This window comes from Manis javanica, chromosome 3, assembly GCF_040802235.1.
Source record: "Manis javanica isolate MJ-LG chromosome 3, MJ_LKY, whole genome shotgun sequence".
Taxonomy (NCBI): Eukaryota; Metazoa; Chordata; class Mammalia; order Pholidota; family Manidae; genus Manis; species Manis javanica.
Window position 1 is genome coordinate 156,359,106 of NC_133158.1, and position 288,358 is coordinate 156,647,463.

The 288,358-nt window shown below is 38.4% G+C and overlaps 2 protein-coding genes, 3 long non-coding RNA genes and 2 pseudogenes across 9 annotated transcripts; 4 read left to right on the top strand and 3 right to left on the bottom strand.

Annotated features, from left to right (window-relative positions):
- Nucleotides 1-39,679: 39,679 nt before the first annotated feature.
- On the top strand, nucleotides 39,680-50,103 carry LOC118966871 (la-related protein 7 pseudogene; annotated as a pseudogene).
- A 3,624-nt stretch (nucleotides 50,104-53,727) lies between these two features.
- On the bottom strand, nucleotides 53,728-187,139 carry LOC140848221 (uncharacterized). 2 transcript variants are annotated; one of them, XR_012128782.1, is made up of 3 exons: nucleotides 186,882-187,139; nucleotides 122,740-122,839; nucleotides 53,728-54,521 (listed from the first exon to the last, which is right to left on the bottom strand). It is a non-coding gene; the product is annotated as an uncharacterized lncRNA (long non-coding RNA). The 2 variants fall into 2 exon arrangements; XR_012128783.1 differs by lacking the exon at nucleotides 186,882-187,139 and adding an exon at nucleotides 186,709-186,809.
- Nucleotides 92,844-126,194, top strand: LOC140848220 (uncharacterized). The gene is made up of 4 exons (XR_012128781.1): nucleotides 92,844-92,977; nucleotides 116,839-116,998; nucleotides 124,034-124,139; nucleotides 125,986-126,194. It is a non-coding gene; the product is annotated as an uncharacterized lncRNA (long non-coding RNA).
- A 7,569-nt stretch (nucleotides 187,140-194,708) lies between the features above and the next one.
- Nucleotides 194,709-198,426, bottom strand: ZIC1 (Zic family member 1). The gene is made up of 3 exons (XM_017671251.3): nucleotides 197,336-198,426; nucleotides 195,746-195,909; nucleotides 194,709-195,045 (listed from the first exon to the last, which is right to left on the bottom strand). Exons 1-3 carry the CDS (start codon nucleotides 198,315-198,317, stop codon nucleotides 194,848-194,850), a joined length of 1,344 nt encoding a protein of 447 aa, XP_017526740.1. The 5' UTR covers nucleotides 198,318-198,426; the 3' UTR covers nucleotides 194,709-194,847.
- A 38-nt stretch (nucleotides 198,427-198,464) lies between these two features.
- On the top strand, nucleotides 198,465-220,442 carry ZIC4 (Zic family member 4). 4 transcript variants are annotated; one of them, XM_017671254.3, is made up of 5 exons: nucleotides 198,465-202,020; nucleotides 205,640-205,724; nucleotides 211,763-212,380; nucleotides 216,858-217,179; nucleotides 219,259-220,442. In XM_017671254.3, coding segments are annotated over exons 2-5 (1,011 nt in total). In that variant the 5' UTR covers nucleotides 198,465-202,020; nucleotides 205,640-205,654; the 3' UTR covers nucleotides 219,260-220,442. The 4 variants fall into 4 exon arrangements, with proteins under 4 accessions (XP_017526743.3, XP_017526741.3, XP_017526745.3 ...); XM_017671252.3 differs by lacking the exon at nucleotides 198,465-202,020 and adding an exon at nucleotides 203,273-203,397; XM_017671253.3 differs by lacking the exon at nucleotides 198,465-202,020 and adding an exon at nucleotides 204,213-204,466.
- Nucleotides 202,082-203,801, bottom strand: LOC140848484 (uncharacterized). The gene is made up of 2 exons (XR_012129460.1): nucleotides 203,721-203,801; nucleotides 202,082-203,275 (listed from the first exon to the last, which is right to left on the bottom strand). It is a non-coding gene; the product is annotated as an uncharacterized lncRNA (long non-coding RNA).
- A 63,005-nt stretch (nucleotides 220,443-283,447) lies between the features above and the next one.
- Nucleotides 283,448-283,960, top strand: LOC108403886 (large ribosomal subunit protein uL11-like; annotated as a pseudogene).
- The last annotated feature ends 4,398 nt before the right edge of the window (nucleotides 283,961-288,358 follow it).

The window sequence follows — 288,358 nt, forward strand, 5'->3', positions numbered from 1 at the left end:
TCCCCTTTGGGTCCTCTGGTTTCTTGTGAAACCTGATTTGGTTGCTTTCTAGGCCTTTTGATGTAATCTTAGAACTTTTCTTTGCCTCTCTCCCACAACAGAGTGCACGTCTTTCTCTGTCTGGTAACTTCTATTATACTGGAATAGCAATACCTTATTGAGAATAAGTATGTGAAAGATAATTTCCTGAAAACTCATATGTCTTAAAATGTCTTCTATTCTTACATGAACAGAGAATTTGGCTGCATAAAGATTTTTAAATAGAAATTATTTTCATCAAATTTTATGTGCTAAGTACTTAGCAGACTTTTCCAGTCTATTGACTCATGTCCTTCAGTTCTGGGAATTTTCTCATATTATATCTTTATTTTCTTTGTGCTTTCTTTCCAAAGCTACTATTCATCTTGGTATTGGTCTTCCTAGAAAACTAAATTTTCTTTCACTTCCAAATGTTCACTTTTTTTGTCCCGTTCACTTTTTTGAGAAACTGTACTACTTTATCAAAGATTTACTACATTTTATCTTCCAATCCTTCTTTTTATATTTTTAAGTTGTTTTTCATTCCCATGGTCTCTTTTTACTTCCTATTTTTTCAACAGTAACATCCTGTTTTTATTTCATCAAAGAAACAGCTATTGTCTTGCTGATACTATCAATAAGCTTTTGTTTTCTTCTGTTGCCTGAATGGTCTCTATTTCTTTATTGTTCACCTCTTTCTTTGTTTTGACCTCTGTATTACATTAATTAAATCTTTCCTCAAATGTCAGGAGATTTTTAGCTCTTCATTCATATTTAAGAGTGAGTCACCAAGAAGTCTGTTATAAGCTCTACTTGAGTGGGAAGACCTTAATGATTAGTAAAACAGCTTTTTTACTGTTCTGTGGAGCCCTAACATCTTTAACACAACCAAAGTTTCACTTTCTTCTTTGTGGTATTTGGAGCCTCCAAATTTTGAGCCTCCCAAGGTGCTCAGGGCAAACAAGTTGCTATATTTCTCATTATCTCCCTCCACAGGCATTTAGGTTTCTACTTTTCATTCTGCTGAGTCAGTGATGACCTGTTCACTTGCTTTCCACCTTCTAAAAAATCTGTTGACATTCTCTCTGTTATATCTTCACCCTCACTCTATAGCTTATGAGTTCAAAACTTTTATATGCCCATCCTTAAAGTTGAGGAAAGAATGATATTTAATATATGTTCTTATTTGCCATGCTTAACTGAATGCACATGTATTATTTTTTATTAATTATTCAGGAGTTCAGAGAAGTTATAGGAGTAGTCATGTCATTTTCATCTCAAGAAAAATATTGGAGTAAAGAAAGCTCAGTATCTGTGAAGATCTTGAAGTGTTTATCTCTGAGAAAATTCAATGCCATAACTAGTAGAGCCTCTATGTCTACTTCCCCAGAAGCATATTTTCAAAACAGGAAAATAATTGCTGTCTTATACATTCTTGTAGGAGCATAAATCAGTTCAACATTCCAAAGGACAATTTAGAAACATACATGAAGAGCCCTTAAAAGGCATACATTCTGGTATTGTAATTACATTTCTAAAAATTTATCTAAGAAAAAATCTTAATATATCTATCCAGTCAAGGAGTATTTGGTTGCAAGTCAAATGAAGTTTGTCACAGGAAATCCCCTAGAACAAAGTCATTGGGAAGACTTCCTAGCTTCACTGAGCCACATCGTGACTTAGCTCTGTCTTTCTCTGTGACTCCACCAGGGCTGCTTTCTCATAGCCACATCAACACCCTTCCAAAATAGCAGTATTAGCCTTGGACATACAGCATCATCTAGTTTGAATGCCCACAACAAAATGGCCCAGTCTCCATGTCTCAATCCCATTTCCTGGGGAGATGAATCTGACTAGCCTAGTCAAGTCAACTTTGAGTCATATCCATGAGGGAGTTAGTTGAAACATTAGAACTGCCACCTCACAGATTATCAGGTTTGGGAAGGTTCTTTTAGAAAGAAGCAAGGAAACCTGGAGAAAATATTACCTTCTCCAACATAGCACCAGAAGTACTCCAGATGGTATCTAGAACACCAGCAACCTGGTGAGTTACAGCAGTCCACAATGGATGGTCTAGGTTCAAAGACTGGCATGAACCATGACCCAAATTCCACTGAAATTGTTTTAAGTTCAGTTTACTGTTTATTCAACAAACAAAAAGAGTGTAAAAGAAAATCATCAGGTCAAGGGTATAACTCAGAAAATGCAGCTCCCATTGTCTTCCTAGATCCTCAAAGTTTTGTCCACATTTCAACAGGTTTGACAGGACCCATCAGTACAGAGCCAGACAGATTAGATAATCCTAGAATCACAAGGGAGGCTCACTTTTTTTTTTCTATTTGGAAGGACTCAGTTGGGGATGAAAGAGAAACACGTTAGCACTTGGGGATTTACTTTATTACCAGGGGAAAAAAAAATCAATGCACTTAACTTACATTTTTACATAATACATTCTATATTATCACCAGGCCTACTAGAGATTTCATTGTACATGGCCTGGCCACAACTACAACAATATAAAATATAAATGAGTGAAGAGAGTACGTAGAACAAAGTGTACAAGAAAGCAACACTGACATCCAGGCTCCATACTGTCAAGAAAAGTGATATATGAGACAAAGAAACTGCTCTTTAGTTCTACGTGGCTACATTCTTGCAGAAAGCTGTATTTCTTTGTTTTATGATTTTTTTTTGAGTCATAAGTCAGATTTTTTTGTGTGACATTTCTGGGTTTGAAATATTGGCAATTATCAAGATTTTAAAAACACTGTATTGGTCCAACCAAACATCTACTGGTAGAAATAGGCCTGCATGCAGCTAATCTGTGAACCTATCTACACATACCTGAATATATATATGCAAATACAGACACCTTGTGCAAATGAGTATGGATTTTAATTGCCCCCCTCAGTCCAAAACCCAGTGTAATCAAGAACGAGAAATTTAACCTTCTATGTCAGTTTTCCACAGAATCACTGAAAGTTAGAATAGGAAAGAGTATTGGAGTTCAATTATCACAACTCCATTTTTTTTTTTTTTATGGAAGAGATAGCTTATGTCTAAAGAAGTTTAACAACTTGTTCAAAATCTTGAAGACAGTAAAATTTGTGCATGTCATTATTTTTAGATTTTGTTGGAAGGGTGGTTAGATTCAGAGCTAGATATTGTTGCTCTACAGGCTTTCTAGCTACTTCTTCTTTTAGTCTAAAACATAGTTTATCAAAAAGCCTTATTTAAATTCCTTTCATAAAACTAACCAAAAAAGAAAGGGCCAAGATGGTGGCATGAGTAGAGCAGCAGAAATCTCCTCCCAAAACCATGTATATTTTTGAAAATACAACAAATACAACTATTCCTAAAAGAGAGGCCAGAAGATACAGGACAATAGCCAGGCTACATCTACACCTGCGAGAACCCGGCGCCTCACGAAGGGGGTAAGATACAAGCTGAAGTCCAGCGGGACCTCAGTGCCCCCCACTCCAGCTCCCAGGCAGGAGGAGAGGAGTCAGACCAGGGAGGGAGTGGGAGCCCCGGACTGCTAAATACCCAGCCCTAGTCATCTGCACCGGGAGCGCAGATACATACTGCATGGTGTGCTGGATACTAGGGAGACGGAACAGTAAAACCGGCAAGGAGGTCCCCACAGCCAGCACCCCTGGGACAAAAGAAAAGCAAATGATCTTTGAAAGTCTTAAAGGGACAGGAGCCTCACAGCTGGATGGAAGGGTCCCGGCAGACTCAGCCCAGCAGCTGGGAATTGCAGGGAACTCCAAGCACCCTAACGGCCTGGGCTGCAGCACAGCACTGAAGCCCCTCATGGTGATAAACAGCTTCCCACCCGTTTCCCTTCTGGCATGGCTCCGCCATAGCAGAGCAGCAACCTAAGGCCAGCTATGCCCACAGCAGCCACCAGGGTCAGACTCACAGGCCCTGGTCAAGAATCTGAGACCCTGTCTCCGTGCAGCTACCCAGCACAAGCCGCTAGGATTTGCCCTTCTCACAGGAGAGGAAGGCCACAAACTAGCAAGAAGGGACATTCTCCCAGCTGACACATGTGTCAACTCACCACAACTACCTCTATCACCATGAAAAGGCAGAAGAATATGATCCAGACCAGACTAACAGAGACAACCTCTGAGAAGGAGCTTGGGAAGATAGACCTAACCAATCTTCCTAAAACAGAATTCAAAATAAAGGTAATAACCATGCTGATGAAACTGCAGAGAAAAATGCAAGAGCTAATGGACAAAGTAGGGAGGGAGAATACAGAAATAAAACAATCTCTGGAAGGACTTAAAAGCAGAATGGACAAGATGCAAGAGGCCATTAATGGAATAGAAACCAGAGAACAAGAACACAGAGAAGCTGACACAGAGACAGATAAAAGGATCTCCAGAAATGAAACAATATTAAGAGAACTGTGTGACCAAACCAAAAGGAACAATATCTGCATTGTAGGGGTACCAAAAGAAGAAGAGAGAGACAAAATAATTGCTGTAAACTTCCCCAAACTGGGGGAGGAAATAATCGCTCAGACCACAGAAGCACACAGAACTCCCAACAGAAGGGAACCAAGAAGGACAACACCAAGACACATAATAATTAAAATTACAAAGATCAAGAAAAAGGACAGAGTTTTAAAGGCAGCTAGAGAGAGGAAAAAGGTCACCTACAAAGGAAAACCCATCAGGCTATCACCAGACTTCTCAACAGAAACCCCACAGGCCAGAAGAGAATGGCATGATATATTTAATGCAATGAAACAGAAGGGCCTTGAACCAAGAATACTGTATACAGAACGATTATCATTTAAATATGAAGGAGGGATTAAACAATTCCCAGACAAGCAAAAGTTGAGGGAATTTGCCTCCCACAAACCACCTCTACAGGGTATTTTAGAGGGACTACTCCAGATGGGAGCACTCCTAAGGCTAAACAGATGTCACCAGAGAAAATAAAATAACAGAAAAGAAAGCAGACCAAGGAAATACTAAGACAAAAATTAAAATCAACTACCCACAAAAGCAGTCAAAGGATACAAAAAAGAGCACAGAATAAAACACCCAACATATAAAGAATGGAGGAGGAGGAATAAGAAGGGAGAGAAATAAAGAATCATCAGACAGTGATTATAATAGCTCAATAAGTGAGTTAAGTTAGACAGTAAGATAGTAAAGAAGCTAACCTTGAACCTTTGCTAACCACGAATCTAAAGCCTGCAAAGGCAGTAAGTAAATGTCTTTCAATAATCACCATAAATGTAAATGGACTGAATGCACCAATCAAAAGACACAGAGTAATAGAATGGATAAAAAGCAAGACCCATCTATATGCTGCTTACAAGAGACTCACCTCAAACCAAAGACATATACAGACTAGAAGTCAAGGGATGGAAAAAGATATTTCATGCAGACAATAGAGAGAAAAAAGCAGGTGTTGCAGTACTAGTATCAGACAAAATAGACTTCAAAACAAAGAAAGTAACACGAGATAAAGAAGGACACTACAGAACAATAAAGGGCTAAGTCCAACAAGAGGATATAACCATTATAAATGTATATGCACTCAATAAAGGATCACCAGCATATGTGAAACAAATACAACCAGAATTAAAGGAGGAAACAGAATGCAATGCATTCATTTTAGGAGACTTCAATACACTACTCACTTGAAAGGACAGATCCACCAGACAGAAAATAAGTAAGAACACAGAGGTACTGAACAACACACTAGAAGAGATGGGCCTAATAAACGTCTATAGAACTCTATATCCAAAAGCAACAGGATACACATTCTTCTCAAGTGCACATGGAACATTCTCCAGAATAGACCACATACTAGGCCACAAAAAGAGCCTCAGTAAATTAAAAAAGATTGAAATTCTACCAGCCAACTTTTCAGACCACAAATGTGTAAAACTAGAAATAAATTGTACAAAGAAAGCAAAAAGGCTCACAAACACATGGAGGCTTAACAACATGCTCCTAAACAATCAATGGATAAATGAACAAATTAAAATAGAGATCAAGCAATATATGGTAAAAAATGACAATAATAACACAAAGCACCAACATCTGTGGGACACAGTGAAAGCAGTCTTAAGAGGAAAGTATATAGCAATCCAGGCATATTTAAAGAAGAAAGAACAATCCCAAATGAATAGTCTAACATCACAATTATCGAAACTGGAAAAAGAAGAACAAATGAGGCCTAAAGTCAGCAGAAGGAAGGACATAATAAAGATCAGAGAAGAAATAAATAAAATCGAGGAGAATAAAACAATAGAAAACATCAATGAAACCAAGAGCTGGTTCTCTGAGAAAATAAACAAAATAGATAAGTCTCTAGCCAGACTTATTAAGAAAAAAGAGAATCAACACACATCAACAGAATGAGAAACGAGAAAGGAAAAATCACAATGGAACCCACAGAAATACAAAGAATTATTGGAAAATACTATGAAAACCTATATGCTAACAAGCTGGAAAACCTAGGAGAAATGGACAACTTCCTAGAAAAATACAACTTTCCAAGAATGACCAAGGAAGAAACACAAAATCTAAACAAACCAATTACCAGCAACGAAATTGAAGCAGTAATCAAAAAACTACCCAAGAACAAAACAACCGGGCCAGATGGATTTACCTCAGAATTTTACCAGACATACAGAGAAGACATAATACCCATTCTCCTTAAAGTTTTCCAAAAAATAGAAGAGGAGGGAATACTCCCAAACTCATTCTATGAAGCCAACATCACCCTAATACCAAAACTAGGCAAAGACCCCACCAAAAAAGAAAATTACAGACAAATATTCCTGATGAATGTAGATGCAAAAATACTCAACAAAATATTAGCAAACTGAATTTAAAAATACATAAAAGGATCATACACCATGACCAAGTGGGATTCATCCCAGGGATGCAAGGATGGACAACATATGAAAATCCTTAACATCATCCACCACATAAACAAAAAGAAGGACAAGAACCACATGATCATCTCCATAGATGCTGAAAAAGCATTCAACAAAATTCAACATCCATTCATGATAAAAACTCTCAACAAAATGGGTGTAGAGGGCAAGTACCTCAACATAATAAAGGCCATATATGATAAACCCACAGCCAACATCATACTGAACAGTGAGAAGCTTAAATCTTTTCCTCTGAGATCGGAAACAAGACAGGGATGCCCACTCTCCCCACTGTTATTCAACATAGTACTGGAGGTCCTAGAGATGGCAATTAGACAAAACAAAGAAATACAAGGAATCCAGGTTGGAGAAGAAGTTAAACTGTCACTATTTGCAGATGACATGATATTGTACATAAAAAACCCTAAAGACTCCACTCCAAAACTACTGGAACTGATATAGGAACTCAGCAAAGTTTCAGGATTCAAAATTAATACACAGAAATCTGTTGATATCCTATACACTAATAATGAACTAATAGAAATAGAAATCAGGAAAACAATTCCATTCGCAATTGCATCAAAAAGAACAAAATACTTAAGAATAAACCTAACCAAAGAAGTGAAAGACCTATACCATGAAAACTACAAGACACTCTTAAGAGAAATTAAAGAGGACACTAACAAATGGAAACTCACCCCATGCTCCTGGCTAGGAAGAATTAATATCATCAAAATGGCCATCCTGCCCAAAGCAATATACAGATTCAATGCAATCCCCATCAAATTACCAACAGCAATCTTCAAAGAACTGGAACAAATAGTTCAAAAATTCATACAGAAACACCAAAGACCCTGAATAGCCAAAACAATCCTGAGAAGGAAGAATAAAGTGGGGGGTATCTCGCTCCCCAACTTCAAGCTCTACTACAAAGCCACAGTAATCAAGATAATTTAGTACTGGCACAAGAACAGAGCCACAGACAAGTGGAACAGTACAGAAACTCCAGACATTAACCAAAACATATACAGTCAATTAATATATGATAAAGGAGCCATGGACATACAATGGGGAAATGACAGTCTCTTCAACAGTTGGTGCTGTCAAAAGTGGACAGCTACATGTAAAAGAATGAAACTGGATCACTGTCTAACCCCATACATAAAAGTAAATTAGAAATGGATCAAAGACCTGAATGTAAGTCATGAAACCATAAAACTCTTAAAAAAAAGATAGGCAGAAATCTCTTGGACATAAACATGAGTGACTACTTCAGGAACATATCTCCCTGGGCAAGGGAAACAAAAGCAAAAATGAACAAGTGCGACTATATCAAGCTGAAAAGCTTCTGTACAGCAAAGGACACCATCAATAGAACAAAAAGGCATCCTACAGTATGGGTAAATATATTCATAAATGAGAGATCCGATAAAGGGTTGACATCCAAAATATATAAAGAGCTCATGCACCTCCACAAACAAGAAGTGAATAATCCAATTAAAAATGGGCAAAGGAGCTGAACACACAGTTCTCCAAAGAAGAAATTCACATGGCCAACAGACACATGAAAAGATGCTCCACATCGCTAGTCATAAGAGAAATGAAAATTAAAACCACAATGAGACATCACCTCACACCTGTAAGGATCGCCACCAACCAAAAGACAAACAACAACAAATGTTGGAGAGGTTGTGGAGAAAGGGGAAGCCTCCTACATTGCTGGTGGGAATGTAAATTAGTTCAACCATTGTGGAAAGCAGTATGGAGGTTCCTCAAAAAGCTCAAAATAGAAATACCGTTTGACCCCGGAATTCCACTTCTAGGAATTTACCCTAAGAATGCAGCAACCCAGTTTGAAAAAGACAGATGCACCCCTATGTTTATTGCAGCACTATTTACAATAGCCAAGAAATGGAAGCAACCTAAGTGTCCATCAGTAGATGAATGGATAAAGAAGAGGTGGTACATATACCCAATGGAATATTATTCAGCCACAAGAAGAAAACAAATCCTACCATTTGCAACAACATGGATGGAGCTAGAGGGTATTATGCTCAGTGAAATAAGCCAGGCAGAGAAAGACAAGTACCAAATGATTTCACTCATATGTGGAGTATAAGAACAAAAAAAACCTGAAGGAACAAAACAGCAGTAGAATCACAGAACCCAAGAATGGACTAACAGTTACCAAAGAGAAAGGGACTGGGGAGGACGGGTGGGAAGTGTGGGTGGGATAAGGGTGGGGAAAAAGAAAGGGGGCATTATGATTAGCATGTATAATATGGGTGGGGGCATGGGGAGGTCTGTGCAACACAGAGAAGACAAGTAGTGATTCTACAGCATCTTACTATGCTGATGGACAGTGACTGTAATGGGGTTTGAGGGGGGGGACTTGCTGAAGGGGGGAGCCTACTAAACATAATGTTCTTCATGTAATTGTAGATTAATGATAACAAAATAAAAAAATAAAAAAGTCAAAAAAACTAGCCAAAATTATTTCAGTGTGCTGTCTACAAGGTGTTACATAACTGAACAAGAGTGCAGTTTTTCTGGATTAATATGAACATTAGTCTTTATGAACTATTGGCAAAGCACCCACTTCTAACCACTCACTTCACTTCATATATGGAACTGGTAAACATGCTACATTTTTCAGGATGTGTTTGCCCAGGTAATTTTCAAACTCCAAGTCCAGTTCCTGTACCCAGATTTTCCTTTTTTTTTTTTTCCACTCCTTTGACTTCACACATTGAAATTTATGGTGCATTTCACAGTGCTCCCTGCTGCGGGCCTCATCAGGTCCTGGCTTTCAGGCCAGGAGGAAAGAAGAAATGAATGCTGGAAAACCCTGTGGCTGTTCTTAACTAAAGAACTGCAAACATGACCAAAGTTCCTGCAAATCCTCCTAGATTGTCAGATGAAAAATGGCAACAAGCTGCAGCCACTCAGTGAAGCAATCTTTTCCTTATTACTTGCAAAGTCTTTTATTTAGCCTCAACAGTATCATATTTGAAATGATTTTATGACTGGGGGCAATAGTTGGGTAGCCATCTGTTCTCTCAGATTAGCTGTCAGATGAGTAGAGTGTTTTTAGTCAATGTTTTCAAATTACTTTAAAATACCAACAAACTCAATATTTGTTCATGACATTAATGAGCAATATTTTCATGTCTTTATCCCAAGCAAAATGTTGGATTTTCCAATAATTTTATATTATTTCCAAAGTCACTTTTGCAAATGGGTGTAGTCTGACATTTTTTTGAGAAAAGGAAAAAAGTACAAAGAAAGGTGGCCAAATGTCAAGATGGATTTGGAATGCCAGAGCTATCTTTGCACTTGCAATTTTAAAAGTAAATCTTTAATTTGGAGATTTCTGCCTACCCACTATCACAAGCCCCTTCTGGGCAATGATCTATCAAGTTCTGACTGTCTCAAACTGTTTGTGCTGAATTCCACATCGATCACATTCACACTTGCTACACTTTCAAACAGAGAGCCAAGAAACAATAATTTTCAATTAAGAAACTAGTTGAAGACTTGGGGATTTGATTTATGGTGCATGACTAATTACCAAATAGCTGGCCTAGTGAAAATTAAGCTGCTGGTTACTACGAAGATTTAACTTCATTTTCTTGAAGAGACACTGGTAAGAACCAGAATGTAATTTATTGAAGTACTATGATGCATTTTAAAAGTCATGTAAATGAGATAATTATCATTTTTAAATGACAGAGCTAATTATTTATGTTATGATGAATTTTATATTCAGAGTGCATATACACCTGAAATAAAAGATTATCTTTGACTACGATAATGATTTTCACTTCCTTCTTATGCTACTGGAAGAACTAAAAATATTACATATAGTGTAAGGGTTGGAGGATCTTTTTCAAAAAAAGAGAGTTAAAATGAAGAGCTGTTTAATTGTTTGAAAATTCCTTAACATAAGTTATTCAGAATGAGTAAAGGATGAAAACCTTAAACAATATAAGATATTATCAAGTTAGTGTGTCATACCATGTGTATATATTCTGTTAGTTTTTTCTCATATTGTTATAGACTCGCAAATACAGATGCCTAAAAGCATAAATATACTCGAATGCAGTTTACTTTTGTTCTGTAAGTGAAACAATTTACAAATTATCGACCTTCCACCCTATTTATGCTCTATTTCACCTCATACATTCTCCTGTGTAACCAATTGAATCATTCCTTGTTCCCTAAACATTACATTCATTTCCTGCCAATCTCCTTTCACTCACGTAAATTTATTTATAAACTCAAAAATCCATGTCTCTAAACCCTGTCATCTTTCAAGCCCAATCTTAGATGTCACATCCTTTATGGGATGAGCAAAACTTTTCTCTTCATACTTCCACTCCATCTTGAAAAGGATGTCTCTTTTCTTTGAAGTTCATACAGACACATATGGTCATCAGTCAGATCAGTGATTATGAACTCTGGCTACTATAACAAAGACTTATGACACCGTATTTTTGATTTGGATGTTAAATGATGAGTGTTTTGAGTTCCTGAAATTTTATCAAACTGTCTACTCACATCCATCTTCTAAAGGCATACATTATACTTCAAAAAGAAACATTTAAAAATTATCAGTGACTCCATCCCAAACCAATTGTATCAGAATCTCAGGATGGTACTTTGGACATTGGTAGTTCTTAAAAGTTCCCCAGATGATTCTAACATTCATTCAGCTGTTCAGAACCACTGGCCCAGATGGTGTCCTGAGAAGTATGTTTCCCTTTCCACAGGGATAATTACCACTGAGATAATCCAATGTGAATGGACAACCAAAATCACAGAACTCCTAACCCATATGTATATTCTTCCAAGGAGTCTGTTTGACCCTTTTCTAAGTAATGTGCTAGTGACTGATAATGACTACATGTTTCAGAGTTGATCGGCTGTTCTTGAGAACGTGCATTTCTAAAATGTGATCATTTCAGTGGGGTTGATATTACTGCAGTAGCTGTCATTTTACATTTCTTATTACAGCCTTATAAAAACAACTGTCTCCCCTTCTAATTGGATGCTTCTTGAGATCAGAAGCTTCACTTTTTTCGTAGCACTATTGTGATGTTGCTTGACCAACTATCGAAAAGTAGGAGGAAGAAAGAAATTTAGAGTAGGGTAAAAAAGAGACTACTTCTGTATTTATGTTTCACTATGTCATTTAAGATGGCAAAAATATTAGAAACTCTCCTCTAACTGTTTAAATCATGATGTATCAGTGACTTAAAAACCTTCCTTGAAATAACTTGTCTTTGATGAAACTTATTTTCAGCGGTCTTCCATTTTACTCCGAAATTTGTTCATGCAGACACTAATTAATAAGTTCCATTGTAATAAAGCATCTCAATGAAAATCCTCCAATCCATTTGCATTCCACACGATGTCCAGACCTGTCTTTCTAAAGCACAAATCTAAATGAGCCCCTACCTTATTTCAGAATCTTGCCATGTACCCATCTCTTTGCTACTCAAATTGAGGTTTGAGGGCTAACAGGATGGCTAGAAGTCTGGCTGAATTTCAGGCTTCAACCCAGAACCAATGAATCAGAAGCTGTATTTTAGTAAGACCTCTCAAGTGAATCGTGTGCCCACTAAAGTTTGAGAAGCTCTGCTCTAAAGACCAGTAAAGACCAAACCCCTCACTATCTCGCCCATTCTCCTTTTCCATCCTTATTTCAAGCTAATCCTTCACACCCAACCTGTATCCCTAGCTATGCTGGCTGAGATCTCTTGGAACAAAGCAGCATTTTCTGGTATTTGCACATGCCATTTGCTTTGTCCTGGCCATACTCCCACACATTCACCTGGCAGTTCACCTGGTGAATTCCTCAATTCAGCTCATTTCCTCCTTTCTGAAGCAAGACGTTGTCTGATTCCTCAGGTGTGGTTAGGATCTTTTTCATCTTGTTGACAATTTCATTTAAGGGTTATCAAATTTTATCGTAAATAGTGTTTTGCCTTTCTGCTTTTCTTTAGACCATGAATTCCTTGAGAGAAGGAATTGCATTATGTTAAATCCTATGTCCCATCTATTTCAGACATGAAGATGTAAGTCAATGAGTGCTTTATGAGGGCTGCACAAAAGCCTAGATGACATCATTCCTGAAGACAAAGTGTTACAAAGTATTCCTTTTACAAAGATGTACTTAAAAACCAAACATTTAAAAGCAAATTTTTGTGGTTATTTGCTTTCTTTATTCCTAGTGGAATAAGACTTAAATAGAGCTATAGAATTAGAAGTGAGGTGGAACATAATCTAATAGTCCATTCATTCTTTCAAAGATGATCGGGTGATTATGTTTTGTCTATCACCAGAGGAAAGATGTATATTTACAAATCTTTTTACCTCCTCTTTATTTTCTGATATATGTTTTATATATAAACCTGATGTTGTTCAATAAATGATTTCTAAATAAGAAGGTGGACTAATTAGCATATTTAGTATCATATTACTAGACAACTCTCACTGACCTATATATGCAAGATAGAAAATGCATTTATCAGTGTTAGTATAAAGGAAATGATCAATAATGGGTATATCGTCTTTCTTCCAGTCTCTTTTCTCTTTAACTTAAGTTTCTCATGCTGCAATGAAATCTGCATTGTCTTTGTTCAATACTTAAGTAAATGAAAAGTTAAAAATCTAAAATAAATTGCTAAACCTCATTCTAGTTAAGAGGTAATAGAGTGCCCAAGAAATGAAAATTTTACTCACTTCTTTTATTTCCTTTGCCAAACTATGAATGAAAATACCCTGAAGAGCTTTCTGTTATTGTTTCTAAGAATGTAGAAAGAGAACTTTTTTAATACAATATTATATAATAAATATCTGAAGAAAGAAACCCTGAACTAAGTTGTAGACTGTTGGCCTGCACATAATCTACTCACAAAACTTCAAGTTGGCTGTATCTTGTGTTCTATTCTTTCAGGACTCCTTGAGAATGAATGGCAAAAATCAATGCTTCAGTGGGCTAACTGTGTAAGACCATTTGATCAGAGGTTCCCTATTAGGGATGCTAATCAGTCCCTAAGAATCAAGTCCCTACATGGCCAGTGATTAAGTCTTAAATAAGTATCAACTGTACCACAGGTAAAATGAGAAATGCCATATTGTTTTCATTATCTAGGTCTCCTCAATGGCCTTAAAGAAGATTGGTACTGTTTTATGGATTTCCTGGTTCTAATGTTGTTCTACTTAAAGGTTTACTTCCTAAGTCAATTATTCCTCTGTTAGTCACTGTCTAATGAATTAATAATATGGACACTATCTAATAAATCACAAATTGGGGAGGGCAGGAAACAACTCTGTCTCTCTGTAGTATATGTGTGATTAATAGGCTGACATGTAAAATCTAAAACAAACTTTAAAAACCTCCAAATAAAAGTATAGGAGAAAAACACTGAGTCATTAGATCAAAGAAACATTTCTTAGGATACACAAAACATGAAACATGAAAAAAATAACTGAACTTCATTAAATTATTATAATTTAAAACTTCTGTTTATTGGAAAACATTTTCATAAGGAAAAATATAAATAATAGACTAGAAGAAAATATTTGCAAAACACATATTTGATAGACTTCTGTATCTAGAAGATGTAAACAGTTCCTAAGATTAATAAGAAAACAAACAAATTCCTTCCCTTCCCTTCAAAAATAGACAAAAGAAATGTCACCAAACAAGATACAGGAGTGGATAATGGGTTATATAAAGAGTCCCAACATTATTGGTTATTAGGGGAAGTCAAATTAAAACTACAATGAGATGCCACCACATGCCTACTAGAATGACTAACATTTTAAAAACAACCAACCAAACAAAAACACCCAACAAACTGACAATGCCAAGTGCTCATGAGGATGAAGAGCAGCAGCTAGAACCTCTTTGGAAAGCAGTGTGACAGTTTCTTATAAAGTGAAGTATACATTTAACAAACAACCCAGTAATCTTACTTCTAAATGGGATAATTTCTCCAAAAAACTAAATTATATATCCATAGAAAGAGCTACATGTAAATTTTATAGCAGCCTTAGTCATAATATCTAAAACTTGGAACCATGTCAAATTATCACTAATTGGTAAATATTCAAACTTTCTAATATCCATACAATGGAATATACTAGTCAGCAATAAAAAGGAGCAAATCATTTATGAATACAACAGCATGGAAGAATTTCAGAATCATGATGCTATGTAAAATAAGCCAGAAACAAAGAGAGGATATACCGTATGAGTCCATTTGTATGGCATTCTGACAAAGGAATTAAATTGGAGCAGAAATCAGATGAGTAGTTGCCAGGGGAGGGGTTGGAGGTCAAGCAAGGGGACTGAGTACAGAGGAAATGTTCTGTGACTTGATTGTGATGGTGGTTACACAAATACAGATTATATTCCATCATCTGATTTCTGTCCCTAATTTTTTCCTTTGTCAGAGAGCCATATAAAATACAGATACAGATATATCTGTATGCATATGTGTGTTAAAATTCATTGAAACACCTAAAAGGAGAGAATTTTACTGTACATAAATTATCTTAATAAGCCTCACTTAAATGCCTAACAATTAGTTATATATATTTGGAGCATTTACATGTTACATACATAATGCTCTCATAGCAACAAATCACCCCTACAGATGAAGTTCTACATGAACTACAAAACAGTTATTTCTGTATTTCAGTAGCCAATTTGGTTATTTTAATGAAACAAATCATATAAACTTCTTTATACACATTCTGTAATCCCAGAAGAAATCTAATCTATATTTTAACACACTATTGGATGGGAATCTTTCTTGTTTTCACATAATTGCCACTCAAGTTCCAATGCAAAGAACAGTGGAAGCTCAGTGGCCTCACACACTCAAGTACCACCACGTACATCTCACTGAACATTCCAAGGGAAGGCAAAATTGCTTGGCTGCCCCTACCATCACCACCCCATGGCAAACATTCAAATAACACTAATTACTATTCTAATGAAATGATAAGATTTAAGGAGTATCACGTTGGTGGCATCTTTCCCCATCTCACGTAGAGCCAGACGAGAAGGATTCTCTTAAAGATTCTCAGCGAATCTGACATATTCCCATTTGAATTTTTGTTTATAAGGTGAACTAGCGTGGCTGCTCCCAGTACCTATTTGAGTAAAGGGAAAAGAGAGTTGAGAGGCGCGGCGGAGCAGCAGGGCTCCCACTGTTGGGCATTTAGCAGGTCACGTGGACCTTTGAGGACATCTGGGTTTGGACTGTTTGCCATTCTTTCTGGAGACAGCACATTCTAGATGAGGAAAGCTCAAGAGCTAAAGTCTCTGAGTACATTGCCTTGGGAAGAAGCTGAATGGGGTGGTGAAGGAAGACATCGCACCAGAACCATCGTTCAGGTTTAGAAACTGCCCCGGAGGGGTCCTCCTGATGGCATCCGATGAACTCATCCAGAAGGCATCCAAACCAAGGCAGGACAGTCAAATAAGCAGTCTTTGCTTCTTTTTCTCTCTTCCACCTCCTCACCACTGCACAGAAGGGGAAGAGAGGGAGCCCAGAAAGTGACGCGGAGAATAGGTTGTCTCCTCACCGGTGTGCCTCCCTCAATCCAAGGGCTTTTCTGAGAGTGGAGAACAGCAAAGCTTGAAATTAATTTGAAAACTAAACTTTTACTCTAGACGGAACTGGGTCAAACTTGAAAACATGTAAAAAGTAACTACAAAACTATGAGTCCAATCTGAGATGTTAAAAAACAGAAAAGTCAAATTCTTAAGAGCATTTTACAAGCCTAGCTAAAAAAAAAACCCATCCTATTCAATTGAAGCATTCCATTGCAGAAAAATTAATCTATGAATTTCATCAAGTAAGAAACTGTCCACATTGGAGAAGAGGTGTTAGTAGTTGGCAGTATAGCCTTGGAGACAATGGGGGAGCACCATTAAGAAAGGTCATTTCACATTGCACAAAGGACAATATTGTGTAAATTAATATGGGCATCAATAATTCTGAACCAAGAGTGATTCAGTAATTTACATTCAAATGTAAAGAAGTTTTAAGAATACCTTAAGCAATCTTTTGTATTTTAATTTTTCTATTTTAAAAGTTATGAGTAAATAGATCTGAAAGGGCTCTTTACAGAAGTTCAAAATATAACATATTAGGAATATTTTTAAATACCAAAAATACTATTGTATTTTGAAAAATTACAATAGTTGAATGAGTTAGCCCTCTAGAATTATGCATTAAGATTTAACATTTCCAGAGAAATGTAACAGAATCCCCTCCTTCTGCAACTAACAACAAAACCAAAGTATTTTAGACAAAAAAAGAGTTCTTTTTTCCTCACATGTCAGCCATTAGTGTTGCTATTTATCTAAAACCTACTGTAGTGACTTTCACTCTCTTGAATTGCCATCTTAACTACCTTTGTCTTTAGCAACTATTCGAAGTCACTTTCATTAGAAAAATTACAGGAATTATATTTTTCTAACAGCCTTTCTATTGGTAGAGCATAGTAATATAGACATGAAAGTACATTTTTGATGTGTATGAACACAGCAACTGATTAATTAAATGTTCCAGACTCCACAAATTAACTTAGACAGTATTATCAGATATTGGCTATCATCAAGTGCATCAAGCTCTTCACTTGTTTCATATATTAAAATACAGTGATCAATGCATTAAAAAATCTCTAAAGGAAATTAGTGTTTCAGTGGGGGGATGGGGCTGTCTCTTCCTGGAAGGCTATTTTCCATTCGGGTACCTATCCGGCCTCAAATAAATACTTCAGCAAGTCACACCTAGCCTTTAGAACTGTTCTGAAAGCATTCTTCACAGAAACGTATTTAGATATATGAGACCAAAATGGCTACAATATAATTTCTTTGCATCTGCATATATTCCTTGTTCCTCATAGTCAAGGAACAAATATCATCTTAAGCATCACCTTCCTTATGAAATAAATTTAAAAATGTGTTACTAAGAGAATGTTAGGGAAGGTTATTTTTAATATATGCAAGCATAATCACATAAGGCTGATCTCTTTTATTGCAAAAGTTTTCTCAATGTACATAATACTAAGTTTCATATTAAAAAGACATGGAGATCTACTTTCACAACATAATTTGAAATGTGGAGAAAAAAATGTCACATGCTGAGCAATGAAATTGAATTTTTTTTTGAAGGAGACCTCTCCATTTCATGCAGGTCTTCCATATTTTTAAGTTAAAAAAAACAGAAATCTGCAAAATATTTTGGCAAAAATCTGTGGAACTCTGCAGGGGTCCAGGGAGTAGAGCAACATTTCTTCCCTGCATTGCATAAATAAATCATTTACTGGCCCCATCCTCACTTAGCACCACTGAAATAATAACAGAGAAACTTGTATGAAAGTAATTCTCTGTCCACTACAATCGCTCATGCTTGTTTTAGAATTATTAATCAAAATGAGACATGTTGAATATATAACTAGAAAGAGTTATCCGGTGGCTGTAGGCTTGTGGCTAAGTATTTAGAGATGACTTCGTGTCTCTTCAAAACAGGTGACTGTGACAAGACAACTTCATCACTGAAAAATTGGCCTGAGCAGAGATTTTGGCCTAAAAAAACACCACCCTCAGCACTGACAAATATTATCAGTAACACTGTTGTTTGGGACATAAGTCAAAGGAATTACACTACTGTCTCCAATCAACAGAAACCTTTAGGATAATTTGTCTTATCTCCAATCAACAGAAACCCTTAGGAATTCAAACATATAGCATGAAACTTAAAAATGTACCAAGATACCCATTTTCACTGAGACGTTCAATACTCTTTTCTCCAAGAGCTAGCTTTCTCCACTATGTCACTCTGATCACTTTGTGTCTGTTTGGCTCTGTGAATCTGAGTGTCACCAGTAGGGTGGCAGAGCCCTTTGTTTCACCGTAAGGCTTCATTATTCTTTTGTAAATATATGTATATATATAAGGACTGGCTTTAATGTCCAGGAAACAGTTTAAGCTAAATTATAAGCCAGGGAAAAGTTCTGGAAGAAGAACAACCACTCACCACCACTTTTTAATGTTTTCTCCACAAGTTTGATGAACTTTTCCAGGGCTTCCAGTGTCTTTCTACTTCCCAGGACCTCCTCTGCGATATAGTCTACATCTTTTCTTCCTGAGAAGTTGCCCTGTTCTATACCCTTAATACATCCATTTCATGTTCTGTTCTAATCAGCATCCTGCAAAGTTTTCCATTTGTATGTGGACCATATCCATTTATACATTTTGAATTCATACACAAATCATTGATTTGTACTTCACAACAAAGTAGTTAGCCTTTGTGTCTTATCCCTCCCAATGGCCTTTTAAGTACACTCAAGTTCATAACCCAAACTAAGTCTCTGTGAAATGTCAGTCATTGATATGTAAATTAGCAATGTATACTGGCACATGAAAGCCTTCTTGACATCTTGCAAATAATCAATTAGGGCTGTATAATCTAGCTATGTTTAGAATTAGCCTTTAAAAATGGCTTTACTATGGTATGAACTACTTATCATTATATGTACCCATTCTAAGTGTACAGTACAATTATTTGTAGTAAACTTACAGAATTACATAACCATCACCACATCCAGTATTCACAGCAACTTTATCCATAACAGCCAAGTGAGAACAAGTCAATGCCCATCAACAAGCGAACAAATAAGCCAGCAAACAGAACCTGGCCTTTTTAATGAAATCACTACAAGTTTCATGAAATCTTAAATCTGATGGATATTATTTTATTAATTTATTAATTTCCTTGGATTTGAAAAAAAACAGAGTAAGCAGTTTGAAATTATCCTGTCAAAGTGAAAAGTGTTTGTACTTTAAGAAAAAGACAAGGTTTACAATGTTGAATGTCACTGAAAACTAGCAGACAATTTTACTATCTGTATTTCTACTCTTCCACTTACATAATGAATGTCTTGTTATGTTACATAAACAAGACAGTTTGTTCTTTCAGTGACCATCAGTCCAGTTACCCAGACTAAGACTCTAGAAATTGATTTCTTCCAGAGCCATGTCCTAATGGTTCCAAAAATACAGGACCTAGCTATGTGGTCATCTGATTATTTCTAGGCAGAATACTATTTATGCTTTGACAACTTAAGTAATTCATAGTTGGCAAAGAAAGAGATAATGGAAATAAGTGTACCACTGGAGAATAGTTTTATGTGTCTTATAGGATCAAACTCTAATAAATTACTGTAATTTGAGTGCTACCAGTCCCATTCTTGGAAAATCCTATTCAAAATCTGATCCAATTTTTGCTAGGAATAAAGCTTTTATTGGATGCAATGTGGGCTTTTCCATTTAAAAAAAGGAAAGATTACAAAGACTGCAATTGTTCTATACTCCTCTTCTCCCATACCCCAAAATGTATGTCAGATAGCTTATATTAAAGAAGAAAAGTCCACTGGAAAACACTTCTATCTCAGCATGGAATAGCTTATGTCTCTGCTATCTCCTGACTGAAAACCACATGATCAAAAATTGAGTTTAATTTTATTTATATTTTTCATTGTTAAAGTTAAAACCACTTTCATGTTTGTACATCAGATGGCATTTTGTTGTTTTTATCAAGATCAATAAAAAACAAGTCTACTCTAGTCAGGACATAATCATTTTATATCATGTTATCTGATTTACTTCTCTAAGAAATCTATATGATTAAATATTTTGGGGTAGAGACTTAATCACTTCTTGCAAAAATGGTTCTGCCCCTACCTAATGTAAATTGGTGCTTGTCATTAGAAATTATATTACTAACGCTGTAGTTTAAAGAGAATTTCATCTCTGTTATGCTAATAAATCCTTTCCATTAGGTCTCTATATACATATACCAAAGCAAAAATAGTAACATATGGATTTGTAAAGAAACAAAAAATACATGGCTCCTCTCAAAATTGAATGCCTGGCAATTAATACATTACCCTTGTCATTTGTATTAAGAACTCCCTGCAAATTTTTCACAATTTACCAATCAATCTTGGAGATTAATCTTGTCAATCTCAAGTACCATTTTCTTCAGGTCCATAATTTTGTAAAAGTCACAGGGCAAAGAGACCAGCAAGACTCCTGGAAATCCTGTCACCCCTGTATCATCCATTTGCAGCGAAGTTTACAGATGTGCCCAGACTGAAGACTGAGAGGCACAGCTCCCTTTAATCTTCTCCCATTAGCTGACAACATACATGCATGTGACAGTCAAAACTCACATCCTCCTCTCCTCCTTGAGGGAGACTGCAGGGCATGAATTTCCACTATTAAGAAAGACGAAAAGGCATTCTTGTTTAATTTACCAAAGAGCATAAAGAATGCTATCAGAAATTGACCTAGACTATAACTAATTTATGTCAACCAAGCAAATTAAAACAAAACTGTGGCTGTCATGGAAAGAATGGATGTCTTTATTAGGTGGAATGCTTGTAAATTGCATTATTATGATTCTCAACACCACAAGACAATTTCTTTTAATAAATCCTTTCCTTGTTGTTAGATAGAAAATACATACATTGGTCTCTGGCCTAGTTCCTGGCACAGAGCTCCTGAGATTGTTGTAATTTCCTGGTAGACAGGAGTATCTTTTGTTCTACTGAGGCACTTCTGGGTGGTACCCTGGATGACTCCTGGATGGGGGCTGGTCCCCAGGAGGACCAACCCATGATAAGAAGCTCAGAATATTCAGTCCCACCTGCCATTCTCTTCAGACGAGAGAAAGGCTGAAAATGGAGTTAATGATCCATCATACCTATATGATGAAGCCTTCATGTAATCACAAAAATATGGGATTTGGACAGCTTCCAGGTTGGCAAAGACATCCACACCAGGAGAGTGACCTGTCCTAACTCTATGAGGACAGGAAGGCCTGTGCTTGGGACCTTCCCAGACCTCGCCCTGTCTATCTCTTCACCTCGCTGTCCATCTGCATCCTTTCTCATGTTGTTTAATAGGTTGGTAAATGTGTTTCCCTGAGTTCTGTGAGCTGCTCTAGTAAATTGATCAAACTTGAGAGGGGGGTGGTTGAGACATGGGAACTACAGCCATTTGGTCATAAACACAGATGATAATGTCTCAAGTGGGTATAGGATGGCAAGGGGTCAAGGTTAGTGTCCAGTGAGAAAGTGTCAGAATTCAGTTGAACTGCAGGACAGTGAGCTGGTGTGGGAGATCTGCCTGTTTGGGGGAGGGGAGAGGATCCCCATACATTTGGGGACCAGCAATGTCAGAAGTGAAGTGGGCTGTGTGAGTGTGATACTAGTGGGATGGTAAGGGAGGCCTACAGGGAAGGAAGATCCAGAGGTGGAAAACTGAGCTTTTCTTTTTCACTTATGTCTATCAAAATAATGTTCACCTCATTTTGGACATAAGCAGTAAAGAACACTTTACCTGTAGACCTTTGAATGGTACTGTTACAAAAATATCATCAAAACCCCTTCAAAATAAAATTCTGCTAAATTAGCCCAGTAATTTATAGGAAGAAAGAAAACCTTGGTACCAAAAAAAGGTGTTGCTGTAAATGGCTAGGAATGCTATTTCGGTCTCTAAGTTCCTAGTATATTCTGTTAATACTAATGTACCATTTTATTTTTGGTAGCAGTGTTATATGATATAAGAGATACACTTTGTTATATAATCCCCTTGTGCTCATGCCTTAAATGGGCTTCAAAGTATACCATGTTCCTTCAGAAGAGAATGACAACTCAAAAGTTGTTTCTAAATAATAACTTTTTAAAATATTTTGGTAAACATCAAAAATTCACATTAAAAAGTGTAGAATCACAAAATTACAGAAGTTTGACTATAACATCCTATAACTTGTGTATATTGTATGTATAGAACAGTATATCTGGAGAAGTTTGTTTTATAATTTTTTTGTAGACAGTGCCCAGATAAATTCCGGACAAAGTGATTTGTGATAGATATCACAGGGGTGGGACAAACCACAGCCACAGGAGTTCTGAGGGGAACTATCATTGTTTCTGGAAGGGAATACTGAATCTTAACATTTGTTTTTGCAAACTCGTATAAAGATACTCTTTATGTTCACAATTAGCACTATTATTTAGCCAATTAAGTGATGGGAAATGGAAAAACAATGAATTCAAGGATGGCTTAAGAAATGAAGACACTTATTCAATTTTCAGACTTCAAAGATCAAAGATTTTATAAATTCCACTTATAGATTCCTTGTATATAAGCAAATGTATGACTATGAAGTCTTCACAATGTCTGGCTGATTTCAATTGCTGAAATGTGAATCTGCAATAGAATTCTGCGGAAGTGGAGAACAACTGGGCAGCCTTCTCTTCTGTAGCTAAATTGCCCTACTCACAACTTACCTCTAGAGAGCTCATTCTGTATTTACTTAACTACTGTTGTCATCTTTCCTAAACCACGTTCTTAAATCCCTTTATACCTCTCTTAAAATTCAGTGACTGAACATAACATATTAAAGTTCTAATAAGAGCTGCTGTGCCCACTGGGCCACTATCAGAATCATTATAAAACTGTATTACTCGCAATTTTTAAAAACTGAATTTGCATTTCAACTCCTGGTAGTGTATCCCATAGATATCCTCACATATGGACAGAAATGTTTATTTATGGTACTTTTATAATATTATATTTTTTCAATAAGTTATGCAAAATAAGAAAATAATTCGATTACTATGCAGTGTGTGGGTTTAAAATAATGAGATAGATCTATATCTGGTAACACAGGCAGATCTTTAAGACAAGAAAAATAATATTTATAGAGCTATATGTTTGTGTATATATACATAGAAAAGGCCTGTGGGGCAATTGCCAACCTGTTAACATTGCTTTTCTGTGAGGAGGAGAGTGGGACAGAAAGAGGATATGAAGAGTGATTTATTTTACTTTAATATCTGTGTATTCTTTGATCATTTTGCTTCAAGCACATGTCTATTGTGTCACCTTTCATAAACACATTTAAAGATTTCACTTGCAAGAAGTCCTTCAATTCACAAATATAAGTTGAAGTCTATTGTTTGCAGGCTAAGACCATGTAGTTCTCAATACCATAAAACAGTTGGTGAGAAAATATTTTAAATAAAAAGCTTGAAAGAATTTCAAAGCAAAATTGCCTTGTCACTCAAGACGTTTCTAATCCTCTGTTTCTAAAGAAAAATTTCCAGTATGAATTCAGTTCAGGAATATAGGGTAATGATTAATGTGGGGCCAGGTTCATTAGAAAAAAATCTGGATTAGTAAAAAATGGGTACATGTTAGAAAGTTGTTTCTTTCAACAGTTAACAAATTTTCTGAGTTTGAACAAAAGTTGCTCAAAAGCTGGTCCCTTTAAGAAGCCAGGGCATGTGGGCTGGGAAAAGGAGGCGTAGAGAGGAGAATGAAAAGCAGTGGGGAAGAAGGTGTAACTGGCATCTGGGGGTCTTAACATTTCTGGCCAGTCAGTTTAGATCCAATCCTTAGTGGACATTAATTGACTTGAGTTGTTGAGTCAGAAGGGGTAGATAGGAATTGGTATCTTTTCTAATCAAGGAAGAAATCTTGCCTGTAGAGACTTTAGGCACATTAGCACAATCCTCTTCCATGGGGATTATAGTTCAGTTGCAGCTGTCTCTAGAAGGATAAACATGCCTGTCACACCACAGCAAAATGGGAGATGGGGCAAAATGAAATTGTTGAGACTTAACAAGTCTCTTGGTCAGCCACAGAGTGAAAATCCTGGAGGTAATAGTAAAGCAACAGCACGAGCTAGCACTAGTTCTGAGTAAGTCTCCTATCCTAGATGGGAAATTAAAGAAGAAAAAATTGATGGTGTCTGTGCTTCTTATTTGTTCATGTCATTTTTTAATGATCAATCATTCCTTATTGAGCTGTTATTTAATGATGTTTATTTCAATAAAAAATATATTACTAAAAAGAGCATGCATGTCCTTTTTATCAACCAGCTGCTGAGTCTCATCCATTTATATGTTAGGAGGACTAAACTACAAGGATATGGGAAATAATATAGCAGCACCGTTACCTAGGGGTCATTGCCTTAATTTCGAGACAAGGCATTTAGAGAAGCAAATCTATCTTCAAGGCCAGCCAACCTTGAAGATCTATGTGCTCAGTCACCCACGTGATAGTCATATGGCTGCTGTATAATCACCACCCATGCATGGCCTGAGTGATTCCCAGCAGTAAAATAGTAAGCCCAGTATCAGGGTCATTCCCATCTTTTCTTTGGTGCTTTTGCAACCAGCATACACCTTCACTCCTTTAATTAGCTTTGCTACTAGCAAACGCTTGCGTGCGTGCGCGCGCACACACACACATACACACACACACACACACACACACACACACACAGAACCCTGGTGACCATGAGGCTTTTCGGAAATCAAGATTAGCCTGAGAATATCTACACCTGCTTGCTTGGCTAATTCAGCCAAATTTTTATCAACATTAAGGCTCATGGTAAGGAAGAAAAGGTTTGTGCAACATTCTTGTTATTTTTATCACTATTTGAAATGAAAATTATACACAAGATCTATCACAGACACCCACTTCAACCCAAACTTGATCAAATTCATGGAACAGCATGGTGGAGAAGAGGGAGCTTATGCAAGTCTCCTGCTATTTTATCACTATTTCAAATGGAAATCATTCTCAAGGTTTATTACAAATAAACTGATTAATAAAAATATGGTGAGAGAATTTAAATGTGAGTTTCTAAAGCTAACTGGGCTTTTCTTTAAGGAAGAGGTGGCAGAAATCTGTTAGCTACAACAATCAAACAGCCTGTAAGTGAAGGGGTGAGGAAGTGATACCATGGAAGGGAACAAATCCTGTTTTAGTATTGGGGAAGAAGCTGTGATAAGCATGGTACTCCTGTTATGTTAATCTCTAGCACACAGCAATTGACTGTGAATCATTATTGGTGTGAAACCTAAAACAAACATGTAAACTGCCATGTGAAAGTACCTTTTCAGACTGTGAATCAACATTTCTGAAATAAATATCATGCAAACAAATCCAACTCAACAAATGTTTTACAGCCATCAAGCTTTTTACTTCTTGAATATTTTTCCAACATTGTGATACACTTCATCAAAAATGACCTCAGTTTATGGCATCGCATTGCCTCAAAAAAAAAAAAGAGCCTTTTGTGGCTCCAACAATGCCAGTTGGAATCTCCATTGAGTAAAATTTGAGTTTATTTTAAAGGTTGGAAGAGAAAAGAGCCACTCCAAGCACCTCTCTCGGTCTCCCTCAGGGACCCTCAGGTTTTAAACCATGGCAGTCGATATGAATCTGGAATCCACAAAGGAAGGTTATGGGAGAAAAAAAAAACTGAGGCTACTTCCACATTAGTTCCTTGAACCTGTTATCTTGCAAAACTTCCAGGGAACACAGCCTATTTCACAAAAGAAACAGTTGTAAAGATGATTTGGGGAGAATACTCTTAGCTTTTCCACTGTAGAAAGGATACTTCAAAACGTAGGACTGGATGTAGCTACAGAAAGGCTCATGTTTCTGCCTCATAAGGAAGGGTCCAGACCTCAGACTGAATAAATTCCTAGGTGTTTGCCATTTTCTTTAAAAAAAAAAAGCAATTTAGGAAAATATAACTGTTAAACTTACCTCTATCAAAAATGAAATTTTAACATCTGTTTTTCATTCTTTTACACGCAATCAAAAAAGATTTTTAAGTTCCCTATCAGCAAAGAGGATGGGAGTCTTTCAAAATAAACATTTTAAGGCTTTATATTTGCAACCATGTGGAAGAAGACCAAGCATTTCGATCAGCAAGGATGGCTTGCCCTAATATAGTTTTTTTTCTTATACTTTGAAATTATGCAATGAATTCATTTTTTTGTATAAACTGTTACCAAGTTAGAATGATCATCAACTCACAGAAAAAAAATTGGAAAAATTGCCCTATTTTAACCTTCAGTATCTAAATTGGCAAGTGACATTTTACATACCCCAATTCATGAACATATATATTTTAAAATGAGAAAAACTTCTGTAGGCAATCTGGAATGTTTAAAGAAATAAAAACCCTTAATGAATGATTAAACACAGGATATCCACACAGCACCAGAGGAAGATACTCTGACTTGTATATAGTGCAAAGTAGAAAAATTAATATGGCACATGGATAACATACTTTCTGTAAAGTATCTTTTTCTATCTCAGATCCCATGTGATGTAGCAGTTGCTATAGTAACTGTACTTCTGTTCAACAGCAAAATACTTATATACAGAATGTTTACATTTGCTCACCAATTCTCATTGAAAATTATACCAAATGGAAGTGATGAATTAAAATTCTTGGTGGATAAGCAGTTCTTATCCCTTAATTTTAAAAGGGATAATTCTTATTCATCAAGTAATTCTATCAAGCATGTTTTTCTTCAAATGATTATTAGTGTTCTTCATAAACTTCAGCATGTTATAAACAAAAATGGCTGAGCTAGAAAGAATTTTTAGCTTCACAATTTAGTAGTTTTTGTGGAGTACAATATGCTAAAAAGATTAATTACTTTAATCAATTGTGAACCAGTAAATAAGAACTGTACAAACATTTTTTAATTTCAGTTTTCAAACACCCAATGGGCTGATTTTTATGCTCCATCATAACGAGTCTTACAATCCTCCTCAATGGAACATACATTGAATAAATACCTCAACACATTTGCCAGCAAAGTTCTAAAATCAATTTTGGGAATGTCATGATGCTTAATGCTATTGTGGTATAAATGAAGCGCACTCCTTGAGTCCATTTGGCTAGGATCGTGAGCGTACTTGGTTTCCCCAAGAGAAGAAAGAAGAGTAGTAAACCATTTTTCCAGGATGTCGTTCTCCCACAACAGTTTATGAAAGAAACATCTGTGACAAGAATCTCTAATGCTTTCCTCAAAGCCACAGCTGACAGTAAGAAAGCATTGCTAAAAGTGGCAAATCAATCCCATTCCACCCTTCCCAGAGCATGACACCTAATTTGCTATGTATCACATGTATTTCATCACATGTGCTGAGACAGTGACACTAATGTGGAGGCTTTCATCCAAGCCTCAGCTGAATAAACACTTGGGCCATACAGTAGGCAAACTGGCATCCTTAAAAAGTCTTATGTCCCAGGCAAGTTAACGTCACCTTAGAGAAGCATTTTTCTAACATTTAGTTTGTAATTTGGGTACATAAATGGAATCTCTGAACACTGTTTGGAAAACTTTAAATCACCTGACACACATAGAGCACATTCTGTATTTCTTAAGCCAGTTTTCATGGTGTAATGCAATTTTTATGTGACTACCTAAAAATATATGCATATCCAACAGACAAAAAGCAAATAACAGTATGTAAGATTTCCAATTAAGTTATTCCATTGCAGAACATGTGTTTTTTTAATGGCATAAGAAATAACCACAGTATGTACATCTGAAACATGTACCATTGCTTTTTTTCTGGTAAATATTTTATTGATATATGAAATACATCCCAAGACACAGATCTTAAATGTATAGCTTGGTGAATTTGCAAAATGAATACAGTTGTGATCAAGTGCAGAACATTATCAGTACCCCAAAAGCTCCCATAATACCTTCCCAACACATATACAGTTGATTTTAAGTTTGACACTAGAATCTTTAACTGAGGAAAAACTCTATGTAAAGGATATCAAGCAAATAAAGTTCTAGTAAACAGTATGGATAACATTAAGGGCCCTGCAGTTCATGAGGACATCTCTTTTGTTTGTCTTCTGTGGGGCTGCAAGTGATTCTTTTTTATCTTCCAACAATCAAGGAAATCACAGATTACTGTTACCTCTAAATTACTCAAAAAATTTATTTAACTCTATTGAAGTTTTGTAAAAATACAGGGGTGGTAAAAGAATATGCCACTTCTAACATGAATTGTTTTGATTATTCTATTTCCCTTCCTCTTAAAGAACTTTCATGCAAATTCCTTTTTTCAATTTAAATTATACTGAACAGGGGAAAATACATCTACTATAATTTTCTCTCTCTCAGATTTCTCTTTAATATGATAATCCCCAAATAAAAAAAAGAATGGCTATTCTTAAAAACCTCAAATTAATGTAGTGTAAATGTGGTCCATCATGGTCTTTGTCCCCCAGGGTCCCTTACATGCTTTGTCTATGACAGCCAGTACATGGGTAGAGCCCATGAGAATATGAAATATTTCAAATCTCTATTTCCAGCCCCATCCTGAATTTTAGGGTAGAATTTTAGTAGCCCAGTGTGGGTAAAATTGTAATATTTCCAGAATATCTCGCCTTGCTTTGGTGCATTTGCATGTCCTCAGGGGTAGAGAGAAGTTCATCTCCACGTCCATGGGTAATTACCTGGGAAACCGAGGGGGTGTCTGAACCTGAGGGGTTAAGAGGAGGGGCTGGCTTGCTTGCTGGTTTCCATCCAGAGCAGGAAAGAGGGATGATGCTGGACTGCAGTTTGTAAGCAATAAACAGATTTTAAACTTTTTATTTCTCCCTTTGACTGATTTTGGTTTTTAGAGATATTTTGCCCTGGGATTTCCTTTCCCTGGACCTACATCCAGGCAATACCTTCAAGAAAGTTTCACATATTCACCTTAAAAACTCATTATTTTCAGAACTAAATATTCTTACCTTGATTAACTAACCCAGAAGACCATACCTCAGGGTCATCCTTAGCAATGTATTTTGTCAACAACTCGTATATTAAACGAACAGCAAGTTTTATCATCTCTATGTCCAAAATATATTTTAAATCTGTCTCCTACTGTCCTTTCCCATACCACTGACATCCTTTCTTTTTTCTGAGTATGCTATTGCAATGCCATTTCATTTCTCTGCAATGACTTTTCCCTTCTTTTGCCTAGCAAATGTGTCCTCAGCCTTTAAAGTCCATCTTGAAATGGTTCCTGCGCCAGACGACACCTGGACCCAACCCATACCTGGACAAAGAAACAGTCCCTCCCTTGCATTTCTCATAGCGTATGTCACCTTGAATAATTACATAGTCTTTTATGTCTTCAACTGGAACAGGAACACTTTGGGCTGAAACAAGTTTTCTTCATCTTTATATTTCCAATGCCTCGCATATCACCTGCCCCGTAGGAAACCCTAAACAAGCAATGAAAGAATGAAATAATAAAATGAAGTAAAATATGCTCTGCATAAAAGGCATAAAACATCTAGTAGATTACTTCGGACAGACCATAACCTGGACGGGATGTCATGTGGATGTAAGACAGAGGTCACTGCAGAAGTGAATCTCAGGGTCACCATCAGCAGCAGCACCCAAAAAATATCATGAGTGCAGAGTCATCATGGGTTGGGAGCAACAAGGGACAAGGAATGGAAGAGGAGAGCATTACTAAAGGATACCGAAAACTTTAGGCCCAATGCCCCACTCAGAAGACCCACTGCAATATTTGCTCTCTCAGAAGCCTCTATTTATTGTACAGTGGGAAGGATCCACTCATTGCAGCTTCTAAAATGAAAGCTTCCCTTTAAAAAGGAAAAAGCAAGTGAGCTGGATTAAGTCATGTCTTTTATTTGTTGTACTGCAGTCACCAGGAAGAACTCAACTTAGAAAACGCTCATGCTTCACATGCCACACTGTTTGCCTTACTGTGGTCCTGAGTAGCTTTCTCTTCATGACTCTATCATGAATGGCCCTAGACATTAATGTGGATAAGCAGGGCTAGTGCAACCCTAACTTACAATTGTATATGTGTGCCTTGGGATGCCCTATTTCAAGGCAATGTATCTAAAGGTACATATTAGTATAATGGTGTTTGAAACTTTTAGTACATTTAGTTTGAAATACCTGGTACAAATAAGTTTGAAAGAGATTTGTTACTCACAAGAACAAAAAAACAAAAAAACTGTTACCCATAAGAACAAAAAATGTCAAAAATAAAAGGTCAGAGAATTTTTGCAATTACAATCTGGAGCTCTTCTCTACCTATGACATTTGAAACTGTGGAAAGATCCTAAGGCTCTTACCCATACCCACTAGCCCCAATCAATAACAAAAAGGTTTCAAGGACTTGACAGACATCTTCCCACTCCAGGCACAGTCTTTATATCAAGGGATCCCACACATCTGCAGTATCTGCTTTGAGTACTTTCTTCCCAGAATAGAGGACAGAGCATAAAGGAAGGTACAGAATGCACAAGAGAACTTTATCTGGATCACTTTTCTACTCATAAATGGGCCTCTGTTTTCTGATCCTCAGGGTCAGGGGTCTTGATACTAAAAAATACTCTGGGGGGTGAAAGCCTGAAGCTTTCATCAGTGATAGGAACCTAGCCGGTATGACTTCTCAAAGTCATGCTCACTCTTGAGAGGCAAAAGAATCTCTAGGCCTGCACCACAGCAAATTCTGTGCTAACCTGTATGTGGATGGATGAAGACCATCCTAGTAACTGGTTGAGTGTAACTGACACAAATGCTGTGGCACATAGTTTGGCGTCATGTAGTCAAGCACAAGAACCACTCTCTATATGTTGTAACTCAGCAAGTCCAGTCTGCACCTACTCTTAAGAAGGGTATGTAACCTAGAAACAGCTCAAGTCTATCAAGAATCATATGAATAAGTAAATTTTGGTATATTCAAGCAATGGGACACTACACAACAATGAAAATGAATTATTTAAATTTACTCACAACTGCACAGATGAACCTTATAAACATAATACCAGATAAAAGATGGAAAGCACCAAAAAATACCTAAACTGTGACTCCGTTCACAAAACTAGGATACACTGTTTAAGATTCATGTCTAAATCTTGAAAGTTCAAAAAAAACAGTTCTAAACAGAGATTACAAGTCAAAATAATAGTTATTTCTAGTAGGAAGTATGATGAAGAAAGGACATGTAAAGGAGTGTCTGGATGATGTACCGGTGTACTAGGGTGTGGATTGCATTAATGGATTTTTTTAACTTATTTATGCTTTATGCACTCTTCATTATATACTATAAACAAGATTCCTGCACTAATAATAAGTTACTTTAAATAAATTACTATATAATGAACTTAAAAATAATGATTTTATAATTTATGCATGATTTATACCTGGTAGATACATCCAGAAAATTAATATTTTATTTTTTAATTGATTAATTATATACAATGCTTAAGTCTATTGAATTAAGTATGTAATATTTAAAATACATAAAGAAGAAGAAAATCCTGCCATTTGTGACAACATACATGAGACTAGAGGGCATTGTGCTCAGTGAAATCAACCACAGACAGATAAATACTGCATGATATTGCTTATACATGGAAAATAAAAAAGGACAAAGTCAAATGCATAGAAACAGAGAGTAGAATGGTAGAATTGTGGTTACCAGAAGTTGAGGAATAAGGGAAATGAAATGTTGTTTTAAGGGTACCAACTTTCAGTCATAAGATGAATAAATTCTGAGGATCTGACATACAGTTTGGTGACTATAGTTCATACTGTATTGTGTAATTAAAATCTGCTGAGAGAGTAGATTTCAAGCATTCTAATAAAAAAGATAACTATGGAGGAGATTGGATTAAAGATGGCAGCATGAGAGGTGAGACAGAGGCCTCCTTCTAAAACCACATATGATAAAAAAATATAATTAATATAACTAATCCTGAAAGAGCAACAGGACAGGGCTGTACCAGACTGCATACACCTGGAGAAAATAACGGATGTCATGGAACAAGGTAATGTACCAAAGCTGTCACCCAGTCGGACGCAAGGCCTTCCCCACCCCACCTCACCATTGGGAGGAAGAGAAATGGAGTGGGGTGGGAGTGGAGGCCTGGGAATGCTGAACACCTAGCTCTAGAGATCTGCTCTGGAAGCACAAACCTATGTTGCATGGTGCTCTGGTGATTAGTGGGGTTGGAAAGCTAAGACAGGAGGAATACCTGGAGAGACTGAGATTCCAGCCACTTGTGGAAAACAGTGATCCACATCTGGCTGCTCTGGGACACAAGAAAGGTGGGCAGTCTGAGAGACTTCCTAACAGCAAGAGGGCTGCTAAAGGGGCAAGGATTGCACAGAGCTTGCTGCACAGGAGAAAGGACAGGTGGACTAAATTGCTAGGCTCACTCTGCCCAGCAGGTTGGGAACTTTCAGGAGCTACAGTCACTTCATCCTCCTGACTGCTTACACAGCTCCAAGGCCCCCCAACATGATACACAACCTGCAGCACCTTCCTCCCAGCCAGGCCACACCTGGCTCACAAACTGGCAATCCCTGCTCTGGTGTCAGGCCAGCCAGAGGGAAGCCCAACCTACAGCAACTACAAATGCAAAGCATAGAGGCTTACACTAATGTGTTCAGCCCACTGGTTCTGGCAGTGGAGACAGGCATGAAGTTGGGAAGCAGGAAATAGATCTTTCCTCCACCCAGGCACCAGCACCACTCCCCTGTAACCCCTAACATTGCTCCAGGGTCTGAGCAGCTCCAGAGAGTAGACTTTCTGGGCACTAGAGGGCGCTACATACAAATATGCAATGTCAAAGGAACCTGGTTCAAGCAAAAATCCCTCAAATGTCTGAAAAAGGGCCAAGTGAAACTCACCTTGTCAATTTTCCTGAGAGAGATTTCAAAATAAGAGTCATAAACATGCTCATAGAGGTATATAAAAATACTCAAGAACTCAGGAATGAATTCTGGTTAGAAATCCAATCATCATGGAATACAATGGAAGGTTTTAAAAGCAGATTAGATACAGCAAAGGACACAATAAATGAAACAGAAATTAGAGAGAAGGAATACAAAGAAGCTGAAGGACAGAGAGAAAAAGGATTTCTAGGAATGAAAGAATATTGAGAGAACTGTGTGACCAATCCAAACAGAACAATATTCCTATAATAAGGGTACCAGAAGAAGAAGAGACAGAAAAAGAGATAGAAAGTGTCTTTGAGGAGGTTATTGTTGAAACTTCCGAATCTGGGAAAGGAGATAGTCTCTCAGGTCATGGAGGTGCACAGATCTCCCAACACAAGAGACCCAAGAAAGACAACACCAAGACATTTAATAATTAAAATGGCAAAGAGCAAGGATAAGGACAGACTTTTAAAAGCAGCCAGAAAGAGGAAAATGATCACATACAAAGGAAAACCCATCAGGCTATCATCAGAATTCTCAACAGAAACCGACAGACTAGAAGGAAGTGGCATGATATATTTAATGCAATGATGCAGAAGGGCATCAAACCAAGAATACTCTATCAGGAAAAATTATCATTTAAATTACAAACAGGGATTAAACAATATCCAGATAAGCAAAAGCTAAGAGAATTTACCTCCCACAAACCATTTCTACAGTGTATTTTGGAGAGATTGCCAGAGATGGAAGTGTTCCTAAGGCTAAATAGCTGTCACCAAAATAATAAAACCACAGTAAAGAAAGAAAGTACAGTTAATTACTAAGCAAATGTAAAATTAAATCAGCGACCACCAAAGTCAGTCAAGGAATAGACAAAGAGTACAGAATATGATACATAATATGTAAAGAATGGAGGAGGAAGAAAAAGGAGGAGAAAAAAGAGAGAGAGAACCTTTAGGTTGTGTTTGTAACAGCATACTAAGTGAGTTAAGTTAGACTCTGAGATAGTGAAGAAGTTACACTTGAACCTTTGGTAACCACAAATCTAAAGCCTGCAATGGCAATAAGTACATACCTATCGATAATCACCCTAAATGTAAATGGACTGAATGTACCAATCAAAAGACATAGAGTCACAGAATGGATAATAAAACAAAACTGATCTAAATGCTACCTACAAGAGAATCACTTCAAATCCAAAGACATAAACAGATTAAAAGTGAAGGGATGGAAAAAGATATTTCATGCAACTAATAGGGAGAAAAAAGCAGGAGTTGCAGTACTTGTATCAGACAAAATAGGAATCAAAACAAAGAAAGTAACAAAATACAAAGAAGAACATTACATAATGATAAAGGGGTCAATCCAACAAGAGAATATAACCATTATAATCTATGCATCCAACACAGGAGCACCTACATACGTGAAACAGACACTAACAGAATTTAAAGGGGAAATAGAATGCAATGCATTCATTCTAGAAGACTCCAGCACTCCACTCACTCCAAAGGACAGATCAACCAGACAGAAAATAAGTAAGGACACAGAGGCACTGAACACATTTTAACAGATAGACCTAACAGACATCTATAGAACTCTACACCCAAAAGCAGCAGGATACCTATCCTTCTCAAGTGCACATGGAATATTTTCAAGAATAGATCATATACTAGGCTACAAAAAGAGCCTCAGTAAGTTCAGAAAGATTCAAATTGTACCAACCAGCTTCTGAGACTACAAAGGTATGAAACTAGAAATAAATTACACAAAGAAAAGGAAAAATCCAAGAAGCACATGAAAGTTTAACAATATGCTCCTAAATAACCAATGGATGAATGAACAAATAAAAACAGAGATCAAACAATACATGGAGACAAATGACAACAATAATTCAACAGCCCAAAATCTGTGGGACACAGCAAAGACTGTGCTAAGAGGGAAATATTTTGCAAAACTCACAATTAATTAAACTAGAAAAAGAAGAACAAATGAGGCCCAAAGTCAGTAGCACAAGGGACATAATAAATATAAGAGCATAAATAAATAAAATAAAGACAAATAAAACAGTAGAAAGAATCAGTGAAAGCAAGAGCTGGTTCTTTGAGAATATAAACCAAACAGATAAACCCCTAGCCAGATTTATCAAGAAGAAAACAGAGTTCATACACATATACAGAATAAGAAATGAGAAAGGAAAAATCACTACAGACACCATACAAATACAAAAAATTATTAGAGAATACTATGAAAAATTACATGCTAACAAGCTGGATAACCTAGAAGAAATGCACAACTTTCTAGAAAAATACAACCTTCCAAGGCTGACCCAGAAAGAAACAGAAAATCTAAACAGACCAATTACCAGCAATGAAATTGAATCAGTAATCAGAAAACTACCTAAAAACAAAATACCTGGACCAGATGGCTTCACCGCTGAATTTTATCAAACATTTAGGGAAAACCTAACACCCATCCTCCTTCAAGTTTTCCACAATTAAAAAAAAGAGGGAATATTTCCAAACTATTTCTATGAGGCCAGCATAACTCTAATACCGAAACCAGGCAAAGACACCACAATAAAGAAAATTACACACCAATATCCCTGATGAACATAGATGCAAAAATACTCAACAAAGTATTAGCAAACCAAATTCAAAAATACATCAAAATGATCATCATGATCAAGTGGGATTTATTCCAGGGATGCAAGGATGGTACAATATAAGAATCCATCAACATTATCCACCACATCAACAAAAAGAAGGACAAAAACCACATGATCATCTCCATAGACGCTGAAAAAGCATTTCACAAAATTCAACATCCATTCATGATAAAAACTCCCAACACAAACGGTATAGATGGCAAGTACCTCAACATCATGAAGACCATATATGATAAACCCACAGCCAACATCCTACTTAACAGTGAGAAGCTGAAAGCCTTTCCTTTAAGATCAGGAACAAGACAATGATGCCACTCTCTCCACTTTTATTCAACATAGTTCTGGATGTCCTTGCCATGGCAATCAGACAAAACAAGGAAATAAAAGGTAACCAGAGTGCTAAAGAAGAAGTTAAACTGTCCCTGTTTGAAGATGACATATTGTACATAAAAAACCCTAAAGAATCCACTCCAAAACTATAAGATCTAATATCTGAATTCAGCAAAGTTGTGGGATACAAAATTCATACACAGAATTCAGTTGCATTCCTATACACTAACAATGAACTAATAGAAAGAGAAATCAGGAAAATAATTCCATTAACAATTGCATCAAAAAGAATAAAATACCTAGGAATAAACTTAACCAAGGAAGTGAAAGACCTATACTCTGAAAACTGCAAGACACTCATGAGAGAAATTAAAGAAGATACCAATAAATGGAAACATATCCCATGCTCATGGATAGGAAGAATTAATATTGTCAAAATGGCCTTCCTGCCTAAAGTAATCTACAGATTCAATGCAATCCCTATCAAAATACCAAAAGCATTCTTCAGTGTACTAGAGCAAATCATTCTAAAATTCATATGGAACCATAAAGGTCCCTAATAGCCACAGCAATCCTGAAAAGCAAGAATAAAGCAGGGGGGATTATACTCCCCAACTTAAAACTCCACTACAAAGTCACAGTAATCAAGACAATTTGGTACTGGTACAAGAACAGAACAGTAGATCAATGGAACAGACTAGCAAGCCCAGATATAAACCCAAGCATATATGGTCAATTAATATATGATAAAAGAGCCATGGACATACAATGGGGAAATGACAGCCTCTTCAACAACTGATATTGGCAAAACTGACAGCTATATGCAGGAGAATGAAACTGGATTACAGTCTAACTCCATAAACAAAAGCAAACTCAAAATGGATCAAAGACCTGAATGTAAGTCATGAAACCATAAAACTCTTAGTAGACAACATAGGCAAAGATCTTCTGAATATAAACATGAGCAACTTCTTTCTGAATGCATCTCCTTAAGCAAGGAAAACAAAAGCAAAAATGAACACATGGGATTACATCAAACTAAAAAGCCTCTGTACAGCAAAGGACACCATCAACAGAAAAAAAAGGCATCCTACAGTTTGGGAGAGTATATTTGTAAATGACATATCTGACAAGGGGTTAACATCCACAATAGATAAAGAACTGAAATGCCTCAACAACCAGAAAGCAAATAACCTGATTAAAAAATGGATGGAGGATTTGAACAGACAATTCTCCAAAGAAGAAATTCGGATGTCCAACAGGCACATGAATAGATGCTCCACATTACTAATTATCAGGGAAATGCAAATTAAAACCGCAATGGGATATCACCTCACACCAGTTAGGATAGACAGTATCAAAAAGACTAAGAACAACAAATGCTGGCATGGATGCAGAGAAAGGGAAACCCTCCTAGACTGCTGATTGGAATGTAAGCTAGTTAAACCATTGTGGAAAGCAATATGGAGATTCCTCAAAAGACTAAAAATAGAAACACCATTTGGCCCAGGAATTCCACTCCTAGGAATTTACCCTAAGAATGCAGGATACCGGTTTCAGAAAGATGTATGCACCTCTATGTTTATTGCAGCACTATTAACAATAGCCAAAAGGTGGAAGCAACCTAAGTGTCCATCAGTAGATGAATGGATAAAGAAGATGTGGTACACATACACAATGGAATATTATTCATCCATAAGAAGAAAACAAATCCTACCATTTGCAACAACATGGATGAGCTGGAAGATATTATGCTCAGTGAAATAAGCCAGGTGGAGAAAGACAACCAAATGATTTCCCTCATTTGTGGAGTCTAACAGCAAAGCAAAACTGAAGGACCAAAATGGCAGCAGACTCACAGACTCCAAGAAGGTACTAGTGGTTACCAAAGGGGAGGAGTATGGGAGGGTGAGTGGGGAGGTAGGGAGGAGGGGATTGAGTGATATTATGATTGGCACACATGGTATAGGGGAGATCATGGGCAAGACAGTGTAGTGCAGAGAAGACATGCAGTGACTCTGTGGCATCTTACTACACTGATGGACAGTGACTGCAATGAGGTATTGGGGGGGACTTGATAATACAGGTAAATGTAGTAACCACATTGTTTTTTCATGTAAAACCTTCATTAGAGTGTATATCAATAACACCTTAATAAAAAAAAAGAGTTTTGTTGGAAAAAAAAAGATAACTAGGTATATAAATGTGTTTTAAGATAAATTACCTAAAATTTGTCTAAGAATGTTTGTCTTTATATTCATTTCAATGATTTGAACAGCAGAAACTGAAGTTTCCCCTTTCTTAGACCATTTAAACATGTAAATAAAATGTATATATCAGTCTAATATCTGAAAAAATTCTATAAAGAATTAGGTGGTAAGATAAGAGGTCAGCTGAAAAAACAGTAAAAGGGAAAGACACATCTTAAGGAATAAAAACAGTAGACATCAGATCACATCATGCATATCACATATATATCACCATGTACACCATCCATATCACGCATCTTATGCAGACCCACATGCCACCTGACATACTTAACATGGGTGATCTCCATAACACCCAGTGGATCAAATGATACATGAGCTGACTGTGAGGTTTACACATTTATCTTTCTTACAGTAAAACTGATTATATAATGTACACAATTGATTATGAGATTCTATAAGTTTAACTAAATATATGTAGCATAATCGATTTCTAAATAAGAATTTTCCAGACTGTAGTTGATGACATCAGTGGTATTTTTCCATATATTTCTTACCTCTCTTTTAGCCTCCCAGGTTTGCTTTGATGATTTAAAATGAAGGTTAACAAAATTAAAGCCAATGAGATCTATTTAAATTGGGGGTCTGAAACAGAGTAATGGCCCTTAAAGATGTCCATTCCATAGTTCCTGAAATCTGAAGTTACTCTATTTGGAAAATGGTACTTTGCAGATGTGGTTAAGGGCACACGTGTTGACATGGAGGTATTATCTTGGAGTATTTATCTCAGCCCAATCTAATTGCGTGAGTCCTTAAAAGCAGGAAATCTTTCCTGGCCAGGTCATAAAGAGATAATGATGAAAGAGGAAGGCTCAGAGTGATGACACATTGTTGGTTTCGAAGATGAAGGAAGGGGCACAAGTTGAGGAATGTAAGTGGCCTCAAGAAGCTAGAAAAGGTGAGGAATTGTGTCTTCATTAAGGAAAGCAGCTATACAGACACTGGGATCTTAGCCCAGTGAGACCCGTATCAGACTTCTGATCGGCAGAACTCCAAAATAACAAATTTGTATCACCTAAGTACCTAATTTATGGCTTTGTAGTGATTTTTTATAGCAGCAGTGGGAAACTAGTAACTAGTTGTGACATCAGTGTGGCTTCATAAAGAAAATTTAAAGAAGAGAAAGAGTCCCTCAGTTCCTTGTCTCTATTACACAGAATGTAAGTTGACATATCTAAGGAAAGCATGTGTCCCTTCAAAATGGTGCTGAACCCAACCATAGTATTAGCAGGGTAACCATTAACACCCCAGAGACCTGGGAATATTCCAAAGATTTATGAAACTCTTTGTCTTCTGCCAGGCATTGTTTTATACCACAATGAGCCTCCTCCAACTGCATAAACTACAGGGAATCATAACTAGATGTGAAAGTAGGTCCAAGCCTAAGGGAAACAAAAGCAAAAATGAGCAAGTGGGACTATATCAAACGAAGAAGCTTCTGTACAGCAAGGATACCATCAACAGAACAAAAAGTCAATCTACAGTATGGGGGAATATATTTGTAAATGACTTATCCAAAAAGGGGTCAGCATCCAAAATATATAAATACCTAACATGCCTCAATACCCAAAAAACAAATAACCTGATTAAAAAATGGGTAAAGAATCTGAACAGACACTTCTCCAAAGAAGAAATTTAGATGGCCAACAGGCATATGAAAAGATGCTCCACATCACTAATCAGGGAAATGCAAATTAAAACCACAATGAGATATCACCTCACACCAGTTAGGATGGCTGCCATCCAAAAGAAAAGAAACAACAAATGCTGGTAAGGATGCAGAGAAAGAGGATTCCTCCTACAATGCTGGTGGGAATGTAAGTTAGTTCAACCATTGTGGAAAGAATATGGAGGTTCCTCAGAAAACTAAAAATAGAAACACTACTGGACCCAGGAATTCCACTCCCAGGAATTTACTCAATGAAAACATGATCCCAGATTCAAAAAGACATATGCACCTCTATGTTTATTGTAGCACTATTTGCAATAGCCAAGATATGTAAGCAACCTTAATGTCCATCAATAGATGAATGGATAAAGATGTGCTACATATACACAATGGAATATTATTCAGCCATAAAAAGAAAATAAATCCTGGAGGGTGGAGCCAAGATGGTGGCATGAGTAGAGCAGAGGAAATCTCCTCCCAAAACCACATGTATTTTTGAAAATACAACAAAGACAACTCTTCCTGAAAGAGAGACCAGAAGACACAGGACAACAGCCAGACTACATCCACACCTGCGAGAACCCAGTGCCTCACGAAGGGGGTAAGATACAAGCTCTGGCCCAGCAGGACCCGAGTGCCCCACACCCCAGCTCCCGGCGGGAGGAGAGGAGTCAGAGCGGGGAGGGAGAGGGAGCCCAAGACTGCTAAATAGCCAGCCCTAGCCATCAGCACCGGACCGCAGACACAGTGTATGCATGGAGTGCTGACGAGGGAAACAGGACAGTAAGACCTGTGAGTGGGTGCCCGCAGCTGGTGCCCCGGGGACAAAGAAAAGCAAGTGCTTTTTGGAAGTCTTAAAGGGATACGGAGCCCATGGCCATACGGAAACATCCCAGAACACTTAGCCCAGCAGCAGGGAACTCCGGATACCCTAAACCCCTCAATAGCAGGGCAGCTCAGAGGCCACTCATGGAGATAAACAGCCTCCCGGCCGTTTCCCCTCCTACACGACTCTGCCATATCGGTGCAGCAGCCGGAGGCAGGCCACACCCATGGCAAAAGCAGAGATAAACTCCATAGCAGACGGGCAAGATTCAGAAGCCCCATCTGTGCACAGCTGCACATCCCAAGCCACTAGAGGTCGCTGTTCTCCCAGGAAAGGAAGGATACAAACCAACAAGAAGGGATGTTCTCCCAGTCATCACTCGTGCCAGCTCCGCAAACTATCTCTATCGCCATGAAAAGGCAGAATTTGAGGCAGACAAAGATCACAGAGACAACACCTGAGAAGGAGACAGACCTAGCCAGTCTTCCTGAAAAAGAATTCAAAATAAAAATCATAAACATGCTCATAGAGATGCAGAGAAATATACAAGAGCTAAGTGATGAAGTCCGGCGGGAGATTACAGACATCCGGAGAGAGATTACAGAAGTGAAAAAAACTCTGGAAGGATTTATAAGCAGAATGGATAAGATGCAAGAGGCCATTGATGGAATAGAAACCAGAGAACAGGAACACATAGAAGCTGACACAGAGAGAGATAAAAAGATCTCCAGGAATGAAACAATATTAAGAGAATTGTGTGACCTATCCAAAAGGAACAATATCCACATTGTAGGGGTACCAGAAGAAGAGGAGAAAAAGGGATAGAAAGTGTCTTTGAAGAAATAATTGCTGAAAACTTCCCCAAACTGGGGGAGGAAATGGCCTCTCACACCACAGAGGCACACAGAACTCCCAACAGAAAGGACCCAAGGAGGACAACAGCAAGACACATAATAATTAAAATGGCAAAGATCAAAGACAAGGACAGAGTTTTAAAGGCAGTTAGAAGAAAAAGGTAAAAAACCCATCAGGCTATCATCAGACTTCTCAGTAGAAACCTTACAGGCCAGAAGAGAATGGCACGATATATTTAATGCAATGAAACAGAAGGGCCTTGAAGCAAGAATACTGTATCCAGCACTATTATCATTTAAATATGAAGGAGGGATTAAACACTTCCCAGACAAGCAAAAGTTGAGGGAATTTGCCTCCCACAAACCACCTCTACAGGGTATTCTAGAGGGACTATTCTAGACGGGAGCACTCCTAAGACTAAACAGCTGTCACCAGAGAAAATAAAATCACAGCAAAGAAAGCAGCCAGCCAAATACCAACTAAAGGCAAAAAATAAAATCAACTACCCACTAAAAGCAGTTAAAGGAAACACAAAAGAGCACAGAATAAAACAACCAACATAGAAAGAATGGAGAAGGAGGAATAAGAAGGGAGAGAAGAAAAGAATCTCCAGGCAGTGTATATAACAGCTCAATAAGTGAACTAAGTCAGGCAGTAAGATATTAAAGAAGCTAATCTTGAACCTTTGGTAACCATGAATCTAAAGCCTGCAATGGCAATAAGTACATATCTCTCAATAGTCACCCTAAATGTAAATGGACTTAATGCACAAATCAAAAGACACAGAGTAATAGAATGGATAAAAAAGCAAGACCCTTCTATATGCTGCTTACAAGAAACTCACCTCAAACACAAAGACATGCACAGACTAAAAGTCAAGGGATGGAAAACCACATTTCATTTCATGCAAGCAACAGAGAGAAGAAAGTAGGGGTTGCAGTACTAGTATCAGACAAAATAGACTTCAAAACAAAGATAGTAACAAGAGATAAAGAAGGACATTACATAATGATAAACGGCTCAATCCAAAGAGGATATAACCATTATAAATATATATGCACCCAACACAGGAGCACCAGCATATGGGAAACAAATACTAACAGAACTAAAGGGGGAAATAGAATACAATGCATTCATTTTAGGAGACTTCAACACGCCACTCACCCCAAAGGACAGATCCACTGGGCAGAAAATAAGTAAAGACATGGAGGCACTGAAAAACACACTAGACCAGATGGACCTAATAGACATCTGCAGAACTCTACATCAAAAAGCAACAGGATACACATTCTTCTCAAGTGCACATGGAACATTCTCCAGAATAGACCACATACTAGGTCACGAAAAGAGCCTCAGAAAATTCCAAAAGATTGAAATTCTTCCAAACAACTTTTCAGACCACAAAGGTATAAAACTAGAAATAAATTCTACAAAGAAAAGAAAAGGCTCACAAACACATGGAGGCTTAAAAACATGCTCCTGAAAAATCAATGGATCAATGAACAAATTAAAATAGAGATAAAGGAATATATGGAAAGAAATGACAACAACAACACAAAGCCCCAACTTCTGTGGGACGCAGCAAAAGCAGTCTTAAGAGGAAAGTAAATATCAATCCAGGCACACTTAAAGAAGGAAGGACAATCCCAAATGAATAGTCTAACATCACAATTATCAAAACTGGGAAAAGAAGAACAAATGAGGCCTAAAGTCAGCAGAAGGAGGGACATAATAAAGATCAGAGAAGAAATAAATAAAATTGAGAAGAATAAAACAATAGAAAAAACAATGAAACCAAGAGCTGGTTCTTTGAGAAAATAAACAAAACAGATAAGCATCCAGCCAAACTTATTAAGAGAAAAAGAGAATCAACACACATTAACAGAATCAGAAATGAGAATGGAAAAATCATGACAGACTCCACAGAAGTACAAAGAACTATTAAAAACTAACAAGCTGGAAAACCTAGAAGAAATGGACAACTTCCTAGAAAAATACAACCTTCCAAGACTGACGAAGAAGAAACACAAAAGTTAAAAAAAACAATTAAGACCAAGAAATTGAAACAGTAATCAAAAAACTACACAAGAACAAAACCCCGGGCCAGATGGATTTAACTCGGAATTTTATCAGACATACAGAGAAGACATAATACCTATTCTCCTTAAAGTTTTCCAAAAAATAGAAGAGGAGGGAATACTCCCAAACTCATTCTATGAAGCCAACATCACCCTAATAACTAAATCAGGCAAAGAGCCCACCAAAAAAGAAAATTACAGACCAATATCTGTGATGAATGTAGATGCGAAAACACTCAATAAAATATTAGCAAACTGAATTCAAAAATATATCAAAAGGATCATACAACATGACCAAGTAGGATTCATCCCAGGGATGCAAGGATGGTACAACATTCAAAAATCCATCATCATCTACCACATCAACAAAAAGGACAAAAACCACATGATCATCTCCATAGATGTTGAAAAAACATTTGACAAAATTCAAGATCCATTCATGGTAAAAACTCCTCTCAGCAAAATGGGTATAGAGGGCAAGTACCTCAACATAATAAAGGCCATATATGATAAACCCACAGCCAACATCATACTGAACAGCGAGAAGCTGAAAGCTTTTCCTCTGAGATCGGGAACAAGACAGGGATGCTCACTCTCCCCACTGTTATTCAACATAGTACTGGAGTTCCTAGCCACGGCAATTAGACAAAACAAAGAAATACAAGGAATCCATTTTGGTAAACAAGAAGTTAAACTGTCACTATTTGCAGATGACATGATATTGTACATAAAAACCCCAAAGACTCCACTCCAAAACTACTAGAACTGATATCGGAATTCAGCATGGTTGCAGGATTCAAAATTAACACACAGAAATCTGTGGCTTTCCTATACACTAACAATGAACCAATAGAAAGAGAAATCAAGAAAAAAACTCCATTCACAATTGCATCAAAAAGAATAAAATACCTAGGAATAAACCTAACCAAAGAAGTGAAAGACCTATACCCTGAAAACTACAAGACACTCTTAAGAGAAATTAAAGGGGACACTAACAAATGGAAACTCGTCCCATGCTCTTGCGTAGGAAGAATTAATATCATCAAAATGGCCATGCTGCCAAAAGCAATATACAGATTTGATGCAATCCCTATCAAAATACCATGAACATTTTTCAATGAACTGGAACAAATAATTCAAAAATTCATATGGAAACACCAAAGACCCCGAATAGCCAAAGCAATCTTGAGAAAGAAGAAAAAGTTGGGGGGATCTCACTCCCCAACTTCAAGCTCTACTACAAAGCCATAGTAATAAAGACAATTTGATACTGGCACAAGAACAGAGCCACAGACCAGTGGAACAGATTAGAGTCTCCAGACATTAACCCAAACATATATGGTAAATTAATATTTGTAAAGGAGCCATGGACATACAATGGGGAAATGACAGTCTCTTCAACAGATGGTGCTGGCAAAACTGGACAGCTACATGTAAGAGAATGAAACTGGACCATTGTCTAACCCCATACACAAAAGGAAATTTGAAATGGATCAAAGACCTGAATGTAAGTCATGAAACCATAAAACCTTTAGAAAAAAACATAGGCAAAAATCTCTTAGACATAAACATGAGTGACCTCTTCTTGAACATATCTCCCCGGGCAAGAAAACAAAAGTAAAAATGAACAAGTGGGAGTATATTAAGCTGAAAAGCTTCTGTACAGCAAAGGACACCATCAATAGAACGAAAAGGTACTCTACAGTATGGGAGAATATATTTGTAAATGACAGATCCGATAAAGGCTTGACATCCAAAATATATAAAGAGCTCACCCACCTCAACAAACAAAAAACAAATAATCCAATTAAAAAATGGGCAGAGGAACAGAACAGTTCTCCAAAAAAGAAATTCAGATGGCCAACAGACACATGAAAAGATGCTCCACATCGCTAGTTATCAGAGAAATGCAAATTAAAAACACAATGAGATATCACCTCACACCAGTAAGGATGGCTACCATCCAAAAGACAAACAACAACAAATGTTAGCAAGGTTGTGGAGAAAGGGGAACCCTCCTACACTGCTGGTGGGAATGTAAATTAGTTCAACCATTGTGGAAAGCAGTATGGAGGTTCCTCAAAATGCTCAAAATAGACTCACCATTTGACCCAGGAATTCCACTCCTAGGAATTTACCCTAAGAATGCAGCCCTCCAGTTTGAAAAAGACAGATGCACCCCTATGTTTATCACAGCACTATTTACAATAGCCAAGAATTGGAAACAACCTAAGTGTTCATCAGTAGATGAACGGATAAAGAAAATGTGGTACATATACACAATGGAATATTATTCAGCCATAAGAAGAACAAAAATCCTACCCTTTGCAACAACATGGATGGAGCTAGAGGGTATTATGCTCAGTGAAATAAGCCAAGCGGAGAAAGACAAATACCAAATGATTTCATTCATCTGTGGAGTATAAGAACAAAGGAAAAACTGAAGGAACAAAACAGCAGCAGAATCACAGAACCCAAGAATGGACTAACAGAGGATCAAAGCCTAATTTGGCTACCCAGAAAATGAATTAAGATAAGATAAGAAGAAGAACTTTCTACATCAACATCCTCTGGAAGAGTCATTCCAGAAGATGATCATCAAATAACTTCAACAAAGATCCTGGCACTGTTGCAGTTGTAGCTGCATTCATCCCACTGTTTCCTGGACTTGCCATCGGAATGAAGAAGGAGATATCTAAGCTGGCCTGTGCATACAGTAAAACAACAAATTTGACTGGATCTATACTGTCGGAACTCAACCAAGAATTAGGAGAAGTGCAAGTTGCAGTGCTCCAAAATCGTGCCACTATAGACTATCTACTGTTAAAAGAACATATGGTATGTGAACATTTCCCAGGAAGGAGTTGTTTTAATTTGTCTGATTTTTCTCAAACTATTCAAATTCAGTTAGACAATATCCAGCATATCATTGATAAGTTTTCACAAATGCCTAGGGTACCTAACTGGTTTTCTTGGTTTCACTTGGATATGGCTGGTAATTGTAGGTCTGCTTTTGTTATGTAGCTATATTCCTATTATGTTAATGTGTGTGCACAATTGAATTAGTAGTTTGTTAAAACCTATACATGCTTATGTTACTCTACAAGAAGATATGTCAAAGAAATAATCAATCTTCCCATGTTTTCTTCCATCTGTTACTTCTATAGCTTTTCTTCTTCCTTCCTAATTACAACCCTTTAGTAGAATTCGTGCCTCATATCGAAAATTACCGAATATCATAATTCTTCCAAGTGGTAAAGATACCTCAAAACAAATGCTGGGCATAGAAGCCACAGGGCATAAATCTGCAAAGAAGTAAAAAGCTAACCTTTTCAAAGAATATTGCTTCTCTCTCACTTACCAACTTTACATCTCCCTGTATGGCCCTGGAAGATGACTGGTTAGCCAGAGATGGGTAAGATTCCTCAAGGGAGGAACAACCTAAGACAGGCACAGTCGCAGGGGGGCCATCAGGTGAGAAATTGGGGATCAACAGAGGTGAGGCTTAGAACCTCACCCCCCCCTGTTTTGAGAGAAATCTTCTGCCTCTGTGGACGTTTTGTTGCCCTTGTCTAGCTTGGATTAATACTTAGTCTATAGTCATAGACCTGATTTTCTACATTTGCCCTCTTACAGCACTAAGTTATGTTTTCTACCTTTACCTTGCATCTACCTACCAGTTCAGCATTTTATTTAAAATAATAATAATAATAATAATAATAAGGGAGAAATGTGGGATTCACATATAAATCAAGTATAAAAATCAAATGAATAATCATATCTGACTTGATTGTTTCTAGTTCATGATGTGTGATCAAAACTGAACGTTTCTGTGATGACTGCCCTTGTACTGTTCACCATGTAAGAATTTATTCACTATGTAAGACCTTGTTCTCCATGTAAGAACTTGTTCGTTATGCTTCAGAAGATTGGAGACTGTTGAGAATTAGGCTTGGGGCTGATTAATGATTGTGCATTGAGTCCCCTATACAAAATTTTATTGTTGTTAACGACCATTTGATCAATAAATATGAGAGATGCCCTCTCAAAAAAAAAAAGATAAATGGAGAGGTATAACATAAAAAAAAAGAAAAGAAATCCTACCATTTGCAACAATATGGATGGAGCTAGAAGGTATTTTGCTCAGTGAAATAAGCCCGGCAGAGAAAGCCAAGTACCAAATGATGTTACTCATTTGTAGAGTATAACAAGAAAAGCAAAAAGTGAAGGAACAAAACAGCAGCAGACTCACAGACTCCAAGAAGGGACTAGAGGTTAACAAAGGGAAAGGGGGTGGGGAAGGTGGGTGGGGAGGGAAGGAGAAGGGGATTAAGGGGCATTATAATTATCACACACAATATAGGCAGGTCAAGGGGAAGGTAGTATTGTTTAGAGAAGACAAGTAATGACTACAGCATCTTACTGGGCTGATGGACAGTGATTGTAATGCGGTGGTGGAGGAACTTGATAGTATGGGTGAATGTTGAAACCACAGTGTTGCTCATGTGAAACCTTCCTAAGATTTTAAATCAATGATAAATTAATTTTAAAAAAATAGAAAGAAAATAGGCCCAAGCTTGCATATCTTCCTCAAACAGACTTCCAGGTCAATTAAAGAGAAGAGTTATTTTTTAAGACACTTTTTGGGTGTGGATATTAACATATATTTTTGATAATAGGGAAAAGCGTTCTTTAAAAAGTATTTTTCTCTTTTTGATTCGAGTAAATGCTGAGGAATGTTATCTCTCAAGTTGGAAGCAGTTTAACAAATAATCTTTAAATTTTAGTCTCTCATTTTTGTTCAGAGAGGACTGTTATAGTAAATGTTACTAGTTAGTTAATTCTAAACTTTTATTTTCATAAATTCGATTATGGAAGCATACTCAAGAACTGAACTGGCAAATTTAAAACATTTAATCTGAATGTTGGGGAAAGGGGAATCCCCCTTTGCTAGATGGACTTAGAATTCAGGAAATAATTTGAGTGTATGTGTTTAAAGAAAGAATAGCTGGGAGGAGGAGTGGTTGCAAGTCACAGAGTGAATGGATAGATTTGAAAAAAGAGTATTTAGCACTGCAAAAAGCCAGCATGGCTTCCTTAAAAAAAACAATATCCCAAATAAAATCAGAGTCGGAAATGGAAAAAGACCATGGAGTACCTAATAAGTCTGGAATGAAAAATGAGAAAGCAGCAAACAGTGAAGAGTGTTGTCCCCAGGAGAAGGCTAATACAGCAGGACCACAGTTTGTGAGTGGTGTGATTGTGAAGATAATCAGCACCGAGCCTCTACCTGGCAGAAAACAAGTCAAGGATACTTTGGCAGCTATCTCAGAAGTTGTTTATGTTGATTTGCTAGAAGGAGATACAGAATGCCATGCTAGATTTAAAACTCCTGAAGATGCTCAAGCAGTAATAAATGCATATATGGAAATTAAAAAGAAACACTGCTGGAAACTCGAGATCCTTTCTGGTGATCATGAACAGAGATACTGGCAAAAGATTCTGGTAGATAGGCAGGCCAAACTTAATCAGCCTCGTGAAAAGAAAAGAGGCACTGAGAGGTTAATCACCAAAGCTGAAAAGATTAGACTTGCAAAGACTCAACAAGCAAGTAAACACATTAGATTTTCTGAATATGACTGAAAAAACTTTTGGTTCACCTCTTAAAATTTCACTGGACTTGAGCTGATCTTACGAAATCCATTTTTATTATGGCAGTAATGCATAATGAATGTTTTTCTAAAACCTATATTCAATTAAAAGAAATATCTTTGTTCCTTAACTCATATATAAGACCTTTTTCTATAGACAAGTACATTGTATACTATCATTTTTCACTGAACATTTTTTTTGTTGAAATTTATCTTACAGAAAGCAACCTCAAAGTGACAGTAAATAAAAGTATTTTGAACATTTTCAAAAAAAAAAAAAAGTATTTTTCTTTCTGAAGGGCCTTCCACACAGTGGCTGTGAGAAGAGGGAGGAGGGAGTGAGCACATTCATGCCCATTATTTCATTTACATATGACATGACTTTTAAGAAGAGGCAATTTTCTAAAGTGAAGAACACAGTAGGTATTTGACAGATTTTATGGATAATATTGGGTAGGGCTCTCTTTCTCCTCAGAATTGCGTAAGCATTACTAGCATTCTGAATCCTCATTTTAAACAGAAGCTTGTAGGTGCCAGTAAAACAAAACATGCTCTATAAACTGACGGAATTGAGTCTTCAAAACAGATAATATTGTGTTTATTTATACAAATTTTGTGTTTACCTTTACAATAAAATGAATCTTATTTGTCTTCCTTTGTTGGTTTTAAACACTTTGAGGCTACAATTCATCTCAACAATTTTCAAAGTGCAGTCAATGGATCTTTGGGGATCCTTAAGATCCTTCCAAGTGATTGAAGAGGTCTTCCTCTTTCCAGTGATATATCTGTGTAAAGTCAAATTTTTTCCATATAGTTCAACCTCAACTAACTATCTCAATAGACTGAATGCAGAAAGAATACTTCCCCTGGGATTTCTTAGTAGCATTTAAGCCAAATCTTGATGAGTCAGGATTTTATCATGTGGTCAGTGCCAGAGAAATCCATGAAGGAGATTTCAGAGTAGTTGTATTCAAATATATCAAATTTAGTAGAAAAGAGCACAGCAGCTCCTTCCTTAGACTTTATGCACTCCCTTTTCCATTAAAAGGCCATAACCCTTCATATATCAATCTCACCTAAGAGTTAGTTCAAAATCAGCTCCCTCATAAATGGCCTTTCCACCCAACATTCAGTTATTACCAATCTTTATAGGCAACCCTGCATCATTTGTTATTCAGAGATTTTGTTTTTTTATGTCTTGTCTCACTATATAGATAACATATAGGTTTCTGATGTAGAGAGTGACCTAAATCCTTAATCATGTTCATAGTCTTTGAATATCTCACAAGCTCAATCATGAAAATGTGTAATTTTCAACCCTCCTCAAAATGTCTTAGAGGAGTGGTCTGGCCTGTCTTGAACATTTGGGTAGAAATAGATAAATATATAAGCAGCAAATTTATCATGTCTGATAGCTTGTAAAAGGTTTCATATCCATTGTTGTACAACTGTGAATAGCTGTCATCCATGCAATTTTTTAATCAATAAAATATATTCTGCTTCCACTGTGATGCCAGACTTAAGTCCTTTTGGGTAAGTAGTATTAAGCATGTAAATAATAACAAATAAATGAGGAAGTATAGTAGAGAAGCCAAGATAAGCTCCCAGCAGACTTAATGGACGGAGAACAAAGCAGCTTTCTTTTGGGGTGAGCCTGAGAGTGCCACAGAGGGAGTGGTAGCTGAATGGAGTTGTAAAGGATGGAAGGTGCCTGAAAGTCAGGAAGAAAAGCATTATGGACAAACAGAACAGCATGCGGAGAGCACATAGGCCTGAGACAACAAGGCCCATTTGAAGCATAGCAAATAATTTCATGTAGCTGAAGGGCAGAAGAAGTATGGATGGAGTTTAAAGTGAGACTGGAGAGTTAGCCAGAGGCTGAAAGTGAGACTTTGTATAGTAGCTGTAGCATTTCTGTTTTATCTTGTAGACAAAGAAAAGTTGCTAAAGGATTTTAAGCAAAGGAACTCTGTGGTCAGATTTAGAATTTGTAAAGTTAATTCTAAATTCAGTATTACAACTTATCCAAATAAACAGCAATAAAAAAATGTCATGAAAAGTTGTGACACATAGCAGAACTAAGTAGTGTTGAGTTTCTAAGCACAGAGGCATGTAATTCTGCAGCTGACTTTGTACATTAAAAATTGTACTGAGGTGCTAACAGTATAATTAAATGGAACAACATAAATAAGATTTTTCAGGGTTTCAAAGCAACTGTATTCTTGCCTCCCAAAAAAGAAAGAAGCAGAGAGAGATTCACAAAACACCAGTATCTGTTAACAAATCATATATCTTTCCTGATTTTTCATGCTTTCATTTTAGGTTGACTTGTTTTTCTCCTTATGCACTTCCATTAAAACTGAGAATCAATGATTTAAAGTCTTTGCCTACAAGCTGACAAAAAAAGCTATGATATTTTTCTTTCTCTTTCAATTTCTCTTTTCTTATTTCTTCTTTAAAAATATATAAACGCCTTGCGTCAATTTCAGATGCCTTCAATAATAATTTAGGCAGCAGCAACATTAATCAGAGAAGAGTATCTTATCTTTTTTCTTAATCCAGAAGAATTCAAAAGTATTTTATGACCTTTCACCCATAAAAATAGCTTAGTGCACCATGAAAATTTACTCAAGACTGCATAAAATGAATTAACTGTCTGAGTAAGCCAGCAAGGAAAGGTAGAGCTTAGGTATTTCCTTTGCCAACAACTGTTTCTATACTAACACACTAATGTACTTTTTGGGAAAATGCCAAAGATGATACTAAGAAACTTCCTTTTCTCTGCCCATATGTTTCTCAAAAAAAAGAAAAAGAAAGTTACACTATAAACATATAGAATAAGTTTATTTGCTTCAAACAAATGGAGATAGGGCCATCCGATAGTATAATACTATAGGTTTTTTGAGGAACTTGAAGATGAATTTCAGATCTACATTAGCCAGCTGCAACCTTGAGCAAATTGTTTGACCTTACAGGCCTATTTCTGTAACAACAAAATAAAGATCCGATGTGTTTTTAATATAATATATATAATATATATTGTGTTTAGCAGTGCCTGTTATAGAGTAAGTGTTAAATATAAAAAACTATCACAACTATTCAAATTTCTATTATATAAATGCTTTACTTTTTCTTCTGCCTACTGAGAAATGAAACTTTTCCTATTGTGGGGAAATTCTGCTTATCACAAAACTCCCATCAATTCATCAATTCACTTATCCAAATTATCAAAATTATTTTTTAAGGGCATACTCTCTCATGGTGGTTATGAAATCTATTACCCTAAAATTTCATCCCTGGTTTTTGTGCAAATTTGTAAGTTTAGGCTCCCAAGATCAGTTTACATTAGTCCATTGGATTATAAGAAAATTATCTCACAAGAAAAAGGTATCTAGACCTTAAGCTTTGGGGAATCTCAAAAATGATTTTACAAGGACAGTCAGACTAAAAAATAATCAAACACACATGAAAAAGGGGTGAGAGGGGGTTGTGAATAAGAGCCAGCAGTTAAAAAGAGTGTACATATTGACATTATCACACATAGAATACATGACTATGCTTATAGTGCATAAAGAAAGAAGCAATTACCTCAAAAGCATCTGCCAAGTATAGGAACCTACAGAAAGTGACAACACAGATTTGAAAAACCACCAAATAATTTGAAGAAGTAAAAAATAGAATACAATGCAAAACAATGAAAACATAACATACAAAATAATTATACAAATTTAATACAAGAGTATTAAAAATAAAATTTTTTAATTTTTCTTTTTTTTTTAAGAGAAGGAAGTCAGGGTGAAAGAAGTCTGGCCACTGAGCCCTGAACCAGCAGATCACTGACTGACTTCTCAAATATGGCGATGGGAGGGATAGACTGATGAGAGGTGACAGGCTGCCCAAGCTGTCAACTGACTGGAGCAGTGAGTTAAACAAGCCTAACACGTGGACCTTCAGGTCGGTGTGAGCAGCAGGGTTTTAGTCTGTGGAGATGTCCACTGTGCAGAGGGTGTAGGAAGGAGCACGGGTAGATGCAGGAGAAACTGGAGAAGCTGGTTTCCTTCAGCTTAATAATATCAGCCACTGGGGATGAAGCTGCCCAACAGCTCGTGAGTGTGTGGAATGTGCGAACAGAAGCCTCCATAGAATGAGGGAGTTCTGTGTTTACCAGGAAGTGCCACCCTTGAGGGGGACAAAGCCAATTTGAGCACGTTTGGAAAGGAGTAAGTAGGAGAGGGAGAAGGCTGGAAATGAAATCATGAGATACATGATACTTGGTAAGCTCAGACGAGTTGTTTTTAAATACTTGAAGGACTGTCAGCAGGAAAAGGATTTAATTTGTCCTGGGTGAGCCCCAGGGAGATAGACTGCCCAGCAATCTGAGGCAGAACTCAACAGGTCAGATCCACAAGGGTGTGCTGCCAGGACGCCAAGGAGGAGACCCTTGGGTGGTTGGGGGTCCCCGCATCGGGGCGGGTGGATGGCCCTGCAGTCGGCCCAGAGTTCCTGGGATTCTCACTGTACTGGCGTATGCTCTGCTGAAGGCTGCAGGATGGCAGCCAGGAGGCCTGGGCTTGTTGCCACGGCTTTGCTGTTGTTCTGAGAAGACCTAGAAGAATGTGGGGGAGAGAGAAAAATACTTCAAGTTTATCATGAATTGCACTTTTGGTGTGTGTGTATGTTTACATTAGTAGCATCACACTGTATATATACTTTGCCAGTTTTTTCTCACTTATGTTTTTGGGATGTGTGCATGTTGATGTATGTAGACATAGTTTCCTTTAATGGCTACATAGTATTAACATTTTATGTTTTATTGGCTAATCGGTTTTTTGGCTAAAAAGATTGTCCTTTGTAAGGTTAGGTATTTCTTTATTAAACTTAAGGACCAGAACTTTTAAAATTCACATTACTTTAAACCTAAAAATTAGAGAAAAAGAATATCAATAATTCTTGTTATAACTGTCTCTTTGAGGTCAGCTCTGCTGGTGTTTTTCATAGATCTGTGTTTTACCTGATTATAAATTTAACACTGCATCATTTGTATTTTTTTAGGATGTTTCACAGACTTTGTACTGTTTATTTTTCATTGCTGCCTAATATTTTAAATAAATCCAACTAATTTTTTTCAACTAAATTCCTATTCTTGATACTCATTATGATTTTTTGTAGTAAAATAAAAACATTTATATTTTCATGTCCTTATTACAGAGAAGGCATTATATCAAAGGACATAAATGTGCATTCCTTAGTGTAGATTTAGTAGCTGGGAGCTTTCAGAAGGAGCCACATGGTGAATTGGAACAATCTACGCACAGAAGCTCTTTATGTTCAATTATTTATAGGAAATTTCAGCATTTTGATGGTTCATATTTTGGCGAGTTTCTCAGGATGGTTCTTCATTTTCAGGGATGTCCAGGCCGTCTGCACTGATGGCGCCTCACGCGGGGCTGCGCCTCTAAAATTTTTAAATTTTTAAATGCTTGGTAGTAACTCAGGAACATCAGTAAAGTAGTAAAAAGTAAAAACAAGATAGGAGAAAATAGCCAGAAAACTGCAAATAGAGATAAAATCATGGAAAAATAGACAAGAATGTTAAAGACAAGAAGGGTTTAGTGAAAATTTCCAAAAGGAAATGATATTTCTAAGTTTGTGTATACCTAATTACATGGCTTCAAAAAAAAAGAGCAAATACTGAGAGTATCAAAAGAAGAGACAAATTCATAGTTACAGTGGGAGATTGTGACATACCTCTCTTTTTGTCCATAGCATAAGCAGAAAAAATAAGGCTACAGAAGATCTTAAAATATAATTAACAAAATTCATTGATGGACATTATATCCCACAATTGTATGATACATGTTTTTTTCAAGCACATATGGAACATTTAGAAAATTGATTATAAATTGTGCCTTAAAGTACATGTCAACAAATATCAAAGGACTGTAATCACAGAGAAAATAGGAAAGGCACTCAAGGTACCTCCTGTAGTTTTGGCTTTGTTTTATAGCTTACTCTGGTATCAACATAAACAGCTACTTTATAATAATTTGTTAAGCTATAGAGCTATTTCTTATGTACATTTTTGTATGTGATTCATATTTCACAATATTTTTAAGTAAATCTGAATTTACAAAGTCTGCTCTCTGGCCACAGTGCATTTATGTCAGAAACCATAGAGAAACTGGTAACTTGAAAATTTCCCATCTCTTCAGAAATTAAAAAATATATTCCAAATATCACAGGGGTCAAAGAACTACCATAAAAGGAATTAGAAAACATTTTGAATTGTATGATAACAAATGCTATATAGCAAAAATTACAGGGTGAATTAGTAATATTAGCAATAAATGGATATAATTGAAAAATATTGAAAATTAATGAACTGAGCATATTAAACATCTAAAGTAGTTAAAAAGGTTATCAGAAACACAAAGAAATGTGGAGTAAGGAAATGAAAATAAATGCAAAAGTTGATGGAATGTTTTAAAATCATAAAATAAAGAAGACCAACAAAGCTAAAGTTGTGTTTGAAAAGACAGATCCTGTGGTAAGATTGATGGAGATGGAGGAGGGAGGGAGAGAGGGAGAGAGAAAAGGAGGAAGGGAAGGTGAGTAAATGGGAGGGAGAGAGAGAGAACATGGGAATGAACAGGAGAATCATTGCAGATGCTGCAGACATGAGACAGATACAGAGGAGACACTATGAACAAATCTATAAATTCCTAGAAAAGTGTATCTTTAACAAAATATGACTCAAGAAGAAATGGTAAACCAAAATAATTCTTTAAAGAAACTGAAGCAAGTGTAGAAAATCTTCCCACAAGGAAAACTATGGGCCCAGATAGCTTTATGAATGAGAGTGCCAAGCAGTCACTGAAGAAACAATTTCAGACTGCTATGGCCTGAGCTGTGTTTTCTGAAATTTCAGATGCTGAAGCCCCAGTCCCCAATGTGATGAGAGAGAACTAGGTTTAGATACGGTCATGAGGGTGAGGCCCTAAAATGGGATTATATGCTCTGGATTATGATAAATTTGTTCACCAGAGCACTCTCTCTCTTTCTCTCTCTCTCACACGCACACATGCTCTCTCCTCTCTCTCTCTCACACACACACAGTAAGAAGACTGCCACCTACAAACCAGGAACAAAGTCCTCACCTTAACCCAACCATGTTTCACCCTTATCTCAGATGTCCAGTCTCAAGAATTGTGAGAAGAAATTTCTGTTGCTTAAGCCACCCAGTCAGTTGTATTTTGTTATGGCAGCTCAAGCTGATGAAGACACAGATTTGCACAGATTATTTCAGAGAATAGAGAAGTATGTCATATCACCTCATTTAATAATCAATTTGATACCAAACCCGAAGGAAAGTATGAGAAAGGAAAACTAAAAGTCAATGTCAAGTCTTACTTTGAATACAAAATTTTTCTTTAAAAAAGGTTACCAAACCAAATCCATTAAAATACAAATAAGATACAATCAATTTAGTTTATATTCCATAATAAAATGTTGCTTAACATTTTAAAAATCAATTAATTCACAACTACATGAACCTATTAAAGGAAATAAACATATTGTTGGCAAATGGCTGCAGAGAAAACAATGACAAAATTCAAAACCCATTGATAATAAGAATTTGTACTACGCGAGGAACAGAAGTAAGCTCTCAGTATGATAAGGGATATTTACAAAAGCCTACAGCAAATACTGTATTAAGTGGTGAGGCTTTGAAAGCTTTCCCTTCAAATTTGAGAAGGTGAAAATGTCTGTTGTCAGAACATCTATTCAGTTTTTTTAGAGGATCTTAGCCCACAGTACAAAAAAGAAAGGAAAGAATAAGATTCAGTCTTGAAAGGAGACAACAAAACAAAACAACAGTCATTGTTAACAGATGATAAAATTAAGTGTATAGAAATCCAAAATATTCTGTAAGTTGATTACTAGAATTAATTAAATAGCTTAGCAAGATGGTTAGATTTAAATCAATATACAGAAATCAACTTTATTTTTATATACTGGCAACAAATAGATATAAAATAAAATAGTTCCATTTAAATCAGAACAAAAAATCAAGTGACTATGCTTAAATCAAAAGTTTTGCAAAGCCTCTGTAGGAAAAATTACAAAAAGTTATTAAACTCTTTGAAAAATAATGAAGCCTAAATTGAGTGATACACCATAAAATGTCTATACAAATAATAATGATAATAATCTAACATGTATATGAGATGCATTATTAAGATTTGCTCAATTAGTAGCGTTTGCTAGACCTAAAATCCCTGCAAGTGGGATAGATTACAAGATGTTCAGGGACTGGAAAACTGGGCATTGTAAAGATGTCTATTCTTTTCTAATTTATTTATACCTTAAATGCAAACCCAATTGGTATTTCAGCAAGGGTTTTGTTTGTTTTTATATTTGGTGGACCAAATTTATTCTAAAACTTTTGTGAAAATGTAAAGGTCAGGGAAAAAATCATTACATAATTGAAAAATAAGTTGAAAGGACTTACTGTAGCATTAACAGTATTTATTATAAACCTGAAATGTTTAGGATTATGTTGTTTGTGCAAAGATAAACAAATAGAAAAATGGAAGAAGGCAAAAAGTCAGAAGAGAATCACACACACAGAGCCATTTGATTTATGGCAGTAGCAGTACAGCAAAGGAGTGGGGGAAAATGGTCTTGTTAATAAACAGTGGTAGGAAAATTGGATATTCATACTGGAAAAAAATCAAATTGAACCCATGAATCACACCATACATGAAAATGAATTCCAAGTGGGTTAAAGATTTAAAGCTGAAAAATAAAATTAAAAGATATTTAAAAGATAATGTAACAATATCTTCATGACTTCAAGGTAGGAAATAAGTTCTTAAAGCCCACAAACAGCTAGCCATAAAAGATTAATAAATTTGTCTTCATTAAAATGATTATCTTCTGCTCATCTAAAAATATCATTAAGATAGAAAACTTCAGAGTGGAAGAAGATTTTTACAACACAAAATTCAAACAGGTGAAAAAGACTGCAGAGTAAGAAGTCGAGACAGAAACCTCCTACTAAAAACACCTAAAAGAAGAAAATTCAGCAAATACAACTAAACTTGAAAACAATCTGAAGACCACAAAACAGACCACTTCCACCTGGGGAAGAAAAGAAGAACACATACAAAAGTGTAAAATAGCTAGGGCATGATCAAGCAGGACCCAAGCCCTCTCCTCATACCAGTCTACAGGTGGAAGAAAGAGGAACAGAGCAAGAAATGTGTAAGAGCACAGGATCACTGCACATTGGCCTTGGAGATGTGCTCTGGGAGAATGAACCCGCATTGGTGATCAGTGGGGCTGGACACCAGGGAAAGGAGGAACATGCTGGGAGGCCAAGCTCCAGATGCTTGTGGAGGACAGGAATGCTCCACAGGTCCTGAGACCCAAAGCAGAGGCAGCAGTTTGCAAGACTTACCAGCAGTGGGAGGGGTACCAGAAGGGTGAGCATTGGATGGAGTTCTCTCCTCAGGAGAAAGGGCATGTGGACAGTACCTCCCTAGCCCTCCCTTAGCCAACAGCTCAGGAACTCTAGAAAGCCATAGATGCTCCATCCCCCTCACTGGCAACTCAGCCCTGAAGTGCCTCCCTGCACTCACTGCTGGTGAGCCAACCCACTTGGCCCAGGAGCAGCATCAGACTTTGTTCCAAAAAAAGCTACAGGACAAGACACCAGAAGAGAGCTAAATGAAATGGAGATCACCAATCTTCTTGATAAAGATTTCAAAATAAAAGTCATAAACATGCTCACTGATTTATAGAAAAATATTCAAGATCTCAAAGAGAACTTCAACAAAGAGTTAGAAGACCTGAAAAAGAGCCTCTCAGAGCTGAAGAATACAGTATCTGCAATGAAACATACAATTGAGGGATTTAAGAGTAGATTACTGCAGGTAGAGAGACAGTGAATGAGATGGAAATTTGAGGAGAGAAACACAATGAAGCTGAGGAAAAGAGAGAAAAAAGGATTTCTAGGAATGAAGGAAAGATAAGAGAGCAGCCAATCCAAATGAAACAATACTTGCATAATAGTGGTTCCAGAGGGAGAAGAGAGAAAATAAGGGATAGAAAGTCTCTTTGAGGAAATAATTGTCATAAATTTCCTCAATCTGGTGAAGGAAATGGACACTCAGGTCATGGAAGCACAGAGAATCCTTAACAAAAGGAACCCTTGGAAGACAACACCAAGACATACAATAATTAAAATGGCAAAGATCGAGGAAAAGAAGAGGGAATTGAAAGCTTCCAGAGAGACAAAAGAGATTATTTATAATGGAAACTCCATCAGGCTATCAACAGACTTTTCAGCAGAAACTTTACAGGCCAGAAGAGAGTAGCGTGATATATTCAATGTGGTGAAATGGAAGACCCTCCAACCAAGAATACTCTACCTGACAAGATTATCGTTTAAATTTGAAGCAAGGACTAAACAATTTCCAGATAAACAAAAGTTGAAGGAATTCATCACCACTAAGCCAGACTTACAGGATATGTTAAAGGGACTGCTGTAGATGGAGATGTCCCTAAGGCTGAAGAGCTTTCATCAGTGAAAATAAACCCACAGTATAGGTAAGGTAGTAGACCAATTAATTACCAGCAAGTAAGATATTAATACAAAAAAACAAAATTAACCATACACAAAATAAGTCAAGGAATACAAAGAAAGTGCAGATTATGACATCTAATACACAATGTGTGAAGGAGGAAGAATAAGAAGGAAAATAAAAACCTTTAGATTGTGTCTGAAATAGAGTAATCAGCACTTTAAGTTACAACTGTTATATAGTAAGGAAGCAATCCTTGAGCCTTTGGTAACCTCGAAACTAAAGCCTACAATAGATACAAAAAATATTTTAAAAAAAGAGAAATCCATTCACAACACCAAAAAAAAAAAATCAAATAACAAGAGAAGAGCATAAGAGAGGAAGAAAGGAACTATAAAAACAGCCAGAAAACAATTAAAATGGCAATGAGTACACATCTATCACTAATCACCTTAAATGTAAATGAACTGAATGCACCAAAGAAAAAACATAGAGTGGTAGAATAGATAAAGAAACAAGACCTATCTATATGCCACCTAAAAGAGACTCATTTCAGATACAAATATACAGACTTAAAGTGAAGTGATGGAAAAAGATATTACATGCAAATAATAGGGAGAAAAAACACAGGAGTAGCCATACTTATATAAGACAAAATAGATTTCAAAACAAAGAAAGTAATGAGACAAAAAAGGACATTACATAATTGTATAAGGGCCAATCCAACAAGAGGATATAACTATTATAAATATTTATGCACTCAATACAGAAGCACCTAAATATGTAAAACAAATATTAACAGAATTAAAGGGGGAATAGATTATAACAGATTCATTGTAGGGGACCTTAACAGAACACTTACATCAATAGATAGATCAACCAGACAGAAAATATATAAGGAAACAGAGGCACTGAACAACACATAAGATCAGACGGAGTTAACAGATATCTACAGAACATTCCACCCAAAAAACAGAAGGATACACATTTTTCTCAAGTGTACATAGAATGTTCCCCAGAATATAACACATAAGGACATAAAGAGCCTCAGTAAGTTCAAAAAGATTGAAATTGTATCAAGCAGCTTCTCAGACCACAGTGGTATGAAACTAGAAATAAATTACACAAAGTCTACAAACAAAGCTAAACAACATGCTTCTAAGTAATCAGTGGATCAATGAACAAATTAAAACAAAAATCAAGCAATACATGGAGACAAATGAAAACAAAAACTCAACAGCACAAAAATCTGTGGGATGAGGTGAAGGCAGTTCTAAGGGGAAAGTATGTAGCAATACAGGCTTACCTCAAAAAACCAAGAACAATCCCAAATAAACAATCTAAAATCACAATTAAAGAAACTAGGAAAAGAGGAACAAATGAAGCCCAAAGTTAGTAGAAGGAGGGACATAATAAAGATCAGAGAAGAAATAAATAAAATAAAGAAGAGTAAAACAATAGAAAAAAAATCAATGGAGTTAGAAGCTGGTTCTTTGAGGAAATAAGCAAACTAGATAAATCCCTAGCCAGACTTATTAAGAAAAAATAGTGTACACACATAAACAAAATCAGAAACAAAGAATAAATAATCACAACAGATACCACAGAAACACAAAAAATAATTACAGAATACTATGAAAAATTATATGCCAGTAAATTGGACAATGTAGAAGAAATGGACAACTTCTTAGAAAAACACCAACCTTCCAAGACTGACCCAGAAAGACTCAGAAAATCTTAACAGAGAAATTACCAGCAAATAAATTGAACTGATAATCAAAAAATTCCCAAAAAACAAAAGGCCAAGTACAGGTGGCTTCACAGCTGAATTCTAGCAAACATTTAAAGAAGACCTAATACCCATCCTTCGTTTTTTTCTTTTTTTTCTTTTCCTTTAAATACTTAATTTTAATTTTATTTTTAATAGGCAAAACAGCTACATAGTTTAAAAATCATAATGACATAAAATAGTGAAAATTTTGTTTCCTTCACTGTCCTAGATAACCACTTGAGTTAGTTTCTTGTTTATAGGAAGCATGATTTCTAGAATGTACTTCTAAAATGTTTATATTCAAAACTGTATGGTGCCCTCTGTGGTTCAGAGAGGCAATGGGAAAAATAAACAGTTGTGTGTGACTTCTGATAAGCTCCTTTTCTCTGATACATGATACCCTATCTGGCCTTGCTTTCCTTCTGAGTCTATTCATGTAAGCATTTGCTTAAATTAACTGTGTTCTGCCCTTCTCTGAGCAGATTTCACTCTCTGCTTCTGCTTTAATTTAAAATCTCTGATTCCTTCAACATTCCAAAGTGCTCCTTTTTCTTGAGAGCTGCTCCATGCTTGCCTTCATTCCTATATTTTCTCCACCCCCTTGGTTCCTGTGGGCCTGTGTTGATGAAAACAATCTTCAACTTCCTTTTGAATAGCCCAGTAGACTCTCCTCTCTCCCTACTTTCTCTATTCACCGGGGTTAGAGAGAACACTCCAAAATGTGTGGATATTACTTTTTTTAAAGGTATGATTGATATTCACTCTTATGAAGGTTTAACATGAAAAAACAATGTGGTTACTACATTTACGCCTATTACCAAGTCCCCACTCATACCCCAATGCAGTCACTGTCCATCAGTGCAGCAAGTTGCCACAGATCCACTATGTCCCTTCTCTGCGATACACTGTTCTCCCCATGATCCCCCACACCATGTGTACTAAACATAATGCCCCTCAATCCCCTTCTCCCTCCCTCCCCACCCAGCTCCCCACACTCCTCCCCTTTGGTAACCAGTAGTTCATTCTTGGAGTCTGTGAGTCTACTGCCATTTTGTTCCTTCAGTTTTGCTTCATTGTTTTACTCCACAAATGAGGGAAATCATTTGGCATTTGTCTTTCTCTGCCTGTCTTATTTCACTGAGCATAATGTCCTCCAGCTCCATCCATGTTGTTGAAAATGGTAGGATTTGTTTCTTTCTTATGGCTGAATAGTATTCCATTGTATATATGTACCTCATCTTCTTTAGTGGATATTACTTTTTGAACATCATTCAAAGAGTAAATTTGAAACATTAGTGGAGGGAAGCCACTACAGATGATACATCTCAGTATATACTACCAGTTTTCTACATCATCTTGCTTTCTCTGTTTCTGTGGAAACACTCTCAAGTGCCTCTGATTTCATTTTCTACATGGGTGCCCTTTAAGACTCAATATTGGAAAAGAAAGTGACCAGAGAGAACCAATCTGCCATTTTAATGTAACAGATGAGCAAAAACCATATTTTCTTGGAGAGTCAATGAATTGCCCAAAGTTACACAGCTAGTAAATGTCAAAGTTAAAACTGAAATTAGGTCTCCAGGTTTCTAGTTCAACACTTTCCCCCATTATTTCAAGCTACTTTAAATCTGCTACTAAATTTAAGGGCAAAAAAATCTAATGAAAATATTTTAAAGGTTTCTTTCCTTACCTGACATGGTCAGAGAAGAAGAGGAAACATCAACTGTAGATACAAGAGATGAGGATAAGATACTAGAAGATGCTTGAATGGCTGAAGCCAAAGAACACATGTGTCCAGTATGAAGATCACTGGTCACTAGTCACTTGCAATGATGCAAGTTTATTTACAAACAACTCCATGGAAACCCCAAGATTCTACAGGGTGGTGGTGGGTTGGTTGGAGAATGATGTCACAAGCAGGCAGTTTAAAGGTACAAGGTAGCCAATAGGGAGGTCAGATTCCCAACAAGAAGACAGGATTGGATGGAGGGAGTAGTAGGTGAGCTAAAACAACACATAAATGGCTGAGCTCTGTGAAGGTGGGATCCTACAAGTGTGATAGCGTCACTTCCCCCCTGGATCTTATATTAGGGAAATCATCTCAACATTTCTTATAGATGTTCATTAATATATAAAACTAATAATTATTTAAAATATATTTTATAATATATGCTGCCCATTTTAAATTATATGTACTATTAATTAATATTCCTAGGAAGGAGCAACATTTAGGTTGAACAGTTACATTTGTTCTGAAATCATATCAGTTTATCTGTTTAATGAATTTGCCCTTTTTTAGGAGCACAGGAAGGGATTAAGGAGCTCTTTTTGTAACTTGGTTCAAGAATTGGATAAATTTGTTGACTGCACCTTGTGAGGAAAGATGTGGTCCAAGAGTATTTCCTTTTAGTTTCCTCTCTTTTAATCCTATCTTCCTTGGACTGAGCTGGGCGAAACCAGGTTATACTTGCTTCTCTCTTCTGCTTTCCTTTTTTTCTTCATTATAGGCATTGTTTCTGGGACAAGCCTTGATCTGGCATTCTTCCACTCACGGATGTTACTTTCTGTCAACTTCCAGCAGCATGAGTGCTCTTTTTCAGTGCCTGATGCTTTGCAAAATGAACTCTGCCCATTAGTTGCAAATGCCTGAGAGGTGGAAGACACCGCTGATTGCAGACCTTTCCTCTTTCAGCCTTTGGTTGAAATTCTTTTGCCCATAGTTTGTTATCTCTGGCTCCTTGTAAATACCCATCCTTCTTAAAGTATTCCAAAAAGTAAAAGAGTAGGGAATACTTCCAAACTCATTCTAGAGGCCAGCATCACTCTAATACCAAAACCAGAAAAAGACACAAGAAAAGAAAATTATAGACCATATGCTGATGAACATAGATGCAAAAATCATCAACAAAATATTATCAAAATTCAAAAATACACCAAAATGATCATCAATCATCACCAAGTGGGATTTATTTCAGGGATGCAAGAATGGTACAATACTCATAAATCAATCAATATCATACACCACATTAATAAAAAGAAGGAGAAAAACCACATGATCATCTCTATAGATGCTGAAAAGGCATTTCACAAAATTCATCATCCATTCATGATAAAAACTCTCAGCAAAATGGGTATAGAGAAAACTTACTTTAACATAATAAAAGTCACATATGACAAACCCACAGCCATCATCATACTTAATAATGAAAAGTTGAAGCTTTTCCTCTAAGACTGGGAACAAGACAAGGATGCCCACTCTCACCACTATTATTCAACACAGTACTAGAGGTCCTAGCCCTGGCAATCAGACAACACAAAGAGATAACAGACATACAAATTGGTACGGAAGAAATTAAACTGTTGCTATTTGCATATGACATGATACTATACATAGAAAACCCTTTAAACTCCACCAAAAAGCTATTAGAATTAGTAACTGAATTCTGCAAAGTTGCACAATACAAAATTAATACAAGAAATGTTGCATTCCTATATACAAACAATAAACTAGCAGAAAGAAAAATCAGGAAAACAACTACATTTACAATTGCATCAAAAAAGAATAAAATACAAAGAATAAACCTAACCAAAGAGATGAAAGACCTACACTCTGAGAACTATAAGACACTCATGAGAGAATTAAAGAAGACGTCAATAAATGGAAATCAATCCTGTGCTCATGGATAGGAGGAATTAATATTGTCAGAATGGTCCTCCTGCCTAAGCAGTTTGCAGATTCAATGCAATCCCTATCAAAATACCAACAGCATTTTTCAGTGAACTAGAACAAATACTTCTAAAATTCACATGATCCACAAAAGACCCCAAGTAGCCAAAGCAATCTCGAGAAAGAACAAAGCTGGGGGGATTACGGTCCTGACTTCAAGCTCTACTACAAAGTAACAGTAATTAAAACAACATGGTGCTGGCACAAGAACAGACTCATAGATCAATGGAACAGAATAGAGAGCCCAGATAAAAACTCATGCATATATGGTCAATTAATATACGATAATGGAGCCATGAATATACAATGGGGAAAAGACAGCCTCTTCAACAACTAGTGTTGGGAAAACTGGAGTTACATGCAACAGAATGAAACTGGATTACCACCTAACTCCATATACAAATGTTAACTCAAAATGGATGAAAGACCTGAATATAAGACATGAAAACATAAAAGTTTTAAAAGGAAACATAGGCAAAAATTTTTTAGCATAAGTATGAACAATTTTTTCCTGGAGATATCTCCCTGGGCAAGAGAAACAAAATAAAAAATGATCAAATGGGACTACATCAAATGAAAAGGCTTCTGTACAGCAAAGGACACCATCAGCAAAACAAAAAGGCAACCTACATTTTGGGAGAATATGTTTGTAAATAGTTTATCTGATAAGGCATTAAAATCCAAAATATATAAAGAGCTCATATGCCTCAACAACAAAAAAACAAATAACCTAATTAAAGAATGGATAAAGGACCTGAACAAACATTTCAGCAAAGAAGAAATACTGATGGTCAACAGGCACATGAAGAGATGCTCCACATCACTAATTATCAGGGAAATGCAAATCAAAACCACAGGAGATATCACATAACACCAGTTAGAATGACCACTATCCAAAAGACAAGAAGTAACAAGTGTTGGTGAGGATGTGGAGAAATGAGAACTCTCCTACACTGTTGGTGGGAATGTCAATTGGTGCAGCCACTGTGGAAAGCAGTATGGAGGTTCCTCAAAAAATGAAAAACAGAAATACCATTAGACCTAGTACTTCTGCTGCTAGGAATTCACCTGAATAAAACAAAATCCCTGATTCATAAAGCTATTTGCATCCCTGTTTATTGCTGCACCATTTACAACAGCCAAAATATGGAAGCAATGTAAGTTTCCATCAGTAGATGAATGGGTAAAAAAGATGTGGTACATATACACAATGGAATACTATTCAGCCTTTAAAAGAAAAGGAACATTTGCAACAAACATGGATGCATCTAGAGGGTATTACGCTCAGTGAAATAAGCCAGGTAGAAAAAGACAAACACCATACAATTTGACTTATTTTTGGAGTATAAAAACAGAAGGAACAAAACAGCAATAGACTCATAGATATCGAGAAGTGACTAACGGTTATGAAGTGGGAGGAGGATAAAGGAGCACGATAATTCTCAATCACAATATAAGTTGGCCATGGGGACACTAGTACAGCATGGAGAATATAGTGAATGATTTCGTAACATCTTTCTACACTAATAGATAGTAACTGCACTAGAAGGAGGAGAGGATTTAATAATACGGGTAACTGTTGAGCCTGTGTTGTACATGTGAAACCAACATAAGATTATATATCAGTGACACTTCAATTTAAAAAAATGAAATAGGAAAGGATAGCACCAGATAGCTATTGCTTTTGCCTTCTCCATGGGCACACAGACACACACACACACACACACACGCACACAAAGATACAAAGGTCTAGAATCCTACACTGCAATACGAAAGGGATAAATAAAACTAAGAGATAAATGACACTCCTCAAAAGAAAAAAATCCAAATGGACAATAAATATATGCAAGGGAGTTCAATCAAATTAAAAAGTTTGGAAATGACAAATACATCTCAATGAGCTACAACTATTCTGCCCTACTGGCAAAATGTTAAAGTCTTTAATACTAAAGAATTTGCAATCTCTGGGACCCTTCATATGTTTGGAGTATAAAATAAAATACCACATTTAAAAGCAGTTTACTATTACCTACTCAAGTTAAAAATACTATATTTTATGATGCAGAAATTCTACTTATATACCCTAGGGAAACTAATGAAACCATGTATCAAAAGACATATACAAGAATGTTCATTGGCAATATCCTCAGTGCCACATGCTAAAATTAAATATCTATCAACAGTATAATGGATTACAAAATGTATTGTGAAATATCATACAGCAGTAAAAATAAATGAACTGGAGCTATTCAATGAATTTGTAAACATAATATTGAGCAAGAGAAGAAAAAAATGAAGGTTCCATTTATTGATGAGGGTTTTAACAACATGTTTGCTTAGTAATCATTCATTAAATATGTGTGTAACTATTGAAGGCCCTTTTCTGAAAGTGTGTTTCATTGTGCAATAAAAAATATTAAAAGAATGAAAGAGAGAGAGGAAGGAAAGAAAAGAAGAGAGGACAGAAGAAAAACAGGAAAAGTGAAGAAATGAAGAAACCAGATTCAATAATTCCTATGATCACAGAATAATATCAAGTTTTTACAGTACATAGGAAAATATATTCCAGAACTTACATAAAGGTAATTATAATTCAAAATGCCATTTTAGGAGCAAGATACTTTTACAAATACCTACGTTTCAATATTTACTGCTGACAAATATTTAGTTTTCTTTTGCTATTAAGCTGAAGCAAAATCTAAAAGGTATTTGATGAATCCTTGAAACACAAATATAAATATTTATTGATTCAAATAAATGTTTGGCACTCAGTGTATACTGTGTGCAGAATTGTACTAGATTCTGGGGGTAAAGAGAGGTAAAACATAGACCCTTTCCTCGAGCACTTTATGGTCTGTTGGAGGAAATGGGCAAGAAAAATGATAACAATAATAGTATATTTTGAAATGGGGTAGTTATTGGACCATTGATAATAACTCAAAAAATTGTTAGAGGGAAAAAGGTGCCTGGTAAGAACTTGTTTCTTGAAGACTTAACTCTTTAATCTTGATAGGTTAAATGTGAGGGATGGATAACAGGAACTTCCCCATATTCTTATCATATGCAAATATTATTTTATTTATGTAACATACAACATCTCAATTATTGTAAGGCAGTCTTAAGAAAACCTAAGGTCAAAGAGAAAAATTAAACTATCAAGACCAAGGTAACATAACTAGTAAATAGTGAACACAACAATTAAATGCATGTCTGTCCAACACCAAAGTCCACACACAGTCATACAAGTCAGAAAATGAAACTATGTAGTTAGCACCTCATTAATTTTTGGTCTATCAAAGCTAGAAAACAAATGACAAAAAAATTTTGTGTATACACACACACACCAATAATTTCACAAGAAGAACACCCAAGAATTTACATAATAGCATATTTACAAATTAAAAGGAATATGAAACTTTTGCTTCTGTTAATGGTAGAGTAACATGGAATCATTTTCCCTCAAAAAAAAACTAAAAAAACAGATTTAATATCTTAAAAATATTTTGAATATTTCATAAGTACTAAACAATTAACAGAACGTAAGTGAAGACCAGCCCAAGATTCAAAGATGTAATTCTGTCCCTTGTATTATCTTCACCCAAAAAGTCCTTGGCAGCCCTGAAGAGGCAGGAAATCAGCTGAACTGCTCTTCTGGTGACACAAATACAGACAATAGTTAGAATCCAGAGCTCAGAAAAGGTGGACATTTTGATACACCAATTCCCACTTAAGACTGGAACTCAAAGAGCTGCACTCTAGGAGTTGCATTTGAATCAAGCCAGTTCTATAGGGGAATGCTTCATATCTTCAAGTCCTTTCCGCATTGCAGAATATATCATAGAGTGGATTGGGATTAAAGTGGTCATGGATTGCTAACATTCCCATTTTCTTTTGCCAGGAAAAAGCTAAGAAAATCCTCTTTGGGGGAAGATATCAATCACAAATACTTTCTATATTTTTTTCAAACCCAATGACAAGTATAAAATTGAAGATAACCAAACATGTGTGAAGACACAAAACTATTTGAAAGGTACTATTTTTATACTCTCTAGACCTAAAAGGAGAATTCAGTGGAAAAACAGCACCAAAGTAGATCATAAGTCTTGCTGGTAGTTTGATTTGTCCTGAGTTCAGTTACCATTGTCAAAGAAAACCATGAAGAATATCATCGAAGGGCTCCAGAAAGAACATCTAGTAGCTTCAAATAGTAAATATAATGGTCTAAGTTTCTCAATTATATATGAACTCTGAATCTTGGAATATGTCATATATCATATGTTTCGGTTTCCAAGTAAAATCAAGCTTCAGTTGAGAATTTACAGGTATCCAAATGTAACAAGTTTTCCTTTACATTTAAAAGAAACTACAGAGAAATAAAAAGTCTACAGCTGTATATGGGTGAAATCAATGACTACTGGACAAAAGTTTAAGAGAATCCTATTTTCCTCCTCACTTTATAAGATAATAAGATAGATATACTTAGCATGGAATTTATTTATAGTGATGATTCTATATCAATATTACTTCTTACTTCATTAAATTGTAATTTATTTCACTTTATGTTATAAATGAGTTTACTTATCTATGATCTATGGAAAAAGCACACAGAAATCAATGTAACATAAGGCAAAACTCCTTATTAATCTCCATGGCAAGGGAAAGAGAGAGAGAGAGAGAGAGAGAGAGAGAGAGAGAGAGAGAGAGAGAGAGAGAGGAGGAAGGGAAACAAGGAGGACGTTTGGATAGTTTGTTCTCTCAAAGTGACTAATTGAGTAAAAAAAAACGCTACCCCTCATACAAGAGACTGACCCAAACAATACCACCTTCTGTTAATTCAGCTCATTCAAATTATGTGGCAATTAACCAATCACATTTTTACAAATCACTGATTTTTTTTCTAGTTAACAAATGCCAATCAGAAATATCACCGATTATACAGAGTCCTTAATTTCTTAAATTTCTCATGTCATTCCACCCTTTTGACAATTAACTTCCTTCCAACTCAAAGCTCTTTGTTTATAATAGTCTGTTGTTTTGTCCCATTACAAAAGCTTCTATGTCACCTTATTTTCATGCACAGCTCAAAGTCAGGCTTTTCACCTAGGATATATCTTAAACAGTCTAAACTCTTTGGAAAGAGTATTATGGTATAATTAGAATAAGGTATATTATCAACACAGAAATAATTAGTAACAATCCCAAGTGGAAAGGATTTGGAGAACAGTTTTATCATCAAAACATGAGAAATTTTCCATATAGACCTAAAATAATAAAATATAATTTCATGACCTCATATTTACCTCAAATTGATCGATTTTCATTCTGGTGTAGAATTTCCCTTCAATGGGGTCAACATTTAAAGAAATGAAACAAGATCTAAAGAGTTTACTAATTATTTCTCTTTTTTCCTAAAAAACGTTAAACAGTAATTATTTGTCTAACATAATGAAGTATACAGAATTCTTTGTCTACTCATGAAGCTTATATAATTCGCAACATAGAAGTCAAGTTCATTCATGTTGAATAATGCCTACTGCTAGGCTATATTGTAGGTTTCATTTATTCATAATATGAAATTGTTTAAGAAAAGTTTTAAAAATAATAATTCCACTTCCTGTTGTTTTTAAGCATTTCCACTTTTTTTTTAACAGCAGGAGTGTTTAATTTTGAACTTTGTAGAGATGTAGCAGCTCAAAGATCCTGAGCTCAAAAACAAGGAAATCTACTACGACTTCATTTTGCTGCAAGCTGTACATATATTCTTTGAATTTATTACTGTTGTCCATTATTAAAACCAGACTTCCTTGGAGCATTTGCTCAGAAACAATCTCTGTAACGTTATTTAACACATAAGCATCTTTCAAAAGCTGAATTCTATACTTCAACAACTTTAAATATTTATCCTTTTTTTAATCAAAAATAAATTCCCAAGAACAAATACTGAGTAAACAAATTTGAAAAAAAGAAAAATACAGTACTTTGCTTTCATTATGGATAGAACTTTCTGGAGAAAACTGCAGTAATGAAAAGAATATTAATTTGTCAGTGTTACTTTAAGAAATGAGACAAAGCAATAGACTAAATTCCATAGAAACTGAAAAAATAGACTAAATTCCATAGAAACTGAAAAAGCTAAAGAAAAGAAATATCTGGTTGTCTGTTTCTCATACAACACTAGGTATATTTAAATCATTACCTGAACAAATGCCATACAAGTAGCAAATCTTTGCAATTTAATTACCTTTTGTATCACATGGAGGATGAAATTAATTTTTTTAAACCCTATAGAAATTTTATGAATAAAATAGTTTGCCTAATTACCATCCCCTTGGAACTGGGGACAGTGGAAGGTGGTAGGAGCAAATGAACAAGTGTCTTACTTCTGTTGAAATTTACTTTTATTTAATGTAGGTAATAAAGTTTATAAAGCTCCAATATATAAGAAGGATTTGTTTTACAAAATTAAAACAGGTGTGGGGTTTCTGGAGTTTTATATATACACTCATTACACATGGAAAAATATAACAGATGATATTAAATATCACGTCTAACCCCACTACCAAGGAAGATTCATTCACATTTTGGAGAACATGACTCCAAACATTTCTCAATACATATAAATGCATTTTGTAATGGGCTTAATCTAAATGCTGCATTTTAATCTACCTAGTTCACTTAAAAACATTTTATAGAGAGCTTTTCTTGTCAATAAACATAAAGTATCATATTATAATATGACTGTGTATAAATATACAATATCATTTTGAGTAATCAGAGTTTTCTAGCATATCAATAGATCATTATTGGACCAATTCAAGAATATTTAGATTGTCACCAATTAAAATGTTGTTATTCCAATATTTAAATCATCTTTGTCCATTTGCCCAGTCATTTCCTGAGAATAAGTTTTGGCAACTAAAGTTGCTGGACCACAATGTGTACAAAAGTTAAATTTTGATATGGGTTGTCAGAAAAGTTGTGCTAATTTATACTTCCTGCAGCTCTGGAAAGTGCACAGGTTGCTTTATCTTTGCTAATAGCAGCTCTCTAAATTATATATCTTAATATTTTTTTTCTAAACTAAGAGTCGAAATGTTTTTATTCATTTGATTGGTTTTCTTTTGTAGAAAGGTCAACCATTTTTCCATAAACACTGCCCGTCTGCATTTCTTCTTCTGAAGTCTTAAAATGAATTTTTTGAGACACATTTTGCCTAGGCAGTTCTGAAATTTAAAAGTCCTACAGAAGTGGTACACAAACATGGCCTTGATAGAATGACACAACCATACACTAGTGAAACATATGGCTAGACCATAGTTGCATCTGATTGCCCTATAAACTCTGTTTTGACTTAGTTACTTACAAATTAGGTTATTTCATTCACACTTCACCGCTAACTTGACAGGCAATTTTTAAAGAGAAGAAATGTGTGACTCTATTTTCAACTTTTTAAAAAAGTGTTTCACAACTGAAGGCATCCCCCTCAGTACCTCTATAGAGGTTTTTGACTGCATTTTCCTTTACAATGCCATAGAGCTAGCTCATGTATGCTCCCCACTTCACAAGTGATATTAATAGCCAAATCGACACAGAATTCCCAAAGCCAAAGTGACATCTTTTCATTCATCTTAACTGGAGTCAGAGACACCAAGAAAGCAGGTATTATTGCCATGCCAGCTAGTGATCTTCAGCACTGCTCACCCTCACCAAGCCACGTGCGCCTCTAGGGACTTCTAATGGCCCTACTTCTTCCACTGCACAAATGTTCTCTTGCTTCAAGACCTGTAATAACACTACACCAGACAAAGTCCTGACAGCTTCTAGATGTCTTCTACTTAACCAATACCTTGAAATTTTCTATCTTTCAAAGAGTCGCAAATATTCAGTTAGTGTTTGTGAACTACTAACATCATCTGTGTTAGTTTCAACTATTTAAAAATAATGCTGCCTCATTTGAGGAAGGACAAAAAGAGACAGCAGCCTTGTGAAAGCAGAGCCCTGCACAGCTTCTGTTATTAACCTCCTTCCTCCTAACCAGACAGAAGAAGCAAGACTTTTAGCCTCTTCTCCAGGTTTCAAAAATTACTGCTTCTGGAAACCCTTTGAAAACCAGAACTCACAGAGGAAAATCCCATTCACCTGCCTTGTTTGTGCTGTTACCTTAAGGCTGTAACCCTGAGTTCAATCACCTCCTGGGGCTTCTTTGTTATAGGAGGGAAAGAATATGTCGATTTGTCTTCTCCCTTTCCAAAATTCCATTGTAACTGTTAGGAAGGAAGAAACTCGGCTCCATGTCACAGGGAAGTCAGATAGAGTGACACAAGAAACCAAGTCAAGAAAGCAAAGTTTTAATGTACTCTGCATGGAGTAACAGAGAGGGCCTGCCTAAGATAGGACAGGTCGGAATGCTCATTCTGAGGCTTCTTTTATGTGGTTTTGGCAGGGCAGAGAGGTCCTTGATTGACAGTTGTCAGCAATCCAGGCTTGTTCTGATTGGTGAAATGAGGACAGGAGCTGTTCTCTGTCTGTGCTTCTGATGTTTCTTATCTAGGTAGACCCTGGACATTTCCTGAGTCACTCTGGGACCCTGTGGCTTCATGTGATTAACTCTCTGAGTCATTTCTGCCTCTCTGACTCTATCTGACCAACTCCCTGAGTCATCTTTGGGGGCCCTCTCTCCTTTTCATCCCGCTCATTTCTGTCTTTCTGCCTAACATAAACTAGAATGTACCTGTTTCAGCAGACATCTCTTTCTTTAAACAAAGTAAATATCTATTCCGTGTTTTGCTTCCCGTTCACTTCCCCTGTGAAAGGAGAAGTACAAAGATTCACTACATTGTATACATTCTAGTAAAATTGGGTATTACAAATACAGCTTCTATTCTCCAAGTCCTTTTATTTTCTTTTCTCTACTTACTTATATTGAGGTAAATATATATCTTGGTTGGACTTGCTGTATTCTTAAACTGGAAAACTTCAGCACAATTAAGGAATGGATATTTTGAAAATTTATTCTACTTTTTTTCATAGACAGGGAATGGAAATTTTACATGGACAACAACACTGGATAATAAAATTGTGAACAATGGCTTCCTCTTAAATCAGAAATACACTTTTAAAAATTAATCACTTAACTAAAATTAACTTAAATATAAAAATCCATTGACCTGGATTCTTCATTGAATTGTCTGGCTGCCTCATGAGAAACGATGCCCAAGAGAAGGGGGAAAGAAGTTTTCTTCACTGTATGAAGAAAAGCCTAATTTTTGTGTTCTTACTCCAAAGAACACAAATGTTCATTTCGACTTCATGGAATGCTGTGCCCGTTTGCTCACATGGCTTAGCTTAATTGCTGATTCAGTGTTGTTTCTGAGGTACTTAAAATTCAGTAATGAAGACTCATAGAGTGAAGTATTATGTACACTAATTAATGACTTTATAATGCCACATAATGCCACACAAAGTTATTATAAATACCAACTGTTATCATCACACATGTCAGACTTAATTCTACTTCTGAGTCCACTGAGCTGGATACCTAATTCTGTCTTCAGTGCGCCATTTAGTTTGTGGTAATGGCCCACAGTTCTTGCCTAGCTTCTCAGTACAGAAAACATGTTTAGCAGAAAACCAGAGAGACCAGCTGGACTTTGAAGAAGAAAAACCATGTATTTAACTACTAACCATTTAGTAGCCCTCTAATCTTGCCCAACCCCTTTGAAACTCAGTGTCATGCAGATAAAATTCTCATAATAAATGAGATGAAGTTCATTTTTAGGCAAGAGATCAGAAGTCCATATTTGAGAGTCAAATCTCTATCAGCCACCCTTTCACTCAGTCTCCTAGTGACATAATATAGAAAGAGTACAGGTCCAAGCTTAACTTGATAATCTTGAGGGGCAGGCACCTGAAGCAGGAAGTAGAGACACTAAAACAATATATATATATAAATATATGTATTGCTATGTTTTTATGTTCCAGGCAGAGACTTTTGCCAGGAAAAGGAGGCCTAGGGCCTTAACTGTACAGGACAAGATAACCCTTTTGCCAGGTAAGTTCCAACAGGTTCTGTCACTGATTTTTCTGACCTAGATTTTTAAGAAATAAATATTCTAGGTACTATTTGTTTTTCTTTATTGAGGCATGAGGATAAAACAGGAAAGTAGTTTCCCAAATTGGGAGACTTTGGTGCCTTTTTGTTGAACAACAGGAACCATGCACTGAACCCCAGCTTATGGTAAATCAACAAGAAAATCATGACGAATCAGCAAAGTGGTGGAGCTCTTCTTACTGGAAGGGCGGTAAAAGAGAACAATCTTACCATCTATTACTAAACACTCAGATGTGCTGATGTGTGCTCAACTGAGTTTAAAGAAAATTGGATTGATAGAATCTTAACTGAATTACTATTGAGAGGCACACAGACCCCATCACCAGTGGCCTCTCCGATTTGGCACCTTTGACATTTGCATGAAAACTGGATGACTGAGGAACCACTCCAGAGTTCCTTCAGAACCACTGGCCCACAGTAGAAAGCATATCCTCAGACTTCCAATATTGTGTTTTTCTTTCCAGAAAGAAAAAAATCTAAATTCTTTAAGACTTATCCTACCGGAAGACTATGGGATCTAGTAACTATGAATATACGATTATATAGAAACTCTTTGGTAGTTATCAATATGGTTTAATTTCAGGTGGTTTTGCTTAATATTTAATGAAAGAAGTGATTGCTATCACTTCTAGTAATTTAATAATTTACATTACGTGAGATATCAACACCATATAAACAAGTTCAGTATAAAACATACTAATTCGTCAAACAAGTTCCTGCTATGTGGTCAGCATTCTACTGGTCCCTTCATTGGTAATTGTCCAGAGTTTGTTTTCTTTAAAAAGTTTATAGTGTGTCAATATATCAAGAGCGATGGCATCTTTCTCAAGAATTAAAAGGCCCAACACTTAAACATTTATTTTCTATTATAAATGTTAGCTAAAATAAATATTTAAAAATGCAACTTAAGAAGAATATATATTTCAGAATTACAATAAGATAAAAATCTTAATACTTAATTCTAGGGGAAAATATGTGCCTTGATATTATTGAATATGGAAATACATACTGGTCCACCACAGTGGTTTACCAAATGAATTGTAATATCTATAAAGAAAAGGCTGCATTTTAAAGTCAAACAATTTAAATTTGAAAGTTTACTTTAGCAGAATGAGGTTGATTTTGACAGATATGCCAGAATATATGTGTACATTTGGATTTGTTCCCTCCAATCTGAGGCCTGAGAGTCATTTAAGCGCAACTCAGTTTCATTGACTTGGAGGTATTTTCTTTACAGATCTTTATCTCACTTACCAGGTCTCCCTGGCCAACAAATGACTTCTGACCTTTTTAAAAATTGAATCCCCTCATCAATGAATCTCAAAGGCATTATACAATGTGAAAGAAGTCAGACTCAAAGGGCTACAAATGCATAATTCCATTTATATGACATTCAAATCCACTGAATACAGTGCAGAACTATATCATTAGCCATTCGGATTTATGAATTCCAAGGCAGAATCTTAAACTGACTGGAGCCAAGTGGGAGAATCTACTGTGTGACAGACATTGTAAGCCAGTATTTAATTTAACACTCCCCATAATACTGTGTGTTGAGCCTTTAATATGCTTCTGTAGTAACTGGTTCTTGTCTTCATCATAAGACTTAACACACATTCTACCTCCCACTCAATTCACTGAGAGAGGGGCTGTGTTGTATTTGTTGCTGTATCCCCACTCCATAGAGCAGGGATTGGAACATGACATAGGCTTGGCAAATACTTGCTGAATGGAAACATACTATCTTCATTTTAAATTCATGATAGCTGAGTTTGAAAGAGGCTAGACATGATCAGAGAGCTAGTAAACGAAGCTATCATTTAAATTAAATACTAAATATACTTACTCAAAGCCCAGCTTGTCCCTGGTTTTCTGGTAAGTATACGATTCCTTTACTAAGAAGGTAAGGAAGAACTGTGGAACATTGCCATAAACAAAATGAAGTAGCAAAGATAGAATTAAGTATTAGGTATTATGGTTAATTCAGTAATGCAACTGAAGCTCTGCTGTCTTGTTCTAGGAATACCAGGTAGCACAACTGCTTTGGAAACCACGTTGACCACTTCTTATAAAGTTAAGTAGACACTTATCTCATACCTAGACTCCATTTCTAAGTATTGACCCAATTGAAATGAAAATCTATGTTTACAAAAGAACTTGTACACAAATGTTTCAAGCAGCTATATTCACAATTAGCCAAAACTGGAAACAACCCAATGTCCTTCAGTTGCTAGATGGATAAACTGTGCTGCACCCCTACAATGGAATACTACTCAGGAATGTAAAGAACAAATTACAAAACATACAACAACATGAATGAATCTCAAAGGCGTTATACAATATGAAAGAAGTCAGACTCAAAGGGCTACAAATGCATAATTCCATTTATATGACATTCTGAAACAGACAATACTACAGGAACAGGAACCAGAAAGAAATCTCCAGGAGAGAATCAGGAAATTTGGGGAAGTGATGGAATAATTTCTTTATTGTGATGATGATTATATGACAGCATACATTTGTCAGTGCTCATAGTAATGTACAATAGCAAAGGTTAATTTTACTGATCTTTTTAATTTAAAAGGAGCAAAAAGTCAAAAGAAGCAAAAAACTGTAATTATTAGAAGTAAATAATAATGATAGTTAATAATACCATCAGACCTAGCAATTCCACTCCTAAGTATTTACCCGAGAAAAACAAATATATATGTACCTAAAACACCATTATAAGGAGTGCTTAAAAGAATTAAAAATAATAAAATTGGTCCAGGGAGAGAAGGAAGATAAAGTTGGTGCAAGCTGATTCTCATCTTTCATAAGGGAGGACAATTGATAGTGTCTTAAGTTCATAAATCAAGGAACTAGAAGTATCTGCATATTATTTAGTACTAATGGAGTTAAATAAGAGAAGAACTTAAACAGAAGCGATTAAAAATATTGTCTCTAGGTACTGAAATTGAAGGGAGGGAAGGTAAGGCAGAAAACAAATGTTGTTTTATGTGCTCTTTACTATGATTTTTTTATCTGGTCAATATATTGCTTTAATTAAAAGTGGTAAAGTCAAGAAGCAATATGTTTCTCAAACATAATATGAAATAGATATTACTTTTTCCAAATTAATCTCATCATTAAACCAACTCTAAGGATATATTTTTTTAATTATAAATAAAATTATTCAGCTGCACCTTACAATTAAATTGGAAATCATAATTATTTATGAGATCTCTGTATTTCAACTTGTGCTAGGCACCATACAGTGGTGTAACTAGAGTCAAAGGAAATTCCTTCAAGGAGCTCACTTTCTGGAAAAGAAAACATTTTAGGCAAATGTAAGAATGCTTGCAGAGCAACATTCTCAACCAAGGTGATTAATGTCAAAGAAGAACAAACTTCCTCTTAACCTGGAAGGATAAGTGAGGCAACTTTCTTTCCCTATTAAAACAAGCCAAGACCAGAAGAAAAGGGAAATGGGTTCCAGGTGAGAATGCTCTCAGGGAGTTTTATATGACACAAAGGAAAGCAGAACACATTCATTTTCTTTTTCTAACAGCTGTTCTAATGGCATAAAGTGCTGCTGTTCTACCCATATACATCTGCTTGCAGACTGGCATCTGCAGATGATTGCCTCCAGGTGTTTGCCTGAAGGAAGAGCCTGAAAGTCAGTGCAAGCTGGAAGCCTGGCCTCCTGGAGCCGACACTAGTCTGCAGGTTTCTGCAGACTCTGCAGATACATTTTGAGAAATAAAGTTGAGAGATCAAGTTCCAGAAAACAAAGATGGCATAAATTAAAACTTGGGAGATCACCTTTAGGACATGTTATATTTATATATTTAGAACATTTTTTGTATGAATATTATGTGTGGCTCATGAATAAAAACTTTGGATTGCATTTCTCCTTGAAGGAGAACAGTCTGCCACTTACATGAGACATTTTCTATTTGCAAAGACAACTGCTCTAGATGCTAAAAACTTAGACATTCCAAAGGAGCAAAACCCTTTGAATGAAACAACTAAGGGAAACTCAAAAACTGAATGATGATAGAGATCGCTGCCATATATTTTCCACTAAGGATTTGCTCCTCCAGTTTAAAAGAAAACCTATTGTCAAATAGGGAAATAGCAAAATGTCATATTTACAAACATCTGAGTCAGTCACTTCTTGAAAATTATTTCCCCAAACAGCATCTCCTGAAATGGGCTTGATTAAGCTGGAGAGAATAAAGCTGAATAGATGTTTAAGTTTTCTATTAAGTAAAGATGAAAGATATTAAGTATCTGTGCATCCTGGTTGTCCCCATGAGGGTGCTCTTGTACTGTCTTTCTATTTCGTCACATGTTCTAGTACAGTTAATTAATCAAAAATCACAGTAGTAGTCAATCCTTACTTTGTTGCAGAATCTTAATTATATATATGTATACTCGTGGCCACACAAACTTTTCTAAAGAATGATAGCAAGCTCTCGCAAAAAAACAAGGATGTGTTTCTGATTTTGTGCCTCTTCCCTAATAAGCCTTAGACATTTTTGATATGTAATTCTAGATATTATTTATTTCTTCATTTATTTATATACCACTTGTTGAGTGTAAATTTTGCTAGTAGTAGCAGAAAAAGAAATTCAAAACAAAACGGATGCTGACCCTAACCTCAAAAATCTTAGGATATTAGTAGGAATAAAACATGCATAAAACCCACAATGTAAAAGTCCAAATAAGAGAGATTCTGTAAAGCATTAATGGATAAGGGACTCGAAATGTTACTTCCAGCTAGAAGAAGCCGGGGGTTTCATAGAGAAGGTAGCAGACTGGGTCTTGAAGACAGATAGGATTCAGGGAAATGAATGTGACTGAAGAATAACATTACAGGCAGAAGGAAAATATTCCGTGTTTTGTTTCATTTGTACTTTTTGAAAAATATATAAAATGAGCAGAAAGAGTAGCTTATAACTTCTACATAATTAACCATTGGCAAAAGAAGAAATAAATATTCTATTAAAGTCTAATTTAAGTAAGATGCAGCAGCGCACTTATAAGCAGAATTATATTAGAGGTTCTAGCTAACACAGTAAGACAAGAAGAAGAAATAAGGAAAATAAAAAAAAGTAAAATAAAAGTCATTATTCATGCCTGATATTATTTTCATCAAGAAAATGCAAGAGTAACTATAGACTAGCATACAAAAATGAATAATGTCCTTTATAACAGCAAAAACTAAGGAGTAATGGAAGTTGGAGCAGTACTCATAACTCAAATCAATTAAGTACTATATTCTAGGCATGCATTATCTCAATTATACTTTGCAGCAACCCTCCTGAATAAGAGCTATTGTTGTTCCCAAATTACATCTAAGTAAATTGAGAAACACCTAGCATGTGGTAGAGTCGGGATTTCAACTCAAGCACTTTGATGGATATAGAAGCCAGACTTATTAATCCCTATTTATTCTATAGTAAGAAAACCCATTAATAAACTAGTATAATCAATAGGGTTGTTAGGAATAAATCCAACAAAAGAAGAGTTAGGCCTACATAGAGAAAATTACCAAATTTTAAGGAAAAACATAAAAAAGGTTTTAAGAACTGGAGAGGTAGACAATATTGACAGTTGGAAAGATTCTGTAGCATAAAGATGCCATTTTCTCCCTAATTTATAGATCCAATGCAAATGCAATCAAAATACCAACAAGTTTTAATTTAATAGGCTTACCCTAAAACCCATGTGAAAGAGCAAAAGGCCAAGAATGGCCCAATAAAAATGGCAAAGCACCTATTCTAGTACTTATTGAGACATAATATAATAACATATTAATTTAAATGATGCAGTATTTGTGCATAAATAGGTCACTGGATCAATGAAACAGGACTGTGGGGATATGGAACAGGATACATAGTTTTTTTGCTGAATTTAGGAATTTGATGTGTGGCTATACAGTGCAATGAAAAAGGCCAGGAAAAAGGCAAGGAAAATTGGTTATCCATATGGGATAAAATAAAATAAGATTTCTAAAACACTCCATCCACCAATATAAATTTCAGATGGAAAAGACTTAAATGCACCTCTTACATGAGGAAAGAAAAAAATATGGCAAAGACATGTGGCCTCAAAATAGGTAAAGTCAGTTTAAATAAAACAAAAATATCTACTATCAGACAGAGATTGATAAATGCTTTTAAAATTAAAATACCTGTTCAATGAAGGCATTATAGGCACTATGAACATTTATAGATAAATAGAAAGAGAATATTGGCAATGCATGTAATTCTGAGTATTTTTAGTAGAAAAATGGACAAAGGATATGAATAGGCAATTAACAGAAAAGAAATCTTATAGGGAAAATAAACCTATATTACTTTGCTCCATCTCACTGAAAATCAGAGAAATGCAAATGTAAATTAAAATAACAATGAGACAGGATTTTATACACTTTAAATTCACCAGATGTAGAAAGACCCACAGAGTACAGTACCATTTATGTAAATTTTAAGCTTGAAAAACAATGCACTATTTTGTTTATAGATTATCTCTTAAAATATACTTAAAAACATGAAAAGAAAGTAAGCACACCAGTATCAGAACTGTGATTGCCTATTGAGATGGAGGTGAAGGAGACTGAAGAAGGTAAAAAAGGACTTTGACTACTTTTTTAAATGATTTGAAGCAATTATGGCAAACTGTCAACATCTGGTACATCTGTGTGTTGACTACATACGTGTTTGTTATATTATTTCCATACTGTTCTGTAGCTTTGAAACTTTTTTAAGTATTTTTTAAACTTCAGTGGTGATTTTGCAAAAATTACTATATTTGCACTCTTTTTTCATGTGCTCTGGTTATTCCAGTGAATGGACTTGCTGCTTCAGGTCATACAGTCCAGGGAACATAAAGAATGAAATTCAATCCCTGCTCTCAGGCATTCATAGTGTGGGTGGAGAGTTATACACATAAAGAAAGAAAAAACATTTAGGCAGCAGGAAGTTTCTGCAGGTAATCAAAACAAAAAAGAAACAATTTAGGAGAAAGCTTAATATATATTACCTATATCTTTTCTGCACTTGTCTTTAAATTTCTTAAAGGAACCATATTTAGCTATTGTCTCTCCCCTCAATCTAACCCCATAATTTTAAATACATTAACTTCTTCTGTATCTACAGCCTAAATATTGATTCTTTTTGAAAGTCTAGTACCATGGGGCGTTCAGGATGCCCACATTATTTTTTCTGCACTCACATTTTTTGTTTGACCAGGCCAAACCAGACTCACTAAGAGTAAGACAGATGATTTTCAAAATAGTGAGTCATTTCCATGTATATGAGCAATAAGGGATCACTTTTTATAATATAACAGTAGTCTCTTCTCCAACTAAAATGATAAATGATAGCCACCATACTTCAAAGCATCACTTCAGCTATTCATTGGTCATTCCTTTTTAGAGTAAGCTCAAAGCTCAAAATGGACACAAATACTTCTAAAGACAAGTTAATGTGCATTTTTAGGATACATAGAATTATAACTGGAGGAGAGAAATAAATTATTTGAAAGATCTTGCTGAAATATTTTATTTTTCAAGTATGAGCAGGTGTTCGTAAAAATAAAGAATTCCAGGAAAAAATTCAAAGAGAGAGAGGGAGAGGCAAAGAAAAGGAAGGAAGGAAGCAAAGAAGGAAGGAAAGAAGGAACGAACGAACGAACGAACGAACGAACGAACGAACGAAGGAACGAAGGAAGGAACGAAGGAAGGAAGGAGGGAAAAAAAGAGAAAATTGATGACAGCTAATCTAAGAATACTGAGAACAGGATTTATAAAAAAAATGTACACATTTGTTATAAAAGTGTGCGGTCTAAGTAAATGCATTTCTTTCATAGTGGCTTTTGAGATTGCTTCTCAGAGGAAATGAAAGTTATTTCTTGAAATCATGGTATTATGGAACAGGATACATAGTTTTTTTGCTGACGGTATTTAACAATCATGACATGCCTCAACATATATTAAGTCTATTACTTGAAAATTAAAGTGTTTATGACAGAGTTTGGTATCCTGAAAGTACGCATTGATGTTTCTATAGTGCAAAATAGACCTAAGAATTTAAAACTACTGTATACTGCAAATTATGTACTTAGTTTACTAAACCATAGCTTTCACAATTTACTTTCTAAGGAAACAATTCTGAGGATGTTTTAAAATATGTTAACACTGGCATAGAATTTTATCTGGTTTTTTGGTAAGAAATCACCAATACTAAAATTTCTCAGTAAGTGTTTTTATGGAGGTATGAGAGATATTCCAAAAATGAAGATAGAAAGGTATTTAAAAGATAAATTTAGAAACTCATCCCTGATATTTCCACTTCTCAAATTAGAAAACACCTTCAAATCCTGAAAAGAAAATATGTAATACACCATCCTTCACATAGAGGTGAATATTGTTACAGCCACTTCCCTCCTTGACCTAATATTGCACTGTGCTGCAAAACGGGGCTTTCTTATGCTTAAGGGACAGAGACCATCATGACAGGTCCTGTTCCAGTACTCTGGCACAAGCCTCAGGGTGTGGGGAAGAAGGGAAATGATGACTGAGCCCGTGGACAAAATCAGTAAAAGCCTTATGCTGCTTTCAAAATTCTACTTTGCAATCTCAACTAACCGCAGTCCCTAGATGGAGGTGACATCTCCTTCCCGCGAGACATTATAATTCCTTCAGAAAAAAAAATTCCACTGGACTTTTCTGAAGCTTACAGCTCTCCCAAATACTGAATTCAGTGAAATCTTTGCTACATATTTATAAAAGATAAGATAGGAATCAAGTAGAGGTAGGTTTAGAGTTTAAGCTGGGAGAGGAAGAAGCAAGTAAAATATTTCAACATAAAATATAGAAATAAGTCATGTTCCTGAAACATGCAAAATTAAGGAACTGCCTCAATTTTTATTTTCTTTATGCCTGGTAAAACACATATGATTTCTGTGTCTTCTATTGGCTTTGTCTTCCAGGGTGTCTGTTTTTAAACTAGAAAATAAATGACTAGGCAAAATGGTAAAATCTGTATAATAAAATGCATGTTCATTAAATATATAAATTCAGGGGAAAAAGTAATAGACTTTTCTATAAGAAAAAAGTAATATTTCACATTCTATGTAAAATTTAGTAAGATTTTGAACAAAGGAAAAACTATACACATTATTTAGATTTTTTTTTTAAGATTTTGTTTCCATACCAAAGATTATGTGTGGATTTTCGCTGTTTGTGTGACCATAGGAAGTGATTGTAGTGCAGGGTTTTTCAACTTTAGCACTATTGAAACTGGGCTGTATAATTTTTTGCTGTCTTAGGGCCTACTTTTTTGCCAAATGACCTAAAATCCCAGAAGGGAAAAAAATAATGGAAAAGAGAATACCCAGCAAGTTTAGGTAAGAGTACAACAGGGAAGCAAGTGGGTCATCCAGTGCACTGTAGGGAGTTTAGTGACACCTCTGACCTCTTTGCCTTGATGCTGGCAGCACCCCCAACTCCTACACATACATGCACACATACATACATACACACACATCCCTTGTAAGAAGCAGTGATGTCTCCATACATTGCCAAATGTCCACTGAGGGGTAAAAACACCCCTCACTAAGAATTACTAATGTAGTACTTTGTCAAGGATAGAGAAACCAACAAATATATACTGTGTACCTATCACATACAAAGCTGTGAATTATGAGCTATCAAATTGTGAAAATACAATGTTTGCTTTTAAGGAAGTTACAATGTGCCTGGAGTTACAAAATGTACTTGTATGACTTAAGAGTAGAATATTAAAAATACAAAGTCAAAGCTACATATATATATATGAAATATCACATATATACATATATAATGTCACATATATACATAGTATCTATATATGTATACATATGTGTATATATGCATGTATATTTGTGTGTATATGTATATGTGGATATATGTATGTATACATACATGTGTGTGTATATGTGTGTGTGTGTGTGTGTGTGTGTGTGTGTGTGTGTGTGTATCTCCAAGGAACTGAGACAGTCCCAGTTCTGCAAGTCCAAACGTGAGAGAGTATATACATAATGGAAACATGAAGAAAGGCTCTATGGAAGAATACAATCTTAGCTCCATCTTCAAGACTGGGTTTGGAGAGAAAACACTGGGTAAAAATCATGGCCCAGGCAATGCAGCTCTGGAAAGGAGGATTGTTGAAAAAAAATACATATGGAAAAAGGATTTTTCATTTCTGTTTTTAAAAAAGAATCCATGCTTAATAATATTGGGAAATAAAAAATATTTCTTTATAATTACTGATATTTATTCACATTTCAGATTTTAATTATACAATTTTTAGAACATGTGAAACAATATTTGAAGGTTACAAATTTAAGCTATTGAATTTTGGGCTTAACAAAAAGCTAAAAAATCAATATTTTGGGTAGTTATCAGAATACAAGGTAAATTTTCCAGTAGTTTTTTTATTTCACATAAATGATTCATAATACACAAATTATTAATCTATTTTGACTTCTCAAAATTTCTTTAACTTTCTGAATATTATTTGCCTTGATGTTAGATTAAATAACAATTAAATGTTAATAACTAACATCCTAAGGAAAAGTGATGACACTACAATAAAAAGATTCTCCATCACTTGATCATAATAGCACCATTTAGAGTCCTTAAGGCTAGGCGCTATGCTAAGGACTTTATAACCATTTTCTCCATCCTCTGTTTTCATAGATAATAAGTATGAAAACATGAAAATTTTCAATCAAGTGAACATAATAATGTGGACCTCTACATAAAGAAAAGTTACTTTGGAAAAACTAGTAACACTAAAATTTACTGATTCTTCTCTATACTGGTAGATGAATGTAGAAATAAGCATTTAAGAAAAATAGGAAGTTCAGAAAAATATTATCTAGTAAATTCTGTCAAGTTTTAATAAATTTTTAATATATTTACATCTTCAGGTTTTTTTCTAATCCTTTATTTCATTTTCACTGAACCTCAAATATTCTACTAAGAAATTTTTAATCTTCAGGTATGCTAAAGCAGACTTTATCTAAAACCAGTAACTGAAAAGCGCCACTTTTTAAAAAGAACAAAGAAAAAGACCAAGGCTCTTGTGACTTAAAATCTTTATCTGATTTAAAGAACCAATGTGCAAAAACCTAGACAATAGAGTCTTTGAGTTTAACTCTTACACAATCCAAAGATGTAACATGTATCAAATGATGCCTTATAGCCTATAAATACTATCAACATTCTTATTTGCTCAATCTCTACTTTAATAGAGCCAAAAGAATTGCAAAATGGGGCAAATTATGTCCTTGCTAAATGCAAAATATGTACTAAAAAAAGTTGGCAGTAAGCAATAATTTTGATTTAATTTACATAATAAATTCAGGGAGAGATTGGAACATGCTGACAAGCATTATCCTAATCTTCTACAATTGGTTTTATGGTTATATGTTTATTTTGTATTTGACAATATTCCTCCTCAAAAGCAAAGGGATAGTAAAATAAACTCAGAAGATCCAGTTCATATATATAATTTCAAAGGCTACTTACTTGGGAAGTTAGATAGAGAATTTATTCAAAGAGAAAATAACATTTATAATATGCTGTATAATGAAAGAGTGGATTGTATACATCACTATATAGTTTTCAATAAGTAAAGAATTTATCATTTTTGCCAATGAGATTGTACCTTTAGAAATAAGTGACTGTGTTTATGACTACAAAACTACTAATTATTTAAGAAAATTTTAAAGTAATTTTGCTGTTGCTTGGGTTGTTTTTAATGAACAAAAAAAAACATCATCCAAGGTTAAGAAAGTTTTGGGTATTTGATACTGAATTCATCAATCCTCAATTATTTTTTTTTCAGTTATAACTAGAAAGTACTAACGATTGTGCTAGACATGTATGGAATGTTTCATGTAAAATGCTGTCTTTCTGTTGCATCTTTATTCAACATCAACTTCCAGATGGGAACTGTTTTTCATGCTTCATAAAGCCAAATCCAGCTGCTACATTTGGACCTACATAAGGAATCCACAGTTTATTGCCTTCTCAGCGCTTATAAAACAATTGCTGTTGTTTCTTTAGCCGTGCTGCAACTCACTCTTCTCAGTGCAAATGAGATATCCAAAAAGAACTTTTAATGTCTTTATAGTTGATTACTTAGCAGTGCTATGCGTAATAGGATCCTAGTTTTACAACACTTTCTAGGTATCTAAGCTAGCTTAAACATAAACAATCTTCAACGGTAACTATAGATTGAGCGAATCACCAAAAGTGTCCATACAATTTCCTATGAAAGCCCACAATGGTTATTAAATACTTCTGTAATCTTAGCTTTATTAAGAGACAGGAAGTGCACAGTTTCCTTTCGCTCCTCCCTCAGCTAATCTGGCTCTTTGATGGTCATGCGTTTGGAATAACCATGGGGTTTCCACCACAGCATAGTCTTCCCACAGCTAAATGGAATTAACCCTGTCAGCCCTCAAAAAAAGGAAAGAAAGAAAGAAAAGAATGCATCTCGTTAGATTGGAAATACACTTGGAATGTTATTTGAGTCAATAGCAGTTACATTAAAATGCAGTTTGAGCTTAGGTCATTTTTGGTAGGGCCACCGATAAAAAAAAAAAACACCAATTTCCCAAAATGGGAATTACTCAGCTTGCAAAATTACCCGTGGTTGTACTTTATCTATAGATGTCAAAATGCTTGGTATCTTCTCAATCATGTTCATTTTATACTTTTTAGGTTCTGAATGAACATTTGCTACTCTTCTGAGCCAACAGACCTAAAATCCCAAGGAGAATAAATAGCTGGAAAAGTCCGTGCCTGGTGAGTTAATGTGAGAGTGTGACAGGGAGGCGAGCTTTCTATGAATTGGAAAGCTCAGACTATACTAAACCACTGGCCTACCCCTGTCCCGCTGAGTGGTTGCCCCAGAGGCCTAATACGGCGCCAGAGCCTCTTACGCAAACCGAGACAAAGCTTATCTCAAGCGAATCCAGCTCCCACGGCCGCCCCGCTGCTGCCTGACAGCCACCAGTCGCACCGCCTCTGCATTTGTGTTTCCTGCCGTTTATATTTACTTGTTCCCAAAGCCACAATAGCTACAAAAACAAATACTTGTTCTGCCATGCTTTGTGTCGATGCAGGTAATGTGCTCTGCTCCCTTTTTTACTTGTACATAGCTTGTGCAGATCGGTTTTTAATATATTCTGAGATTGATTTGGTAATTATAAACCAGTTTAGAAATACTCATTAAACAACAGGTCATATAGTCACCGTTTCTATTCCAGAATAATTCTTTTTTAACCCTTAAGCAGAGATGAGCAAATGCGTATTCAGAAAGAAATTTATCTGAGATGTCCACTCCCTTTGCTTTGTCAGGTCCTAATTGATATTCTGTTTGGATTTTTCCTGCAATCTTTTTGACCTTTGGCAAGGGACTGTGCTGACTTATCTAATGTAAATGTTTGCAACAAGCTTTTAAGTTATGTTTTTTAATTGGACTAAATAGAATGGAGGTGATTTTTAAGACGGTATTTTTATTTTTAAGTCAATTCTATTCATTCTTCTTAAAAATAGGATTATGCCCATTGTAGCTGCATAAATACATAGCCTGTAGAAGTGTTTGTAGTTTCTCTAGTACAAGAATGTCACCCAAATCCTCTAATGTAATCTGACAGAGGTAACAGAGTACCTTTTTATAAAAGGAAAACAAATAAAGAAGATTAACTTAAATGTAATCATATGTAAAATTCAAAGACAGAAAAATGGACTTTAAGCTTTTTATTATTTAAGCCTAATATAAGCACTAAGAATGACTGGCTGGTGAATATATTTCACATTAATTAAAGCTGTACCCAAAAAAGAACTTTGGAAAGCAAAAGGAAATAATATTATTTCTTTAAAGTTAAGATAGAGCTTCCTTTAGGGCTCATATTTATGCCTGTACTACAGCTAGGTTGTTTAAAACAGGGAAATATATAATTGAATATTAATTAAGCAGAAGATGTTATGTCAAAAGTTGTTATTCCATGAGAACATCATGTATATAAACTTTGAGAATCTATTTTTCAAAAAATATATGTGTTTTTTCTTTTTAGTTATTTCTCTTTTTTTTCTCCTTTATTTAGGTAATCACTCAAATCTGGTATAAGTCAATATAAACTTAAGATTCACCACATTCCTTTTCCAAGTGAATGTTCAGTCCTAGGAACTCAAGTCAAAAATTACAATAAGTAATAATTAAAGTAAAAATCTTGTAATGCACATTTTTAGCATAGATTGTGTTTTAAAAAAAAAACACAAGCTAATTTTCAGACACTTTCTTTTCTGACCTATCATGAACAGCTTTACTTCTAGTCTTAAACAGCAGTACAAAAGGTGAAAACTATTGAGAAACAGAAAAATAGTTGTGAGTTTAGAGCTCAAAAGAATGTAAAGATATAAATATGTGAGCCACTGTATACCAGCCTATTTCATTAGTTTATAGCTTTAACCACCACCATATTTGGCAAATACTTATTTCATTTTAATGACTAATGTTTGTTAATTCCGGAAAGATTACACCCGCCAAGAGATATTTTCAGGCAAAGGTTTAGAAATTTCCTTCTTAAATGGTTTGAGATGAAAGTAAACATTTTCCTAATATCCTTCTAAATGGAAATGGCAAGACAGAACAATGAAAATAAATCAGCTATTAGGAGATTAGATAGTGACCCCATACTTCTAGACTGAGACTTAGAAAAATAACAGAAGACCCAATGCAGAATTGTTGTTCCTCTTAAACTTATTTGCAGTTTTATTGCACTCCTAATGTGAACAGATACAGTATGATGCCTTTCAAGTTCCTATAATCATCTTTTAATACTAAAGCAGGGAAAACTGGGAATGGGGTAGACCAATGGTTCTCCACAGGGGGTGATTTGGCTACCAGGAGACATTCAGCAATGTCTGCAGACACTTTGGTTATCATAAAGAGGGGATAAGGTACTACTGGCAATTCGTGGGTTGAGACCAGGTGCCCTGCTGAACACTCTGCAGTGCACAGCATAGCCCTCCACAACCAGGAATTATCTGGTCTAAAACATCAGTAGTGTCAAGGTTGAAGACTAAAACCAAGCAAAAACAAAAGCAAAACAGAAGGATTCTCCCCTGAGATTTTCTTTTTCTATTGTTTCCCTCCTTCCTGGAGGACTGTCAGACAATTGTCATTATTATCCCCATCATGATTTTATGGAGGTCTCTTGTTTTCCCTCTCAAATAATATTTCAAAGTTCCAAGGCTGTTTTGGAGTGCTGTCTCTTCCTCCTGGTACTTTAAATCACAGATGCTACTTTTTTTCTCCATCCTTGGCTTTCTGATAAGCTAGCTTTACAAGCATGTCCCTGATGGAATTGACCAAACAAGGTGGGAAAGTGGTAGAAAACTGTAAACTCATATGCCATCTGGGTTTTGGATGAACTTTGTTTCCCCCTATTTAAAAGTGAAGACAAGAAACACAATAATAATCTTCCAGCCCAGCACTTCACAAAACGTATTTCAAACAACAGCTCCTCAAGAAAAGGATTCAGTGGTCCAATAATCTCAGCAACCAACCATAGTACCTCCATCCTAAGAGATTCTCAGTACTCACTGATAATGATTGTGAGGAATGCTCCAATAAAAGCTTATTTTAGAGTTTAAATTAGTCTAGCATTTCTCAAATTCAACCAGAGGAATATTTTTATTGTGGTTGAGTTTATTATCCTCACTACACTTGTTAACATTTGGGAAGCACTGGCCCAGTTTTTCTAACATAGAATAAAATCATTCTCACCCCATCTGAAAGAGCATATACTCTTCTTATTTTACATGTATCATACAACACAATCTTGCTGAGATATAATAGAGAATATCTCTGAATGCTCAAAAAGCTAATGCTGCCCACAACAATTACTAAAGATGAAGTTCAACTCCATCAGGTCATGAAACACACCCTCCAGTTAAAAACATTATTTCCAGCCAGAGCCAGAAAGACTCTCTAAAGCTACCTCCTTTTGAACTCCCATGAGCCTGTCCAAGGAATATACAAACCTAATTGATCAAAATTACTTCTTTCAGTTGGTATTTCTGTAACTGAAAGGGTTTTATCACTGCATAAGATGTAGAGCTTAAATATTACATATTCATAAACATATGTGACTATTCATTCCATTTTTAAAAATTAATCTTATTTCTCTATCATTCTTGCAACTATGGTAAGTATGTCTATTTGTCTGTTTCTGAGTGAAAGAAAATAAGGGTTAGTGGACTAATAGTAAACAAAAGCATTAAAATGTATCAAGAATTGCCCCACCTGTTTTATAGGTAGTAGCTCCCACCCAACAGCCTTGAGCTTTAAGGACAATTATTATTCTCATTTGAGAGCCCAGGTTCCAACCAATAGCATACTTTTCACTATTGTGGTAAGTTTAAGTGGAATAAGCATTTCAGCTCTCAGCAAACATTTTACAAACATTATCTCCTTTGCTACTCATTTAAAAAAAAGTAATTGTAAGGTAGGTATTAGTCCTCTTGTTTTGCAAGCGAAGAAATAGAGGAAGATACGTAACTTGCCCAAGATCACAAAGCCAGGAAATGAATCCAAAACAAACATTACGCAGGCCTGTTTCTGCTAAGCACTTTGCGTCCTTTGGGTCTTCCGGGAGAGCCTTCAGGCTCGCTCGCTCCCAGAACTGTGGGGCAGCTGAGAAGCGCTCCCTAATCTCTGAGCTACTTGTCCTTTGTGGTTTTGCTCTGCTAAAACATGAGGAGAGACAGTTGAGAATAACAATTATGTGGATGCCTGGAAATCCGCAGCAGGTAAAAATGACCTGTACTAATAATGTATTTATTAAACAGAAAAAGGTCTCTTCCTGCCTTTCTAGCTGGAGTTTTCTTGCATAAATTAACTTTGCTTAACCTTCTTCTAGTGTTCACAGGTATTTAGTAATGTGTCATGTCTGTGCAGCCAATAGTAATATAAGATTAAAAATAATAATCAGGGAAAAAAGGAAGTTGCGGAAATAGTTGTAAAAATGTTAAGATTTTTCCATTGATTTTATATTGAAGCAACGTAATAACACTTGACTGTTTAATTGCTGGAAGGTGTATTGTCAGTAATTTGTTCCTAAATCTAGTACAGAATTTAACCAAAGGAAAGTCTGTGTGGTAAAAAGAAACAGAATTTTTTTTTACGTTTTATCGTTTTATGTAAGAAGCATTACATAATGCTTAAGGAACTCTTATTTTTATTTTTCTTACCTTAATCTAATTTCTCACAGCAATGCTATACCAGAAAAATATAACATTTTAGTTTACTTCTTAAGCTGCTGCCTCCTCTGTAAGTAATATTTTGGTGACCTTAAATATCATATCTAATTATAAAAACCAAGAAAATGAAATGTTTATCTGTAAAACTGAACTAACTCAAAACCAGTATTTTCCTATCTCTATATAAACTGGTTATGAATACTTTAAATTCCACCACTCACTTGCGTTTTGAACTCTATCAATGTACTCGGCTCTCTACATACATATTTATCACAACTACTGTATAAAATAGTCTTACAGTATTGATAAAATGAGAAAATCCCCAGTGGTCTCTCAACGATAGCCAAATTATCTTCTGAGGCTTAGGATAACAGTAATAGCAATAACACCACCACTAAATAGATAATATTTCTTTATTGTGCTAGGCATGGTGTTAATTTAGTTTAATTTTCACAACTCTACTGGAAAAATATTATGATTATTGTCATTATCACTCTTATTATTATTGACAGAGAGGAATATGAGTTGCTGGTTATGCAGCAAGCAGGGGTGGAACTAAGAATTGTAGCCGAGCATTTCAACCTCAGAGCTAGAGCTTTTAACCACTATTATATACTACACCCAGGAAGCACAAAGGAAAGCCTTGACCTTGATATTTTCCTTGTTTATACTTCCCTCTTTGTGTTGTCAGAGCAGATTGGTTTTCCAGGGAAATTTTAGATCTCACCAGACTTTCTGGAAGAACTTCAGACTAAGACGCTTTGACACCATGCCATATCAAACCTAGCTCCCAAGAGCCATTCCAGTTTAAAGTCGCATCCCAGAGCTTCCCAGGAGCTGTCTTAGAGGGGAAGAAAACCATCAGTCAGTCACCTGAAGGTCTCTAACACTGCACAGCTATTCTCAAGAGCCAGAACTTTGCCCAGTGTGTTTCAGCCCCTCTCTTGGGAACAGAAGGTCACCCCACTGGCTTAGAAAGTTAAAAACAAGCTCTTAGTCAAGTGATGGATGTGGCATCATTGCACAAGATGTTTCCTGAGTAATGTCATCCTGTTCTTGGGTTCTTTAAAAGGAAATTAAAAGAAATGGAACAAATTCTGGGACTCACACTAGCAGGCAATCTGTATATTGACTATATTCATGCTGAACAACAGAAGTTTAAGGTGAATTGAAAATATCCTAAAGCCATGAACCAGAAACATCTTGCAACGATGATAATCTTTTCAGTGAGCCTAAGAAGAAAGGGCTAAAAATCAATGAGAAGTGGGGAGAAAGGAAGGAGGTAAAGGAGGGAGGAAAGGAAAAACAGAGAGGGAAGGAGAGATGCAACAAGTCAAATGAAAGACTTGTAAAATTCAAGTCCCATAGTCCCACTACAGAATCAACTTGTAGTTCTGCTATTTTTCACATTAGCTGAAAATTTTGTCTGGTCCTGGAGTGCATAATATGTGAATATGACTGATGTGATGACGTGCACTATCAAAAATAGATGTGACTGTTTTTTTTCTAAATGACATTTTAGTGATTTATGTGAATCTGTTTTAATGCATTTATAGATTGATAAATCAAATTTAGATATGTGAACTGAATTTTTACTTCCATGTGATTCCACCATTAGAAAATTATGTTTTTCTTAGAACTCAATAAAATATGGGTGGGGGGTGTAGATGTATGTGTTTTCTACACAGTTTCTTATCCCTTTATATGTGTACATTCTGGGTGGTTGTGTTTTGGGCCACATTCAACATGCATGAACATATGTAATTAAATGTTTGTATATTAATTTATACTTGTAAATAAAATAGAAGGGGTTGTTATTTAATGAAATTCAAATTTCATATTTTTATAAAGTGAAAAATGGCCCTCTTGAGTATCCTGTTACATAACAGATATTAAAAACTCATCTGTTTAATTAATTAATGTAAATTAATTCATCTTTTCATCTTTTCTTGTGTCATGTTTAACTGACAGAAAATACCTGATTTCTAAGTTGAACATGATCTCAGATATTTAAAATTACTGCCTCTTCTTTTCCCTTTCAATGAACTGAGAGAATCAAGATGCCTATTATAATGAAAACAGTTTTTATAAATGGGGTTTTTAATTTTTATGAGAAAAACATGAGTATTATGCAAAGGAATTATTAATATATAATTTTATACTTGAAATCCTCAGTAATTAAAATTAAATCTTCTTCTTAAAGGTTAATGATTGATTTGTCTTTAAAGCCAAACATCAAACAAGTAAAAGAACACTCTAAATAGTCTAGAACCAAGTGAGGCAGGGAGAGAAATGAGGTGAAGGGCAGGCTGAAGCAAGTTTATATAGGGCCTGACAGGCCAAAGTCAGTGGTATGGACTTTTATTCTAAGTAAAAGTTTAAGGAGGCCATAGAATGCATTTTTTAAGTCATGTTTATTGTGATATACTTTACTTCATATGTATATAATTTTGGATAGAAGCTCACAGACTCTATAGTTAACATGTACAACTTTCAGACTTATAGGGAAGTACTTTGTGGCACTGGGTTTATTCTCTTATTTTTTCCTAGGAAATAACTAGCACATTCTATGGAATTGAGTCTCACTCTTTCTTTCCCTCCCTCCCTCTCTCTCTCTCTCTCTTTCTCTAACATATGTATATTTCTTTATACATAATGTACATAATTATATATAATTAAATATAATCATACAGAATACGTATCTATTACATTCATTATGTGGCAGTTATATACATATAAATATCACATGTATGAATGTAATAAAATTCACCTCTTTCATGTACATAACAGTTTGATGATCATAAACAAATGTATAAAGTTGTGTAACTACCACAATCAAGAAATAGATGATCAAAAAGACCATCACCCCAAAACGTTCCATTGTGTAGCAGCCACTGATTTAACTTTTGCCCCCACAGTTTTTTCCAGGCTTCATATAAATGGAATCATGTAGCCTTTGGTGTCTTGCTTCCGCTCAGCATAAAGCCTTTCAGATGCATCCATGTTGTTGTATGTATCAGTAGTTCATCATTGTTGAAACAATTCCATTACATGAATGTACTATTTGCTTATCCATTCACTGGCTGATGAACATTTGATTTGTTTCCTGTTTAGCCATTATGAATAAAGCTATGGAGGCTTTTAAAGAGAGTGTGACATGATCTGAAACTTTTTTAAAAAACTCTTTCTGGCCCCTGTATGGATTTTAGTGTGTCTAAAGCAGGAGGCCAGAGGCGGGGAAGTTGCACAGTAGCCCAGATGACAGAAGATGGGGCTGATTCACGTGGAGATGTAAAGAAATCAGTAGAACCATTATACTGGCTTTGAAAGCAAGTGTAGAGCATTTGCAGTAATGAAAAAGCGAGTGAAATAAAAAATGCCTCCTTAATTTTTGTCTAGAGCAACTAGATTATTGTGCACCTCTTCATTTCCAATTACCTATCTCCATATCACTTTAGCATACCCGCTCTGTGGGCATCCATTAGTAAAATTAAATTTGGGACATCAAAAATTTGAAAATAGAGAAGTTTCTATGAAATCAACAATCCATCATCCAGTCCCTTAAAACAAATCTTTTGTGACAGACAGGAAACTTCTAAGGTATTGTAATAAGTCTCTACACCACTATCTTTCAACAAAACACAATTTAATTTCTCTTCAGAGTTTACACTTGGAACACTTAGATTACATCAGATAATTTGGGAAATTTTTTAATCCAGTCACACATTTACACTTAAATATTAAGAAAAATACTAGAACTGTGAGAGCCTTGCTCACACCAGGATGCCTGAGGCAGCAGGTCATTCTGTGAAAGACTATTCCTGAGGTGGTTCCAATTCCATAGAATGAATTGTGTCCCCCTAGAAAAATTAGGAGAATAAGCCCATTCTTATGAAGTGCCTCCTTTTAACTCTGAGAACTGTACACTTGTACTGTGCAATCTATAAGAAGCTTCTATCCTATATCTTTTTCTACTTCTATCAATAGTTATTGTGGACTGGATTACTTTTACTCTGTCCTTGATAATCACAGAAGTTGAGCCCATTAAGTAGAGAATTACATTTTGGTTTTTCTAATATCTGATATGCATGATCATGTAAAAGTGATATTGTTCACTCGTCACCTCCCTTTATATCCAGACCATCTCTTCCCTTTGAGCTGCAAAACACAGTCTCTGTGCTTAAACTCTTAGAAAGCATTTTGGGTAAGTTCTACTTTCTCTGTACCTGAAGACATATAAACATAGAATAAATTACCAGCAGTGAGGACTGACCTTCACCTCCAACATCTCATGGGGAGATAAAAATATACTTTTACTTAATTTTGAAGCCACATTACTTCCATATTTCTTGAAAGGCTTAATTCTAAAGATTCATATTTCTCCTGATTTTCAGGTTACAGATTTTTTGTCTGCCTCTCTTCTCTTCCTTTTTCTATTTTAACAAAAGAATCCAGAAGTTGAAAATCACATGATAATATTCGGTGAAACTTCATAGGTAGCTTTATAGTGCGGCGGTCTCATTTTGAGTTATAGTGTGAATGATGTGTTAGAATACACACATACACCACTCAATATTATGACCTACTAAGTGAATACATATAAATGTGTGAATATCAGTGACCATTGGCATCACATTGATAAAAATATCTTATTCAGCTGCTCATTTTGTTGATTACAGTACAATGTCAGGTTTTAAGAGGGAGAACTATTGCTAGATTTTTCTACGTGTATATGATTTTCTCAAGTTTTGCATTTCCATACCATATTGCCTAACTCAAATTATAATACTGAAGTTAATTCTCATAATAAAAAAGAAAAAACTCCATTGTGCTTTTGGAATCAAAAAGTAATAACAGGTAGTATTTGTTGTCTTCCCCTATTGTTGATATTGGCTTTAAAGCTAATGACAATAAAAATCTTAGGCACTCCCATGCTATGGAGCACCTTAGTGATGAAATTGTTTTGTTAAGTTTTCATTGTTTTAACAAGAATTTACTAGGTGCCTGTACCGCACACTGTTGGGCATTGAGAACACAGAGATAAACAAAATACCCTGTCCTCCACAGTTCATTTTGTAGGAAGGAAACATTACTCCATAATGAACATAAGTTGGTTCATAACTAATAGTATCAAAAAACTATGCAAATACCTACACATATGGTGAATATTTATGTAAACACACACACATATACCATCCCAAACTTCACCAAAATCCATATCCTTGCTACTTCACCCTTTTACTTACCAAACATTTGAAAGACTGTCCCACTGTCATATAACACACATGCTTTATATAAATAAAGCAACCACTTCATAAATTTTTAATTTGAAATTACACTACTTTTATTACACATCATACATTTCATAAATGTAGTTCAGCACACATATTATTGTAATACACTTTAATCTGTGAAAACTTCATGACTTCAGGCAGTTTTTCATTTTCTCTCTTAGTTTTAGTTACTTACCTGTAACGTGGGTCAATAACACCCGACTCATTGGTTAATTGTCAGGATTTAGAATAAACTGAGTAAAATGGTAGTTATTTCCATCAGCAGCAACTGTGTTGTCTCTACTAATAAACCTGTGCTACAATTTTTGTTGTCAACAATCAGAATCAGTCAGCTAACTGGGTTGCTGGAATTTGGAATTCAGCTCTGCCACTGAACAGCAATATTTTACTCTGAGAACATGAATATGTTAGGGGAATTTTCCTTTGTAATCCCTGATCATTTTACACTGACATACAGTAGAATCCTTTCATTACACATAGTAAAAAAACATTTGATTTGCTTCTAGAGTTGGTATAAAGCCCTGGAAATACAAAGACATATTAGAGAAAAGCTCTGTCAAGGGGTAAATTCTTGAAAGGAAAAATACATTGGTATACAGCTAATGGCAAGGCAAGGTGAGGTGTGCTATAAGAGAAATATGTACAGGTTATTATGACAGGGAGAAAAGTGACAAAATTTTATGAAAAATGGTTAGAAAAGGCTCTATTGAGCTTTACATCCAAGCCTTTGTAATAAATCATTTCATAATACTGATCCATTTTGTTCAATGTATTTGGGGAAAAACTGTATTTATTTTTGATATATATAAAAATATTGGGGAAAAAACATATTCCAAATGCTGTATGTTTTCCATATTAAGTAGGGCATTTTTCTCCCATTTTATGCTAGACATTGCACAAAGGTGATAGAAATACAGTGCATATTAAGAAATAAATGTGTATTAATGCAGCTGGTATCTGTGCTCACTGATACACACATCAGCATGAAAACTTTCTCATAGAAGTCTTCCTGGCCAATCTAATTGTATCTTTTAACTACCCTCTAATTAGCCCACATTATGTTCCTCATAGAATTCAACACTAACTGAAATTATATTGTTTGTTTTGGTCTGTCTCCCAAACTAGAATGTAAACTTAAGGCAGGCAGGAATTTATGGTTCCCTGCTGTGTCCTCAGTGCTGAGAATCCTGCCTGACACCTAATTGGAGCCCATGAAATTTGCATTAAGTGGATAAGTAACACATACAGAAATACTTACATGTATTAGCCCATAATCCCACAAGAACTAGCCTCATTCTGGCCAGCCATTAAAGTTTTGAATGTATTGGGTTTCCAAAAAAACTTGCAAATTTAGGTGCCAAGTATAAATGACTCAAAAATGCATAACTGAATGTATTCCATGAATTCTACTGACAAATAAATATGAATCTTTTCTCCTCTTTACCATGACTCTCATGTGCATCTTTTCCATCTATTTAAACTATTTAAAAATAGTTCTTTTTAAAGCCACAGCAAATATGTCAATGGTCTGTGAAACTTGCATATGGATATGAGAATATTTCTTTTTTTTATTAAGGTATCATTGATATACACTCTTATGAAGATTCCACAGGAAAAACATGTGGTTATCACATTCACCCATATTATCAAGTCCCCCCCAATGCCCCATTGAAGTCACTGTCCATCAGTGTAGTAAGATGCCAGAGTCACTACTTGTCTTCTCTGTGCTACACTGACTTCCCCATGACCCCACACACACACACACCATGTGCACCAATCATAATACCCCTCAATCCCCTTCTCCCTCCATCCCCACCCTCCCCCACCCCTCCCCTTTGGTAACCGCTAGTCCCTTCTTGAAGTCTTTGAGTCTGCTGCTGTTTTGTTCCTTCAGTTTTGCTTCATTGTTACGCTCTGCAAATAAGGGAAATCATTTGGTACTTGTCTGTGAGAATATTTCTTAAACTCTACTTCACAACTAAATTTATGTTTTATTTAGTGGTTGAAAAATCCAGCTAAATTGAAATTATAATCGCATATTTACCCATATGTTAATTATACTGCAATAATATCAAAGCCTAAAACATGGGTAGATTTTTTTTATCACATCTCTCATTTAGACACATTTTTTTCCCACCCAGCCCCCAGGAAAATATTCATGAGGTAAAACTGGCAATACAAAAATAATTATTTGAAAAACATTATATGAGGTGAGTTGTTGCTTCTCTACTGGATGCCAGTTTAAATTGAGCTAATTTGTTTTACCAGTAGCTTAAGAAAACCCCAGCACAGCGGCACGACAATTATATCCAGGTGCAAGGACTTAATTCAACAAATTCTAGGTGGATCCTTCCAGTCTGCTCAGTGGGCCCCATTCTCAGCTGTGGCTAAGAACAGGTGCCTTGAAAAGCCTCTGTAAACACGATCCAGTTAGTCCTTAAATAGAGATGTTGAAATGTTTCCAAAAAATATAAAATAATGAATGTGATATTCTTATATCTCAATATACACATTGTTGAAGAAAATGGCATGGTAGGAATTATCTTAAATATGTGAACAAGATAAGGAAAGTAATTTATTCCTTTGTATTATTTTCTTTCATATACAAGGTATACATAGATTTAAAGATAATAAATGTTCACATAAATTTTAAGAGAATTTGTAATATACATTTATTACATGTTATATACTTTATATTATATAGTATCAGTTATTAATATATTATGTTTATAAATGTTATTATAAGCATGTATTTAGTGTGTGTTCACACACACACACACACACACACACACACACACACACACACACACACACACACACACACACACACACACACACACACACACACACACACACACACACACACACACACACACACACACACACACACACACACACACACACACACACACACACACACACACCTAAACCATTGCCCCAGGCAATTTCACTATGGATTCAGCGAGACCAAGGAATGACAATGGAACGTTCTTGGGGTGAAAGGGTTTATACCCAACTTCATTCCCACAGTGGCAGGTTAATCATTAGAAGCAAGTCTGCATGCAGCAAACTGGTCTCTGCCTCTGGGCCTCTTTACCCCCACAGCCCTCTCAGTCTCTGTCCTCGGTGCTGCCACCACTCCAGCCTCTGCTCTCCTGCAGCCTTGCAGCCCAGAGCATTGGGCAGAGCTCTTTATATAGAGTCAATAACAACATATTGCCCACACGTGTGTAGTGAGCAAGCCGACCAAGGCCAGGTGAGAATCCTGCCCATAGGAACCTTCACTTTCTGTACACCAATACACATGCAGCAAGTAGTTTCTGAAAGGAATGTCAGGTGACAGGAATGAGCCTCTCAATAATAAATAAACTTGCCCAAGTTCAGAAGCAGCTTAGCAGGAGAGACAAGATTATAACGTAAGTGCCCACAACTTCCCTTTTTTAAAGTCATGAACTTTTTTAATAAAATAAATTTATTTTTTAAGTTACTTTCTTTAAATCATATTAAGCAGAAAAACAAAAGCATTTTTTAATATCAGGGCTAGAAACAAATAACCATATAATGAGTATTTTATTTTTCCAAAAAACTTCTAGATAATAATTTCCTCAGAATCTGTTGTTTGTTTTTTTCACTCATTACTGAGAGCAGTAAACAATTTCTAGCAATATTGTAGCAAACTGCCTTTATTTAATTGCTAAAATACTTACAGATGTGTAAGCATATACTACACATAATTAAAATTTATTGCCAATTATTAGTATAGAGAGACTAGAAACTAAGTGTTCTCTATGTACAGCACTATAATCTTCAGTTCACCAATGTTGCTAAATCTAAATAAATTAATAGATAACTATCAAGATGATTTCACAACACCCAAAAAGAAAACAACCCAATTAAAAAATGGTAGAGGATCTGAACAGACAGTTCTCCAGAGAAGAAATTCAGATGGCCAACAGGAACATGAAAAGATGCTCCACATCACTAATCATCAGGGAAATACAAATTAAAACCACAATGAGATATCACCTCACACCAGTTAGGATGGCCACCATTGAAATAACAAGGAACAAGAAATGCTGGCGAGGATGTAGAGAAAGAGAAAACCTCCTACACTGTTGGCGGGAATATAAATTAGTTTAACCATTGTGGAAAGCAATATGGAGGTTCCTTAAAAAAATTAAAAATAGAAATACCATCTGACCCAGGAATTCCACTCCTAGGAATTTACCCAAAGAAAACAAGATCCCAGATTCAAAAAGACACATGCACCTCTATGTTTATCACAACACTATTTACAAGAGCCAAGACATGGGAGCAACATAAGTGTCCATCAATAGATGAATGGATAATGAAGATGTGGTACATATCCACAATGGAGTATTATTCAGCCATAAGATGAAAACAAATCCTACCATTTGCAATAACACAGATTGAGCTGGAGGGTATTATGCTCAGTGAAATAAGCCAGGCAGAGAAAGACAAGTACCAAATGATTTCCCTCATTTGTGGAGTATAACAACAAAGCAAAAACTGAAGGAAAAAAACAGCCGCAGAGTCACAGACTCCAAGAAGGAACTAGCGGTTACCGAAGGGAAAGGGGTTGGGGAAGGTGGGTGGGAAGGGAGGGAGAAGGAGATCAAGGGGTATTACGATTAGCACACATAATGTAGGGTGAGCACAGGGAAGGCAGTATAGTACAGAGAAGACAAGTAGTGGCTCTATAGCATCTTACTACACTGATGGACAGTGACTGCAAAGGGGTGTGTGAGGGGGACTTGATAATATGGGTGAATGTATTTCTTACCAATGTGTTTCAGCCCCAGACAAGTTCACTATGGATTCAGTGAGACCAAAAAAACAACATTGGAACATTCTTGGGGTGAAAGGGTTTATACCCGACTTTATTTCCATGGTGGCAGGTCAATCACTAGAATCCCATCCATGCAGAGCGAGTCTGCATGCAGCAAGCTGGTCTCTGCCTCTGGGCCTCTCCACCCCCACAGCCATCTCAGACTCTGTCTTTGGCACTGTCATCACTCCAGTCTCTACTCTCCTGAAGCATGCAGCCTTGCAGCCCTGCAGCTGTGCAGTAGCCATGCCACTGTGTTGCCCAGAGCACTGGGAGGAGCTCTTCACATTGTCAGTAACAACGTATTGCTCACAAGTGTGTACTGAGCCAGCGGACCAGGACCAGGTGAGAATCCTGGCCAGAGGAACCTTCATTTTATCCACAATGTAGTAACCACAATGTGTGCTCATATGAAACCTTTATAAGATTGTATATCAATGATATGTTAATGTTATTAATTAATTAATTAATTGCTGGGCAATTCCAACAAATATTTGTGGAACTCTGTAAAAAAAATAATTTTACACAGAAAGGCATGAGATAGTTATTTTAGCAACTCTGTCATTTCTTATTTTACCAAGAGTTTTCTATCAAAGTCAATTTTTTAAAACCTTAATTTTTTCTTTAAAGCTTCTGATAAATTCCATATTTCTTATTTTAATATATTTTGTTTTTATTATATTATTAATTATTAAAATAAGGCCACAAGGCTTTATTTCTTTTTTTTCTTTTCCTTTTTTTATTTTGTTATCATTAATCTACAATTACATTAAGAACATTATGTTTACTAGGCTCTCCCCTACCCCAAGTCCCCCCAACAAACCCCATTACAGTCACTGTCCATAAGCATAGTAAGATGTTGTACAATCACTACTTGTCTTCTTTCTGTAGCAAAGCCCTCCCCTTTCCCCCACCACCCACATTATACATGCTAATCATAATACCCCCTTTCTTCTTCCCCACCCTTATCCCTCCCTACCCACCCATCCTCCCCAGTCTCTTTCCCTGTGGTAACTGTTAGTCCATTCTTGGGTTCTGTGATTCTGCTGCTGTTTTGTTTCTTCAGTTTTTCTTTTGTTCTTATACTCCACAGATGAGTGAAATCATTTGGTATTTGTCTTTCTCTGCTTGGCTTATTTCAATGAGCATAATACCTTCTAGCTCCATCCATGTTGTTGCAAATGGTAGGATTTGTTTTCTTCTTATGGCTGAATAATATTCCATTGTGTATATGTACCACTTCTTCTTTATCCATTCATCTACTGATGGACACTTAGGTGTTTCCATTTCTTGGCTATTGTAAATAGTGCTGCGATAAACATAGGGGTGCATCTGCCTTTTTCAAACTGGAGTGCTGCAATCTCAGGGTAAATTCCTAGAAGTGGAATTCCTGGGTCAAATGGTAAGTCTATTTTGAGCATTTTGAGGAACCTCCATATTGCTTTCCACAATGGTTGAACTAATTTACATTCCCACCAGCAGTATAGGAGGGTTCCCCTTTCTCCACAACCTCACCAACATTTGTTGTTGTTTGTCTTTTGGATGGTAGCCATCCTTACTGGTGTGAGGTGATATCTCATTGTGGTTTTTATTTACATTTCTCTGATAACTAGCGATGTGGAGCATCTTTTCATGTGTCTGTTGGCCATCTAAACTTCTTATTTAGAGAACTGTCTGTTCAGCAACTCTGCCCATTTTTTAATTTGATTATTTGATTTTCGTTTGTTGAGGTGCGTGAGCTCTTTATATATTTTGGGTGTCAAGCCTTTATTAGATCTGTCAGTTATAAATATATTCTCCCATACTGTAGGGTACCTTTTTGTTCTATTGATGGTGTCCTTTGCTGTATGTAAGGTTTTCAGCTTGATATAGTCCCACTTGTTCATTTTTGCTTTTGTTTTCCTTGCCCAAGGAGATATGTTCATGAGGAAGTCACTAATGTTTATGTCCAAGAGATTTTTGTCTATGTATTTTTCTAAGAGTTTTATGGTTTCGTGACTTACATTCAGTTCTTTGATCCATTCTGAATTTATATTTGTGTATGGGGTTAGACAGTGATCCAGTTTCATTCTCTTACATGTAGCTGTCCAGTTTTGCCAGCACCATCTGTTGAAGAGACTGTCATTTCCTCATTGTATGTCCATGGCTCCTTTATCGAATATTAATTTACCATATATGTTTGGGTTAATGTCTGGAGTCTCTAATCTGTTCCACTGGTCTGTGGCTCTGTTCTTGTGCAAGTACCAAATTGTCTTGATTACTATGGCTTTGTAGTAGAGCTTGAAGGTGGGTAGTGAGATCCCCACCACTTTACTCTTCATTCTCAGGATTGCTTTGGCTATTCAGGGTCTTTGGTGTTTCCATATGAATTTTTGAACTATTTGTTCCAGTTCCTAGAAGAATGTTGTTGGTAATTTGATAGGGATTGCATCAAATCTGTATATTCCTTTGGGCAGGATGGCTATTTTGATGATATTAATTCTTCTTAGCCAAGAGCATGGGATGAGTTTCCATTTGTTAGTGTCCTCTTTAATTTTTCTTAATAGTGTCTTACAGTTTTCAGGGTAAAGGTCTTTCACTTCTTTGGTTAGGTTTATTCCTAGGTATTTTATTCTTTTTGACGCAATTGTGAATGGAGTTGTTTTCCTGATTTCTCTTTGTATTGGTTCATTGTTAGTGCATAGGAAAGCCACAGATTTCTGTGTGTTAATTTTGTATCCTGCAACTTTACTGTATTCTGATATCAGTTCTAGTAGTTTTGGAGTGGAGTCTTTAGGGTTTTTTATGTACAATATCTTGTCATCTGCAAATAGTGACAGTTTAACTTCTTCTTTACCAATCTGGATTCCTTGTATTTCTTTGTTTTGTCTAATTGCCGTGGCTAGAACCTCCAGTATTATGTTAAATAACAGTGGGGAGAATGGGCATCCCTGTCTAGTTCCCGATCTCAGAGGAAAAGCTTTCAGCTTCTCGCTGTTCAGTATGATGTTGGCTGTGGGTTTATCATATATGGCGTTTATTATGTTGAGGTACCTGCCCTCTATACCCATTTTGCTGAGAGTTTTTATTATGAATGGATGTTGAATTTTGTCTAATGATTTTTCAGTATCTATGGAGATGATGATGTGATTTTTGTCTTTTTTTTTGTTTATGTGGTGGATGCTTTTGATGGATTTTCTAATGTTGTACCATCTTTGCATCCCTGGGATGAATCCCACTTGTTCGTGGTGTATGATCCTTTTGATATATTTTTTAATTCGGTTTGCTAATATTTTATTGGGTATTTTTGCATCTATGTTCATCAGGGATATTGGTCTGTAAGTTTCTTTTTTGGTGGGGTCTTTGCCTGGTTTTGGTATTAGGGAGATGTTGGCTTCATAGAATGAGTTTGGGAGTATTCCCTCCTCTTCTATTTTTTGGAAAACGTTAAGGAGAATAGGTATTATGTCTTCTCTGTATGTCTGATAAAATTCTGAGGTAAATCCGTCTGGCCCTGGGGTTTTTTTTCTTGGGTAGTTTTTTTATTACTGCTTCAATTTCTTTGCTGGTAATTGGTTTGCTTAGATTTTGTGTTTCTTCTTGGTCAGTCTTGGAAGGTTGTATTTTTCTAGGAAGTTGTCCATTTCTTCTAGGTCTTCCAGCTTCTTAGCATATAGGTTTTCATAGTAGTCTCTAATAATTCTTTGTATTTCTGTTGGGTCCGTCGTGATGTTTCCTTTCTCATTTCTGATTCTGTTGATGTGTGTTGATTCTCTTTTTCTCTTAATAAGTCTGGCTATAGGCTTATCTCTTTTGTTTATTTTCTCAAACAACCAGCTCTTGGTTTCATGTTTTTTTTCTATTGTATTATTCTTCTCAATTTTATTTATTTCTTCTCTGATCTTTATTATGTCCCTCCTTCTGCTGACTTTAGGCCTCATTTGTTCTTCTTTTTCAAATTTTGATAATTGTGACATTAGACTATTCATTTGGGTTTGTTCTTCCTTCCTTAAATATGCCTGGATTGCTATATACTTTCCTCTTAAGACTGCTTTTGCTGCGTCCCACAGAAGTTGGGGCTTTGTGTTGTTGTTGTCATTTATTTCCATATATTGCTGGATCTCCATTTTAATTTGGTTGTTGATCCATTGACTATTTAGAAGCGTGTTGTTAAGCCTCCATGTGTTTGTGAGCCTTTTTTTCTTTCTTTGTACAATTTATTTCTAGTTTTATACCTTTGTGGTTTGAAAAGTTGATTGTTAGGATTTCAATATTTTTGAATTTACTGAGGTTCTTTTTGTGGCCTGGTATGTGTTCTACTCTGGAGAATGTTCTATGTGCACTTGGGAAGAATGTGTATCCTGTTGCTTTTGGATGTAGAGTTCTTTAGATGTCTATTTGGTCCATCTGTTCTAGTGTGTTGTTCAGTGCCTGTGTGTCCTTACTTATTTTCTGCCCGGCGGATCTATCCTTTGGGGTGAGTGGTGTGTTGAAGTCTCCTAAAATGAATGCATTGCAGTCTATTTCCTCCTTTAGTTCTGTTAGTATTTGTTTCACATATGCTGGTGCTCCTCTGTTGGGTGCATATATATTTATAATGGTTATATCCTCTTGTTGGACTGAGCCCTTTATCATTATGTAATGTCCTTCTTTATCTCTTGTTATTTTCTTTGTTTTGAAGTCTATTTTGTCTGATACTAGTACTGCAACACCTGCTTTTTTCTCCCTATTGTTTCCATGAAATATCTTTTTCCATCCCTTGACTTTTAGTCTGTGCATGTCTTTGAGTTTGAGGTGAGTCTCTTGTAAGCAGCACATAGATGTGTCTTGTTTTTTTATCTATTCAGTGACTCTATGTCTTTTGATTGGTGCATTCAGTCCATTTATATTTAGGGTGATTATCGATAGGTATGTACTTTTGCCATTTCAGACTTTAGATTCGTGGTTACCAAAGGTTCCAGGTTACTTTCCTTACTCTCTAAGAGTCTAACTTAACTCACTTAGTATGCTGTTGCAAACACAATCTAAAGGTTCTTTTCTATTTCTCCTCCTTTTTCTTCTTCCTTCATTCTTCATATATTAGGTATCAAATTCTGTACTTTTTATCTATCCCTTGATTGACTTTGGGGATAGTCAATTTAATTTTTCATTTACCTCGCAATCAGCTGCTCCACCCTCCCTACCATGATTTTACTACCTCTGGTGACAGCTATCCAACCCTAGGAACACTTCCATCTATAGCAGTCCCTCCAAAATAGACTGAAGAGATGGTTTGTGGGAGGTAAACTCTCTCAGCTTTTGCTTATCTGGAAATTGTTTAATCCCTCCTTCAAATTTAAATGATAATCTTGCTTGATAAAGTAATCTTGGTTCCAGGCCCTTCTGCTTCATGGCATTTAATACATCATGCCACTCCCTTCTGGCCTGTGAGGTTTCTGCTGAGAAGTCTGATGTTAGTCTGATGGGTTTTCCTTTGTATGTGATCTTATTTCTGTCTCTGGCTGCTTTTAACAATCTGTCCTTATCCTTGATCTTTCCCATTTTAATTACTATGTGTCTTGCTGTTGTCTTCCTTGGGTCCCTTGTGTTGGGGGATCTGTGGATCTCCATGGCCTGAGAGACTATCTCCTTCCCCAGATTGGGACAGTTTTCAGCAACTACCTCCTCAAAGACACTTTCTATCCCTTTCTCTCTCTCTTCTTCTTCTGGTATCCCTAATGCGAATATTGTTCCACTTGGATTGGTCACACAGTTCTCTCAATATTCTTTCATTTTTAGAGATCCTTTTTTCTCTCTGTGCCTCAGCTTCTTCGTATTCCTCTTTTCAATTTCATTTATTGTCTCCTCCACCGTATCCAACCTGCTTTTAATACCCTCCATCATGTTCTTTAACGATTGGATCTCTGACCTGAATTCATTCCTGAGTTCTTGGATGTCTTTCCGTACCTCCATTAGGATGTTGATGATTTTTATTTTGAACTCCCTTTCAGGAAGAGTCATGAGGTCCATATCATTTAAATCTTTCTCAGGAATTGTATTAACAATTTTACTCTGGACAAGGTTCCTTTGGCATTTTATGTTTGTATATGGTGCCCTCTAGTGTCCAGAAGCTCTATTCTGGAGCTGCTGAGCCCCTGAAGCAATGTTGGGGGTTGCAAGGGAGCAGTAATGGTGCCTGGGTGTAGGAAAGAGCTGTTCCCCACCTTCTGGCTGCTGTGCCTGTCTCCACTGCCTGAGCCATGGGCCGGTCACACAGGTATAAGTTTTTGTCCCAGAGCAGCCAGATACAGATCCCTGCTTTCCACAAGCAGCCAGAATCCCTGTTTCCCCAGGAACTCTGCCTGTATTAACTTTCAAACCCAGTAGTCATGTGAGTCTCATGAAAGCACCATGAAATGTAGGTTTGTGCTCCCAGCGCAGATCTCCGGAGCTAGGTATTCAGCAGTCCCAGGCCTCCACTCCCTCCCTGCTCCATTTCTCTTCCTCCCACCAGTGAGCTGGTGTGGGGGAGGGGCTCGGGTCCCACGGAGCCACAGCTCCGGTATGTTACCCTGTTCGGTGAGGTCTGCTCTTTTCTCCAGTTATGTGCAGTCTGATGTCATCCTCTTTCCTCTTGCTCTCTAAGGATTAGTTGCACCAATTAAATTTTCTAATTGTATCCAGTTTTAGGAGGAAGCCTCTGTCTCTCCTCTCACACTGCCATCTTTAATCCCTCTCCAAGGCTTTATTTCTTTATTGAAGTATTGTTGACATACAATCTTTTTAAATTAAAGTATCATTGATATACAATCTTATTATGGTTTCACATAACACAGTTGTTACAACATTCACCCATATTATCAAGTCCTCACCCCCTTCACTGTGGGTACTGTCTAAGTTGATATACAATCTTATATTGGTTTCAAGTGTACAATATTCAACAGTTACCCATATTATTAAATCCTTACCCCCACTATGAGGTTACTATTTGACAACATAGGAAGATGCTACAGAATCATTGGCTATATTTCCCATTCTGTACTACTATCCCTGTAACCAACTTATATTATGATTGAGAATTTTTGTGCCCCTTTATCCCTCTCATCGTCCTTGACCATCCACCCCAACCCTTCCCCCATGGCTGGGGGATCAATGGAGGTTTTATGCTAAGTGAAATAAACCAGGTGGAGAAGGCTTTATTTCATTAAGACTAATCTGTCAATATTAACAGTTCTAGTTAAAGGTATGCCAACCAATTTGAATTGACTATTAGGTAGTGCTTATCAAATGTAATGTTAATAGTCTGGACATTTTGAAAAAATCAAAAGAGGATGCAAATAAAAAACTGTCAAAAATCTAAACCAAGTTCAGTCAGGCATACAAGACCAGCTCCCATGAACTGAAAGGAAAAACTAAAAACAGTCAGATCCTGAAACATCTTGAAGTTGTATAACAATTTTTCTAGTATTTTCCTAGTGCATCTTAAGAAAGACATGAATAAACTTTGATAGACTAAATTCTCCAGGGCAGAGATTTTAGATAATAGTAACCTAGCAATTTAATGGAGAAAATTGAAGTTGCTATTGCCAGGATCCTCACCTAAACCCTAACTACCTGATGATGTAACTGGACTGCTGCTACGCTACTGCTTCCACACCCCACACCCATAGTCAATAAGCTATTATTGTCTGAGTCGCTACATAAAGGGCTCTGTCCAGTGCTCTGCACAGAGGCAGAGAGGAAGAATTACAGACCTGCAGACTGTCGGATGCAGATGTAATTCTAGCACTTGGCTTATCACCAGGAGAACAAAGCTAGGTAATAAATTCTTTTACCCCGAGAATGTTCAACTGTCATTTCTCGGTCTCACTGAATCCACAGTGAACTTGCCAAGGGCTGAAACCCACTGGCAAGACAAATTTACATCCTTACTATGCCCAATTTCCTCATATGTAAAAATAAGTCATTTGAATATGATATTCAAATTATAATAGCAAGATGATAATTCCATAATAATATCCATCTCCAAATAATAAATCTAAACTCAAAGAATCAAGCTTTAGTTGTTTCTTTTTAAAACATTTAAGTTGTCATATAAAAAGCCAACTTCTTCTATAAGGAAGAAAAAATATTTGACAATGGAAACAATTTTTTTTTTGAGAGCATCTCTCATATTTATTGATCAAATGGTTGTTAACAACAATAAAATTCAGTATAGGGGGGTCAATGCTCAATGTACAATCATTAATCCATCTCAAGCTTAATTCTCGTCAGTCTCCAATCTTCTGAAGCATAATGAACAAATTCTTACATGGTGAACGAATTCTTACATAGTGAATAAATTCTTACATGGTGAACAGTACAAGGGCATTCATCACAGAAACTTTCGGTTTTGTTCACGCATTATGACCTATAAACAATCAGGTCAAATATGAATATTTGTTTGATTTTTGTACTTGATTTATATGTTGATCCCACATTTCTCCCTCTATTATTATTATTATTTTTATTTTTAATAAAATGCTGAAGTGGTAGGTAGATGCAAGATAAAGGTAGAAAACATAGTTTAGTGCTGTAAGAGGGCAAATGTAGATGATCAGATGATCAGGTGTGTGCCTATGGACTAAGTATTAATCCAGGCTAGACAAGGGCAGCAAGACATCCACGGATGCAGAAGATTTCTCTCAAAGCAGGGGGGGTTGAGGTTCTGAGCCTCACCTCTGTTGATCCCCAAATTCTCACCTGATGGCCCCCCTGTGACTGTGCCTATCTTAGGTTGTTCCTCCCTTGAGGAATCTTACCCGTCTCTGGCTAACCAGTCATCTTGACAATGGAAACAATTTAAAACAGCCTAGCAACATAGAGAACATATAAAAACAAAAATATGTTGCCAATCTTTTTTAGTAAACAAGTATTTCATGAACACTAATAGATGCTAAAAATCAAGGTACACCCTGATGAACTAAATGCAAAATCCCTTGAAAAAATGTTAACAAACTAAATTCAAAACTAAATCAAAAGGATCATCCATCATAACCAAGTGGGATTAATTGCAGGGATGTAAGGATGGTACAATATTTGTTAAATCAATCAATGTCATACACCATTAATAAAAAGAAGGATAAAAGCCACATAATCATCTCAATACTGAAAAGGCATTTGACAAAATTCAACATCCATTCATGATAAAAACTCTGAACAAAATGGGTATAGAGGGTATGTACCTCAACATAATAAAGGCCATATATTATAAACCCACAGCTAAGATCATACTCAATGGAGAAAAGCTAAAAGCTTTTCCACTAAGACTGGGAACAAAACAAGGATATCCAATCTCACCAGTTTTATTCAACATACTACTGGACATCCTAGTCATGGTAAACAGACAACACAAAGAGATAAAAGGCATCCAAATTGGTAAGGAAGAAGTTAAAGTCTCACTATTTGCAGATGACATGATATTATACATAGTAAATCCTAAAGAATCAACCCCAAAAAACTACTAGAACTAATAACTGAATTCAGCAAAGTTTCAGGATACAAAATTAATATGAAGAAATATGTTGCATTCCTATATACTAACAATAAATTAGCAGAAAGAGAAGTCAGGAAGACAACTCCATTTACAATTGCATCAAGAAGAATAAAATACCTAAGAATAAACCTAACCAAGGAGGTGAAAGACCTGTACTCTAAAAACTATAAGACGTTCATGAAAGAAATTAAAGGCCCAAATAAATTGAAATCTCTCCCACGCTCATGGATAGGAAGAATTAACATTGTCAAAATGACAATCCTGCCCAAAGCAATTTACAGATTCACTGCAACCCCTATCAAAATACCAACAGTATTTTTCAATGAACTAGAGCAAATAATCCTAAAATTCGTATGGAACCACAAAAGACCCTGAATAGCCAAAGCAATCTTGAGAAAGAAGAACAAAGCCAGGGGTATTATATTCCCTGACTTCAAGCTATACTACAAAGCTATGGTAATCAAAACAGTATGGTACTTGTACAAGAGCAGATCCATACATCAATGTAACAGAATACAGAGTCCACCTATAAACCCACATATACATATGATTCATTAATACATGATAAAGGAACCCTGAATATACAGTGGGGAAAAGACAGTCTGTTTAAAAACTGGTGCAGGGAAAACTGGACAGCAACACACAAGAGATTGAAAGTGGATTATTGTTTAACTCCATACACAAAAGTAAACTTGAAAAAGATCAAAAACCTATATGTAAGACATGAAATCATAAACCTCTTAGAAGGAAACAGGAAAACGTCTCTTGAGCATGACCAGTTTTGTTGTGGACACATCTCCTTGGGCAATGGAAACAAAATAAAAAATGAACAAGTGGGACTACATCAAACTGAAAAGCTTCTACACAGCAAAGGAGACAATCAGCAGAACAAAAAGGCAACAATGGGAGAATATATTCTTAAACAATTTGTTTAATAAGGGGTTGACATCCAGAATATATAAAGAACTCATACACCTCAACATCAAAAAACCACCTGCTTAAAAAATGGGGGAGGACCTAAACAGACTTTTTTTCCTAAGAAGAAATACAGGTAGCTAACAGGCACATGAAAAGATGCTCCACATCAGTAATCATCAAGGAAATGCACTTCTAAACCACAATACAATATCACTTCACACCAATTAGAATGGCCACTATCCAACAGACAAGAAATAACCAAGTGTTGATGAGGATGTGGAGAAATGGGAACCCTCCTACACTGTTAGTGGGAATGTAAATTGGTACAACTGCTGTGGAAAGCAGTATGGAGGTTCCTGAAAAACCTAAAAATAGAAGTACCATTTGACCCAGTAATTCCACTTCCAGGAACTTATCCAAAGAAAACAAAATTCTTCATTCAAAACGTATATGTACCCCTATGTTTTTCACTGCATTATTTACAATAGCCAAGATATGGAAGCAACCTAAGTGTCCATCAATAGATGAATGGATAAAGATGTGGTACATATATTATTCCACCATTAAAAAAAAGAATTCCTGATATTTGCAACAACATGGATGGATCTAGAGGGTATTATGCTCAGCGAAATAAGCCAGGCAGAGAAAGACAAATGCCATACAATTTCCCTTTTTCGTGGAATATTAAAACAAAGCAAAACAGAAGGAACAAAATAGCAGTAGACTCATGGAATCTAGTCATATTGTATGAAAATTGCATATACATCTATCACCATCCTCTATCCCAAGTTACAGTGGGTGATGTTATAGGAAAATTACTCTTTATTACTCTTTATTTTGAGAAACCCATGAGATAAATTGTTAAAAGTGCTAAGTGACCCAAAATTTCTTACACATAGATAAGTAGCAAGAAGCAACTGGGTGGGAGGTGGGGGGGCAGGAAACAAGCTCTCCTAGAGAAGGAAATATTGAAAGAAGAACAGAAAATTACTTTAACTTCTTAAAAATCAATAAAAATTATGCTGCCCATGTTAAGCTAAACGTGCTCCAAATACCTAAATGTCATACCTAAACATAAACACAGTATGTGTTCTATTCCTCACACCTTTACTTCTATATCCCACAGGGTGAAACTGTGAAACATTGCAAAAATAACAGTCTCTTGTAACTTATATGAACTAGTAATGGTGATGATAAAGTCATGGAATATGGTTTATCTACTGATTTTTATCACAGTTTAACAGTACAGCTTAATTTTAGCTTCAAAGAACATTGTTTTTAATTTCAGTTTTTTTCTGCTTATACTTCACAATAGATAATTACAAGTATAATCATTATTGGTCATTGGCCATTAATTTGTTTCAGCATATGTACCTCAGTGGGCAGTAATTAACACACAGCCTTCAATAAGATATCATTAACAAAATGAGAAGACCAGAGAAAATATGTTAATTACTATAAGTGCTCCATCAGTTCCTCCCTGGAATAAACAAGTCTAACAATTAAGATCACACTTACTTTTTGCCAGACTATATTATGCAGTGCAAAAAAAGAGGAGAAAGGGAAATGCTACATAATTTGAAGAAAATATATTTGGGGGAATTAATATTATTTGCCCTTTAAATTCAAATCAGCATATCTAGTGACCCAGATAGAAAGCAGCTCTTGCACCAAGCAGCAGTTTCATAAAAACTCATTGTTAATAATGAAGGAAAAAATTAATTTACTGTACTCTGTTACATTTACAATTAAGAAATATCTCAAAATTATGGAAATGTTTTAATATTTTTAAACTGTTACAAAGCCAGTTAAATTGATTTCTTATTAGCCCATGTACAAATAGACTGGGGAATATTTTAAATGCTCCATTTAAGAACTTGGAATATACCAAACTCAGAACATAATTGGTTTGGTGACCAGTGCACAGTTCCATGTGTTTCTCAGCACAGTATTAACAGTATGATGCTAACCTGAAAGCATAGTCAAAATATTTGTCGATTCATTTCTTTCTGGCATTTAATCTTCATTCCTCCGTGTCATCACTCAGGACTTTCTAAGCATGTTAGTTTTTCCTATGCATTTGTTTTCTGTGTCTTTATATATATATATATAACCGGGTTTGCCATGCAGCTCAGATCCAAGCCCCACAGCTGTTCCTGCCTTTCTTTTCTTGTCCAGAGCTGGTCACATCTCATTTCACCCTCATTCTTCTGCAGTTTAAGGCCTTTCCAATATTCCTACCAAACACTCCAGCTGTACCTTTTACAACTCAGCTGTTGGGAGCTTGTACAGAGACCCTTTCTCTTCTGACCTTGGCCAATTCTGACCCTGAGTCACAGATTCTCCAGTCCTATTTTGATGTTCTCTTTGATCAATTCAGGTCCTTCGAACCCCCCTTCAATTAAGCCATTTCAAGCCTATTTGGTCTTTATTGTGATCACCTATAAAATTAAAAGATTGATTACAAACAAATTTCTCACACATATCATAATCATTAATATGTATGTAGTATAAATTTTTCCTCAGTTTAGGATGTATACACTTTAGTAAGATTTGCAAATAGTATTGTCTCGCATAGAAACATCAATAATAATAGAAGTCAAAGATACCAAACTAAATTGACCACTATGGTTCACTATAGACTGTCTTCCAGTACTTTTTATAGTACTTGGACACTTGAATGGATAGATGTGTTCCTCTTTGGCCACAAGAGTCTTTAGCAATGGTGATAACTCACTTAGAAGCTTCCAAAACTACAGTTTCAAAACACAAATTGTATCAATGTAAACAAAGCAATCTCTGATCTCTGTCAGGAAGGCTTGTTTGGCAGTCTATATTCAATCTCTTATGTTCCCAGGGAACCCAGGACTTCTCTACAGTTACCTGCAGAGACCAGCTCCACAAACCAGCTGAATCTGAGAGGAGTGGATGAGGAGTTTAAGGAAAACACAGAGAAGGATACAAGAAAGACATGGAAGCCAAAGCTGAGATCTTCACTGCCCACTGATGGCAGACAGGTGACACAGCTTATTTTCTGAGCACCACTTATGTACAAAAGCTCATAATGATGTAACTTCCAGACTGATCTCATATCCGTTTTAGTCACTTCTGTTTCCGGTGATCTCACTTCTGGTGATCTCACTTCCTGGTTGATATCACTTCCTGGTGATATCACTTTCTGGTGCCAGGATCTGGTAATGTCACTTTCGGGGTAACATTACATCCAGGGTGATACCACATCCGGCCCTCCACACTTACCATTGTGAACTGTGGTTCTGTTTGTCTACCAGCAGAATATGAAGTCTTAAGGAAACTGTAATAGATATCTCATACATAATGTACGCTTGATGAATGAATTGAGTCAGTAGCCTCAGGTTAAATGTAGGTTTAAAAAAAGGTTTCTGAAGTTACCAAGTAGTTGTGAGACAAGTTTAGACATTGAGAATTTTGTTTTAGATACTTTAAAATGAATGTGAATTCATTTTTCATGTGATTTGTCTTTGTTGTTTATAATTATTATCTCAACTTGGGAGCAAATATGCCTTAGTTTTGAAAATTACTCTAACATTCTTTGAACTTTGACAAGGCCACTCTGAATATTTAGAGACTAGTATTTGTATCTATCTGAAAAGTTTAGATTTCTACACAACATGCATCAATTTATCTGTTCATACAAGTGCTTATATATAATGGTGCATACTACATACTTATAACATGTATTTAATAAAAAAGGCTATATTTCCATTTTATAGAAATGACAGTTCTATAAACAACGCATTTCAGAAAGAAATAAAAGTCTTACTTTCACTAAAAATTTATGTATCTTACAATAGAGAAACGAGAATCTAATGAATTTTGTAATAAAGTATTTCCCTTTAATATACACAAACTTGGCAACAAATTTAAATCTGGGAAATCCATAACTTTAAATTAAAGGTTAAAACCAAGTATAATTTTAAATAAGAGTAGGAAAGGTAGTAGTTATCACTGAAATAAAATCAATCTATATGGTTTTAGAGTGCATTCAAACATTATATTTTGAATGAGCATGTCATAATCATTAGCGACTTGGAATATGGTCATCAGAATAATGAGAAAAGGTTAGAAAGCTCACCAGATACCTCACATTTCACACCTCTTTAATGTTCAAAATTAAATTTAAGATTTAAGGCTGTCTTTGGTTATGACTGGCCATGGGAGTTCATAGCTTACCAGGACAACAGGTATTTAATTATATATCCTGCTTTGTTTTGTTTTCAAGAAATGTTTGGAGCCCAAGCCTGGACATGATTCTGAGGTCTTCTCTAGGCATCCCCCCCTTTGTGTTGCCTTTACCTAATTTTGCAACTCATGGTTACCTCTACCTGGAAATCATTTTGAACTCATCATAATAATTTTTAAAAATAAAAAATTAAGGGAAAGGCAGGAAATTGAAATTCCCTTTTCATGTTACATATGTATATGAGAGTAATGTTTCCTAATAAAAAAAAACTTAATTACCTTTCTTGAATTCCCTATAGCAAAGCCAGTCACTTAGTAGATGCTCAACAAGTACTTGGTGATTGATTCTTTAATTTGAATTAAAATAAAAAGGATACTGGAAGTGCAGTTTTCAGCCACCCCCTACAGGTTCCATTACCCAAGAGAAAATATCACCAACTGATATACTCATTGCTGGTGGGAATATAAATTTTCTGGAGGAAACTTGGCAGAATGTCATTTTTTTTTAAAGTATATTCTCTTTGACTCAGAAATTCTGCTTCTGGGAATTTTCTTTTTTTAATAAAGACACATTTTATTTCACATAACAAGAAGTTCAGTCTACTTCTGGAAATTTTAAAAGAAAGCAACCAGGCTAATATACAAAGGTACAAGAATATTATCAGACTGTTGCATACCCTCGTGAGGACTGGTTAATAACCAAAATGTTTAATAAGAAATTGACTTAAAAGTAAAAAAATTTAAAAAGTGTAATGCAATCAATGATTGTATAAATAACAAGAAAAGAAGTTTGAAATATATTGCGGAGTAAATAGACAATATCACACTGCAGACTGTATAGAACATCAGCCTGTTTACATATAGATTGGCTCTAGCAAAGAAGACAATGTGCACATCAAACCTGCCTCTCTGCCAGCATTTCCCAGTGTAAGCAGATGAGGTTCACCATATTATGGTCTGAAACTTATAAACATCTCACTTGCCATCTCTCTCTCTTCCCCCTGGCATCTCCAGCAGCAGGCATTAATGACAGCACTGCCCTGAATGCCTGCACAGAACAGAGCACCACTGCAGGCCCCCTTCTCCCACTGCTGGTAATCCCCTTCCAAGTAAGAAATAAACTGCTGTGTTAAGCCACAATTATTTTAAAGGGTATCTATTTCAGCAGTTATGATGGCCTAATATTATTCATAGTAAATATATATATATATATATGTATACATGCATATGTATATATTAACAGTAATAGCAATCGGTTTTTTTGTAGTTTATATTTTTCTTTCCTAAACACCTATTTTGTAATAAAAATGTTTTAAGAAAAGAAAGTCTTCGGTAGTAATGAACCACACAGATGAGAATTTTGATCCCCAACAGTATGATTTCCAAATACAGAAAAATTAACATATTACATTATTACATTATTACTGTCTTTCATTAACATATTACACTTACGTAATAAAAAGGAAATACAGAATTTCATTGCTTCCTAAATTATGTGATGTTCTGGTGTGATTATATTCTTCAGAAAATAATTTATAATTAATTGTTTTATAGGAGCACTTTTGCCTTGGTTAATGTCCTTCACAAAAGCTATAAATTATCCTTTTAACTATTGCTAATATGGAGCAAGAGCTCTACCATGAGTCCATTTCCACCCCTCAAATCCTGAACAAATTAAATACCATTCTGCACCGTCTCTCTGACATCTCCACACTTGACTGGATCATCTTGACTAAACATGTCAGACCTGACAAACTTAGCTTTTAGAATGACTTTAACTCAGTTTTTAAGTCCTCTGACATACCAGTCAAAACTGTGTTAATGTGATTTACAATTAAATTAAACATAAAAACATCATTAAAATAATGATAAAAGGAGAAGGCCTCCGGCTACAAATGCAGAGAAGAGAAGGCCTTGCTGAGCCCGGGAGCTCAGCAAGCCATGCTCAGCCAGCACTGCTTGGACTGGGTCTTCTGACAGAACATCTCAGCAAGAGCTGAACAACACCCATTTGAGCATTTCAGAGCATTTAGTCTGCATAAAAGCATGCTAAAAACTGTCCTGATTTATTTTTTTAAAAAAACAGCACTTTTGTCTGATTCTTATTTTGCATAAGGATTTTACACTTTACTCATCCTTACTCTATAACCACTTTACAAGTGGGTAAACTGAGGCTTAGTTCAGGTTGATTCACAAGTTTATAGGACACAAAGATGTAACCCTTCTACCTGAACAACCATAATCCATCTCAGGCAGCCTTTTTCACTGTTTTCTTTGACTTTCTTCCACCAAATTTCTTCCCAATGAAATAAATAACACAAATCTGAATTCTTACCCACTTTGATGCCTCTTGAGAACTTCTGGTTTGCACCTTCACCCATCCTGCTTCCCACATCCATGCCAGTTCAGCCTGCAGATTTGACTTAAATTTTCTGTTTCTCTTTGAAGGTTTTTCTACGTTTACTAGGCTGAACTCTCATCACTCAAAATCATTTATCCCTATAGGAGCGTCTGCAAGCTGTTATATTACCTTTGACCAGACTATGAAACCTCAGAGACAAATGTGCTATATCCAGCCTGGCTTCCCCAAATCCTACCATAGTGCTTGGCTCATTATAAGTTCTCAAAAATAAATGTATGAATGAATGACAGAAGATATGCTATTTTTAAAGATACATTAAATGAAATGAAATTCAGAATTTCTAAATGACTCATCAAAGTATATATCCCAACTTTTCTGCTGCTGTTAGAATAGTCATTTCAATGTCTCCCTGTCTATGAAGAACACCTTTCTTACCCTGGTTTCATAGCCAGCAATTAAAGGTTTTTAATTAAAACCTGTGATTATTGCAAAGCTGGGAACAAAACATTTTCCTTTATAAAAATGATACAGGTCAATTTTTCCTAAGGGTATAGGTACAACTTAATGAAGATACTTTAGTTCAGACTGGTTTAGAAGAAAGACAAAATACAATAGAAAAATACAACTACCATGCAATGGAGAAATACGGTGAGCATGAAATGTACACTCAGAGATATGCTGAATCCAAGTGAGAACATCAAGGTAGGCTTCCTAGAGGAGGCAACCTTTGATTGGGGGCTTACTAATGAACTTGTATTAGGTAGGCAAGGAGCTGAAGTTTCAAGAACAGAAGAGATGATATGCAAAGCCCAGAGATGGGAAAAAAATTAGTATTGTGGAGAATAACAGGATCTTCACTGCTAATGGAACATAAAAATATGACAGCTAAAAGACTTAAAAGAGAAGACAGGTAAGGGAGGAAAAGAGGTAACATGTTAATTTACTTTTTGACTTGAAAGAATTATTAAGTACACATAAATCTATTTCTAAGCAAGCATTTACCATTAAAAAAGTGTAGATTAGTTCCTAATCTACCAGGACTTGATTACTTCATGCCTACTATTAAAATGTTTCTTAAATAATCTTTGAAGGGAATAACAATCCCATCATTTAGATCTTTTCTTAAATTTTTGATTTTCTTTCTAGGAATAAATACTTCTTAGATCTTTTCTAAAGGTAACTTTAAATCTAAAGAATTTCTTCCTTAGTACTGTTGGTCCTGTCAGTTTTCTCTCACTGGCTTACTTTCTTTCTCTCTCACTATTGCTGTTCCTCTTTTTTTGTTTTTTCTTTATCAACCATTTTGCCTTTGATGCCATTTTCACAAGGAGGCTTAGTAACCATATTTGTTTCTCCTGAAATGGTTTCCTAAGCCAACAATATGGAACATTGGGTCAGAATACAGCTCTCTACTGACCATCTTTATGCATCAGCCCAGATCTTTCTCAGTTGCCATGTTGACACTCATAAAACACATCTGGGACCTCAGGCTGCTCTGAATCTTGAAAGAGTGGGCATAAACCAAATTTTGGAATCCTCTGTTGATAATAATCCGTTCAATATAGCACCTGGAGTGTTTTTTTTTTTTATTAGAGAGAGTAAGTGCTGTGCTAAGTGGCAGTGATGCAATTTGATGGAACTGCCCCTGGAATGTAATAAAGAGCTGGGGATATGCTCCTTGGAGTGTGTTCCTGAATTAAAAGCCAGTGTTTTAAGAGTTCACTGGAGAACCCAGACAGGAGAGATGCTTACTCCATGGCTGTTGGCGTCATTGAGCATATCATTAGTCTGTTCTAGTTAGCTATTTACTTCCAGGTGCAACTCAAAATGTAGTGCAAAAAAAAAGCTAAACTGTATGTTATATTTGGTCCCAACTAACTTAGAAAACACATTCAAGCCTATGTACCCTTCCAGTAGTGAAAACTAAGTTTACTGCTAATGGGTACAAAATATAAGACCCATGCAACTGGAAGCTTGTGTGCCTTCGTAATTCCCTTTTCTCTTTAGTTTACCTTTTGGAGGTCTACTACCAAAATCCTATCTTTTCTATTTGAAAATACATAGTATTATTGGAAGGAAGATCTGAAGTATTCATTTCAATTACTATTAAAATTAAGTACATGAATATAGATTCTTCTTATATTTTTACGTGAAATTAGTAGCTTTTCTACTTACTTTTCAGAGAGGAAATCCAAAAGTATTTTAGCCTAAATAGGGAAAATTGATGATAATACCAATTCCTTGGTTCAGATGATAAAATTCAATCATGCTTTACCTGTAAACAAGAATATTCCAACAGTCACTTTTTAAATAGTCCCTTTAGTAATTTAAGGCTGAAACTTCAATTTTTAAAAACACATTGATTTTTTTATTTCTTCCACCTTTGTACAAGAGCGTATTTTGCAAAAATAATTATAAATAACTTGGTTACTCTGGGTATCTCTGAATAACTTAAATGACTATTTTCTAAAAAGAAAGTATATTAAGTCACTCATCACATAAAATGGAATTGTATGCTCCAGAAGTATTAATATTTCTATTATCATTTTTGAATCTTTATTATTCAAAAATTGACTAATATTTTCCCTATCATAATCAGGATCTTATTTTGAAAGTTTCTCAGGTATATGCACTACTGCTGACCTTTCTTCATAGAAAAGCATCAAAATAACTGTGAAATAATCTTTTAAATAACAGTGAGAACATCAACTATTGTTATAAACTGTAATATATTTGTGATAAAAAGAACACTAAAGAGCATAAATTTGCAAACATAAAAATGATTAATGTTTTCTTAAGGGTTAAAACATCAATTCATAATTTTTTTAATAATTAAATTGTTTAGATAACTGCATTACCTAGACAACATAGTTCAATTTCTCCTGATATGCTCTGACATGGCACAACTCCTAAAACCTAATCCAAGTCAAATCCCATTTTAATTGATTAAAACAAATGAATATTTTCAGAGATTAAAGAAAGTACAGGAAATCTACATTATAGCTTCTATCCTTATTTCCCCTTAATGATGATAAATGTTTATGATATGGCAAAGTGATATATTTGTGTGTACTATTTGGGAGCTTCCATGATTTGTAGAAAAGTTTTGTTTTTAATTAAAGTGTATTATACCACATCAGAATTTTTCTTCTTTATTATGCCAAGGAAGCATATGGAAATTTGAACTCTGAGATGTTACTGATTTATTCTGATGCCAGAGCATTTTGCTCCTATGTAAACATTTCCTGTGACAAGAATATGAATTGCTTTGTGCCTAGAAAAGCCCATTATTATGGGAAGCATATGGTTTTGACTCCTGAACCATAAGGAATATAAGAAAATACACTTGTCCAAACAAGTGATTGTAAAATTTGGTACACCCCTAAGCTAAAGACAGAGATAATTGCTGTATCTGTCTTTTTGAAGTATCCAGCTCAATTATAACCTCTTCCTTGTTTTGCATTTTCAGCAACTGGGTTGAAGACTCCCTACAAGGTTCATAGATACAGACCAATGACAAAAAATTAAGGAAGGCCTGCCAACAAATTAAAACCCAGGACCAGAAGGCTTCCCAGGTGAATTCTACCAAACATTTAAGTGAGAATTAATGTTAATCCTTCTCAAACTCTTCCAAAATTTTGAAGAGAAGGGAAAGATTTCAAACTCATTTTGCAAGGCCATCATTATTCTCATACCAGAGATAGATAAGGACACACACACACACACACACACACACACACACACACAAAGAAAATTATATGACAATATCCCTGATTAATATAAATGTAAATATTCTCAAAAATATACTGTCAAACCTAATTCAACAGTACATTAAAAGGATTATCTACTATGATCAAGTAGGATTTATCCCTGAGATGCAAAAATGGTTCAACATATGCAAATCAATAAATGTAATACACATTAATAGAATGAAGGATGAAAAAATCATATGATCATCTCAATCAACATAGAAAATTCACTTGACAAAATTCAACATTCTTTCATGATAAAAACTTAACAAATTATGTATAGAAGAACTGTACTTCAACATAATAAAGGCCACATATGATCAGCCCACAGCTAACACCATACTCAATGATGAAAAGCTGCAAACATATTCTTTACATCAGGAACAAAACAAGGACGGCCATTTTTGATCCTTTTATTCAACATTGTACTGGAAGTACTAGCCATAACAATTAGACAAGAAAAAGAAATAAAGGTGTTCAAATAGGAAAGGAAGAACTAAAATTGTCTCTATTTGCCAGTAACATGTCTTACCTATAAGAAACCCTAAATACTCCTCCAGAACTAATAAACAAATTCAGTTAAGTTGTGGGACACAAAATCAGCATACAAAAAAATTAGTTACTTTTCTATATACTAAAAATGAACTATCCAAAAAGGAAATTAAGATAACAATCCCATTTATAATAGCATCAAAAAATAAAATATTTAGAAATAAATTTAACCAAGGAGCTGAACAGTCTATACACTGAAAACTATAAGGAATTGATGAAAAAAATTGAAGACAACAGAAATAAACAGAAATATGTCCAATGTTCATGAACTAGAAGAAATAATATTGTAAAAATATTACAAATGACACACAAGGGGAAGTGATATGTCACTTCTAGTTGGAGCTACTTAAAATCCAATGACCATTCTCCATGATTACAATGGTAAACCTTGAAGCCTCCTACTGAGCTGGAGGCATCATTAAATGATGGAGATTGTCAGTCTAGGTCCCTAAGTGATTATAGTGCAATCCTTATAAAAATTCCAATGGTATTTTCACAAAAATAAAAAAACAATCCTAAAATTCATATGGAACTACGAAAGACCTTGAAAAAAGCAAACCTAAAGAAGAAGAGCAAAGCTGGAAGCATCATACCTTCTGATTTCAAAGTATATTACAAAGCTATAGTAATTGAAACAGTATGGTACTGGCATAAAAACATACACAGAGATCAATGGAACAGAATCAAGAGTCCAGAAATAAACCCACATGTATTGTCAACTAATCTAAAATAAGTATGTCAATAATACACAATGAGGGAAAGACAGTCTCTTCAATAAACAGTTTTGGGAAAACTGAATATCCACATGCAAAAGAATGAAATTGTACCTTTCCTTATACCATATACAAAAATCAACTCAAAATGAATAAACACTTAAGTGAAACCATAAAACCCCTAGAAGAAAACACAAGGGAAAACCTCCTTTACAATGGTCTTGGAAATGAGGTTTTTAGATATGACACTAAAAGCACAGACAACAACAGAAAAAAATACAGGTAAGATTTAATTATTTAAACATAGCTTTTAATTTATCTTGAATATCCGCACACATAGATGCCATAGTCAAACTGAGTAAGTACAATAGATCTTATTAATACTACTACCCTTCCTGGTCTTGCAGGAGGAATAAGCTTCCCTACTTCTTGAAGTTTACCTTAACCATGTGGATTGATTCAGCAAATGAAACATGAGCAGAAATGATAAGTCACTTCTAGATGGAGTTACTTAAAAGCCAGTGACCATACTCCATGATTACAATGGCAAATGTTGAAGCCTTGTATTGAAGTCGAACAATCTCCACCCCCTCCTCCATCCACTAACAGCAACCTGCATTGGTATGTAGAAATACAAATTTTTGTTGTTTTCGTCTGGAGATTTAGAGTTTGTTTATTACTATATCATAACCTAATTTGTCTTAACACAGTAGATCATTCCTATGTTGTATCACTATGGCAAAATTTTCCAAAGACATATCCTAGTCAAATATATATAATTAGAAAATTTTATATGTTAGTCTAAAACTGTATATTAGTTATTAGCTATGACTAAGACATTTCAAAGATATCAGGTATCCTAAAGAGCACAAGGCAGTTAAAGGTCTTCTCAAACTTACAAAGTAATATGTTCAAGGATCACAATCTTGGTTTCCTTCCTACCAATAAAACCAAGTGAAACAAACTCAACAGTTACCAAAGGGAAAGGGACTGGGGAGGATGGGTGGGAAGGGAAGGATAAGGGGAATAAGGAGCATTATGATTAGCACACATAATGTGGGGGGGTCACGGGGAAGGCAGCATAGCACAGAGTAGACAAGTAGTGACTCTATAACATCATACTACACTGATGGACAGTGACTGTAATGGGGTATGTGGTGGGGACCTGATAATGGGAGGAATCTAGTAACCACAATGTTGCTCATGTAACTGTATATTAATGATAACAAAATATAAATAAATAAATAAATAAAACCAAGTGAGACAAGACCTGGCATCTAATGAATTAACTGTGTAGGCAATTAACATGGTCAGTTTAAAATAAAAGCTTACAAGTCCATAGATGCTAGTAGGTCCTTGTCTTCCCTTTGTTACTAACACATAGCTATGAACTGAGTTATTTAGCAATAAAAATAAGAAATAAGCTATGGTTAAAAGAAATTGAAACAATTAGGTTTAGAGAAGCAAAGACTCGTTAAGACAGTGATCAAGCATTTTTCATATCAGTAAAGTACTAAGATTTAGAAACTGGCTTATAATTAAAATTTTTTAATTTTGACCCCTTTTTAGTGTTGCATAGTAGTTCTCTTGGCGCATTGTAATCACAATTAAGTTATGGTTTGCAAAGAATTCACTTTGCCTATCAATGAGGCCCTATTCAAGATTATCCCTAAAATAATGTCACCCTTACTTCCATTCCCATTTGCTTTCTTGAATGCAGAAGAGTAGGGTGGGTTGGTACGCCAAAAATGCTACACAATCCACAGGCTGCAATATCAAGGCAATTGCCTGTGCACAGTATGTTAATGGAACACAAGGTTAATTACACATTAGAATAGATTGCTGAGATATTCTTCTACAGATTCAAGAATAAAAGCTTTAAGTTACTATACTATCTTGGATAGCTTCATGTTTAAAAATGCCACTAGGACAATATAAAACATTCTGGATATTTTTAATTTTCTTTAAGTTTTTTTAATCTTTTTATGAAATTAACTATATACTGTACAATATTTTGTTGTTTTCTAGTTTTTAAGCTGGAAAAGTCAGATGTCATGTTTCCATTTATATTAATGAATATAATATCCTGCAGTGCCTGGCACACAGTCTGTGCTCAAAAAACATTAGATAAGTTTAACTGGCTTCTTCATCTCCAACATGGTCATTGTCCCTGATATCTTTACCTAGATTTTAGATTCTCTTCTATCAAGACACACTGTACAGTAGCATATAATGTCTTTTGAAGAGAGCATAAGAAGATAAAAGTAGAAGAATTACTGTTGCTTATTGACAGGAATTAAGAGGGTTGAAATAAATAACATGCAAAATATACTTAGTAAATTAGAAAACCAGAACCAAGGAGAGGAGAAAAAAATAAATATTTCAGCCAAAAAAATCATATGATTCATATGACAAAAATATCCAATTTAACTCTGAACTTTGTATCAGCCAGTGCAAAAAAGAAACTTATAAAGATATATAATTCTTTATAATGGAAAGGAGAAAGCATATCAGTTCCTCACAGAAGAAAATTCTAATACTTAGGGCTCTAGATTCTAAAAGAAATTCTCCTGTGATATCTAACCTGAGACCTCTGAGAAAGAAATAGACTGAATGTTGCTGCTTTTTGTGATCTCTTTCAATAAAAGCTAGTGGCAGGAAGAATAAATTCTAAGGTCTAAGTTAATGTAAATGGATCCTAACCATTTTGTCTTCAAAGTGGGACCAGTGATAAAACATGAGTGTACATAGAAATTGATCAAGGGCAGGCCCTTGAATTAATGTCTCTCAATGTCTGAGTCATTTCTCACACTCAGACTTTAGATGAAGGGTAACACATGGGAAAGATCTAGGCTTTGAAATCAAGGAGATCCAGATTTGACAATCTATCTCATCTTGGACAACTTATTTCACTTCCCTGAACCTCAGTTTCATTAATGGAAATACAAGGGGAAGGAATATAGGCAGAACATAAAAATCTGACACATGTCTTGGAAAAGTCATTACTTGATGCAGAAAATAAGGAGGGGCCTTGGATTCTAGATAAGCAGGTAAAACTGTTACAATTTTTATGATGCCTGAAAAGCCTATCCAAGACACGCATTCTGCGGAAGGTCTACCTACCAACTCATAGGAGAGAGGCAAAGCAAGGCCCCTCAGGGAACAACTGGGGTTCACCCTCAGTAATTAAACAAGTATTATACTGAGATCCCAGATTTTCACATCATAGAATTGTCTAATACCAACCTGGAAACTGTACAAAGCAGATTCTTCCTGTTGCACATATCAGCCACAGAAAAACCATAGTAAAAACTTCCAAAGTTTGGATGATTCTGAGCCTCTTGGTTTTCCATAAGCATGCCAAAGTTAGTTAGCTGCAAATTTATGTCCAGATCATTGAACACATGGACTAGATACATAAAGACATTTATTTTTCACTATCCTAATTTCAGAAGCACGTCTTTATCAGATAATGAGTTTCTCATTTCCTGGACAACATTGAGTCAATCATCCTGGAAATAAATTCTAGAGCCATTTGCTTCTTGCAGCTATCAAACCAGGTCATCAGGCTATGGAAAGATATTTCTCCACTGTGAATGAGTTGTAAAGTTAGTTCATATAAAAATGCCAAAATAGTAGTGTAAATATTAAATAGAAGTAAAAAAAAATGTTACCCCTGTTTTCCACCAGTTTTATTATCTGATCTTTAAGTCATGGAATTATGTCTCTGCCATACATGGGAAGTGTGAATCACAATAAATCAAGGGATGTCACTGATTTCACACAAAACCATTTTCATAAAATAATGTTTCTTATAATCAACTCTAAGTTCTATCATTTCTCTATTGATACAGAAGTTTCTCCTAGAAGACCTTGCAACTGTTCTTCTTCTATTTAAGTCCAACTAAGTTCAGTAAGTTTGATCACACTTTGTTTCAGAATAAACCCAACATCACACAGAAAGGAAGCAAGGAACAAACGAGGTCACATTTTTTTACATGGTAATATTATTTTTGTATTTATTTCTTTATACTTGTTTTCCTCTTTGGCACTTTATGCTCATTTTGTCTGAAATTAATCTCACTTCTAACCCTCTCCCTGTCTACCATCACCACCACCCCCCAAAAAAATAAAGTGGAGTAAATGGTCCAAATATCCCAAGGAAAATCTTTCCACTTTAATCCATATAGAGGAAAAAATTATATATCATCTACTGGTGGCTCAGCAACCTGTGAACTATGTGTTGGTAAGTTTAGTCCTGTTGCTAGTAGCAGAGAAAATCATGCTTTGTATTTTTGTAATACCTTTCTTCTGGGGAGCTTGCTGGATATTGGTGTCTTATATCACTAATCTTCATAACATCCCCATATTTATGAGAATCAATTGAAGTAAGAACTATATTTTAACCTGAAAGATCATGTAGTTGGCAACATTGATAAAGAAAGATGCTAAACACAGCTGATCTGGTTAAGGGTGTATGGAAATATCTGCGGCCACACTCTCATTCCCCGTCACACTATATGCACCATTTTCCATAAACGAATCTTTCTTTCAATCTGGAGAGAGAGCCATGACTGAAAGCTGAAAAGAAGAAAGATTCAGTGACTAAGCAGCAGAGTGGAACCTCAGGGCCTCTGCATTTTCTATTTAATTCTGTTCCTAATTTGTGACGTGACCCCAAGAAACCTTTTGCCCTCTTTAAGCCTCAATTGTTTTACTGACAAAATAGCATCGTGAAAGCATGTTGCTCTGCATCCTGGCTCTAGCTTCCAACACTGTCTTTTGTTGTATTCTTTAATTAATTTGTTCATCTATTCAACAAATACATATTGAGCATCTTCCATGTTTAAGGCACTGGGGCAGTCACTTTGGGACTGTAAAGGAAATTAAGACTTTATCTGGAGCTTAAAAAATGGACACAGGAGCAGTTATGTGTAAAAATAACCACCTAATAAACCACTATATATTAAGTGTCATTGAATGATGCAAACGATATACTAAACAATCCAGAAGATTTGCTTCTGGCAAGCTGTGTCAGCAGGAAAAGCGATGAACAAGGAGTAAAGCCTGATCAGTAGGTCCAGTTCTGCCACCTAGCTCTCTGTAAAACACACGAAATAACAGTAGGACTCAGAGATATTTGTGATAATAAAATAAAATGTAGGAGAAAGCATCTTGTACATGTGAATTTCAGTTTTTTTATTGCAACTGAAGAGATAAAATAATGCTTCAGATAAGTGACATTAAGAGAGATCTTTAAATGATGACAAATATTTCAATAGGTGGATAATTATCTGAACAGAAAGAAAGATCATCTAAGGCACAGAGCAAGAAAAATATTAAGAGGCAACTAAGAAATCAGAGGATTAAAACTTATAATGAGGGGGATAAACACCTTCAGAAGGTATAGAATGGTGGAAGATGTAAAGGAATGAAAGATATAGTATCATGGAAATTATGATGAGGGGATTTATTAGCTTAAGTTATTCAGATGTTCAAAATGTTGGCATGATCTAAGGGAGGATAATGGTTGATCCATGACTGAGATAAACTGAAGGTTTAATTCAGCAAAATTGGAGTGATTCAGGAAATTTGAATCCATTGTTATATGAGTCAAGCACAGAGATAGAAATGAGAATGCAGAGTAGAGAAAAAACTTCTGAACACTGTACAGAAGTCATCAAAGTAGTGAGAGATGGGGATGAAAACTAATAAAAGATAGAAATAAGGCAGATGACAGACTGAGAAAAGTCAGCTTGCAGTGAATAGAAAAAATAATAAGGTTAAAGATATACAGAATTCCAAAGTTTGCTTATAGTGATGCTTTGTTTAGGAATCCCCTAAAATAACATTCTTCAGCAAACACCTTCAATCTACCCATTAATCTAGAAGCATTAAAGGTCAACATCCACGCCATGACCAAAGCTCAGATTCGGGACAGCACAGCTGGCAGTCTCTCCTTCTCCATGACCAATGACCTCCCTGTCAGGACACCTTCCCGATAGTCCTTTTCTCCTCTCCTCCCACAACACACACTCACATGTCCACTTTGAATCAATTAAAAATAGCTCAAATTCAGGAACAGTGTAGGGTTTCTAGACCTCAAGGTCAAAACTATGTGTTACTTACTTTAAACACTATCTGCCTTGGCACCTGGGACATGCACATAATTTTAAAGTTAGTGTTCAATTATTTCATCCATGTTGCATGAACATATAATAGCAATTGGAAAATATCATAATTTATAATTCTGTGTAGATTCAGAGTTGTAAGATTACATCATTTCCACTATAAAAGATTTAAAAATCATTGACTACCAGAAGAGATGAGCATAAATTCTACTCTTGAGTCAAAATTGATGAAAATGTAATCCATGGCATCTTATAATGAATAAAGCATAAATGTGTGTTTTTCTTAAATACACATGATTAACTAATGAGCTAAGAACAAGAGATTCTTTTACTTTATTCTCTACTTTGTTTTTCACCTTTTGACCTAGTTTGTCTTTCTTCTTTTGATAACTGGGTTGCCTTTGATCAACAAGAGTGAATGTTCAATGATCAGAATACAAGTCGTACTTCAAAGATCAGAACAATTTCTTGATGGCAAGTCTTATGAGTGATTCAGTATTAACTTGTCCATTTAGCTGGAGTAGATGGCTATACATATTTCTCATAAATATTTATCCCCATTTTAAAAAAAAGGAAAATTACCTAAAAATATATCATCAGTCTATGAGTAGACCTCCTATAAACTATCAAAATATAAATACAATGTGATGTTCATGTGTTTAATATATGTCATTTGAGCAGCCTTCATATTTCAGTTCTTTATGATTTAATGATCTAAATAATCTAATTTCTAAACTAAGTCAATGTCTTATTTGCAAAAGTACTCCCACATATAGTGATATCTTTATTAATGTAACTTATTTTCTCAAATTTTCACCTTTTTATTGAACACTAAACTTTTATGATTTTTCTCATTATTTTTATTAATTTCTCATGCTATATTTTCTTATAGTTGGCTCTGTATCAATCACTAAATAAAAAGAGAAGTTATTACACTGATGACTATTTAAGAATATATATTTAGGGATAAAATATCTCCCTTAAAACAATTCCAAAGAAACAAAAGCAACAGCTCCTCCATAATAAACATATAATTTAATCTCTTCATGTCGATTCACAGTTAAAAAATTGCTTTCACGTATTTTATTTCATTTTATCCTCACAACATCCCAGTATATTAGGTTTGCAATATTTTATTATCTCTCTTCTCAGATGAGGAAACTGAGACTCAGTTAAATAAATTAGTTGCCCAAGGTTATACAGATAATAAGTAAAACAGACAAGAATTCATTCTTTAAAGATCACCGTAGTACATGCCTGGTTGATCCATAATAATTTGTCACTTCAAAATAGCATTTACTTTCAATGCAATAAAGTGTGAGAAAGAAATGAGAGGTATAAGATTGGAAAGGATGGAATAAATGCCATTTGCAGACAAAACGACTGCCTACATAGAAAATATTAGGAATTTATAGATAAATCATTGAAAGAAATTAGTTTATCAAAGAGGCTGGATAAGACAGTGTACCTACAAACAATCAACAAGCTTTTAAAAATATATAAAATATTATTTTTAGAATCATACTCATAATAACAAAAACTTTCAAACCTAAAACTGGAGTAACAAAAACATAAAAGAACTGCATAAAACTTCACTAAATTGGTAAAAAGAAGATCTGTAACATTTTCTCAACCCCAGGAGTTGTCATTTTAATTAGAAAACCCTGGAATATAAACTTTCATGACATTATCAAACATTAAAAAATGACAATTTAATGTAATGTGATCAAAGAAGGCTTTATCTTTTTGACACTTTTTGCCTAATATTACCCTTGTTTAGATATTGATGCCACAAAAATAATCTTATTGTTTAGCTCACTAATATCATTTCCAAATGGTAGGTAGATCACAATGGCTCAAATTAAAGACAGGGCTTTACATATGCAGAGGAGAATATGGAAAAACTGGAAATCTCATGCACTATTAGTGGGAATATAAAATGGTGCAACTTAGTTGAACAGTTTGCTAATGTCTTTAAAAGTTAAGCTCACACTATAATATAAACCAGCCATTTCACTCCAAGGTCTTTGCCTGAGAGAAAAGAAAATGTATGTTTATATAACAAATTTATATGAATGTTCATAGCAGCTTTATTTGTAGAATAAATAGATAAATTATATAGATAAACACTAGCAGCAACCTAAATATCTATCAACATAATGGATAAACAAATTGTGATAAATACATACAATGAAATACTACTCAGCAATAAAAAAGGGGTAGACTTCTGATACACACAAAGCAAAGGATGAATTTCACGTAATTACGCTAAAAGGATCCAGACAATTGAAGAGTATATACTATATAATTTCATACTTAAAAACTCAGAAAAATACAAACTAATCTAATCTATAGTGATAGAACAGATCTGTGGTTGCCTAGGGGGCAGAGGAAAGAGGGGAATGAAAACTGGATATGTAGTGATGGTTTCACATATATGTGTATATGTCATACTTACCAAATTGTACACTTTTTAAATGTGCAGTTTATTGTGTTTCAAGTATATCTCAATGCAACTATTTTTAAGTGATAAGTAGACGACCAGAATAGTTTACAAGAGGGTAAATTCCCATCCTGCAATATTCAGAACACTGCACCCTTACTCTACTCTATCGCTAATTCACACACACAAAAAAAATTCCTTCAGAGACTGAAGTTTGTTCTCACCCTCTTGTACTGATGAAAAGTCGAAGAACGTCAGAATTTAATACAAATTGGTTCAAATTCAGCTCCTTACTACCTGTGTGAACTTGTGCAAATCATTTCAACTCTCTAAGCCTCCATTTCCTCATCTGTAAAGCTGAGAAAATTATACAACTTTTTCTTGGTTGTTGTAAAAAGAATTTACGTTTGTATGGTACTGTGTACAACAAACGGACATAACAAATGGTTATTGTTATTAAATAACATTACGAGACAAAGAAATCCCATTAAAAGCCTTGGTATTTTTTTTCTGATCTCTTTCTAGCCAATTGGGCCAATTATGGCATTCACACATACAAAAATAAAATATTGTATCTATATAGAGATATACATAAACATTTATTCAGCAAATATTTATTAAACCCCTATGGAACTGAATGGCAAACTACAAATTTTTGTCATAATTTGTATGTTCAATTTCATAGTAGCTGGTCCTTTAGAATTCTAACGATTAAGTTCTGATCTTCACAATACTTACCATCAAGTCATGTATTCTTCTATAATTACTGTCTAATTTCAAATCACTGTTTAAAGATTGGCAAAATTAGAATATAATAAATATAATAAAAACTGTGTGTATCCAGAAAAGGAAATTCAGCAAAAATGTTAAAAAAATTTTTATTTGAACGATTGGACATTTTTTCTTACTTTACTATAATGACAAAAAATTTTTAAAGTATGGATCCTCTTTAAAAGGAAAAATAAATCTGAACTAATGAATAAAATATTTACTGCCTAAATTTGGCAGTGTCCACAAATGCTACATTTAGAAACGTCACTTGAATTCTTGCTCCTGTTCATTCACACCTCCTGTCACACCACATGCACCAACTTTCATAAGTAAATCTGTCTTTCAATCTAAAGGGAGAACCATGACTGAAGGCTGAATAAAGGAAAGATTTGGTGACTAAGCAACAGACTGGAACCTCAGTGCCTCTGAATTTCATTCCAATTCTGTCCCTAATTTGTGATGTACCCTAAGGAATTTCTCAGCCAGATTCTTCCTTTCTTTACATGGCTTGTAAAATGGTGGCATTCACAATTATTCTTCACCCTGACTATGCCTGGTTTCTGAGCAAGCATTGTGTTTGTAATTAAGCTCTGCATTGGTTGTTAACAACGATGCCGAGTAGAGATCATAATCTCCCACTCAGAGATGAGCATGAAAATATGTAAGGAAGGTACCAAAGAATCACTCTTCTAGACGACAACTTGATCAGTATCCCAGCCATCACTTTGTTTTCATTGGAAATGAGTTCAAGGTTGGTTGACTCACACCACTGGATGCTGCTCTCCGTACCTCACAGAGACCTGGCAGTAGTTATAAGCCCCAAGACCATTTCCATCAAAAATTAGTACTGGCTGACCATATCACCTTATGTCCTAAACATATTAAGACTTGAGAAAAATGAAAAGGAGATCTTCCTCCAAAAAATGAAATATCCTACCTTAGAGGGAAAAGACTTTATTTCGCATATTCAATAAATACCCATTTAACATAATTCTGTTTGAAACCTTAAGAAGTTAAATAAACCTTGCCCATTTAACATAATTCTATTTGAAGAGTAAACAAACTAATGTAGCCCAAACTAAGGAATCTTATATCATAATTTTAGGAGAATTCAACATGTTGTATCACCTCTTCAATCCTCATGCCAGGTTGAAATTCAAATATCGGTTTATCACCATAGTAAAACTTTCTCCCAAACTTTAAACTCTGATATTGAGGAATAAACATGCAAAATTCCAAGAAGGTCATATAGGGCAACAATGGCTGCTGCTTACCTAAAAATGAATAGGATGACAGTGGGTCACAGAAACTAACGCCCATCCTGTGGATATCAGGCACACCAGTCATCAGTGCTGGCTGGGGACAGGGTAGCCTGTGACTTTAACGGGAGCCCGACAGTGTCAGAGCCCTGACAGAGTAGTTCTTTAAGGCCTTGCCTAAACTTGATCTGACATAGAGGGCTATACTCTATGCTGTAGCTATACTGATGGAAAAATAATAAATTTTAAAGATATTTTGTTCAGAAAACCTACTTTTAGCTATACATGTTATTGGCTTTCCCTTAAGGAAGTGAAATATACTGTTATGTAATTACCAGAGACCCTTTAGGAGTTTTGGTCATGTTAATCAGTGCATGTTTATAATTTTTTATTCATCTGGGACCATGGTTCCACATTTTAATTCCTAAGGGCTTCCAGATTTCTTATTGATCATCGTCTAGTGAAATCACCACATTTAGTTCACAAATAGTTTGGAGGACTCTATGAATTTACTGTTCTTTCATATGGTACCCAGCTATCAATCTGAAAAGGGAATTCAGGAATATCCCATTTAGAAAGGTATCTAGAAAGGAGTCACCAATACAAACTTCTCCTACTTCCCAGTAAAATACACAGATTAAAAAAAAAATCCCACATCATAACTAAAAATTGAGACTGAATAAAACACACCTCATATCCAAAATTAGGATTGAAAAACAATGAACTATGAAAGAAATACAGCTGTATTTATTTTTTAACAAATTGGACTTACCCTCAATAAATAAAGGCTATATTCTAGAAAGGGAAAAATATTGACTATTCTCTAACTCAGACACCACAGTTTGTAATAACCTGGAAACCAAGCATTAAATTATTTACTATACATGCTTCAGATGTTAATTTTTAATTAGGAAACTATTTCATATACACACACAGAAACTCCTCTCCATCTCCACTCCTTCAAATGTGCACACTATATACATTCATAACCCATCTGGAAAGGTAGTCAATAGCAAGTTACGTCCTGGGATGTGTGCAAGCCTAAGCCAGATAGTAGTGCATTCTGGGATTTGAAGTTTTTTATACATTCCATTAGTTCAGGTTGTTAACATCAAATGGAAGAGGGATAGAAAGACACCCTAAGGAGAGCAGAATTGCAGAGAGAAAATTACTGCTAGAAATTGGAATAGAATGCCAACTTTCCTTCTGACTTCAGACCTGAAAAACAAAATTTCAACTACTATTCATGTAGATAAGAGAAAGACCAGGACTATCCTTGTTTTCAAATCTTAAGTATGGCTATATCTTACCTCATTAATAGACAAATACATGTAAAAGTGAAACTTGTTGCTCTTAAAAAATAAAATTGAATAAGGGAAAGATAGAGATAATTCTACATACCCATTGCAATGTAATGAGTTATAAGAAATACATTTTTGGTCATTCTGATAACCAAATATATATATATCCCCAGTATATTTGGTCTTTATCCACATTTCCTGAAAGCACAGCAGTCTTAAAGGTGAAATGGGTGTCTTGTCATGTTAACAAGAGTCTTTTGGACCCCACCCAATGGCAGGGTGGGGACTGGAGGTTGAATTAGCCAATGATCAGTAATTTAGTCAATTATGACTGTACAATGAAGCCCTCACAAAATCCCTGAGAAGAACTTACCACTTTCTTGTGTATCCTGCCTCTCTGTGGGAGAGAGAGCTTATGCACTTAGGGAACCAAAATACCTCCAGGTGCCACCAATCCAGGCCCCAAGCTCCATGAGGATAGAAGCTCCTTTTTTTGAAACCTTGCCCTATGTATCTTTTCATCTGGCTGTTAAGTTGCATCATGTATGGTGTTTTTATTAAATTGGTAAATGTTGAGTGTTTTCCTGAGTTCTGAGAGCCACACTAGTATGTTAATAGAGCCTAAGGGGGAGGTCGTGGAAACCTCCAATCTATAACAGGTAGGTCAGAAGCACAGGTAACAGCCTGGGGCTTGCAACCCACATCTGGAGTCAGGGTTGGAGGGCAGTCTTGTAGGATGGAGCCCTTAACCTGGGGAATCTGGTGCTGTCTGCAGGCAGATAGCTTCAGAACAGAGTTGGGTTCTTGAGTACCCTGCTGGTGTTCAAGAAATGATTGGTGTTGCATGTGTGGGAAGACCCCCTACCCCATACACATACATTGGAACCCAAAAGGAGTTAAGAACATCACACATCTATTCATTTACTCATTTGTTCAACAAATATTTTTTGAACCTGTTCTAGATAATTAGGACTGTGTGAAGCACTGAACATAGAAGGAAAAATAAATCAAACATGGGCACTCTACATTAAATTTAAAGTTAAACAGACAAGGCAGATAGTAATAAAAAAATTACCAATATATTTAAAAACTGTTGCAAATATAGAAAGGTACACAAGAATATAGAAAGCTGTATTATAGTATTCAAGACAAAATTTTGTAAATTTGCCTGACATTCTCATGTATGTTAATGTATGTAAATGCATTTTGTATTTGTGTGATTGCATTGTAATGCAAATATAAAAAATGCTGTAAAAAGATGTGGCCTCTCAGTAATTAAGACATCCTTTTTAGAATAAAGAGGATATAGATAGAGAAATGAAACTGATAGAAATGAAGATTATCATTTTGAAAAGCACAGAACAGAGAACTAACATATGAATAGCTTCAATTTCTAAAAAGGAACCACAGAAATGGAAAAAAAAATCCAAACATAGCAAGAGGGTGGAAGAGGGTAGAACAGTCTAAACTGCAAAAAATCCCATGTAGCTGATGTCATACACTACAGTGAGAGACTGAACTTTTCCTGAAGATTTGAAACAAGACAAGGATGCCTGCTTTCATCACTTCTACTCAACATAGTCCTGAATATGTAAGTCAAAGCAATTAAGCAAGAAAAATAAATAAAGCATACAAATTGGAAAGGAAGAAGTAAAGTATATTCACAGGGAGCATGTTCTTATATGCAGAAAAAACTGATGAATGCACATACACACACACACACACACACACACACACACACACTCACAAAACCAGTTCAAGCTAATCAACAAATTGAGCAAAGATGAAGATACAATATCAATGTAAAAAACTCAGTTGTATGTCTATACACTTACAAAAAATAATCTAAACAGAAATTAATAAACCAATGTGTACTAACATAAAAAGACTTGAGAATAAATTTAACCAGTGAGGCACAAGATTCACATACAGTAAACCACAAACATTGCTGAAAGAAATTAAAGAAGACCTAAATGGAAAGACATCCCATGTTCACCAATTAGAAGACTTAACATTTACAAAATGACAATACAGATTCAATGTAATCTCTATCAAAATCCCAATAATGTTTTTTTTTTGTAAAAATAGAAAGGCTCATCTTAAAATTCATGTGGAATTCCAAGGGACCAGAATAGCTAAAACAATCTTGAAAAAGAACAGAATTGGAGGACTTATGCTTCCTGATTTATTTCAAAACTTACTACAAACTTACAGTAATCAAAAGAGTGTGGTACTGACATAAGATAGACATAGAGAGAGCAATGAACTAGAATTGAAAGCCCAGAAATAAACACTCACATCTATGGTAATTGATTTCAACAAGGGTGCCAAGAGCATTCAATGTGGAAAGAACATTCTCTTCAACAAATGATGCTGGGAAAATTGGATATCCTCATATTTGGATAATGTTGGACCTTTAGATAACACAATATTCAAAAACTAACTCAAAATGGGTCAAATACCTAAATTTAATAGTAAAAATCTATAGAGCTATTAGAAGATAACATGGGAAAATCTGCATGATCTTAGATATGGCAATGGTTCCTTAAGTATAACATCAAGTGCATGGGCACTAATAACTAAAAAGTAGATTAAATGGAATTCTATTAAAAGTAAAAACTGTGTGCATTAAAGGACACTGTCAAAAAAGTGGAAAGACAATCCACAGAATGGGAGAAAATATCTGTAAATCATCTATCTCAAAAGCGTTTAATATCTAGAATATATAAAGAACTCCTATAACTCAACAACAAAAAGCCAACAGCCTGATTCTAAAAATGGCCAAAGGATTGGAACGGACTTTGACAAGAGAAAAGAGACAAAGGATAAACAAAAACATAAAAGATGCTTAATGTAATCAGTCATTAGAGAAATGCAAATAAAAACCACAATGAGATCTTGCTTTGCACCCATTAGGATGGGTATTATCAGTAAACTGAAAAATATCCCTTTTCTCCTCAATTTGTCTTCTAAAGGGTTTCTTCACTGCTTGCCTGGCTTTTCCCTGAAGATCTCATCACTGAAGCTTGTTCAAGAACTGTTTTTTTCTCCCCTGCTTCTCACTTGGCTAGGAGCTGGAGTACCTGTGTTTTTTTCTCCCTATTTCTGTTTCCAAACTATTCTCTCTTCCTCATTCCTTCTTAAAATACCACACCTTGTTTTGAGTCATATGTCAAGCCCACACTCATCCATCTATTGTATCCCTCATTTGTCTATTATAATTCCTGAGTCACAGCCATTCTTTATAAAATAACCATCATAAATCTTGGTGGTTTCACTATACAATTAGTTGAACCTTTTCATAGATGAGCATAGCCTCTCTGTTTCTCCATTTCATCTTTTCCAATGTCTTGCCATCTATCTCAGCCACTCTCTCCAAAGGTTGCACCCTAAACCTGCATTGTCCAATACAGTAGACACTAGTCACAAGTGCTATTGAGCTCCTAAAATGTGGTTAGTTTGACTGAGCGACTCAGTTTTTAATTTTATGTAACCTTAATTAAATTAAATGTAAAACTTTTAAGTGATATAAGATTAGTCATTGAAAAGATCTTATGAGTGTTTGGATAAATTGTGCTATGTAAATTTACTTTTTTCCATTGTAAATGTTTTGAAATCTAAATACCTATTGAGCATTTCTGATAAAAATTTACCTTCCTAATTGATATGTACTGTAAACATAAAATATATACCAGATTCTAAAGACTTAGGGTGATAAAAAGAGAATGCAATATAGTTTATTAATATATTTTATATTGACTATATGTTAAAATAATAATATTTTAGATATACCTGGTTAAATAAAATGTTACTAAAATCAACTTTATCATGAGGAGGAGCCAAGATGGCGGCGTGAGTAGAGCAGCGGAAATCTCCTCCCAAAACCGTATATATTTTTGAAAATACAACTGTTCCTAAAGAGAGACCAGAAGATACAGGACAACATCCAGGCTACATCTACACCTGCAAGAACCCAGTGCCTCATGAAGAGGGTAAGATACAAGCCACAGCCTGGTGGGACTCGAGCGCCCCTCACCCCAGCTCCCGGTGGGAGGAGAGGAGTTTGAGTGGGGAGGGAGAGGGAGCTCAGGACAGCTAAACACCCAGCCATAGCCATCCGCACTGGGAGTGCAGACACACAGTGCGTGGTGTGCTGGATACTAGGGAAATGGAACAATAAAACCTGCGAGTGGGTCCCCGCAGCTGACATCCTGGGACAAAGAAAAGCAAGAGCCCATTAAAGGTCTTAAAAGGACAGGGGCCACACAGCTGGATGGAAGTGCCCCGGCACACTAAGCCCAGCAGCTGGGAATACCGAGGAACTCCAGGCGCCCTAACCCCCTGGGCTGCAGCGCAGCTTTGAGGCCCCTCATGGCGATAAACAGCCTTCTGCCCATTCCCCCTCCGACACAGCTCTGCCATAGCGGAAGAGCAGCGGAGGAGCAGTGACGTCCACAGCAACCGCGAGCGGAGCTTACTCCACAGTGACCGGGAAAGAATCAGAGACCCCCGTCTGTACGCAGCTGCCCAACAAAAGCCGCTAGGGGTCGCCATTCTCTCAGGTGAGGAAGGCCACAAACTAGCAAGAAGGGACATCCTCCCAGCCAACACACATGCCAGCTTCCCACAAATACCTCTATCACCATGAAAAGGAAGAAGAATTTGACCCAGACCAAAATCACAGAGACAACTTCTGAGAAGGAGCTTGGAGAAATAGACCTAACCAATGTTCCCAAAAAAGAATTCAAAATAAAGGTCATAACCATGCTGATGAAGCTGCAGAGAAAAACACAAGAGCTAATAGACAAAGTAGGGAGGGAGACTACAGAAATAAAACAATCTCTGGAAGGATTTAAAAGCAGAATCAAGGAGATGCAAGAGGCCATTGATGGAATACAATCCAGAGAACAGGAATACATAGAAGCTGATGCAGAGAGAGACGAAAGGATCTCCAGGAATGAAAAAATATCAAGAGAACTGTGTGACCAATGCAAAAGGAACAATATCCACATTATAGGGATACCAGAAGAAGAAGAGAAAGAAAGAAAAAGGGATAGAAAGTATATTGGAGGAAATAATTGCTGAAAACTTTCCCAAACTGAGGGAGGAAATAGTCTCTCAGACCACGGAAGTACACAGAACTCACAACACAATGGACCCAAGGAGGACAACATCAAGACACATAATAATTAAAATGGCAAAGATCAAGGACAAGGACACAGTTTTAAAGGCAGCTAGAGAAAGGAAAAAGGTCACCTACAAAGGAAAACCCATCGGCTATCATCAGACTTCTCAACAGAAACCTTACAGGCCAGAAAGAATGGCATGATATATTTAATACAATGAAACAGAAGGGCCTTGAACCAAGGATACTGTATCCAGCACGATTATCATTTAAATATGAAGGAGGGATTAAACAATTCCCAGACAAGCAAAAGATGAGGGAATTTGCCTCCCACAAACCACCTCTAAATGGTACTTTAGAGGTACTGCTCTAGATAGGAGCACTCCTAACACTAAACAGATGTTACCAGAAAAAATAAAATCACAACAAAGAAAACAGACCAACCAAACACTAACTAAAGGCAAAAAATAAAACCAACTACCCACAAAAGCAGTTAAAGGAAACACAAAACAGCATAGAATAAAACACCCAACATATAAAGAATGGAGGAGGAGGAATAAGAAGGGAGAAAAATAAAGACTCACCAGACAGTGTTTATAATAGCTCAAAAAGTGAGTTAAGTTAGACAGTAAGATAATAAAGAAGCTAACTTTAAACCTTTGGTAACCACGAATCTAAAGCCTGCAATGGCGATAAGTACATATCTTCCAATAATCACCCTAAATGTAAATGGACTGAATGCACCAATCAAAAGACACAGAGTAATAGAATGGATTAAAAAGCAAGACCCATCTATATGCTGCTTACAAGAGATTCACCTCAAACCCAAAGAGATGCACAAATTAAAAGTCAAGGTATGGAAAAAGATATTTCATGCAAACAACAGAGAGAAAAAAGCAGGTGTTGCAATACCAGTATCAGACAAAATAGACGGCAAAATAAAGAAAGTAAAAAGAGATAAAGAAGGACATTACATAATGATAAAGGGCACAGTGAAACAAGAGGATATAACCATTATAAATATATATTCACCCAACACAGGAGCACCAATATATATGTGAAACAAATACTAACAGAATTAAAGGAGGAAATAGAATGCAATGCATTCATTTTGGGAGACTTTAACACACCACTCACTCCAAAGGACAGATCCACCAGACAGAAAATAGGTAAGGACACAGATGCACTGCGCAACACACTACAACAGATGAACCTAATAGACATCTATAGAACTCTACATCCAAAAGCAACAGGATATACTTTCTTCTCAAGTGCACATGGAATATTCTCCAGAATAGACCACATACTAGGCCACAAAAAGAGCCTCAGTAAATTCCAAAAGATTGAAATTCTACCAACCAACTTTTCAGACCACAAAGGTATAAAACTAGAACTAAATTGTACAAAGAAAACAAAAAGGCCCACAAACACATATAGGCTTAACAACATGCTCCTAAATAATCAATGGATCAATGACCAAATTAAAATAGAGGTAAAGGAATATATGGAAACAAATGACAACAATACAAAGCCCCAACATCTGTGGGCCGCAGTGAAAGCAGTATTAAGAGGAAAGTATATAGCAATCCAGGCATATTTAAAGAAGGAAGAACAATCCCAAATGAATAGTCTAATGTCACAATTATCAAAATTTGAAAAAGAAGAACAAATGAGGCCTAAAGTTAGCAGAAGGAGGGACATAATAAAGATTAGAGAAGAAATAAATAAAATTGAGAAGAATAAAACAATAGAAAAAATCCATGAAACCAATAGCTGGTTCTTTGAGAAAATAAGCAAAATAGATAAACCTCTAGCCAGACTTATTAAGAGAAAAAGAGAATCAACACACATCAACAGAATCAGAAATGAGAAAGGAAAAATCATGATGGACCCCACAGAAATACAAAGAATTATTAGAGAATACTATGAAAACCTATATGCTAACAAGCTGGAAAACCTAGAAGAAATGGACAACTTCCTAGAAAAATAGAACCTTCCAAGACTGACCATGGAAGAAACACAAAATCTAAACAAACCAATTACCAGCAAAGAAATTGAAGTGGTAATCAAAAAACTACACAAGAACAAAACCCCCGGGGCCAGATGGATTTACCTCAGAATTTTATCAGACATACAGAGAAGACATAATACCCTTTCTCCTTAAAGTTTTCCAAAAAATTCAAGAGGAGGGAATACTCCCAAACTCATTCTATGAAGCCAACACCACCCTAATACCAAAACCAGGCAAAGACACCACCAAAAGAGAAAATGACAGACCAATATCCCTGATGAACGTAGATGCAAAAATACTCAACAAAATATAAGCAAACCGAATTTTAAAAAACTCAAAAGGGTCATACACCATGACCAAGTGGGATTCATCCTAGAGATGCAAGGATGGTACAACATTCAAAAATGCATCAACATCATCCACCACATCAACAAAAAGAAAGACAAAAACCACATGATCATCTCCATAGATGCTGAAAAAGCATTCGACAGAATTCAACATCCATTCATGATAAAAACTCTCAGTGAAATGGGTATAAAGGGCAAGTACCTCAACATAATAAAGGTCATATATGATAAACCCACAGCCAACGTCATACTGAACAGTGAGAAGCTGAAAGCTTTTCCTCTGATATCGGGAACAAGACAGGGATGCCCACTCTCCCCACTGTTATTCAACATAGTACTGGGATTAGACAAAACAAAGAAATACAAGAAACCCAGATTGCTAAAGAAGAAGTTAAACTGTCACTATTTGCAGATGATATGATACTGTACACAAAAAACCCTAAAGACTCCACTCCAAAACTACTAGAACTGATATCGGAATACAGCAAAGTTGCAGGATACAAAATTAACACACAGAAATCTGTGGCTTTCCTATATGCTAACAATGAACTAACAGAAAGAGAAATCAGGAAAACAATTTCATTCACAATTGCATCAAAGAGAATAAAGTACCTAGGAATAAAACTAACCAAGAAAGTGAAAGACTTATACCCTGAAAACTATAAGACACTCTTAAGAGAAATTAAAGAGGACACTAACAAATGGAAACTCATCCCATGCTCTTGGCTAGGAAGAATTAATATCGTCAAAATAGCCAACCTGCCCAAAGCAATATACAGATTTGATGCAATCCTTATCAAATTACCAACAACATTCTTCAACCAACTGAAACAAATAGCTCAAAAATTCAGATGGAAACACCAAAGACCCCGAATAGCCAAAGCAATCCTGAGAAGGAAGAATAAAGTGGGGGGATCTCACTCCCCAACTTCAAGCTCTACTACAAAGCCACAGTAATCAAGACAATTTGGTACTGGTACAAGAACAGAGCCACAGACCAGTGGACAGAATAGAGACTCCATACATTAACCAAAACATATATGGTCAATTAATACACAATAAAGGAGCCATGGACATACAATGGGGTAATGACAGTCTCTTCAACAGATGGTGCTGGCAAAACTAGACAGCTACATGTAAGAGAATGAAACTGGATCACTGTCTAACCCCATACACAAAAGTAAATTCAAAGTGGATCAAAGACCTGAATGTAAGTCATGAAACCATAAAACTCTTAGAAAAAAACATAGGCGAAAATCTCTTGGACATAAACATGAGTGACTTCTTCATGAACATATCTTTCCGGGCAAAGGAAACAAAAGCCGAAATGAACAAGTGGGACTATATCAAGCTGAAAACCTTCTGTACAGCAATGGACACCAGCAATAGAACAAAAAGGTACCGTACCTACAGTATCGGAGAATATATTCATAAATGACAGATCCAATAATGGGTTGACATACAAAATATATAAAGAGCTCACACACCTCAACAAACAAAAAGCAAATAATCCAATTAAAAAAATGGGCAGAGGAGCTGAACAGACAGTTCTCTAAAGATGAAATTCAGATGGCCAACAGACACATGAAAAGATGCTCCACATCGCTAGTCATAAGAGAAATGCAAATTAAAACCACAATGAGATATCACCTCACACCAGTAAGGATCACCACCATCCAAAAGACAAACAACAACAAATGTTGGCAAGGTTGTGGAGAAAGGGGAACCCTCCTACACTGCTGGTGGGAATGTAAATTAGTTCAACCATTGTGGAAAGCAGTATGGAGGTCCCTCAAAAAGCTCAAAATAGAAATACTGTTTGACCCCGGAATTCCACTTCTAGGAATTTACCCTAAGAATGCAGCAGCCCAGTTTGAAAAAGACAGATGCACCCCTATGTTTATCACAGCACTATTTATAAGAGCCAAGACATGGAAGCAACCTAAGTGTCCATCAGTAGATGAATGGATAATGAAGATGTGGTACATATACACAATGGAATATTACTCAGCCATAAGAAGAAAACAAGTCCTACCATTTGCAACAACATGGATGGAGCTACAGGGTATTATACTCAGTGAAATAAGCCTGGCGGCGAAAGACAAGTTCCAAATGATTTCACTCATATGTGGAATATAAGAACAAAGAAAAACTGAAGGAACAAAACAGCAGCAGAAGCACAGAACCCAAGAATGGACTAACAGTTACCAAAGGGAAAGAGACTGGGTAGGATGGGTGGGAAGGGAGGGATAAAAGTGGGGAAAAAGAAAGGGGACATTACAATTAGCATGTATAATGTGGGGAGGCAGCATGGGGAGGGCTGTGCAACACAGAGAAGACAAGTAGTGAGCGATTCTACAGCATCTTACTACTCTGATGGACAGTGACTGTAATGGGGTGGGGGGGGACTTGGTAAAGGGGGGAGCCTAGTAAACATAATGTTCTTCATGTAATTGTAGATTAATGATACCAAAAAAAATGGCATGGGCAAATTAATCCTTGAATATTACACATGTAATATTAAATAACAATGGAAATTAATAAACTCCTGATATCAGCAAAAAAAGTATTAAACATGTAAATATTTGCCAAAAACATTAACTTTTTCTTTTTACTTTTTATGTAATTTTTTTACTGAAGTATCTTTGATGTACAATGTTATGTTGGTTTCAAATGTACAACACAGTGGTTCAATAGTTACCCATATTATTAAATCGTCACCCCTTCTAGTGTGGTTATTATCTATCAATGTAGAAATATGTCAGAGAATCATTGATTATACTCTCCATGCTGTAGTACAGTTCCCATAGCCAACTCATATTGTGATTGTGAATTATTGTGCCCCTATATTCTCCTCCCCCTCCTCCCACATGTCCAACCCTTCCCCCTTGGCAACCACTAGTCACTTATCAGTGTCTGAGTCTTCTTCTCTTTTGTTCCTTCTGTTCTGCTTATTGTTACTTTTTATAGTGTGAAATCATTGAAGCTACTAGAATATTTTAAATTCCATATGTGTCTTGCATTACATTTCTGCTAGACAGCATTAGCCTAGACCTTGTCATTATCAATAATTATACCCCAATATCAACTTCAAAAGTCCACTTTTTGATTATGAAACATCTCTCCAACACCAACTCCAATAATTATTTAACCCACCAAGACAATCAATCCATTGATCCTATCACCTCAGACTGTTTCCCCGAACTATGTTGTAAGTTCCTATCTACTCAACTTAGACTCCCTGCTCCATTGTTGTAAGTGAAGGAATAAATGAAAAATATAACAAAAGACAAGTAGCAATAAAACATTTATAGCTTGTTTTGATTGTGTTCATTAAGTATCTTCCATTATTTTATTTGAAGTTCTCAACAATACCACAAGGAAGTTATTTAATTTTATCTTCATTTTCTTCTTGAACAAATAGACTTTGAGAGTTTATATTGCATCCAAAATCCTAGAAGTAGTTGTGGCAGAGCACCAGGATTTATCAGACTGCAGAGACTTTCATATCTACTACTTCCTGGTTCCTTTCATATGCCACTCAACCATGACTGAAAACAGAAGTAAATCATAAGTTTGCTCCTTAAAGTGATTGCTGTCTCAGGGGTTCTCTTGGTCTTTTGTCTTCTGTCTGAACTTGGCCATTCTTTTCATCCCTGTCTCCTGTCTCTGATTCTGACAGTTGATCTTATAGATGATTCAGAGCTATGCTCAGATCTCTTTACAGCCCATTCTCATTAATCTATTCCTTTCTAACAGCCCCAGGAGTAATCCATTTATTCATTCATCCAACAAATTTATTGAAGACCTTCTCTATGCCAGGCAATGCTGTTGGGGCTGGTACTACAGCTATGAACTAAACAAGAGGTCAGCAAACTATCTGTGAAAGGTCAGATAGTAAATAATTTAGGCTTTGTGGGTGAAGGGGTAAAATCAATAATGTAGAACTTACATGACAAAAGAGAAAATAAAGTTTCCCAACTTTGTATTGATGAAATTTAAAATATAACAATTAAGTACAGTTTTTTGTAATACAGGTCTTTTAATAAGAAGAGTGAGATTTTTTTCCAGAGAGCATAACATTTTGCTTGATTTAGATTTGAAGCTAACATTCCTATAATCAAATCCATTATCATTGTTCATCTGTGTGGTCTAAACTCATAGGTCATACCAGAATGGCAGGCCAGAATGGCTGTACTATACCATCCACTGAACTAAACACACAAAAAATATCCTGGTCCCCATGAGGTTTATATTCTGTGAAGGGTGAAGAATGTAGGCAATAAACAAATATAATATATCGTATGGTGATAAATGCTATAAAGAAAGATAAAGCATAGAACAAGGAATATAGGATGACAACTGAAAGATGGTAGAACCAGTGATTTTGTATAAGATTTCAGAGGAGCATTCTCTAGCCAAAACAGAGACTTGAGGAAAGCAAGTTAATAAGCCAAGGAGAAAGTGAGGTAAGAGGGTTTCAAGTTAAGGAAACCTGGCAAAGGCCCTGGAGTAGATGTGTATGTGACCAGCCCATTAGAATGAACAAGGGGGATGGTGGTGGGAAATAGAAAGCAACAGTGGTCCCTGTCGGTCCAAAATGAACTGTGAAATTATTGAAGGTGGCAGGAAAGAAAGAAAAGTAGATGGAAACGGAGGGCTGACAACAGTGGGACAGAACGCAGCTCAATCACTTCATCTCTACTCTCGATAAGAGGGGTTGTGCATAGGAGAGATCCAGCAGCTTTGAATCCACTCCCTCCCCACTTTATTTATTTACTTGTTTGTGTGTTTACTTATTCATCTATTATTAGTGAATGAACCAGTGGATATTTGATGAGCATAAGCTCTGAGAAATTTAAGGATAATATCATATTAAATTAATTCCACAAATGTCTACAGACAACTGTAATATGTCTAGAAAGTTTCGTGTTATTATAGTAGAAATGAGAGAAACACAAGACAAGGACTTATAATCAGGTTAGACAGTGAGGAGATGCATGAACGACAGACAGAACCCTCTTCTGGGGAATCTCCTATTGTGTATGGTCTTTAAGGTCGTGATCCCCTCTCACCCTGGAAATCCAGGAAGGCAGAATGTCCTTCTCCCTGCCCCTGTCCTATGGGCGATTGTGCCCCCTGACTTAGGTTTCCCAATCAGAAAAACAACCCCGCACTTGGAACTTCAAATTCAGATCAAGTGATTTAACAATATAGAAATTATTGGAGATCAAATGTCCCCATAGCATAAAAAAAGCTTGGAAGAGACTACTACTCAAAGTTTAATATTTCATATTTAAGGAAGCTGCCTAACCCTTATTTTTCATTCAGTTTCCAGCCTGGTTTTCAGCCTTTCCATGATTCTATGCATCCTTTATTTTCATCCAGACAGTCAGAGTCAGCTTGTGTTGCTGGTGACTGAGAAGTCTATAATGCCAACACAGGAGACAGGACAACTTGTGGCATACAAAGAACTAATGCTATTTCAAGGACAATTAAGAAAGTATCATTGTCATACAATAATATGAATGTAAGCAATAACATTGTACACATAACTTCAAAGATTATGATAGCAAATTTTATGTTATGTATATTTTATCATGATAAAAAAACTGGGAAAAAAGAGGGCAGGAGAAACTTTCAGTTTCAATGGTGTAAGCTTATTAAGAAACATCAAAATGTACATTTTAAATATGTGCAGGTTATTTTAAATCAATTATGCCTCCATATGCGTACAAAACAAATATTAAAAATGTATCACTCTCTAATCATTTTATGCTGAGAAGAAAAGCAAATATTGTGAAATGGATGCTTTAAAAAGAAATCTTTGAGGAAATAAAATTTGTGTTTACCCTTGACAGCCTGGATAGGAATTAAATGAGTTCAGAAAAGGAAAGAAAGTGATAGTTCCAAACAGAACATAACCAGGTGAGTATAGAAGCATGGCTGTACATAGTTGATACTGGGGAGGGAAATAAAGAAGTGGTGCTAAGAGTCATGAAGGCAAAGATAGTGGATGGGGTATGCAAATGTTAGCTTTTAGAGACTTTGAAGGTCAAAAAGAGGATTGAGCACTTGAATTTCTATGCAAGGACAAAGAGGGTTGTGAACAGGAATCAATATCCTAAATCTGAAATGATAAAACTAATGAATTACATCTGCCATTATATTGACCGTAATAGCTACTTAAATTGTATGCTCCTATGTATTATTATTCCTTCTATAGTATATCCTGTAAGTTGCTTTGCTGAATACCTTCTCCAATCTTTGACTTCATGTGCTATAGAGCGCTAGAAATTTTTAAATAAACTTCTCAGACTCCCTTGCAGTTAGCTTTAGCTTTCCAGATAGTATGTTCTGCCATCAGATGTATTCATGCAAGACTAGAATTTGGATCTGAAATAAATGGTAGAGAAGTGACATGAGACAGCCATTTTGCTAGTGGGAATTGGGGCAGAGGCAGCAGGGAGCCAGGAGCTTTCATGCCACCTTCCCAGGTAAACATGGCCATGGCAATGTCAGCAGCAATCTTGGCAGCCCAGTTCAGAAGTGTGGCTCTGTCCCTGGAAGCTCAACCTAGAGTTTATTTCTTGAGACTTCACAAAGATTTAGCAAGCCATCTAACACCATGTTGTAAATCTTGTTCTGCTGCAACTAGCTTACTGGGCTCTGTTCTCTGAAACTAAACTTGATGAATACTTGTTGTAGTTGTAATAGTTAGAAAAAATTTTATCATGCTAGAAATAATTTGTTAATGAATAGCATGTGTGGGTACAAAAGCAGAGTAACATACTTCTTTCCTTTCAAAAATGTGAAATATTAAAATTCACATTATCATCACACCCAATGTCTCTCTGTGCTCTTAATGAAAAAGATGTCCTAGTTATTATTCAAGAGTGACTATCAGTGTTAAAGAATAAGTATGATGTGTGTATCATTTTTTGTGTTTCTAAAATATTTTTCATGATAATTAGAAAAGTATAGAGTAATTAACTCTGATCAGGAAATATTTATTTGGCAAGAGTGAGTCTCAATTTTATTCAAGATGCTCTTTAATATATTACATTAAAATTAACGTTGTAACAACAATAAAATTCACCAAGAAAATTATACGTGATGCTATTAATATGATGAGGTGTTTTGTTTTTTTTTTTGTCATGTAGTCTATTTGCAGCATTCACTCAGGGACATATGTAAAGTTATTTTCCCATAGAAAAAGTAAAGCAGATCCCTAGTCACTCATAAGTAGCAAAAATATGTCACTTGTTTTAAGAAAAAGTAATTTGCTTTTAATAAACAAAACATTCCAGTAGTTAACAAGTGAAATAATAAAGCTACTTGGTTTTGTCATTGTTTTTAAATGGAAAAAAATTGTGTGTGAGTTTGTCCAGTATCTGACATCTGCTGGCTTATTCTCTAATATATGGTAAGTACTGGGTATGTAAGCATGCTGGTTTGCATCCCATAGTTCGGAAAGCATAGAAAACTGATTTTAGTGTGCCTTTGCTCTTAGCAGCAGGATGCAAGCATTTTTAACAGTTATGAAATTGAACATTAGCATACTGTGTACATTTCAGATTTACAAGATTACATCGTATATCAAGTGTACATATATTGCTTGTGGATGCATTAGAAAATCTTTACTACCACATGTCCCTATTTTTTTACTTATTAAAATCAGTCGCTAAACAAATTCTAATAAGATCATGCTACTATTTCTCTATGCATTGTCATGCCAATCATTAAGTATTTAACACATCTTCCTATTGGTTTAAATTGTTAAGTTTATTTGTCCTGAAATATTATGCTTTTTATCATTGTTTTCAGTAAACACACCAATGGACATTGAAGATTTGAAACCTTAAAAAAAGAAATTTACAAGCAGAGATAAGCCAAACAAAAAGCCAATTGATAAATTATTTATGAAGCACCGGTATGTACATTACATTGGCTTAAATTCTGTGGCTATAGAAAGGTTCACTAACCAACACAACAAAGAATAATAGAGGAAGAGAGATATATTACTTCTAAATCTGAGTCACATTCCAAGCCTATGTGATCATAGTTGAGTTTTTCACATGATGAGCTTATGCATCTGAACCTCAAGGCCATTTCCAAATACTCTCAGGGAAGAGGAACAAAATGTAATCATTCTGACCCTAGATACCTAACTGCATGACCCTCTTCTTAAAAAATCCTTTTTTATTCTGAAAGCAAATCTTCTTGGAATTTATGCTCAAATGCAGTGTGGAGTTCTTAAAAATTTTATCTCCTTAACTTAAACATTGTGTATTTGCATGAGACACCAGGGAATATGAAATGATGCACTAATTGAAACATGACTTAATAAGTAGTCCATGAAACCAGGAGAGCCCCTAAACTGTAATCCCAGCCTGGATACCACTTGCTGTTTTTCTTTGGCTTAATTGAATAATACACCAGAATTTTAGTTCCCCCTTTTGTTGAAATAAATAAACAGTGAAGACACCAGTCACTGAAAATCAAATAGATTAATTTTTTTGCCTGTTTGTAAGCATGAATTTTACATGCAAAGCATGTTTGTTAAAAATAGTTCTTGCTCCATAAAAAGCCTCCACTGTAATGGAAAAGTCTATCAAAATCTAAATATTATGTCTTGATTGTTGGTTATTGATTTCTCAAATTTGGTTGCTATTATATTTATTTAATTGAGTAATATGCTAATTGTTAATTCAACAAATTAAAATGGCATAAGTCATTAAGAAGAACTAGGCAGATTTGTATGTACTGATAGGAAAAAATCTCCAAATGTATTGCTAAATGAAAAGTATCAAGGTATAACACAAAGCATAGAGTATCCCATGAGTTGGGCTTAAAAAGACAATGAAGAGAGAGAGAGAAAAATTAATTCTAGTTCAAACACAAGGTGGTAAGATTTTTTGCATACTTAAGAACATATTTATTTCATCCTCATAAATGTAGCACCTGTCTCAGTGCCTGATTCAAATTAAATGGTAAGTGCATATTTATACTATGACTATCATATCTAGGATGTCATTTCAGAATTCCACAAATAAAGTAAAAATAGTTATATATCCAAAATTGTAATAAAGATGCTATTAACTCTTTTTTAAGGAGTTCTGAAACTACAAGCCAGCAAAATACCGAACCAGAAAAAAAAATTAAGTAAACTGCATTATAACCACTTGTTAAAAGAGTAACTATTAAAAATTACACAAAGACTAATGCAGTAATAAACATATTTTATGACAGGAAGTTAAATGAAATATCTACTATCACTGAACATGTATATGCTCTATGACCCAAAAGCTCCACTCCAGGTATAAAGCCAACAAAAATGTATACATATATATTCACTAAAAGACAGGGACAAGAATTTTATTACCAACATTATTTGTAATCACCAAAAAGTATTTATTTATTCATTCTACCATCAATGGTCAAGAGATGTGTCCTTTAGCAGCATCACATTTATTTCCTTATTGTAATAGTTGTCATATGAAATATTTCATTGTCAACCTTTGAAGCATAAAATAAAACTAGAAATTATTTTGATTGGGACTTATATAGATTAATAATAAAGAGCAGTTTTAAAAGTCTTAAAAAGATCATGATATGTAAAAGATTACTCTACAGCTGGACACCACAGTTCACTGAGTGCCCACTTGATCAGCTACAAGGGGCTGCTTCTCTGCTGTCCGCAAGTGGAGGCAGGCACCTGCCAGCACAGGAGGTGTGTCCTTTCCCAGTACTTGCTGCAAGCACTCTGATACCACTGGGAAACAGCACTTGATGAGAGAGCGGCCATTTAGCTTCAGGCATTAGTTGAGCCCCAGGAGCCAGGAGCCATCAACAATAGCAGGGGAAAGAGGTGGGAAGCCCTGGCTAGAGACAGTGCTGGCAGGAAGGAAAGGAAGAAAGGTGGCTGCAGGAAGAGCAGGCATCCATCTCCCATCCAGAGATGGCAGCAGGAGTCACAGAAAAGATGCTGTGAATTGTTCACTTGGTATAGTGACTGCCCCAAGGTGAATGCATAAAAGTAACAAATCATGACATCTCATTATATGCTGACTTTAGTGCCAGCTCTCAGTCAGCATGACTGACTGACACAAGCTAAAAATAAAACCAATAATAAAATCCCATTTCTCTTGATCTGACACCTCAGAGTGGTAACTGCTCACGGATGGGACAACTGCAGCCTTTGACAGCCTCAAATACTTGAAATAACAAAGTGTCACTGAACAACTAGTTTAAATAGGTTGCAGATTCTGGCAGTAACTACTTCAAAATAAAAATCCTGCCTCATCTTTTTTTTATCTCCTCTCAATAATGCAACTCGTGGAGAACAGACTAGCTAAAAGGCTAACCCCATAAACACCATTTGAGAACATTTGGAAGCTCCCAAATGTTTAGGCAGAGACCCAAGCTGTTTGTCTCTTTCATTAGAAGGCAAGGGCTTCTTTCTGGCTTCTCTCTGGAAGGCAATTTGTGGAAAGCAACGAATATGCCTGTTGTTTACAAAACATCATCTGTTCCTCCTCGACGAATATCATAATTTGACGAATATCATAATTCCTCAATTGCTTTACAGTTGTTTCGGCTTCACAGAAAGCTCTCTATCACCTCTCACTACACAAATAGAAAGCACAGCTCAGGAACCTGGATCAGTCCTAGAGTACAGGTTGCTATATTCAGGGAATGAAATAAGAAGAAATTGCACATTTAAATTCACCTGATGTTAAAAGGGTATGCTTGTCCAAGCATTAAATGTATTATGAGATTCACCATTACCCACAAAATAATCTCTTTGGAAAATTAACCCAAGGCTGAAAATTTAGGATGGAAATCATTTAACAAGGGATAATTCTATAAAACACTACAGTCCTTCAAGGACAGGTTTTTAGAATTATATACTAATAGCCTGAAACTTTAGTGTATTTTTTAGCATCTTTTTTTTCTTCCATCCAACAAATAGAGCTCAGGACCTTCTACTTTCAAGAAAATGCAGTAGTACTAAAGTGGTTATAAAGATAAACTGGAGACAGTCAAAGTTTCCAAGAGATTATAACCTAATAAGGAAATTGACACACATGATAATGACAATTCTAGTAGAGAATATGTGATTTTACTATTATATGACATCTGTGGGTCTGACACACTACCAGGTGCCAAGTGTGCATCAATACTCTGGATTCTGGGAGTTCACAGGATAATGGAAAGAGCAGATATGCATGCAAACAAGTTACAAGACAATATGATAAGGGCTAAAGCATATACACATATATATAATGTGTATATAGTAAAACTATATATACATATAGTTACATGTTATACATGTATAAGTATACAGTTTTATATATATAATGTGTGCTGTAAAAGCATAGCAAGGTGATGGCTAATTGAGCCAGCCAGGGAAATCAAAGGGGACTGATCACCTCTGGCACTTGGCAGTTGAATTGGGTTTTGAAGGATGGGTAGGATTTCAGCAAGGAGAGACTGAGGCTGATGACAGAGAGGATATTCCAAGCAAAATGAACAGTAAACACAAATGAGATATAAATGTGAGAAATCAGGGGGATAATAGATGTTGGAATCCAATGTTTGCCTATTGTCCTGACATAATTATTAAGTAGCAACCTCTTTTACTCTCAAAAATGCTATCTTTTGGATAATATAGTATATGGTCAATCTAATGAAAGAGCATATCATAGCTCAGAATTACTGGAGCCTTAGACATATTGGACAAGACAAATTAGAATAAAGGAGCATGTTAAGGAATCAAGATTTGTTCTTCCTGTGGGCAATGGGAGACAATCAGAAATGGTTAACCAGGGATGTATCAGAATACATACACTTTAAAGATAAGACTAGTTGGCTGTTTAGAGACTGGACTGGGATGTAGGGCGTGAATAGTGAGTTGATATTATAGGACTGAACTGAGGTATTAATGGAGAAGAAAATCTGGATTCTGGTAGAATCAGTAAGACCTTAAAGACTGATCAACAAAGAAAGACACCAAGGACAGCTTCTTTTCTCATTACCCACTGAAGCAGTTTCTAAGCCTTTACATGCCCTTCAAGCCCCCAGCCATGTGTGTCAGACCCCAGGTAAGAGTCTAGGGATACATCCACTAAGCCTCCTAGCCCTAGCTCCACGATGTTGTCCATCTCCATCTTGTATCTCCAATCTCCTCCTTCATCTTACATAAACCTATAAATATACCTATTTCTTGATCTACTGAAAAAAAAAGCTTCCCTCTAAAGTTTCTCCCATTTCTCTTATGACCAGCATCTCTACATGTCTTGTAGGAGTGTTTTACACTCACTATCCCAGCCCTCTACTTAAGCAAATAAAATCAACCACAATAATAACTAACATGGATTATTTACTAGGTTCCAGGTACAATGCTTTATAGGCTCTTTCTTATCAATCTTCTCACCAAAAAATCCATACTGAAGGTATAATTACTATTCCTTTTTTACTGATGAGCAGCAGACTTAGTGACCATGAGAAACTGATCTTCAGAAAATGAGGCTCAGAGAGGTAATAAAAAGAGCTGCTCTCTGGGGAACATCAGCCAAAGGGGCCTCAACTATCACCTGTATTTTATATTCTAATGTAAATCATTCCGGAACTGACTCTTTCTTGAGCTCCAGACTACCTTCTGACCCTTCTACATGACATTCCCACTCAAATAATCCACTAAAACCCAAATTCTACATGCACAAAATTGACTCTACAATCTCTCCCTTCAATAGCACTCTCCCCCAAAAACCTGGTAATCTACACCAGGTATTTGAGAGAAAATCTTAATTCTTCTCTACCTTCCTCCCTCCCTCAACCTTCACCATCAACTGTTCATCATGTCTCATGGAATGTACCTTTAAAATCTGTCTCCTACTCAGGCCTTCCTTCCACTACACTGCCCAAATGCAGCCCACATCATCTCTTTACTATAACATTGCTGTAACCACATGCTTCAGTCTCTCAACTACTCCCTTCCTCTTTAACACACCAATTCCAGCCTTCTTTCCTACACAGATGGCTGTATCTGTAGATTTCTCACATACTCTTATCATGCCCATGCTTAAAACCTTTATGGCCTCAAAGCTTAGCTCAAATATCAGCTCCTTTTTGAAATCTTCCAAATGTGCTCCCTACCCAAAGTAGAATTAGTCATCAGTTTTCCCATCTTAGTTCATATGCTAGGGTATATTTATCACAGATATAATGTAGCCATGTATGCTGGTCTCCGCTCTCAGCCCACGTTGAGCATGCCTGGATGGTAAGGATCTGGATTTATTCATCCTTGCATACCCTGTATTAAGCACAGTACTGAGCATCCATGTTAAATAAATATTTACCTAACCATCAATTTAGAAATGACTAGAGGATATCATACAGTATCACATCCATTTGCTGAAACAAACTCTAATCACCTTTCCTTCCAAATAAAAAAACATTCTACTATGAAAATCTCAGTAGGAGGAAAACGGTGCTGAGAAATTGTGCCTAGTACTTCTGGTCTGAAGCAGAAGATGCCAAATTTCATAGGAACTTGCTACAAAGCTATTTTTCAGACCAGGCTCTCACTCTGCAAAGGTGTAGAGGTCAGATAACTAGCAGATTAATTCCCTATGCACTCCCATTTTGAAGACTTATCTAACGGTTCTACTGTTTCTCTTTCGCATCTCCATTTGCTTTATTCTTCACACCCCCATCATTGAGCATGCTAATAGCCTTTGAAGAAATCAATAGCCTGCCATGGGCTCTCACAAGGAGTGCAGTTCAGGTCTGGCAGGTGAGTCATTATGGCGTTGGTTAAGGAAACAGCTGCGAACCTTTCCCAGAGACATCAGCTGGCATGCAAAAGGGCAGAATGTGGCCTTAAGATGAAACTGAATGCAAAGTCAAAAATAATTTAACTTATATTTTATTTATGATTCAATGAATTAATAATCAAGGATATTTGCATGGGCAAATTTTTTAAGTAGTAGAGTATTCTTTGATTGAATTATATTTCCCTTTGTAAGATATTTAAATGATTAACATGATAGAGCATATCACAGTGAAATCCAAAAATCCTTTTGGGAGAGTTCTTTATATCTTAGACAGGTATTACCAATCCAAATTAGTGACTAGGTGCAAGTGGTAACACCCTACCTTACACAGACTAAAGCTATGACAAATTTTGTTTTGATGAAATTTTCTTTGAGTAAAATTATATTTTTAAAAAGTGAGGCTTACTGGTCTAATAGGTCTAATAGTTTCTGACTTAAATCAGTATCCTTAAGCATTATTTGGCTAACTTACATGCAAGAAGCCTTTTCAAGTAAGAACCTATTTAGGAGGTAGAAAAAATGCTATGTATGTATCAGGAAATTGAGGCATACCCAAGTGGTTCTTTGTTTCCCAAAAAGAAGTAACTATTACTAGTAAGGAATTTGAAGTCTCCTTGGCCACCACAAACATTTGATTCCTGTTTGACATGTATACATCCAGATCTTTCCTCTGAAGTTATTTTCACATACATTCATATGCAGAAATAAATGATTGCATTTGAGGCCTTTATATTTATATAATGCTGATAACATTATTCTGCAACTTATTTTCACATAATCTTGTCTGTTATTAAGAACAAACAGCTTAGGGTCAAATCCCAACTCTACCCCTGTATCACCTGCATGTCCTCAGACAAGTTACTTACCCTCTTTCCTGCCTGTTTTTTCATCTGGAAGGTAGGAATAATAATGCTACCTCCCCTACACGATTTTATAAGGCTTAATGCAAAACCTTTAGAGCAGTGATACATGGCATAAACTTTATGTGTGCTGGCTTATTAGTATTATCAGATGCTAATATCTCCCTTAATCTTCTTAATTTCTGAGTTTTATTCCAATTTCTGGAATCCCTGGAGATGTCCCCCATCTCATGACTTTAAATACCATTTACACACTGAGAGGTCTCAAATGTATGTCTCCAAGGTGGACCTCACCACTAAACTCCAGAGTCACGTATAAAACCGCCTACTCAGCATCCCCAGTAGGATGTCTAATAGACATCTCAGAGCTACTGTGTCAGAACCTACCCAGCCACTTCTGCTCTTTTTCTTGCTGATCAAACTAAAGCCCTTGATCCCCTCGGATGCCTTTCTGTCACGCCAGATCCAATCTGCAGGGAAATTCTGCCCACCCTCTCTTCCATATCCATACATCCAGCATCCAAACTCTTCACACCACATCAGCCACCCCGACTCCGGTCACAGACACAATCATTCTCCTCTGAGTATTATACTGGCTTTCAAACTGAGTTCTCCACTTGCACCCTTGTCTCTTTCAGTCTGTTCTCCACACAGCATCAGCAAGATCTGAGTAAAACGTACAGCAGACCATGTGACTCTTCTACTTGAAACCCCTCAGAGTCAAAGTCCAAGTCCTCACAAGAGCTGCACGCCCCACCTACAAAGGCACCTCCGCCTCTGACCTCTTCTCCTGCAAGCCTGTCTTGCTCACTCTCTTCCAGTTACATGGCTGCCCTTCTATTCTGCAGACCAACAGGCATGCTCCACTGCAGGGCTTTTGCACTTATTAGAATCCTAATTAGATGCTCTTCCCCCCAAATATCCACATGGTTTCCTATCTTGTATCCTTGAGGTATTCGTTCAAATGTGACCTCATTGAGGCCTTTCTGATCAAAATATTTAAAATTACAAACCAGCTTTTCCCACATCCCCACTTTGACACTACACTTCCTATCTCATTCCCTGCTTTCTTTCTTTTTTTCCTTAACATTTACCATGACCTGTCCTAATACTTCACTTCAAAAATTTTTATATTTTGCCTGACTCCCCCTGCTATGTATAAGCTCCATGAAGGTAGATATTTTTGTTTATTTTGTTCAATGCTTTATCTCCAGTGCTTGGGATAGTGCTTGGCACATGGTGACTATTCATAAATACCAATAATAATAATGATCGTCACTAAATATTTAGTAAATAAATAAGTCAAGGCACTATGATTTGTTTACCCATTCCTTTGATGAGTGACCTTTAAATTGTCCCTGAAATATAACATCTGTGAGTGTCTTCCTAGAATAGATATCAAAAAGTGGAAACAGGGTTGAGTATTTATACAAATTCCCTTTAACAGTTACAATCCAAAAGCCTGTAATAACTTACATTTCCAATAATAGAATATAAAAATACTCTTGCTAAATCCACCTCATATTTGTTTCTTTTAAACTATAGTTCCTTTTGCTTGGAAGATCCTCTCTGTCCTTAATTCCCATTCTCTCCCTGATGAAATTCTACCCATCCTTCAAAACCCAAGTCAACTGCTATGTCCCAGAGGTAGGTAATCCCCTCAGATTTTCCTGAGTAGATCAGCCATTTCCTCCTCTATGTTTTGTAGCACACATTTTATGCTTTAACCTTTATCATGTTGTTTTGTAATCTGTGTATCTGGCATTTGCAATGAGCTCCCAGTATCTAGAATATTAGTGCATCCTTGGATACTGGTAAAGTGTAGCAGAGAGAAGTCAATCAAGCAATACAGTATTTCTTTGAATAATGTTGATTCTTGGTCCTCTCCTCCAGAGATTCTGATTCAGTAGCTCCTAAGTAGAGCCTAGGAATCTGAATTTTTACTCAGCACCTCAGGTGATTCTGACTTAATTGATCCATAGAGCCCACATTGAGGAATACAGCTATTAAGAAATACTAGGAATACTTGGATCAAGCATTGTAGAACTATATCCTGATGCATTACCCACCATTATTATAGGTAGGTGTATTAAAAATTATTTTTAACCATTTTGTGAGATATGATTGACATACAGAATGCTGTCCATATTTAATATGTACAACTTGATGAATTTGGAGATAAGTATATACCCATGACACCATCACCACAAATATCCATCACCTTTAAATGTTTCCTCCAGCTAATTTTGTTGTTGATGTTTAAAATCTTGGTAATATTAGGTATCTTCCCAAAAGCTCATGAATATCAGCCAATTAACTCAGGAAACTGTACATGAGAATAAGTAATTTACTGGCTACAATTAACCCCAGTTAAACTAAGTCAAAGAACCCAGAGTAAAGTTTCCTGTTTTTTTAGTGCTATGTTTCAACTTACTGAAATGTGAGCCAGAAGAGTTAATGTGACTTTCAAGTGTGAGGAAATAGGGACATCTGGGAGGAGAGGGTGCTGTCTAACACCTGCACACACCAGGCCCACAGAATAGCTAGGGCAGGAATTCATGTCAATCTCCACTTATAGTGGTAAAAACTGAGATTCAATGTGGTCATGTAATTCACTCAAGCACACACCCTCGTAGTATCTGATAAAATTCAGGTTTTTAATCCAAGTCTTTCTGACTGCAAATTTAATGCTTTTTTCCCAATATACCACATTCCTCCCATATACTCCATAGAAAATATAGATGAGTGTGCAAAAAACTGATATGTGTCTTCTGTGATGAAGAATTATCTAACACTACTACTTCACAGTTGCATGATCTTCTAGTGGTCCTTTCAACTCTTTGGGCTTCAGCTTCAGAGGGTAATATATGAAAATAAACAGCAGTATCTACCAGAGGAAGCCACAGGAGCCAGACCAGCAAGTGGCGGCTGTCAGGAGACACCAAAGTGACCCCATATGCCACATCACGGTACTCACAGATGAAGTGCATCATGGACATTGGCCCTCCAGAGTAAGTGGAAAGAGAGCAGCACTTAGAATGAGAACCATATTCTGCTTTAGACTAGCAAACTGTGAGAAAAAGTGCTTAAGATTGACGTCAACGTGCCAGGTCCCAAATCCCAGCCCCACCACCTTATTAGCTATTTGAAATCTGACAAAGAAATTAATTTCTCTCAGCCTCAGGATCCCTTCCACAAAAGGGGAACAATAGTACCTCCCTCACAGGGGATTAAATAAGCAGATGAACCTACAGTGCTTAGTGTATCACTGCCACTCAACAAACCTTGGTCATTATTAACTATTTTTATTATATCACAGTGTAGTCAACTAGTCAATATAAACATCTAGAATTTCTATTTCCTTACAACTAGAAATTAATTCAACATACTTAGGTACCACAGTCCAAGCCAGTAGGATGTGTGTGCTCCATCTTAATGCCTAAAAGCCTAGAAGTTTGTTTTTATTCAGTGTTGCATAAGTTAATTTCTCTAGCAACTAGTAACTTTGCATCTTGTGTAAAAATAAAGATTGTGATTTTCTTATGCAGGTCTGGAAACCATATCACATGTTTTGTCTACATTGAGCAACAATGTATAAAATATTCTATTTATCTACTTAATAAGATCATGTATTGATACTATAATTACTCTCCTAGCTTTTTATTCTCCATGTAATATCTAAAAGAGTATTTTTTACATTAATGCATTAAGAAATAATGGCTTATAATAAATTGGTATTTATTTTCATATGAAAAGTTCATATGAAATGTTCATGGTGGAACCAAAGCTTTCTTATTTAAAAGGAACACAAAAATATGTGCACATTGATGTATTTTTTAAAAGATATTACAAAAAAATTCATAATGCCATGTTTTGAACAAGTCAAGGAATTTGATAAAATTTGATATTATATTCTACATATTACATGGGAATTGTTGAATGCCCGCATATACATTATGTTTCTAAAGTGTGTTTAATCCTCACATAAAACTAAAATTTAGTTTACATTTTAAAATCAAAGTCATATGTAAATATTTTCTTTTTGGTAAAATCTGTTATTGACCAGAAGACATGACTATGTAACTGAATTAAGACATTGCTTGATCTTGTAAAGGAAATTATTATTTAACTTTGAGAAAGCATAAAATATACTCATTCCCATACAAAAAGTTTAAGGAAAGAGACATTATATTTACACCCCATTAAGAAGTAATGACTATGGTGTTTTTTGACTTTTTTGGAAAGCTGAAGTATTTTGAGATCCGTTTTTCTGAAAGATAATAAATGGTTTTGAATTAAGTCAAAAAATAATTTTCAATGGTATGACCTTACTGATCTTACTGGGATATCAATAATATAAATCAATTGCCTGAAAATCCATAAATATAGAAGAAAGCTTCAAAAGTATCATAGCATCAACTTCAAAAGCAAGCTGGTTTAATACAAAGCACACGTAGGAGTGACAAAATAATTTATCTTCGGCATTTCCAATTATTTAATTTCTAAACTTTTTTATGAAAACTAACTGGAGAAAGTAAACTTTTTATATTAATCACATTTATTACTATTAATTACAGATTTTTATCCACAATATCAAAATATTTTGGGAAATGGATGAAAGGTATTCAAGACTTACTTCATTTTTTATCTATTTTTCATGCTCTCAATGTTCTTCCACTTAACTTCCTACCTGTAAAACGTTTGTAATGAAGTAGGTTCATATTAGAACACTAGGTTGCTTTGTAAACAATAAGTTTCTCGATTGTCACTTTGGAGGACAAATGGAGTATCAAATTTAACTTTTTAATTTATTTTCTTAGAAGACACAAATTACATTTCAGTGACTTTTATTCAAACTCACTACTGCTGAATTGCAAAATGTTGTCTTTGTCCTTAAAATCATGACAGAGAACTTTATCTGTATTCAAATTGCCTACTGGTTTGTGGTATTTCAATAATAAAACAGCAGGATTGAAGGCTCATGATGAGAAATCTGACTAATTACCTGTTAGATGATAGATGGTTGTAACTAGGCAGTGCCAGTCACTGAAAACAAAACACTTCCAGATATCAATCAGCTTCCTGACAAATCCAATTTCCTTCACATTCAGTGGACAATAAATGGGAATTTTACCTCTACATCTATATAGTGCAGAGTTTTAACTTTAAAATATGCATAATGATATTTTAATAAAATACAAAATTTTTAAGTAAATTAGTATTTAGATACCTGACATATTCATATTTCAGTCTCACAGCTTTTAAATAGATAGATGGTGGAAATAATTAACATTGTAAATCTGTATTGTATTCCATTGAGGAGGGCAAGGTGTACTTAATAGTAGTTTTCCTATTTTCTTTCTGCATTTACATTTAAGTCAAATTATTCACCACAACTCTAATGGCTGTGTTCATTCTCTTCATTTTTTTTTAAATTTTGTGGTAAATTAGTTGGATGTACATTCTACATGAGATTCAAAAAGCAGAATGCCCAATTAACACTGCCACATACCAGCATGTGGGCAGAGGTAAAGCAAAGAGGGATTGAAGCATGGAAATTGAATGTAGGCCTAGAGAAATACCTCTTCTCCCTTATATGGAGTGATTACATAGCCAATATTTGGGATTTATGGTTAACCCTAAAAGTTATCACCTTCAGTATCTTATTCTGTGATAAAAACAAGAAAATTAAAGGTGACAGAGGAATAGAGAAAGGAAGAAACACCACTTTCTATTTATGGAAGAAAAAGGTATCTGTAGGCAAAGATTGAAAAGTGTAATAGTATACAGTCTGAAACCAGGCATTTTCAAATGTTGTTTGTGGGAGGGTAAGTTGATGCACTTCATTGAGGGACGGTTTGGTAATAATTCTCAAAATTTAAGTGTTTAGACACAGCAATCCACTTTAAGAATATCTACAATAATTATTCACATGTATCTCTATGAATGCTCACTGTAGTACCAGCTTTAATAACAAAGAAGAGTTTCTTTAATGGAAATTATTTAGGGTCCTCCATAAGGGCATGGTTCAATAAAGTATCTATACCCATACAATAGAACACTAGGCAGTCACACATAGTCTTTAAAAAGAATGAGTTAGATCTCTATGTGATATTTTGGAACAACATTCAAGACAAATTTTAAGTGAAAGTAAGCCAGCTACATCTGAGACTTTTTTAAAGTACATAAATTACAGGGTATAAATACAAATACATGTTTGATTTTGAATAGAAAATTCATGGAAAGATACATTGTGGCTACCTTTGAGAAAGGCTTCTCAAGACCTGAGATAGAGGGACTGCTTACTTCCCATTGCATACTCCCTTAAATTGTTTAAAATTTCATCATGATTTTTTATCTCCTTTTCAATAATAAACAAACAAATGAAAAAGTAAACAAGAAAGAGAGGGAGGGAGGGAGAAAGGGAGAGAGGAAGGAAGGAAGGAAGGAAGGAAGGAAGGAAGGAAGGAAGGAAGGAAGGAAGGAAGGAAGGAGAAAGGGAGAGAGGAAGGAAGGAAGGAAGGAAGGAAGGAAGGAAGGAAGGAAGGAAGGAAGGAAGGAAGGAAGGAAGGAAGGAAGGAAGGAAGGAAGGAGGGAGGGAGGGAAGGAAGGAAGGAAGGAGGGAGGGAAGGAAGGAAGGAAGGAAGGAGGGAGGAAGGAAGGAAGAAAATAGAAAATATTTACACACAGATGGGTTTCTTTCACTCCAAAGTCCATCCCTCTCTGCCAGTCAAACATTTAGGGAGAGGAGATTAAATTTTTTAAAGCAGTCTAAATCCTGTACTTTTCTGACAGCTATGAGAACAGAAACAAAAGACATGACGCAGGTCGGTACTAATGAGCTGAACTTGAACATGACCATCCCCTGAGGCTGACTGCTTGGCTATGACCTCGTCTGTGACTAAGAACTGTGATGGAGTGTTTGAGGACTGCAGTATCTAATCCAAGCCACCTGGGAGAATGAAAGGTCACTCCAGCAGTAAAGCACTTCAAGCTTGCACTTTATCTACACAGCCAGGCAAAGAAGGGGATATACAAGGACTAGAGAATGATGAAAAGTTCAAAAAGTAGGAAATGCCTCCCCAACTCATTCTAGACTGGAATACTCTGTATATTGAAACAGGATACCTCTTCTTTTAAAGGCAATAAGCACATGTTGATAGATACATGCACACACATACACACACACACACACACATGCTTAGTTCTTTCATTCTTTGCAAGATAGGAATTAGACACGTACAAAAGTCAAAGAAAATCTAGAAATGGCAAAAGACATTGTCAAAGCTAACTTTACAGTAGAAGGGGTAAGTCTTCAAACAACACATGACTAAGGAGTATTTAAACCTTTGACTGAAACCTCTACCACTAACGGCATTACCATATTAAATACAAAATCAGGAGCTCAAAGTGTGTAAAACTGTTATCTCAAAGTGATGAAAAACTGAGGTAGAGGTGTGGCTTTTAATGACAGACTACCTTGGAATGATGAGGGGCAAGAAACAGAAATGCACTCCAAAAGGAAAGAGGAAATTAAAGCAAAAAATGAAAGAGGAAATTCAAACCAAAATTTGGAATCTATTACATGTTTCCAAATTTTACCCAGGGCCAATCCTGGCCAGAAAATTAGTAGATAGAGTGAGGCTACAGATTCTTGTATTAATAACTAGAAAAAGAATAATTTCTTTACCTTCTCACACCTTTTTTTCAATTAAATATGTCTTTTCAAAATATAAAGACTAACTATGAAGACCAAAACGCATTATAAAAATTATATTAATATAAGAAAATAAAAATAATTATAAGGATATAGAGCAACTGGTACTCTTTCATTTTTGGTGGGAAATTAAGATGGTATTCTTTTGTAGTTTATACAAAATAGAACCTGTACTTACTATATCAACCAACAATTCATCTGTTAAACATTTAACCAAAGGAAACAAAAATATATGTTCCACAAAGACTTGAACCTAAATGTACATAGCAGCTTTATTCATAATATTCTCAAGCTGGAAATAAGCCAAATATCCGTTAAGTATTTAGAGAAGCAAATTGTTGTATATCCATACAAGGGATAACTGCACAACAATAAAAAAGAATGAATTACTGATACTAGTGATAACATTAAGCTGAGCAAATGAAACTATATACAAAAGAATACACACCAGATGTTTGCAATGACGTAAAACTCTAGAAAAGACAAAGCTAATCTCCAGTGACACAAAGTGTATCAGAGTTTGCCAGGATCCAGAGCTGCAAGAGTTTGACTTCAATGTACTGATGAAATGTCTTTTATATCTTGATTGAAGAGGTTGTTACATAGGTATATAAATTTGTCAAAACTTTTGAAACTTTTCAAACCATACACCAAAAATGAGTTCATTTTAATGTATGTAAATTATACCTCAATAAAGTTGATGTTTAAACCAAAGTATATATGACAATAATCATAATCATGTAGAAATTGTTTGCCCTAATAGTTAAGGAGCAGTTTAGAAAAAAAATGGATTAATGAAATAACTTTGATTTATTGAGTGGTGAAACTGTGACTGAAACTCTTTAATACTTTATTTAGAACTCCATTAATGTTACTAATGTTTTAAATATTTATAATGCATAAAACCATAACATATACGTATTTATTTACATTATAATCAGCAAGCACATGAAATATGTAATAAAATTTACTTTCCTATCTAGTTGTTAACTCAAAAAATATTTGGAGAATTTACCATATTCAAACTCTATGTTGGTACATGACACAGAGATATAAAAGATTGAGATTCTGGTCTCCAAGAGCTTTTAATCTATTATGAAAAGCATAGTCATTAAGAATACACTTAATTACTTAGTTGGGTTTAAAATGGTAAAGTCCAGTCCCCATTGTGAATCCATGCATAGTATTATTTGTGTTGAGAAAATGTTGAAGTTGGATCTGCATAAAAATTGAATAACAGGAAAAGATGCAAATAGGAATTACCAGTATATAAAGAAACAAAAAGACAATATAAGACTCAATTAAAGAGACAATCTTAGAAAAGAAAAACATAAAACACAGAAGGAAATCAAAATGGAGTAAAAATATAACACTTTTTATTCAAGTTTCCTGAACAGATAAAAACCAAACCAATAAAAGAGCTAATGTGAGGAATCAATTATCTGTATTATCAAATTATATATAACATGTATTATATAATGTGTATTCACAGGTATAAATCCAAAAAAAATTAAACTATGAAGAAAATTCTAATGTAATATTTTGAATCCTCAATAAAGTTATCAAAGTTTAACAGTCTTGCCTGCTCTCTCTGATCAATTGCAACTCATTAAGTTTTCTAAAGGACATAGTTACCAGAATACACATTTCCCACCAAAAATGTCAAACCAACCTTGAAATTAGGCCTGGGATTAATTTACAATAGCAAACAGAGATTTTCAGAGAACTGGAATCTGGCAAGAATCTTCCAAATTTGTAACAAGGCAATGAAATAAATTCACCAACAATGATTCAAAGGTGAGCAAATCAACAATTGAAATGATGGGTGACTCTGAAGGACTAGGAAAAATGAAATCCAAAATTATCTTTTATTTTTAATAACAAATATAATAAGTCACTTTTACACAAAAATGTTGGCTATCCCCCTAGCAGCAACAAATACTCAAGGACCTTGGAAAAGTTCCTGAGAAATGCTAATAGTGTCTCAGTACCTATACACAGGAAGGAAAGGACAGGCGGTGGTGGGCCATGGGGAAAGAAAGGCTCCAAAGAAGTCAAGGTATTTGGAAAAAGTAAGGACGATTTGAAACAAAATGGGTTAAAATTTAAGGTCAGTGGTAGACTGGTACTTAGATTACATTGATTTAAAGAGTTTAAGAATGATGGATGAAATAATATGGAATCTGGGATTTTCTTCAAAATAATACAGGAAAAGGGAGTGGGTGAGAGTATGGAAGAAACATGTGTGACCATTAGTTGACAGTTGCCAAATCTGGATGATGGCTACATGCAGGTTGATGATAATATTTGTTCAGTTTCTTATATATTTGAAATGCTCCATGACAGCTTTTTTAAAGAAGCACATTCGAATTTTGAATTTGAATTCAAATAAGTGAAAATTGGGAGGGAGTACAAAAAGCACACTTAATTCAGATATTCATATAATTGACTGTCCAAACTGAGACATGCTGGGAATGAAAGGAAGCAGTATTAATACGTGTAACTGGTACAAGCCTATTCCAGTGCTGACCTGAGCAGTCTAGTCTATAAGGTCAGTCAACTTTTAAGCAGCAGATTTCAAGTATCAGGCTAATGGAATTTAAAATGCATTACAAAGACAGGAAATGGAGAGGACAACTTGTAGTTGAGAACATTTAAATAATGAGTAACCAGTTTTCTTTAAGTGTCCTTGAAGAACCAGTTCAAATCATTGCCAAAATTGCTGATCTGTCTGGACAAGTCACAGACTGGTGGGTGGGGTTGGAAGCCAGCCTCAGATGTGTTTGCTTTGGCCTACTACATACTAGGCCATCAAGTGCTTTCTTAAAACTGAGTTTCTCACCAACATTTCCAGGCTGAAAGACGTCATGTTAAAACCCAGATTTCTAACTTCTCTTGAAACACTTGAGTATTAAGACTGACAGATATTCTCATATGGCAGCAACGGACAGCAGAGCATTCTTTCTCCAGTCCACCCCAGTCCTCACCTCACTCCAGTGATTTCTACTGCTGGGCCGCTTTGGGTGATTCCTTCTTTGGCTCGTATAGATACTTGACTTTTCATCCTTCATGTTAGATCAAGCTTTCTTCATTGGCACAATGAAAGTGAGGTTGGCTGCAGAAGCTGTTATTTTATAAGCAATTGAAAATAGAAATCAATAAGCCCCAACAATCTGTAAATTCCAGAAGATCTGTAGATGTTTTAATAGGCCCAACAGAAGAAGCAAGGACTATTTAGAAAATTCCTCTTTCATTTTTCTACATTTCAGACCATTTCATGTTTCCCTAAGTAATTTCACCTAAATTTATATGAATAGGGCTCCTAGAAATTCTCTTACTAAAAAAGATAATCACTAATCTGCAGCCCATTGGCAAAATGCACAGTCAAAGGCCCCCGCTGCCCACCCTGTTTCTTTCAACATGCCTGGAACATCACTGGGTATGTGACTGTCAGCAAATCTTCATTAATTACAAGGCTCATAAACAGCTGTGCAAGTGGGAAGCTGGGGAGAGACAGCTCCTGTCTTGGTAAGAGAGTGTTTGTAACCAAAAGGGGTTTCTAGCTACAAAGCATTCCGAAATAGAATGAGTTGTTTTAAGAATAAAGTAACATCAGAAAGCAAGGAAGCTCATCATGGAGACTGGTACCTAAACAACTAAAAAAAATAAATGAAAACTCTCCCTCTTGAGCACAAAGGAAATGGAGAGCTGTAGTTGGTTTCATAATCAACTTACAGGGACTTACATATTTTGAAAAAGTATTACTAGCAAAAATATGTGTGGTTTGAACTGGTATCTCTCGTAAGGCAGAGAACTGTGTTTGCTTGCTTAGTGTTGGTCCTAGTCCAAGGAGAATTATCACAGACCAGTTTGGAGGACTTTCCTTCCTACTGGTTCCCATTATGAAACCTCCACTGCAGCCAGGCTGATGTCTACTCTTGTCCCCTCGCAGACTGTTCAAAGTCCTTTGGCCTCCCTCACTATTTAGGGATTTCCACTGAACATTTCATGAGCTAGAATTACAAAGAATATTTTGAGTCGTTAGCACATATCAGTCTGAAAAAAATGTTGCATAATATATAATGTTACCAATTTGTTCATCCTATATACTCATTATCTCCTCCCATTATTTCCTTCAAACCCTCTCCAGAGATTTTTATCTCCACCATCACAGCCTCCTGAGTTTTCATGTCAAATCAGTAATAATTTCTATGTTAGTGGATTAAGTGGTCATTTCTCTGTCCTCATCTGGACTTGCCTGCCATCAATATTTGGCATAGCTGGTAACTCCTTCCATCTTGAAACACTTTCTTCACTTGACTCCCTGGACCATCCTCTCTTGGATTTCCTCCTTTCTCACTTATTACTTCTCAGCCTCCTTTGTTACTTCTTTATCTCTATGAACTCCAAATGTTGGAGCACCCAAGACTTGGGCTTTATAGCCTTCTCTTTGATCTTTACATTCATTTCTTCATGGTCTAATTCAGTCTCAAGGTTTTAAGTAATATTACTATGTTAATGACTCAAATATTACTATGTTAATGACTAAACTGCTCCACACAAATATCTAAAGACAGGTCTAATTTTTATCATGCCCAAAATGGACTTCCCCACACACAAAGACATCCTATAAAACTTTCTTTTCCACAGCCTTTTCTTCCCACTGTTTTAAATTTTATTTATTAGTTTTTCAGTTTTTTTATTGAAGTATTGTTGCTATACAATCTTATATTGGTTTCAGATATGCAACACTGTAGTTCAACAGTTACGCATATTATTAAATCTTCACCCCCACTATGCACTTACAATCTGTCAACATAAGATGTTACAGAATCATTGGCTATATTCTCTATGCTGTACTACTATCCCCATGACTGACTTATACTATGACTGACAAATTTTGTGTTCCTTTATCAACTTCCCCACCCAACCACCCCAAACCCTCCCCAATGGTAACCACCAGTCACTTCTCAATGTCTATGAGTCCACCACTATTTTGTTCATTTGGTTTTGTTTTTTTCAGATTCCACATATAAGTGAAATCATGTGATATTTGTCTTTCTCTGCCTGGCTTATTTCACTGAGCGTAATACCCTCTGGCCCATCCATGTTGCTGCAAATGGCAGGACTTCTTTATTTTTTATGGCTGAATAATATTCCATTCTACATATGCACCACATCTTCTTTATCCATTCATCTATTGATGGACCCTTTGGTTGCTTCCATATCTTGGCTATTGTAAATGATGTGGTGATAAACATAGGGGTGCATATGTCTTTTTGATTCAGGCATTTTGTTTTCTTTGGGTAAGTTCCTACAAGTGAAATTACTGGGGTGTATGGCATTTCTACTTTTAGTTTTTGGAGGAACCTCCATACTGATTTCCACAGTGGCTGCACCAATTGACATTCCCACCAGTAGTGTAGCAAAGTTCCCATTTCTCCATATCCTTCCCAAAACCTGTTGTTTCTTATCTTTTGGATAGTGGCCATTTTAACTGGTGTGAGGTGGTATCTCATTGTGGTTTTGATTTGCATTTTCCTCTCATGATTAGTGATGCGGAGCATCTTTTTGTGTGCCTATTAGTCATCTGTGTTTCTTCTTTGGAAAAAAGTCTGTTCAGGTGCTCCACCCATTTTCTAATCAGTTATCTGTGTTATGGTGTTGAGTTGTATGAGTTCCACAATCTTCTTTATTTCAGTTAATGAAAACTCCATTCTTCCAGTTGTTCAAGGTCAAATACTTATTGTCAACTTTGACTTCTCTCTTTCTCTCACATGGACCTCTAATCCAGAAAAAATCATTATTGACTTTAGTGTCAGCATCAATCCAGAATCTTGACTACTCACCCCTTTCTCTACTACTTCTTTGTTCAAGTCTCCCAAATCTCTTGCCTGAATCATAGCAATAGCCTAACATCTGACTGTTGGCAGCTATCTCTGTCTAGTCTCAACTCAGAAACCATAATGATCTACTCAGAGTATGTTAGATCAAGTTAATCTCCTCAAAACCTTCCAGTGTCTTCTACCTCACAGAGAACAAAAGCCAAAGGCCTTAAACTTGTTAACAAGAATCTGAACGATCAGTTGTCCAACTCCTTCCCCAAGCTCCCAGCATCCCTTTCTCACTCTGACCTCCCCTACTTTCCTCCCCCTTGATCATTCTGCTTCAGACTCACAGAACGCCTTCACGTTCTTTGAGAATACAGGTCACTTGTTATTCCCTCTGCTTGTACTGTTTTTTCTCTAGATGACCTCTTACAATTCTTAGCTCAAATGGCAAAACCTTCAAACTGAGCTGTTCTCTGACTGCTCTATTTATTTCCTATTTATTTTCAGGATTTATTTTTCTGCATAGCACTTATGATCTTCTCATGAACCATATAATACACTTATTTATTTAGTTTTATGTCTGTTCATCTCCTCTAAAATATAAACTCCATGAAGGCAACTATTCCTGTTCATTTTATTCTATGTTAAATTCCCAGTGAATTCAACTAATATTTATTAAATGGAGAAATAAATATATATAATATTAGATACATTTTGAGAAACATGTATATGTCTTTAAATTTCCAAACCAAATTTAGCTCTAGATAGTGAGTAGGGAGAGAGTAAAAGGGATCATGAGTGGTATGAGTGGAAAAGGTTTTGAAAGTGGTACTTTATGCTATATATACTTACATAGCATATATATATATATATATATATACTTTATGATATTTTATGATAAATGGTACTTTATCCTTATAAATAGCTTCAAGTTTTTAAGTGTGATATAGTCATTAATTTTTTAATATGATGGGAGATTATTTAATAATAACATAATGCATCACAAGTACATACTAAATAGTCCCTATCTCCTGCACCTGAACTCCAGCTATAGCTGATTGTACTAGGGGATATATCTCCCAGGAATTGGGAACTGTGTCACTGAGAGACAAAGTCAATCAGAAAACTATGAGAAATAGGACTATAGGCCACATGGATTTGAGACCAATGTCAAGCAATGCCAAATGTAAAAATGAATTTTTGGAGAGAGAAATAAACCACAAGTAAGCAAAGTAAGCTCTTGTGAAAAGGGAAGTAGGAGACTAGCTGGAGCAGATGCTACAGACAGAGATGTATATGGCCTCCTACTTTTCAGTGCCATCCACATGCAGAAACTAGTCCTATTTCCTGTCCATGTTCCTTTCAATAAACACACTTTAGCATGAATTACTTTAAATAGAATTCAATTCCCATAATGTTAGAATTTTGATTTAAATACTTAATATCTTTCCTACTATATAAACTAAGACAATATCCCAACATTTGAGGAAATTATAAAATATAAGAAAATATGCCCCTGCCTTTAATTAAAAAGAATAAGAAGGCTAAGACCAACGTTGATTTTTGCCTTTGCAGGATTGTTCAAATCAATATTAATTTGCATACCCTCATTACTTAATTTTAAGTCTCATTGTTATTAAAGCTATTTTTAATAGTTATTCAGTAAGAGCTCTTTAATTCTGTCATACATTCCCATCAATTAAAACAGCTTTTTTCAGCCTGAATATCCCAGACATTTGGTGAGGAGAGTTGAATGTAATTTGCTACTACTAATAAAGGACATAAATTTATTAACTGTTTTCCTTTCTTCTAAACTTGAACAACTGTAGTTCCTTGCATTCCCAAATACATTCATCAGTGAGAGAGAAAGTGGTGGGGTTGCAGGTAGATCCACAGGAGTCACACATTATCCTCAGAATGTTTTACTATGTCCCAACCCATAATTTGAAATATCCACACTGTGAGCCTCATATTGCCACCTTCCTATTATACAAGTCATTTATTCAGAAAGGGATTCTGTGGCCTTGTGAGCAATGGTATGTACCCAAAAAGTATCTATCACATGTTCCATCTCATTTCCTCTTAACTCATTTATTATTATCCAATGCTTTTCTTGTGTGTGTGTTTTGTTTTGTTTTTTTGGTCTTTAGAATATAGTTCTATTAGAGCTGAAACCTAAGATGCCTGTTTTTGTTGATCAGCATTTCCCTAGCACCTTAGAATATGTTGTACCTGGCACAAAACAGGCACTCAGCAAATACTTACCGTGAAGAATAAATGAATGGTGTCATTAGCATGCCACGCTGGTCACACCCCAGAGCGTTTTCCATTTCCTTAGCCAGAATCCCCTACCCCTTGTTCTTCTCATGGCTGGTTCCTTCACATCATTTAGGTCTCAGCTCAAATGTCAGCTTGTCAAAAGGCCACTGATTACACTAGCCTCTTCACCCTTCAAGGCCCTTTCTATCCCATAATGCTGTTTTACTTTAAGCACAGCACTCATGACTATCTGAAGTTCCCTTTTATATATATTCTTTCCATGTTCATTATTATCTGTCCCCAAACTGGAATGTGAGCTCCATGAAGAACTTTGACTTGTTTATCACTGCATCTCCAGAACCTAGCAAAGGGACTGGCACTTAGAAGGCACTCAATAAATGTGGGGTTGAAAATTGCAATTATACAGCCACACATGATATCACTGTTCTTCAGTACTGGGATGCAGACAGCAGACTAAATTGCTATATGTGCAAGTAATTTTTGGATAATTAAAATTTGCACAGAATATAGATTAAGATACTGACAAGTTATATTTTCAGATATATGTAGAATCCTGATTGGTTGCAAGTGGCTTATCAGTAGCTTGTTCAACTTTGGCTATCCTTGCTTATTAGTTGCCAAAAGAAAATCTTTCTATCTTTCCTCATATACACTGAAAAATGAGATCGTAAAGGAGACTTAGTTGCAATGAAACCACAACTAACACATGTGGTAAATGTGTGCCTTTCTTCAATGTATCTGTGTATGCAAACAGGCAGAATTCCTAAAAGTAGAATGCTTCCAAATCTTAAAACCTCCTTCCCATGCTAACATCACCAAACAGAATTAAGTCCCATTTTATAACAATCTCAGATCTAAAGGGGGAGGATGGTTTTTCTCCTCTGAGCCCCCAAAATCACAGTAACAACCGCACTGAGTCACTGATTGCTGAATTTGGCCATAAGAGGCAGACTGGAACTATCAAATCTGGAGACATTCACCACTAAGACAATTCTTAGAGGCCTGCAGTCCTCTCCCTGCACAACCATTCCCAGCCAGTCTACAGGCACCTGTTAAAGTTGCCTTACTCTTCACCTTTTAGAAATCTTCTCTGATCAATATCAGTCAACCTTTAGGACAGTCAGACAACAAATATTTATTGACCCTCTATTATGTAGCTGGCACAGTTTATGCAGTGGAAATATATCAGTAAGCAAAACAGATAAAAATGCTTTACATTTTAACTGCCTCATATTTAAAGACAGATAAATATAGAAAGAACAAATAGCAGATGTTTGATAGAGATGAATACCCAGAGTCATAAATACATTCACAGATAGAATGGTCTGTGCATAAGCACGTAGTTATCTTGTATCTCCCAGGGAACTCAGAATTATATAACACTGAAGATCATATTTGGGATTTGAATCAGGTATGTTGCTAACCAATTGTTTTCCTGTAGCACTATGTGTGCATGTTATCCTCATGGGCGTCTCTTGAGGTGAAAATGCGTTCTTCATTTCCATTGTACTATGTTCAGGGGGCAAGTTATACAATGCCTCCAAATAGACTATGAGTTCATTAACTGAGTTTTTGTTAAATAATACATTGCATTTACAAGGTGTTTTTTAACTTTTTAAAAGTTACTTTCAGGCACATTGTTATTACTAATACCATGCACATTTTCTTACTCTAATTCTAGATCAAGAAGAGGACAGTGAATTGTAGTAAGGGGAATGGTGCTAACACAAGTAGTACTTTTGAAACAACCAGCCTTGTTTGCTAAGAACCTATCCATTTGTTGGTGGCAGTGGTATTTGTGGTTTGTTTTTGTGAAACTCTATGAAAGTCCAGACTCTAGAAAGCACAATCATCAGGCAGTTTAAAATCACAGCAATGGCTGTGTGAGTCCAAGGGCACAGTGTAAGTCGTTAGCCAATGATTTTTAAACTTCACCTGTTAAAACGCAGATTCCATTGTCAACACCCTACCCCAGATTCTGATTCATTAGACCTGAAGCACAGCCAAGGCATATGAATTTTTATATATCCCAGACAATTCTGATACAAGTCCTCTGAGAAATACTGGTCCAGCGATAGCTTATCCAACTGCAAATATTAGACTGGGGATGGTCAGTCAGTTCAGTGAATGGCTCCCACAGCTTGGCATCTTCAGTATGGTTTGTTGCCAGAGGTCTGTTGCAGCAGGTATAACACAGGGATAAACAAAGCCATAATTTATGCATGTTATCAGAAGAACTCCGCTGCTGAAGATTTATAGACCAGGATCTAGCCCCAGAGAGAAAAGAACTAGAGTGCTTCTGATGTCCTGGTTTCATGGTGCTGTCTAGGGCTGGCTTGTATCCTACGGGAGGTTTGTATCCCAGGCAGAAAATTTGAGCATAGCCAGTATGTGGAAGAAAACTAGGACAGAATTCCAACCTGTGGGTGGGACAGATTGGGAGGAAGATGACTTTGCCACTTTGAAAGTTTTATTTGTTCCCATCCTTAATATTCCAGAGCTGGTTAGAGATGGGAAGGGGCAACATAAACTAAAACCAAAGGCTCACTATGAAAACCTAAGTCTGAAATCTTGATTCAATTACAAGTTGCATAATGAATTACAGCTGAGAATGCTGATGTGTTTTCTACCTCCAGCAGGAATGTCCCAGAAATGAAGTCTGAAGGGCAGATGCATTATAGAAGAAGAAACAGTGAGGCAGGAGTAAACTTCAAGAGTTGATGTCTCCTACCAGAAAAGTGGATGGCCCAACATCAAGCAATAGTTATAACCTCATTTTAAAATCTATTGCTATCAATGTTTTCCCCACATCCTGACAGAGGTTCTATCATAATCAATGCACAAAACAACTACAACTAGGGTGTTCCAACTAGGTCTTTCCAGAGATGTCAGAAAAACTAGATGGCAAACATTCAAGGAACTGCAAGTTTAAATTATTGAGCAACATTTTTGCTTACAAGATGGTAGGAATTGAGATATATATATAGAGAGAGAGGTATCTGGAAAAATATTAGCATTTATTTAAACCAGAGGGAGCATTTTTAAACATGTGAAAACTGTAGTAGAGAGAGAGGTTCATTGGGTTTTCCAAGTATACACATAGGCAGTCCAAGGTGAAATGAACTTCTACCATTTTTGTTTTAAAGTCCAAACATTTTGATTCTGCCTTTTGACTTCTCTGCTGAAAGATTCATGTATAGATAGACACTTTCATGGAATCTTTTTTCTGACTTCTAATCTTTTTCAATTTACCATTCTACTTTAAAATTTTTAAATATATACATAAACAGAAAATATTATCATGAATATTTTCATGTCATCCATAAATAGCTTGGCATAGATCTCTAAAGGATCAGTATTTTTTAAAAATCTTAACCACTACCTATGATTTCATATAATTTAATGAGATAAGGAAACATTACACTTAAATCACAGTGGATGAATTTCTATTTCTCATATTATGGATAAGTTGGGGACTATCTTATGTGGTACAAAGCTGAAATTCGATGAGTTTAAGTGATAGTTTTTCAAGTACTATGCTTTTTCCATATTGGTACAAGTTCATATGATTTTTTTTTCATAAAGGAATTCCCACTCATCACATTTTCCCAAACTCAGAAACTTTTAAGTGAACTATTTTGATTCCATTAAAACTTCTAGACTCTGGGAGTTATGAGATTTCCCACTTGAAGCTTTCGTTCTTCATTGATTATGATCATAATTGACTGAATTATTTTTCCTCTTGAGAACTACAGAGCTCCTTGATTTTGGTCGCTAACAAAGTCTCTGGCACTAGAAGCAAAACTGTTAAAAGAATAGAGAACAGCAACCCAAAAGCTCAAACCAGGCAGTGTTCGAAACATACACACACACTCACAAACATAAACACACACACATTTCCTTGAAAAAGCCACTCAGCATATTAGCAAACATTAACTATATATAGTTAAATAACAAATATTTACATGTTAAATAATATGATATCTAGGATGTGCTTCAAAATAATCGTGGATAGAAATCGTGGATAGAAATATAGATGAAACTAAATGAGCTATGAGTTGAAAATGTTGAAACTGGGTGACTCAGATTTATTATGTTATTCTCTCTACTTTTGTATATATTTGAAATTGTTCAGAATGAAACTTTTTATAAAGAGGATACGAATCACATGAAAATGACAAAACAAAGTCCTCCAATACACTTTGCAACACCTCCCTCCTGAATCTACTCACCCAACTAACTAATCAGAATAGTCTGGGTTGCACCACTTTCCAACTGACCGAGTGAATAGGAACAAAAGAGAAAAGACAAGACTTTGGAAAATATATCATCTGACCAGTTATTTCTACTTCTTTGATTAGTTACAGATAAGACCTACACAGAGTTTTTGAAGAACTCAAATGCAATCTTTTTCAAAAAACATGAATTACTCCTTGGTTTCATGGGGTGACTATAAAATGTTGTAAGGTGGACATAAAATTTCCTGGAAAATACTACCAGGGAATCAAGTCAGCCTCAGAGGTAAAGGAAAAAAGGCTTAATATTTTAGAACAGATTGAAATTCATGAAAAAGTTAATTTGCTGACACTTTTATAGTAAATATTTTAAAAACTGAATACAAATGAACCATAATAAAAATAAACAAACAAAAAAGCTTTATTTGCTACTGACAAGGGAATCTGTGTTTAGATCAAACAAAGAATAGAAGAGAGAAAAATCCTGCACAATTCTGCAAAGTATAAATGTCCCGGTGACCAGTCAGTGTCCTCTTTTCAAATGTTTACCTGGAGTCGTCAGAACTTGCTTAGTCTGCTTAGTCTGACCCACTTCAATCATAAAAATGGATTGCCTGGTTGCTGGAAAGCTCTGGAAAGCATTCACAGAACTTAAGCCCATCCATGGGAGCCCAGGCTAGCTGGCTACAGATAGGCAGTCGGACAAAACTGCCCCGAACAGACAAAGACCTGGCCAGCATTCAGGCAGCAAGCTCCCAGCACCATTACCACCACCCTGAGAAAGGTCTTTTGAGAATTTCATACTGCCTTAAGTTCCAGAGCAAGGGACAAGAGGAAGGAGATGAGGGCAAGAGAAAAGGAGAAAAGGAGAGCATAAAGGAGAGAGAAGGAAAGGTTTGTGACATGATATTTTGTTCTGATCTTCTAAATCATCAAGTGACAGCCAATATCTTCTGAAGAGAATCAGAGTTAAACATCCCCCTAAGTAAAGTTTTGTTTATGACTCTCTTAGGACAAATATCATATTTACCTTATATTTTATTTAACTGCATATGTGTCTCCTGTTATATTCCTCGAGGGAAGAAAGCATTTGGAATTTATTTTTGAAGTGCCATAGTTTCTATAACAATGACCATATTTATCTTTACTGTGTATTGGGTTAATTATTTAATCAAGTAATTGGTCCAGCTAAATGCAGTCAGTTGATAGGTAAGTAATAAGCAACAGCTGCAGAACCTGTATATTGAATAACATACTCAATATATTTAGCTCTTCACACTGATTCAGCAATGAGAGTAGGCAGGAAAATTGTGTTTTCTTCTTATTTTTGTTACTTTTACATAGTGGGATTTGTATAGCCTTCAGTGAATTAATACACATTATAGCAAATACATATATTAAATCTATTTGCCTGTGACCAAAACATTTGAGCAGTTCATACTTCTCAAATGTATGCCCCTAAACAACTGAATGTAACAGTGGTCTGTCTCCTAAGCACTCTCTGCCCCACTTTATGAAAATATTCTTTGTAATTCACACAAACAAGACACTAGAAATGTATTTTACTTCCTTTTCAAACTAAGAAAGTAAGAAAGATAGATTTCCTGTATCCTCCCATTTCACAGAACACATATTTCTGAAACAGGACTCTCAGAAAAGAAAAACCTTAACAATGAGGTTTTACGATAGGAATTGCTAGTCAGTTGAATTTCTAACTAAATCAGTCAAGTAAATTTTTTCCACCAATAAAATTTTGCCTTTAAAAGTTTTTTTTTTTTAATCCATGAACAAGAGTAAGTGAAATCATTGCTTTGAGAACTATAAGAAAATTTGGTAAGCATCTTGTCTAGGGCACTGATTTCACAAGTGGAAAAACTAAGAGCTAAGGGGATCAACTGACTTTATCAGGTCAGCAAGTAAAATCAGGACTGAGGCAGCACCAAAAATCACATAACCCCCATGGAATATTGCCTAAATTGTACAAATCACTTATTTGAAGAAATACACATAATGACCTTGAAAGTTGGCCCTTCAGTTCAGTTATTGCCTTAAATCTGTAAATACTTTTTGATTCAGGAACTGTAATAATATTAGCTGACTTATTTAATCTAATAAATATCCTGGGTTTCTCTCAGCCACAGTGTTATATACATAGTCTGGAATATATCTTAGGTCCATAAATTTCAGCCTGTTGTACCAAAAATAGAGCCCTCTGGAAAGATTTATAGTATATAAAAGTAGTAGTTTGTAAAACAGAAAAACAGCACTGAAGTTGTTGAATGCTGATTAACTCCTCAACTCCAAATATTTTTTATTCCAGCTAACACACATTTCTGGAATTCTAAATAAAAGTCTAAGTACTCTAAGCCATAAAAATAGGTAATAAGGAGAAAACACTTTGGGACCCTAGACCTTTGTTAGTTTTAATTTATCCTAAATGAGGTTCCTTTTCATTTTTCTTTTTGCATGCAGGCTCTAATACTTCAAACAATTCCTGGAAATTTTTATTGGTGTTTGTTTATGGAATTTTGTACATTTATTAATGTGACCTTTCGAGCTTTTTAAAATTCACCTTCATAAAGATTTTAATACTACAAATATATGTATATTTACATAATGAGCTCCATTTTTACTCATATTTCACAAAATAACTATTGTACACTTCTAAAGAATCAGTGAATATTTGTTTCATGTTTACCATATTATTATTGGCAAAAAAATTACTAATTTTGGAATAAAATGGTCACATCACAGTTCTCAATCAAAAGCTGCTTACAGGGTTCTCAAGGTTCCAAAGAAAAATTGATGTTTAGCATGTTGTTTTTCTGTCTGTGAAACACTACACAAATTACCTACAGTCTAATGTATTTTTCAGGATATTTCTACCTATAATAGATACATCTAGAGAGGCTTTTTAATTCTGACCCTGTGGGTACAGACAAATACATTTGAAATTCATATGTATGACATAAGATAATTTATTTTTAAGGGCTGCTATCTACTGATTAATTCCACTGAAACATGTGAATTTAATTTTTATATCTCAAGATCTTCCAAATGGCTAATTCAGCTAGGGAATTTCAGGGAAAACATTTATGATAAATAAGATAATATTCAAGACATTTGAAAATATGGAATATTGATCCCACTTTTATAAAAAATTATCTTAATTTGGGTGGGTTTTTAGTTTAATTCTAATTCCACTTTGTTCTTTTTGCAGAAAATCACTCCACCATCACCTGTGGAATTCCCTCATATATGGAAGGATTTTTTTTTCCTTTTGCAGGGAAAAGCCCAAAAGAGAATTTGTCTCATAATGACCCTGCTGTGCCCTGTGTTTACTCTGCAGTGACCCTCAGAGAAAGGATTATAAAAATGTATTAGAACTAGAACCAAGAACTGGTATGATATTGAATAAGTTATTGCTGCTTAAAAGTCTAATATAAGTTAGATATTATACATTTAGTTGTTTTTTTTTTAAAAAAACTGCTTTTGGTGTTACTAAGGAAAGGTTTCCTTTCAGATACCCAATTGCACTGTTCATTTATCTTGGCCCTATTGGTGTACATGGATTTTTCCCCGCTTCTTTTTACTCAAAACAATAATAATATCAGGCCTCGGGAAAAGGACCTGACCAGAGGGAAAAGTGATATGAACACCCCAGATTCAGCCTTAGGAAGCAATGCCCACCCCCATAAACACACCCTTGGTTGATGGAGATGATGAAGCTCCTCAAGCTTGAATCTACAGGGAAGTTGCAGCATAGCAATTCCCACAGCAACAATAATGGGCGCTTCCTCCAAGAATCCCCCAAACCAGGTACAAAGTGAGGAGCCCAAACCTCCAAAAGTATGGACACAGGGGCAGACCTGGATGCAGGAGGATGCGAAATTAGTAACTATGCTTTAAGAAACCAAATCACTGTTTTTCATTCCATTTCTTCTCTTTTCCCTCTCACCACTCCAAATAGAGACAAATGATGATGATGATTAGATGATGATAGATAGATAGATAGATAGATAGATAGATAGATAGATAGATAGATAGATAGATAGATAGATAGATAGATAGATAGCTTGAGCTTTTTTTGCAACATTTCGTGCCAGATAATTAATGATGCCGAGTCAGGTGTCTTGCGGCCCGGGCTGGGATTAGGGCCCCCGGGAGCCCCTGACGTCAGCTGCCTCGCTGCCTGCGTCAAGTCCCTAACAGTCCCCTGGCGGCCTAGGTCTGAGCTGTGGGGGCTGCGGGGAGGGAGCCTGGGGCAAGACTGGATGAAACCCCAAAAGGGGCGAAAGGGGCTTCCGCTACATCTGTCAGAAAGTCCTGTCTAAGAACGGCAACGTTCACGGTTCCTGGGCACTCGCCGTCACCCCACACTGGCAACCGCACCTCAAGTCCCAAACCTGGGCGTAGGCTTCCGGGGTTCAGCAAGGGTGGGGTTTCAAGAGAAGAGGGCCAAAGAAACTCAGGGCAAGTCTTCAGGCGGCAAGAGCCTCCTTCCTTCCATCCTTATAAGAATCAACGTTACATCTACTGAATGACATTGATACAACGTTTCTACCTTAACTTGGCACAACTTGGAAGGTATTGATCCCGGGGGAGTTTCTCGCCGGCTCAAAAGTCGCTGGTGATCGCAACTCAGGGGAGGAGGGCGCTGAGACCTGCCACTGGGGGAAAATGAACTCGATCTCGCTGCTAAAATGACCACAATCTGTCCTCTCTCCTTCCCCTCCCAACCTTTTCCTTCTTACCCTACTCTCCTCTTCACCTTAGACCAGCTATTGGAAATCTCCGAGCCTGGGGCGTTTTCAAGATTATGGAAAGGTGTTATTTTTCCAAAGGAAATTAGGACTTCTGTCGTCCCGAAAGTGTTCAGCCCGTGCGGGGTGCCTTTGTCCTAAGGGTCGGGGACCCGAGTTTAGCTGGCCATCGGTCTGTGAGTTGGCCGGAGTGTACAGAATTGGTTCTGAAACAAATGCTGTTGCTCTTGTGGGCCCTGTCTGGATTTCTTCAATGTAGGCTCTTGGAGAATGACTTCTTTGCCGTAGAATCATTTTTCACCATAGTAGGTGCCTTTCTCGTTTAATTTTCCATCTTTTCATCTACACTCAGAGGACAGAGGACAAGGAGGAAGAGACTCCCTGAGGAAAGATATGAGACCGAAAATGGCTTCGAATACGTTTTCGCCTGGAATAATTTCGGGTCCCCGGAACCGCCCCAGCAAAATCCCGCGGAGAAAGTCGACCCTCAGATGCAAAAAACTGTCACTGTCTCTAAGATCCTTTCCCCAGAACAGCAGCCTAAGGAAGTCGGCGTTGGAGGGCTGCGGGGCGCAGAGCAAGGACACGATTTCGCTTAGTTCTCCGCCCCCTTCCACCCTAAGAGTGACTGGGAACTCCAACAGGAGAGAGTATCTCCCCCTCTCCGATTGAGAACAGCGCACTCTGTTATTCTGGGAAAAAGAAAAAAAGCATTTTCTGGCGGGGTGGCGGGGAGCGGGGAGCTTTTTTAAAGTTAGAGTTTTACGTCAACTTAAATAAAATGATACGGTTCCAGAGTCAGTAAAAAATATTGCGCGAGCCGCCGCACCTTCCAAGTAGCCTCCACCCCCGGGCCGCAGCGAAGTCCCCAGCTCCAGCCCCATTCGTGAAGCCGGGGAGATGAGGGCTCAGCCACCACGCGCCAGGCCGTGGTCCTTGTGGCCAGCCTGCCTTCCCTTTTCTGCGCTCCAAAGTATGGAGACAAATCGAACCAAATTAAATAGAGATGCATCAACTTAAAAGCGGCTTTAAAATCTGTGACTCTTGCCTCAGTATATGCCCCATTGCCTGGCGGTTATAAATTGTCACACTCGAGTATCATCAGAGAGTAAAACACACACACACACACACACACACACACACACACACACACACATATAAATTATTACCATAACTGTGACATTGCCTTCACACAGTTGTCTAGTATTAGGTTTAAACACAACAGAATTCATTACAACAAAATGATTAGCCCTATTTATAAGCATTGCCTCAAAGTGGCGACTTAAGAGGATTTCAGGAATTACTCAGAGAAGGTTTTTGGTTTTATTTTGTTTGTTTTTTAAGGAGCTAGGAATGTGCATTTTACCCGGTGTCCTTTGCTGCCCATTACAGGCAGCGATCGGCCCTCCTGACACTTGGTTAAGCCTCAGGACTTAAAAAGATCATTTCCTCGTACACTAATTTGAGCGAAATCTGAATTCAGAGTGTGGGTTTACACGGCCAGCTCGAATGTCTAATGTATCAAATCCTCGTTAACGAACAGCCCGCTCCATGGCCGTGTCAGCCAAAGGTCAGCCCCGTGCAACAGGGCAACTCGGTTCAAACGCTCCTCCAGCGCCCTGCCTCCCCCTTCCCCCCCAAAAAAATCCATCTTTCACATTACAATAATAAAGTCAATGAGAAATGCCAAGGTTGTTATTTTTTCTTTCCTTCTTTCTTCACATTAGTGACATGTAAACGAGGTGTCCTTAAGGCAACTACTGGGAAATTAAGGTGGGTTTTTTTTTCCAGTGCGAAGGGAATGGAGTTCGTGGACAAGGACAACGTCGAAATGTCCTCAAGAGACACTTATATTTAAGAAGCTGTGACTCTTAGGACTATCTTCACTTTAAATAGTAATAATAATCATAACAAAAATGACAGGAACTTCACAGCATTCAAATGTAAACCATTTGTAAACTTTGTTGGGCTTAGAAACTGCTTAGGGATTAGAAACTGCTTAGAAGAAGAGACAGTTCGCCTCCCTCACTCTCCCCCCACCCCCCAAAAAAAACCCACACACATAAACACACATACACACACATTAGAGACGATCGGAACGCTTATTCTTAAAAGGTAGCTTGGATGTCCACAGAGACAAAGAGGATCCAGGAAAGCAAGACTGGGCCATTTTAATTCCTGCCTCACTGGAGAACCCCGCGACATTTTTGACTACCTTGGGGTCCTCGGCGGCGTTCACAGACACTAGCCTCAGAGGCGGGATTGGCGCCGGGGCTCCGCATCAGCCGGAGTTCTCAGCGCGCGCCTAGGGGCAAGCACGCGCACGGAGTCGCTGGACAAGTCCGCTGGGAAGGTGGCGGGGCGGGGTGGAGGAAGGACGCGACTTACCAGGTCTGGGGTCTAGATTTCTGGCAAAGTTGGCAGCAGACAGAGGCCGGGAACATAGAGTCAGTCCTACTGGAGACAGGCAATTTGGGCAGGGACTAAGGCGCGAATGGGGGGAAGGGAAGCGTCTGTCTGGTTTGGGGTCCCTCTTCCCTTGGCTCCGGCCTGCGCCATCACTCCCACCACCCCCCCAACGCCGTCGCCTCCACAGACTAAACTCGGCCAGGCGGGGGGAGGCCCCACAGTCCGCCTTGTCGCCATCAGGCCAGAGCCTCCGGGCCTCTGGGGCTCTGGCGCGGACACCGGGGGGCACAGGGAAGTGGGGGTGGGGAAGGGGTGTCCCGGACCACTCTGGCCGCGGATAGGGCAACCGTATAGCTGGAGCGGATGCTGGCGGCCAGGCTGAGCAGCGGGGCAAGTCAGCCCTGCAGGGCCGCTGGCTTGCAGACCCCGGCCCGCTCCCGCCTCCGCCCCTCCCTTCCCCCAAGTCCCTTGCCAAATGAAAAGGGTTCTTTGGGCCTTGGCCTTTAGGGGAAGAAGGCTGGAACCCACGCTGGGTTTGAGCTTTCTGCTCAGAACAAGCCCTACACGAGTCTTCATCGTTAGCACAAGCAGTGGAGTTTATATCTCCACCCCACCCCCCTACCAACATATTTAAACACAAAAGAACCCAAATCGTCAAGGGGTTTCCTGTAGCGTGGGCCTTGTGGCTCGGGTTCGGTGGATCGAGGGGATTTGGAGCCCCTGACTAAACACGGGGCGCTTTGGCCTCCCAGGACCTCAGGCAAGAGAGCCCTGGTACTCAGGCCCCTTTCCGCAGGAGTTGACGGCCTTCTGCCAGGCCTCCGGGGGTCCAGTCCCTGCGGCTCTTCTCAGGCCATCCTCGTTTTATTGCGCCCCAAAATTCAGAGGGTGGGAGGCAGATAAGGCCTTGTCCTGGCACGAATTGTTTCCAAACCCTCTTTGCTGCACCCCCAGGTTCACAGCTGAAGACTTGGTCAGTGGTGGCTGTCAGGTGCATTGATCCCACGGGCCCCAGATCTCAGAACTGGCAGTGGAGAAGCTGGCCCTAGGTTAGACTGCAGTGAAAAACAGCCCGTGACACAAGGTCTCTTCTGTTAGCAATGGGGGAAGTGAGAGGGGTGTATGCCATGGAATGGGCCCACACGTTCAGTTGAAAATAGAGTCCAGAGGAGACTGGAACCTGTAGGCAGCCATTTTCTGATGTCACGGGACCTAGGATTTTGAAAAAACACCCAAAGGCAAAGCTTTATAGACATGGGGTCTGAGGATGGAGCCACCCAGAGACCTTCCAGCACTCTTCTTTGTTTGTAATTGTTGGTCACTCCACCAGAAAGGTTATTGCACTCACTCTGGAAATGTCAGTACGGGGGCCACAACATGTGCAACGTGCAGAAAACTCTAAGAATGTTACAAGCAAAAGCAAGCCAATAGCCCAGCGCCTGAACTCCTGGTTTCTTTCACCAAACCCTACACTTCCCAGGTCGCTTAGCCAGGACACTTTCTCCACCTGCCTGTTCCTACCAGGACTATACCAGTTCGTAGACGTGCCACCTGACAAGTATTATTTGCTAAGAGTCAAGTGAAAACCCTAGAGCAGCTCTTCAAGCAAGCGGCTGTTAGTCCCACCCCCCTCACCCCTTATGGTACCATAGAGGCTGCAGCACAGCCAGAGAGAGGAAGAGAAACAAGGGGAGAGAAAGAATAAGGGGAGAGAGGGAGCATGCAGGAGGGAGGGAGAGAAAAAGGCAGGCCAAGCAGACACTCAGGCCTGGATCTGGGCAATGAAAGAGGGTGGGCTCTAGAAAAACCGCTAGTCTCTGGTTCCTCCACACTCCCCACCAGGCTTGGGCTCTGTCGAGGGACCAGGTGAGTGGAAATGACGTCTTCTCCAAAGGGCTCATTTAAATAGGCGGGTGCCAGCTCGAGGTTTGGGAGGGGAAAAGGGAATGAGGGAGATTCATTAGTGCACAAAGTTCGTGGTCCACTGGGGCTCGCACACCTTGCAACATGCAGCCTTTGCAGGCATGGGAGTCTTTTTGCCCGGCCTGCTAGGTTCGTAGTTCTGATGGCGGCAGCCGCAAGCTGCTCAAGTCTTCGCGGTCCGTCTGGCTTTGTGAACTCACTTAAACCAGCGCGGTTTGAAAACAAACACGTGCAGCTTCCTCGCTGCACTGTTTTGGCAGACAGGCCAGCCGCTTTCACAGGCCAGAGCCTCTAAGCGGATCTCTAGGCGGCCCGCGTGGGCAGAGGCGCCTCATGCATATTCATCAGCACGTGAAACCGAGGGCCGCGGGCCGCGCATGCGCACTGCTCACCAAGCCACAGCCTCAGCCTGCGGCGGCGAATGGGAAAGCGCCCCGCAAGGCTACAGCGCAAGGGGCCCTTGAAAAGCTGACCGCAGGCATTCTGTGCAGCGGATTTGGGGAAGTTTTGCTGTTTCCTCCCCCTGCACATACACCCTCAAAGCCTGTGTTTATATTTTCAAGAAATTCTCCAGGACAGAAATCTTGACGCAGACTCACCCACCCCTATCCTTTCTTGTGGTTTTACCTTCCTGCACAAGTTCCAGTTTTCTTTGCCAGAAACTAGAATTTTCCCTAGACAGACAGAAACATTTTAAAAAGGAATCAGGGTGTGAGCTTCTCTCACCTTTATGTCTTTGTTTTCTGTACCTTAATGGGAATTGTTACAGCAAACACAGATGCAAAATAATTTCTTTTTTAAGTCTGCTAAGGTCTCTCACCTCCAAACATCCGCTTTTTTTTTTTAAGATATGATTCCCATGTTTACTTCCACACTTAATAGTTGATTCTTGTGTATGCTGTAGGTGAATACCACTGGTATATTTCACAATCCGTGAATTCTGCATATACTTACGGGGATGCCCCCACAACCGTGGAGGCAGCCAAAATATTGTGGATAGTTGACAGACGGTAGTAAGTCTCCAGCATCTTCACTGCCAAACAATGTCATTTACACATTAGATAGCTAAATCCGATTTCTTATTCTTTAAAAACCCACTTACTGGATAGCATGAATCCAAAAAACTTCATACTGTTTTAACTCCTCACCCCTAAAGTGGAAGTTAGGAACCAGTGCGAGAGTTCAGAATGCATGGTAAAAAAAAAAATGTAGCCTCTGGTTTGGCCTTACCCTGTTGTCTCTTGCTCAGGGAGAGCGAACCAGCCTTGCATAGATTAATGGAGAAAACTGCCTATGATATGCTATTATATTTACAATCAACTTTGGGGGAAAGGCTCAAAAATGTTCATAGGAAGTTGTAAACATTTTTCTCATGTCTTGTTCCAAACTAGTGATTATCATTTGAAAAAATAGATTATAGTTACCACCAAACAGTCTTACTTCCTGTGTTTAGCCAGTTTAATGATGGTGAATGAGGTGGTAAAAGCTGGAAAAGAGAGCACCGTGGTAATGGGAACATTTAGTGGCCTGACTGGCATAGATGAGATAAATCTTTCCATTGCCACTCCATTTTCAAGAATTTTAAAACCATAGACTGATATCAACTGTGACCACCTTTATTAATACATTTTTTTCCTAATATGAAACACATAGTTATAAGAACTACACTTGATGCTAGGAGGAGATGAGAACTCTGTACCTAGAGAGGAGGAGATAAATTTGTCATTAGTATTTTGACATGGAAAAAAAAAAGAAAGAAATGTAAGCTGGGAATATATAAGTCTGATGGCTTCATATCTAGTTCTGAAGCACAAGCTCGATGCCTTCCTTTTGAGTTTGCCAGACTACATATAGTTATTCCCCAACCCATTTTAAACTGATACTGCTCTTCAAGGACCAGGCCGTATTCCAAGCTGTTTCCTGGAAAGTAGTCTGTTTAAGCACCAACTCCACCAGCACTGATTCAGAAGGGGTCCTGGACACTGATCATATCTTGGCCTCAAAAAGGAACTGTCTGGAAGGTTTCGGTCTGAGCAAGGTATTTGGGGAGTATAGTTCTGTTTCCAGCCCTTTAAAAGTTCTGAGAAAACTTCACAATCAACAAATAAAAACATCTAAATGCCAGGCCCATCAGCAAAGAAGGTTAGTGCTATTTTCATTGTCAGCTAAAGCAAAAAAAAAAAGATAAGCATATGGGGCAATTGAAAGGTTACATCTTTCTTTTGGAGGTGATTTGCTTCTTAAAGGTTAACTTGAATGCTTGACTTTAAAAAAATCAAAATCATCAGCTGCAAATGCTTAAAGCAGTTGGGGGTAGCTTTTGAAGAAGAAAACAAAGGATCTGAAATGTTTGAAAATTACTTAGCCCCCTTATAAATGGTGCTTGTATATTTATATGCTTACTCTATAAATGTACACACACATACCACAACTCATTTCTCTTCATTTCTCAAATATGATTGCTTGTACTCAGGCATTTTTTGTTGACACAATATAACTTTTTAATAACTTGTTGGCTGTTCTAACCATCTGATAGTATCCAGATTACAATGCAGTCAAAATAGGAACCAGGAAGGCTTTCTGCCTAAATCAAAATCTATAGCTACACACAAACCGGCCATTTGCAGCATCTTCAGCTCCTGCTAAACAGGGTCTAACAATATATTTCTCTGTTCACACTCATGTATTTCAAAACCTAATAGCCCATGAAGAAAAGTATGAAGAATACATCTCAAGAAGTAGACATTAAAGGTACCAGAAAAATAATAGACTACATTAAAGTTTGAAGCATTATTTTAGGTGCCGTATATCATTAATGACTTTTTCTTTGTGGTGGTTGTTGAAGAAGAGAATACATTAAAAGGGATTGGCATAAATATTGGCTTCTGCTATAGAAGTTCCTTCTCTCTGTGAGTGAGATTATTCATAAACCACACAGAGTGCTCCTCAAAAAATTTTTTTAAATTATTTTGCCTTCAAAATCTAAAAAAATTTTTTAATATGAAGAAGTTTTGAAGTAAATATTACCCCTAAAATTTATCTTATAAATATCCTAATTTAATCATATATCATAATATTTAATTATTATACAATGATATTAAAGTAAAAAAAGTCAGTAGCTACATACCAAATAGTTGAGACATTTATATTTTCAGATTTGAAGTAATTTGCTTTTAAGAATTGGTCAAGAAAAAAATGCATTTATTTACTATCTTCCTAAATGCACTAACAAAGCTACAAAGTACTGTTTTCATTGTGATTATGATTATTGTCATATTCATGTTAGGCTTCCAGACATACTGATCTCTAACAGAAAGGGGAAAGATTATTAATAGAGATGTGTATCTTTCTTTCCTAGCGAGATAAAGTATCATTCTTCCTCTTTCTATTTTTGTTAATTACTGGGTCTAATGTCCGGGGTCATTTCAAATACTACACTGTTCATCAAATTCAAACCTCCATTGTGGTCAGCCTTTCCTCTTACAAATTTTGGAGGTAGCAGCAATTCCTGCTTAGTTGTTTCGACTTCCTAATCTTGACAAATCTTGCAAGGTGGCGCTCTTTTCATAAAAGGTTGATATTTACTCTTATAATCACAATAACATTTTTTAAAAAGTTAAATACCACCATCTCCAGTTTTTTAATGTGCTACAGAAAGTGCAGCAAATCCCATCCTTAGCCAATAAAACTTTGTTGGCTAAAAGTGACAGATACAAATAGCAAGAGATGAAAGGACAAGCCAACAAAGGATTTCAAGGGAATTTAACATTTTGATTTTGTAATTGGCCAATGGCTATACTCTGAGAAATTCATGTCACTTTAAAATATATGAGTATCTTAAGGGGTTCTCATACTTTTAAGGGTTTTTCTCTTACTGTCTTTCTCAGAATTACTATGTCCATGACTTTCTGAACAGAGCATGTGAAAGAAGCAAGTCTGGATTTCCCCTTGCCCACACAGTAAGGTCAGTTTCTGGCTTCTTCTCTGACACATCCACACCCTTGCAGCTTCAGCCAAGGCCCTGATTTGTGATCTCCGGCTACGTTGTCTGCTTAATGGGGCGATCACGCAAGCTACAACCAGAGACAAAGAAGCTCGCGTTCCTACCAGCGCAGCTAACTTGGAGGGAGCAGCATAGCTTGCAAATCTATCAAACTAAACTGCAAGAAAGACAATCTGATTTAGAGAAAAGGCGTTCTGCTACAGTCATTAAGCACAAGTAATTTAGATTTTTTATATTGTCTCCTCATTTACAAATTTACTGTATCAACGCCAGCCAATGGAACGAATTTCTTAAGTAAATGAGAAATAAATAAGAGATAGAAAGATAATCAAATTACATAAAACAATTCTCTTCTTTAGATGTATTTTTGAGAGAACTAATAACAGTGGCAAAATTATAGGAATAATAACATATCGGAAGTAATTAATTTAAATTAGCATCACAATTGAAGAAATATAAGTAAAACGCTTTATGGACGTTTACTTTTGTGCAAAGAAGGAAGGCCTGGAAAAGCATGCGTCGACATCCTGAAAATTAGTTATGGCCATAAATGGTTTAATTGAAGACAGCAATTTAAAATATGATATTGTAAATCTGCAACTCGGTTTCAGCCCCGGGAATTTAATTTGGGGGACAACGGAACCCTCCACTGCAAGTTCATTTGCAACACTGCAGAGCGAGCCCCTGAGTTTCTAACAATTCGCCTACATTAATATTGATGTCGCCTGTGCAATCTATTTCTGTTATTTTTATGGTTGTTATTCTACGTCTGCAAAGGTCATTTAAATTATACTGCGGCCGAAAATTTGTTTCATAAATTTTGATATAAATACTAATTACACCCTCTCGGAGAGCCAGCAGGGTAGCGTTCATATATCACGTTTATACGACCTACGATGACAGAAAGGGAAGGCGAGGAAGACTGGAGAGCTTTTCCAGAGACCCACTAAAGCCGGCGAAGAGGCAGCAGGTTGCTGGGGGTGAAGAAGAAATTCCTACCACAGTCACTGAGATTTAAGAATCTTTAATAAGGTACGAAAGGTTACCAAACAGTTCTGGAAACTAAAGTGTACATACGAGTTCTTCTAGCCATAAATATTGAATATCTGTAACATGAATAAACCGGCCCTTTACATGCGGATAAATATGGAAACTAGGAATTATATACATTATGTGGTTGTATCTTTTGCCAAAAGCAACGGACAGTTATAGTTTATATCTTTTTTAATATCACTTTACATAAACAAATGGAACAGTTTGACACGCAGATCCAGGCTCGTACTATACGAATTCTTGACAGGACGTGAAACAACATTTTACTGCACTAAAGTACTTAGACTTTGGGACGAAATCTTTGCACTTTATACAAAAAAAGCACATTAATACCAATAATATCCTGTTAGGTCGACGTGGAGACTGTAATCGTACAAAGTAATTCACATTTTGGTACACATTTACTAGAACATTCTTGCCATTCAGTACAAACAGTTGGCTTTTGGCCGCCCACCCTCCTCCCCCACCCCTCCACCCCTGCCCGCCCTCCCCCTCCCCTCCCCCAATGCAAAGACCACAACGCCACGATCCCACCCGCCCGCTCCAACCGAGATATAACTATTTACAGAATCCAGCAGTACAGTTTTAAACTAATAATTTTGTATTTACAAGAATGCAAAGAGAAAAAAAATGCTGAAGCCCAGAGGGCCTGTCCTGATTCCGAGGAGAAACTGGCCCTCGGGTTGGCGGCATTTGGTCAGGCGACCGCCTTCACCTCGACGCCCCCCCTCCCACCCTGTGGCTACCCAGCCTTTGCCAAAAAAAGAAAAAAAAGTGGGAAAAAACTTTAAGGGTTTGGTGCTTTCTCTTACTAGGTCCTGGGTCTATTGGCAGGTTTTAAAAAAACAGGATTTCAACGTAGGGGGGAGGCTGTTTTGATTCTCAGGGTTCTTTCGTTAATATTTTGTATACGTGTGTGTGTTCAGTTTCTTAAATAGGGTTTTGTTCGGTGTTCTGTTTCTGATTTTAAACGTACCATTCGTTAAAATTGGAAGAGAGTGCGCTGTGGCCAGCTGTATGGTGGACAGCGGAGGAGGAAGGCGACAGGGAGCTGGTGGTCGGGTTGTCTGTGGAGGGAGACACGATGGTGGGCGGCGTGGAGGACTCGTAGCCGGAGCTGGCGGCGGGCGATGGCTGCGAGCCCTGCGAAGAGGATTCGTGGACCTGCAGGGATAAAGTCGCGTTTTTTAAGGAGATAAAGAGCCGGCGCGGAGGCCACCTAGAACGGGTAAAGGCCGCGCACCGTCTCTACCGGAGTCCTGGATCCCCTTGAATTCAAGGGAGGCCCGACTCGCCGGACCTGGGCTTGGTTGCCCCGCCTCGGGCCTGCAGAGCCAGTGCTCCAGGGAGGGACAGCGCTTCCCCCCCTCCCCCCCCCGTCGCCCGGTACTCACAAAAGGAGAAAACAGATCTGGGAAAGGGGAGGCAGGATTCGAGGCCCGGGGCCAAGAGGGTCCCTTCCGCAGCCTCTGAACTTCGCTCGCTCAGGTTTAGATGACCAAGCGCTCGGGCCTGCACGCAAGCCCCCAACTCTTCTGCCAACGCTGCCAGCCACAATGGCGACAGCTTAGGCGGCGACAACCCGCTGATACAGCCTTAGCTCCCTATCTGGGCCAAATTCAGTGGTGGCCTCTGTTCGAGTGCTCACTTCTTTTTATTGAACAGTAATTTTATAACTGCCCTAGACGCCTCCAACCCCTTTTCCAGTCCCCGCCCACTCTGCCAGTCCCACTCAGCAGAGTGGAACCGTTGCCTTTTTGCCTCTGCAGGCTCCTGCCACCGCCCAGCTGCCACTCGCAGCTCGACCGCGAAGAGCAGAGCGAGCCCCTCGCTGGAAGGCGGGTGACGAGACTGCGGCGATTACCTTCATGTGTTTGCGCAGGGAGCTGGGGTGCGTGTAGGACTTGTCGCACATCTTGCAAAGATAGGGCTTGTCGCTCGTGTGCACGTGCATGTGCTTCTTGCGGTCGCTGCTATTGGCAAAGCGTCGGTCGCAGCCCTCGAACTCGCACTTGAAGGGCTTCTCCCCTGGTGCGAAAGGCAAAATAGAGGTCTGATTGGAACAACCCCCGCGGCTGTTTAAAAATTTTTTTAACAAATGGAAAAATTAAAACAAAAATTGAAAAGCAGCGGCTTAAGGTTAGCACTTTGCAAGCTCAAAAACCCGGGTCTTCAATAGTCATAGATCTGCAGCGGAATTATAAATATCTGAACTATTTTAACTTCTAACCCAATTAGATTCAAATTATATTATTTATTATTATTATTACTAGTGGTGGTAGTTTTTTAGAACCCAGTGTAGCAGCAAGTCTAGCTGCTAGTTTTACTGCCCGAGGCTATACAGATGAATTCGGCCGGCTTCTACTTAGCTCTTGGTTTCTAATTTTCACATTCCAGGCTGATTCTCCTGCTGTTTTGCTTTTCTCTCCTCCTCCTCCCCCCTCCCGGCCGCTCCGCACCCCTTTGTCACCTCCCCCACCCCATTCCACCCCTTACACACATTCACATTTTATAAGGTAAACTGGGCTGAGAGCTCGGCGCCGCGAGTTCTCCCTGACTCTGGCGCCAAACCCCAGGTTCCAAAGGCGGTTCTCAGAAATCACCCGGGCAAAACAGAAGGAATTAGACCGGATTCCTGGCCTTGTGGACAGGAGCCCAGAAGGGCCTGCAGGACCCAGACTACAGCCCTAAGCTTGCTATGAACTTTTAACTCTTCTCGATTGGTCTACTTATTTTCAAAAGCCAACACTGGGTATTCGGTGTTTTGAAAACCGCCTCATAGAATCTAATTGACAAAATGGACTTCTCCGCCTTCCGCCAACTCTCCCGACTCCTCAAGCCCACTCACAAACAAGTCACAGCTAAACTGAGCTCTTTAAATATGCATAAGCTTCCAAACGCTTCCTCAGACCCGATTTATTCGCTTTCACTACCCCACCCCTTTCTGTCTCTTTCTGGTTTTGTTTTTTTCTATGCCTCTTCATCTGATCTCCAGTTTCCTCAGTTCCTTCCTTTGGCAGAGTCCTTATTAAGGTACATAGACAGCGATGTTGGCAGGATGCAAACGTTTAGATTTGTCTGCCGCTGGAGCAGCTAGCGCCTCCTTCGCTGCCGGGAGTAGGCCACCTATCTCGGCTTCGCTCTCACCATGGGCTCTGCACAGCCGGGTTTGTCTCTCTGCTCCCCCGGCCTTTTTTAGTCCTCATTTAAAAATCTATATTCCTAGATCCTTCTGGGCCGATCTTCTCTATACTTTTTCATAATTTCAAGTCTCAAACTAAAAGCGAGCATACATTTTCCCGTCTGCCTGCCGGAACCTGATGCCCAGAAACTAACCGAGGCCGGTTTGTGAGTCCCAGCCGCTGACTTCTAGATTTTGAGTTCCAGATCTGGGGTGGGAGTGGGACGGTGCAAGGCAGAAGGTGGGGGTTCTCAAGGACAGCGGTTTCCGTACCTGTGTGCGTTCTTTTGTGGATCTTTAAGTTCTCAGAACGCGCGAAGACCTTGCCGCAGCCAGGGAAGGGGCAGGGGAAAGGCTTCTCGCCCGTGTGCACGCGGATGTGGTTGACCAGTTTGTATTTGGCTTTGAAGGGCTTGCCCTCGCGCGGACACTCCTCCCAGAAGCAGATGTGGTTACTCTGCTCTGGGCCGCCGACGTGCTCCACGGTGACGTGCGTGACCAACTCATGCATGGTGCTGAAAGTTTTGTTGCACGACTTTTTGGGGTTGGCCAGCTGTTCGGGCTCGATCCACTTGCAGATGAGCTCCTGCTTGATGGGTTGGCGCATATAACGGAAAAAGGCGCCGGCGCCGTGATGCGCAGCCATGTTCACGTTCATGGGCCCGTAGCCGTGCAGCTGCGGCGCGGCATAGTGCTCTGAACGAGGGCTGGTCACCTGGCCGTACTGCTCGGGCCGCGGGTACATGTCCCCCGAGAAGCCAAGCCTCATCTGCCCGTTGACCACATTGGGCGACGCGTGGCCCGCTGCCTGCTCGTGAAGGCCTGGGAAGAGGAGATGGCCCGCAGCGTCCGTGTGGCCGTGTGGGCCCCCGAAGCCCCCGGCCGAAGCAGCGAACAGGCTATGCTGTGCGCTGGCTGCCGCTGCCGCGTCGCCAAAGCCCCGGTTGCGAAACAGAAAGTCCCGCGTGGAGTTGAAGGCTGCGCTCGAATAGGAGCCGACGTGGCCCGGGTGGTGGTGATGGCCCAGAGCAGCGGCAGCCGCGTAGCCGGGCGCCTGCGACGTGAAGGCCGTTTGACCCGCCGAGGCCAGCTCGTGCGAGCTGGGGTTGAGCTTGAAGGCGCCCATGCCGTCGGCGAAAGGGTTGATGCCCAGGCCCACGTCGCGCTCGGCCACGTCGCCCGCCGAGTGGTGGCGGGACGCTCCAAAGGTGGTCACGCCGATCGCGGGGTACTGGGGGCCGGCGTCCAGGAGCATCGTGGCTGCTCCGGGCGAGCCCCGGCCTCCCCCGCGCCCCCCACCCTCGCCCGCAGAGGAGGGAAAATCAGGAGGAGGAACGGGAGGCGGAGGAAGAGGAAGAAGAAGAAGGAGAGAGAGGAGGAGTCGACCCACCTCGCGAAGTCCTAGCCCTCAGGCAGCGGCGCTCCGCGCTGGGGCGCTCGCCTAGCCGAGCGCTGGGAAGCCGGACGGCTGCGGGCCGAGAGCAAGGCGGGCTTCGGCGCCCGCAGAGCAGACCCAGCCGGGCGGCTCGCACTTCCTCGCCGCTCAGTCTCGCCGCGAGGACCCTGAGTCAAGGCTGCTCAGGGAAAGGCACGGGTATCTCAGCCCCCCAAAAAAACTTCCTCCCGGATTTGTAGCATAGAGGAATACGAGCGCTGCAGCCGCGACTGCTCTCCCGCTCTCCGCCTCGCGCCGTATGCCCCTCCTCACTTCTCCACTAGCCCCTCGCCCTTTCTTTTCTCTCACTCCTTTCTCTCAGGCTTGTCTCCTCGCTCCTTCACTCTCCTTTTTCCCCCTCTGCTTTTTGCAAAAAAAAAAAAAAATGGGTGGGGGGAGGAAAGAAAGAAAGAAAAAGCCAAAGAAAAGGCGCAAATCATGCACAATATTGTCTTTTGCGGTTTATCTTCCTGGGGAGAAACTTTCACCTCCTCAGCCAGGCGGTGAGCGCGAGACTGATAGCAGCAATCATTCCTGCAGATAAATGAATTGAAAGGACGACACCGTCCCCCCCTTGATGAATGGGAGCAGGGGGAGGCGTCACGTGCTGCTGACGCGGGCGCCCATTGGTGTGCCTGCTCTCCCCCCGCCTGCAGCCGCCGCGCCAACGGAGGGCGCGCCGAGGCGCCGCGCGCCGTTCATTGGCCCGCCCGCCTCATCAATCCCAGGTATTGTAAAGCGTTTGACATCCCCTTTTGACAAACAGGGCTGCCAGGAGTAGCAACTTTTTTCCCCCCCAAATTTTTCCCTCTTCTCATGGAAAAATTTTTTTGCCACAATTCCTTTTCCTTCTCACAGTCAAATACGTTATCTCTCTAGCCTTGTACCTCTCTGTCTCCTTTTCCCTATTTCCGACTCTGTCTCTATCCCTCTCTCTCTTTCTCCCATTCCCTATCTTGCCCTTCTTCAAACCTGCTTTTTGCTGAACGATTAGCGACTTCGGGAGTCTTCAAGAGCAGGAGGCGGGGATGGGGCTGGTAAACACAGCTAAGGCACTTCCAGAATGTCCCGATTCAGCAACTTTCTTTTCTTTCTTCCCCGTTATCCCCCCTTCAAGGGTAGCAAAAGAGGCTTTTGTTATTTGCTCCTTTTGAAGTTTGCTTCCCTCTTGCCTCGTCCCCCTCTTGTTCATAATTCAAGATCTCGGGAGCACACGGGCACTGCACTCTCTCTTTATAAGAAACGTGATTTCTCAGTATAACTGGCTGCCTGGATTTTTTTTTCACTTTTACCAAATCAGTCAGACTTCCTGTACGCCCCCCACACACCCCTCTTTGAAAATTAAGCACAGGTGGACGGGAGCTCTTAACTTTACAAGTTACTGATGAAAATTTTTTAATTAGGAAATTGGAAACATTGTTTCTGACTTCTTTTTTCCTCTCCCGTGTTATTCTCCTCTTTTCTCCGTTTTCCCTAATACCCTTCGTCTGCCCCCACTAACTCCCCCTCTTCTACACTCCTGTTCCCAACTGGGGCCCCTTTCATTCAGGTAAAACTGTAAATTTCCCAAAGCGCTATTGTTCTTCAGTACTGCCCAAAGCTCCCTAGAAATCCCCGAATACTTTTTTGGTATTTAAATTCCCGATAGATAGGACCAATGTAAATTTTGTGACATTCAAACCTTTTCTAGTTCACAAATCAGTCACCCTTGTCACAGTTATTGAAATTCCGCAACTCGCCACACCAGGACGGTGGAAAAAGCGGGCGCGGTCTTTGTTGCCGACCAGGCTTTTGATCGCCAGGGAAAATTTACTTACCTTCAGATGAGTGAGCAGAAAAAGAAATAACACTCCCTTTGATTTAGTTAGGAAAATGCAGACATTTGGATTCAGTGCAAACATACAACACTCGCTTGTTTTCGCGATGCGGCCTTCGATTAACCTGTCTTTGCCCAGCGCAAAGTCTATTCAACAACTCCGCGTAGTTGCTTTTTGTCCCGTCCACAAAGAGCCATTGACTATATATTAAAATGATTGTTGAAAGGTAAAAGAGTATGGAACTTAAAAGCAGGGAAAAAAATCCCTGTGACTCAATCAATTAAGGCGAGCAACATTTATGCATTTCAAAAAATGCATTCGGTTGTGGGGGGTTGGGAGGATGAAGGTTGTATTTCTCCGCTCTGTTTAAAACCCAGCAGCCCCGGCCGAGGGTTTAGCTGAGGCGTCTGCATATTCATTAGGTCTAATTATTTTCTAGTAAGGAAAACACAAAAAGCCAAGAGTCGGAATCCTTCAATTTGCCCTTTGTTTCTAACTTCATTTGGCTTCTTTGCAGCTGAATCAGAGCCCTAAACTCTTCTCCCAGACAAAGAAACCTCAACTCATCGTTTCACTGGCGCCCCGTTAGGAAACTCACCATTGCCCCGGAGAGAGGAAAATGAAAATGAATTTTTTTTTTTTTTTTTTTTTTTTTTTTGCCAGGTCGCCCGCTGCACAAGCTGGAGGAAGGCAGGGTCAGCGTCGCTACTCCTTGCCTTTCTGGTTTGCTGGTCTTTCATCGACCAGCTTCTTGCTTGGGGTTGGAGAACTAAGCTCCCCTTCCCTTGGGCTCTCCCAGTTCAAAACTCGACTTGTGTATCTGGGATGGTTTCCCGGTGTCTGAAGGGACCTGGTCAGCATTCATGTTTGTTGTGCTGGGAAACAGAAATTTAAGGGAAAAAAAATCAAGTGTTTTGTCCCCAGCAACAAGTCCGAGTGCAGCAGCCCGGCATTCCCCACCAACTTTGAGTAGAACCAGGATGGGGAATTGAGGGAAAGGTCTGGGGCTTGAGGAGTGGTTTTAAAAAAAACTCAAATGCATTTTGTGCAATAAAAGGTATATCGGAACCACTCAGTGTTTTCTGCTGCCTGCAAGAAGTTGGACCCTGCCTCCACTGCAGTTGTAAAAACCTTATCTGCAAGAAGTTTTCTCTAGAGGCTGTACTGCTCTCACTAGGGCAAACAAATATTGAGCCCACCTCTCCTGCCGTTCAAAACACAAGGGAGGGGATGTGAGGGGGAAGGGTAACCATTGGGAGGGATAGAGAGAAAATAATTCTTCAAAAAAAGAAAAGTCAGTCTTCTCCTTTCCAGTCAGTGGAAAATCCAAGGGGGGTACGTTGACAAGAGGGTATTTTTAGGAAATGCGTCCAGATATACTGGGTAAGAGTGAATGTGAGAAAAAAAAGTTGTGGGTTGTAGAAGTTATCAAGTGGGATTTGCGGCGCTCTCTGCAGGAAACGCAAGCGGCTCCAGTTCAAAGCCACATGCACCAACGTGACATATAAGCCATTAAAATATCATCCTGACGGCTCATTTCTGCTTCATCATACATTCCCTAACTGCTTCCCGAAAGCTGGAAAAGGAGAAATGAAGGATGACCGCCTGGCTGGAACCACAAAAGAGAGGCTTGGATTGTGGTCCCCCCTCAGCCACCCCAAAGTGATGTGCAGAAATGAGGCGATCCCGGCAACAGGTGGAGAAGGGTAAGTGCTTTAGTCCAGGGGGCAGCCAGACGGGACCTGTGCCCCCAGCAGCTGGGTAGCAAGCACCCTTACGGGAGCCGTTAGGCACCCAAACCCCACTAGGGGAAGAGGCCCAGCTAGATTCTCTCCTGCATTCCTTTCCTCTGTTAGCCCCCCAATCACGAATATAGGCCCCACCCCACTAACACTGAGAGAAGGAGGGGGCCTTTCCACCGAGGGGCAGCTCTGGGGATAAGTCCATCCCTTCTTCCCAGGAGGGGGATGGGGGTGGCAAGGGGGATGCATGGGGCTCACACTGGCACGACCAGCATCAGCTTGTTGCCCGCCTGCCTTCCCTCCCCTCCTTGTAAATTGCCTGGGTGCCCCACCATGAGCACAAGAATGGGGTAGTGGCCCAGAGCTGCTCTTGCTTCTAGTGAGCCAGCCCGCGCTGGGAGGAGGTCCACACAAGCAGCTTCTATGCCCTGCCCCTACAAGGAGGACAGGACAGGAGGGACTCCGCTTCCCCATCCCAGGGTCAAAGAAGCCAGGTTAGCTCTACTGACAGCAAGATGATGGAACCTCTTTGCCCCAACCTGACGACGAATGCCGGCTGGGTCAGCTTCGGGGCCCGGATCCTCGCCCTCACGCATCCTGGTTCTGCCTCGAGACGCTGACCGCTGGGATCCGCTCTCTGCGCGCGGCTGGTGGACCGTGGGTTTGGGACATGGCTTGCTTTCTCCCGGATGCAAAGAGGGCTACGACTAGCTCTCTAGCTCTCTGGGGAGCAGGTCGCAGTCGCCTAGGATTCTGGGCACTGCCCTAGACATCTAAAGGCTCTGGAAATTAGGGGCAAGTGAGGCGCGAACAGAGTCCGGTGAGAGAGAAAGCTAAGACTGCCTCAAAGGCTTGACTGGAAAGTTTGGGGTTGATGAATGGTCCGTGGGGACATGTGGGAGCCAGCGAGGTCTTTGAAATGGAGAAAGGGCGTTGGAGTGCTGCACCTTGGCTGGCACCATCTGCAGGAAATTTCCTTTGGATTCCAAGGATATATTTCTCCCCACTTTGCAACATCATTGGCCTCAGAGCAACCCCAGACCAGACACGACCTTCCTTTACTTTATCTAGCTGCCGGCAGTTTTTAGAGCATAAGGTGGTGCGAAGGCACGGTTAAGTGTCCCGGTTGCTCCTTCACGCGATGCACTAATGCAGACCCTCTTCTGGGCACGGCCACCCAGCCTTCAGCCTTGAGTTGGAGGAACCCAAGCTCTTCCCTCTAGGGAACAGAAGAATTAGAAAAGGCCTTCGCACAACCCAGAATCCCAGTCCAACTTGTGGTGCATGAGCGGGGATAGAGGGGAACCAGGAAGGTGCCAGGTACAACGGGCCACAGCAAAGGTCGGCAGCCATTTCAGTTTTGGCTTAGGAGCTCCTGGGCAGCCTGAAGGGCCCTGCTCTGCACCCGCTCCGGCTGAGCTGTGCCTGACTGGCGGGCATGCCTTTGCCTACGCGCCCGTGGGTTGATCAGTGTGGAGTCGCAAACGAGTCTAGGGGCTGAAGTCGTTGGCTTGGGAAGCAGGCTGTAGGTGACCTCTGACCTTGGGCAGGCCTGCGCTGGCTAAGTCGACCCCACAACGTGCGGCCTCCCAAAGAAAAATGGTATCTTTTGCATGTACCCACCAGCCCACCTTCTTGGCTCTCCCCCCAGCATGATCAGTTACCAGGATTTGTTACTCTTTCCTCTTCTCCAGGAGTGGGACGGAAGGCAGGTTCCAGTAAGTCTCTAGGTTGCTATCTTGATGAATGATTCAGTGGCCAGGGCTTGTGTGAGAAGACAAGCCACAAGCAATCATTTGGGGAAAACCAAGCCTAGCATTTCCTGGGCTTTTATAACTCTGGGTTGGTAGGGAATTCAGGTCCAAGGGCCCAGGGACTGCTCCCAAAATTGCTCACTCCACCTTCGGTGGAATAAAAGACTTGCTAAATGAGGTCAGAGTTTGAACCAAAGGAGAAGATATTTGCCCTGATTCCCTGCACCCAGCAGTGAAGGAATTGCTGCAGCTTAAAATCCCAGTTGCCTGCCTGAAGTCCAGCCTCTGCAACATTTGTTTGCATGCCTGTGGGTTAGTAATGCACAAAAGACTGCCAGAATCTGGGGATAGAAGTGACCCAGGCCTCTTACAGGGAGGGCTTAAACAGCAGTTTTGTAGGGAAATTCACACCCATTTCTCTCTGAATCAAAAAAGTAAATTCTATGAGTTCCAACCAGCCAGGACTTTTCCCTGGCCAGACAGCCACCCATGAGGAAATTTCAGAGCAAGGACACACAGCATGCAGCCCTTATGTAGGAATGCAAAGTTGGGCCTCCTTTCTTTCCTGATTTGTGCAAGAAGGCACTTATTATATCTGGGGACAGATGCCTTTTGGTGAGAAAAAACTGAAAATAAATAAAACCCTCTGGAAAAAGGTGAGTCTGCCTCCACCCTGACAACACACACAACCTTCAGACTTGGACTAGAAAAGAAGGGAGAGGGAAGGGTGAAAACACCCAAGTTAGTTCAACCCTGGTTTGGGAGTTGAGGGAGAGAGAAAGAGATCTTTGAGCATAGAGAACTGGAAAGCCTTTGAGATAGCAGAGCCCCACTTGGATTTGGCCTGTGGTTCAACAAGTTAAACAACTGCTTGTTCTGTGGGCTGGAGTGTCAAGACAGGCAGACGTCCTCATTGACAGAGGGCGTGCTGTGTTTGTCCAGCCTGAGACCTTTTCAATGACTGTTTGTCTTTCCAGGCCAAGCTGAAGGTTGGGGCTGGGTGGATCGGCTCTGTTTGGCTGTTCCATTGCCTTAGTCTCGTCGGACAGATGCAGAGGTCCCCACTATGGGTTTCAGGCTTTAAGACAGCCGAAGGTTTGGTAGCTCTGTTCACAAAGTTAATATGATAACAAATGCAAATATGAAGGGAGGGGTTGTTATTTCTGACTACCTTAACTACAAAATAGGGACAGCAAAATCAGATAACAGAAATCATACTGTTCCCCCCCTATGCTGGTGAATTTTATATTAACTTTGAAAAACTAACCAGTGATAAGCTTCCAAATGAGTTTGGGGTAGAATCAAGTGAGGGTAAGGAATTCTACACCCTCATGGGCAGAATACACAAATCTACAAAGAAATTCTTCTTCTCTTAGTTCCAACACATACAATGCAAATTTTAACCCACTTATCCCCAGAGGATACCCTGCCCTCCCCATTACATCCCATTAAACTCAATAAACTTAAATAAATTAATGGGGGCGGCTTGTACAATAAATTCAAACTCTAGAAGTCAGAGATATTTGAACACTGATCAACAGAAAGAATACTTAATGCTGCTTGCAAGGGAAATGAAAAAATGAATTTCAGATAAAAATCTAGTTGGGAAATGATAATTAAAATTTTTTTTTACGACCAAGGGTATATTGTTTTGCGATAAACATGGATAGCAGAGTCTTTCTCTTTCACACCCAAATTTGAAAATTGCCTAAGAGACTGACACTTCAGACCAATACCTTTCACTCATACACTCAGGCCATGTAATCTTGCTATACGAAGATGTATGCATTTTTTAAATAAGTAACTAGTACTTTTTTCTTCCCAAACAGGTTCAAAGTTGGAAAATGAGATACAAGAGTTCCTTGGTGATGAGGAAACGATTAAGGCTTTACCGAAACACCCTGAAAGAGTCAAGTAAGTTAAAATTGTTTTTTGAATATTGGTTTGCTGAAGTTGTTTTCTTAAGTAGGAAGTTTTGTTTTGTCTTTTGGTTATGTTGGGTTTTGAGTTTGGAGTTTGAATTCTAGTGAAACTTATAACAACACTTTAGAGTTTGATGCCTTTGCACACAAATCAGTGAAACAACGTCCCACCAGCCGCCGCCTAATCCCTATCAATGCCTACTCATCTGGATGTTCTAGAATTAATATTTGACGACTCTCTCATCGAAACAACCACCCCTGACCTTCCGCAGTTCCACTGTCACATTATTCTATGACATATTCATCTTGAATTCATTTCCGGACGATTTGATTGGAATGAGGTTTGACATGTATTGGCTTCCATGAAAGAAGCAGACTTTGATCTTGGTGATGGGGTTTACATGATATGCATCATCTTTACCAGGGACACCAGCCCTCTGCAATGTGGCGGCAACTACGTTCCCACAATGTGGTGTCTGAAAGGGGAATGACTGACAGCCGCTCTGTAAGGAATACCTTCATTGTGAAGAATTTAATTTAATATTCCATTTAGAATAAGCATATGATTTAGGGATGGGTATTTCCCCTTCCAGGCATCTAGTTTCCCTAATTTCAACTACAACACCAGCAGCGGTTGTCTCCAAGGTATTTCCTTGTTGGTAGTAAAAAACCACCTTCTTAACAAAAGTTAAATGCACAACTCAGGAAATACCTCTCTTCTATTATCTTGGGATGATTTAATGGCAGTGTTTTCAAGAGAGGTGGAGTTACCATACGTACTAAGTTGTTTTAATTCCTCAGTGCTGTTCTGGAAAATCCTTTGGCCATGTTTCTCAATCTTTTGTCAAAAGATGTTTTGTAGAAGCTTGCTTGGAAATTAAATTCTATCCAAGTATATTTTCTTTCATAGCCAGCTTCATTAATGATTATTAAAATGCAAACTTCCATAGCAGAGGAGAGGAATAGCCTCCTTTTTCTCCGAAATCCTGATAGATCTCATCTCCTTTTTACATTCTGGGCTTGGACGTATGGTTGGGCTCCTGAGCCTTAAGTTATTTTTTTCTTCCACAAGATTGCAGGAATCTGAAGTCAGTCTGTGAACAGCTTGTGAAGAGATATGACTTTTGTTTTGGGTGATGGTGATAACCTGGCCAGAAACAGGGAAGAAAGGATTGAACAAGTGCCTGTAGATCTAGATGCAGAACATTCAGGCAACAAGCTTGGGCTTGGCCAGGAACTGTGCAGTGACTCTCAGCTTCTGGGATCCTGTTCTGGACATAATGTGAAACAGATCATCATCATTTAGCACTGTTTAAAAGATCAAAATGGAAAAAAAATAGCCCAGCTATTGATCTGAAATCTCCCCAATTTCTTTCCTTTCCAAGGGAAAAAGGTCATACATTCCACATTTGAACCAGTGATGTGAGGAGCTCTAGCAGATGTAATGTCACATTTCTATACAGTAGGACTAGAAAATGACTTTATGTTGTTGTTTTGGCCTGGCTGTGGTGAAGACAGGTGCTTTGAGCACAAGGCTGGGCATTGGAGGGATTTTGGGGTCTGGTGGTGGATCTTGCTCCAAACAGGACCCCACATAAGCCTCCAGTGCTTCTTAGGTGCCAAAGATCTGTGGGCCACAGAATATGTCTTGTTTTGCAAATCAAGCAGGAAGATCAAAATGGAAAAAACAACAACAAAAAATAGCTCAGCTATTGATTTGAAATCTTCCCAATTTCTTTCCTTTACAAGGGAAAGAGGTCAGACATTCCACATTTGATCAGTGATGTGAGGGGCTCTGGCAGTGTTGTAACCCCCAGAATAGTCAGGAATAGAATGTTTCAGCCAAGCATGTGGTATTAGGAGTAAATGTGGTGAGATAACATCCTGAAAGACAGATTCTAAGCATCACCGAGGGACACCAGTCCACAGATTGTCCAATCAATAGTTAAGGAAATATGGATTCCTTGCTACCTGGGCATTGGAAGACTGGGAGGAGCTGTGCTGAAAACTAAAATATGCTTCCCTGACATTGGTGCCTCACCTGTCATCTGTGGTTAGCTGGACACTGCTTTGGGACTTATTTCAGATATGTGCCTTGCAGACGTTTATGTAATTGCCCAAAGTTTCCTGTCAATAAACATTAGTGGGTGAAATGGATTCCTCCCCCCCATCTCAGTCCCTGGGTAAGTGTTACACTGGAGAATGCCTAGTCCTATTCATGTGTTTAGCCAACCAAAGTGTGAACCATGTGGCTCCAAGGAACTTGCAAGAGTCAAGCAACCTTAGTGACCTGCAGGTCCACTGACCCATGGCTACTGAAGAAGCCAGGATAGATCCAGATGGTTTCAGTGCTTGAAGAGAAAGCTGCATCTGGGAAGGAGCTCCATGCGGCCAGGTTACTGTCAGTGAATTTGGCTGAATCAGATGTATTCGCCCTTTTGTTGTTGGCATAAATAGCCATGCATATGTTTGAAGCATTTCAAGGGTAAAGTTAGTAAATGAGTGTGTAGCATACTAACAGTCTAAATGTATAAACCTCTGCTTCTTATCTCTGGAGTCAGTGCTTAGAATTCACAGGGTCTAAAAACTTGGTAGGGAAAAAAATATATCTTTACTTTCATCACCTTCTAGTGGAAAGTTATAGTTTCCTTCTCTTATGAGTGTGGGTAAGAAACATGGGACCATTAGACTTTATGTGCTTCACCAGGTTTCTAAAAGTGTTCACAGATTAAAAGAAATACACCTATTCTGTACTATTATTCAAAGCTTTTGATGCAGGTAGAGTCACAGTGTGTATATTAAGAGATCCTCTTTTGTGCATATCAGTTTTAATGCAAGTCAAATTGGACAATGAATTTGGCAAACATCCTGCACAGTAGCTTGCAGATCAGCTAGGTTTAGATGGGAAAGAAAATATTTTAATTGCTGGACCACTAACGTACTCCTGCACTTTGGTCTAAATGCTGCAAGAGGAGATGACAAAACTCTGTGGTAAGAGATGGTTAGCAGAAACAACTAGGAACGGGGTCTCAGGAAGGAACACAGTTGTTTTAACTCAGTTTTGGTTTTGGTTTGGGTTTGGGTTATTTTCAGAGCCCTTACTGAGTTCAGCTCAGACTCAACTAGACAACTGCACCATTCAACAGACACCTGCTTGGTGGGGAGCCTTGAAACCACTCACTGAGCCGTGGGAACACCTCCCTAGAGATCTGGCTGTTGCTTTGAGGATGGGAAAACAGGGTGAGAGGCCATAGAGGAGGTGCCTGTGGGCTGAGGGGTAAATCCCAGAAAGTGAGAGGATGGGAAAGGGTGAAAGCCAGGAAAGGAGACTAATCGTCAAAGTCTAGTCTCAACACTGCTCTGTGGAAGCCCTTGGTTTCCAGAGTGGAAGGGATTCGCTTGTCAAATGCTCTCCTTCAATTTTGTTTTTTTTAATGCTATTGGTAGCTTTGCTTAAGCTCTTCCGGGGAGAGGAGCAGAAAGACCTGGACTTCTCAAAGCCAAGGGACATTGTTTTGGATGTTAATCCGCTGCTAAAATGCTGCCGGAGTGGGCAACAATGTGTTAAATGAAGAAAGTCTCAAAGAAACTGCCAACCATTATAAATAAGTTAATTATTTTGAAAAATTTAAAAGAAACTCATTTTACTGACCAGGAAATGTCTAAGACTAGTCCTTTGGGGGTGGGTGGAGCAACCAGTCAACTCTCAGAGTCCCTTGTAGTCTGTCCAAACTTCTTGCCTCTGCTAGAGGTACAGAGTCTTATACTCAAACCTTAAAACTTCTCTTAAAAATCCAAGCCTTTCTTTGCTTTGCTTTGGGATGCTTTCTATGGCCTCCAGGGAGGCCCAAGTATCTAGGTTGGCATTTTTCGTCTATAGAGAGCCAGGAAGACGTCAGGTCCACAGCAGCCCTTTAAATTGTCAGGCCATGCATCCGGCCCTAGCCAGTCTGTGGCGCAAAGGACACCACTACCACTATTTCTGCCACATTCGCCTGGGCCAGAGCTGCAGGGGTTTTTTCCACCAGCTGATCCCCACCCCAAAACGGTGGAACCCGCATCACTGGAGGGCGTCCTGCAAGAAGAGGCCAAGGCCGTGGAAACCTGGCGTCCTCTTTCTTCACAGCCCTGAAGACGGGCAAGAAAGGCAGAAACTCCTGCCGCGGGCAACAAGTGGCCAGAGCTGAAAGTGGAAGTGATCCCCAAGTCCCAATTCCCGGAGGTTCCGTCAGGCGGCCGGGTACAGAGCTCAAGACCGCAAATTAACAGACGGAGACCTAGCAGTGAAGATCCGTTCCTCTTTGCTGCGCGCCCCTCGCCTTTGTTTCTTTGGCCAGGGGACCGAGTCGGTATGAATTGTGGCGGGGAGGATTCTTAGCGCCTCTCAGGAGGGCGGTGTGGGTTTGAGGCCAGCCTCTCCCAGGTCGCTACCTCGAGTCCACTCCGGGCTCTTGTCAGGGCCAGATTCTTGGCTCGCGCGTCTCGGAGTCAGCCAGGCACCCGGGAGGAGGGGCCGGCAAGGCTAAGAGAGTAGAAGAGAGGGGAGGAGGGGAGAAGAAGGCTCCGAGTAGGAAAGCGAAGTGTGAACAGAGGTTTCGGGAAAATCAAAGAGAGGGAGAGAGGTGAAGGACGCGAGAAACTGCGGAGGAAGCAAGAAAAGAAAATTAGGCCCGGGGGCTGCTAGACTAGGAGTTCTTTCGCTGCGAGACGCAGTCTGCAGCAACCATTCCCGTCTAGATCCCAGCCCTCGCCTCCTCCCGGCTCCTCGAAAAACTGCAGAAGCAGGCCGCCATCCCCATCGCTGCCGGCGCTGCGCTTCAGCCCCAGCAGGGCTGAGTACGCTGGTCCACCCCGGGGACATAACGGGCAGCGCAACACCCCCTCCCCAAAGTAGCAGTGGACAGAGGCATAACCCAGCCCCGCTCCCTCCGAGAGCAGCGAGGCAGAGCAGATGTACCCAGCCTACGGGAGAGGAGAGGGAGGAGGCTCCAGAGGAGAGAAAAGGATCCCTGCCCGGGTCAGAGCGCATGAGCAGTGGAAACTTGAGATGCTGGGCGGGTAGGGAGGAGGGAGGAGACGAGAGGGAGTAGTTTGTGCGTGTGTGTGTGTGTGTGTGTGTGTGTGTGTGTGTGTGTGTGTGTCCTCAAGCGGCAGGACCTGTCATTACTGACGTCGGGCCGGGCCGCCGGCCAATGGGCGACTTAGGCGATTGTTGTTCTCGGCGGGCTCAGGCCTGGCCCGGAATCTCTATTCACTTCCTCCCGCGCCCCGCTGCTGCCTATGTAGTATACGGGATTTCAAGTAGGCATTAAAGTCATACACACACACACGCACACACACACATACAGACATACACACACACGGAAAGAGAGACAGAGAGTCACAACCCAAAACTTGTGGGGGAAAAAAAACTTTGCAGAAGTTTATTGTGGTGGTTCTTTCCCCTCCCCGCTGTCAGGTGACAGTGGCGTGAGCGCCCGGACCCTAAGAGCACCAGGGAACCGGGGCCGGCATGAAGCATGCCGCCCTCTCCCAGCCAAGCTGGGCGCTGAAATTAGTATATATGAAGGGGGCACTTCTGCACCACAACCACCACTTACAACTTCACTTCCCTCACCTCCACTCCCCTGAGGGGAGCCGCGACCCCGAGCGCCCCTGGGAGTTGGCAGTGGCGGCCGAAGCTTACTGGGGCCGCAGGTCTAATCTCTACTGAGCACAGCCCAGGGGCCTCCAGCAAGCCACAGACTCAGCACTGCGCACCCCACTGTCCCTTCCACCCACCCCGCCGCCACCATCCCTCTCCTGCTCAGGGAGCGACAAGGTCTCTGCTGAATAGCTACCCAGCCTGACCGCGGCAGAGGCGCTTGGCCTCGAGCTGTCCGTCTGGTTTGCTGCGCCGCTGGCAGGCTCCCCGCCCGGCACTGACAGCAGAGGCAGTGTTGCGGCTGGGCTGGGTCTGCTCCCCGGGGCCGGGTGGAATGCTCAGTCCACGCCACTCGTTCTCACGCGCGCTATTTGTCTCGACAACAGGTAGCAGCTCCGGACACCATGGGCCCCATCTTGCTGCCGCCTCCTGCCCCTCGGTGTTCCCGAGGCTCCACGAGCAGCCCCCCCAGGCCTCCCCCAGCAGCACTTTGAACGGACTCCTGCGTCTGGGGCTCCCTGGAGACATGTACGCGAGATCCGAATCCTTCACGCCGGGACCAGTGGCCCGCAGCGACGCCCTGGCAACTGCCGCGGCCCTGCAGGGCTATGCGGGCGTGAACCTGACGGTGAATCTCGCCGCGCCCCACGGTCCCGGCGCCTTCTTCCGATACATGCGCCAGTCCATCAAACAGGAGCTCATCTGCAAGTGGCTGGCGGCCGATGGCCCCGCAGCCCCGCACCTCTGCTCCAAAACTTTCAGCACCATGCACGAGCTGGTCACGCACGTCACCGTGGAGCACGTCGGCGGCCCAGAGCAGGCCAACCACATCTGCTTCTGGGAGGAGTGTCCGCGCCAGGGCAAGCCCTTTAAAGCCAAATACAAACTTGTAAATCACATCCGCGTGCACACGGGCGAGAAGCCCTTCCCCTGTCCTTTCCCGGGGTGTGGGAAGGTCTTTGCTAGATCAGAAAATCTCAAAATACACAAAAGAACTCACACAGGTCAGTATTCAGCACTGTCTGTCTCGTGCGGAGCCTCTGGGGAAAGCAGGCGCCTCTTCTGGCCCTGGAGCTGAATTTCCTCAAGTTTCATCTGGGGGAAGGGGGGATACTTTGGTGTCACTATGAGCCAAGTCCATGAAATATTAATTATGCCCCTTTATTAGAGTCACCCAAGTTTCCTGAGGCTGTGTGTGGGGAGGATAGTATGGGGTATCTGCTCTGGGTGGTGAGGGTGAACGTGTTTGGGTCTCTGTTATGTCCATATGTGTACTCCCTGCTCATCAAATTTGATTTTTAAGGTGTTTAAAATGACGGTGTTCCCCGAAGTCGTAAAGACATAGGAAGAACTAAAACTTCCCGTTGGTTTTGGAATCATGTGGGAAGCATTCTTCATCAGTCAGCCTGAGGATATGACCACCATGTGAACTGAAGGGTCATCGGGTTTTCGGTTCTTTCTCTTGGATTTGGGGTATCATGGACTAACTTCGCTCCTTTTTTGGCGCCTCCTTGATCTGACTCTTGGGACGTTTGACAAACCCCCCCTTTGCTTTAGCAGAGATCCAAGGAGACTCATCCGCCTTAAATGTCATTTACCGAGTTGTTAAGTGAAATGGGGACATGTGTCAACCACATCTATTAGTTCTAGTTAACAGAAAGAAAAGGGGCCGGCGCAAGAGCCTGCAAAGTTGAACTCCTCCGGCCAGAAGCATCTCTAATGAATGCAATTGCAAGGAGAAAGTTTTCACACTTCCCAGAACAGCCTGTGAAGTTACATTAATTAGTTTAGCAGCCGATGTTTGTACTCTCCTTAGCTAGGGTTTTCTTGCCCTCACTTCCTCGAAATTTAAGAAGTCAACATCTCCCCGCCTCCACTTTGGGGGCAGGCAAAGGGACTCGATGGGGAGAAGAGAGGGTAAGACAAGTTCCATCTTGGTGCCCTATTTCTCCTACTCTCTGGCACTCTGCCTTACCTCTATTCTTGGTGGAAACTCAGCAATTATTAGAGTAAAATAACTCCACCAGGCTGGCATTGCCCGGGAAAGAAGCTTACTAAATTCTCTCTTATCCCCGAGACCCTGCAATCTTGGGGAGCGTCCCTGGCCAGGACACTGGCACACACACAAAGGCCAGACCAAAGTCCACTTTTAAGCTCTTTTATTTCCCGAGGATGTCTGGAAATGTATGGTTTTCCTGAACTGTTGCCAGGATGCCCCCACCCTCAAGCAAGCGACTGTCATCCCCCTCTCCCACCCTCCAAGCTTTAACCCGGGGAAGAGGGGGTGAAGTGAGGCCGGATCAGCGCCCTCAGGCCGGCTATTCCAGGAGCTGGCAGCCCGCACCGCGAAGGTAGACGCGCAGTCGTAAGTCAGAGAAGGAACTCATTTTTAATGACGGGGATTTTAAACAAACAAACTTTTACTGCTCTTTGCCGGCCTACTGTTTGAAGTCCGTGAAGCAGAAAATGGTTAAATTCTTAGTGCAATCGACCTACAGCAGAGAAGCAAGTTCACTGCGCCCGTGCTGGCTCAGGTTTGCGTCTATTCAGGATAGAATTCTAAGTGCGTCCTTTCCACTGGCAGTCCTGATTCATTATAGCTGGAGTTTAGAAAAAAAATCTACAGAGCCTGCTGGCTCCAGAGTTTCCCTCAACCTCCCCTCCTCAGTAATGAAAAGGGGGGGGGGCAACAAAATGTTTCTCAAATGGCAATAGACCTCACTACAAATTATTCATGAAGACAGTTCTCGATTCAACAGGAAAATAATTGCCTTTTCAAATATTAATGGCGTTTCATTTCCTCGAGTCGCGGAAACGGCGAATAGGAGCTTATTTTTTCAGGAGTTGAGATTCTCCCGGATCTGAATCCCGGGCCTGGCTTCGGGAGCAGCCGTCCCAAACCCGCGCCGAAAGGTTTTACTGTGTGGAGGTCACAGCAATCCCGGAACAATGGTGCCGCCGCGAGGAAGACGCAGGCCAGCCGCCGAGCTCCAGCCCGACCCCGCTTCCTGGAGCCCTTCACGAAGCCCCTAGGCTGGGGGTTCTCCCCACCTTCCCAGGCTGTTGCTAGACAGAGGCAGGGCTCGGGACCCCAGGTAGAGCAGGAGACCGCGCTGGGACAGACAAGTTCGGACCACCTGGTTCAGCCACAAGTGCGAGAAATGGCGCTGGCCAAGCTGCCCCGCCGCCGGCGAACTTTGTCAGAAGGCCCTGGCGCGAGGCCCGGGCGGAGGCTTCTCCACGTTGCTGAGCCTCTGGGAGGAAACTCTGGGCGTTTCAAGTCCAAGCCCCAGGCCCAGGCCGCTCAGGGCGGGCGACGGGGCCCTGGCCAACCCTGCCTTTCCACATCTACCCACCCACCCAGGGCGTAGCGCCCAGACCCGGTGGGAGGGAGGGAGGTAGTGTGTTGGTTGTGAGGGCCAGTGTTAGGCAAGGAGAGCAGAGCGCCTCTTGCAGCTGGGGAGAGCCCAGGAGGGCGCGGGCGGGTGCGGCCACCTGGCTTCCCAGGGGTCTGGGAACTTCCAGTATCACCTTCAGTGCCACGCTTTTTTCGACCCAGCTTCTCGTCTGGGACGAAATCAATGTTTCTCTTTTACATGAATGTCCATGGTGGCGCTCACAGGATGGGATAACTGTGGTGGTGGTGGTGGGGGATATTTACGAGGGGGAAATCAACCTCAAATTCCATTCCTCCTGTTTTCTCAGCAAATCTTTTCTTTTGCAGACCTTTTTCCATGGTTCTTGTAAATGATTTTATAAAAAAAGAAGGAAGAGAGGAAGAAAAGTTTCAGTTTTGCAGATGCTAACGTAACGGGGAGAAAAGAAAGGGCAGATAGGGACTCTGATTTATTCTGCTTCTTTCTCGTTTTAAAAATTAAATAAAATAAAATGGTACCGGTGTGCCAAGAAATGGCAGGTGCTAGAACAGTCCAGTGTTCCACTGTAGTAGCAATACTACTGCAGCATCACGATGCAGCAGCCGGAGGCCGCTGGAGCCTGCTGGAGCCCTGGGCTCACAACCCACTGCCGCTCGGTGGCGAGGGTTGTGCGCAAACCTCTAGCTCAGCCTGAGCCTCAGCAGGGCTCGGGAATAGGGGCTTTGTTCGAACCTGCCCCAAAGCACCCGTCTTTCCTGGAAGCGGCGGGAGAAGACGCCCCCACAAAGGCAACAGCCCTCCAGCAGTACATCTTTTCCTCCTTAGGCAGCCGCTCAGCAGCCGCTCCCTCAACCCAGGGAGCCCGGTGGCATCCATTTGTTTAAAGCGCCTAGACACCTCTTCCCTTCCTTCCTGTAGCATCTGCAGCTCCAGCAGAAACCTGGGCTTCTGGGTCCTTTCCTCCTCTACACACCGGCAAATGCTGCCGGCGGTGAGCTCCCGGACTGGGGCTCGGTCTGAGGCCTATGCTTCTACTCTAACGGGCGCTCGCGCCTTCCCGCGGCTCTACAGGGCATCGCAGTACGGACCGGAGTCCCTTGCGGGTGTGCCCGGCTGCCCGCTTGCCTTCTGGGCCTGACCTGACCTCAGCAGCGGCGCGCGCTCAAGTGTGCGATTGCGGGAGAGGCCTCGGATACCGCTTGGCCGCGGCACACCTTATAGCGCCGGCCTCTTCAATCAGGCCGTCGAGGCCCGACCGTCAGGCGCGGTGGTCTGGGGAGGCCATTCGACTTCTCACAGTCAGTTAGGACTGGGAGAGCGGACTGCCCGTGGCGGCGTCTCCGGGAGGTCTCTGGAGCAGCGTAATAAAATATTATTGCTGGCGCGCGTATCTGGAGGAATCCCGGACGGTTTAGGCAAGATTTGAAGAATGCTGTTAAATGTTTCCCCTCAGGGGGTAAGAGGGAGGGGGGGCTCTATTTCCCGTAAAAATCACGCTTGAAGTGAATCATTGCGTAGAATACCTTTCCCTGCAGCACGAATCCACATTATGCACATGCCGCGTGCATCGGCTGCACATCCTTAAATTATTCCATTGCCTTGGCGTTTGCACAAAACCCACTTTAGGAAACAATTTGGGCCGGGATTGGGTGTATGCGGGGTGGACCGCAGTGGTGGGGGTGGGGGAAACGGTGAGACGTTTGGCTGAAACAGCAACTTTAAATTGAACAGATGCGAGCTCCTCAGTCAACTCTATTCGGACAAAGGTGCTTCTGGCTCCTCATGGAGAAAACTGGAGGAAAATAACCGTAGTGGATCAGGATCTTCCAGAATGGAAACTCGACTAAGATGGAGTCTTTGTCGCTCCTCCTATGTACCCTCCCCCAGGCCAGGCGAGAGGGGGGGAGGGGTGAAGGCGTGCTGGAGAGAGCTCAGGGGGCAAGCTCTGAGCGGGGAAGGGGTCCCGGGCCTGAGGCGCCGAGGAAATTGGTTTCTGAAAATATTTTTCTTTTCCAAAAACCGGAAGAGAAGTTGGGGGAAGGTGGTGAGGCCGAGCCGGGGCCACGGGCCACGCGCACTAATGTTTTTGCGTTGCTTCCACTAGGGGAGAAACCCTTCAGGTGCGAGTTCGAGGGCTGCGAGCGGCGCTTCGCCAACAGCAGCGACCGCAAGAAGCACTCGCACGTGCACACGAGCGACAAGCCATACACGTGCAAAGTGCGCGGTTGCGACAAGTGCTACACGCACCCCAGTTCGCTGCGTAAGCACATGAAGGTGCACGGGCGCTCGCCGCCGCCGCCGCCTAGTTCTGGCTACGACTCGGCCACGCCGTCTGCCCTCGTGTCACCCTCATCGAACTTCGGCCGTGAGCCCCCGGTGGCCTCCTCGGCGGCGGTGGCGGTGCGTGGCACCGACCTGAGCGAATGGTACGTGTGTCAGGGCGCGGACCCTGCAGTGGCTGCGCCCGCCGCGCCCCCAAGCCCCGCACCACCACCTGGCCCTGCCGCTGTCACCGCCGCCTCCAGGATTCGGGCTGCAGCTCAGTTTGCTGCTTCTGAGTACACTGACTGCTAGTCTAGGCCGGGTTATTGAGGCTTGAAGAGAGGGTGAGGAAGGAAGGAAGGGATGGAAGAACGGAAGTCACTGCTAAAATTTGTCAGAGCTCATTGAATATGCTGGTATACAATGTCCATTATTTATTCTACAATCACACCCAGAACCCCACACCCACCCATCACTCAGACGCCCTAATGACTAGGTAACATGAAACCAGTGTTGGGATAAAGAAGTAGGAAAAGAGACAAGCAGAAGTTTTAAAAATATATATTAGGAGAGGGTATGAGCAATTTTGGCAACTGCAGGCAACAAGTAAGACCACAAGGTCCTCCTGTGGTTCACAGGATAAGAATTGTTCACCTCCAGCCCTGGGCCTCAGGCATTGCCTTCCCCACTCCCTTCCCAGCTCCTATTTGAACCTTCTCAGAGGTACCCATCGGGAAAAGAGGCAGAGGGAATTACTGAGCTTTCCTTTTCTCTCCACTGCCTTTCCTCTTTTGCCCCCTTACACTTCCTCCTCCCCTCACTTCCTATCCTTAGAAAAAATATGCAAGTCCCAGATCCCCAAATTTTCAGCCACTTCTATAAAGGAGATAAGAGGGAAGGGTGTTCCAGCACTTTCCTCTAGGATCATGCCCTCCTCCTGCAGACTGGTCCAAACACACATAGATAAGTCTGTCTGCCTGTCTGTCTGCTCTGTATACATTATATACTTGGGGGTAGGAAGTGAGTCTTAATAACAGAAATACAGGCAAAAGAGCACTAGATGGGCACTAAGATTCAGTGCTCTGAAGTTTCCCCAGACCAACCACCTTCACACACACACACACACACACACACACACACACACACACACACACACCCTTGTCCTGGCACTGCCTGTGGAATCTTGTGGGTGCTTGGTGCTGGGGGTGCAGAGTGGACCAATGATGTCACTGAGTCGAGGCCTCCACAACCAGGGAATCCCACCTAGGCAACAATGCCTGATGAATCACCTCAATTCTATGTTGGTCTTTGTCAAAAATCACACAATGTTGGTCTTATTTTAAAATGGGTGGGGGCAAGACAGGTGAAGGGCAATAATAAATGTTTTAAAGGCGAAGTCCCAGTGGTCTAGATTGGATGTGTATTTGTTATGCTGGGTACCAAGTCCCTAGAAAAAGAACCAGGTGCTGGAGGCAGGGGAGAGGAAAGTCTTTGCGACTGTTGCCAAGGGGAGGATATTCGGAGCCTGTTTTCCCAGTCAGCCACCCTGTGCAGGGAGGATGGGGCTGCTGTGAAATTCCTGCTAAGATCTGGACAGAGAAAATAAAGAAAAAGGGAGAAAAAAGTTTGGCAGAACCTTCTCAGTCTCCTAAGAATTCGGAGATAAATAGGTGTGTGTATTCCCACCTAGGAGGAGACCCCTAAAGAGCCCAGCAAACAAGTTCTGGCCTTGCTACTCTCCTGGATTTTCTTTTCTCTCTTTTTTCAGAAGCCTTTAGACAATTCTCATTCCTGCCCCCACAGCCCTACAGTTCCATCAGACAAATAATGTCCTAACTGGAGTGGCACTGTTTTCATTACCCCTAACAGAAAACAGAAGCTTCCAAATACATCCTCAGAGAATCCGTTCTTGTGGAAGGGGGACTCATAAACCGACCCCCCCCACCCCAACACCACACACTACAGCAGGACCCAGAGGCCGCCTGGACAGAGGTTGGCAGTCCCGCAGCAAACACCTCGTTCTCATAGGGAAACACCCACCCACGGCCAAGGTGCAGAGGGCATCTGGAGAACTTGCTTTTTCGACGATGTTTAAAAATTCTTGCCTCTCCTGAAAGAACTCATTTTTTTCCTTCTATTTCTAGGCCCCATTTTACCTTCCATCCCTATCCAAAATAACGAAATAAAATTAAAATGCTTCTTCGGCCACTAATAGCCTTTAATTTTTCATTTGCTTGTTACAGATGTCCACCGCGTTGCTCGCAAGGTAATCTCGCCCAGCGCAGCTGAGCGCCCGCATCTCGCGCCTGCGACATCAAAGGGCCCGCGCACAAAGCAATGTTTCTTCGCCACGGTGCATCTTCATGGTAAGTTAGGATTTCTATGGCAATGGGCAAGTCGCACGGAAATCCTGAAAGGCAGAGCCTGGAGCCCGTCCAGGCTTTTCATTAAGGACATAATATTTACGTCTAACAGGCCTTTTTTCTTGTGTATACAAGTATATATTTTTGTTTGACGTGGACTAAATCATTTTCATTTAATTTCCGGTAAACAAAACCCACGCGAATGGGCACTTGTTCCCGATCATAATAAAAATGGATAATAATGTGAGGGAAGAAAAGGGCCGCTTGAATCGCCGCTCAGCCCCCTTTGTTTCTGCTTTCTGCGGTGATCAGAGGGCGCATTTGGGTTTGATGGCGAGTTTCTAAAGGCGAGGAAATGGTTTGTAAGCGGGGAAAGAAAAGGAGAAAGGTCTAATCAAGCTCGGTTGTTCAAAGAGTCGGGTTTTGGGGTTGAAAGTGTGAGTTTGACGGTGCATCAGCATGCCGCGTTAGGCTCGCCATGGAAATGCGCGCGGGGAGCGGCTGCTTCAAAGGCGGCACACTTCACTGCAGACACTCTATTAAGATACATTTGTGCTGACCTTTGCTTTCACGCCATTTAATACTGTCACTGCGCTCCCTAGTATATACTTCCTCCTTAGGACCTGCCTCGCCTGGTTTAGGGGTTCACACTGCACTCTGATGTGGGGCGGGAGTCGCTTTGGTGCCAGGACGTTTTCAGGAACGGGAGGAGCCGGACTCCGTGCATCTTGACTGCGCCCCCAAAAGGCTCCAGGGTCAGGAGTAATAACCTTAGGGCAATCTCAGAAGCTTCACAAATGAGCATCCCAGCTCAGGTTTGTGCAACTCGCCTCTCTGCATCTTGAACAGGGTGGATGGGTGAATTTCAATGGGACTTGGGTGGTGTGTGAGCCACCCTGAATTAGTCTGGGGAGTTCAGACGGCCTTTGGCACATTTCTACTCTGGCCTCAACCACAGCCCATTCTGCCCCTCTATCCCAGAAGTCTCTTGCAGCCCCGACTCTTGCGCCCCACCCCCCCAGGGTTAGGTGTATGATACCCCTCAGACTTAGCCTGGCCCTGGGCATGAACTCAAGAGCCCAAGGCCAAGGGGATAGAGAAGAAGGCAGGAAAGTTAGAAGTCCATGTTTCCTTAATTGTCTTGTTGTTTATTTTATCCAAGTACCCCAGTGAATAGGGGAAAAATAAACATGGTGGAAAAAAATCAAACAGTGGAATCTTCTTTAGTGCCAGTCCTTGTGGTTGAATAAAAAGGATGGTCCGCTTTCTATTGAGCTGAGAAATCTTTGAAGTGGGAGTTATTATTTGAGACATTCCTGCTTGTCGTCCTAACAACGCTGATGAAACGTAAAAGGTTCTTTGTCAGCGATTTGTTCTCCTCTCTGTCAAACTCCCTCTACCCCGTTAGTTTTAGACCGTTTCTAAAGAGAGAAAATCAAACTTCTTTCTTAAAAAAAAAAAATACATCCACACTACACTAACTGATAACTTTGAAGCTAAGTCCCTGTAAGGGAAACACAAAGGCAACACAGAGACATGAGGTCCAGGGCCTGCAGAGGTGTGCAGATGTTAAGGGGCCCTTTGCACAGCCTCTAGGACATGAGCGAAAGAATGCAGAGATGGTGCAGACAGTGTACATACTCCACGCCCACACTGTGTGTCTGCTTCTCTCTTCACTGGCCTGAACTCAGTCAGTATAAGTCAGGTCACCTGGCCGAACCTCTTTTGGGGACTTCTCAAGCTCCAATATTCTTGCCTGGGATCTTTGGAACCTAAATCAAGAGACTGTTAGTATTTCCTGCTCTTTCATAGACAATCTCTGCTAAAAATAGACCCATTGTGTGTTTCTTCCCACTAGCAGCAATCAGTAAGCCCTTTCTGCCATTAACAGAAAAGAGTGGCTTGAGGGAGAAAGACGTTCTTATAATTTTCTCTTTTCTTCAGAATTTTAGCAATTGGAGTTCGGATGGTTTGATTTAAAGAATAGTGACCCCAAAGTGCATGCAAATGCCACCCTCCCCAATCCACATGTGCAGTTCTTCATTTTACATTGTGCCTAGAAAAGAACTTTCACCCTGTCTAGCCTTCCCCAAACCTCCTGATGTGTATTTAAAGGTGGTTTAAATGAGCAGGAATGCCCCTGCCTCCCCACCCCATGTGTGTGCTGACTAAATGATTTGTAAAAAAGTTTCCCCAAGCTGTAACCCATGCTGTTATTGTAGTTGCTACAAAATGTTGTCTCTTATATTGATTTTTATTTGTTTACTGGAGGTCCTCATATGTTTGTTTATATTGCTAATTTATGGGAAATTTTATGATTGCAATGAATGTGAGTTACACAGACAGGCAAATGGTTTGTAATCACAATTCACACACACACACACAGAAGCCTGACTGAAACCTTAGACTATTTGGAACTCTTTACTACAACACTGTTTGTGATTTATCATCTCTCCCCTTAGCATCCTTAAATTATGAACTAACCTGAAAGAAAAAAAGTTATGTGTTTGACTGAAAGTGATTGTTGAATGAAAACATAGTTGAAAGCTGTGGCTTACTTTTGCTGTAAATATGTAAAAAAAAATTAAAATCTGTGATTCACTTCCCCCCCAAAGACCTTTGTGTACTTGGAGCTCCATTTTGCTATTTTCTTTGGAAATAAATGATGTGATGAATCCCTTCCTCTTCTGGATCTGAATGTCTGTTATTGCTTCGTCTCCTGGGAGAGATTTGGGACCCCCTTCGAACCTCTAGTCCTCTTTCCTGCCTTCACAGACACATCCCTGAAGACTAGTTGTTCAAGGCAGCAAAGCAGAGGGACCCACCGAAGTGACCAGTTGTGAAGGAGACCTCCCTCACCTCCAATTTCACCCCAGTGATGCTAGCATTTACCAAGCGGTTTTCATTACGGAAGGGAAAAAGATAAAATAATGCTGTCAGCAGCTCCTTGGAAAGGCTGCCTTCTAGCTCTGGCACAAGGCATCCTCTCACAAACCACCTCTGACTTCCCAGAGAAAAGTCTATAAAATAAAACAACAAAAAAAGGAGAGAAAGAGAGGGCAGGCTTGCCCTGAGCTTTGCCTAAGCCCTAATGAGGTACCTCGGGCACAATTACCCTCAGGAGTCTTCCTAGATTGATCCCACTCTCTTTGGGAGTAGTGGATGCTCACATCTCTAGACTCCTTTCAGAGAGCTGTCAAGGGCCAAATCGTAAACTGGCTACAGCCAGGCGTGACTCCTTCTTGGGCCCCTGATCGGTATCTTCAGTGGGTTTTAGCATCTGATGAGGAGGCCCCCTTGTCTGGCCCTGCCACTGGAGAAATAATTTCAGATGTACCAGAACCACCTGAATCACCAGAGGGCTCCTTCCACCTCCACTGCGGTCCCTGTACCTCTGGACATCCGGTGGCCTTTCCCCGCTCCTCCTGCGCAGGCGCCGCGTCTGCGCGCGCTCTGCCTGGCCCACCTTTCTGAAGCTAGCCCTGCGAGAAGTTGGTTCCCTCTGGCCTGGCCGGGGTGGGGGCTGCACTGAGTGGGCGGCACGAAGACTCTTGGGGTCGGAATGCTAGGTCTCCATAGAGAATGCCTTGGAGAACTAGCGATGAGGACCAGGGCTGGAGTCCTGAAGAGACGGTTGGGGGAGGGACACCAAAGCGCAAAGGGGCCAGGGCAATGCGCGGGTGTGAAAGAGCGGCCACAAGAAGGCCACTGGAACCGCCGACACATGTCCGAGTCAGCGGGAGCCGCGAGGCAGGAGGTCCGTGGACTTTAGCACTGGTATTAGCGCCCCCTCCCGTCCCTCTCGAGGAAGGGTCCCGCTCCTCGGGCTCGGGACCCCTTAGAGATGCCCTCCGGTTGCTTCGGTCTTCCCAGCCCGGCCTCTTTGAGACTCATTAGAGCCCTTTCACCGACAGAATCATTCTGGTGGAGAGTAGGTGAGGTTACGCAGGACCCCGGCACCCGCGGCTAGAGCTTGTCCAGGACGCTAACACTCTGCTCTGGGCTGCTGTCTGGAGTCCTCAGGGCCGGCGAGGAGGGGTCCCCACCCTGCCACCGGCACCTCCCCAGCTCGCTCAGGACAGCGCCTTGAGGGAGGGCACCCGGGAGCTGCAGCCCGAACCTTTCCCGGGAGTGGGGAGAAAAGAGAACGTGAGGAGGGGAGGCTGCCTTTGGAATCCCATGCTAGTCTTGGAGAAGGAAAGGCCTGCCTTTGAACTTCCAAGTCCGAGAAGGGGCAGAGAAATCAAAGGAGTTGGGGGAAGAGCTCTGGGACGCCTCAATGCCCCTGCCTGCGAGTAGAGCTCAGACTTCCTTCCGACCATTGTTGTTTTCGCTGAAGGTGAATGGTGTAACCTTTGGCAGAGGGTTGAATTAAATTTGCCACCAAATTCCCATGACTAGTCTCACTCTACAAACTGACTGTTCTGGGGAAGTTACCCACCTTCCATGCCGTAGTGCTAGTAGGGTCTTTTGGGGGCATCTTAGCCTGCTAACGATCTCCTTTTTGCTTCTTTCAGTAAGAGCACCAGGTAAAACTGCGAGCGTGCTGGGAAGACTTTGGTCAGGAGCCTGTCTCTCAGGCTTGTCCACCTATGACCCTGTGCCCCTGGATAAGTTCTTCTTCTGGTAAACTGGAATTTAAAAGAAACTCCTTCACAAGCTTGAGTATTAAAGATAATCTCTGAAACATTTAGAATTGACATGTTGTTAAGTGCTTGTCATCATTATTACTATTACTTATAGGCCTCAGTCTTTCAGACATGTATGTGCCTGTGCTTCTCCCTGAATCACATCTCCAGACCTTTCTGGAAAATGTGGTACCTCCAGGGGCCTTAAGCTCCATAGCAGGGTGTGCTTCTTCAGACACTCGGTGAGGAGGCTGGCTGAGGGTCCTGACACCATGTGAGTTTATTTCTCTGAGAGTTACAGAGCCCAATGCAGTAGGGCACTGAAGCAGAGGTGTAATTTATTGTAGAAAGGCTCAAGAAAAATTAGAAGGAATTGAGTTTATTTTGACTCAGAACGAAGCTGTAGAAAACCTATCCTCCTAATGTCACCCGCATGACTTGTTAAGACACTGGCGCTGCAGTAAACTCCATGGCCTGGCCAGCCCAGATGTTGATTTATTTTTATCATAAGCCTCTGCCCTTAGTGTGAGTCCTGTGTTGGGCTTTTTAAAGCCAGGGTCTGGAGGATAGGAGTGCAAGTTGGGGGCAGGGTGGCCAACTGCAGGAGAGATTATTTGGGCAAAAGTCACACAAAAGCACATTCTTCCAGGAAGGTGTCAGGACCCTTTTTATAATCATAGTTTTATCATATTGAACCCTCATTCTGGAAATACTAATAACATCTCGGTGACTGAGTGACTAAGAATTTGACAAAAACAGATTCAACTTGTCACTGACTTCCTGTTTGGGGATCAGGATAGCATTGCCTTTTTTTTTAATAGTAAAGACTTATTTTACAAATGCACATTTATACAATTTTCATATTAAATCTATCATGAGAATGATGAGGAAATTTTAATAGACACAAAACCAGAAGTCATGGGTCATGGATATTTATAGTGTAAGGATGGCATTATTTATGTGGATAATTAGCTATAAATGGTTACAGTTTTTTAAGATAGTTTTGCTTTGTATTCTTAGAATACAGTTTATGTCAACTGATCCAGATTCATAAGCTTGAAAGAACAGGAAGGAAAAGATTTTTATATTCTAGTCTTTCCTATATTCCCCCCAAATTTTTTATTGATATACAGTCTTATTTTAGTTTCAAGTATATACAACAGCATTGCCTTTTTACTCAAGTATCTTCAGTGCATATTGAAAGAATATTGTCTGAGGAAAATGTCTAAGTGTTTTATGTAATAGTTATCAAATTCAGACTTCAGAAAAATTCAAGAAAAAGAAAAATTCAGTAGACAATTTGGAGAAGTCTTGAGGTTTGCCTCTGAATCTTCCAGGGGCTTTGCAAACATCCAAAACAGTTATGCAGAAAGAATTACCTCAGGATCCAAGTTAATCAAATACAAATATGATCAGGGAGATGGACTTGAGACTTGTCCTGTATTTTTGGCTTCTTTAGATCCAGTGAGACTCTATCTGAGCCAACATGCAGTGCAAGAATATTTATCAATTCAAAACAAGTTGAGTAGGACTGTGTATGGTTCTGAACCTCATAATAAATGGGCAGCCTTAGGAAATGTCTGCAAAGGGAAGAAACCAAAATTGGGTAAATTCTGTATGGTTTTGGCTGTCCCATGCAGTTGGAGAATAATGGTAGAAAGGAGAAAAAACTCAGCAATATTACCAGATGATTTATGCAGAATATCAGAAGGATGACCCAGTTTTCTCTTCTTGGTGACTGATGACTGGCCCATGCAATATCAGATTAGCCAGATGAGGATAAAGTACTTTGCCAGAACTGGGGAGAAACTACAGACAGCCCAAGGTCTTAGACTGTACCACTACAAGGTCTTTCTCAGGGTTTAATAGAGGCCTCTAGCTTTTCCACACATCAGTGTAATCACCAGTGTTAAAAACAAATATACCTAGCATCTTAGTGAAAAGTGTTTTCCCTGAGGAATGTTTCTAAGTTATGAATAAAGGTTTGCTTATTTATTTCCTCTGAGAAATGAAGAGAGTCACCTGATGTGCAATGCATATAAATAGTTCTCAATCACAGGGCAGCCACTTTCACCTGAGAAAATTTAAGTGTTTAAAAAATGTCATAAAGATTTCCCCTACATTTCTCTGCCAATGCATTTAGTAAGCAGGGAATCCATAATCAAATGTTTTGTATCATTCAAAAAACCTGCCAACTTTCTAAAAAAAAAACTGTTATAGAAAAACAGAGCTTCCATTAAGTGGGAAATATCATGTCATTGTAAAAAGTTAAAAAAGGAGCCGTAATCCAACTTCCGGATACTGTTCTGAATTATTTCACTAGACCCTTTTAAAAGGGGATTAGCAGGGCTTTGGGAGCAAAATCCTTCTGTTTTATTCAATCTCTGATTTTATGTTATAATTACTGGTTGTAAAGGCTCTGGAATTAGTATGCAGGCACCATCAGGACATGATGCAGGTGCTATTCTAATGGTTCAGCTTTTTAATTAAGAGAAGAGGTAAGAAAATGGAATCTTAAAAACACTTTTGTGAGAGCTGAGAACATTGTACAGCCGGTATGAATAAAGCCTTTCTACATTCCCCTGATAGGTCAGCTACGGAGGCTCTGACTTACGACCTTTTCAGGACCAGACAATAGTTAACAGCTTTCTCACCTTGTCCCCACTGAACCTTTTCTTCTAGAACAGATCTTACAGAAATTGCCTTAAGTAGCTTGACTTTCACAAAACATACTGCAGTAAAATAGATACACATCCATTTGAAATGCCTGTTCTTAGGTACCAATCACAGATCTCTTGTTCTCTGGATCCCTTCTCATGGGTTGGGGGAGGAGAGTGGGGTCTGGGATGCACAGATAGTATATGGACTAAATACCCAGACAGGGGAAACCAGGACCAAGGCCGTGGTGGGCCCCTCCATCTCTGGGAAAACAAACAGGGAAAGCCCAGAGAGAGTGAGACAGGCTGCAAGTATTTCTGGACTTCTCTGAAATGGGGTCTTCTTGGAGGAAGAGATTTGGCCTGAATACTAGCCTTTTTGGAGGCAGCCCAAAGGCAGTGACTATGTGTTGGTCCTGTGTAAGTTCCTTCATCTTTCCAATCACCCTCAACTGATCATCACCTGTGAGTAAAATTGTTCTAGCCTATGACACTTCAAAACAAGTCTCCCAGCTCTCTCACCGTAATTCTGGAGGCTCTCAGCCTTGAGATACTCTACCATTGGGCCATTCTGAGGCTCTAGAGCCCCCATGACTCTGAAATCCCAGGCTTCACTAAAGCTGGGTGCCCAGGTCTGGACTCTCAGGGAAGACCCCACTCTGTCTTCCTCAGGCCCCAGTATAACTTCCACCCCCCCCACCTTTTCTTCCAGAACCCAGACAGGGTGGGTGACTGGGGACCTGATTCACTCCCAGCAACCCAGGGCCTTGCCCTTCCTGTGGAGGCCCGGGTACGCCTGGGCCCAGCTGAGAACAATGCCAGTATTAGGATATCAGCCGCCCTCGCAATGATCATGCGTTCAACGATTTTGTTTTCACGGCTGAGGGGGCTTTTTTCCAATGTAAATCAAGCGCTTTAGTTATTAAGGCCGAACACTAATCTCCAACAACCTTGACATAATGTGGCCGGGCGCGCCGGCCCACTTCGCACCTGCAGTCTGAATAGGGCGCCTTGTCAATGGGGGACACGCTTGTTGCCCCGGTTTGCAAAGGAGGGGAGTGAATAAGTCAAGCTTTGTGAATGCCTATGCGCGTTCTCCCTCCCGCCTTTGATCACAGAAAATGTCTTCTAATTTGTCCCTTTTTTCATTGTAACAACGTTTTCAAGGCCCTTTCTATTTTTTAAAACCACATTTTTATAAAAGAACATAAATCGCCCCCCGAAAACAAAAAGGGCGCGCCCCGGCCCACTGACGCCATCACGCTTCAGTGTTCCGCGGCTCTGGAAAGCTTACTGCTTCTTGAATCTGCCCTCATAGCAAACAGTGGGCTGCAAGGACCCAAGCGTCCACAGTTGCAGATCCAGGCTTCTGGGAAGAGGGTGGTAACACGCTACGGGAAGAGAATGCAGAAGGGAGTCCCTTTTGGGGAGAGGAGAAGCCCTCGGCCTGGGGTAGGGCTCAGAGGGCCATGGGGCTCAGATTCATAGTGTCAGAACCCAGGGGCAGATGTGTCCCTCAGAAATGGTATGCCACTTTCTGGCCTCTCCTGAACTCAGCAGGCAGTTTCTGGACCCCGTGGGAGTGGAAATGGGTGATACGCCTTTTCTGACAGACGGCAGATGCGGGCGCTCATTCCACTCTAACCACACTATTATACAACCGCTTCTCTCTACTCCTCAACTACTCCCGCAGTCTGCAGTGGTCCCGCGTCCTCCACAGAACCTCGGGGATACGGGGATAGCTAGAAATGCTTCCTGCCGCAGACAATCCCCTAGATTGTGGGAAGCCAGAGCATTTTAGGAACACTCCCTCATAAAAATCTAATTAGAAAACAGAGAATTAGTGCTATTGTATTGTGGGCCACAAAGCAAACTCTTTGCCGAATGTAATTATTTGGGATTGCAATGCACTCAAAGTCCGTCTCCGCGAACGCACAGAAATAAACCCGTTCATGTCTCGTTTGGAAGGATATTAATTATCAAGTCGCAAATCAATCAACAACCCCGGCTCCTCCCCACCCCCACTTTCAACATTAATTTTGGATGTCCAAATGTTTGGGGAAACCTTGTGTTAGAAGCAGATTTATTCTAGAACTTTAACTTTCTGCCCTTCTCCTAGAAGACCAAATAGTTTTTCTATGATGGAGGCAGGCCGAGACTCCGCCACCCCCACTCGGTTAGTTACTACTTCAGTACAGGCTCCGGTAAGAAAACTAACATAAGGCACTAATACAGTTTAAAACACTTTGATGTCTTGCCAAGAAACACACTTCCTTGAAGAGAGAAGTCAACATTTGTTTTTCACATTAAATGGCATTTAGTTGCCAGTGGAAAAAAAAATATTCTAAGGACCACTTTTTAATTCTATGGATAACAACCGCAGGGGTCTAAAAGAAAATAACGACGATAGCTATAGACACAAATAACTAAATTACCAAAACGTTAGTATATCTCCCGGCTTCATTAATATGTAACAGACTCCCCAGTTAATCTCCAAAAGCTAGCGTTCTCCCTGTAAAATAGCACTCTGGGACGAATTGTACATGAGATCAATCACTGCTAATGCAGGAAGGTTTACTGCACGAAAGAAAAAAAAGCTATTTACACCTTCAAATAGAAGCTTTTCAGATTTAAGAGTAAGAGCCATACATCACCAAGAATAAATGATTATGAATTGGTAAACGCGCCCTCCAGCGATTAGCTATGTGACGCTATTTATCATTTCTTGGGTAGTGATGGTAGTAGTTTATTTCTTCTCCTTTGCCTTTTTAAAACCATCTGTTTGGAAAGAAGCCTTGACAAGCAGAGAATAAGAGAAAAAAAAAACACCACAGAAAAGTTTGTTTTTGCATATACTCTAAGCCATCAAAACATGGCCGTGCAGATATAAACGAGGTCATATATGGAGAACTTAATAGGAAACAATGCTGCCCTTTCATTGTTTAATTTGTTGTTAGGAGATTGTTTGCCCATTGAAGTTGACACATCAGCAGGTAGTTGTTTTTCTTTCCCCCTTCTTTTTATTGATCCCTATCACTCAGGAGATTTCTGCCTTCATTTAGTCCACGAATTCAGGTATTTCACCATCAGGGTAATTCATTCGTAAATTGTTTATTTATTTAGAAACTTTTCTTTTTATATGCGCAGGGCGCAGCGCGTCTGCGCTGGCTCGGGTGGGTGTGTCAGCGTGCCTGCTCAAGACCACCACCCCAAGGCCAGTCCAACCACAGTCGTCCAGGGAAACCGTCCTCCAGCCCAGGCATGGAGTCAGGGACTCCTGGGGACCCCGCTTGCTGCTTGCAACACAAAAGCATATGCAGCCCCTAAACATTCCAAGAGAGACAAAGGCTGGAGCGGAGGACTGACTTAACCATGGTTAAAACTAACTCACAGCCCACCACCTTGGACCAGTTCAGCTCTGGGATCAGGGCTGGGGGCTGGGGGTTGGGGGCTACAGGAAGGGAGGAGGAAGTTGCGCTGAGGCTTGACTAGGGCTAGGGGCTATCAGAAATAGGACCCAGGCTTGGCTGGGCTAGGGATAGGTTGGGGGAGAGGCGCATTCCTGCCATTAAAGTGAGAATGGGCTCTAAAGCGTTGCTGAAAGGGTAGGGTAGGAGTCAGTGATTAGTCCCAAAGCTAAAGCGTGAGACCTGGCAGCTGTAGCTTCAGCTGAAGGTGATAGGAGTGTCAGTCATGTGGTTAGTTCTGATGTCAATTGTCTAGCAAGAGGCGGAGTAGAGCGGAAGCTGGTGGGCAGAGACTTCAGGAGTCCTGGCCATTAGACCCACGACTCCCCTGCCCATTGCTCTAGAGAAAGTTGGCTACATTTGGCGATGGCCTACCAATAGCAGCTGGATGGGATTCTGTGGGCATCCTACAAAGGCCTCAGAGCCTCTGCATTGGCTTGGAGGTGGATCTTTGAACTGGGGAGGAAGGGGAAGTTTTTGGGGCCAGGTCTTGTGGGTTACTGGACTCCCAACTGAAAGAGAAGTGGCAGGCACAATTATTGCATGTTCCCGGTGCCCCCAAAATTTGGATTTTAGTTGGGTCAAGGTCCTTTTTTCTTAGATTGGAGAGATTTTGGTGGCTGGGAAGGGAGTTTTGTCTGTGGATTGCTCCCTAAAGTCTTGCAGACAGTCTCCAGGCTTTGGAATAAACCCAGGGTATGCTCCGCATAGGTAGCAAAAGGGTCCATTTCAGACTCGCTTCATTATTGACTTTTAAAGCTAAAGGATTTGCAAAGTGTTGAACTTCTTAATAGAGGAGGAAGAGTCCCCCTAAAAGAAAAAGTTGGTAAGAATAAGTTGGAGACTGAATCTAAAGTAACTAATGATGTATTCCTAGTTTTAAAACATATTATGGAGTCATTACAAAATAAATTAATGTTTGGGGAATGGAAGGAGAAATGAAACATCCTTCATTTTTATTTCATGTTCTTTTATGTAAACTTTTCTTCCTTTTCCTGTTATAGAATCTCCTCCTATGTTGATAACTCATGACAGTCTCGTGTAGGAAATCTGCTTGAAGGATGGGTTCAGACATTACTGACCTTCAGGGAATGGATTGCTTTTCAAAGGTGGCATAGATCTGTACTTTAAAAGAGAAATAGAAGAAATGAGCTCAGAAATTTGAAAGAGAAAACATATTCCTCTTGTATCTTCTTCCTAAGAAGTCTTTAATACTTTGCACCTAACATCGACTCCAGGAGGAAAAAAATGGTTGATAATAAACCCTGTTTAATAAGCACATTGTCATCATGAAGATATAATTTTGCAACTCCAACAAAAAGATATTATTCGTTTATTTTCCATTGTCCCTCAAGATTTTATTCTTAATTTTGAATTTTAGTTCCATTATTTTCTTCTGTATAACCCATTTTTTAAATAAAGGATTCCCTTTATGATATGTTTTCAATAGTGGAAGTCTCTAAAGATCTATAATATTATTACTTATCTGAATTTTGTAGCTCTGAGGGCTGTATACATGATGTAATTGCTTTAACATGTTTTCATAAATTACATTCAGAAATGTGTCATAGTAAATTACCTTTGTAATAAAATGTAAAAAATGCAAATGGCTGTTGTCTTTATTACGTTTTAAACCATTGGTTTATCTGCACTATTTCACTTGTCACTTGCACAATATGTTGGCTAAAGGGGCGGCACAGTTTGATAACAGAGAGCTGGGTCCTGTGTGTAATCTTGCAGGCACGTACAGTTTGGGTCATTTCCTCATCTCCCGCAGAAAAGACATTATCCGGCTCATATTTACATACTTTTCAGTATTTGTCAAACAATCATAAATTATAAATTAATGAAATGTTCGACAGTCTTCAGAGATCAGACTAATGAAGACATTTACCTTTTTGCTGATTTTGAGTCTCATCTTTGTAAGTTTAATGACATTTCGAAGCTCACGCTTTATTAGGCTTTATTAGATTTGTCCTTCACTCCCGCTGTCATTCAGATGTCTTTGCAGAAATATCACCTGCTTCAGGTACAAGAACAAATCAACTTTGACCACAAAACCTACGAAACAAGGACTCTGCAACCTTAGTTTTAAGAATTAATGTTAAGTTGTGTCTAAAAGACCAACTGGAAATTTTTACCCTTAAGTTTTAAAATAAGACTGCTGTTACATTTATTTCACTAGCAGGCAATAACATAGATACTCAGATGTGCGGTCAAGATATTCTGTAATTTCCAAGGGATTTGCAGCAGCACTATCAGGAATGAGGGAGAGCAGCTCTGTTCCTGATTTCACCATTTGGAATTTAATGAAATATCCTTTAGATTGAGGATAGGCATACAGTTTGATTCCTGGGGGCTCCTGTAGAACTTGGCCTATGACGGGGGAGGAGCACTACGTCACCCCTCTTTGGACCTGGGTAGCAAAGAACGTCTCTTCCTCACCCCCACCCCCAGCTGAGTTCTGCACTGACTTGTACCCTTAAAGGGAACCTTATGTCTGTGCCTACTCAGCCCAGGACAGCAAAGGGATGGAGTAAGCACAATGTGTCCATGAATTTGACACATTTCCCTGGAAAATGTTGACTCCCCATGCTCTCATTATGATTGATGGCCACAGGGCTTTTTAATAAAATTATAGGTGATGAATTTAGTTCAGTCCAGAGAGGTCAAACGATCAGCCTTGACTTAAGATTTAAATAGTAAATCACATGGAACAAATGCACATCATCTCCACCCATTCCCAGTCTGGTGAAAGTGAGCAGGGGCTTTGCTGCCATCTTACTCTAAACAAAGGAATGTCAACGTTTCTGTCCCCAGGTTGGGTAATTTTATTAGCCCTCTTACAAATTTTATCAAAGCGTGTTAGTACACACTACCCTGTGGGGCCACCACAGGCCTTGCTTTCCTTAGTCTTGTCCATGAAGGATATGGTTGCCTTTGTAGAGGTGGGAATGGGGTGTTGGAAGGACAGGGTGCTCACAAACCCCTGGATTATGTATCTTTAAGTAGAAAGATGAGTGTGTGTGTGTGTGTGTGTGTGTGTGTGTATGCTTCAGAGAGAGACAGACAGAGACAGAGACAGACAGACACAGACACAGAGAGAGTAAAATGGAGCCAGAGAGAGACAATTTTAGAGGTCCCTGCTGCAAACCATTACGATTACGATTTCTTCAGCCAGTTTGGCTTCAAGCATAAGGACGAATGGTTTTCTGGGTGGAGATCAGGAGGGCAACTCCAATTCCCTCTTGGAGGACGGACATAGAATTTAGCCTTTGCCCCTTTATGAAATATATATCAGGAATAAAACGGAGGCCCATTAAAGGCTACAGTCAGAACCTATAAAAACGTTGGGAGAGACTTCAAAATACTTCCAAACACTACTTTTTTAATACACAATGGAGAGTTATTAAGCGGCTTCTTGGTGAAGCGAGCATGGCTTCCGCAATCATCAAAAATTGATATGTGCCGCTAGTAAAGTAATTATGCGCCATCCTGAGGATAAGGGAGCGGGCAATTGTTAATCCACTTGCACACCCGTTGACTTGCAGCATCAAGCTGCAAATAGCTTAATTAAGTCATACACGTGGACTATAACCATATTGCTCTATTGCATTATGCACACTATATCTCAATTTATTGGGACAATTAATACGAGAGCTCCATCGCGGGCGGGAAAGTTATCCACCCTGCGTTCAAGTCCCTTTCCATTGATACTTGCCCAACCCAGAAAGCCAAGAGCAAGTGAGAATTAAGAGAGAAAGAGATGTCGGGTTGAGAGTGGAGGTGGGATTTGTCCTAAGCAAACGTTGGCGCAACGGAGTTGTCGAGAAAAGGTGATATAAAAGCTGAGGCGGTGGGAATGCTTTGGAGAGACCATCATTCTTCACGTCCGAACGGGTCACGTATTTAAGTGGACAGAGTCCCTAAGAGTTTAATTATAAATGTAAAGCGCAAGCAAAGCCTATTCATTAATCCTAAGAAATTTCCAGCCCAGAAGGCCAGGGGTCTGTTAGAACAGTTATTTAAATCAGCTCTAAGCTATCCCTCCCCCGCCTCCCACCCCAAACAGGTATTGGCCACAGGCAGTTTGTTTTTCTGAGATAACACTACAGAAATCTTCGGGTTAAACCCAATCTATTCCCCCGCCCCCGCTGCCATTTTCAAACTTCTGTCCGGGAATTCCTCTGTCCCATCTCCATTCTTAAGGGTGGAAATATCAGAGGTGACGCGCGGCTGGAAACGCTGTGACCCCACAGGAAGGAGCCTTGGCAGCAGTGGGGAGTTGAGGGAGAGGAGCAGGCGACCCAAGCCAGCAACCCATGACTCCAGTTTCCCCCGCAGGTGTGAGTCTGAGAGCAGAAGTGGAGTGTGACTTTCAGTACTTCTCTAGAGGCCGGGGACCTGCTCCACTTACAAACTGGGCAGTGCTCTCATGTGGATCTGAGGCGCGAGATGCCCGAGGCAGGCAACATTGATAGGAAGCCTCGCTCTTCAGACGCAGTGAGACCGGGAATCAAGCTTTCCACACCTGAAACGCCACAAGTAAATGGGGAACTCCACGCATCAGTCAAAGTGCTTCTTATATACGTGCGGCTAAACCCATGCTGATGTTGGCCAACACCCCGTCTTAGGGGTTTTTAGCTCGTTTGTCCCATCAGATGAGGATATCGATTTTTGACAGAGTATTTCAGAGGCGTACGTTGGATTAGGAACTGTCGCTGCGCCTTCTTCCTCCAGGGTCCTGGAGCAGCTGGGGGCTCGCGACTCGATTCCGGAGCCAGCCCCGCCTCCGCGCGCTCCTGAAGGCGGGGAAGGCAGAGGTTTCCTCCCGGCATCCTCTGCGAAATATACTTGAGCGGGAAGCCCCTAGGTGTGAACTTGGAGCGCGCTCGGTGCCCCGGGTGCGCTGGCCTAGCCCTGTCAGGCTCCCTAGCATCTTTCTACTGTTCTCCCTGACCCAGGTTGTTTTTCTTTCGCTTCCAAAAGAGAAAAGTGAACGCCGAGGCTCTTCCAAAAGGTCATCACCAACGCCCCTTTGGAGGCTTTCTCCAGGGTCCTGGCACCTTTGAGGGGCCAGGTTGGAGGATACTCCAGGCCTTCCCGGAGAAACCTGGGGTTCTGCAGCCCCGAACAGGGAAAAGGGTGATCGAATGATTGGTCACCCACGGGGCCGGCTCGACGCTGGTGGGGAGAGCTGGGCGGGTCCTGGGGCCGATGAGGTCTCTGTTGGTCTTCAGGCATATGAGTCTGGACATTTTTGGATCTCTAGAGACAGGCGAGTGAAGACATGGGTCAAGACAGCCTCTTGCTGGGAGCCTACGATTCGAGGTACCCTCATAGCAAAGCCTGCGTTAGCAGCCATAGTGTAAACAGCTGCAGCGGCAACATGGACAACAAACACATCGGTAAATATTGTGCACTTTCAAGAAGTCCTATTTAAAACAAATGAATAAACAAAAAGCTCCATTTGAAGTAGATTCGATTTTTGTGCCCATTTTAGAGATGAGGAAACAGAGGTTTGGGATGGTTCAAAGGATTTTACTCCGGGTCCCTCGGCAGCGACGACGCGGAAAATATACTTGAAGCAACGTTGCCAAAGGAGCCACTGCTCTCCTTCCGCGGGCTGCCTCTTTCCTTTGGGAAGTCTGTGGCATTTCAGATGTTGCTTCCCCTTTCTCCGCCTACTACGGCCTCCCTGGAGTGACTACATCTCCAGTGTTAATCCTTGCTCGGATTTCTCTGTCGTCTTTCCCACCCATGGCCCAAACCCGCTGCCATTGGTGGGGAGAGGGAAAGAGGGCTTCCTTTTGAGCTCAGATTTTAACAACGTGAAGCCCAAATCGCCAAATCCTTTTGAAAACCTGCCCTTTCCCTTTCAGCACAACCACTTCCTGAGCCAGAACTGCTGTAGTCGGTCTAGGGTGGAGTTCATCCTGAGGCCTTCCTGGAAGTAGTGGCCAAATTTGCAGACCTTACTAAATGCTGTCTCTCTAATGCTGAAGGATGGGATCCTGGGTGACTTAAGACCCTCCCCACATCTCGAATGGAAGAGCCCCAGCTGCGAAGTCCTGTCATCCGTTTTAAAAACTCCCCACCCCTGCCCCCCACCCCTTTTCTTTGCTTGCCAACATCTAACTCAAAGAACAGGGCTCAAATAGGATGCATATTTTTTTCACCACTCCTATTCCAAAGTCGAGCAGGAGCCTCTGTGGCCACTCCAGTCTGTGTCTCTTTGACCCCTAAGAATGTGATAAGGGAACCCTAAGAAATTTACCAGGAGTCCAACGCTTGTGGCTTGGGATCTCAAGGGAGCGATCCAGAGGGTATAAGGCTGAGGGGTGAGCCAAGCACTTCCGATTCTGTGCGTTTGCCGCGGAAAGGAGTGAGATGGGGTGGGATGAAAGCATTTGTCTTTATATTCCAAAGTCCTAGTTGCCCCGAGAAGTCGAAGGCCCTGACATTTGAACCAAGAACTTTAAGATGGCCCGCAACTAGCGGGCCTACTGCCTTCAGAGTAAGCTTTGCTACGGGCTGCGTGCGATCGAAAGTTTAACTCTGTTATCGAAGTGTCTTCTGCAAATCATAAGACGGGCATCTCATTAACAATTTCTGGAGTGGGGAGAAGGGTGAGGGACAAAATGGGAGGTGGAAAGAAAGAGCGGAGAAATCAATTGGAAAAAAAAAAAGATACACGCGGGATTAAATAAACTAAGCAGCTCAGCCAGCGGAATTCCAGATCTGGGTTTTGAAACCAAGAGGGTCCCTCTACCTTTGGCCATCTGGCTGTTTTAAGCTCTGCCCCCATGCTGTATGATTTTAGCTGAAAATCTCTTCCGTTGCAGCTTCGCTTTTATTGAATTCATCAAAAGCAAACTTTCCCTGAGTTTTTTTTTTTTTAAGAAGGCTAAAATAATACGCCGACCACTGTGACATTCTCTGCGCCCAGGCCATTTTTCATAACGCCGCGGATCCGCTTTTGTGCCTCTGAGGCGACTAAACAGATGAATAACGAGCAAAGTCTCCCGAAAGTAAGCTAGCAGCTTTTCTCAGCTCGGAAAAAAGTTAACTGAAATGAGAGGTGCATGTAAAAACCCACATCCAAAGATAGGGGCCACACTTTAACTACTCTGAATGACAACGACATCTTTTTAAAAGCAACTAACTCCAACACTCGCACACACACGCGCACACACACACACACACACACACACACACTGACACAAACACTAGCACACTTGCGCACACAAACCACACAAACTTTAAACCCTGTGAAGCTTCCCAGGTGGTGTTTTGGGAATTTTGGTAAAGAAAGAATGAAGGAACAAGTATTTGAGGCAGATTCTAGCTAGCAAGATGTGAGAAGTCCAGTTCTTTTAAGTTCAAGATTTTTTGTTTGTTATTTTTATTTATTTATTTATTTTTAACAGCAGCTAGTTTGAAAGTTGTTTTCTGGCAAGAGGAAAGAAAAGGCCGCAGCACTAAAGGAAGAATCAAAGTGTTAAAAGGACGCTCAAAATGTAGTATTGTTGCAGGTCGGGGTAAGTTTAACTTTTTTTTTTTCCCTGTTTTCTCTTTGGTTTTGGAACGCAGAGAAAATGGACTTCGGGGAGAGTTTTCCTGTTGTTTTTAGGAAAGAGAAAGTAACTGCAGACTCCCTCCCGGGGTGGCTGCCTTCTGCGACGTTGCTCTGGTGTTGCGCGTTTTTTTTTTTTTTTTTTTTTTTTTTTACAGGGAGGCGCCTTCTTTTCTGAATCCTGTCATCACAGTCCCAGAGGTCCACGAGCCATGAGTGCCGGGGTTTGCAGAGCCGCACTGCGGCCACACAGGCAACAAGTCATAGACTCTAGCCTGGAGCGAGCGCTGTGCCACTCGGTAGCTGAGCCGGTGGCTCGCCAGACTCTCAGGAATGAATTTTGCACGTGTCGGATGCGCACAGCTGCTGTCCTTGGGTTTATCAGGGGAAAAACCTCTTCCCTTAAATGGACGGTTTGGAAAAACTCAGCCATTGGTTCTCGCCAGATGATTATTGATGCAAAGTAAACCCTAGGGTTGGAGCGCGCGCGCGTTTGTTTAACCCTAAAGTATTCCACTTCCGAGTTGCCCAAGTTGACATCCACTCGAAATCGTTTGTGTATTTTCCAGGCTCTGGGAAAATACCTAGGGATGATCTGTGGGAGATGATGTAGACATATTAGTGTGAGAGGCATATTTCACCGGAAAGCGATGCCCTACGTTCGCTGAATTGTAGAAAAGTGGCCCCCAAGAAACCTAAAAGGCGGGCTCCCAGCGCGCGCACACATCTCCACAGACGTGTTACAGATGCATAGTTCTATGTACTTTTCTATGGGATTTGGTTCAGTGGGTTGAATAACATTGTTGGTCGGTTGTGTATTTCGGGGCATGGATATTTATGCACTCGTGCCGAGTGGTGGTTCATTTAAGCACTAAACAGCGACCTGCAAGCCTCTGCGGAGAGCCAGATTTTATTTATTGTTATGTCTCCCCTACTCAAGAACGTGAAATAAACACGCACACTGAGCTAAAGATTGGGCAGGGCTGATCCAGGTGTTGGCAAACACATCTTTGCCAGTTATTTCTGAAGAAGCGGAGAGAAATTGACTAGGCAGAGCCGGAGAGTAATTGACAAGGGAGCTGATCGCTGATCTGAGGCGATTTTGTTCATTAGCTGGCGCGGCTCCTGAGCCTGGGTCTGGCGGGGCGAGCATATAAAATGCAACTTTTGCCCCATTGGTTCGCTAGGTGAATTAGCACATACTGGGACTGAACAGTCCTTGACCTTTGCCTTTATGTTTGCGCAAATGTTTGCCTAAAACACAATCGGCCTTGACAAGGGAGCATGCTACCGTGTGACACTGCCTATTCACCAGATAGATGTTCCCTGCCACACACGACCCAGAACAGCCTTTTAAATAGCTTAGGTATTTGTACAAACCGTATAAATTAATGTCGGATGATTGCTAGTTGCTGGTTAAACAGAAGACAATTTAGATGTGGGATACACATCTCTGGTCTTTTTCTTACTCTTCATCTTCTACTTCAACACAGTCCATAAGATGACCACGAAACAAAATTGGTAGTGGAGCAAAGTTTATGTTTGGTGAAGTCAGCAGATTCTTGTCTGATAAAACAGGCGCAAGAAGGTAGTTTCTTTACAAATGACTTTTTCACAAAGATGGGGAGTGGATGAAGGAAGAGAGATGAACAGTGGGGAAGACTGTGGGGGACCTTTGGTAATGGGGAGGTTTGGGAAATGAACCCGAAGATCCTGGAGGATTTATTGTTCCTGAAGGAGGAATGAGAGTCAAGAGGTTCTAAGGGCCCTAGGAACCACCAGGGACTGGGGACGTTTTCATGATTCCTGAGCTTTATAGTTCTGAATACTTCCTCCAATAAAAATACTGCTAAATACTTTAGCAGGAGGAGAAAAAACATCTTGTAAAATTCTAACATTCAATTCACTTTTTAAACTCCCACTTTATAGGTCTGAAATGCCTTTCCCTGACCTTTGACAAAGGAAAAAAATGAATATCCCTTGTCTGCGGTTTTTAGGTGGGCTCAGAATTTTCCTCATTTGTTTCATTATGAGCAAGATGGTAAAACCTCACCAACTTTCAAGGCTTTATTTCTGAGGCAGATAGGACTACAGAGACAGGTAGGACAAATAAAGAACACAGGGCATTTGCAGTATTCTTTTAGGGAGTGTCATTCTTTTGGGAGAGAGGAGTGTTTACTTTCTTCACTCCAAAAGGATGCAGTTGACCAGGGCAGTACCAAGTCAAACCACAGCCCGGGAATGCAAATTTGAATATGTGAGAGCCACTGTGGTTTCTCCAAACATTGCCCAGGTCTCTTTCAGGCTTCCTTTAGCTATCTGCAGGTGGAAGGAGGGTAGGTCACTAGTTCTCCTTCGGGAGCCCTTTCTCATGTTCTCTGGGCAGAATTTACCTTCTTTCTGGTGGGCTGTGGGTCGGAGCAGGGGGAAGTTTGTTTAACAAAAGCTATGTTTCAGGTAGAATTTTGGTGTAGCACAAAAGTAGCAGAGAGTATAAACAACAGAATGCAAAAAAAAAAAAAAGAAAGATACATGTAAAAACAAGCACCTTGCAGAGAATTGTGATATGAGGAGGCTTGAAAGAAGGGTAACCACAAATAATATAGAAGAAAATTGGAGAAAATTTTAAAAATTAAATTTATTTTTCAACAATTTCCTTTTAAGAATCCCTTAATTAACAGATAAGATTTGTTGGTTTACCTTATTATTTAATTAATAACATGGCAGCTACAAATCATTTAAAAACAGTTATGTAAGTTTGACAGAAAATGTGACAGTAGCCTGTGTGTTTTAGCTTTAGGTTTAGAAATGCAGGCAACTAGATATGTATGGGAATAAATTTTGTATTATCAGAGGATATTTGCCCATTTCTTAAACTTAAAATCCTTAAATATTTTAAAAAATTGTTTCATTTAAAAGTGAAATGACTCTAGATAGTCTCTTCTTTTCTCTGCTCCTTCTCACCATCCCCCCAGTCTTGTAGAGAATTTAGGAATTAGAGATGTAGAAATGCACATTTCAGGACTCTGTTCTCTGAGATGTTCTACAGTAACATGGAGAAAGCAAGACAGTCATATGTTTCTAGCCTTCAGCAATGTGTTTCTAGCTATCCTGGTGCTGTGCTTGTGGTAGATGGAAGTTTGTTCAGGCTTATGGGTGAACTGGGACTTAGAATCCACAAGCCTTGATGATGAATATAAACAACTTAGATTCAAGTCTAGTTATGGTAAAAGTCAGTTTAGGAATTCAGGAAATTTCCAAATTTGCTTAGCTTGAAATAGACATATTTTACTAAAACACATCAACTTAGAAAAACATCTACATATTACATAAAACATATTTCACTTATATTCTAGGTAGTAATAATTCAAGTATTTAGTCCACATATTTATTAAGTATTCAATTATAATGAATCAAATTAAGATGAGAGATGATCATTTTCATCTATTGCAGATAGGCATCTAGAAATTGTGCATATTTCTGGCCAAAGCTAAAATACCATTAAATATTTATCTGTAGGTGATTTTCTCTAGCAGTGTTCAAAAGGACAATGATAATCTATTGATACAAATGAAGGCAAGTTATACTTTTCAAAACTATTCTTATTCAAACGAATAACACACTTTTAATGGAGAAGAAAAGAAGAAAAAAATGTTATCATTCCTGGAAATAATTGAGCTTTTAGAGAAGTTATTTTCCTTAGAGCAAAGGGAGGTATAAAAATACCAGTATATATTTGGAAAATGAAGGTAACTGATTTATTCTTATGAGTTGAGTATTTCAGAAATCTCTGCTGAAAAAGTTCATCTGTACATAAAATTAATATTCATTAAATGTAAAATGGTTGCATTTAACTGGCACTGAAACTGTAAAATCTTTTAGATGTCTCTATTGTATACATTAATCTGTTAATAATTTTCTCACTGAATTGATTATATAAAATGACATCTGCCAGGATTTATGAAATTTTATATTTTACTATGCAGTAAAATTAAAGTTAAGAAGTTAAAGTTAGCTTTCAGATGCTGGAGAAAGCAAACGTAATTCTTTCCCCCTAATTTATGTAGAGACATGGATTATATTGTTTTAATAATCCCCAACAATTATTTGCTATTAAATTCTATTCTCCTCTGCATGTGAAAGCATACAGGTGATTTGGAGGCAGGTGAATTTACCTATTAATTGCTAAACTTGAGTTGGAATAGTTCAAATACACCACTTTCAAGTATTGTGTTTGTACATGTGAATAGCCATGCTGTGCTAGACTTTGGGTTCAGAGACCAGCCATTCCGTGTTTGGAGACAAATGTAGGTTTTTGTGGTACAGAGAAAGCGGGAGGGTCCTTCCTATCTTCATTCTGAGTCACAGTCTCTGAACAAATAAATTGTGTTCCAACTTCCAATGCCTATTGCATTCAACATCAGGCCTTAATTATCTATTCCTGGAAAAGAGAATGGAAATGCTGGGGCAAACACTGAGCAGGGTTTGGGTTCCAGAAGACTTTTGAAAGGGGTCATGCCAACCTTTTCCCAAGAAGTGAGATTTAAGACCTGGATACACAGTATTTGTTCTTATGGAAAATCTCAGACTTTTGAGAAGTCAGGGCCCCTATCTGAATTGTCTTTTATGTAAAAGTCGAGAATTCTTGGTTAAAGAAGGGGGGAGGAGTGGTGAAGGAATTAGAGGGGGTGCAGGGTCCTGGAAAAGTGCCTACGTCTGAGAGGTGTGGGAACCATGTTTTCACCTGACATTTCAGGAGTCCCTTAATTTTGCCAATAGGGCATAGCTGAACGCCTATATTAATCAGTCATTTGCAGAAGCTGATCCCATAGGGAACGCCACCATGGCAGGTGTGGATCGGAGGGGCTAATTCTCTGATTTATCTGGAAACAGGCTGATGGGGGAGCAGGAGCCAGAAGTGAGGTTTTCCTGGTTCTCGACTCTGTCTCTCACACTTATCTGATCACTATTCCTTTGCATTCCCAGCCTTTCTGCAGCACAGCCATCTGAGCCATTTGCACCTTTACACTTTCCACCCTCCACACTCACCTCTCACCCTTTCCTACTCACTCTACCAGCCCTGCACAAACACTTTCCTCCTGTCCTCCATCATGGCTTCTCTGATCCCCCTCTCCCTTCTCTCATTCCCACCCCTTTCCACTCTCATACACACCCACAAGCCCTCAGATCACCTCCAACCTTCATATGTCTCTTGCCCCTCTCAGACCCTTTCCCATCTTATACCTCTTCAACCCACACCTTCTTATACCCCCACATAACTTCTCACAGTCCTCTGACATTTCTGCACTTCCCTGATCCTTTCACATCAGTCAGTACCCTGTCAGTATCCTCCTCCCTCCTCACATGTCCCCTGCTGTGCCCTTCTTATTACCCCACTGCCCCCCATACCCTTCACAAATAACCCCACACTCAGACTCCTACTCTCACTATTGCACACAAGCCACCCCTTCAAACTACTTTGTGTACAGTGGTATTTGAGCTCCTCTGTCTGTTTTGGAGACCCTACCTTCCAGCCTCTTCCTCTCTGACCCATCCTCCCTCCACAGTTTCGTTGCATACCCAGTGATCAGCATCTCTCCATTTCCCATTCTAGACTTCTTTTTGGAGGAGAGGACATAGATCATAGATGCCTGCCTTTCACCTTTTTTACTTATGAGGGCTCATCATCACAGCCAATTGGGGCTGGGACCCAGAGCAGTTGCTCCCAGGACCCTGGGCAGGGCCAGGAGTAGCCTGGAACCAGAACCTCTGATTTGATGTCTCTGCTCTCAGTGCTCAGCTTCAGAAAACTTTTCCTTGACTTTCCTTCCAGATTTGTCATCAGCCTTCAGGGACACAAAACTGAACACAAAAATCAGTTCTTAAACTGGTGGTTCTCCAATTTGGTTAAGCTTCAGAATCACCACGTCTGTGAACAAAGTGAAACAAAATGACCAGAGATTGCTGGGCCGCATTCCTAGAGTTTCTATTTAGCAGACCTGAGTTGGGACCTGAGAACCTGCAACTTCTAACAAGTTCCCAGGTGGTGGTGAGGCTGCTGCTCTGTGACCACATTTTGAGGAAATTTAAACAATGTCTCAGCAGTATGAAGTGAGTCTATTGTATGGTTAGAAGACAGAGGGAGGTCCAAAAAACACAGAGGTTCAAGAGCAGAATGTGGTTAGATAGGAAAAATTTCTCAAGCCAGGAGATACTTTGAATGTGTAGATTCATTCTGATGAATGTTTAGCTTCTTAGAAAATGATCAGATCATCTTGATGGCTAGGCTTCTCGCATGAAAGGAAGGGAGAAAGAAAAGAGGGTGTATCCAGAACAAGTCTTTTCCTAAGTGTGCACTGGCTATTTTTCATGAGGTGATTAGAACTGGGGGGGCTTGAATCTTGGGTCACTTAAAGTTCTGGTCACTCTGAGTAGGTTTATTATTTGTGACTGTGTGTGTGTATGTGTTGTATGTTGAAGGGTTTGCTGACTACTGTTGAGGTTAGGCTTCATTCTAAAATGGGCAGGACCCAGGCCCTACAGAAACCACCTTTTCTAGCCTGGATAGTAGTTACCATGGTTACTTCCTGTTGGCACACACTCTCTCTCTCTCCTCTCTCTCTCCATCTGCTTGTGAAGAGGCCTCACAGACTTCTCCCTTCAGTCCTTCTTGAAGGTTGGAAAGTGGCCCAGAAACTTTAAGCCAGTTTATATTCTGCCTTTTCAATTGCTGAGGGAATGGTTTTCTTCATTTGTTTGGAACTGCAAAGGTATGCCTATGAAGAATGAAAAAAAATCCCTCAAATTAAACTTTTGCCTGTGTGTGTGTATGTGTGTCTCTGTGATAACCAGTTAGAGAACATGTACCATAAGTAGTCATGATGCTAGAAATAGTTTCTTTATTTTATATTTGAGTTTGACAATATAAATCTCAAATCCCTGTCACTTGCACCAAGAATACGTGCACATTTATCTCCCAGCTGATTTGTCTCCCAGCAATGTTTTTCAATCTTATTTTCTCTAAGTTTAGTGACTAAGGCAGAAATTTCTAGTCTGCCTTTGGAGAATTGGATCTAGGGATTCCAGTTCTGAGATCTTGGCCAGAGTTTACACAACTCTTTCCATGTTTACAAATCCTTAGCAACATCAACACTCTAAAAATTTCCCATCTTTCCTCATATTACAAATAATTATGTTGTTCTAATATGCATTAGGAAAAACATAATTGTGTTAACACATTTCTCTTATAATCCTGTTATTAAAAAAAGACTAGAATTTTATTACTGCATAGCTTTTTTCCTAGTTTGAAAAAATTCAATCTTGTCAAATGTACATTTGCTAGCACTTTTTCTTAGCTGTATTCTAGCCAAAAATGTTACAGACATTGCTAAAATGTTTCAAGGGATGATCAGCACACCAGCTACTTGAGAAATGTTAGGACAGATGTCACACTACCAAAGTAATCAGTTGTTCAGATTTTAAAAGTTTCAAGGTGGTCTTGCTTTCCTTTCTCCCACTTTCTGATCTGTGTATGTTATCCTCTATTATCTTTCGACTTGCAGCTTTTACCCAATTTTATTTCAGATAGAAACTTTTTAGTATGGAAAAGCCAGAGGTTGCCAAAGGAATCGGATACTTAATGATGAATCCAAACTGAGTAAATTTTTGAAGCACATAAAATGCAATTTTCTTATTAACTTGTAATTGAAATGAGAGTAATACAAAGCTATTTCTGTTTTCTGTTATCAAAAGAAAATTAAGTGGGACAAAATCAATCTATATACATGTTGTCTGTATATTAGACCAGTTCAATTAAAATAGTTGCTATATTTAAGTCATGGGTGATGGATGTATTATCTTAAGAAATGTTCCAAATATTTCAAGGTTGAGGATCTTACAATGGTCTTGGTTTTGGGAAAATGACCCAGATAAGTTTTGGCTCAGAAATGGTCTCATCAAAAATATATTGTGATATTGTGGCAGATGACAGCAGACTATAATGACAATATTACTGTTACTGTCACTTTGGAAAAAAATCCTCTGAATTCAGTGTCTGTTTACAGATGGTTTGGCATTTCCCCCAACTACCTAACCATCCTTTGTTAAAGTAGGGCTGTTGGTTGTTTCTTTTATTATTATTACTGAGGCATAATTGACATATATTCATTTCAAGAGTAGGACATAATGATTCAATATTTGTATGCATTGTTGAATCATCACCACAAAAAGTCAAGTTACCATCTGTCACCATATAAAGCTCCAAATTATTTTATTATAATGACATTTGGTCTTATCCAATTAAGCTCAGGACAGTATCAATGACTTATATCAATATTTTCCTTGTGATAAGATCCAGTATCTTAGCAGCTTTCAAATATGCTATACAATATTGTTGGTTGTTTCTTGACTTGCAGTGTCTATAAGCACTCGCTCTGGGCTGGGTAACCGCCTCTCTCCTGCCCCCTAGCGGAGGGTTTGGCAGTGCATCCCAAGCTAGGACAACGAGCCGTTATTTATTCATCACCTGCTGCGTGGCCTGTCCAGATCTGCGGAGAGCCCAAGGCCCCATGGGGACTTTCTAAGACGCTTTAAGATCGAGCAGATATTCCAGCTTTGGATCCTTGTGGTTCCTCATTTGGGGGCCTCTTCAGAACCCTATCTCACCCACGTTGCTGTTGAGCCTGACTGGAGGCGTCTGGGGTCGCCAGAAGCTCCTGACCGCAGTTTGGGACGGACAGGCTGGCTGCCCCTTGGCGGGCCTGGTTATAATTTGCGTCCTCATGTATAGAGCTGTCCAGTTTGACCTGCAGTTACAACCAATCCTGGATCAGCATTGTCAGACCTCGGTTCCACCACACTTGGTTTGAAGAGCCCCATTTTGTGCAGTGGCAGCCACAACAAAACCAACTTTCCTCTGTGACTTTGTTCTTTTGATTTTTAATAGATCAAAGACGGGGAGGGAGGAAGGAAAACAGGGGAGGGGGGAAAGAGAAGGGGTCGGGATTGTTGTTGTGTCAAGATGCAGCGCCCATCTGAGGCCACTAGCCCCATCAGAAGGGAAAAGTGCACGGAGAGGGGCGAGAAACCTGCACTTGGCTCGGCATTGTTTGGGGGATGCGAGCTGCGGCCGCCGCCACACAGCACCGTCTCCATGGCAACGCAACCTGCTGCTGCGCCGCGAAGTTGAAGGCGCTTGAAAGGGCTTCAAGGGACCGAAATCACAACCTATTTCGGTTCCCCGGGAACAACGGGGAGAAAATGGGCAGAGAGAGCAAGGAGGAGGGAGGGAGGGAGAAGCGCAAGAGAGGAGAAGGAGGCAGAGGGAGCGAGAGCACGAATGCAGGAGGGCGGGAGGGATGCAGAGGGAGTGGAGGGGGCAGGGGGAAGGCCCAGAGCAACCCCGCCCAAGGCCCGTGAATGCTGGCATTGTCCCTTCTTTTCTGAATCTGATTTACCATATCATAACCCCCAAGGAAGAAGAAAACATCAATATCCCGAAGGAATGGAGATGTTTCTATGGAAAACCTAGGAATTTTAGTCCATAACAGATCTGGTGTAAAAAAAAATCAAAGAGATCAAAGGCAGAGCTCCCTCGAGTATAGATGTGTCTCTGAATTAAAGATGGACGATGCAGACTACAAAGTACTTTTTTTCTTCTTTATTCAGCCCTCTGTTTCCATTTCAAGGGAGGCGCTGGCCTTGTCATATCTGAACTAGACCGTCATAGAGAACAATGTCGTGAAGGGGAATAACAGGAGGAGTGGGGGCACTGGGAGCTTGGCTTCTTCTGCCCCGGCCGGGTTCCAGCCCTCTCCTCCAGTGGGTCTCAGTGAGGGTGTCAGCCCAGCCCTCCTCATAGAACCAGCTCCTGGAAAAGCCCATCCCCACCTCCATCCTCCAGGGGTCCTGAAGGAAAACAAGATTCACTGAAACCAGAAGAGGGGAAGTAGTGTCAGGCTGGCTTCTTGCCTCGCCAAATTAAGCTCAGGGCAATATCACAGGCTTGGTGTGGCAAATTCTGGCCTGGGGAGGAGACAGCAGGATCTTTAAGCCTAGATGCAGACTGGGTTGGGCTATGGGGTACCTCTGGTTGGGGGATTTGGAGTCAGCCCCAACAGTTGTATCTGGAGATGTGGGTTCCTGGCAGCACTTCCAGGAGAGGGGCCACCCAAAGAGAAAGGCACTGGGGTAGGGGGACCCAGTTAAGTGAGGCATCTCTTTTCCTTACAGCCCCTCAATTTGCATATTTAAGAAAAAAATTCTAAATGTTTTTTTAGATACTCTGGGCAAGAAAGACTAGCTGATTTCCTTTTAAAACCTAAGGCAAGTTGGAAAGCAGGGTTTGGCTTCCCTGCAGGTTATCAGCAGAAGGGCATGGAAAGGAATAGACCAGCAGCAGTCCTAGGTGAATGTCTTCTCCACCTCAACAAAGAAAAATCTCTGCTCTGGCCTGTAACATGCTTTGGCTATCCTGTGCACTTTCAGGAGGGCTGCTTCTGTACGCGGGGTGGCTTATGGGCCTGCTGTCCGGCTTTTTCCTGCGTTTGTGGCTGGGAAATTAAAACAGTACATTGTCAAAAAGCTGGAGACTCTGCTTCCTCTGGAAAGAAGCGAAGAGAATCAACTAAGCAGCCTAAACATGTATGAGATTTAGCCCTCTGAAGGCCTCGGCTGTTTGCCCCACAAGTCTTCCCCTTGGATTTCTCCAAAGTGGATGAATATTAGAGAAGTCAATTAAGTTGTTTGCAAACACGTGCAGGCCGGTGTGGGCTATGGAAGGGAGAAAGCCGGTTCCCAGGGTAGAATCAGCATCTGTCCTGGCCAGCAAGTGGGCCAGGGTCAGGACCAATAATAATAAACAGTGCCGTGGCTGAGGGACTCCTTTGTAGTGGCTGCAACTGTCCAGCCGTCCATTGTCCGGCCAGGCCTGGACGCTCTGTTGCTGCCCTGGCACCAACTCTGTGCACAAACACAGAGCAGGATGGGCTGCATGTACAGCGCCCCCGCCCCCGAACCCTACCCAGACTGCCAGGCCTTCTCTTCCATCTCTCCTTCAGCAGCCTGGACCCAGACCTCATTTCTCCTTAAGTAACTGAGCATAGTTGCAAAAAGGTCCAGAACTTGGGAGTGGTGGGAAGACCATCACCACAGAACAAAAGAACAGGAATTTGGAAATTGTAATACAATTGTAAGAATGATATTGTTAAACAGGGGATGTTTGTTTATCTCGAGTTGTCTGTCTTGAAGAAATTGGTGAGTGTGTCTGATACAGAAGAGGGGGAACAGGAGCCATGGCCGTACCTTTCTTGAGCTTCCACAGAGCGGGGGTGGTCTTGGGACTTGATGGCTCACTCAGAGAGCCCCACAGAAATGCCCCAAGAGTGTAACAGCCTGTGCCTCCTTTCTGTCTTCATTTCTCCTAAGGATGAAACTGTAATTCCAATATCCAGTTTTGCAGGACTCCTGCCCACCCCCACCAAGGGTGGGGAGCATGCTGGAAGCGCTGGGGAGATGAAATGGGGAAGATGGGGCCCTAAGCTTTAGACTGGTTTTGTTGAGCTTGACTCTTTCAGAACTACCCACCAACTTCAACTTGTGCCATAGAGTGGGTGCTTCCTGGGGTGAAATGACTTCTCCCTCCAGAAGCTGGGAACAGAAGTAGGGGTGCCTGCTAAGGGGAAATTTTCAGGGCAGCCTAGCAGATAAAGTACTGGGGTGGCTCCTGAGATGAGCTTCCAGACCTGTCTCCACCCAAACATGATTTTCACATTCTGTGGCTCCCACTTCAGGGGAATTTGTGGGATACCCTTCCTGCAATTATGGGCTGAGCAGCCAAGATAGAGGCTTGTCCAGCTGCCTGGGGCCTGCCTTTCAGGCCCTCATGGAGCCCAGACTCAACAGAGCAGTTCAGATCCTTGAGAGAGTCAAGCTTGAGCAGCCTCAAAGCATGGCAATAACCAGACTCAGAGCGGTGGCTAATGGCAGTTGCCAAATAGTCAGCCACTTCTTGCCTCCTTGCTCTGGAAAAACAAAAACAAAAACAAAAACAAACAGTTAGTTGGCTGTTCCTCTCTTGGCATTTGTCACTAATTCCCTCATTATCCCTTTCCCTAGAGAGAAAATGTTAAATTCCATTTTTATTAGCAATTGTCTGCCAGACTTTGGAGACTAAAACCATTCCTTTGGCTCAGGTGGCTTCTCTCTTAAGCCCCTAACTTACTGAATTCCTAAATTAAGAATCTTGGAGATAAAAATCATACCAAAATTTTGAAATTATCACAATGTTGCAGCTGAAAAGGCCTCTAGGGCCTGACTAAATAAAAGCCTTTGACTTAGAATCAAGGGTTTCAAGGACTTAAGCTCTTGCCACCTCTCTATCAATGCTCAAGAAGTTGGATTGTCTTTATTTTTTAAAGGACCAAGAAAATAGCAGAGGGTTAAGTGAGGACCAAAGTTTTGATTAGCAGAATCAAAATTCCTGACCTACAAGTGCGGGAGAAAGTGTTGAGGGTCCCAGCCCATCTAAGCTTAATTGTCAAGGTTTAATTAACATGAAGAATGGATGAGTTTTAAGTATTCTGACAATGGCTCTGGTCGCGTGCTTGTGTGTGTGTGATTTGCTGGGGTTGGGGGTTGGGGATTGGGGTGGGAGACCGCAAACCAATTACGGAATTCTAAGAAGTGTGTCTTCTTGGTTCCCTAACCAGGAAAAACTGCAGGAATTGAAAGGAAGCTTTTGAATGCAGCTGAGAGCCTCCGGTTTTGGCTAGCTGGGGGGGGGAATGTGGCAAGCGCCTTTTTCTGTCTGTCAGTGCAGTCCGGTGGGCAGATTACATGGGGACCACGAGCCCCCAGTTCTCAGGGGTGTAGAAAATACTTCAGCAGCTCTCTTTCCATACGTTTATCTACAAGGTGTAGGAGTTTAGTGAGACATTTGCCGAGGACAAATCCGATGGCAAATCATTCCTCAGGCGGCTGGGGTGTCTAACTTCGCAAATGGCTGGCGCTCGGGTGCACGCGAGGCAGAAGAGACTGGAAGCCTTGCCAGGCGGCTCAACTTCCTCTTTCCAAACGCGCAGCCTGTCCTCTCGGATGGACGCGAGCCTCCCTACTCGCGGGCTCCCCTATGACTTGGAAGACAAATCAAGAATGTTGGGTAACTTTGCCGTCCATGTCCCCAACAAATACACGGGGTAATTAAAATGACGCAGATGTTGATGTTGGTCTGTTTTTTCTATGAGCTTTAAAGGCATGGACTTGTAAAAATTAATTAAGTCTAATGACGGAGCTTTTGTTTTCCTGAATAGATGGCAGGTCAAACCAATTAGAAACATTCATCAGATTCTTTCCACCAAGTTTTTATAGACAGTAGGATGTGTTCTCAACACAGCGCAGACACTCGCACACTCTGAATCGCCGGCGAGCCGGGGTGGGCTTAGGGACCAGCATTCCCTCCATCCCTTCCAGAGAGGCTGATTGCGCCGGGGCCAGGAAAGTTCAAGCTCGGATTTTTCCAGCGCAGCATCGGTTTCCTTCCCACCCAACTTCTTTCCCAAAAAGTCGTTCGAAATTAACGAAATTTTCGTAAGTTCCTCAGACCGGTGAAGATTCCCGGGTGTGAGTATGCTTGGCAAAATCTAACTCTGCATAGAGCAAAACAGCTTCTAGAAAGAGCCGTAATCAAAAACCCTGATAATGGAAATTGAGTAATAAGAAAATACTATTAGTTCTTCTTTTGCACTGTCCCCAGAATCTGCAGGCCGGGAGAGAAGTGCTCCCAAGGACCGAACGGAGAGGCAGGTCTGAGGATCCCCCCAAGCACTGAGCACCCCAACAACCTGGCTGCAGCAGGTCTCAGGTGCGAGAAGATCGTCCCAAGCAGATTTAAAAGTTAATTTCCTCAAGTTGGAACTCGGTCCCAGCTTCCACCCGAACCCCGCCCCTTCCCCCCCAACCCCGAAAGCTCTAGAAGTTGAACTTCTAGAGCATTTTCCCAGGGCCTGAGCTGACGGGGCCTTCTTTGAAACATGAGTTGTGTCTGTTGTATCAGACCCCGGGGCTTCTAGTATTTGAATAAAGACTTCCTTTCCATTGTCACCAGTGATAGGTAGGTAGTGCTTGAACATGTGCTGAAGAGAGAAAGGATTCTATGCGCCAGGTTCCTATTTCTGACGTTCACAGGCTTTTCAACAACAGGTGAAAGGCAGTGGAATGCGGCTTCAAAGGCAATCCTAGTATCTGGTATGAACATATGCCTATAACGTAACATTCATATATATACACACACTCTACTATGACACTTTTGCATCGTATATAAATATGTCTATATTTATCTCAGTATGTATCACCGTATATGGCATATATTGACATGTTTTCATTTTATTTTTATATATTACAAGAGTACGTTAATTGATGTATGCATTTGTATTAGGTGGTATATATTAGGATATATATGTACATGTGGTAATATTATATTAGATGTGTATTGCCATTAGGAATTATATTGTATATTAGGAGATCACAATAAAATTGCATTTAAGGACCAGTATTTATCTAATATAAAGCGAATTATATATTAGGTGATATATATGAGGCTGGAGAGATATACATGTATTTATTTTTAGAACGTGTACTTAAGAGCAATTTTGGACAATGCAGACTGGAACCTTTCGAGCTCCAACCCTAGGACAGGATCAAAGCAGCTGGACGAGAGAAAAACAGGCATCTTATTCTTTGTAGCCCATTTCTAGCCCGTTTTCTTGTTAATCGCTTCTGCATCAGCTGCACTACGCTGAAATAAATAAGAAAATCAGAAAAATAGGCAGAAGAACTTATACACTTTCAACGTTTTTCCCGCCTGGGCGCGTGCCCCTTGGCCTCAAAGCTAGTTTATTTTTGGGGGGAGGGGAGGGGAGGGACCGGGCAGGCTGGTGGTTGAGTTTTTTTTTTTTTTTTTTTTAGCGCCGGGACTTTCCCCACGAATGGAGACTTTCGAGGGCCAAAGTCCTAGTTCTGAGCCCTGGGGCAAGGAGATGTGAGCAAAAGACGGACTCAGTCCTAGCCCTTACCACCAGGAAATAAGGTGGTTGAATGGGAGGCAAAGCATTCAGGGTGAGAGCCCGTACTTGGGCGATTAAGCAAGTGAACAAAGTTCCAAGGCTGTTTTTTTCGGAGCCAGCTATTCTTGAATGTGAATCTACGACAGCAGGTTGCGGATGAGCAGTGGCGCAGGGGAAAGAAAAGTTTGCAAAGCTTCCGTTTGCAAGACAAACTTTCTGAATTCTCCACGCAGATGGTGCAAATCTGCCTTTAATCATTTTTGAGCTCACCCGGAAGCTGCTCTGGAAGTGAAGTCCCAAAGTAAATAAATACCCCCCTCCCTTCTCAAAGTCATGCGTTTAAAGGGAGCATCGTTAGCCTAATTGCAGTTGAATTATGCAAGGAGTTCCGTGGAGGATAGAACTTTAGACAAATAATTGCGCCTTTGTGGGCGGGAGCCGGCTCCGATGCCTCCCTTCAGTTTGCATCACTCGGTGTTCGGAAGGCAGCAGGGCTCGCGACCACCTGAAAAACGCCGCCGGGCGGGGCAAGCCAGAGACTCCTGCCTAATTAGCCTATTTTTCTGCCCGGTGGATGTCAATATTTTAGAAAAGGGGTTGGGGGAAGGGAAAGACAGGCACCAGGATTTTCTTCCTCCTGTCCCTGAAGTCGAAACAAAGTTGCTTCGCCAAGTTTTGTTGATTCCTTGAAAGGTTTAGCATTTCTGGCAAAAACCTGAGACGCTCAGGGAATTGCTTGGAAAAGTTTCCTGGACCATTTAGGGGAGCCTTGACAAGACCGAACACTTTGGAAAATGAATGCCTTCTCTGTGTTTCAGTAGTACTACAGAAATCATCGCGGCCAAACAGCTTCTCAAAATTTAAGGATTAATTGGGGACAATACGGAGATCGCCATAATCTCTAGATGAAAAATGAGATTAACTTTCCAAGTGAGAATGCAATTATATTAATCTCATATATAATTTCTGACTGTCTAGCAAAAAGTTAGGGATTTTAACCCATATTTCAACTAATCCTCTAAGAGATTGGTGAGGTTCACTTTGCTGATCACCCAGCTGCAGTTATTTATGATGTTCTGCTTACATATCAATTCCCCATTCAAAACCAAATAATTTATTTCCATTTCTTTAATTTGGCCAAGACTACAATTGTATTCTCAGAATGAGGAGTCACATATCTGCATCATGTTTGCAAAAAAACGAGAGAAATCTGTCTGTAATTACCTGCAAACCTCATGAGTTACTATTGAAACTGTACAAAATTGAATAACATGATTTGACATCTTCTTAAATATTCTCTTACATTAGCAAAATTCACACTGTATTAGCCCTCTATGGAGGTAATTTTGGAGGAAGGTATGTAGGCTTTGACATTTATAGAATCTGAGGCTGAATGAGCATTAGAAGGGAAAACTAACATTCTGTAGATTTCTAGAAAGATTTTCTTAAAAAATATATGTATATGGTTTGCTATTCAATTAGTTGATCCCCTCCAGCTTTAAAAACTCCACAGGACTCTAGCTAAAGGTGTACACAAACATTTTCCCAGAGGGCTTATGTATATTTATTTATTCATGGAACCAAGGCAACCAGTGTTTTATAAGCAGAGATAGCAATGGGGTGAGGGGCTGGCTGGTGGAGGTAAAATGCTTCTCAAATGAGTTCCTGAGAAGCAAGTTCCTGAATGTTGTTCTTTCTTCAGGAAAGTTATTTAGTAGCACACAAGTGTTTCAGTGAAAATAGGTAGGCAGGATGACTTGAGTTACTAGGTTATGAATCCTACAATTAACTGTACTCACTGTTTAGTGACCATTTTCCTGTCTACATGCACACAGATAAACCCCTGTGTACACACAGACATGTAGACAAACAAAAAATATACCTAGAAAGTCTTAAATACAAACATGAAAACAGAGATGGTAAGGACAAACTCAGAGTAGATAACATAGAATTAAAGATGAGGGCTGTATGGAATGTCAGTTGAGTCTGTGTCTTTACAAAGTGCTAATTTATGAAATTCCACCTGGTTGAAGGCACAGGCAATCCTTGGGTAGGGAAAGTGAGTACAAGACCCTATAATATGTGCTTTCCCTAGAGTAAGAATTAAAATGGGGAAAATGGTTCTAATCTCACATTTAATGAACACTTAGGATTCTAGGACACCTGGCAGGAGCTGTTAATATCCATTTTGAGTCTATGAAATAAAATATTTGCATTGGTTGCCCATTATTCTCTCCAAACTTCTCTGGATACATTTTCCTGTTTACTTGAAACTCCTTCAAATTTTTATGAGAAATCTCTGATAATCTGCATAAGCCCTGGAGCTTTTATACCCCACCTCTTGATCATTGCTTAAAAGTTAACATATATTCATCTCAAATGAATGATCCTAGAACTGTTCCTAGAATTATACAGTGATTTAAATATTTTCTTCTATTGCTATCAGTTAAAACTTCTGAATTGCTCCCTCCACAATTCTTTAATGTAAGGCTAATTTTTAGCTGTTTCTAAGTATGTTGACAGCATGCTGTTCTGATTAAAAGCTGTTTTTGTTTTTAGCATTAATTGTGAGTGCAATTTCTTGAATATAATAAATATTTGTAGCCCCTGAAATTTCATGAGTTTCTGGTCCATGGTTATAGCTAGAAACTTATTTTCCTCATATTATTATTGTTTTGTCTACAAACAAGTGGGTAGAACCATTATTTTGTTATTGATACAGATGATTTTCTAGCAATTAAAGAAATTTATAGGAACTCATTTTTCCTATTAAAAAACAATACTTTGTAATAGCTTAATATGCCTCTTCTTTTAGCTGAGACATGTCTTTCTCTTACAAAGATTTCAAGGTAAAATCATAGCATAGCCATTGGAATGAAAGATGATAAGGAAAATGAAGTTTCCTAAATATTCATGGACTTTGATCTGTATTTGGTTAGAGTATTAAAAAACACACATAATTTAACATTATTGGTAGACTGAGAGGATATTTCAGGCAAGTTTTAGTGTCTTGGTATGCTTAGAGATTAGGATGGGAGTTAAATAAAATTTCTTTCCCAAAAGAAAAATATATTTGAAATATTTGTTGTTTTTAATTTCAACAAACCTCATATTGGAAATATGAGTGTGTGACTTTAATCAATAAAGGTGGAGGATAAAAAATTTCCATTATTATCTTATATCATGAAGTACAATGTGAATTAAATTAAGAAAGTTATTCAAATAGTCAATATATTTTTAAAAATATTAGCTTTCTATATATATCTTATGTTTATATACACATATGTATACATCTACAAACATAGACTGAAATAAGTTTATGAGCTGAAACCTTTCTAATTGATTGTTCATTTATACAGGAGTAAAGATACCTATAATGTGATAGTTTTTAAAAACTTGTTATTTAGCCAAAGTAACAAATGATAAAATTAACTATTTGTTAAGGAATAAGACTGATATAATATGCCATTTTCTTTCATGATTGTTACATTTCAAATTTTAGATATACTACTACTTATTAAATAAGCTTCCACAAAAAGAGCTTTAATTTAGATAATAGTTGAGTCACACCTTTAATATATTGCTCTTTATTAAAAAAGGCATAATATTACAATACAGCTGCCTGGGAATATGCTTTATATGTATATGCTTTGCAAATGTAGGAATTATTATTCACAGTTACCTCCTTTTTTATAACAACATTTATAATACCTTAATCAACTCAATAGATCTTTAAAGGAACATGGTTTTTGGTATAACACAACTGAGAAATAAAAATAGAAGCTACCCAAAGAAGTTTATTCATATTGGCTGCAGTGATATTTACCTCACACTGGACACATTATATTTTGGAGATGGAGCTGATATCCCAGAACATGCTGTGCCAACCTGCACTGAAATGCTCTCCTGTAAAACCGAGGGGATAGCCAGTCCAATTGCATTCCTGAGAGCAGGGAGACTTTGACTAGCTGCCCATTTCTTTTTGAGGACTTTTCATCACTTAGACAACATTGGGAATTGAATATGGTATAACAGAGGCTTGTCTTTGTGGTGATCCAAATATCACTTCCACTGCATCCTTCTTTTTATAGATGAAAAAATAAGGACCATGGAAATGAACTAATTCTAAATCAACATGGCGGGTCTGAGGTGTTAGTCTCCATCCAACTTTGTTTGCGAGTCTAGGCACATTAATGATAACTGTACTCTTTGAAAGGCAAAACTATTCCTCTCACAACTTTATGGTAACTGTGTGTGCCTTCGAACAAAAACTTCTCAGTGAAAACAGTGCAACTGACTTCCTGACTATGGAGTCTGTTACTTAAGGACAGTGAGACCAAATCACTCACGAGAAACCTACTCTATTCTGGAAACCTTTGAATAAGGCATCAGTAGGTATGATAAAAGAAGATACTATTTTAGTGGACTTTAGTTGAGGAAAAAGGAAGCCCTCAGTCCTTGGTCTACTGATAGTTGTGATTGCAAGGTGGAAATAAGGGACATGATGTAGAAGCTTATATAAAAGGAGCTTTGAGAAGCCATTCAACCAAAAACACTGCCAGAATATGCATGTGGGAAGGGCTTGCACAGTAGGTAGAATTCTGGAAGTACTATTTAGCACAGAATAAAATATTCAGATTTGATATGCTTAATAGTACATAAGATATACACTTCATTGTCATTTTATTTTTTCATATGCCATTTATGGGGCAAAATGCTTTTTAGCGGCCTAGAAAAACAGTGTTGATGGGCTTGTATTTTGTTTCAACTCATTTTTTAACGACTGACCTAATTAGTCAATTTTTCCTTAAAAATAATGACTATTTTCATCCTATTTCCACTTTTTAAACTGAAAAAATAAATGCTTCCCTAATTAGGTCATTTCCTCTGGGAAATTTTAAGAGAAAACAGTATTTGACCAATTAATGGTTATGCAAGAGGCTTTAAATGTTGCCAAAATTTATAATAGCTCAGAGGAAATGATTTAGTATCTGAAATAAGTAAATTCTGAAAATTTTGATAATTTGGCAGTCTCGTGCTTTCAAAAATAAATGAATATTGATATTTAAATCAATACCTGTATTTTGGGCTTACATGACCTTTTGGAGTTTGAGAATTATCCTGCATGGGTGCTCCTGGGGTATCCGTTCCTTTTTTTTCTGTGATTTTATCCCATTGCAAAAGATCTTTCTGATTGATAGTATTATAGCCCCACAATTGAAATGCTCTTACAATGTCTTTTCCAAAGTATTTTTTTGTTACTGGGAGAAGATAACCTTATTACTGTTGGCACACTTACATTCTGCATTTTTTTTCCTTTTTACTGAGCAGTATGGAATTAAGTTGGGGGTCATTAAATCAGTGAAAGATATTACTACTACTAGGGGGTGATATCAGAGGGGCAGTATTTTGGAGTTTTCCATGCAACAGAAAGATTGGCTTGATTTTATTTGGATGTGGGGGATAATGCATCAGAATACAAGGAGAGATTATTTCAGCCTGTGTAGATAGCCAGTGGCCACTTCCAGAGCATGTTACATTTTGGATAGCATTAGAAAATGTGACAGATTGTATATTGAATTGGGTAATAGGTTACTAAAACCACTGAAAAACCAGAGATTTTTATGTAAATGAAAAAGGTGAGCTAGTAGACACTTCACTCTATTAAGAATTAAAGGGAACATAATTAAAAAATTGAAACCATCCTTGTATAAGTATTAAAAAGTAATGAAAATTGAAGATTGAATAATAATACAGCTGAATTTAGTATTATTATTCTGCATAATATTATTAACTTAGTATTAATATATCTTTTGATGGAAGTACGAGAAGTACCTAGTATCAGTTCTACAAAAAACAAACACTCCTTATTGTGAGAGCCTATGAGGCAAGGTAATGACCTGATGGCAGCATGTGCTTTGCCCCATAGTTTGAGAGGGAATGTTGCTGAACCTACTGTGATGAACAGTTCTGCATATGCATCTGGAGTGGGTTGCAACAGCAGTGACAATAGCTACACAAGTGGCAGAACAACTCCAGAATAAGGAAATTGTAGAAGAGGGCATAGACATTCTTTACAAGTGTATTGAAGATGGAATTATTTTTTAATACAAGTCACTGCAGTTTTGATACAAACTCTGTATGACTGGAGCTTTATGTACAATGAAGTAGAGTTGAAGTCATAATGAATTCATACTTTAGGATTAGATAGTTGTTTTTTTTTCAAGAGCAGTTCCTTGGATCTGAAATATCTTTTTAATTTGTAGCAGAAACCAAGCTTTCATTCACAATTTAAATATAAGTCCCCATCAAATTTCTGTCATTGGCATATTTTTCTTCTTTATATTCTCTACCTTGACAATTTCTTCCTGTAGCTTCTAAAATTGCATGTGGGTAAGTCTTCCATGTGTCTCTCCAGCCTTGAGCACCATCTTGACTTCCTTAGCTCAATTTCCAGGTTCCTAGCAGAGATGTGAATTTCTTAATGCACAGATGGTCAAACTGGAGAGGTCCAAGGTGAGACCAAGGATTTCCTTTGTCTGCCTTTCTCCCCTTCAAGTCTTTTTGATAGTTGTTTAATAGGATCATCAACTTTCAGTCCTTCAGGTTCTAATCAAGGAGTTTTCTTGTTACATTTCTTCCCTTTTAGGCCCATGTCCGATTTGTCTTTAAGTCCTCCTCTTCGCTAGCTCTCCCCTGATTTCCTTCCTCCATTTATTCCTTTTCTGGTGACCAGAATGATATTAATGTTCTTCTCTAACTTTGTAACTTTCCACCTTCCAGTTACTCTCTAACATCAAAGCAGCTTAGCTTAATAACTATTATCCATTCAGATTCAACCAGTTATTGGGCACTTTACGTAAATTATCCCATTTAAGTCTCACATATACCTCATTCAAGAGGTATCTTCATTTTAAAAAAATGGGGGCTCAATTAATTGAAGAAACTTGCTCCAGGTCATGCAAGAGAGTGACCAATTTCTCACTCAGGGACACTTTTGAGTGTGAAAGGGGGTTACTAGGAATAGTTGTGCCTGGCCGATAGGTGTAAGAAGGAATTTTTCCAGATGCTAGAACACGGTTATAAACCCTAGGTCTGGCTGAAGAGATGCTGTAGCCATCTTGTGACTGTAAAGGGAGTAGTTGATTAGCTAAGGATGGTAGATAGGAAGGAGAGGAAGAAGCCGGTCCTGGGATGACTTTGTTAATCTAGCCCCTCCCCCATCTTCATGTTAAGCAGATAAGTATCCTTATTGTTTAAGCCATTTTATTTGGTATTGGGATGAATGCACTTTGATACAAGGAAAGACAGTCAACTATATAAGCAATGGCAATAATGCATGATATCTGGTAGGATAAGGGCAGTATAGGACACTTTTAAAGGCCATTTGGGATCATCTGCTCTGTGCTAGGTGTGTGGCAGGGGGAGGGTGGTAGATGGTCGATAGAGGTTCCTGGAGGAAATAACATTTAAATTAAAACTTGGACATCGAATTGATTACTGTTTACCTGTATCTCTGTATCTGGGAAACAGCAAGTTATCCCTCCCAAGAACTTTTGGCCTTGGTAATTAACAAGTGCTTTGCCTTATTGTTTTGATAGGCAAGTAAGTTTAACTGAATTGCCAGGGTCAGAATGATGTAGGGGTTCGACCTGCAAAGTCACCTCAAAGTTTTGCTTTTATTTGATTTATGTTTTCACTTTCAGGAGTTTGTCTCAATTTTTTTCCAAGCTTGGTAGTGCAAAGTGTCAGAATGCTACTGTGTATTTTTGCTTCTATTTTTTCCTTGGTGAAAATCTCCAGCTTTCTTTCAGCATTTTTTTGTTGTTGTTAAGCTACAATAAAAAAAGGAAGACCTTTGAATTCATGAGTGATTTGTTACAGAGAAGAAATATACTGAGCAATTCAGAATTATACAAACAATGCCAATTGAAGGAAGACCACCTGTTCCTCAGAGATTTCAAACACACTTTCTTCTCAAGCCTTAATTGCCTCAGGATGAGGCAATCCTGTGTATCTGTTCAGAACCATTAATAACCTACTTCACCTGATTGCAGCTTTTTTTTTCCTTCAGATTTGTCAAATGGTAAATGCAAGGACTTTATGCAGTGATAAACAACAAAATTGACCAAAATTAGCAGTAGGTCTCAGCAAAAGGCAATTTTTTCTTTCATCTTCCATCTAATTTGACAATTAATGGTTTTGAAAATTTAAAGCTGGATGATTTCTCCAGCACACTGGCTAGATTTTGATTAGATTAAATATGTTCTACTTCTGCTTTTTGGGGGGAATTGTTCTCTGGGTATATTTCCTCCTGTGTTTGTGTGATTCGATACAGATTGACATATCGCTATCTCTTTGTCTTATGAAGCTGGTGTCTTGCTCATCTATTCAGTCTCTGATTATTTCTGGTGTTTGCCGTTTGATTCTATGACTTTGAACTAATCAGCCTCTCTGTGCTTCATATTTTTTATTATTTGTGAAACGATAATGAGGAAGTTAATGAAGTAGGGGAGTCTATTTTCTGAGCAAAGAGCTTTTGAAAATCATCTAGTCTGCAAAACTCCTGGCATTAGCACACATAGACCAATTCCATGTACTTTCTTTCTAACCATTTCTAGAGCTCTCCCTCCAAGGGCAGAAAGCTTGCTATTGTGGCTTGCTTGGTTCCAGCATTTTATGCAGATGATATTCATTTTAGGATGATTTTAAGAACAACTTTAAAGGGGAGAAGCAAGTACAGAATAATCATCTAACATTGTTTTTGTGTGTGTAGAGGAAAGCATATGCTTTGTGACAGTGGTGTGAAGAGTGGGAATGATGTTTGTTATTCGCTGGGATGCTCGCAGTCCACGGATACTTCTTGCATTATGCCATGTATTGGAGACACACAACTGCATGTCCCTCCACTGCTGTGTACTTGGAGACAAGAAGTGGGCCTCTTGTACCCTTTACAGAGGTCAAGTTTTCAATAAATATTTAATTTAAACCATAGAATCATAAATATCTTGTCTTCATAAATGAAAAGTGACACAAACCATGCATAGTTAGGTAGCAAAATGAAAGCATAAACACCGTTAGAAGGCATAGTGTAGAAACATGGACATGTGCCAAGGAAGATGAGGGAAGCTCATGAGGTGTGATAGTTCAGGAGAAAAGAAGAATTTAGATATTGCATGAAAGGATTTTGAATGGCTTGAGAGAAACTCTTAAGCTAATACTAAAAGTCCACTTTAAAGATAAATGAAAAACAGGAAAATTACTGGAATATCATTTGGACTCTATTTTAAGAAGCAAAAAGATGTATAGAAAAAGGCCAAAGTCATCCATCAATATGACCTTTCATGGTTTGCAAGGCTCGTTGTGCAAGGCTCGTTTACAAGGCTAGTTGTGACCTATCCCTGCTCTAACACTTGCTGACTTGTGACCATGTGCCTCAGTTTTTCTCAGAAGTGAGACAGGGAATATAATAGTACCTATCTCCAAAGGTCTTTGTAAGGATGAGATGAGATTATACCTGAAGTATACTTTAGAAAGACTATAACAGGAAGCACTCATTTCAGGTTAGCTGCTCTTATTGTAATCACTACTGCTATTATTATCATCATTGAGACATGTTTTGGAAGCATGGACTTCGGAACCAGATTGCCTGGCTCCGAATCCTGGTTCCTTCACTTTCTATTTGTAGGTCTTCAGTCAAGTCGCTTAAAGCTCCATATTTCTGTTTCCTCATCTGTAAAATGAGAAGAATAGTACTTCCCTCGTTGAGCCACTATAAACATTAAATGAACTGATGCAGGATTTACAACTGTGCCTGGCTCATGGCATGTTGTCGTTATAATGATGATTTTTCTGACCTCATCTTATGCCACTCTACCCTCCAGCCACACTGACAAGGTGTTCTGTTTCCCATGTGCCTCCAGTATTTATGCTTTGGGCACTTTGCCCTGGAGGTCTCTTCAAGCCAGGCCTCCCCGACCACACTGCTTTCCTACGCACCCATAGGTATTCTCCACGTCAGTTCTTGTCTCAGTTTTGTCCTGGAATTGTCTATCTGATATTATCTTTGTGTGTGTATTCTTCCCTGTTTCTTATGAGACTCCTTCCACTCTTGCAGAATATAAGTTATAGGACTTGTTTGCTACTGTGTGCCAGGGCCTTGACTAACATCTAGCAGATAGTAGGCATTCAAAAATAGTTGTCAAATGAATGGGCACAATTGTAATAGTGAACTGGAGATCAGTAAGGACCACTTCCTGTCCTTAAAGACAGTCTAGAAGAGGGCTGCTCTAAATGTGGCCCATGGGGTGACTCTGTAATGTGGGGGTCCAATGTTGATGCCTACCCTCTGTCCAAACAAGGATACTTTTAGAGTAAGAGGGTTGTCCTGTCGTTGATTATGTCAGGACAGCAAGCAGAAACAGGGTGGACCTTATCTGTTAATTAACTGCAGTAGAATTACAGCTGGGGGATGGGATCATAAAAATGCAGATTCCTGGACCTCACCCCAGCTCCACAGTGTTGGGATCTTGGGTGAAGGGGCTCCAGCATCTAGATTTTAGGAAATGCTCTCAGTCATTGTGAAATCTGCAAAACAAGCCAAAATTTGAGAACCTCTGGGGCTGAGCATTAGAACATTCTCCTTTGGGGCTTTGTCCTCAACCCAGGAGGCTTCCCTAAAAGTGTTAAATACTTAACACTGTTGTGTGGGAGCTGCAGTGGCGAGTTGGCTCCGTGGTTGCCGAGTGCTCATTAGCACTTGTATGGGAACCTCTGCCTGTTCTCGAGAGAGTTAATTTCTTGGCAAACAATGAGCGTCTTCATGAAGCACTTCCACAGTTTGAGGACAAATTTGGGGTAATGTAGTGCAAATTGTAGGAAGCCAGTACATTAGCATGAAAGAGATTTAATAAGTCTGGAAAAGATATACTGTGTCTGGCAAAACAGATGTAAATTTTTTGGAAAAAAGGTAAATATGATAACAAAACTAAAGGCTAATCACTTATAGTTGAACCCTTCTTTTTTTAAAAAAAATAATGCTTTTGAGAGAATGTGTTGGAGTTTGTAAATCAGAGTAACACCTGTAAAATGTGAGATGTTTTGTGAACTTCTGTCACATGTGGCTTTGTGTTGGTGGCATGGACAATATTTTCTGATTTTGAATAATAATGGCAAAGTAAATAAAGGCTTTACCACCCTCTGACTTTTTAATTTCTCACTTCTATGAGATATTCTCTTCCTGGTCTGTTTCATCTCCCTGTTATGGGAGAGAGCTTCTAATTGCCCTATTGGGTTCCCTTTATGCCATCACTAATCTTACCTTTTTTCCATCCTTTCCTAACTTCCTCAAATTCCCTCCTCTTTTGAGCATCCCTGATACAGAAAGATAATATATGAATTTATATTTCCATCAGCTTCAAGTTTCACAAACATGTAGTTGTGGTTTTATACAACAGCCAAGTTTTATAAAACTCTAATCTCCCATGAATACATCATTAATGCTTTAAACAAGAATCATTAAATCAAAGATGTCATTTTATGTGGACACATATGTAAGAGATATAGACATGTCACTTACATACCTTGGGTTACTATCGTTTCCCATGAAGTAAAAAGAAATAGAGAAAGTGTTCTCATAAGGTCTTTATTTAAAATAACATGAAAAATAAAAATTCATCCATAGGCATGTTAAACAAATTCTGAAAGTATGCCTTCCTCTCATTGATGACTTTTAGTCTATGTATTTTATTTCTCCCTAGGTAAAGCTGTTCATGGGATTTGACAACCACTGCAAGACGAGAATTAAAGAGAGAGGTTAGAGGTTTTAGTCGTAGCTATTTCCTAAGCCAGGAATGAGAATGCTGTGCATGGAGTTCATAGAAATGTTTCTCATAATTATTTATATGTTAGCCTTGTCATAATAATTAAAAAAAACAAACAAACCCCAATATTACTGGAAATTGGATGTATGTGACTTAAAAAGTTTTTGGCTTGAGGCCAGCCATTCACCAGCAGGCCAATTACTTTGGGTAACACTGGCAACTTCTTTCCCAGGTTTTCCCCAGAGATGCCAGGCAGCAGGAGGGTGACCTCTCTGTATTTAGGACACCTGACCATCCCTGTTCAAAACAGATTCCTGCCTCCCTCAGCTTTCCCAGAAAGATTGTTTCTCTGAAATCTCTAGAGACATGGAGCTACTTTCATTACTTCTAACATAAGCTGAGTACTTAAAACATTACATATTATTATATCTAGCTGTGTTCCAGGGCTCCTTCCACCCAAATAAATAAACATCAATATGGCTAAGACAATCCTTTATATTATGGCATTTGCCAAAAACAGACTTTAAGTAGAAAATAAATAAACTTCAATGTTTCTTAGTGAAACATTAGTCTCCTAATGGTGGTCCTGTTTGCCCTGGGAATCACTACCTTTAATCTAAAAATATCAACAGTTTCAAGAGCCAAGCTGTTGTGGGGGATGTTGGTTGTATTTGAGAGAAGTTGCTTTTATTTGGTAATATGGATCTCTCACCCTGTCTCTTTGCTACCTTTGAATTTATTGCAGTCAACTGTGATTGCCTTCAGGTTTTAGATTTGAGGCTGTGTAACTTTGCCATAATTCAAAGAGTGCCTCTGGGGCTGCTTTAGCCTCCTGGCTGTCATCTTTTGGGAGCTGGAACAGAAAAATACATTTAGTAAAATTAGATCGAACACCATTTTTTTTGTAATCCTTGCATATTTCTTCTCTTAGGTTTTCCTCTTGAATACAATCTGGAGTTTAACTTCTTGTATGTCATTAAATTATATGTAAACCAATGATTTTAAAGTTGTCATGTAAGTTCCCATGAACCTTTCAACAAGAACGGGGATTAAGTTTTAGGCTTTTCTTCTGGTTCCAGGTTAGATAATTACAAATCACCTTGCACAAAGTTCCTCTCGTATTCACGATTATAATTTCCCCTTTCAACCCACTCACTTTCTGTTCTACAAATGGTCATAAATCACTTAAAAATTTTATGGCGTGAATTTCAAGGTCAAAATACCAGACATTACATCTAATATTTTTATTGTTAAACATACAAAAGGAGTATTATATCTGCATGATATATGTATTGATGATTTTTTTTGTTCAAATGATATATATGGACTGGGTTTAATTCTAAAATATTTTCCACTTATTTTTGACCTACCTCAGAAAAGACTAGAATTAAAACTAAAAAGAATAATGTTTTATAAATCCTACTCCTGGTTGCTATTTCTGCTCTGAAAGCAGTATGAAAAAATGGAATAATAGAGAGAATGGAAATTTAAGAATTCTAAATTCTCCAAATTTTATTTTTAAAATATGGTAGGTCTCTAAGTAGGATAAATCATGACATTTTATCTTTTTGTGGTGTGTTAAAAAAATATTTCAATTGTTTTTCTTAGAATTTAAAAACACATAGTCTTTGAATTAATTTATTTTCAACTAATGTGTGTACAGTTTCTGTATTTACCCTGACTTGCTCCGGTCAGTGAAAAAAAGAAATTCAGAGTCATGCATTATAGTCATTTAATTATTCAAATTTTCCTAAAAATAGTTTAAAGGCAGTTTAGGAAATAATAGAATATACATTGTATGTGCTGGGTAAAGTGCTAGAAAATAATAAGTCAAAGAAAATTATATCAACACATTTGATATTCAAGAGAATAGAGTTGCAATGCTAGGAAAAATATAATGTAAAATACAACAACCACAGAGATGTAGATGATAATGAAGAACAATTTAGAATAAGGATGTTAGCTGCAATGTTTGATTGTAGCAAAAACAATGTAAGAAATCTATAACTTTTGGCCCTTTGTTGGAAAAAAGTTACGGGCAACTAAAATACTGAGAACATATGTAATTGAAAGAAATAAAAATTCCTCCATGAAAATTGGAAAACTGAGTACAGGGCTACAGGCATCAACTAAAAAAGACATAATGAGGACTACATGAGAGTGGAATGCAAATACAATGAATTTTAAAGAAATGATGCTTTTTATTAGTATTAATTTCTATCAGTTAGCTTTTTCTAAAATAGAAGGCCTTGTATAGCAGGAACGATGCTTATATTGTAATATCTTATGCTATAATTGGATAGGATTCAAATAGACTTTCAAATTAGCTAACTTCTATTCAGGGCATATCCTAAAACACTTCTATATATACATTTGAACTGGAAAGAGAAGCTAAAATCCTTTTCTGTATGTGTTTAGAGTTAAAAAAAAAATAAAAATTAGAAAACAGAAAGTAAGTTAAAAGACTTGCAGAGGAGGACAGAGAGAAAGACCTGTATATCTAAGTCTAAAGGGCTACATCGCATCACTTTAGAATTCATGGTGGAAAAGTATATTTTGATTGACACAGGTTAGCAGGGAGGGAGCTTGTCAGGCTGATGTGAACCAGATCGAGAGGACAGAGAACCATAAGGGGTGAGAAGAACAAAATGGTCCCATGAAGAAAATACCGGAGGAGAAGGAAAAAAAAGGCAGGATGCAAATGCTCAAAGGAACTTAAGCTTTATTTCGATATTGCACAAATTGTTTATTTACTTGATTCAGCACACTGACCTTATGATGCCTTGGCCCTGTCTGGTCTCTCTCACCCTCCCACCAGGCCGCATGGAGTAGGCAAACTGGGTCATGATACCTCTGTCTGCGCATCTGTCCAGTATCCAGTGTGTCTGCTAAGATGCAGCTGTACTTGGCTATTAAAATATGAGAAACTCCTATTAAGGTTCTTTAAGTTGTAATTAAAAATGGATTGTCTAGAGAACACTCTGATGGCTCTGCAGAAAAACTCGACTGTATGAATGTGTGAAATCAAACATTGTAATTAATTATACACTGCCAGGGCAACCCTTTCTCTGATCACATTGCTCTTTCCTGCATGGGGAGTGGATAAATATGTTTTGATGTTGACTAACTTACTGCTCTTGATCAGCTGTTCTCATATCCCTTTGGCTCAGTTGATCATCGTCTGTCCAGCTATGGTTTTTGAGGCTGCATTTTTTGTAGCCTTTAGATTAATGGTGCAATTACTGAGGATTGTTCCTCTCAGTGCCAATCTTTACAAGTTTGTTTGCCTCTCCTTTCCTTCGTTGAATGGGTTGGTTCCCCTTATATACTGTGTATCTCATGCATTTGTGACTCTGGGCATTTCACTACTCTGCTGCAGCCTGTCCATGCTGCTCTAGCTTCTCTGCTTCTCCCACCCCAACATCCCATTTCACACCCAGCTGGGCCAGAAAGACTGTGTTTACTTCTGCCTGGTGGCCCATGGCATATACCTTCTCTCACTGTTTCCCCCGTTTGGAGAAGTAAGGCTCTTACAACCACGGTGACAAGGGTTCCGGGTTCCAAGCTCTACGATCATTTCCCTTTGAGAAGTGTGGTTCTCAGGCCATCTGGCTGACTAGGAGGCAAGCTGCCCTTCACTCTGATTTCACTGGCCATTTCTTTCTGACTTTCCCCTTTCTCCCATGGCAAGGTCTATCTCCCTTCTCTAGTAGGTTGAAGCTAGAAAAATCTAGTTGCCTGAAGGGCCACTTAGAAGGTTATGGAAGCCAAATAAGTGCAGTCTCAATGATACTTTTGATTATACACTGTGTAATCAAGGATAAGGTACTTAACCTCTCTGTGCCTCGAATCTAAAGGGTATATTTATAATCTGTGGGTAATGGTTCTGCAATATATGGGTAATGATTCCAGCTATTGCACAAAGTTGGGATGAGTTGTGCAAGATGAGCGAGGATGAAATGAATGGCTTTTGCTCTTGCACAGTACTTGGCATACAGCAAGTGCAATGGAAGGTTTGTCCATTTTATCATTTTCTCAAGGGCATATTTATGAGTACAAGGGATGCATCTGCCTGTTGGGTTGTAGGGCTAGAAGACATTTTAATCACTTCATGATCATAACATATATATTATTATCCTGAAATGATAAACTTAATTTAGTCTCAGCAACATCTTTTTATTTATTTTTATTTTATTTTGGTATCATTAATATACAATTACATGAAGAGCATTATGTTTACTAGGCTCCCCCCTTCACCAAGTCCCCCCACAAACCCCATTACAGTCACTGTCCATCAGCATATTAAGATGCTGTAGAATCACTGCTTGTCTTCTCTGTGTTGCACAGCCCTCCCCGTGCCCCCCCACATTATACATGCTAATCTTAATGCCCCCTAGCAACATCTTTTATACTGATATCTGTAGAAATGTTTTTTTTTTCCTGAAGTAATAAACTGAAAGTGACTTGAATTTGTGCTTCATTCAGAACTATAGAATCCACTTTTTTTTTGAGAAGGGCAGTGTACCACCATGATTATACTTAGATGGTGAACATTTTACAAAATGGCCTGCATTAAGATTTAAGATTCTTGACAGATGTTTCCAGTTTCAAAAGCATATCTCTTCAAAAGGGAACTACTACTGCTCACAGTAGAATTGCAATCAATGATGAGCATTTCTCTAATTTATATGCTCTTAGGATAACATATGAGAGAGGACTAGAAATATTGAAAGGTATTAATCAAGATTTTTGGTACTCTATTCATAGATTTTACTTTCAAAATTTGAAATATTTTGAAGAGAAGTTACAAGGAGTTTTCAGTTTTGTCCAAAGCAGTTTGAAATGGAAATTTATAAAATCATAACAGATTTCTTCCTAACTACCCAAATTGTGAGTGCTGGAGATGGTGGGGGAGAAATTAGAAGCCATACATACTTTGCTTTTTATAAATACATGCCTTCAGAGAAATTAATAATTTTTTTGTCAGGTCATGAAACTGTGAGAGTCCTCTGATATCACACTTTATGGCGTGTATGTGTTTTTTTTTAAGGCTTGGGAATTCTCATATGTGTTTGTAACCTTTTAGAGGATTAAAAGCTATTTTGTTGGTTATGATTGACATGTAATATGGTGAATTATAAACACTAGTTATAGTTTTATATGTTAACTATATGCCATATAGTTTTGTATATTTCCTTTAAGATATTCTAAAACACTCATACTTTAAATAATAAAGGAATATTAGATAAATACTCAATTTATATTTTTTCCTTAAAAAATAACACATTAAGAATTTTAAATGCCTGATTTTTTAATCTTTCTATAAATTATTTAGGAGAAATAAAGTATAGGCATGTTTTTAGGTTTCACAGGATCAAAAATAGCTTTATACATGCAATTAAGTCTATGTATTTCCAGTAAGAAGTCTAAGATTGTTTCTACATTGTTGTGTCAGGATTATTTTCAGACAACAAGAAAAACTGTTTTGGTCATTTCTTTCCTGCTTTCTTTCCTTTTCCTTACTTTTTTTTCAATGATGGAGATAATCTGTTAGACTTTTAAGAGAGTGGCATAATTTTAGCCTTTAAAAAATATAAAATAATATCATTAGCATGGATCTGTGCACCATATAGACACTTAGGAAAGAGTTGTATGACTAATAACACAACCATTCTAGTTGATACAGTGAAACTTAGGGCTGCTTCTATGGCAAAAAAAAATGGCTAGTGAAATGTAAATCTGTAAGTGTTTGTAATGACCTCTATATAATAATGTCTCTCTATAAGGATACATCACTGTAGGCTAAAATTTTCAGGACTAATTTCTTAGTTTTTGCGGACATGATTTAATCTCAATAATAAAGAGCTATCACATCCTGTAATTCTGTCACATTGCAAGTGTCATGGAATATAAAGACAATTCTACATGATACAGATTCAATTTAAACCTATGCTAGACTTTCTTAGTAATGAAGCAATTTCTACAACATGAGACCAATAAAGTAATTTTGGTTGAAATAGCAAATGAATTAAAGGACTAATTACAAAGTAATTACCTTGTATTATTTGATTACTACCTAAATATTGTAGATCCAATTTTCCAATGGATTGTATTTTTATTTTTACATATTAAAATGAAAATGGATTGAAGTAATATAAAATCATCTGTCTAATCTAGCTAGAAATTTGCCTTCCAGTGCATTTCTTGGCCTTTTCTTTTTATAATCACAATAGGAAAAGTCCAGGTATGTGAAGACACTTAATTTGAACTGCAGAAAAGAATAAATCATTAATTTGTCCAAACATGTGAAGAAAGATTGATTGCATATATTCTGCAACTAATGTTTCCAGAATTTGAGACTAAGAACATTTGACAATGAAAATAGGAAATTAGGAAGAAAACAGTGTAAATAATCTTTTAGCCAAAGGAAGATCTCTAATTGTAATGGAAAGTGGAGAAGTAAAGATTCAGAAAATAAGAAAACATGTTTACAGCTTATAAATATTTCCAAAAGTGTGTTAAGTACATAGGAATTAAATATAGTATATTTACTTCTAAATCTGATGCATTAAAAAGGACTAAGATATTATTACTATTATTATGTAAAAAAAGTATACTGGTCAATGTGAAATTTATACAATGAATCCACTTTCCACTGTAAATTTGGATATTTATCATTTTTGGATATAAGTTTGGGTATTTATAATTTAAAATTCAGGTCAGTTGCGATTGGATTTACACATGTTTCTTCTATCTACAGATCAAAGCAAAATTCATTTTCCACTATCTTGATTGTAAACATGTCCTAGAGATGAGCAACATCAAAATTACCTTGATTTGGTGTAGAAATTGTTTACCATTAAATTGTGCTTCAGTTTGCAATCTAAAATGTGTGCCACAGTACCACATAAAAGGCTGTCTGTCTGTCATAAGACATCAAAGGGCAACCTCCCTGAAGTCTTTAAGTTTTATGGTAGGTTCCTCATAGAGATGGCAGGTCGACTTGGGAAACCAGGAGAAGGCTCCATCTAAATTCAATTGTCTTTGGTTCCTTTCATCTGTTTGAGAAGGTAGATGTTCTGGTCAGAAAAAGTTTTGCAGTGATTTGAATACTGGACATCAAGCATCTCTGATTTCAGCTGCTCTCAGCATGGAGGCTATAGTCATGGTCTTTCCTGATGGACACATCTGGGAAATAGAAAAATGATCTTTGTGATAATGTCAACAAATGCCTATAAGGCATGGAGGGATAAGTCTTTTTTTTGGGGGGGGGGTCTTCTCAACACACAAACATGTGAGTTTGGGAGGGGAACCATTTCCAAATTCTAAAACAGTACTCTTGCTCGGTTAGCATGGGGCTAAGACAATTTCTACAGAGCAGAATAATGGAGTTTCTATTTAAACAAAGTAGCCCAATAAATCCAGGTTTTTTTTTTCTGTTTAAGCATACTCCTATACTTATTCCCTTAGTGAGATATTACAAAAACCTTTATGGAGAATAATATCTTCACAATCAAATTAGGGGCCAACGATGGCTAATTTTTAGTTGATTAGAAAAATGCATGTATTGCCCATGAAAACAAATACTTATGGTCTTAGATTACTATGATGTTTTTATGATTTGTTTTCGAACTACATCTGTACCATCTCTGCTAATTAAATTTTGCTTACCAGGTATACCCTTTATATCATCATAAGCCTAAAACATATCCTGGTTAGTTGTTCCCATTTTATTAAGACCAAAAAAATTTGCACAAGAACTAACACATTATCATGAGCTCTGAAGGCTTATTTACCTATTTTTGTCTAAAAAATTAATATATTTAAAGAATACAGTTAAAACCATTTTGTGCTGCTTTGATCACTTAGATGTCATTAAGTAGCCTAAGCATTTTATTATGAAAGGGCTCTGTTTACAAATTAGACCAAAGAACATGTTTCACAGTGAAGATCAGCATACATATTATATTTTATTTCAGATGCGTATGACACAACCTTAATATTAGAGCCAGATGATTAAAAGAACATTACCTGAGCCATGAGAGTCACTGAATGAGCTATGCTAAATTGGTTGTTTTCTGTTTTGTGATTAATTGTGCTTCTAAACCATATTTTAGTGTGCTTTGTTTTTCTGTCCCTAGTCATCCCATATTATTAAAGAGAAATTCTGCATATCTCTCCTGGAGTCCAATTAAGGATTTGCATCATGACTAGATTTTTCACTTTAATTACTGTATATAAAGTAGGTTTTGACTTATTTCCATATTTATCAAACTATGCAGAAGAAGCAAAATTCATCAAATAAACAGATATCTGTGGCTATAATTGCAGCCTGCATCGAGCATGTAGGAAGAAAATATGAGGGTCCAAATTTCATTATGTAGAACATAATAAACATCTGAATAATTAAACTGTGTGTAAATCATAGGCTTGGCAATAGTAAGAATAGGAGAGACACCTTCATTTGATCCAAAAATATTTCAAATTTATTTCTAAAAATACATTTTGAACATTAGACCAACAGTGTGTTGAAAAAACTTAGATCTTTTATCAGTAACATAACATTGAAAAGTGTAAGACTGGATAATGTGCATTAAAAATTTTTCTTTTTTTAATTATAATATATGATGTGCATGGATTTCAAAAAGTCTGTTTTTTCAGCGAATAGGAGAATAAAACCAAAAGAAGTCAATATTAGGAAATTATTTTGATTATTTTTCTTTGAACTTATACAGTAAGTTAATTAGCATTGGGGAGGTGACCCATCAATTTCTAGGACTAAGAAAACACTCCTGCCTTTGAAATATATATAATTTAAAGCTCCAAATAATCATTCTACTTAAAAATGGTTAGCCATAATTCTTATTATGGGTGCTTAATTGTGTATTAAAGAATTTGTATCTAAATAAATATAGAGAACATTTTTTTATTATACTAAAAATATAATGACAGAAAGTATGTTAATATTATGACAAAGATATGAACAACTTATCAAAAGTGAAAAACCCAGGTCTTTTTATTTTAATCATGATTCTTTAACTTTTAAGACATTCACAGAAAACATTTCAAATGACTTTTCCTTTGGTTATTTAATTACAAAACTTAAATTGTCTCCAGTGTCACAAATGAATTGGGTTTATTAATTTCAAAACTTTCAAAAAGACATTTTTAATTTAAATTTTTACCATAGTTAAGCTCCTGACAAGGAAAGTTTAATTCTAGTTATTGTAAGGTTGCTAAGGGCTTTGAATTAATTTATCTTGTAAGCCCTGCTGTGAATGTAGCTGGTTACTTTTGAATTAGATATTAAGGAGAGATAAAGTGATGAACCTGCTTGGCTTCTACTCTGTGAAGATTCATCATATTTTGATTTCCACAGACTCCCAGAAGTGAAGATGTCTAGAAAATAGGATCTGCTTGATGTTGTTTGAAATCATTCATTTCTCTCTTGCAACTGATAGAAAAATTTTGCTTTCACCTTTCATATGTTACAATATGTGAGAATGTAGCCCGTTAAAGGTAACTACAGCTTATCATATCAAGACCACTCTGTTATAGCCCATCTAAATAACTTGGGTACATTAATTCCAGTGTGCAATGCACGGAGACAGCAAATGTACAAAATTGGTTATGGAAGCATACAACATCATTTTTTTGTTTTGGAGGGAGGTGAAGAAATAGGTTTGAATTCTCTCAAATAATGTGTTACTGTACATGTCCTTGTACTGATTCTGACAATGGTAGGAATACTTTTCTTGATCCATTTTAATATTTCAGCTGGCCTTCTTGGGCAGGCCCTCTATTCCTTTCTTGATGTTTACATCCAGGAAACTGTTGAATGGCAAAACATAAAATCAGAATGGATTGTATGTGACCACATTAAAAATGATTAACAGAATTGAATAGAATCAATAACTGGATGTCTAATGGCTTCTCATCAGGAATAACTGGTTGTTTGGCTTAAAACTGTTTATCAAAACCCATGTCTACAGAAAAAGTCATTTAGGTGATAATATAATAAAGGCATAGCATATCATAAAACCAGGAGAAAAAGTTTCAAAGTATTTGTTTACATGGAATGGAAATACTGACAAAATATTAAAGGGGTAATTAGAGAATTTATAAATTTAATGGTACAAGTTAGTTTATGTTTAATGGCAAGTTTAATATGGCATTCTGAATAGAGGACACTTCAGTGCAACATTCTATGAGTCAAATCTTCACTTTATGGTTGAAGACAAGTTTTAGTAGTATTCATTTTCTAGAATAAAGAAACAATATAATTGGCATCCATTTTTCATGGGTAATTCTGAAATAGCTTCTCATTTCCACACTGGTTTTGACTACAGTGTTAGTATTCAATGAATAATTTAGGAAACAAATATTTTTTGAAGAAAAAGATTTTAATTTTAGTTTACAAAATAGATTGGCTTTGCATAATACCCAGGGAAGAATCATGATCACAAACTATTTTCCTCCTCAACAAGAGAATGTGGTCCCTTTTACCTGCAGGTTTTGTCTCAAAGCAAGCATCTGCTGTTATGGAGAACTTAACTCAAATGATATATTTCATTTTCTTTATTTTCCTCTTCTTCCTTAATAAAACTTAAAGCTTCCACTGTAGGGAAAAAAAGTTTTTGTTTAAAAGAGAAGTTGGTAGGCCTCATACCAGATACACTGATTTACAATCCGAGGGATTGAGGCCTGGAAATTTGCACTGTAAACAATTATCCTGGTGGTGCTCTGCTGGTAAATGTTTTAAAATTTGCTATGTTAAAAAAAAATGTGTGTGTGTGTGTGTGTGTGTATAGTTTGTTATAAACTTTACTGATATAAAGAATATACAGTACACAACTTAAAGATACTAAAATAAATGATATTCTTAATTATAAATTCCAGACAGTCAATTGATTCCCACAAAATGATTTCTCTAATTTTTGCTGAACTCTTTTATCTGTCTGGGTCAAGCTATGGTTGTAATTGATGAATGACTATAGTTCCAACATGAATGTTAGCTAATACTTTTGTTTACAGGAAGACAAAAATGAACCAATGAAGAATTTATTGGAACTCACTTGTCAGTAAATGATATCAGTAATTTCTTTTCTGTACAAGATAATAATTTTCAAATATTGAAAGAATGTTACTCAATTTTATGTGTCATCCACATGACATACTTTAAAGTTTAATCAGCATTAAACAGAATAGACAACAAAATTAACAAATTATAAGGCCTATTTTGTGACATTTAAAAAATTTCATGGTGTAAACACTCCCACCTTGTCAATTTCAAGCTACCAATGTGATGTGCTCAAAGCAGAGTTGGGAAGGGATGTCCCATTATATAAAGTTATATATTTCTGCCAGAGCAGTATGATAGATATAAATGACTGGAAGAGCAAGATAATAGGAAAAGGTGATAAATAATTAGGAAGTGATGAGTTCTGAGTGTTATCTTTATTTTTAAGGTAATTTACTTTGATAATTTAATATATTTAAGATCATTTATGTTAAAAATGCAATTTAATTTTTAAAAACAACTGACTCATAAAATTCATGAAAGTTTAGCTATTTAAAACAGTTTAAAAATTATATCAGAAGTATTAGAAATTTCTCAATACAATAGATATATATATGGAGTAATAGATAGATTACTTTTTTAATGGATTGGACACAATTTGTACACATAGGCACGTAGGAGGTTGCTGTGTATGTGTATTAACAGCAAACTAAAAAATGAAGTGCTTAATCAGTGCCTTCAAGGCACTTAGCTTTATTTAATGGTTATGGAGAGTGCAGAAACATAAGACATTTCTTTAAACCTCAGCTCCTCATGGTATATTTGCATAAAAGTGTTAAGATAATACATTGATTGCTACAAATTGAATGTTAAAATAGGAAGGGAGGCTGGTAGACCTGTGATGACCATGAATAGTGGGGAAAGTATCTTGGAAGATGTGGAACTTAGTTTGGAATCTGAAAAATGGGTTGTCCAACCCAGACACTGAGCTTCTATTATGGAGGAAGGAAGATCATAGCAAACAACTAATTAGCTGAAAAGACACAAAATCCAGAAATTTTTGCCCATTCTTTTCTTTAGGTTTCAGTGGTCATAATTAAACCCATGCATAGTTAGAGAGTGTTAGGATTTTAAGAGTATTTGTTAATGAGATCCTTAATTCTAGGCTCTTGGGGTGCATCTCCATGTTCCCCATCAGTTCTGCTTCCTCAAGCTCCTCCTCTCCTTGGTCCTTTAATGTATTTGCTTTCCCCTCACACTGCCTTACTTCCTCCAGAGAAAGCTGGTCCACTCCATCTCTTCCAGTTCTGTTGGGTAACAAACATGAGCCACTGTAAGGTCAGCAAAGGGTTAATTGGTTTCTGCATTGGTCCAAATTTTCTTTAATTGTGTAGTGTGGTCAAAGTTTTGTGTTGAAGTTAGAGGGAGGCTACATTTCCTCCCTAAGTGGGGACACTCTTACACAGAGTTTGAGACATTCTCACAAAAGGTAGATGAGACAAGCCTCAGTTAAATGACTCACCACCCAAGATGTGGCAGAGAGAAAAGGGGAGACTCCTGACTCATAGGGAAGGAAGGTTAAGGGTTATGGCTTCCAGCACACCATCCAGGGCCTATCACTCAGAAGAAGGTGTGCTTGACATTGCTCTGACTGCCACACAGTTTCAGAAACAGGTCCTGGCTCATCTGGCCAGAGGAGACATAATAGCATCTTAATACTCATCCTTCAATTTGTCAAAATCTCATGTTTACCTTACTATTTTTACTATGTAAGTATTGTTTACTCTTAAACCAAGCAGCATCCAATGATTACATGTCTTTCATTGTATATTTTTTCTCCCCTGGAGTTAAAAATTGCCTTACTTTTTTATTTGCTTAATTTATTTGCACCACCAGGCAAATCTTTCCATTCTCTACAAAAGCTTTGTAAAATGCTTTCCAAGTAGTAACTTCTCTTCTGTGTTTAGGTCTTCTCTTTTTGAAATTCATTTAATCAATTATGATTTGTACCCCCAGTTTGGTAGAACACATACTCCATTAGCCTCTTGAGAAATGGTCCAAATGAATAAATATATTTGGGAATTTTAAGGTGTGAAATGCTTTTATTCTGTTCTCATATTTTATCATTTATTAGACTGGATATGGGATATGTAGTTGGAAATATTTTGATGCTGTACATATTTTAAGCAGATTGTGAGTTTTACTCCCTTAAAGAACTCACTAGATTTTAGTATTGTTACTAATATAAAATTTCACAGTGTGAAACCTAATACTTTTAAATATGTTTATTATGTAGTATAGTAAAAGGCATCTCAAATTCAACATGTCCAAAATAGTACTCATTCTTTTCTCCCTGCTCCAATCCTAGTTTTCTCACTCTCAATGAATGGTCTACCATTTTCCTAATTACCCCTGACAGAAACATAACCCCCTGTGTAAATTGTCACTAATCCTTCTCAGTGTTACTTTTGATATATTTCTCCAGTGCATTCACTTCTCTTCCTCTTACCTCTAACAAACTATTCCAGACACCATTCCCTCTAACCCTTCCCCCAAATTTCCTAAATGATTTTTCTTTATTCACTCTTGTCCTCTTTCATTCTGTTCATTTCACTACAGCTGGATATATCTTTTTGGAATGCATATCTGGTGATGTCAAACTCCTACTTAAAAATTAGTATTCAGTGGATTCCTTTTAGTCAAATTTACCCCAATGGATAAAGACCAAGAACTTGAGCAAGGCCTACAAGATCTTGTTTGATCCAACTTTGACCTACATCTCTAGCCTCATTTAGTAACATAATTCTATGCCATATTACAATTGTTTTAGTTCCTTTACCTTACCATTTCTAAACCAGCCACAGGGCCTTTTGACAAGTTCTTTTGTGGGGAACACTCCTTAACCTTCTTGTCCTACCCTTCTCCCACCTAATCTTTAAATCTTAGTTATACTTTCATTTCTTTAATGCAACTTACCTAAACTGCAATTTAAAATTTTCATAAAAAGCTCTTTTCATAGTATAATTACAATTTTTCTATCCTTTATATTGTTAATTAATATCTGACTTCCTAATTAGACTGTAAAGCACAAAGATAGGAATCTTGTGTATTTTCATTCATCAGTGTATCCCTTCCATTTCACTTATGCCTGACACCTAGAATGCTGTAATTGAATGTTTGTTGAATAAATTAATGCTTTCCCCTTGTCTTTTCTTCCTTTACCTTCCTTTTTCTCACCCTTTGTTTCTCTCTCTTTTTCTTTTATTCTTGCTCTTTCTGGGGGAGGTGGCCATGAATGATAAATAACCTGATTTTATTTAATTAAGCAAGAAAACAATCCAGACAAGATCAATAAAGCAATTATTTAAAAATTCTTTTGATGTCTGAAACCAATCAAATTTTGCGTATCAACTATATTCCAATATAAAAAATCTCTTTCAGTTTTCAGTTAATAAAATGGTTATAATTACAATAAGCATTGTAATAGCAATGTTTACTTTTGAGGTATAATTGGGGAAGTTAACATTAAAAATATATTAGGTTTCTAAGAAAAGAAATTAATGGCATTATGAACTTTAACTTAGCAGCATTTAAAAATTATTTAAGATATTCCAGTTATTTTGCTTAAGGCCAGTAAATACACTCAGCAAGGAATGATCCATTCATTCTTTGAAATCAATTCTTATTTCCTATTACATAATGAGATTTTTGTTCAGTTTATTTTAGAAAACATCTCTGTAACTCATTCAATAAACAATTTGTTTATAGATGCATATAGGTGTACCTTAGCTTTTTACTGCAGGACTACAGATAGCATGATGTAGTATGCCTGGAAATGATAATCATCAGATTATTTTGTGTGCTTGTAATTGAAGAGGCAAATCTTTTGTAGTTCACCCACATTTTCATTTATGACTACTTTATTCTTTCATCTTTAAAAACCTGATTCACCTTCTATTGGATAATAGCTTTCTGAATCAGACTACGGATTATGCTACATCCCCAAAAGGCAAATTTGTGACTTTTAGATAAATGTCACGTGTTTTTGTTTAATTATCTCTAAATATATAATACAGCAGGGGTGAATGACAGCTGTGTGTGGATGTATATATTCAAGAATCCTCTTGCTGGTTTTTGGCAAAGCCTGCTGTAGTTCCAGTCTCTTTGTTTACCATGTGCAAAAGACTGGATCAACTTTCAAACACTTTATTATGGTTTAATGGGGGAATCATTAGTAGATGAGTTTAACAGACTCAAATGCTAGACACTCAGTGGTTTATTTTTCAAGATTAAAATAATGTCTGTTTCTAACCTTCAGTAGTTTAAAGCAAATTTGCATACAGCTGTATCCAGTTAAGTGCTTTTCAGACTTCTTGTTACATTAAGAATGTACAAGCATTAAGAGTGCTTGTAATACAATTGACTTTAGGCTGAATTTTGCATTAATGGCCCCCTTTGTTATTTAGCTGGCATTAAAGGCTTAAGTACAAGAAAATCCACGTACAAAGCATATCATTTTTATTTTAATTTAAACTCCCAAGAAATTTAGTGACAAAAACATCCGTTATGCCATTTGGAATAATTTTTTTTTTTCCCCTAAAGCTCTTTGTAGCAAGAGACAAATGTTAGCAGAAGCCTGAAATGCAGTTACCTCAGGATTGCTGGGCAAATTGATAAAGACTACAATAATACAAATTGGAACCACAATGGCCAGGGGACACAAAGCTGATGGGGTTTGGGCCTCTCTTAGGATAATGTTAGGAAAGGGGCCATTAACAGTGGCAAATAGGAAAAGGGGCTGTGAGTAGGATGCTAACAAGTACAGCAAGGGAGGTGGTGTAGCCGCTGCCAGAGCAGGAAGTGATTTCTACCAATCTCTAAGGGAAATCCTTTGGACAATCCTTCTTCGATAAATGTCTAGAAATTATGTTATTTATGAGATACCGAATTGCTTATTCATATCTTTAATAAGACTATTCAATGTTAGTAAAACCTCCACTTCTCTAGAAATGTTGGGGTATCTTAGAAAGTGAATTTTATGGTTCCCTTTAACGTTATAACTCTATAAAATATACTAGTCTGCATTTGATTCTATTCATCAAAAATTAGGCCATTACTATGCACAAGGCACTAGGCCAGGAGCTTTTCTCTCTCAGTATGGGAGATGCACACTGAATGTGATGTGCTCTTCTTTGATGGCCTGGGACCTTGCAGTGCCTCCTGTAGTCTCCATTCTGAATACTTATTCTCACTGAAAATTAGTTCAGAAATGGACATAAATGCCATGATTATCTCTGGAAAAGTATACCTTTGTGTTTGAAACTTCATTCCATTTATTTGCTACTTTTTCTTAGATGTAAAGTGCTGAGTAAGAAAAATTTGTTTAACTGAGGGATCCGGATAGTTGAATTCTAAAAAACTGAGTGTTTGTCACAAACTCATTCCTCTGTCTTTGGTTATTCTTTTTCTTTTTTAAAAATTGAAGTATGGTTGATACACAATCTTATATTTCAAGTACATAACACAGTGGTTCAACAGCTACCCACATTATTAAACCCTCATCTCCACTAGTGCGGGTATTATCTGTCAACATAGGAAGATGTTCTCCATGCTGTGCTCCTTGGTTATTCTTTTAAAAGATAGCTTCTTGAAACATAATTGGAGAAGTGATTTTTCAATGCCTAGTGAATGAAAGAGGAAAAAGAAGACAAGAAGAGACTGAATTTGTGATTGTTATCTGTTGGCTGGGATTGGTATACACTGAACTACTACTGGACTATAAATTCACTGGGAGGCAAATGAGTATCTGGAGATTATGGCCAGAGAAATGATCCAACAGAGCAAATAAGCATAGCTAGGACGTCTCAATAGGTGGGTGGAAAACAGCAGCTGGAGAAGCTGTCCGTGCTCAAATCCCTTTCCTGGAAGTGTGGGCAGATGACACTCAGATTGGAATATATCCCAGAAGGGCTGCATATTAAGATGTAACCACAAGAAACAAGGAAATGATCTATTCCCCATACTTAGACACAAAATCAGGGCTGGTGTGAGAGGTAAAGAAGAAACCAGGGCTGAATTAGAAAATTACGAGCCTGTAGGGGACGAATAGAAAATGGACAGTCTCCAGTGGAAAGCTCGTGTCTTCTCTACCTGGCAAAGTGTTTGTCTGTTGTCTTCATGTGGAAATGCAGGCCCACTGTGTGCAGGTCTCGCTGTTTTTAGAGATATCAAAAATGTAGTATCTTGAATTTTAAATGTTGTAATTAATGTATGTTAAGAAAGGGAAGTGGGTCAGAAAAATTAATAGGCTAAGTTTTCGGTGTTTATGCTATATTCCTTTATTTTTATTTTTTATTTTTGCTATCATGAATCTAGAATTACATGAAGAACACTATGTTTACCAGGCTCCCCTCCTCACCAAGTCTCCCCACCACACCCACTACAGTCTGTTTATGCTATATTCTTAGCACGACCCATGAGGTACTTACTTCTCCTCATCCCCCATGGTGCTGTTCCCTCATCACTCTGCACTAGCAGCACTTGCCTTTCTTAAGTTCTTCAAATGACTGCTTCAGGAGTGCTCTTCAGTCATCCTTTTTGTTTGGTTATCTCTTATTCATCCCTGAAATCTCAGCAAAAATATCAGCACTCTGGAAAATGATTCCGGGCAACCTCCATCCCCAATTCCCTGAGGTTTGATAAGGATTCCTTTCTTAGGACTTTGAAATTTGTTTATCATACTTACATAATATTTGTCATTTTTTTGGGGGGGTGTTGGTAAGCAGTGAGAAGAGTCCAAATCTTTATTAGTTTACTTCTTCATTGAACTATAAGCATCACAAGTTTGGGGACTTAGCTGTTTTGTGGAATGCTGTTTCTCCAGAACTTAACATAGTGCCTATACAGGACCTCAGAGCATATTTACTGAATGAATCAGTGAACTACCTGCCTGGCACAGCAGAACTTAAGTGTTTTGTTGAGAAGGGCATGTGGGATCTCTCCATGGTCCTGAAAACTTTGTGAAACAATACGACCACTTAAATGAAACATTTTAGGTAGGTAGATGTATGACGCTAATAGCAAGTAATAACAATTGGCCAAGAAATGGAAAAAAAGACAGAAGAGAACTAGAAAGAGAACTAAAAATAGCGATATCTGGACACAGTAGGCCTGCATTTCCACATGAAGACAATAGACAAGCACTTTGCCAGGTAGAGAAGACATGAGCTTTCTGTTTGCCACAGTCTCCACTGGCCAAGTTCAGAGAGATTAAATATTTTCAGAAATCCCAGTTCTCAGAAGTGACTGAGATGATGTTCCAACAATTGCTTTTTGTGCTCCAAAGTTCATTAACACGGAATGCTTGGTCAGGAGGGTTGATAGAACTTGAGCTTCTTCTTTTTAAAATTTTTTTATTAAAGTATCATTGATACACAATCTAATGAAGGTTTCACACGAACAACATTGTGGTCTCAACATTCACCCATATTAACAAGTCCTCACCTCCCCCCAACTTGCTGTCACTGTCTGTCAGCGTTGTAAGATGCTATGTAGTTATTAAACACTTAAGTGCTTCTTGCCTAAAGGGAGGATGAGCTTGTAAACTAATACAAGAGGTTAAACCTGTAGGAATGGCAGTGTGCCCATCCAAATTCAGGGAGAATAATGCAACAAAGTTTGTGAATCAGTCAGGATCTATAATATTTAGCAAACAATTGACACCAGTTGGTTTTCCAGAATGAGTTTTAAAAGATAATAGCTTCTTTGGCTTTTGAGGCCTAGATGCAACTTTGTTCTGTTGTTTTGAATCTGGGTTCATCCTACACTAGCTGCCTCCACCATGTGGCCTAAGTTTTACACCAGTGAGATCAAAGTCATATACCTGAGATGCCCTGGTGGGAAAGTTGGTGACAAGTCTGCCCTGGCCCCAAGGTCTGGCCTCCAAGATCAGCCCGCTGGGTCTGTTCCAAAAAGGTTGGTGATGACACCGCCAAGGCAAATGGTGATTGGAAGTGTCTGAGGATTGCAGCAAAGCTGACTGTCTGGAGCAGACAGGCCCAGACTGCAGCGGTGCCTTCTGCCTCTGCCCAACCTGATATTAGAGCCCTCAAGGAACTTCCGAGAGACAGAAAGAAGCAGAAAAATATTAAGCACAGTGGAAATATCACTTTTGATGAGATTATAAACATTGAATGTCATATGCTAGAAACCAATCTTTAGCTAGAAAACTTTCTGGAACCATTAAAGAAATCCTGGGGGCTGCCCAGTCTGTAGGCTGCAGTGTTGATGGCCATCACCCATATCACATCATAGACGACAAAACAGTGGTACAGTGGAATGCCCAGCTAGTTAAGTACTGCAAAGGAAAATTTTTCAATAAAGGATCACTTGACAAACAAAAAACAAAAAAAAAAGAATAACTTCTTTGTAGTAAATAACAAACATACTGAGATAATTCTAGTTATTGAATATAAAGGATGTTGTTCCTTATCTGCAGAAGTAACATTCTGACAAAATATAATTCTTAGAAGAAAAGGTAATAATCAATTTTTTGGTAGTAGGTTTTTATTTAGGTTGTAGAGTACACAAGGATGCCTGAGAAGTGTATTCTGTACCCTAGTGACATTAATTATCTAAATTATTTCCCCAGATATCTTTATTCTGGAACCAGTGATTTATTACTTGTAAGGTATGCTGACAATACAAGACATTTATTTGCACTTGTCATGTCTGAAAGGAGTGGACTTGTTCAGGGGTGCCCAAAGGACCCCTTTGGTATCCTCATGAGAGGAGGCAGGGCCAGGGCCTTTGATCAATGGATTCAGGTGCAAGACTACTAAGCAAATCTCAGGGGGGAAAGGAGAAAGAGAAAATAACATGATGGTCCCAAGTTCAAGTTCAAAGTGAGGCCCAGGAACTGACCCATGAATGATGGTAATACTATAGGCACAGTCACAAATCCCAGTCATGGGAGGGGGCAGAAGCAGGAGCTAGATGTTTCTGCCTAATGTCCAGGGCACATAGCACCACTCCTGGGTTGTTCAGATGTTACAGGTAAACATCCCCGCTGGTCATCCCTTTATGTATTCTTTTCCCCCTTTGGGGACCTCTACCTCGATGGATCCTCTCTCCACCCCTTTCCAGCTGCAATTTTATATACTGTATAAGAATAGAAACTGTGACTCGGCCTTGGCTCTAATCATTGCTGGAAGTGGGTCATCATAGAGTACATGGGGTACTTGACAGTATCTTGTTCTGGCAGACACACTTGAGTTTTTTAAAACTCTACTAATGAAGTAATAATCATTACACAATGTGGCTCTACAGATTCAGTTTTGATCATATATTAAAATGTTCTTATTTCTCGCTTGTTTTAGAATACACACACAATTTAGCCTTCAAAGTATCATTTAAGATAGCAAGTGAACCTGTTGATATTCTGAAGTTTTCCAGAAATAACAGTTTCTTGGTGTCTCATTAGGTACTCGTTTAATTCTGCAGTTTTTACTTGAAGAATAACAAAGATATAAGCATTACTGACAGGAATTTATGGTCTGGAAGTAGACATTCTAACAAGTAACTATTAAATTTAAGCATAGAAGGTGAATAGAGCATAATATCTTGTGTTGCTTTCTGGTTATTTTAACCTGTGCAAAGTAATGAATATGGTATAGTTTTAAAACAGATTGCTTCTAAAGGATAGGGTTTGATTGGAAAATGAGATGTGATTTCAAAAGTGACCATTCTAATGAAGGTATGTTCACAAATATTAGCTGGAGTGAATGTGACGATAACTATGGAGCTTTAGAACTAATGACATTAGCTCAACAAACAATGTTAACTTTAGCAAAATAAAATTCATCATCCTTCTGTGATTTAGTCCTGCTATAAATACAAACTGTTTAAAAGGTGTTATTTAGTAGTTTCCATTATGCAGCTGTCTATTTAAATCATTTAATTTTGGCATCTAATACAACTCCCAGTCTCCATCAGAGACAAATAAGAAACCATATGTGAAGGCATCTGTGGAAATCTTCCTTTTATTTATGACAACATTAAAGTAAGACTCTGATGTCAGTTACTTAACAATAATAGACGTTCCTTTGCACCTATAGTGCTGGATTACTTGGGCATATCCCTCAGTGGTATCTTATACCTACTGCTGTTTGCTTCATTATATACAGATGCACAGCAGTGGAGACAGTAATAGTCTTTCTTAATTAAATAAAGCTAAATGTTAATTAGTCCAAAAAATTGATTTATTTTCAGTGCTTGAAACTTTTCTTACTGGGCCTTTTGCTTTTAAAAAACAGGTTGTATTCTCATTCAGAACTTTCCATTTTCTCCTTTTATTTTGGGTTTGTATTTGGAGTCTTGTGGTGGGCTCTAGTCGTCATAGGGAAATTATAGGTCTACAGATGTTTTCAAGATGTTCCTCTGTCAGTAGCAGATTATCCCCTGTAGCAAAATCTCATTAAAGTGCAATTTACAGAGCTCTGCTGATGTTGCCATCAACCAAAATTAAAGGCATTAATTTTTCAAAGTTCACAGAAGTCCTTACATAAATGATGTAGCAGTTTGCAAGAACAATTTACAGAAGTGTTATTTGCAGAATTAACCTACATTAACAGAACAAATGGTGTAAGGGTGGAAGAAAGGGCTGGGCAGTGAAATTGCAGCTGTTCCCATTTTATATTAGGTGCTTGATGTAAGGAAGTGTTGAAATGTAACAATGACTGCTTGCTGGGTGAAAAGTTGAGAAGGGAAAACAGGAATTTGAACGACCTCGCTATAGACTTAACCTTACAATAGAGTGATCACCAGTTGGGGACACCCAGTGAGACCTTAAATTCTACTTTGAAACATCTGTAGTCGATATCTTTTAAAATATTCTCATTTAGAGAATGAGTTTATGTAGCTCATGTTGTGAGTATTTCTCTTCAACAAACTGCCAAATGTTTGAGAATTTATCTGTATCTCCGCATCCTAGCACAAAGTTCTGTGCACAGTGGTGGGCCTATGATGCTAAGGTGTGGCTTTCTCCTGGTAGAAGAGGTGTATCTTTACTATCATTATTGTGTTTCTTTTACATATGCCCATTTTTCTCTAAGAAAATCTTGACTACTGAACTTACAACATTGTAGCTGGAACTTCAAAAGGATTAGAAATTTCAGAGGTTAGAAACAGGAAAAAAAGACGTTTCCTTTTGAAGTGGTAACTATTTTGCTAGCGCAGTTGTTTCAGAACACAGGGTATAGTTCTTAAAACTCTTTACTAGTCTTTTTCCTTTTATTACATTAGTTATTTCAGCCTGGATTTGAATCTCATTGTGTAAATGAAAGGCCTCATCAATCACACCTGGTCTCAGCCAGGCTTTCTCTGTAAGGCTCACACTTTCCCAGGATCCCAGAGATGGCCTTTCTTTATTTCAGGACGTCGGGGTGATGCTTGGAAGCTAGAGCAAACTGTTGGGGGTGATGATGGGTTGATACCTGCGCTGGTGCAAGGTTGGTTCTGACAATTCCCATCAATGACAAACACGAGCTGTTTCTGTGTAGTGGGCAGCTATTGAATGGGAAATTGGGTTGCCAGAGAACAGGTGTGCATAATATACAGTCACCCCACAAATGCTCTTATAGCCATATCAGTTCTTGTGGTTTGACTTATTTCATGCATGCCAGGCTCCATTTGCTTCATCTGAACTTTGTCTGGGTACACACCCGGTTTGATTACATAGTTTTTTTTTTCCCCCTGTGAATTTCTCAATAAGTTCATGGACTTTTGTAAGGAAATTCACCTCTGGATTCGTTACTATGATGAATGTGTCTTGAAGAAATTGTAAAAAAAATGATAAACACAAATAGAAAAAAATTAAAATATAATTAACAATGTGAAAAATCTGAACACTGGGAGAAATTTGGAAAGGGCACATTTGCTTTTGATGGGTATGAAATTTAGGAATATGCTAATAAATCTGTTGTTTGGGAAAGTTTCCTATCTGAAAATGATGGTTCCTTAAGGGACCAGGTGGAATACATGACCACTGGCCTTTCTGTTGAGGTTTTCAAAAAGGATATCAATTATGTTCCAGAATGATGGGGCCATCTGTTAACCAGGGCTGATTTCAAATCGTCAAATATTGGTAGGAACATTAAGCCTTGCTAATTTGCATAGTATCATTATCTCTAATACAAAAAATACATTTGGGAAAAAGCAAGTATTCTCTGGTCTGTTCAAGTATGAAGATACCCACTTGGGTACAGTACAAACCCTATAATAATTACAATGGGTAAAGTCTACAGATATCACTCATATCTGTCTTGACATACTGAGGATAGCAATTGTTACTTTATTATCTCTTAAACAATAAATGAGAAAGGCAAACACAGATGGACTGTGAATTTGATTGACAGCCCTAAGTTCTTGTCAAAAATATTTTTGAATTTTTACTCTAATTTTGTCTTGACTACATGTCCTTTACCATAATCTACAAATACATGGTAGATGATTCCTTTTTGTAATATTAGTAAGGTAAGTAATTTTCGCATTTACATAAGGTTTTATATTTTGCTTAAGGTGATTAGCTTATGGAAATATTGGCTAAATAATTTATTTTCATTTGATAATAAATTTTCCTTGCTCATTCAGGAACTCTCATTTAAAGAAATAATTAACCAAAGCAATATTAATAAATTTGACACAAAAGGTGTATATATGTATTCATATTTACATAGCTAATGCATGATAATTA

Excerpts from the sequence above, each read along its gene's own strand:
- ZIC1 (XM_017671251.3), bottom strand. The coding sequence starts at position 198,317 with ATGCTCCTGGACGCCGGCCCCCAGTACCCCGCGATCGGCGTGACCACC. Across the intron at positions 195,910-197,335 it reads CCACAAAAGAACGCACACAG|GGGAGAAGCCCTTCAAGTGC; the intron begins GTACGGAAACCG and ends CTTTCGCACCAG. Across the intron at positions 195,046-195,745 it reads CCCTGCGCAAACACATGAAG|GTCCACGAATCCTCTTCGCA; the intron begins GTAATCGCCGCA and ends TTATCCCTGCAG.
- ZIC4 (XM_017671252.3), top strand. The coding sequence starts at position 203,341 with ATGAGCGGGGATAGAGGGGAACCAGGAAGGTGCCAGGTACAACGGGCC. Across the intron at positions 203,398-205,639 it reads TACAACGGGCCACAGCAAAG|GTTCAAAGTTGGAAAATGAG; the intron begins GTCGGCAGCCAT and ends CTTCCCAAACAG. Across the intron at positions 205,725-211,762 it reads AAACACCCTGAAAGAGTCAA|GTAGCAGCTCCGGACACCAT; the intron begins GTAAGTTAAAAT and ends TCTCGACAACAG.